Genomic DNA, 262,340 nt, shown 5'->3' on the forward strand with positions numbered 1-262,340 from the left:
CAAAGAGGCGGTACCAAAACTTTACAGCAAGTACAACCTTCCTGCTGTTTTCCAAGTCACATTTTTGTAGCAATGATATATATATTTATATATATCTGTTGAAATAATTCTGTAATAAGGTTCTAAGGACAAACCAACTTTGGTGCTTTTTAACCTTTGTTATGTTAACAGTTTAAAGTTACAATTTTCTATTTTATCAACCAAATCGGAGTTGAAATTTTGCACATTAATAATAACCAGCACCTTAACTTTAATGATTGAGCCTTCAGATGCTCCTACTAGTGGCCAATAGCATGATAAGTGTACAGTCCAAAATATAATAGGGAACCTGGATTAGATTGGGCAGTGTAGTTAGTTAGCATAGTGTTCTTTTGCTTTTTAGGCTTGAATTTTAAGCAAGCCCAAATTTATACAATAACGGCTCTTCTCGTGAATTTAAGGATCTGCCATGAAATAATCCTGGTAGTTTCCATCCATTTCCTAGTGGGCTAACGTTGCTAATGATGCCCATACTTTTGACAATTGGGAATGTTTTTGAAAGTTGACAAAGCTGGTTGCTGTATGAAGTAAAAGTCTAGACAAATGTGGTTTTCAGAATGTACCTATTTTATAAGAAAATATGACTTTATTCTGCGACTTTGTTGTACTTTATTTTTAACCATGGTTTGTTTTGGTCACTTTCCTCTGCCCCCACTGCTCAGGTTTCCAGTCAGCTACTTGAAGCACTTAGAGATGTCCTTCCGATATGAAAGGTGCTATATAATTATAAAATTGTTGTTGTTGTACTTGACTGTAACATGACTGAGATTAATTTATGCTGGAAAATGTAGAAGTTTGGGAAAGCTTAGTCATAGATGACTGCCTGGCTCAGCTGGCAGCCTCACCTCCGAATCAGAAGTTTGTGGGTTCAAGCTCACATCGGGACTTTGAGCTGATTGTGCCATCAATCAGATGATGGGTCAAACTGAGGTCCTGTCTGTCAGTTCAGAGGGATGTTAAAGATTCCATGATATTATTCCAAAAAAAAAGGGAGTATCACCTGGTGTCCCGGCTTATAGTCCTCCAGATAATTTTGATCATTCACTCCACGATTCTTCATAGAACCCTGCTGTGTGTAAATGTTCAGCAACTAATACTCAGTCTTCTATACTTTACAAAAAACTCTGAAGCTCTTTGAGATGTTTTGACTTTACAGAAATAATATCAAATCCAAGTATTATTTATTCAGAGGAGCTGGAGTTTCAACAAGCGGCAGTACAAACTGGTAAAAGTAAGGTTCAAGCCCATAGTGCTCCCAGAGACCTGAGCTGACATTCCCCACCATGCCAATGTGAGAAAAAGCTAAGTAGAATTAATGGCAAATTGTCTTGCACATCTCAGAGTGTTCAGCTCAAGACAGCATAGATGGAAGCATGGTGGAGGCATAGATGGAGGCAGCACAAGATTGGTTTGGATGAAGAAGATCCTTCAGTCCATCCAATTTCATCCTTCCGAACACCTACACTACCATCCGGTTTTCCCATCACAGCATCACGCTGCTTTTTAAACAAGACCGGATTGTCCACTCCCTATCCTCTCTCTCACAGTTGGTGCAAGGCCATGGGAAAATTGTGCAAAAAGGAGAAAGATGAAAAACACAATAAGTACCCTTATCAAAATGTGAAAAAAGTGCTCAATTTCCTAATATTTGCATCCTTTACTTGAAACAACACCAAATTATAAAGATTTATGACGGTAGTAAGTCTTAGCCCTGGATTTCCCTCAGGAGTAGTTTAAAAAAATTGTCAGCAGTAAAGCAACAATGTGAATTTCCCACTTTTTCAAATTAATGAATTTAATGTGTTGAAAACTCCCTGCTTGTTGGCCTCCCCAACTCCTCCCTCCAAAGGCTGCAGATCATCCAGAACTCTGCAGCCCATGTCCTCTCCCGCACCAGGCTCTGCGACCCTAGCAACCCTATCCTTTCCCAGCTCCACTAGCTCCCCATCACTCAGAGTATACAGTTCAAGATCCTGGTCCTCACCTTCAAACCTTTCCATGGCAGGCTCCTCCCTACCTCTGTGACCTCCTAACCCCCTACCAACCTGTCCGTTCCTCCACTCAGTGGGCTCCAGCCTGCCTCACGTCTCCCGCCTTACCTGCCTCACAATTGGGGGGTGGGCCTTCAGCCACTCTGCTACCACCCTCTGGAACTCCATCACAGAGTCCCTCCACCTCGTCACCTCCCTTGCCTCATTCAAGACCCATCTCAAGACCCTACTCTTCGACAGTGTCTTCAGTCACTCTCCTACCCCTACCCTCCCCACCCTCCAATCCTACTGATCCCATCCACCAGCTCGGGTGCGGAACCCTGACTATCCTAGGGATGTCCTCCTGACGTGAAAGGTGCTATACAAATGTTGTTGTTGAAAATGAGCCATTTTCAAAGCAAAACTATTGTCCAAAATAATCCTCAATAAAATAATAAGTTCCTTCTTCAGTCTTTTCAGAATTTAATCGGCATCATGTTGAATTTTAACTTCGCAACAACTTTTGCTTTTTCTGATTATTGATAGATGAATGATTTTTCTTTCAATTGCAAGAGCTGAAAAGTGCATTGATAATAACAATTAAAATAAGGCTTATATTTAGTTTATTAGGCAACAATAGATTACAGGTATACAGTTTAGTGGTTAGAGCGCTTGCCGCTCAAGTGAGAGGACCTGGGTTTGATTCCCGACTGGGCGAAACCTGAGGCAAGTTTCCTTACTCCGCACACCTCTGTTCATCTAGCAATAAGTAGGAACCCGGTTTTCAGTTGATTGGTGGGTCACTTTTCCAGGGGTCATAATCCCTTCAAAAAAAAAAATTTGGTCACTCAATCCATGACTGTATGTGGGACACTGCTGTGCGAATTGGCTGCCGCATTTTGCCTATAAAATATAGTCAATTCACTTCACAGTATATTCTGTGAAGCGCTTTGAGATATTTCAAAGACGTGATAAGGCGCTATATCAAATGCAAGGATTATTATTATTATTTCCATGTTTCAGAATTGAAGATAAATTTGGGGCTAAGGGAAGTAAATACAATAGGGCATACTGCTGGCCAAGAGTTATTTTTCACATCCTTATTTTATATTAATATATTTTTATACATAACCTTGTATAACTGTAAACATTTGAAATTAACAATATAATAACCAGAACTATTTATGTGATATAAAACTGTACCTGAGAGGTTCTACACTGATAATTCTTTCTGTGATCCCCAAAACTAAGCAAATGCACATTTTCAGAATAATATTTTCCTAGCTTGCCTTTTTTAACCTATAATCACCCTTATCCTTCCAGTAATGCCAGGAAGTGTCATTATTTTCAATAGGAAGTCGTAGAGCTTTTGAGTTAAGCTGGGTGGGAAAGAATCACAACACAATCGTTTCTTGGTTACTAAACATTTTTGTCAACATTAGATTCACAAGATCACAAATTTAGTGTGGATAAAGACGGCCTTTTGGCTCATCTGATATCATCCTTCCGGAATACCCACCCTATCATCACTGCATCAAGCTGTTTTTTAAATAAGTCTAGTGTCCTGGCGTCTACCATCTTTCCTGGCAACCTATTCCTATCGTTGATTAGCCTCTGCATAAATAAAAACTTCCTGTTATCTGTTCTAAAACTGCTCTTTACAACTCTAAACATTTTGCCCACAAAATATACAATCAATTCACTTTACAGTATATCCTGTCAAGCGCTTTGAGACGTCTTGAAGAAGTGATAAGGTGCTATATCAAATGCAAGGATTATTGTTATTATTATTATTAAACCTATGTTCTTTTGTTGTACTGTATTGATACATTCTAAAGTATTAAATCTGAGTTTACTTTTCCAATCCCATTTTTAAAAAATTTACGCCTCTACGAGATCCACTTTGAATCATTTTCTCTCAATTTGAAGAGCACCCAGCTTGTCTAATCGTTGCATAGATCATTCCTCCATCACTGGGGATCATCCTCATTCCTCTCCTCTGCACCCCTTATATCGTGGTGACCATACCCGTATGCAGTATTCAAAGTTGGGCTGACCAGAGCACAGTATAGCCTGAGTATGACATGTGGGGAACTAAACTCAACTGATTCAGCAATATTACTCAATATCCTGTTTGCAAGAAAATCTATTGCGATCTTGGTTAAGCAATGATGCATCATTTGATTTCCAAAACTAATAAATGTAGAATGTTGCAATTACTTCATGTTGCTTTGCTGCAATACAAAGATTATTATTATTATTATTATTACCACAAATCCATTTCAATTAAAACAACAATGCAAACATATCACACATAATTATTCTGCAGTATATCTTAGGTCTGACAAAACTTCTCAGATGACTATTAAATGCTATAACATATTTATACAATGTAACTAACAAAAATTCAGTTTCAAAATGATGAGTTTTTTTCTGTTAATTATTCACGTTTTTAAAGTTCTTGATTTATGTGAAGTTTGGGACTTTTTGCTGCATGCAGAATGTGGTTAGCCAACCTGTGGCTTGTGGACCAGAGTTATTTTTATGAGTTACTATCTAAAAAAGCAAACACAAGCATGCTTATTCTCAATGGAAAAAATGGGCAGCAACAACAATCAAATGGGTAGAGATGATAATAATAATCCTTGCATTTGATATAGTGCCTTATCACATCTTCGAGACGTCTCAAAGCGCTTCACAGATGTACGTTCGAGCATGGCTTTGGCTTGCAGAGTTAACAGGAGCTGACTGGGAAGAATATCTGTCCCCAGTCACTGGTCTGCCCTCCAATTCCTACTGATCAGCCAAGCTGGCTTATCTGACATCAGCAATTCTCTGGAGTACTGAAGACCGACCTGACTCAGAACCGGACTCCCAAGAACGTCACAGATGGCTGCCTCGATTTTGGCAATTCATCTTGAATTATGTTATCCCATTCTCATTCGCTGTTGTTGAAACTGCAGTGGAGGAACGCACCAGGATAGGTTGTAACAGGAAAGAACACCTGGGCTATCTTGGACCAAATTTGAAGATGAGCTCTAACTTTCTTTAGTTAGAGAAAGATTTCCTCCTGCTTGGCTCCTGTCAGCACCTTCTAACCACAAGTGTTGACAGCATTAAACTACTTGGATGCACACTCCACCTCGCAGAGCCTATGCAGAATCTTGATGTCTTGTTTGACTCTCAACTGTTCTTTAAGCCTGACATTTAGACTCTGATTCATTTACCTTTCCCCCCAGCTCCAAACATCGCCCACCTCCACCACTACCTTGCCCTTCAGGCCACCAAAACCCTAATCCCCATATTTATCACCCCATCCTCGCCCAGCTCCAGTGAGAGCCCAGCAGAATGAATTCAAGATCCTCGTCCTAATCTTTAAATCCCATCATGGTTCTGTCCCACCCTACCTCTGCAACCTCCTCAAACCCTAACAATGCTACCACTGACCAGGATTCAATGTCACAACTCACACACAGAGTAGTCACGAGGATGCAATAGTGTAGGGCCTCACTCAATGGAACAGTTCCCCAAGCATGAGTCAGACAAAGCTTCAAGAGAAAAAAAGAATTGGACGGCACATGTTCTGTTTTTAAAAAGGTCAACATCTTATATATCAAGAAAGTAAAACTAATGTAGATAACAGCCACAGACATTCATATTAGGTCAAACAAAATACCCCTTGCAGATATACAGCATTCAAGTAGGTTAATAGGTTAAGTAGGCAGTAGGTTAAAGTACAGTTAACAGTCTTCAGTTTACATTTTTTTAAACTTGTAATCCAGCTGCTTGATAAGCATTCTGTCACCTGGGAAAACTCCAGTGTATTTTAAGGGAAGTTAATCGAACCAAAGGTGACAAATTGTTTTGCAATTCAGCAAGTAATTCCTACACTAAGTCAACCAAAGCTGTGAAAAATTAAAAATTACATTGATTATATAAATAAACTTGCTCAATGATGGGGGAGTGCTGCATTGTCGGAGCTGTCATTCTTCGGATGAAGGAATAAACTAAGATCCCATCTGGCTGTTCAGGTGGATGTTAAAGATTCCAAAGCACTATTGAATAGAGAAGAGAGCTTTGACCCACTTTCCTGGCCCAAAATCCCACAAATAAAATTGGTTATACGCATCAAGACTGTTTGAAGGACATTGCTATATGCAAACCGGCTGCTGCATTTGCCTACAAAATAGATGCTACTGTGAATTCTGTGAAGCACATTGAGATGACCCAACTGTCCAGCGCCTTGGGACTTCCTCCCGACGTGAAAGGCGCTCTATAAATGGAATCTTGTTGTTGTATGAGATGTCAAGTCACCTGAGAAGTGAAAATAATTAGTTGGAATAAATTCATGAACAGATTAATAAAAGGCAGCTTGCAAATTTGCAAAAACAAAATGTCACTTGAGAAAAACTTGCTGTGTAGGTAGGAAATGATGTTGTAACTGGTTGTCAGCCAACCAAACCGTGACCTAAGTTACAGTATAATGTCCTTCATGTGCACCCTATCTTAACTCATGTCTAAACGCAATATATATCACTTAGCCACCAGCTTATAGCTGCTGGCTAAGTTAATGAATTTAACCTAACCATCCTATGTGCATCAGAAAAAGTGGACTGGACTTACAACTGAAACCTCTTGGAACAACAACTCACAAACTGAAGCCCTCACTCCTCATAACCAAAGGTATTATTTGGGCTCATGTAAATACGGAGAGTTGAGTAGAGCGATGTGTATCACAACTTGCACTCAATACAACACCTTACATTTTTGTGGGGGTCAGACGACACATGCGGAAACCCACCACTGTGCTTAAGAATATCCAAACCAAACTGAGAGTTGCATGCATCCCACTTATACATACAAATTCCAAAGATTTTATGGATGTCAAATGAACACCTTTCATGTAGGAAAACATATCAAAGTGTTTCACAGGGAAAAAATAGAAACCTGAGCAAAGTGGGAGAAGTGGCCGGGGAAGGAGAAAGTCCACCAAAGGCTAGGTTGAAAAGGTAGGTTTTTACAAAAGTTTTGAAAGCAAACAGCGAAGATTATAAGACAGTGGGATTGGGGGAGAGAGTTCCAGAAACCAGGGCACGGTGGCTTAAAGCTCAGCCACTGATAATTATAGGGTTTGAAAGAGAGTTGAGAGTCGACCAAAAATGCCAAGATTGCACAATGATTCCATGAGCAGCAGTAAGCAACCAGGAGGTTCATACAGATGGTTGAATGAGAGAGAGGGCGATAGAAGTCTATAGGAGGAAGTAAGGAATGAATGAAGACTCAATGGAATATAAACACCAGTACAGACTGGTGTAGCCGAGTAGCCTGTTTCTGTGCTGTACATTTTTTGTAATCTTTGTAATTGTTGAAGCTAGATGTGATGAAGTGCTGACAGTAGCCAAGCAGGACGACTTTGGTTTTGCTGATGTTCAGTTGACAGAAGGTAAGACTCGTTTAGGATTTGATGTCCAACTGGCAGTCATTCAAAACAGCAATGATCCTGGATTCGACGATGGAGACAGAAAGTATCATTCCTACACACGTGGAGATTCACCCTAATCCTGTGGACAATGTCACCAAGGGGGATCATATAGGTAAGAGGAGTGGACCGAGGATAGATCTCTGAGGAAAATTTGTAAGAGTGGAATCAAGAGAGAACAGTGCCACCAGGGAACAGCAAGGAGGAAAGGCGATGTTGAAGGCAACAGACTTTGAGAACGATGAGGAGATACATGGAATCCCATTCACAGACTGAAAGGATATGAATTTGTGATTTATGATTTGTGAATTTACTCAGGGCTATATCTCGGTGCTGGGGGGAATGGGTGGCAGCAACTGGACAGGCAGAATCTGGATGGGGAGGTATCAAACACACCCTACTTTAACAAATAGACATTTGAATGAACACACATGTATGAAGTATTCATGTGTACAGAAGTGCATGGAAAAAAGTTTATTTTATGATTGTGGAGGTGATCATATTCAACAGAGGCAGCATCAGAGGGAACAATACCAGTGGACAAAGCAGCAGGAAGAAAGTGCAGGGATTGGGATGCCTTCCCACTACAACATTTGTTGATGGCAGTTTGCAAAGCAAACCCACCCTCCATGGCAGTCTCAATAGTCCTGTTCCTGAGCCAGGCTCCATAATACTCTAGGACACTGCTAGTGACAGCACAGCTCGGCTGGCTTGTCAACAACAACAACAACAAGATTCCATTTATAGAGCGCCTTTCACGTCGGGAGGACGTCCCAAGGCACTGGACAGTTGGGTCAGGACCCGAGCCTTGGGGGGAAAATGGTGAGGGGAGGGAAGGAGCGAGGAGGGGGTAGAGGGTCAAGAGGGGAGCTGAAGGCACGGTCAAAGAGAAAGGTCTTGAGACCAGCCTTGAAGGAGGAAAGGGAGGAAGCGGCGAAGGCACTGGGGGATGGAGGTTCAGAGCCTGAAGGCTGAGAGGCTGAAGGCCCGGCCACCGATGGTAGGGCGGTTGGGGCGGGGGATGTGGAGCAGACCGGAGCCAGAGGAACGGAGGGTACGGGCAGGTAGGTAGGGAGATAGTAGGTCGGAGAGGTAGGAGGGAGCGAGGCCGTGAATGGCCTTGTAGGTGAGGATGAGGTTCTTGAATTATCAACTGGACCTCGAAGGACAGACCAGTCAATTGGGGCAGGGACTCTTCCCACTTAGCTCCCATTAACCTTACAAGCCAAAGTCCTATCAGGTAGGGTGGTCCTAGCTGGACAAGCAACGGGAAATCTCTCTATGGGTGCACCTGAAATAAGATGAGACCTACCACTTTAATAACAGAGACGACTTGTTTGCGTCACACCAGGTCCAGAGAGCCTATTTGTAAAGATGCAATTTACCTTTGGTATGACTTGCTTGTGATGGATTCAGTAGATGTCACCAAGTTGAAACAGAATAAACAACTTAAGTTTATGTAGTGCCCTCCATTTAGGATAATGTCTTAGAGCGATTCACAGTGATGGTGTTGGAAGCTGATAAAGGGAGGAGATATTCATAGGTACCATTGAAGAGGTAGAGTTTAGGCATAGTTAAAGAGAGATAGAGCACAAGACAGAGGGTAAGAGGGCGTTCCAAAGGGTGGGGGGATAGATGCTGAAAGGTTCGGCCATAAATGGTGGGTTAGAGAGCGTCAGCTGACCTGAGTTTACGAAATGGAGAATGAGCTGAGAGGAAGAGTGGGGTACGATAGTTTTTGGTCAGCTGTGTGTCTGACACATAGGGAAATCCATCATTAAAAGTATTCAAATTAGACAAGTTTCAAATATGTATGCCACTTATATATAGGAATATAATGGATTCTAGATTCTCCCTAGAGGGGAACTCCTCGTTTCTAATTCTGAGTGTTAGGCGCCAGATTGTGCACTTGGATACTTGCTGCTAGAGTTTAACTGGGTAAAACCACACAGCTTGCCATTGAGAGCAATGTCTGCCAAGCTACCTCCTGCTTTAAACACTTTGAGGCATCCTCCAGAAGTGAGAGGCACTATATAATTGTTAAATGTAAATTATGATGTATAACTTATTCTGGAGTGTAGACTCTTAGTTCACCCCTACAGACCAGCAATACAATTGCAATGACTAGAAAGCGCGGATCTTCTTCAGCAGTAATCAATACATAAAATAACCTGTGTTAAAATCTTAGTTCTGTGCAATTTGCTCCTTAGTATGAACAGTCAATTCCACACAAGTAGCACCTTTTATTTGAATATATGCAGATAACAAAGCATTAAACTCAAGGGAAAACAAAAATAACACATTCAGATCCAAAAAAACAGAAAATAATGCATGTGCCAAGGGAGGCAGGTTATCATTTCAGATTTGATCCTTTATCAATGAGAAAACTTTTTTTTTAAAATAAAGGTACATCATAGAAATTTTCATTACAGAAGCAGGCCATTCGAACTATCATGTCAGTGCCACCGCTATTTCTGTTTTAATAATCCTTGCATTTGATATAGTGACTTATCACGTCGTTGAGACGTCTCAAAAGCGCTTCATAGAATATATTGTAAAGTGAATTGACTGTATATTTGCAGGCAAAATGTGGCAGCCAATTGCGCACAGAAGTGTTGTGGATTAAGGACCAGATTTGGGGGGAGGGATTATTACCTTTTATTTCAAGTTTATTTTATTGTTCAGTTCTTCCCTTAGAGTATCACCATTTTTTTTACTGCTCAGAATGATGACAATAATAACCCTCGCCTTTGGAGTGGGGGTGGTGTAGTGACTTTGTATTTGTAGAGCAACTATCTGTTAAATATTGAATATATTATAAATATAAGTATTGAATATCTATCTTGCCACCTCCTTCCTCTCTGTTATATCAAGACTGTATAATAATATTTATTTTATATTTTATATATCCTTCCCCTCTTTTAGATCTATAAATGCAAGTCGATGTTGAACCAGCCTCGTGGTAGATTACACAGTAATAATAATAATCCTTGCAAAACACAAAATACGGCAGATGCCGGAAATCTGAAAACAAAAACAGAAGTCGCTGGGAACACATGGAGAAAGGAAAGTGAGTCAGCGTTTCATGTCCATGACTCTTTGTCAGAACTGAGTTGACTCGCTTGCCTCTCTCCATAGATGCTGCCTGACCTGCTGAGCGTTCCCAGCGAATCCTGTTTTTGTTTTCATGGTAATCCTTGCATTTGATATAGCGCCTTATCACGGCTTTCGGACGTCTCAAAGCGCGTCACGGAAAGTGTAGTGACTGCCTGTTGTGTGGGCAGGCAGTTAATTGCGCACAACGCACACTTGTGGGATTGCGTGACCGAGTTTTTTTGAAGGAATTATTACCCTCGGAAAAGTGATCCGCCAGTGGACTAACGACTGGGTTCCTACTCACTGCGAAGCAAACAGAGGCGTGTCCGTGGAGTAAGGAAACTTGCTCAGAGTTTCACTCTGCCCGGACTGAAACCCAGGACCTTCCGCTTGCGAGCCAAGTGCTCTAACCATATATATATATATATATGTGTATATATACTTATATATAAAGTCTTCAGAATACCTGCGTCTGTATCCATAACAGGGCGGAGTTGTGAGTTTATAATAATAATAATCCTTCATTTATTTGCCTGTGATCACATCGTTGGGATGTCTCAAAGTCCTGACAGCTCCAGACTCCCAGGACCTGACAAGATGGGGGGTGGGGGGGGATCAGTGCCTGTGTAGGGAGAGCTGGGCAGGGCCGACAGGTTCGGGCTGCAGTTTGTTCACAGTATCAACCGTTTCCCCTCTCCAACCCCCGTCGGACTACAACAACAACAACAACAACAACAACAACAGCAGCAGCAGCAGCAGCAGCAGTCCGCGGGCCCCACACACAACCGCACACACTGTCCGGGCGACGGCCCGACACGGGACCGCGCAGGCGCAGACTGGACTCCTCGGCGTCCCCGGAAGTGAGCGCCGAGCGGAGCGGAGCGGCCGCCTGTGTGTGTGTGTGTGTGTGCGTGCGCGCGCGCGCGGGGGGGAGGGGGGGTGGGGGCAGCGGCGCGAGAGCGGCTCCCCGGACCGTCTGACTGTTTTCAAAAGCGGCGGCGTTCGGAAGCGGAGAGGAGCGGCCGTTGCGGAGAGCAATGGTGGCCGGAGGGCGGGTGAGTGAGTGAGTGAGTGAGTGAGGGAGTGAGCTGTGTGGGCTCGTTCCGCGTCGACCCAGACTCATCTGAAAAGTTTCATCAGTTTACTTAACAACATGTACTTTTTTTTTAAAAAAAGGACGAGAACGGCAGTGTCCGTCTGTCTGTCCTGATAGTGTATTGTTTGATAAGAGGAAGAAAGCGGCGGCGGCGGCGGCGTCGGTGTCGGTGGTGGTAGAGCCGAAGCTGATGGCGCTTCTCGCAATCCGCGTTCTGGTTCCGTTCAGTTGCAAAAAAAGAAAGACGAGAAAAAGCGGTTCCCGCGGCGGCGGCGGCGGCGGGTGGGGGTTTGAGTGTGAGAGCGCGGGGTCCCGGGGGTGGTCCGCGCCTCGTAGCAGTTCGTCGAGTGATGAGGTGTTGCCTGACCCCCCCCACACCCCCCGTCATCCACGTGGTGACAACTGCTCGAGGAGGAGTTCAGGATAACCGGGAGGGAATTCCCGCTGAGCTGCGTCGCCCACCGGGAAGCTCCCGGGGTGGGGGGGGGACTCTTGGCACCGAGTCAGCGCTCACGCCCGCACTTGTCGGATGTCCCGACGACCCAACTGGTGACCGTCCTGTCCTCCTGGTGGAGGCTGAACGCTAACTCTCTGGTAACTCCTCCCACCTCCCTCCTCCCCCCCCGGACCAACAGCCCACAACTGAACACCAAGTCACTATGAACGAGGACGTCAATGAGCTCATCTGCTCTGGGGATCTTACCCCCCCCCCCCTCACACAGCCTCCAGTCTCCCAGCCCTGCACAGCCCCGCCTCTACTCCTCCCCAAGATCCACAAGCAGATCCCTGGCCCTGACCATCTCCTAATTTACAATGGACCTTCAATCCCTCTACACCTCCATTCCCCCACCAGGACGGCCCGCAGGCCCTCCGCTCCCACCTGGAGCAGCGGCCCCGACCGGTCTCCATCCACCACCGCCCTCCTCCGCCCGCATGAACGTGTTCTGACGTTGAACAGCTTCACCTTCAACTCCACCCACTTCCTCCAAGTAACAGGTGTCGCTGTGGGAATCCACGTGGCTCCCAGCCATGGCTGCCTGTTTGTAGCACACCTGGAACACTCAGTTCCCCTCCCCAACCTGTTCCTCGGATACATCAATGACTGTATTGGAACTGCTTCCTGCTCTCGCACTCAACTGGAAACATTCGCGTACTTTGCTTCTACCTTCCAGCCCTTCATTACATTCCCATAGTTTATCTCCGACCCTTCCCTTCCTCAACTTCACCATTTCCATCTCGGGGCATAGATTATCCACAGATATCTTTCACAAGCCCACCGACTCTCACAGTTACCTGAAATACACTTCCTCCCACCCCGCCTCCTGTAAGGACTCCATTGCCTTTTCCACGTGCCTCCCCCGCATCTGCTCTGACGATGCCACCTTTCATAGCATTATACAGCACAAAAGGAGGCCATTCGGCCCATCGTGTCTGTGCCATCTCTTTGAAAAGAGCTTCCCAAATCAATCCCACTCCCCCGCTCTCTCCCCATAGCCCTGCAAACTTGTCCTTCCAAAATAATTATCTTCTCTCTTAAAAGTTGTTATCGAATTGGCTTTCACCACCCTTTCAAGCAATGTATTCCAGATCTGAACAACTCACTGTGTGAAAAATTTCCCTTCAGAATGCTGAGAGGCGAGGGAAAGATATGCTTAGTGGTTGGATCACGCTGGAGGTGTTGGAAATGGCGGAGAATTATTTGCTGGTTATAAATATATATTTCCCCCCCCCCCTCAGCATTCTGAATTGACTGTTCCCTCTGCGATTCCCTGGTTCATCACTACCAACACCTGTTCTCCTCTCCCGGCACCTTCCCATGACAGCGCAGGAGATGCAATACCTGTTCTTTCACCTCCTTCAATACCACTGTTCAGGGCCCCAAACACAGTTTCCAAGTGAGACAGTGATTTATGTGTACTACCACCAATATAGTATACTGTATTCGCTGCTCACGATGTGGTCCACTCTACATTGGGGAGACCAAACCTAGATTGGGTGATCGATTTGCCGAGCATGTCTGTTCGCAAGCACAAACCTGAGCTTCCGATTGCTTGCTACTTCAACGCTCCCTTGCACTCTGACCTCTCCACCACTTCAGACCATAAGAGCAGCTCCCATCTTCCCAGCTCCCTTTCAGCTTACCCTCCCCTTTCCCTCTTCTGTCACTGTTAACACATCATCTCGGGCCCAGACTCACCCTTTCTCTCTCTGGTCTGCCTCTGCTGCCCTCCTTTGTTTTGCATCATTAACACTTGTTTAATCCATCATCGCCTGTCCTGCACCCCATTTTCTACTTTGTCTTTCTTGCCCCGCTTCCCCTCTCTGTTAGTCCTTAAAACCTCTCCTTCCCAACATCCCCCAGTTCTGATAATGGGTCATGGACCTGAAACGTTGACCCACTTTCCTTCTCCTGATCTGCTGAGTGTTCCCAGCGATCTCTGTTTTTGTTTGCATGAGAGAGTGTACACTTCATTCCAACAATCTATCTCTGCAATTTCCATGTGTTGGTGGGATGCACGGAATTCTCAGTTTGGTTTGGTTACTCTTAGGCATAGTGATGGGTTTCCTCATGTTTCAGGCACCTGGCTGACCGCCCCCCCAAAAATTGCTATTCTTAGAGGGTAGTGGTGAATGGTTGTTTTTCAGACTGGAGGGAAGTATACAGTGGTGTCCTCCAGGGGTCGGTATTAGGTCCACTGCTCTTTTTGATATACATAAATGACTTGGACTTGTGTACAGAAAGCAAAATTTTAAAGATTGCAGATGACACAAAACTTGGGAATGTCATAAACAGTGAGGAGAATGGTAGCAGACTCCAGGGGGACATAGACAGACTGGTGAAATGGGCAGACATATGGCAGAGGAAATTTAATGCAGAGTGCGAGGTGATGCATTTTGGGAGGAAGAATGATGAGAAGCAATATACAATAAATGGTACAGTTTTAAAGGGAGTACAGGAGCAGAGATACCTGGAGGTTCACATACACAGGTCTTTGTAGGTGGCAGGATAGGTTGATAGAACTGTTTAAAAAAGCATATGGGATCCTTGGCTTCATAAATAAAGGCATAGGGTACAAAAGCAAGGAAATTCTGCTAAACCTTTATAAGTCACTAGTTAGGCTTCAGCTGGAGTGTTGTGTCCAACTCTGGGCACCACACTTTAGGAAGGATATCAAGGCTCAAGGCGTGACAACACTGAGGATACCTTGGAGAAGGTGCAGAGGAGATTTGCCAGACTGGTATCGGGGATGAGGGACTTTAGTTATGTGGAGAGTCTAGAGAAGCTCGGATTGTTCTTAGAGCAGAGAAGGTTAAGGGTAGATTTTGATAGAGGTGTTCAAAATTATGAGGGGTTTTGATAGAGTAGATAGGGAGAAAATGTTTCCACTGGCAGGTAGTTTGGCAACAAGGGGACATAGATTTAAGATAATTGGCAAAAGAACCAAAGGGGAGATGATGAGACATTTTTTTTACACAGAGTTGTTACGTTCTGGAATACACTGCCTGAAAGGGTGATGGAAACAGATTCAATAAGAATTTTCAAAACAGAATTAGATAGGTACTTGAAGAGAAAAAATTTGCAAGGATGTGGGGAAAGATCGAGGAGTGGGACTGATTGGGTAGCTCTTCCAAAGAGCCGGCACGGGCATGATGGGCCAAAGGGCCTCCTTCTATGAGTAATATTCTATGATTCTCCTGGTTTGGATACTCTTAAGCGAGATGATGGTACTCTGCATTATATCTGCATGTATTCCCCCCAAAATACTAATTCCTTGTTTGTCAAAATGCTCAAAGGGAGGTGCTTTCATGAGCTGGCTGGCAGGAGTGCAAAAAATCGGTGCCTCTGCCTTTAATGTATTAATCTACTTGTAGTTCTGCACAACTTTCTGCAGTGTAGGTGCTAGTTATATAATAATAATCCTTGCATTTCATATAGCACCTTATTGAGTGTCAAGAAGTATCAAAGTGCTTCACAGAATATACTGTAAAGTGATTTGACTGTAAATTTTTGTGGGCAAAATTTTTAAGAAATTTTGAACAAATAGCAGAATTTAGATGAAAAAATTGTGCCAGTGTGTGTGTGTGCGCACATGTGCATTTCAATTTGAATTGTGATTAGAAGAAAAGGCTTTTTGTACCAAGTACTGTAGATTCTCATTTATTATTCAAAAGAAAATTACAAAGGAATTTGCTTTTTAAGTAATGTAAACCAGCTCCCAGAGACAGGTAATTTTGCTTCCATTTCTGTCCCAACAGCAATCCCTCTGCTGATAATTTACAGGTGTGGCATAAGTGTGCCCAGGGGCAGCTCCATTTATTGTAATTTGAGTTGGAGCTTTAAAAGAGCCAGAAGGCCAATCCAGCAATGCCCAACCCTGGAATAATCACTGCCAGCTGAACTTGTAGCAGTATCAAGAGCCATTAGTGATTTCCTGGCTTGATTTCAGTTGTTAAATTCAAAATGTGATGGTGTCTGGCAGCTGGTAGCAGCCTCATGAATATTGTATATTGAATCCAGTGCTAATAATATTACAGCAGTTCTTTGAGACACTTACACCTGCATTGAGAATGCCTTTACATGACTTATATGACTGAATTTCATGACTTTCTTACCAGCACTCTGCTCCAAAAATGACTATTGCAGCTCATTGGTTCAAGGCCACGATTATTTAACTTTCTAGATCTTTCAAAAAAAGCTAAAGCCTTTTGTTACAGTTTTTGATTATCAGTATTAATAATAATCCTTGCAATTGATGATAATCCTTGCACTTGATATACATTATTACAATACATTTGACCAAAATTATTTCTGTTAGTTACCATGGAAAGCCATTCAAATTTGCTCTTGTGAATGAATTTTTTTTTGGGGGGGGCACTGTCTAAGAGTTAGGAATTAAAGCCTATAGCTGCCACAATAGAGAACCTGCTTTCCAAGTCAATATAGTCATTTGCATTCATATTATTAACACAATAAAACATTTCATAAAAGTTTTCTTTCAAATTAATTTCCACATGTATGTGGAGGACATCCAACTCTATCTCTGCCTTCTCCCTCGATTTCAGGCCACTGTTGTTCTGACTGATTGCCTGTCGGCCATCAAGTCCTGGATGAGAGCTAACATTCTCCAGTTGAATATCAACATGACAGAGGCTCTCCTGCTTGGCTCCTGTCAGTGCCTTCCCACCTCAGGCACTGACAGCATCAATCTACATGAATGCACACTCCAACCTCACGGAGCCAGCGCAGAACCTCGGTGTCTACTTCGACTCAACTGTCCTTTAAACTCTACATCGGTGCTCTGACCCATTCAGCTTTTCCCCACTTCCGCAATTTTGCCGCTTCAATACCTCTCTCCTCAGACCGCTGAGACCCTTATCCATGCTTTTATTATTTCCAGGCTTCATTATACCAACGCACTGCTCAATATTCTCTCCACAAACTGCAGACCATTGATTTCTCTGCAGCTCGTGTCCTCTCCTGCTCTGTGAGTCTGTCACCCATCCTCGAGCAGAGAGTTCAAGATCCGTGTGCTCACTTTCAAATCACTCCACAGTCTTGCCCCACCGTACCTCTATGACTGTCTAAATCATACCAACCCACCAGCTCCCTCGCTCAGCAGGTACATACACGCCCAGCCCAGTCCATTAGTGTTGTCATGCCTTGAGCATCTCAGGCCACACTTTGGAGCTCCATCTTGGAGTACCTTTGTCTTGTCCCTTCCCTCGCCTCCTACAAGGTTCATCTCAAGACCTGCAGTCATCTTTTTCCCCCTCCCCCTTGGGCAACACCCTTCCAACCAACCCCCAAGTTCAGGTGCAAACTCTTAACTACCTTGGAATGTCTTCCTGGTGTGAAAGGCGTTATATAAATGCAATTTATTGTTCTTGTTGTAAGTGACAGATTGCAGTCAAACACTTGTGGAAAGGGCAAATATCTTACTATCATTTGACCCCGATAGCTCCAGGTAACGCAGAATGATTTTGAAATTTGTGCTGCGGTATAGCTCATGACTAGCAATTTCTAGATTTCCCATTGCCTTAAGGATGCTCCAACAAACTCTTAACATCATTAATCATAACTCTGTGAACTTTATGGATCGCTATAGATTACTGAGGTGAAGCTATAATTTTTGACATAAATATGGAGATTTAGCTACATATTTATGCTGCTTCATTCATGATAGCTGGCTGCATCTTTTTTGAATTGTGGTGAATGGACTAGTGTGGCCTGGCAGTTTGCAGATACACTGAGATGCCTGGCTTTGGATATGTATCGAGCCCCAGAATCAAGATCCAAGGCTTTCTCTTGAGCAAACCAAACATGTTTGCAATATTCAATTCCATGGTAAGATATATGCTTCATACACCACTGAAATTGCTAATTGTGACAAACACAACAAGTAACTTCATTACTTGCTGTTTCCAGCTTACATCAAATAACAGCAGCTAAAATCTTGCCAGTTGCATGGAGGGAGAAGAAATTGCTGTTTACATGAACATAAACTACCGTTGACTTTATTGAAACTTATATTTTTTTAAAAAACTCTTGAAATTGACACTGATACACCCAGACAAGTAACAATGAACAGCTAATCTGTCTGTTACAGTGTCTTTTCTTACACTGTATTCCAATACTGGAAACATATTGAGTGTGCAGGTTGTTTTATGCAGTAACCATTAATATGCATAGGATTCATTAATTGTGTTGGTGGACCAGGGATACTGATACTGACTCAATGTTGTATTGAAAGGTTCTGCAGCAGTAATTTCAAGCCTCTTATACATTCTCATCATTTTACTATTATTCTTGTTTGCCTACAAAATGCATAGTCACTCTACTGTACACTGTACCCTGTGAAACACTTTGAAGTATCCTCTCAGCATAAAAGGAGCTATTTCAAATGTAAGGATTTTGAGGATTATTATATGTGTTTAATTTTGGGTCGCAAGCCATACTTGTGCTGGGGAATAAACATTTCTCATTTTTCTATGCAATGTTGATATCTTTTGGTGGCCAAAGCTGCCTGATTTCTGCTTAGGGAGAGATCTTCTGTGGTATGATCCCAAAAGTGAATTATAACTGCATTGAACATTGATAAATGAAAACCTTTGTTTCTGAAAGGAGCGTATTTTCCTGAATCGAGTGCTTTACAAATATGCAGTATTACAAAAGACCCACATGCAGATTTTAAAACTTTTAAAACATTTTAGTAATGTCATTGTAACCTGCTCATACTTGGAAATACATTTTGTGGATTTAGAGAGAGGAAGGAGTATGCTGTGACCCAGAGCAGTAAGTATAAGAATGGAATGAGATGCAAGATGAAACTCTCACTGCTGCTCTAGTAGCGCAGCTCAACTGCTAATCTTGAGAAAGCTCTTTTACGTGGGTGTGAATTCCATTTCCTACTGACTGAGTGCCAATTGCTGCTGAATTATGTGGGCTTATGCCCTGTACACTCCACACACTAAAATTGGGACTGACCTAAAACCTTACAGTTGATTGAAAAGAAACTCACATCTGTTATTTGAAGTAGAAAAGGACTTTGTGCTGACCCACCACGTTCTCCATCGCTAGGTCAAATTATGGTATTTCATGATTGTTTTTCTTTCAAACCATATCAGAACTTTACTCACTGTTTCTGTTCTGATAGTGCAAAAGTACATGGAAATAAAGGGTCGGTTGTTTCTCACAATATGTAGGGATATTGTATGTAACAGTATTGTGGCTTTGCAAGACTATTTCATTGAAGTGGCACGTTTTTCATCAGTTGCCCTGGGAATAGTTGATTTATTGAGAACTAGAAGCATTAATCTGCTGAGTATTTCTGGAATTGCATTATTTGTCTGGGTCCGTTTTGATAATGAGCTGGGCCAATAGACAAGTGGGGCGCACTTTCCCCGCATTTTCCGCTACAACGGTCCTCGTCCGCAACAAATCTGCTCCAGCCCCTCAGGTACTATACACACAGTGCGCTAGGCCCCAGGCCTCTCATGTTGTTTGCTCAATGCCACTACTATAGCCGGAGCGACTCCAATCGCGCAAGGCGGCGAGGTGAATTTTGGGATCGCAGAAGCAGCGTGAGTGGGAAATCAACTTTGCTGGCGAGTGAACCTCGATAGGAAAAGCAGCTGCGTCACACTTCTATACTGCCACGAATACTTGGTAAGTGCTGTACTATTCAAATTAAAATATTTAGTATTTTAAACATAACTACATTTTCAGGAAATATATACCTATAGTTTTAACCAGGGTTGTTTCACTTTTTAGGTTGTCCAATACAAAAATGTACAAACGTTTTTGTAAATCCTGTGAGGAAGCACAGGGACAGCACTTCTCATTTTCATTCTGTCGCTCAGATAGAATTGTACTCTATCCAGATGACTTTCATGAAGAAGGTGTGCTGTTGTTTTGCTGCATTTGCTGATACACAGTTAACCATGTTTGCGAGTACACCATTGATGAGCACATGAAATCTCGGAAACATTGTGAATGCAAGGCAGCGGCAATAAGGAAAAAAGGTCAAATAATTTTCGTATATACATTTAATTTTGAAAGAAAATCTTAATTTGTATGATTACAAAAGCTAATCTTCCTTTTTCTCTGATCTTCACTCCCGAATCCACCATCCGGCACCTCTGCTCGACTGGTACCGTCCTCGTGCTCGTCCCTCGCACCCACCGCCACACCATCAGAGGTCGCGCTTTCAGCTACTATGTCCCGAAACTCTGGAACACTCCCTCAATCCCTCCGCCTTGCCCCATCTCTCCCCTTTTTCAAGTTCCTCCTGAAAACCTTCCTCTTTGACCGTGCTTACGGTCACCTCCTCCTCCTCCCCCCCCCCCCCCGACTCATAGTCAGGCTCTGCCATTGTTGAGCGCTCTTGAGACGCTACCCTGCGTGGAGGGCGCTATGTAAGTGCAAGTTGTTATTTTTGAATGAATTTGAAAAGCACAGAAAACAACCACAGCAAACGAAAACAAATAGAACATTTCTAATGACAAATGCATCATGAAGACCAATTTTTATTTTTTCCTTTCTAGGTGGATGTGGACCTCAAAGACAACTTGCTCTGACAACTTGCTTCTTTAGAGCCACTGCATTATCTATGGAGAGAAAATAATTCATATTGGGCTTTGTGCAGTGTTTGACTAGAGCAGACATGCTGCTTGAAAAAGCTCCTGTCTTCCAAGAGTTTCTATGCAAGAACATGAAACAGGAAGGGACTATTTCAACATCATCACAGCTTCGTCATACATACTTGAAGGAGCTTATTCCTGAGCATGAAGAAACATGTTGAAGATACGGATGTAGGTTAGCAGCAAAATGTGTCTCTCAGTAGCACCAATTAGCCCTCCGCAATTTTCCACAAAATGCTAAAATCATCCCTGCAATGCCCCGCAAAATTTGCAAAGAGCTCCACAACTTTGTGCAAATATTTACACACTTTTCTATTGCTTCAGATAATGAGCCATTGCCACTGGCTTGCATTCAAGGGGCTACTAAATCCAAAAATAATTCCCTATCATTTTAATGCATTCAATCTTATTTTTAAATTGTGGTTTCTCTGCGCCATGGATCTATTATGTTTCATATATAAACTTGAGTTCAGAATGAATTACATGTACCTTTAATTGTGAGATTGACCATCAATGAAAATGATTGGTTGTTAAATAATAAATAATATTCACTGGTTGTTAATTACGTAATTAAGGACATCTGCAATTCCCTTTATTGATATGTTTACAAATGGTTCATAATACAATACAAATTTATATTGTTCCTTTCAGGTGATTGGATATGTTAAAGCCTCAACAATGATGGATGGGCACCTGAGCTGGAGGTGGGAGCCAAGGGGGTTGAGGTGGGGAAAGATGACTAATTTTTGCTTGGTCAGTCAGGTGCCTGACATGTGTGAAAACCCATCACCATGTGGGATTAATTATGAAGGTTGATAACACAAGTAATGTTGGTACAGACAAGATGAGTGAAGTAGCCTCATTTTATGCTGCAAATTTTTTGTTTCCATGTTTCTGTTTAATTCATACATGAGGAAACAAATTAACTGGAACTCCTCCAATGATTCATCAACAGAGGAGGGAAGGAAAATAAATTACAGACAGATGTGTATCTTGGCTCTCCACATCAAGAGTGCCAGTTGTAATTGTAGCAACTGATAACTGGCATTGTGCTTTCTGTGGCGTTATTTCTGTAAATCAAGCATGTTCCTAGTACACAATAAGGTACAACGCAACAATCATATATCTTCGTATTGCTTCTTTGTACTGATTCTTTTTCTTTACTCTCACCATAGCAACTATGACGTTATTTCATAGTGCTTCATTTTCCATAAGAAAGAGACTACTTACTGTATTGCACTCAATCAAGGTAACTTAAAAAACAAGTTTATTTTAAATGTCCCGAGGCGCTGGATAGAGTACAGCATTTCGGACCTGAGCTGAGGTCAGAAGGGGGGGGAGGGGGATGGCCGATGGCATGGTTGAAGAGGAGGGTCTTGAGGCAGGACTTGAAGGAGGCTAAGGAGAGGGTGAGGCGGAGTGACCGGGGGATGGAATTCCAGAGGTTGGGGGCACAGTGGCTGAAAGCTGTCCCACCAATGGTGGGGCGGGTGGGTTGGGGGACATGGAGCAGACTGAAGACTGCTGAGCGGAGGGAACGGGCGGGTTGGTAGGGGGTTAGGCGGTTGCAGAGGTAGGGTGGGATGAGGCCATGGAGGGCTTTGTATGTGAGGACCAGGATCTTGAACTGGATCCTCTGAAGGATAGGCAGCCAATGGAGTCGGGTGAGAATGGGGGAGATGGGGGTCACGGAGTTTGGTGCGGGAGAGACACGGGCTGCAGAGTTCTGGATTATCTGCAGCCTGCACTGGCTTGGCATCTGAGCTGGGAATGAGAGTCAAGAGGGATGGAAAGGGAAAGATAACCAAAAGCACAGTCAAAGAGGTAGGTCTATCCATCTGCGACCTGGACTCCCTCTGCCTCCTTGTCTTCCTTGACCGCTCTAATGCTTTCGACTCTGCTCACTACTCTATCCTGCAGAACTCTGCAGCCCATGTCATCTCCCGCACCAGGCTCCGTGACCCTATCACCCCAATCCTCATCCAACTCCACTGGCTTCCCATCACACACAGGATGCAGTTCAAGATTCTGGTCCTCACCTTCAAAGCCCTCCATGGCCTTGCTCCCCTCTACCTCTGCAACCTCCTAACCCCCTACCATCCTGCCTGCTCCCTCCGCTCAGCGGGCTCCGGCTTGCTTCATGTCCCCTGCCTTGCCCGGCTCACCATTGGCAGGCAGGCCTTTTGCCACTTTGCCCATACTGTATGGAACGCCATCCTGCAGTCTCTCCACCTAGCCCCCTTCCTTGTCTCCTTCAAGACCCATCTCATGACCCTCCTTTTTGCCTGCTTTCGATCACCCTGCTTCCCCCCCTGCCCTCCACCTTCCCCAATCCTGATCCCCAGCTTGGCCTGGTATTTTGACTGTCCGGTGCCTTGGGACATCCTCTCGACGTGAAAGTCGCTGTACCAATATAATTTTGTTGTTGTCTTGAGATGGACCTTGAATGAGGTGAGGGAGGGAGTCAGAAGGATTCTAGGATGAAATCCAAATACATATTTGTACAAATGTAGGAAGTTGTTGAATACAATGGCTGTGGAATTTGTGAAGGAGTTCTGTGTAATTTGATAATCACTTTCACTGGCAAGTTGCATGGTCCACTCCATTTGTGGAACAAACGTATTTAGCGTTTTCTTATTGAATATTCCGATTGCTATGAACGTTTTTCCTGTTGAGTATTCCTAGTGATGATAAATGGAAAAGTTATTGGCTGGAGAGTGACCTGATCTAGTTCTTCTTCTGTTTATACTATTAATAAACGACAGGGCAAAGAGTAATACTTGTTATACACAATTGGATAGCTAAGGTTGTGTGGTGAGGTGAAGAGGATGACATGGTAATCTGGTATGACATGGTAGTCTCTTTGAATGTTAGTGAATACTAAGAAATAGAAAATAGATTGTGTATAAATGTAAGGTAATGCTTATTGGAATACAAAATGTCTATAAAATTGTTGTTAGCGTTATTTAAACAATATATATTTGATAAATAGAATATATACAGTTACATCGAAAAATTCCTGTGATAGAAAAGAAAAAGCAGCACACTAATATTCTGTTACAATATGCAACAGACCCTGCCCCTCGTGGGAGAGGGGCTGCCTCTGCATACTCCACTCAAATGGAGCGACCAAGGTGCGGGAAGCTCTTTAGTGACAGCGTGTACATCCCTTTGCACTACCTACATGTGCACGTGCATCACATACACCCTGCACACTGGGTGCCAGCTCCAGCCGACCGAGACTGACACCCCGGTGTACAATGCATCCACACATGTTTACAACGATTCTATCTTAAAACATTGGAACACAAAATCCACAGAGATCCTCCGGCCCGGAGTACTGCCTTAATTTGCTCAGGGATTGCCTTGGCCAGGATGTTGTAATCTACATTCAGCAGTGAAATCAGCCAACCATTCTTTTTTTCCTTTGATGCCTTTTCTCATGGAATCTGCAATGGTCCCTGCCAGCAACATACTATTGTACACTTCCAGCAGGTTTGGGCCTACCTCATCACACAGAGCTGAGTAGTGCTCCACCGGGAGGCCATTGCCCCTGGAGGTCTTACCCGTCTGGAAAGACTTGATGGCACCTTGTCCAGAGAGCCGGGTATTCCAGATGCTCCCAGTTCCCCTTGTCCAGCCCCTCGGTGATGGCAGACAAGAAGTCACAGGAGGCCGTGCTCTCTGGACTTTTTATGGTACAGGTCAGCATAAAAGGATCTGCCGATCCTCTGTATGTCACCATGTTCCATGGGTGTGGAGCCCATCTCACCTTTCAGTCCCAACGATCAAAGCTGCTTTTTGAAGATCTCCCCCAATCCCTCTCCGCTGCCTTGGAGTCCTTTGAACTCCTCCCTCTCTGGGCCACCTACCGCACCAACCCATCCTCTGCGTTTACTCTTTCCACCACACTTTACGCCCTTACACCCCTTACCTCCCAAACTGCCTCCTATTCCCGATCCTCACCCTGGTTCACCAGCCATCTCCGCTCGCTCAGTGCGGGCTGCCGAATGCACTTAGCTCAAATCTGGCCTAACAGTCCACCAGCACATCTGGCTGGACCACATCAAAACCCTCTGCTCATGCCTTGGCCAAATGGTCCTTCTATTCCAGGTTAATCCTGGAGGCGAAGGGCAACCCCAGGCTCCTGTTCTCCACCACCAACCAGCTCCTCCGCCCCCCCTGTCACGCCTCACAGATTCTTTCCTCCGACTCCCACTGCAAGGAAATGCTGGACTTCCTCGGGTGTAAAATCGAGGGAATCCGCTCAGCTGCCACTGCCCTTCCAACTTCCACCCCCTCCCTACCCCCCACCCCTACTCCAACCACTAGGCATCCTTCCTTCCACACCGTTGAACCTGTCACCCCCTCTTCTATCATCACTACCATATTCTCCATGAAGCCCACCACCTGCTCCCTGGACCCCGTTCCCACCCCTCTCCTTACATCCCAACTACACCTCCTTGCCCCACTACTCGCCGACATCATCAACCTCCCTGTCATCTGGCACTTTTCCTACCCCCCTCAAAACAGCCACCTTGAAGAAACCTTCCCTTGACCCAACACAGCTATCCAGCTACCGGTCCATCTCCAACCTCCCTTTCCAAGGTCCTTGAGAGAGCCGATGTCTCCCAGCTTCTCTCTCTCCTCTCCTCCCACTCCCTTCATGAGCCCCTCTAATCAAGTTTCCGTGCTGCCCACAGCACGGAAACTGCTCTGGTCAAGGTCACAAATGACATCCTGACCAGGACTCCCTCGTCCTCCTCGACCTCTCCGCCACTTTTGATACTATGGACCTCCTCCACTGCCTCTCTTCCCACCTCAACCTCTAAGGTGTGTCCTTGACTGGTTCAGGTCCTACCTTTCACACCGCCTCCACTTCGTCTCAGCTAAAGGCTTCTCCTCCAGCCCCCGCCCTGTCACTGACCGACTGCCTGTCCAACATCAAGAGCTGGACGAGGGACAACTTTCTCCAGCTGAACGTCAGCAAGACCGAGGCCCTCCTGATTGGCTCGCGCCAGCGCCTCCGCACCTCGGATGCTGGCAGCATCAGCCTCCACGGCTGCACACTCAACCTCACTAATCCAGTCAGGAACCTGGGTTTCTTGTTTGACCCTGAACTGTCCTTTCTCCCCCACATCCACGCTATGATCGGCACTGCCTACCACCACCTCCGTAACATTGCCAGTCTCCGCCACTGCCTCACCCCTCAGGCTGCCAAAGCTCTTACCCACGCATTACCCATTACCTTCGTCACATTAAATCTCGATTATGGAAATTCCCTCCTCATCGACCTTCCCAACTCTTCCCTTCAAAAGCTGCAGATCATCCAAAACTCTGCAGCTCTTTCCACTCTCACGCACCAGGCTCCGCAACCCCATCACTCACACCGTCGTCCGACTCCACTGGCTCCCCATCCCTCAGAGGATCGAGTTCAAGATCCTCGTCCTCACTTTCAAGGCCATTCATGGCCTTGCCCCCTCCTACCTCTCTGACCTGCTGACTCCCTACCAACTTGCCCGCTCCCTCCGTGGGTTCAGTGGGCTCCGGCCTGCTCCATGTCTCCCGCCCGACCCACCCTACCAACGGTAGCTGGGATTTCAGCCTCTCTGCCCCCACATTTTGGAACTCCATCCCACAGTCCCTTCGCCTCGCATCCTTCAAGGCCGGTTTCAAGACCCTCCTCTTTTCAAGCAGAAAATAAAAAGATGAACAGACTCCATGAGCTGAAGTGGAAATTTTAGATGCCATTTCTGCAAATGTTTTCAGTTATCAGCAAAGTTAATCTTGTACTGGATATCTTTGATTATAACAATGTTGAAGTTGCTTCTTCTAACCTGTATAGCTAATTTGTGAGGCCACGTTTGGAACGCTGCATGGTTTGAGGAGCCTATCTTCAAAAGGGCAATGCGGCATTTAGAGACGATCAACGATTCTCAGTGACAATCAATGTCAATGATTTTGTGACTTTGTGATCTTAATTTCGAAGGTAGACCCCTGAGAAAAGAAATGAATTGATCTAAGTATTTCAACTACTGAGAAACATAGATAATGAATATTTAAGGACATAATTAACTTGAACTATGAGTGTAAACCTGAAGGAAATTTAATGCAATGAATACAAACTCAAATGAGACTAGAAATTAGATTTTGGATGTATACACATGTGCCTTAAGTGATAAGCACTTTAAGATGTTCATTCTGCATAAAACACAATATAGGCGTGAGTTTTTGGCTGAGCAAGATTACATAATTACCTGCTGTTTGAGTAAATGAAATTTACTACCAGTAGAATTTTTATAGCCACATGCTTGTGATAAAGTAGAACAATGATTTATTCAGGAAAGACTAATTTTACAGTTCAATGTTCTCAACTCCTGTCTGACTAAGATGAATGTAGGACTGCACTAAAAATGATTGAGGCCTCTAGAAATGGTAGGCCACTAAAATCTATAATGCAATGTCTAAAACCTAATTAGCTAGTAATACTGCTTTTGATAATGAATTAGATTAATTCATGAATTATCCTAAGGCTATTACTATGTGGAGCACTGTTGTAAACTAAGGCACCCACTCCTTGGAAATATATTGGATTCATATATTTGCTGTCTTTTAAGATGACTAAGACAACTTGTATTGGTTGTTTTGTACTGCTTTCTAATGTACAAACCAATGCTCTTAACTGACGAATGAAGTTCACAACAATAAAGTAATACCTTTCCAAGAAAGCCTTATTAGATGAACTGAAATTCTAATTAATCTTGTTTAAAATCTTAAAATTAGCTTGTTCCACATCAATTTGATATAAGCAGCTGTAGTTTACCAAATTGAGATGCATGGGAATATCACATTGCTTGAGGAAACCACATTTTCTCTGGTATGTTATGCCTGAAGTCTTTGTTTACTTAAATATATTCCATTCTTTAAAATATTATTTTTTTATTGTAGTCTCCCTAAAGAATCCAGACTATAAATCCCACAATATTTGTTGGCATCACAGCTAATTTTGTGATCTTCAAATAATAGGTTCTTCATTTTCAGTTTCACTTTGTAAGCTCAATTGTACACCACATATGATGCATATATAACAGTAATTGATAAGTAACTTCATCGACAGGAAGCCATCTCAAAATACTTCACAGGATATACTGGAAAGTTTAATAACTGTATTTTATAAGTGAGGGTGGCAGACAGCGCACAACAGGTTCCCACAAACAGCTATGAATGAATGACTAAGTTTATTTGGGGGGATTGTTGGCCAGGGCACCAGAAGAAATACTCCTCTCTTTTCAAATAGTTCCATGAGATCTTTAACATCCACATGAACAGGCACAAAATCTTGGTTTAACATCTCATCTGAAGAACAGCACTTCCACCAATGCAGCGTATCCTGAGTACTGCACAGCAGTGGCAACCTAGACTGAGTTCAGAGTCCCAACTTGGGTCTTGAATCTACGACCCTCTGACTCAGACGAGAATACTACCAACCGAGCCAGCCTGATACACAAAGACATAGATCCTTGCTTTAGTTCAATCTCTCCGCTCAAACATTTGCAATATTTTATTGCAAGAGGAGGAGAGCTTTCTGGTTAAAGGTCTATCAATCAACACTAGAAGCCTCCAAGGACTTGCTGCAAAGGCAGTTTATGACCAAGTATTGCACGAGGCTAAGGAGAAGGAAATGAAGCAGGTACAGTGTGTTTCATTACTCTGTAAGGAATCACAACTACTCAAGAATGCTCCCAAATCTTTTTTTTTCCTGATGCCTAAAGTCTGTTGTTGATGTTACCTGGAGGGGTTCTTCTTGGCTTGTGCCAATTGTTGGATAAGTCCGGAAAACTACATCACATATGCGGCATCCTTGAGTCTGGAGGAAGCATTCTGCTGAGTTGGCACCTGACCCAACAGGCTGTATGAGAGCTCCATCTGCATGGACATTGCAAGAGCTGCCAGGAGGTATAGGCAGATTGAAGACTTTAATTATCTATTTCGCTGAGTAGTAGACTCCATGCTGTCACCTTACCGCAGTTGGCAAGAGAGCAGGTGTAGATGGTATTAATGCTGAGTTCCTAAAATCTGTTCTGGAGGTGGGGAGACGTGGATAATAGCAAAGTTCTTTCAGAACAACGCCAGAAACTGTAAACACAACTAGGAGCTGCCCTTCTAAAGCTGGTGAATAGGATTCAGTATGAGGCGCACAATATGTCAATGTTTTAGAGTGAAATGTGCAGCCATTCTCAAATGTGCCCCCTGTGATTTTGCACAACCACAGCAGCCCCTGACAGGGGAGAGAGGGAGAATGTGAGCGCGTGTGTGGAGTGCAGCATGTGCTATCCTTGTAGTTTGAGCATGTGATGGGCCCAGTGCTGCAGAGGGAGCAGCCAGACTAGAGCTCCCAGAGAGCACCACTGGGCAGGCTGACGACCGGTCGGGCATGAGCGTGATCTCTCCTCCCACTCTGTGTCTCCTTCCCTCTCTGTCTGTCTTTCCCCACTCTGGCTCGAAAAGGGGGAAGTAACGCAGATTAAGAAAACTTGCACTGGGGCCACCAGAGGTCTTGGTGGATGCACACTGAGGCCACCAAACAAATTTATTTGAGAACCACTGTTATAGTGAGACTGAGAATTACGGAGCAATCTCAGTGATTTTTGTATTTTTCAAGTAGTTACCACACTTGTATTAGTTGCATTGGAGAGTCAATTTCATGGTGGGCATGTCTCTCTGCCATGGCCCCTGACACAAGGAACTGGATCAAGCAGTTAATGTTAAGTAAACCTTTTATTGGATTTGGACCTCTAGAATATCAAGATGGCTGATATGTCAGTCCGGTGTAGATCCTTCTACCTCACTGAAGGCAGATGTTCATCAAATAGCTGATTAGGAAACTGAGGCTTGTAACGACAGTTGTTGGGAGATGTTAACTGGAACCTGGGTTTGTGAACACATGCTCACATATCCAGGGCTTGGTATTTACGTTGATTGGTTTGCAGACAAATAAGCAGCTGGTGCTAACCACCACACAATGTAGTAGTGGTGTTTCTGAGCTGTGGTGAATAATAATAATAATCCTTGCATTTGATATAGCGCCTTATCACGTCTTCAAAACATCTCAAAGCACTTCACAGAATACACTGTAAAGTGAATTGACTATATTTTTGGGCAAAAGGCAGAAGCCAACCAGTTGAAATGACCAGTTTATTATTATTTTTTTTTAGGAATTATTACCCCCAGAAAAGCGATCCGCTAATCGACTAATGACCGGTTTCTTACTTATTGCTAGGTAAACAGAAGCGTGTGAAGTAAGGAAACTTGCCCAACATTTCACCCTGCCGGGAATCGACCCCAGGTCTCTCGCTTGCGAAGCGAGTGCTCTAACCACTGAGCCTATGATGGTAATGCTGTCACACATTTCATCCTGAGTTGTGATGCTCACCAAGTAGCTCGCCAGGAGCTCCTGATACCTTCTATCCAGCTGGTGAGCTAGGCTGACACCTATATGATGAAGCATTAGTACAGGGAACATTCGAATACACCTTTCAACACAATTTTGTGGAATGAAAACGCATAGCAAACATTCTCAGATGCTCATAGATTTGTGTTATTTCATCAATTATTTGTAATCCATGACTCAGGGCTAGAAAACTGTCTTGAACAAAGAATGATTACTTTTGGTGAACTTCATTCTTCATGTTACTACACAACAGCAAGGAACCATTATGGCTCAGTCAAGGGTCATTCTCCGTAATCTATTGTCTGCTTTGGGGCAAATTTCAAACAGGTGTGTGATGTGAAATACACTGCACCAAAAGCTGTGAATGCAGAATCGTTTGGGATGTTTAAAAGGAAGATAGATGGATACGTGAGAAAAAAAGCTAAAGAGGAATCCTGCTGTAATACAATTGTTGGAATCCAGAAAATTTTAACCGTATTCATAAATTTAAGAGCTTCAAACGCTATCCCTCGTGAAAAGTGCCATATAAATGCAAGTTGTTGGTGTTGTAAATGATTGTACAAAGAAGCCACCACCAGTGACCACCTCCAGGTTTGTAACTGGCAAGGTCACTGTATATGTGAGCGAAAAAACGAAAGGCTGCTCTCCCATCACAACCTAAGCTACTAGCACAAGTAGCTAATTGTAATGAATATTTCTTTACACAAGAGGTTGTGGAACGTGGAATGCACTACCCCCAGAAGGTTGTATTTGCAAAATTGACTGAAGTGTTTGTAAAAATTAGATATTAGATACCTAGAAAGTAAAAGTATTTGGGATATGGCAAAATAGCTGGGGAAATGGGATTAAAGAGCTGCCATCATTCTATAATATCATAGAGCAGTCGTCAGTCCAAATGTTTCTAAATGTTTTGAAATGTGATATTGCTCTTAAGGAGGACAATATTTCCCCCTATATCCAATTATCTGCCGATCGACTAACAACCGCGTTCCTATTTGCTGCTAGGTAAACAGGAATAATACCTGAAACACATACTGATGATATAAAGTGGTTATATCAATGAAGGGATTACTATTATTAATTGTAGATGAATGTTAATTGAGACTGTGCAGTACATCACTTGGTCAAAAGACAGGAAAGGTGCGTGTTTTAATTCAGTTGGCTAATCACAGCTAGTTTGAGTGTTACAATTAGCCTTCATGATCCAGGTTATGGGAGGGGGTGGAAGAAATCGGTCAGAATTTCTGTTCATCATTCCTATCCCGGGAGCTTTGCTGAACGGTGGACTTCGGGTAAGGACTGGAAGGATTGGGTTTGCTGTGACGTTCCCTGCAGTCAAATAGCTTGACAAACTTGCTATGAATCCTCCCTACAACAATAATATTAATTTGATATAGCAGCTCATCATTGAGATGTGCCAAAGCACTTCACATAATATATTGTAAATTAGATTGACTATTTTGTGGTCGAAATAATAGCTACATGAGCGAAACACCTGCGTGACATCAAACTCCAAGGTGGGGGGGTGATGCAGGTTGCACGCTGTTAGAAGGTTGGGTGGCATTTTTAAGAATCTGGATAATACATTCTTGAATGTAAAAAAATCTTTTCATTTTATATTTTCTACTTGACCTACTCAGCAAGGATTGCATTTATTTGATTTATTTTATGTGTGTTATGCATTTGCCTCAATGGAATAAAGCTATGAGTTGAGATACATTTAATACACTAACTGCAGTACGAAACTGCAGAATACCCTAAACTTTCTTCATTTGAATGTTCCAGTAAATACACAGCCTTTTATTTTCTTCTTAATCATGTTCTAAAGCATTTTCATATTAAACTGGAATACTCCATCAGAGAACCACTGGAAATGATGATTGAATATTGGCAATCTGGGCTGTTGAATTATTTAAAACACCTGGAAATTTGTAGTGTTCAATAACCAGGGAATTCCTACAAATTTGTTATTACAATATTTATAAGTTCCTCTTTTATGCCATAGCATATTATTCAGTGGAATATTGATTGGATGCAGACAGATCTCTTTTGAAGATTAGCCATTAATTGTCTTGCAATATTTTGACCTTCATATCAATCATTTAAAAAAAGTTAATTTGTCCTTTCAGTCAATCTTTCTTTCAGCATACTCCATGCTGCCTTCATTTTCCTTATCGCTCTTTAAGTATTTAAGAGGAAACTCGATCCTTTAATTGAGTAAGGAAGGAATAGAGGGGTAAGGAAGTGGCTATTGGGAGGGGTCAAAGCTCATGTGGAGTAATGAACACTGGCATTGACTGGTTGGGATAAATGGCGTATTTCTTTGCTGCAGCATTCTATGTAATTCCTCATCTTGTAAGGCAATACTGTGCCGGCAGAGGACATGCGATAAATAGATATGTTTGAATTGATTGACCTCCCCCCCAAAAAAATACAAATTTCCTAATCATGGTCTGGCTGAGAACTTTTGAGGGAAAAAATCCTCCTTTTGATTCCTCCCCTTTATTTCTGTATTGAAAATGCTGCCATAAACTGAGATACACTTCAGTGGAAACTGGCTACCCTCCAATATGTCATAGAAATAACTTTTCATATGTAAGCTTAGCTTGTTAGTCTTGTCAGGCTACAACATCTGGCCCAGAAACGGCAGTGCCAAACTGATGCATCTTTCATCCAGATGTTATTTGGATAGTAATCAGCAGTGGGAACCCCAGCACGAATTCACCTTCTTAGGCCAGAGCCCCTCCCTGAGTTTAGTTGAGGTACCCCAACTTTGTGGCATTTTAACTCCATTAAGCTAAGTTAGAAATACAAGATAATCTTAGAAGAACTGCGTTAGCCTCCTTCCCAAACTAAATCAATCTGATATATGTGCATAGATTTGTTCGGGATCGATTTAAATGTTAATAGAATAGTGCAGTACAAATCTGATAGCTATAGGTATTGAAAATGCTGTAACTGTACAGTGGTTGTACGTGTTCTAAATTTGTATTCCTTTTTACCTTTCACACGATTGTTTAAGTTGTAATTTCAGTCACTCAATTTACTGTATTGGTTTTTCACACTGAATTTTGGCACATTTACTTTCAAACATTGTGGAGTCCTGCAGTGTATTGGTTAGAGCACTCGCCTTGCAGAGGACCTGGGTTCCCGGGCAGAGGGAAACATTAGTTTCCTTACTCCACATGTCTCTGTAAGTAGCAACCTGGTTGTTAGTCAATTGGGGGATTACTTTCTGGAGATAATAATCCCTTCAATTAAATTTTAAAATTTTTTGAAAATAGTTATGCAGCATAATAGGAATCCTACAAGCACATCTGCCTAATATTCGGTGGTAATGGTAGAAAACAATCAAAAACATAGAAAACTTTGCTCAGCTTTGTTATTACTGTGGCTCAGTGGTTAGAGGACTCGCCTCACAAGCAAGAAGACCTGAGTTCGGTTCCCGGTCAGGACAAAATTTTAGGCAAGTTTCCTTACTCCACATGCCTAATTACCGAACCGTAAGTAGAAACCCGGTTAGTCGATTGGCAGATCGTTTTTCCCGGGATAATAATGACTTTTAAAAAAATTGGTCACTCAATCCATGCCTGTTTGTGGGACACTGCTGTGCGCAATTGCCTGCTGTGTTTTGCCCACAAAGTATTACAGTCAATTCACTTTGCAGTATATTATGTGAAATGCATTGAGATGTCTTAAAGACATGATAAGACGCTATATCAAATGTAAGGATTATTATTACTCTAATTGAACAAAAATAACCATTACATTTGTAAAGCGCCTTTCATGTCGGGAGGACATCCCAAGGAGCTGTACAGTCAGAGTTTTGGACCCGAGCTGGGGGTTGGGATCGGGGAGGGTGGAGGGCAGGGGTGGGGAAAGAGTGTGATTGAAAGCACAGTTGAAGAGGAGGGTCTTGAGATGGGTCTGAAGGAGGCAAGGGAGGAGGCGAGGCGGAGGGACTGCAGGGTGGCGTTCCAGAGGGTGGGAGTAGCACGGCAAAAGGCCTGCCCGCCAGTAGTGTGGCGAGCGAGAAAGGGGACGTGAAGCAGGCCGGAGTCCGCTGAGCAGAGGCAACGAGCAGGACAGTAGGGGGTTAGGAGGTCGGAGAGGTAGGGGGCAGTAAGACCGTGGAAGGCTTTGAAGGTGAGGACCAGGATCTTGAACTGTATCCTCTGTGTGATGGGAAGCCAGTGGAGTTGGGCGAGGATGGGGGTGATAGGGTCACGGAGGCTGGTGCAGGAGAGGACATGGGCTGCAGAGTTCTGGATGATCTGCAGTCTATGGAGGGAGGAGTTGGGGAGGCCGACAAGCAGGGAGTTTGCACAGTCGAGCCTCGATGTAATGAAAACGTATATGAGGGTTTCGGTGGCCTGTGGTGTGAGACAGTGGCGGAACCGGGCGATGTTGCAGAAGTGAAGGAAGGCAGAGTGGGTCATGGCACAGTTGTGGGGTAGAAAAGATAGTTGATGGTCAAACAAGACACTAAGGTTCCGGACTGGTGGACTGTGCATCCATGAATGGTGATGTTGTCAGTGCCTGAGATGAGGAGGCGCTGACGGGAGCCAATCAGGAGAGCCTCGGACGTTCAACTGAAGAAAGTTAGCTCTTATCCAAGACTTGTTGTCTGACAGACATTCTGTCAGGACAGCAGTAGTCCTGGAGTCAAGGGTGGAGGCAATGAGTACAGTTGGGTGTCATTGCATACATGTAAAAGTTGACTGACCCCATGTCTGCAGTTGATGCCACCAAGAAGGAGCGTATAGATATTGAAGAAGAGGGGACCAAGGACAGAGCCCTGAGGAATGCCGCACTAGTCGAGGAGAAACTGTTTGTGGAGGTGAAGTGCAGGCGGTGTGAGAGGTACGATCTGAACCACTCAAGGACAGCGCCGTGAAGGTTGAGGTGAGAGGACAGGTGGTGGATGAGGATAGAATGGTCGATGGTGTCGAAGGCAGCAGAGAGGTCAAGGAGGACGAGGAGGCAGAGGGATCCCTGGTCACAGATGGACAGAATGTCATTTGTCACTTTGATCAGGGCTGTTTCTGTGCTGTGGGTGGCACAGAAACCCAATTGGAGAGATTTTTGAAGGGAGTGACAGGAGAGGAAGGAATGAACCTGGAAGCAACGACTCATTCCAGGACCTTGGAGAAGAAAGGGAGGTTCTAGATGGGGCGGTAGTTTGAGAGTAGAGATGGGTCGAGGCAGGGTTTTTTTAAGGATAGGAGTGATGACGGACGTTTTTAATAGGGTGGACAGGGAGATGTTTATGATGTCTGAGAAGAGGCAATGAGGTGGAGCTCGGAGGTAAGAAGAGGGGTAGGGATGGGGTCGAGGGAGCAGGTAGTTGTTTTCATGCGGGTTATAGTGGTGGTGAGAGAGAAGTGGAAACAGGTTCGAAGGTGTAGAGGGAGGGATGGGTAGGGGCCTGGGTGGGAGGGGTAGATGGGGAGGGTGTAGTAGACGGAAGGGCAGAGGCAGCTGAGCGATCCCCTCGACTTTGGATACAAGGAAGTCCAGCATCACCTTGCAGTTAGCATTGGAGGTGAGGATGGGGAGGCATGAGAGGGTGGGAGGAGGAGCTGGTTGGTGATGGGAAAGAGGAGCCTGGGATTGTCTTTGGCCTCCAAGATTGTCTTGGAGTAGAACGACGATTTAGCCGAGGCGAGGGCGAGCGGTAAGGTGTGATACCACTCCGCCTCACCTCCGCTTTGATAATTGAAAGTAAGTAGATAATGCTTCATAGTAAATTGAAGCATTGTAAATTCTGTTGCTAAAATATTTTTGTTGTTGGATTTATTTTTAACTATGTCAGCTGATATGAAGGTCATTTACCATGCCATCTTTCATGCTCCTTTTGTGATGTTGTTACAAATACTCATCAGTAAATTATGCAATTCAATGTTTATGATTACAGTGCACTAAGCTTTCAGACTGTTAAATGTATATTAACTGTCACCGTTGAGAGCTCTGGGACACTATCCCACGTGAAAGGTGCTATATGAATACCATTTGTTTTATCAAATTAATTTAAATGAATTTCATTTATATATTTTTTTCATCTTATTTTATAATTTTCTTTTGCATAATTCAAAATTTTAAGAATAAATAATATTGTCTGTAGTTGGTATTCTTTGTTTTGTGAATAAAATTGCTTTTGCACCTAATCTTAGATGTTCACTTAGGGTTTTATCTGAAAAATTAATATTCACAATGCATCAGTTTTAACCTCAGGTGGCAAAGAAGTAATTTTCGAGATGGTACTACTCGTCTTGGTTCAAATGTAAGCAGAGCATGTTATTTCAGGAAGCAAAATTGCTTCTATATTAGTATATTGCAAAGTAATCTCTAAAATAGCTTTTGAGAAAATTGTTTCCTTGTAATCCCAATTTTTAGCAGTCGTCAGAATTATAAAATAATAGGTGTTCATCATTTACACTTTAATTTTATTTTCCTTTTATTTCATGATGCCTAATTGGTTAGCGATTGAAAATTTAATATCTTACAAACATAAACACTTGTTGGTAAGACCAAAACAAGACAGGATAAATATAATCATAGATAATATAAATAATGAATAGTAGATCTTGCACGGAGTTTCAGGGGAACTTCTTCATGGAGAGGATGGTGAAAATGTGAAAATTACTGCCGGAAACTGTGGTTGAAGTAAAAAATATTAATATGTATTTAAGAGAAAATGATGTGCAAATGGGAGAGGAGGAAATAGGTGAGGTGAGGGGAATGCGAGGAGTAGGGGATGAATATCAACACCAGCACAGACTAGTTGTATCAAATGGCCTACTTCCATGCAACATTTCTATGGAAACATTTCCTAACCTACTTCTCAAGCTCTACCATCCTCAAGTTCCAGTCAATCCCAAAATTTCCCATTTCCAACCTTATGCCCAGTATCTCCACATGCCTATCACCCCTGTTCTCACCAGGCTCCCCTGGTTGTTTCTCCCAGTGGATGGAAAAGGTCCTCACTCTCCCCTACACTCCCTCCCTCTTTGACCTTTTCTTTTACCCAATCATCGACAACCTTCAGCCAATATGCCGCTGAAATGCCCTCTGGAACTACCTCCCGAGATTCCTCTGCCTTGCTCCCCTCTCTAATTGTCTTTAAAAGCCTGAAAAGCTACCTGTTTGGCTGTGTCTACGGCAACATCAACCTCCTCCCCTCTCCCCCACTCTGCCTGTTTGGCGTCAGACTCCACCACTGTCAAGCCCTCCGGGACGCTAACCCGCATGAGTGCGCTATACAAATGCAAGTTGTTGTTGTTTGCTCGGTGTCTGGCGCTATCTTTGTAAAGTGCTCTGAGACATTGCCCTTTGTGAAAGGTGATAAATGAATGTGAATTGTTTTTGTTTTATTTCTTCTAAACTAGGATCAAATGACAGATGTGTGAAAATGCATACAGTTAGAATTTTTTAGAATTCAGTATAAGCTACTGATGAAAATATTAATGATTTTCTTCCAATCGCAAATATATAAACACAAAGTGTACTAATCAGATGACTTACAAACACATTAGGAATATCTTAAGCAGCACAGTCAGTAATCTATTCCTTTTGATAAAATGCCTGTTGCTCAGAGGATATATTATGTATCACAGTACACGGCACAACACTGATACTTTTAAGAGAATGGAAAAATAAAGCCTAAATCCTGGAGAAAAATTTCAGGTTTGGATGGGTTGCAGGAGTTATTCGCTCAACCTTAGTGAGCAATTACTTCTTCATGGAAATGGGGTGTGCACAGAGAGGAATCCGAGATGCTGCATGGTAGATAAACAGACTGGTTAATGCGCACTGAACCAAGTACACAACAGTACTGTGAAGGATCATAAAGCTTAGAGTCAGAACCCTGCAGATTATTTAGCTCATCAAGTCTGCTTCTTCCACAGATCATTCGTAGCTTATCCTATTTTTGTTCATCTGTGTCTGACACAGGGGGAAACCCATCACCATCCTTATTGAATAGAAATGTTCATGTGTAAGGTGGGATGCATGGAACTCTGGATTCCTCTTCTTTGCCTCAAACTGTGCAGACTTAACACTGGTATAGGTTATAACTAATAACATGCACACACATAAACTGTGTACATTCACATATATTACATATGTTTAGGTTTTTCAGCCTACAAAGCCTGCATTTTGTTAATTCATGGCTGTTCTTCACCTTTTAATCCTATATCTCTGATGTTTCTTTGTGTCAGTTATTATTCATCCATTCATTTCATTCATTCGCATAAAATAACTTTTTCCTGAGTGGAATCACAAGTAACCTACACTTGTAGAATTTTTCTAATGCTGTTGTACAGCAGAACACTTCGAATAATGTTTGGCATAATTTCTTGTTGCATTTCTAAACTTTAGCCCAAATCTGTGGATACTTCTTCATAGTATTTGTAGTTTTATTTTTTCCTTGATGTACAAAATCTTTTGTTTCAGTTGCTTTCTACTGCTAGAAGCTTTTAGCTCCTTTTCCGATCTATTGGATTTGCTTTTCATGAAGACAGACAATTGGAAACATGAGATGGCCTAGATTTCAATCAATAGTAATGTCAAATGATCCTGAAAACACAGCAAGCCAAAGTAATGTTTCAGACTTACCTTGTCTTATTTCAAGAACGGTTTGGAGTTTCCCAGTTCATCTTCTGTGAAAGTCTTCAGATCTCCAGGAACATAGTAAATAGGTTGACAAGTAGCCAGAAATCGCAAGACTTAGATGATGGGTGCAAACTCAAAAGGATTAATGAGTTATTTAAGTGATACTGTTGACTGAATTCATCTTGACACAGCACCATTTCCTTGTATTCTGTTTAGCTACTACTGCATATAAAAAAAATCACAGATCTGATTCCATTGATAAATTTTGTTAGTATTTTAAATTCTAAAATACAGTATTAAACATAGAATTTAAGTCAGTAAAGTATAGTGGGATGGGAGAGGGAGAGAAACTCCTACTGCATTTACAATCCTTTATTTTCCCAGCAGCAAAATTATTCTAGTATCAGCAGTAACACACAAAATCCATATTTTATCAGCTCAGGTTTTCACAAGACTGAAAGAAAACTGTGTTTGCTAAATTGAAGCAAAATAACAAGTATAAGACACAGTCAAAGTAATTGATGAATCTAATTTTCTTCTGCTTGTTGTAAACTGTCCAAATGTAGTCTTGCAATTTGTGGTTCTCTAAAATCAATTGAATTACATTCATTCAAACTCGCTCTGAAAGTATAATCCTCTCCAACAATCTTCCAGATAAATACATTGGCCATTCACTTTATAGATGTTTGTTGGGCATTGATGTGCACAAATTGGCTGCCACATTTATAATATAATAATAATAATCTTTGCATTTGATATAGCGCTTTTCACGTCTTCTAGACGTCCCAAAGCGCTTCACAGAATATACTGTAAAGTGAATTGACTGTATATTTGTGGGCGAACGCGGCAGCCAATTGCGCACAGCAGTGTCCCACAAATAGTCATGGATTGAAAATGACCAATTTATTATTTTATCTACAAAAACATAGTTACTACACTACAGCAAAGATAAGGGTACAGATATCGATCACATTGTCAAGATATCTTAAAACATTTCACAGGTTTTACAGTAAAGTGCAGTGACTCTGTGTTTGTAGGTGAATGCAGCAGCCAGTATGCACACAGCTTGGAGATGAATGACCATTTTTGAATCCAGGGGCATTGGTAACTAGAAAAGCGGGAGAACTCCCTTCTGTCAAGTAGTTCATGGGATCTTTAATGTCCACCTGAAAAGACAGACGTCGGGACCTCAGTTTAAATTCACTTCAGAAGGGCAGCACCTCTGACAATGCATCGCTTCCCAGCACTGTGTTGGAGTGTTAACCTGGATTATGAACTCAAAAGTCCAAATGTGGGATGTGAACCCACAACTTTTTGACTCAGGCAAGAGTGGTACTAACTGAGCCATTCGTATATTTTTAACTATTACTGTTGTATTTTTAAAAGAATTTCTAACCATGTCTCCTTTTTATGTGGTCTCCCTAGATAGTTTGGATTTGTGTATTTGGGTATATGCATAGTGTATTTGTGCATAAACTAGGAGTAATAACAATACTTGTCACGCCAGGAGGACATTCCAAAGCACTTCCCAGGATATACTGTAAAGTACAGTGACTGTGTGTTTTGTGGGTGAACATGGTAGCCAATGTGTGTACAGCAATGTCCCGTGAAGTGAGTGACCATTTTTATTTCGGGGATTGTTGATGGGAGAAATTCTCTTTTTGAATAGAATCATTGAATTATACAGCACAGAAGGAGGCCACCAAAGCGATCCAAATCAATCCCATTCCCCTGCTCTCTCTCCATAGTCCTGCAAACTTGTCCTCCTCAAATAATTATCTGCTTCTCTTTTGAAAGTTGTTATCGAATCTGCTTCCACCACTCTTTCAGGCAATGCATTCCAGATCCGAACAACTCGCTGTGTGAAACCATTTCTCCTCACCCCCCCTCTGTTTCTTTTAACAACTATTTTAAATTTGTGTCATGCAATCTTTAATGTCCACCTGAACAGGCAGACAGGACCTTGGTTTAACTTCTCATCCAAAGGACAGCACCTTTGACATGTCATGCACGTCCCCCAAGTCCCAACCTAAAATGTGTTTAAAGGGAAATTACTTGTCGGTTTTAAAATTGTTTGAGCTGGAAGGTTTGTGGGGTTCTGTTTACAATGTTTGTGTAATTCCCTTATGTTACCCCCCTCCCCCCACCCCCACCCATCACCAAGTCTAAAAATGTACATTGTTGGTGTTATTGAAAGGTGACCTTGTTTGATCAGGTCATTGCCCTGAGCTGGATCCTTCTTTGATTTTCATTCATCTCTCATGTTGATTGAGATCCCTTACTCATAATTATTCATAAGCTGATTGTGCATCAGCCTTAGGAGCACAAAGTTTGTTATTTAATACTATTATTATTGGTCTTTATCCACCTGGAAGAGGCATGTAGTGTTGGGGGAGTATTTGGTTTCCTGATGTCTCTTCAATTTTTAGTTATGATCGTCTTTTGCCTGGAATATGCCAAATATTTGTGGCACAGATACTGTATATCTTGTTGTGACAATGTTGGGCTAGACTGCACATTGTGGAAGGGATCCTCTTTCCAATTACTATTCCATGCAAATTAGATAGAAAATGGAGATTACTGAAAGAGACCATTACCAGAAATGAGAGAAGCCTGTAGCGTGGACAATGTAACTACTATAATACTAAGTTATCATTTTATATGTGCAAGAAAACTAGAAATAGTGTATAGACTCGAAGATATCTATCTGTTGGAAAACAAATTGTGATGGTAAAATTCTTGAATCTTATATTCTTATAATTGTATGTCAAACCCTCTTTTTTCAGAATGAATGGATTGACTGATATCTTCAAATGGTCCTGAATATATTTTTCACATTCAGCCTTAAGGAAGTATTCTGTAATACTTGTATGCAGGTAAGTGATTTTAATTTTCTCGCTAATGTTTTTGAACATTTACAAACATTATGACATATTTTGAATGAAGGCCTGTATGAAAGCATTTTTTTAAATTTGTTTGGGAAAAAAATGTGTATTATGAAAATGCTGTCTAATAGTTGCATTAATATTTACACTGGTTTCAGTGACAGCTAAAATTGTTGTATGAGATTTCAGATGAGAGAACTTAGCATTATATTAAAATGTGCAAACTTTATTTCTCCTTGCCCATTCCTGTTTTCTTGTTTTACTACAACTTTTTGTAATAGTATGCAACTGCAAGTGAAATATAGACATGAACATTTAAAAAAAATAATTTTAATATTATAATAATCCTTAATTTGGTAAAGTACGTATCACGTTGGGAGGACATCCTAAAGCGCTTCACAGGATAAGCTGTAAAATGTAGTTAGTGATTGTGCTTTGTGTTCTCAGTGTAAGACAGAATAATTGATGCAACAAATATTGGCCATTAAGTTACTGTTGAATAAAACAGTTGAATTACCAACTATCCCCATTACCAAACAGCCTAAAAGTGCCCAATTTAATTTCACCCAGGAATATTAAATCTGTAGAGAAAGAATTTTCACTAACTCATGGTAGATTGGATCTGAATTAAAGTTTTAGAGATGGTGTGGAAACCCACTGCATCACTTAGCTCCTGTCTCTCCCACCACCCCATAATGCTTGTCTAAGTAATACCTCACCTCTCGGTACAGTGCAGTATTAATTGTAACATGGTTGTTTGAATCTTTAAACTCAGACCCACCATTCTGAGGAGACAAGCTCAAAAATGTCTGCCAGTCAATTCTTCTGGAGTCATCAGGTCACCACTGACGCTTGTTTTGTGAATAGACCATAGGATTTGACGTCGGCAGCACTTCCTGCTAGCTCCATTTCTCATTGATATCAAGTTGATGCTTGACTCAGTTGCTTTCTGAGTCACAAGATTGTGAGTTCAATCTCCATGTTGGGACATTAAACGTGTTTAATCTAGGCTGACACTCCAATGCAGTGCTGGAGTGCACTGCAATGTAGGAGGTGCTATCCTTCAGCTGAGACATAAAACAAATGTCCCATAGAGACATGTTCAGGTGGGGACACTAAGGATCCCATGGCAAGGGACAATTCAATAAAAGGAGTTTCTCCTGGTGTCGAGGCAAACAATCCCACCATTCATTTCATGGCTTTTGAGGAACTTTGGGGGATGGCTCCATTAATGTTGGTTGCCCTCCAGTACTTTATCCAAATGCCATTCTTCATTTGGAAGCCTTGACAATTGGGTCAGAATTGTCACTTATGTAACTGTTGGCAAAGCAGCGCTGACAGCTGATTTGTGGTGAAATATTGGTCTTGTGTTTTTTCTTTTGTTGTTTGGTCACATTTACCATCTCTATTAGCCTTTATCAGCCTTGAAAAAAGGCTGCCATATTTACCTGTTTTGATTGGTAAAGTTGATCAGTCTTTGATTTATCGTTGCTATAGTTCACAAAAAAAATATTTTAAAAAAAGCTGCCTGCAGTATTGCAGCTTTTGCTTTTAAAATCTTCTAACCTTTCTAATTTTAAACCAAATCATAATTATACAGTACTGAAGCTAGATTGCCAGTCATCTTTAATGTTTGTGTTTATGCAAATTTAATATCTGATTGTGTAGTTTAGATTAGAAAATATTTTACTCCTATCATATCCAACAGTTTACTTTAGTAATTATCTCCATTAGTGGGTAGAGAGATTTTTGTTAATTAAATTCCAGTGTGGAAGCAGATGTTCTGCAGCAGTGGATTATAACCATAAAAAACTGCAAAATGAAAGTGCTAAGTCCGCTCCCCAGCATTAAAACCATCACCTGCCATTTCTCCGTGTCCTTATGTCAGAGATAATCCATAACATGCTAATTAAAGAATAGTGAGTGGGGGTCATTACAAGGTAATAATCACATTATTAATTCAGTTGACAGTGACACAAAAATTCAAGTTTGCACACAATACCAAAGTAAGAACTGAAGCAAATAATGAATTGGAATGCAATCAGATTCGGAAGGTTTTAGCTCTTTTGGCAGCTGAACTGATCAGTGGCAGATTCAGTTCAATGGAGATAAATGCAAATAATGTATTAAATTGAAAAGTCATATGGCACAGTGATCAGGAAAGAGATCAATGGGTTATGTTGGATAAATCACTGAATCCAACCAGTGCTTTGCATCAGTAAAATGGCAAATAAGTACTAGGTTGCATTGTCAGAATGATGAGAATACAAAGCAAAAGTGGTTGCCAGTATACAGTATTATTTTTTTGTGAGGAAATGGCAAGATCCATTCTGAAATACTTCAAGCTGTTTTACCCACTTAATCTTAAGAATGATATTATTGCCTTTGAGAGAGTACTGTGCAGGCGTAAGCAAGCTGATACCAGGTTTTAAGAATTTGATTTACAAGGGAAGGTTAAGAAAACGTGGTAGTGTCAAGACTACGTGATAGAAGGTTTCAAGAGAATGAAGGGATGGACATGTTTTGATGCAAGCAAGTTGTTCAATGTGGTGCAAGTTTCAAATATGGAGGATCAAATTTAAATTTTTTTATGTGGGGGGGAAAGAAGGGAAGTTGGAAGGGGAGACATTTTTACAAACATGATAATAGACTTATGGAATAAAGTAGTAGGGAAAGGCATTGAACCAGGCAATATAAATAGGCCCAAAGAGGCAAACAGATTGCATTTCTAAAATGAGAAGGTATAAAGCAATACAGATCACAAGATAGACTTAGATAAAGAAGCCTCTCCAGCACATTTAATGTTGTTCTGGAGAACGTTACCTCCTTCCCATTACCACATCAAGCGGCTCTCAGCCATTCTTCTTGGTAATTTATTCCAGCTTTTAATTATCCTCTAAAGCCATACTTGCTGGTGTCTGCCCTAAAATTGCCCTTTAGATCTGCATTCTTGGTGTGGTGTCTTGATGATTATGAAGGTACTGTTCTAGATTTTCTTGCTTTATCCCAAGAAGTAACTTATAGATCTATATTAATAATAATATCCTCCCATTTCAAAGAGTTCCTGTTAAATCAAAATGCCTGAAAGCTCTTTTGGTAATTGCTGTGACTGTTTGTTGCAAATAGATGTTCTGATGTCCTTTTCAAAGCTGAAGATTCCAATCGTGTTTTACTGTTCCTCATATCTCATCTGTTTGACACTGGAGATCACTGCCCTCACACTCCCCTCGTTCCCACACACCCTATTATCTTATTATTAATATTTAATACAAGAAATGGTCAGTTCTTTTGGGATTAATTACCTCTTGTTATCCTAAAGTTGTTGTGATCTAATTCTCCAGGGGAAATGCATTTCTTTAAAGACTATTTTAAGTAAGAATAGTAAATATATTTCTATGAGGAAATGAAGAAACTTAGCGAGATCAAGACTAAAACACTAGATTTGCATCACCCTGCCTTCCGAGAGGACATTGATGTGTTTGAGACGATTCTTTGAAGAGGAACCAGGGATGGTGAGGGGCTTAATGTTCCAAAGATATAAGATGCTCACAGAGTTTCACTTGTCCTTATTAGGGAAACAAGGGGCTCGATGGGGAACAGATGCAGATACTTAAAAGAATGATAGGCATAGAAAATGTAGATAACCGTATGCTGTTGCTCGGCTAGGTTCATATAGTAATAATCTTATCAGTCGGGGCCATAACATTTACTATGACTTACCCGTAGTCCGATTTGCAGGCAAACTTGTAAAAGTTATCTAAATCGATTTAATCAATAATCTACACGGCAGGTAAGTGCACATGCTTTGATGGTCAGGCCATCATTTCCCATGATTCAAGGCAGGCAGTACGTGCGGCAGAAATGGAGGATAGGGGAGCGGTGTTTTGAGTTAGGATATGATTAGCACGACTAGCGCGAAGAATCTAAGTGGTTTTGATAGGAAATTGAATTGGGTGCATGTACAACTTAGGCAATAATATGATTTATAATGATGAGACTTGTGTGAGTTTTATTGTATAAAACCATATGCAATAAATCGCCAAAATGGGCTTAATTTTCTGCAAATGGGTGGATACAAGTGTTAATCGGATACAAGTGTTAATCTGGGTTGAGCCGGTGAAAGTTCATTTCATGACCTGGTCCTAACAAGACCTTCAGGAAATTATTTGAAAAGAAGTTTGGTTTCCCCAACTGCAAATGCTGTAAATAAAATTAGCCTCTGCTTCCCCTTGGCAACCTAACAGTTATTGAGCAACATGGTTGATAATGGGTATATTTTTATGAAAAAGAAAATACAGACCTCTAAACATTTAAATTTGCATGCATCAAAATACAACCGGTTTGTGTTTGAAAATTCAGAATGTTTAAGTGTTTCTTTTTAATCCATTAATAGAACATCCATAAAGTAGATCTAGAGGAAGCTTAGCGAGATCAAGACTAAAACACTAGATTTGCAGCACCCAGCCTTCCGAGAAGACATTGATGTGTTTGAGACGATTCGGTCAGAATAGAAACGCACAGGGTGACAACCGCATTTGTGTGGTTTTGTCAGCTCAGCGACATTTGTTTTTCTCTCTCTCCTTCCTCTTGGTGAAATGAGCCTGCAACAGAAGCAAACAATTTCACCACCAAGATGGAGGTAGACATTTTAAATGCATAGCTGCCTTGCTGCTCTGCTCTTTTTCATGTCTTCTCCTGCTGCAAAATGTGGCATAAAGCTAAACAATTTAATTCCTTGTTTATGATGGCAAACAGAAGCTGAATCAACAAAGTAAACTTGCAATTTAATTCCTTTTGCCAATATAAATATTTTAATAGACTTTGTTCCAAATTTCCTGCTAGAGTAAACGCTAGCAGCTTCCATATAATACATAATAATCCAAATTTACAGTAACAGATTAACACTTTTTGAACCCAGTAATTTCACCTCCAACCTCTTGACTTCCGCCCACAATTTCAATGAGTCAAGCCTTACGTATTGCTCTTATATGCCCGGTTTTTCGATGCTGTACACAAATGTTGTCGAGACATCCTGCATGCTCTTCGAGATATATTGGTTTTGCAGCAACTTTAAATGCAAGACTATCTCAAGCAATCAAAATACCCATCAATTAAACTGCTGTAGTCCTATTGAAGTCATTGATCTTATGCACTTTTCATTTTCAGTTTTNAAAAAAAGCGTTCTCAGACTTCTCTTTTTACTCTCTTCTGTAGTTAGGTGTAATGAATCATTGCAAATTTGTTCCCATGGTACTATTTATACCATATTCAGCCCCGTATTTGGCACCCTTTTCCCAGCAAGTTACACTCGAATGTTGGTATCACGCTATCTTTTACATATATGTATCAGCACCTATCTATTGGGATAAGTTGTTCCAACATCACGTGGGCAACCATGCTATGTTGACTATACTTTAGTAACACTGATATAACTTCCACATAGACAAAAGCTCAAGCTCAGAAAGACAGAAGGTGAACAGATGGTTAAGATTTAATTACTTTACAGAGTGGTAAATATATGGAATATGTCATATTTGGAGCCATCAAAGGTGCATTATGTCCATAAATTCAAGAGGGAAATAGTTAATAATTTAAAAACAAAATGCAAAATACTGCAGATGCTGGAAATCCGATACGAAAACAGAAGTTGCTGGGAACACTCAGCAGGTCAGGCAGCGTCAATGGAGAAAGGAAAGTGAGTCAACATTTCGGGTCCACAGCCCTGACTCTGCACTGACCTTGAGACACGCTCCTTTTTTGTCCCCCCATGATCCAATTTAGAACATAAGAAAGCATGGTAAATTTGGGAGAAAAAAGGCAAAATACTGCAAATGCTGGAAATCTGAAATAGATACAAAAGTCGCTGCAAACTCTCAGCAGATCACAGCATCTATTGAGAGAAGAAAGTGAATAAACATTTCAGGTCGTTGACCTTGTCGTTCTGATGAGAAAGGTCATTAACCTGAAATGTTAACTTACTTTCCTCTCTCCGTAGATGCTGCTTGACCTGGTGAGTATTCCAGTCGACTTTTGTTTCTCTGGTAAATTTGGATGCAGGTAAAGGTTTGGCATAGACCCATAGAAATATACAGCACAGAAACATGTACAGCAAATGTCCATTCGGACCATCATGAACAAGGATAAATGCTCTGGTTCCTAATTAAGCAAAAATTCCATCCTCACACCTTCAGTATTCAAACCTTGCTTCCTTCCCTCTGCAGGTAAGATTTTCCCCTCCTCCCATAGAACCCACAGCAGGATAGAAGTCATTGTGCCCCATATTTCACATTATAAATCTTAATGTGCATTAATTCCTTTATCTTTCAATAGTGTTACCCAATTCTATTTTTTAAAGGAATTAATGAAAGCCTCTTCAACTAATTTTCACAGTCTTATATCTACCACTCTACAGGGAAAATAAATATTTTCTAATTAGCTTGGACTGGAATTTCAAGCCACAAAATGCTTTTATTGCCTGATTGTTATCTTGGAATTTAATAAAGATCTCACCACACTTATTCCCTGAAAAGGCAATCACTCAGTTAGTAGGTTGGAGTGGATGGGGTATACAAAAGGTTAAAATATCCACCTCCCAGAGATGAGTAAGGAATACATCAATGAAATTAGTGCAAATAATCAATGCAGCTGAGTTCTGAAGGGCTCCGGTTTCCGTCCCTCGAGGACAAGTTCTTAAAGTGCTTCAGAACTTATTGACAGCAAAGGAAATCAGCAATATTTGTGGTTCTTTAATCATAGTTCATGTACCAAAAAACAATTTGGTCACTCATTCCATGACTGTTTGTGGGATACTGTTGTACACGATTGACTGACGTGTTTCGCCCACAAAATATACAGTCAATTCATTTTACAGTTTATTCTGTGAAGCGCTTTGGAGCCATCTTAATAATGTGAGAAGGCGCTATATCAAATGCAAGGATTATTATTATTAAATGTTGGGAGGCAAAATGATGCAAATATAAGCAGGCTTTCTGACTTCAAACTCAAACATAAAACTAGAGGGCATATGATCACCATTAAAAATCTCAATTGGGATGCAACTTCAGAGCTGCCTAGAATCTCAGAATAAAAATATTTTCTCACTAATTTTAAATGTCGTTTAGGTGAAGCTAACTTCATTAGCAATATTCCTGAAAGTAATGTACAAAGACTAAATATTCAATCTTAGATAAACACACATTTCCATGTTTATTACAAATGTATATCGCCTTGTTAGAAGATCCTAAACCATAACAGTCCTGATGCACTATTTATGATAGAAAGAATTTAATTTGTTTCAAAATCTGTCTGCTTGTCACTGTCCAAAACGTAAGTTTCAAAATGATGTACGGATTATTGGAGTCCTGCTGGATTGGTGCCACAACCTAATCAATGGTTCTGGTTCTGTTTGTCAATAAATGATTCCTATGCTACTGTTTAATGAAAGCACGAAGGTTGTTTATTGACTAAGAGCCTGAGCAGTTGACAGTTATCTCACTATGGTTTAGGAATTAGATTTAACTCTGAAAAGATTTGACCATGCTGCTGTTGCTGGAAATGGTTGTACTAGAACAATATTGTTAGAATTTAAAGGTATGTAGCATATAACGGACCATTGTAACTTTTTTGTAATTTTACATTTTCTTTACTTGAATTGAAAAGTTTGAAGTAATGGAAGGTGGAAAGAATCAATAGTACATACTAAAAGCTGGCATCATTTTCTTATTCCTTCATGGTACTGAGGAATCTCATTGTAACTCGGTCCTGTGTCCAATAGATTAGAGGTTGAGTTATAATTCGAGTTTAAAAATGTCCAGAGGTGGTCAAAGACACTGGGAGAAATAGACTTTTTTTTAAAACTTATGTTGCTCTGTTTAACTATGTTTATGATTTTATTGTAAGTAAATCCAAGGTACACTACTTTTTATCTCCCTTTATTTTTAGAACATTATATTCCTGAAAATGGTACATTGTTATGAACGTGTTAATTATTTTTCTTTACAACTTGTCTGGATTCCAGTGGTACAGAAAATAAATACTCTTGTTTGTTTTATTACTGACCGCCTCCTCATCTGGGCAGTCAACTCGGCCTTTTGTGTTGCCATACATTTTTCTTAAATGAAAATTGAACGAAAAACCTATGAATTACTACTTGATTAGGAGATGTTTAAAAAGCACTATTTCTGTTCTGACCATCTGCTATTTTGTATAATCCATATACTTTGGACCAGAGATGCACAGATGGTGAACCTGAGTACAAATTCAAACCTTTAATACTTTTCTTCCCTCCAGAGAATTGCTTGGTATACAGAGAGATTTCGGCTTAATTTCACACTTCCACTCTCATTTTCTGTTTACTTCACACCCTCTTCAACACTGGGGAATTGTTTTTCAAATCTCACCTATAATGTGTTTCCTGAGTAATAGGTTTTAGTTTAACAAGCTAACTAATTGCTTCCCCAGTGCCTCAGTTGATATAGATGCTAGTGTGAAAATGGGTCGTCCAGGCTTGGAAGTGCCCACGTTAGATTCCTGATCTCAGCTGAGTTATCAGTTGAACAGTAAAAAGCAGTAGTCACTGCAAGTAGCTTCAGGGTTCCTGTTCGTGTGACTCATGTTGTGAAAATGTGGGTGCTGGTGAGGGTAGCATCAGGCAATTGTCTCCTCTTCCATGGTTGAATAGCTTGGCAATACTTGCTGTCAAAGTTCACATCTGAAGAATGGCCACACGGTGAAATTATTAGGTGGTCAATGCCCTGGAACCTTAATCCAATATAAATCACCTTTGGCAAGTGAAAACAAAGGGAACAGGAAATAACTTCTCCTTTCATTAATGTTAGAAAGTGTTGAATTCATTCAAAAAAACTATTTATTTGTCGCTATAATTATTGTTTTAACTAAACAATTGAGCCACGTTTGTTATGATGTGACTTTATTGTGAGTTTGTTGCTGTTATCCATTTCAACAAAGTTTGTCGTAGACACCCTCAATTTTCAATTAAGGGGGATAATTCAAATCTCAAGGAATGCAATAAGAGACTGAGACCATTAATGCTTTCTTCTAAGAAAAATGTTTTTGTAATGGTTTTAACCTTAATTTTAGTATTCTGCAAATTGTATGTTAAATTTGTTAAACAATTCTATTTCAGCTTTTTCTCTATCTTTTTCTCTGTTGACATTTCTGAGTGAAAAACAGGACTTGTTCATTGGATAAGATCATGACCCAGTGCAGCACACAGCCATATAAAGCAGAAGGGCACAGGTTCAATTCCCAGGCAGTGATGAGATATCTAAATTCAGTTGGGATGTTCCAATTAGCCTTTTGCCCTTGGATTAGGGAGGAGCAAAGCCAAATGTGTTTCCTGAACTTGATTGTTATCCAGTGACTCCTTCTAGACCAACACATCTGTGGCCATTATGTGAGGACAGAACCGGGCACAGGTGCAGTGCCTTTCGCAGTTAAGCAGTCTAAGTTAGCACACAATGAATGGCCACTTGAGCATGAAACCAGAACTTAATCCCAACGTGCATCAGTAACTCATGGAAGAAGTGAGCAAATTGGATGGGGAAAAGGGGTTGAGAAATTAAAGGGTTGAAAAAGAGGGCTGAGAAATTAAAATGAAATAAAGAGGAACAACAACAACAAATTATATACTTTCACGTCAGGAGGACTTACTCTGTTAGAATGCAGCAGTAGGGGCCCATAAATTTTCAATTAGCAGTGTAACAAGAGGAGATTGGTAGTCGTTGCTTCCGCACTCACTACACATGCACATGGAATGAAGCCCAACTGCATCAGTGTTTCAAATCACAGTCTAACGCACACAAGCCAAAGTGATGAATGTCTAGTCATCATCGCAAATACAATGCGTGAAGTAACATTGCTTTTTTTTTGCGTGGTTTCCATGTTATAATGAAGTACCTTATAACGAAGTTCTACTGTACTGTGAAACACTGGGGCAACTCATAATTATAATGACAGGAAACGTGAAAATTAGCATTTTGCTCAAGATTAGCATTATGTTAGATCACTAAATAAATATCTGACCAGATTTAGTGTTTGTAAATTTACAATATAAAAGTTATAAAAGCCACCAGTGAACAGAAATGTATATATCCTTTCATCACATTGAATTTTCACTATCCTTTTTGTATATGATTCGACAGTGAGTATTGACAGGATACTGCCAGGTGGGAGGGGGAGATGGTACTGCAGCTACGCCTAGTTCTGTTTTCTATTGAAGTTCACAAATGAATTTTCCTGACAGACTCATTTGAAAGTCATCAGTAGCAGAAACTCCCATCTGATTTATTTCCTCTTCTAGATGCGCCACCACCATATTGGCTAAAATCAGTAAGAACTTCTGTGTGCCTCTGTCTTAAAAAAAATCCTCTATCAAAAAATTCCACAATGCTCAAAAAAATCCTCTCTCTTACATGTGCTCCAATCCTCCTGCTGTTCCTCCTCCTCTTCATCATCATTCTCCTCTTCCCCATCCCCAGGCACCGATATCAGGAGAGCTAATGAGAAACCTATGACATCAAGCAGTCAAGGATGTTGACCTCAGCAGCATCGTCTGCTCATTTCTAAATGTTCTCTTCAGCCGAGCCTTCTGCTCCCCTCTCGACTCTCTACCCCCTCCTCGCTCCCTCCCCTCACCCTGACCATTTCCCTCCTGCTCGGGTCCCGACCCAACTGTCCAGCGCCTTGGGACGTCTCCCGACTTGAAAGGTGCTCTATAAATACAATCTTGTTGTTGTTAGTCATATCAAGGGAAAGATGTTCACCATGTGTGAGCAGTTACAGTCTTGTTACAATATGATGCCAATGTAAGGAACAGGGAAATAGAAATGTGTTAGAATAGAAGAAGGGAAGGGAGGTAGGAGAGGAACAAGTGTGAGTGAGTTTGAAAGTGAGTGTTAAGAGTGAACTAAAGAGAAGAAAGAGTGGTGCCTTAAAGGATGATACAGGGAAAAGACAAAGGTATAAAGGGCATGAGCAACTAAGTGGTGAAGCGGGAAGAATGAGTGTGAGGGAAGAGTCAGATGGGAAAGAGAAAGCGAGTATGAGAGAGTGTGAAAAAGACAGAGAGGGAACAAGTCACATAGAAAGAATGGGAAGAGATAATGTACGGTGATGGGTATAAAAACAGAGTGAGATGCACAGACACAACAAGCTTGCAGAGAAACAGGATAGATATAGAGTGAGTGGCAAAGATGAGAATTAAGGGATAGAAAAGTAGAAACACATGTTGGCAAATTGAAGAGTCCAATTCGCAAACTATAGTTACATGCTACTAACAGCTCCCTCCTACTAACCTTTGTTCATCGATAAACCTTATTCTCTAACTGGGATCGCCCACTTTACTAGTTAATTAGTGAATAAAAATTCATAACATTTCTGCCACATGGATCCGGTATTATTGATTTACTAACTCGTTTTTGAAAGTAATTAGCTAACCAACGTAAAAGCCAATCGAAGACTACAGAATAGCATTTCAGACAACTGAAAAGTTGAAACTAACCACATATCTCTAAGAGCTTTATTTTTAATCTACATTAACAAACACAGCAAGGGAAGTTTTTCAGTCTCCTTGAGAAATGCAAAGCACTCTGTATACTGCAATGTTCCTTACTTTGCATACTATTAATTTTTGTATTGCTGAACAATCCGTTGCAATTTTCTGTAAAATATTTTGAGTATTTAATAAAGTATTTCATGTTGCAAGCAAAGACCTATTGTGTTAATTTTGCTATGAGCATGAGAAGGGACTGCTATTGCAGTAGGCTGTGAAAGAAGTTGAGCATTTCTAGGGTTAATGTGATAAACCGAAGAGAATGCAAAAGGAAGAGGTTGTGATAGGTTCCTGCACTCAAGTTGCTCTTTCTGTCATTTGTGGTTCAGAAGGAGAGGGCTGGTGGTGTTCAGCTTTGAAAAAGGGTTTAATGAATGCTGGCAGTGATTTTGAAAGCAGCTGTGGTCGGAGTGTAGAGGGCAATGCAAAGTGCGTTGAGGCATTGACTGTTGTAGTTTAAGCTGATTAAGAGTTGTGCTTGATTGAGGACACAGCCTCTTCCCTGTCTCTTCATCACATTATTCTCATCATCCTTGTCATTAGTTGATGTTCTGATAGCGAAGATTTAAGAGGATTTTATTTCCATGTGAAAGCAGTCTTGTTTCAGTCAGCCAGAAGCAGCAGTCTAAGAGGACATCTATATAGACTTGGGTGTACTACATAGAGCGCTGCCTTGTAGTGCAGCACAGCTTGCTTGCTCTGTTGCCTTGACAATTGCTTAGGTGAACAGAGAATGTCTGTTTCTCGTAAGGAGTTTGATGTGAAGCAAATTTTACGCATTCGGTGGCGCTGGTTCGGTCACCCTCCATCTCCACCTGCCACGTCCAGCGAAAGTCGACGGGGGGATTTTTGGGACCAAGGGCAGAGTGCCTCAAATACTGAGAGGAAGTTCTTAGATCCTGGGAACCTCCCTCTACCACTAGCATCTCTCAGCTACCGGAGATCCAGCCGACAGGAAGTCCCAAATTCACCACTTGGCAAACTTCCCATGACCCAGATCTTCCCTCATTTGAGTTTACGGATGAAAACTGTGAGGGTGCACATTGCCATGACAAACATGAAGCCGAGGATGAAGGGAGTGAAGAAGAGAATGACACAGACAGCAGTTTCTGCAGGTTAGGTTATAGAATTTCAAATGGGACAACATCAATAATGCTATTGATGTCCATTATTTTCCTTGGTATTCTGATAATGATTTTACTGTAGCATATTTTCAACAAACGTTTTCAACATTAAGATTATTTTATTCTGTTAACTTCTATCGTATTAAATGATTTAAATAATTTAAGGTAAGTACATGAACTTTTTATATCCTGTAAATAAAATGAGATAGTCAGACGATCAATAAAATTTGACTTATAAATGTACAATGATTGATTGTGAAATCTATAGTATATAGAATAGTGATTGTTTATTACCTGAAACACTAAAAGGTCAAAAGCATAAGGTAGTTCGTTAGTAATACCTTTGCTGCATTAATATCTTAATATGCAATGTGCTGTCATACTACATTTCTGCTATATTGTCCCCCTTCATGCAGCACAGAATACATTTACACATTGGTGAATTGAAAGACATGATTGTCTAAATGTTGTCCAGAAATATTGTATATTTTACCAAAAACATTTTTAAAAATTGCAACTACCGGTGCCAACAGTTGTCAGGAAACAGTGTCTTGTTAGTGTACTATTCTTGCAGTTGTCTGAGATCTTACTGCTACATTGAGATCAAAAGAGGTTGAGATGGGTATATAGTACAGTCATTTCTGTCATTATGCTACATATTGCCTCTTGTATTCCAGTTGTCATATATAATCTCATATTTTGCAATGATTTTAAAAATGTAGCATATACATATAAAAATAATACTGGGATTTCAAATGGTATTTAAAAGGAGCCGTAATACCAGCAGACATACTGATTACTTTTATTTTAACATCATTCTTAAGATAATAGCAAAAATATTGTTAAAAAACATTTTCTATTTGAAATTTTGTTATCTGCTGTAATTTTGATTTTTCTGCCGTTAAATGTTTATCAGGTTGTAGCATATAGTAGCCAGTTGGGAGTGAAACCAGGAAGCATTTTTTCACACAAAGGGTTGTGGAAATTTAGAATTCTCTCCCCCAAAAGCTGTGGATGCTCAAATCAATTGAAATGTTCAAGTTGAGTAAGGGTATCAAAGGATGTGATAGGTAAGGGTATCAAATGAAATGGAGAAGGGCAGGTAAATTGAGTTAATGTACAGGTCAGCCAAGATCTAATAGATTGGTGGAACAGTCTTGAGGGGCTGAATGGTCTACTCCTGTTCCTATGTTCCTAATACAAATATATTGTGTATCTTTTGAATGAAAACAATTTTGAGGAAATTATTATGGTTGATTTAAAAAAAAATCTTTGGTTGTAATCAGCTCGGTGCATGTAAAACTGTGTTGGAATTTTCATTTGGGTTGTATTGTCACTTGGTAGAATGATAGTTTTCATAGTGATAAGGGTACTTGTCTTCCCTAAAAGGGAGGATGATGATGAGTAATTTTGCTGTTTTAAAGAGGAAAAGATCTTATAAATGGACCATATAATTATCATGAGCCAGTCTCATTCATGTGGAAACAACACATTAATTTTTTTATGACAGACATTTTTACCACACACATGAATATGTTAATAAACCATTTTATAAAAACTGTAATGTTATTTTAATAGTTACTGGAATATAATTTCAATAACCTTAGAATAGTTTCACTATGCATGGAAGCATTCCTTACTTGAAATTAAATGTTTCATATTTCATGCCTAAAACCATTTTAAACCATTAATAAATCCTGTAATATTGATATTGAAGCAGTATGAAAGAGAATATTTGGTAAAATATTTTGAAACTGGCATAGAAAATATCACAGCAAAATTATTGTAGCACAGCATTGTGTGACAAATCTATTTATGTTAATCTTTTTAAAAAAACGTAGTCTTGTGCTTTGTTTACTGTAACCTGTAAATATTTAGCAATTCCATCCAGATATATTATCATCCCAGAAAGTTGATGGCAGAATATTATTCAATTTATTTAATGTCAGAATTGATTTAGTTGGTGAGTAAGTCACACAGTAAAAAAAATTAAAATAAATCAGTTACAATTTAAAGCTACAAATAAAAAGCTGTTACGACAGAGTGAATCATTGTTATATCCTCAGTTTCAGGCACTACTAATCGGTGCCCATTTAATCATTTAGTAAAACAGTTTGACTCGCACTTTTATAGAACCAATATAATATAATATATTCAGCAACTTAATTGTAATTTAGGTTCCATCTGCTTGTTTTAGTGTTTTTTTAATAAGTTTTTCCTCTCTTGGTCTAATCCATTTTTGATATCCTCTTGAATGAAGTGATATCTCTGTGACGTGTGGTGGCATGTATTTTGTATTTATCAATACAGCATATTTATAAATACAAAATACATGCCACACACGTAACACAGATATCACTTCATTCAACAGAGCGTAGAGTCAAATTATGTAGGAACAAATTGTGGAGTATAAATGAGCATGCACAATATTTGTGTGTGTGCACTTTAGTTATGATAAATTTATTGAGTCAGTTATACAAAATGCCAAAGGGCAAATCAGACATGAGTGGGTGAGGAAGCTGCAGGAGGAAGGGGGTAATTGAAGCATGTGTGCCTTTTAGCTTGCTTCCTAGTTTTAATAAATCCACTCCATAATGTAAGGGTGACTCCTCCTTGAAACAGGAGATAGAAAATGTCAACACTGAGCCCAGATTAGAAACAGAGTATAAACATAAAAATGGTAATAGACAGGATCATCTTCATGCTGTTGTTCCCTTTCTGAAATAACTTTTTTAATCAGATAGCTAAACCAGATCTTCATGGATTGAAATCAACTCTTTAGCTAACAAAATGTTTCCTGTTTTGCAGTTCTTAGGTAGTGCTTAAACTGTTATGTATCAGTGTTTTGGTTCACCTGATGATTTGAAGGTAAAATATTTGAGGGAAACCGTTGCATATTCAAATAAATTTGCTATATTGTACACTTGCTATTATTACTTAACATACTGAAACTGTGAATTTTGATTGATTACAGCTAAAACTGTTACTGTATCATTGCTTAAGCTATATTATGCATTGTCTATCACTTCTCTAATTCTCTAAGATATTCAAAGTCTCTTACGATTATTATCTTAACAATTTAGATAGATTTTGCTGAATTTTGGAAATTCCATTCATCTTAAGTTGAAAGCCAATTTTCTTTGCTTATTTTGGGTATTGTGGTAAATTGGCTTGTAAATTAAATTTGAATTTAAGCATTTTCCTAAAATTCCACATTGGGGATGCAGGAAAGAGCAAGACCAAGTTGTCTTGAGTTTATAAGCTCATGTGGTTCCTCTTGTTATTTCATTCCTAATTAGCAAATGGATTATTTAATGGATACTGGATGCCACTCTAGGACAGTTACGGGTTAGTATAAGTGCACAGCCCAATTTATAGTTGAGGTTCAGACTATTGACTGAATTCTCCTAATAAAGCAGTACTGTTACTGGAGCTCTATATTTTACATGCCATAATTTGTTTGAAGTACCGGTTTGTTGAGAAAACAATGGACTTCCTTTGATGGACTTCTTAATGTTATTAAAACTTACTCTATGTGGCAATAGGGGAATGTACATGTAGGGTAGAAGAGACAGAAAAAAATGAAACAATGTCATCATTACAATACAAATTTATATTTATATAGCGCCATTCATGTTGGGAGCACATCCCAAGGCACTTGACAGTCCTGGCTTGGCACCCGAGCTAGAAGAAGAAATCATATTTTATTGCTATTATGAGCTGCTGGGAATCTACCAAATCATTTTTCAACTTGTCTCAAAGCCATTCATCTGTCGTAAGCTGTCACAGAGTTGGTCCATTATCAATCCTGGGTATAAATCAGCAGACACCAAGACCTGAAAATATGGCATTTGTACTGATCATCAATATGATTACAACTCGAACAATAAAAAATGCTGATTACAATTTGAACAATAAATTTAGTTTTTTAACGAATGCTTATCCAAGTCTATATATGCAGTGCCAATGGATAATGTACAATCTTTTTAGTGCACAGTATACGACTGCTCAGCGGATCAATTGTATGTGTAAACCATATGTAAACTTGCACCTGAATTAATGCAGCACATCCCCAGCACTGTGTGTATCCACCTCTCATAGCATTCTCATCTCAAAATATTGTAGATTCAAGCCCCATCTCAGAACTTGGAACATGTAATAGTGTATGCTGATACTTCAGTGCATTACTAGAAATAAGCTGCATTGTTAGGAGTCCTATCCTTCGGATGAGACGTTAAACTGAGGTCCTTTCAGATGGATGTTAAAAACCCCATGGCACTATTCAAGAAGGGAGGGGCGGGTACTCTCGGTATCCTGGCAAATAATCCCTCGATAAAACTGATCAATCACTTATAGCTGTTTGTAGGTCCTTCCTGTGCACAAATTGGCTCCCATGTTTGCCCATACACTCCACTTTGCAGTATGTCCAGCTTTGAGACATCTTCCCGATATGAAAGGTGCTATTATAATGTTGAAAAAAATGTTATGATCTATGTACCTGTAATTTAGTAACAGTGGTCTGTATTGGCCACCAACTACAATCATTCACTTCAAAATTTGGAATGAAAACTAGTTTTGTTATGATCTTACATTTATGCAATTTACAAAAGGTGCTCTGCTGTTATACCACCCACGACACCTATGCCTCAAGTGAGGGGAGGGGAGTGACTGAAGCTTCATGTGCATTTATACTGCTCTTACACTAAGTGTAAATGGGATGACATTCTTGGTTCTCGATCTGTTCAAACACATTTAGTTGCATATCCTATTTCCTCTGAGTACAGGAGATCCGACTTTATAATCAACAATCAGCAAGTCAGAATGTAGATCTGATGGCTTTCTGCACCTGCCTATAGACTCAGGGAGGGTTGCTCTTCCTGTGAGCAATCAAATGATTGCCGTCCAGGTAGTTGGTTGGAGTGGAAATATTTCATTTGTGGGTAATAGAAAGTGGCATTCTGGTTGCACTGGAATTGGTTTGAAGGGCTCTGAAGGATTTAATTACTCCATTGTCAACAAGCTGGAAGAGAACTCTCTGAATTTATTTTCTGTTGCAAATGTTTGTGGTTTGATTGGATGTGTCATAAATCTTTCCTATTTGTTTTATTGAATATTGCCAAGTATGGCTCATTTTCATTCATTTTTTAAGGTATGAAATACTTCTGTGAGACTTTGCAAATTAAAGTATGATGTTGGATCTAGCCATGTTAGTGTGTAAGATGCCAATCGCCAACTTGGCAATGTTTGATGTGTTTATAATGGGGAAATTCCACTCTAAAAGATGCAACAACAAATGTAATGCTAGTGATTGGCACGTTTAATTTCTGCTTGTGGATTATGATATTGTGCTTGTTCCAATTTGTTCATTTTTTGAGTTTTAAGTTTCTGTTTTGAAAAGTGAAGATCTGTGTGTGATGCATGTTGGTAGCATATGGAGTCAGATATATCTGTCAAATCTGAGGCTGCTGTTTCTAATCCCACCTTCTGAAATGAACAAATTGACTTATCTGGGATTACTGTGTGCGGCTGTTGATGAGGTCTATTAGCTGACTGTCCCTCGGTGATTGAACTCAAGATTCTCAATTTCAAAGAAAGTACTCACCATTCTTAAACTATCCTTTTTTCAATCTACGACTGTTTGTGGGACACTGCTGTGCGCAATTGGCTGCCGCGTTCGCCCACAAATATACAGTCAATTCACTTTACAGTGTGTTCTGTGAAGCGCTTTGGGACGTCCTCCCGACGTGAAAAGCGCTATATCAAATGCAAGGATTATTATTATTATATTATCCTGTCTATCCAGTCTTCTCTAGTCTTGTGACCTCTCAGCTCCTGTTTCCGTCTCGCTGTTGCACCACTGGAGACCAAGCCTTCAGACTCCCATCTCTTCTGAAAATCTCTCCCCAAATCCTTGCCTCTGCATTCAAAAAAAATCTAAGACCCATCCCATTGATTGTGACTTGAGGCAGCTCTACATTCAACCCATTTCTTACTTTGTGTTCATCAGCTGTCATTTTTTAAGAACCTTGAGAAGTTCTTTTAAACATATGGCACGATATAAAAGCAAATTGTTGGATGGTTGGAGCTGCTAAAGATAAATCAATTTTGAAGTTAAAAATAGATTTGATAGAAGGTACACACACACTCTGAGACACAGAGAGAGACACACATACGCACAGAGAGACACACTCACATAGAAACACTCACAAACACATAGAGGAGAGGGAGACAGACATATTCACACAGACACTCACAAACATAGAGAGACGCACACACAGAAACTCATAAACGCATATAATCCTTGCATTTGATTTTGTACTTTTCACGTCTTCTATACATCTCAAAGCCCTTCACAGAATATACTGTAAAGTGAATTGACTCTGTATTTGTGGGTGAAACGCGGCAGCCACACAGCACACAGCGGTGTTCCACAAGCAGTCGTGGATTGAGTGACCAAATTATTATTATTTTTTTTGAAGGATTACTATCCCCGGAAAAGCGATCCGCCAATCGACTAACGATCGGGTTCCTATTTACTGCTAGGTAAACAGAGGCACGTGGAGTAACGTTTCTCCCTGCCGGGAATCAACCCTTGCAAGGCGACTGCTCTAACCACTGAGCTACAGGAACCATACACTCATACACAGACATAGACACAGACAATCCTACACACACACAAACACTCAGTCAATCACAACAGCGGGGCCTCCGAGTGAAGCCCATTTGCTGCTTGCGCCGCACCACACATCGTGACGTCAGGTAAACAGCCGGGAGGCCCGCGGGCCAGAAACTACACTTATATTGGGTTTGTAGCGGATTCCGCGGAAAATGGGCGGCTGCACTTTTCGATTGGACCAGTTTATTAATCCTTTATTAATCACAGTTAATCCTGTCAGATATTGGTGGACAAGGCAATGGGGAGTGTGTTTGTTTATATGTGAATGGAGTACCTTATAGAATTGAGGGCTGTTCTGAAAATCCCCAGTGCTATGCGTCAGGGCACAGCTGTAGACTTTTCTTGGCCAATGACTGAATAGAATGTAGAAATCTGAGCAGAATGTATTTCAAGTTCCTATTGTTTTCTTAACATTTGCCAAATGTAGATTAGTTTGAATGGAAATCACTTTACTGCGGCCCGTTTTCTTGCCCACTGATTTGATCTCCAATTGTTATGTTTCCATATCCATTCCAGTTTTTAATGTTCTCTCCCCAAGCAAACATTATGTCCTGGTTCCAGGCATATTTTGGAATTAATCCAGGTGATAAGACTTTTATTTTGTCACACTCCAGTCTGCAGTCTCCACCAAGGACATCTCTATAATAACTTGCCAGGGATCAGGAGTCTTCTGTGCAATCCTGTATCTACCACAGTAACACCAATATGCTGCATACTTTATCTCTATGGAATTCTAGTTCATTTCTAAGGTTGGAAAAGGTTTTCCACATATTCATGTTAAATAAGTCCTCTTTTATCAGACGTTTGCCACTTTGTCAATTTTACAGCTATGAATATTATCTCAAAATATTTACGTTGATGAGCCCTATGCAAGCTGTACTGCACATGCTGCATGGACATTGAATAGTACACTAAAACGTCAGTTAAGAAGAAAAGATTTGAAAGTATTGTATTTTACCTTTTTGTTTCAATGTAGGGATAACCCCTGACAGCTGTATGCATCACACATAATTGCTAAATAGATTGTGGATTGTCATGCTGATATGAAAGGTATTACAGGAGGTGAAAGGTGCTGCAGTATTATGGTATTTCTCAGTAGTTTCGGGGGTATTTGCTTCAGGGAGCGATATTCTTCGGGCTGGTAGTATTCTGGCCAACAATCCCCCAAATAAAATTGGTCACCCACTCCATGGCTGTTTGTGGGACATTGCTGTGTGCAACTGGCTGCTACATTTCACCCACAAAATACATCGTCAATCCACTTTACAGGATATCCTTTGAAACATTTGAGACGTCTCAACGTCGTGATAAGGCGCTATATCAAATGCAAGGATTATTATTATTAATACAATAAGTATAGTTGTTCTACTGTGTAACAAAAACACAATTAAAATTTTAATCCAAGCTTTCTGATTCTATATCTGTAATCAAATTTTGAATGGTAGTGATATTAATTGTATAGTTTCTTTATAGCAGGGCTTCAAACAGCAGTCAGACTCTGTCCTCATGCCACACCATGGATACCTCTGCCCCCGAGGAATGTTTTCAGGCACTCAACCATGCTGAACAAACCTTCAAGAAGATGGAGAACTATCTTCGGCATAAGCAGCTTTGTGATGTTGTGTTGCTGGCAGGTGACCGGAGGATCCCAGCTCACAGGTGAAGAGAAAGTGTGCCCACACATTTGTTCTGTAATTTAAACCCTAATCCTGTCAGTCTGTCAGTCAGCTATTATTGGACTGTGATCAATAGAATATACCTAATATCTTAATGCTCTTTTCGGTGTTATTGTAATCAATGGTTCATTACAGAACATTAAACATTTGTTTAGGACATATAGGAATATTGTAAATATTTTACAATAAAGATTCTTATTGTAGATATTCAAAATGTCTCGCTGTTTTCTAGACTTTCCGATGTTTTGGCACTGCAAAGCCATTTAAACAATGCTGTATTTCATGACAGATACAATCTCTTGTATATATGCCAATCTAAAAAATATTCTATATTTATGTAGATTTCCAGTTTTCTTGCCATTGTTGAAAAACATATTTTACTTTTAAAGAAATCCCTCTTAATATAAATGAGGTGTGCATGCGCTTATTTGATTTTTTCACAAAAGAAGTTTAAACATCAGGTTCCTTTTTCCATGTTTTGCATGCTCCTCAGCCCATAAAGGTTTAATATTGTAAACTGTAGTACTCTCAGCACAATTCCCAAGATGAAAGATGGTGCAGTAGCGTAGGTGGACCTGAGTATAGAGTATAAAAGCCTAACAGAAGTTGTTTCTTCTATTTCCAGGTTGGTTCTCTCTTCGGTTTCAGACTATTTTGCTGCAATGTTCACAAATGATGTAAGGGAGGCTAAACAAGAAGAAATAAAGATGGAAGGTGTTGATCCAAATGCATTATGGGCATTAGTGCAATATTCTTACACAGGTAAATATGAAATAATTGACGCTAAGTAGTACAAATGTCTATCCCTGAAATCGTCTCGAAATCTTTGTGGAAGAATTTACAAATTAGAGGATATTTTTAGTAAATTGTTTGTTACGTTACTGATTTAGCTTGCTTCAAGTATCACATTTGTGCAGTGGAGGTAATCATTTTTATATTGTGTTCTAGCAAAGGAGATGTTGAACGAGTTACACTTTTCTCTGGTGAGTTCTGGTAAACCTTTAGACTTTACAGTGCACCCCAGAGAAAGCACTATGGAGGAACACCGTAGCATATAGTAGATGAAGTGCCTTCCTGATGGTTATTGGCATACAGTGTGGAATATGATTTCTGAGTGGTGCATTTTCAGTGATGATCTTGTTATTCGTTGGCACTTCCCTCCAACATGATACTCGCCTCAGGGTTAGATTCAGTCGACTTTGATAAAGATGACTCCTAAGTGGAATCAAGGACATCATTCAGTTAATACCCTTGGACTATACAATGCAGTGAAAGACCTCAGAGAAGCACAGAATAATTATGCAGTACAAGTGCAGCAGAGAAATAGGATGTTCATTTTTCTATGTACTTTCCAAAATGTTAGTAAGACAGACTTTATGAACACTATTTTCACACCAATATTGAATCACTGTTAAATAAAGTTATTACTAATCTGAAGTGGTGACATCGCCTTCTCCAAGAGAATTAAAGGTTTGCAACCGGGTCTTACCAACTAAGTCTTGTTTTGGCTTTCTTATTTAACTACTGTTCTGTTGACTGTTTATTGCATATTTTTACTTTTCATATCATTAGTGCATTTGCAATATTAATGTCAAAAAGGCAAAAATATCTAAAATTGTTCTTTTTGCAGTTTTACAAACTCGCACATTATGAGCCAAAGCTTTTCTGTTTTGTGAACTGATTTTATACCTAAAGATTTTGTATTAAAAATATTTTTTTCAATGAATTAGATATTAAACAGAATATACAGTTGATCTTGTGACAAATCTGTTTTTTCTTTACATTTTGGCTCTGCACCCACGTATGTCCTTTGTTATTGCAATTGTACGATATAACCATCATTAATATCATTTTTAAGTATCTAGTTTTTGACAGAAACATTCCCACCACCCTAAATAACTATGCTTAAAAAAGGGCTTCTTTTAATGTCTAAGTATAAATTATATAAACTTAACCGTGGAATGAAGGGCATTTGGCTCTTCATGCCTGTGGGGTGTTAGAACCCCACTAGAGCTCTCTGCCTGTGTGTACATATGTGTATAAAAAAAAGGTAGAATCTGAATATAAGATTTTGTTAGGTGAAAGAAAACCAGCAGTTGCTTGACATGTCATGTCCCAAACTATATACTGTAACTAAGATATTATTTTCTAACAGAAATCCATCAAATTTGTTCTTGAAAGAAACAACACTATCTGCTTCCACCGTCTCCCTAGGGAGCTTGTTCCATTCCATATTCTGAATATTAATGGCTTCAAAAAATGACATTGTTTTTAAGGCATATCACTCTATTGTGTTTTTTAAAATTAATTAGAAGAAATTATACTAAAAAACTTGTTCTTAGTATTATTGATGAAGCTGGCTCGGAATCTACTGGGCATTTTTTGGAAATGAAATCTGACTTAAGATGGAATATCAATTTTATTAAACTTAAATTTCAAATTGACAAAAGGATAGTACCTTTGACCTTGAATAGTTCTTCAAATTTACCATCCATTCCATATACATTTCGTATAGCAAGAAAGGTGGCGGTAATTGCCTAATCGGCAAAGGCTGGTTATCTCTGGCTGAAGCAGTGTTGCTATTTATGCTCTGGAACTGCAATTCTTCTCATTAATACCTTAACTCTTAAGACTCCACTAAAGGCTTTTTCTGTTGAATGAGCTGGGAAGCTAGAAAATCCTATGCTGGGGCAATAGAAATATACCAGCTTGTTTTAGATATCAGCAATCAAATGCAACAAAGAAATAGATCTTTTTGGATTTTCATACCTAAACTGTAGGATCTTCACTATCAAGTTAAATAGTTTCTATTCTATTAGCTAAAACAAATGAAATCTATATTGGTTGAAAGATTTGGCTCCAAAACCGGGATGAAACAATTCTATGTTCTGTTTTGCTCCAATGTAGAATCTGAAGTATAATCTGCACTGTAAAGTATGTATTTTCTACAGACATAGTTCCCGGCACGGCGAAACCTTGGGCAAGTTTCCTTACTCCACACGCCTGATAATAATCCCTTAAGAAAAACAACAATAATAAATTGGTCACTTCAATCCACAACTGTTTGTGGGACACTGCTGTGCGCAATTGGCTGCTGCGTTTCACCCACAAATATACGGTCAATTCACTTTACAGTCTATTCTGTGAAGCATTTTGAGATGTCTAGAAGACGTGAAAAGCGCTATATCAAATGCAAGGATTATTATTATAGTTTTTCTATAAAATATACAAATTATGTTTTTAATGCCTTCTCCTGAATGAATCAATAATACGTATGCAGCATTCATGAATTCTGAAGCCATGCAGCATAATCTGAAGTGGTGGCTGGAACGATTTCCCATTCTCCAATTTTATATGATTTTCTTCTCTGTGGAATTTATTATCCACTCTGTGTAAACCATGTGTAAACTCAGATGTATTATATGCTATGTGTAAACGTGTCTGCTCAAAGGGATTTACATAATTTAATTATGTACATAATAAATGAAAATGATTGGTTGTTAATATAATTAAAAACTGGCATGATAGCTTTGACATAATTAGACACTTGTTATGTTTGTGCAGAAGTGTTTACATATGATACATAATGTAATTTACTTTATTTACACATGGTTTACACAAGGTGAATAATTGACCCCAGTTATGCACATATTGGTCACTGTTGAGAAATAACAATATATTATTACATCACTAAAATGCATTGCTCAAAGACATTTGGTTTTGGTGACCAATTTGTTTGCAGATTTACATGTTCCATTGTTGCCTTAAATAACCTAAACCTAAAAATAATACATTTCTTTCTTTATGTACTGAAGAGATTTTCATTAACTAAGCAAATTGCACGTTTCTGTTTTGTTTTTATTTTAGGCCGCCTGGAATTAAAAGAAGACAATATTGAGTGTCTCTTATCCACAGCTTGCCTCCTACAACTCTCACAGGTCGTGGAGGCATGCTGTGGGTTCCTGATGAAGCAGCTTCATTCTTCCAACTGCCTTGGAATTCGCTCATTTGCTGATGCGCAGGGCTGCACTGACCTGCATAAAGTGGCTCACAACTACACCATGGTATGTATATGATGACAGGGAAGTGATTGCTGCTTCACCATACATTAGTATGTATTCGGTGAATCATGAAGAAAAATGAAGAAGCCATCTGTAAAAACACGTTAACCCTCAGATTGTATACAAATGAGAATAAATAAATCTGTCAGAATTCTCAATGACAGTGCTTTGATACAGTATAATCATTTGCAACACTATGTTGATTTTTTTCATACAGGGAACATGCTGCATAACATTCATAAATTAAAATGTATTTCTAGAAAGCTGTTTTCACAATTAGCTTTACCTGATAGGCACCTTTAGCAGCACATCTCGACCATGGTATTATTTGGATCCCAAGAGTGACCTGAAATGATGTTCACTAGAAATCTTTAATAGGTAGTCAGAACTATTCCTTTTGAATGTGGTTGCTAGAGCAACTGTTTGGATTTGGCAATTCATGTTAATTTCAGGTACAATTAATCTCACAGTAATTAAACATTTTATACAATAGTGTGTATGTGTGTATGTGTGTGTATGTGTGTGTGTATGTGTGTATGGATGTATTTTATTTTACTGTTAAATCTTTTTGTACTTTCGCAGGCAGGAAAGATTCTGAAACGTAATCCAGTTTATTTTCTAATGGTGTTTTCCTATAATGTTTTATAAAATTTAAACCAAAGAAAGGTTTAAAATGCCTTTTATTTTAGTAGCACTTGTTGAGCTCATTGCCATTCTTTATCATTGAGGAACTGAAAAAAAATTGGAGCAATAATTTAAAGATTGTTAGAATGTGTATGAAACCAAAGTAATTTTGTTTATGACATTTTAGATAAATAATGATGTATTAGTAACAGGTTATACATTTTCAAAAAAGGTTATATCACAGGTCACATATTGAGCAAATATATATTTATGTTTGGTTCAAACATATGAGTGTATTGGCTATGTTCAGAGGATATAAACAAAGGTGCTTAAACTTTATGTGGGTTTTGCTGACTAGGTGAGGTATTACAAGTTACTGACATTGTATGTTTACTGAAAATGTCACTGAATGAAATATTGTAATTTATTGTAGTTCACACTTTTGTCAGCTGGGGTCACTAAGAAAGGTATTTTAAGATTGTAAAGATACTTTTAAAAGAACAGAAAGGTTACAAAGACTTTTTAGTGGTAGAGTGAATTTATTTGTAGATATTTGGAAGAGTTTTGCCATTATTTTGTTTCACTTTTATGCATTTCTAAAACAAAATGTGAATTAGAATTGGTGGCAAAACCACTATCAACAGTATGGAGATTAATTCTTCATTAAACATCTAAGCACAAATAAACTTGGTCTCCTAAATCCCAATGCTCTGTGACTGATATTTTTATTGTAAAATATTGTATATAGAGAATTCTAAGGATTCAGTACATTATTCACACTAATCAGAAACAAATGATATATGTTCCTCACTTCCAAAAGAGCTAGTGCTGAAAATAATACCTTCCCTGAAATGCAGAGATTGAATTCAGTTTATAGGAGAGGCAGGATAGAATACGGTGCTTCATTTGCGTCAGATTCAATTTACCGGCTAATTCCTCCCATTGCCCAGTATAATACTTCTCACCGCTGATTAATCTTAGTGATTACAAATCTGATATAAGCCTTTATGCATCTGAGCACAGTCCATTACAGTCTCATTTAAACATATACGCTTTGATTCAGTTTTGTTTGTGCTTTGTTGACCACACTCACAAACAGCAAAAGATTGATGGATACACAGAAGCTGTTCAAATGGAAAATAAGTAGTCAACAAATGCAACAGAGCAGTATGCCATTTCTGTTTTCTTTTGACAGTTCTTTGCTAGCCTACTGTTTCCTCTAAATAAACAAAAACAAAGTCTAAAGTTTGTAGACGAGGTAATTTCTGTGTGAGAGATATAGTAAAGGAATAAAAACAATTCTGTAGAGAAAATTGGGTTTTCTGTACCACTATTAAAAGGTAGCATGAAATACAGTAAATGTGATTAATTTATTTTCATAGCTGTGGTATTAAAAATAAAATGTTTGCCTTTAGATAGTAATACATAGAATATTACTGGAGAATTGAAGTATTCAGGAACCTGCAGACTTCAAAGCTTTAGCAAGCTGGATTGTTGACGTTCTCTTGTAGCTAACGTTGAAGTTTTGGATTCTAGGCTGAGGTTTTTCAATGATAATAATAATCCTTGCATTTGATATGGAGCCTTATAATAATAATAATCCTTGCATTTGAAATGAGGCAGCCAATTGCGCACAGCAGTGTCCCACAAACAGTCGCGGATTGAGTGACCACATTTTTTTAGATAGATTATTATAGGATGAGTTAACTAAATGGATATCCCGTAAAGCAACATCTGAAAGACTGCTCCAATTTGCAACAGTTGACCTCTCTGTGGTACTGCAAGATAGTCACTCCCAAATATTTTCTGGCAGCCATAGGCACGGTTTTTCTGAATTTGGGGAGGATTGTTTCAAAACATGTTTTATTAAGTTTCTTTAAATAAGGAATGGAAGATGTTTGAGAATGTTACAATTTTTGACTCCTTAAGTCTTAGAATTTCAAGTTACAAGGGTTTGGAAAAGAGCTAAAAGAACTTTCAAGTTTATGAGGATTGACTGGGCTGATCCAGGCAAATCCTTTAATTCCTTGTTTCTCTGAAATATAGTCCTTTGTTTCTCCAGAAATATATAGAGTTGTCACTTCAGACAGTCTACTCAATGACCTTTCCTAGTTGCTTATTCCAAACATCTATTACCGTTTAAGTAGAAAGGTTCTTACAGATTGAAAGTAAACAATGGCCACATTTGAAGCTGTAGCCCTCCTGAAAACTGAATCGAGATTTCAAGGAAATTTTTTTTTCAAAAAGCCAGTTTTTCACATTACACATTTTCTGTGAATATAATCTTTGTTTTTCTCTTTATATTCTTGAACAAGAATTGTCTAATATTCCCAAATATTATGAAGTGTACACTTGTCGCTGTTGCTGCTTCATCTCGTTACCATGTTTTACTCTTTAAAACTGCTAGTTAAGGATATCCTAGGAGCAAACATTCAAAGTTCATCTTAGTGTAACATTATCCATTTAATCAATTGCAATGGTAGGCATTAGGCGATGCATCCCACATGCAATGTCATGCCTGTAATAAAGCATATTAATTATAATAATATAATAATATTCTTTGCATTTCATATAGCACACTATCACATTATTGAGGTGTCTCAAAGTGCTTTACAGGATTTTATTGTGAAGTGTAGTGATCATGTATTTCTCGGCAAACACAGCAGCGAAAAAGGGCACAGAAGTGTCCCACAAAACAGCCATGGAATGAGTGACCAATTTTTGGGGAGAGAATGTTGGCCAGGACACCAGGAGAAACTCCCTTCTCTTTTTGAATAGCTCCATCTTTAATGGTGGCAGATGGGCCATCCTTTGGATGAGACCTTGGGTTAACGTCTCACCCATAGGATGCCACTTCTAACAATGCAGCACCCTCAGCACTGCATTACAATAATAGTAACACTGGAATTTGATATAATGCCTTATTGCAGCGTCGAGATATGTTAAGGTGCTTCACCATGAAGTGCAGTAACTGTATTTGTAGACAAATGCAGGAGCCAATTTGTGCCAACAATGTAATGGTTCCATTTACAAATTTGCTTTCTGCTGTTAAAATCGTTCATTAGCACAGCCCTATTTACAATTTTTAAAATCCTATTGGAAGATGTGACTGGAGCACGAGATTTTTCTTTACTAAAATTGTAATGTTGTTCAGCATAGCAAGCTTTGTTGGGAATGATTTTACACTTCACAAGTACAATATTTTACTTTTATGAGAAACACTATGTTGTTAACCTGAGGGGAAAATAAAGAGTGAGACTTATTTTATTCTTTTGTTTCAGGAGCACTTCATGGAGGTGATAAGAAACCAGGAGTTTCTGCTACTGCCGGCCAATGAGGTAGTTAAGCTGTTGGCCAGTGATGATATGAATATACCAAATGAAGAGACCATACTGAATGCGTTGCTTAGCTGGGTTCGGCATGATACAGAAAGCAGACAGAAAGAACTTAGCAAATTGCTAGCTTACATCAGACTTCCGTTACTTTGTCCTCAGGTACATTACATTATAGCTTTAAAATAATGTCTTGGTGATTCCCATGAAGTCATTGTATTCATCAAACATACAGGGCAACCCCATTATAACATGGATCTCAATATCCACATTATACACAAAATGTGAAAAATGGCTGACTTTCAGGTCATTGTAAAAATGGTCATTCGATTTCTGCAGGCATCACTTCCTGAACGCTATGAGCCTTAGTTTCTTGTTCCAACACACAGAACCTTATGGAATCTTGGTGTTTTAGTCAATCGTTAGCTATCCTGTAAACCTTTCATCCAGGCTCTGACTAAGTCCACTTTTTTCCCCGTCTCTTCCATTTCATCAACTACTAGTACTACTTGATCCACAAGCCTATCCTTGCCCAGCTCTACTGGTGGTTCAACTTTAAGATCTCCATCCTTACCATCAAATACCATGATCATATCGCATCTTACATCTGTAATGTACCGCAAATGTATTCCTCCGGCTGCTCTACAAACTCTGGCCTGCTCCATGTCCTCTTTCCCACAATTGGGTGACATTTCAGCCACTTTGCCCTTGCTCTCTGAAATTCTATTTTGACATCGCTCTTTTTGCTTCCAAAACCTGTCTAAAGACCCATCTCTATGACTGCGTCTTCAGCCACCTAACCTCTCCTACACCTGCTCTGTCTTTCTAATTTGATTTCGGACATTCCCTACATGAAAGGAACTATTTGAGTACAATTTGTTGGTGTTTGCAGGAAGCACCACTGTCATCACTTACTTTGCAGAATGACATCAGGGATACATCTTGTACATAAACACACAGGAAGTTATATCTGTGGCATCCTGGTGACCTGGAATTTCATGATTTTTATTGCCAGAATCCAGCTAGTTGGCCCTGGAAGTCGGCTTCTGGTCAGCACAGGTCCACTGTAGACCCATGCTTTAAGTGAACCTGTACTCAACCTTGGGATATTATAACAGGATTACCCTATACTTGACAGACTCTCCAATACAGTGCTATATTGTCAGAGGTGCTGTCCTTCAGATGAGACATTAAACCTGCCCATTCAGGATTATATTACATAGAATTACATAGAATACACAGCACAGAAACAGGCCATTCAGCCCAACTGGTCTATGCTAGTGTTTATTCTCCACATGAGCTGCCTCCTGCCCTTCCTCAACTTATCAGCATAACCTTCTATTCCTTTCTCCCTCATGTACTTATCTAGCTTCCCCTTAAATGCATCTATGCTATTCGCCTCAACTACTCCTTAAGGTAGTTGTTCCACATTCCCACCACTCTCTGTGTAAGGAAGTTTCTTCTGACTTCTCTATTTGATTTATTGGTGACTATTTTATATTGATGGGCCCTGGTTTTAGTCTCTCCCATAGGTGGAAACATCTTCTCTACATCTACTCTATCAAAACCTTTCATAATTTTAAAGACCTCTATTAGGTCACCCCTCACCCTTCTCTTTTCAAGAGAAAAGAATCCAAGCTTGTTCAGCCTTTCCTGATAGGTATAACCTTGCAGTTCCAGTATCATCCTTGTAAATCTCCTTTGCACCTTCTCCAGTGCCTCTATATCCTTTCTATAATATGGGGACCAGAACTGTACACAGTACTCCCAAATGTGGTCTAACCAAGATATACAAGTTTAGCATAACTTCCCTGCTTTTCATTTCTATCCCTCTAGAAATGAACCCCAATGCTTGGTTTGCTTTATTTTATGGCCTTATTAACCTTTTTATGGCCTTAAAGATCCCTTGGTACTATTCGAAAAGAGAAGGGAGTTTCTTCCAATGTCCTAACCAACAATCTCCCCCCAAAAAATTGGTCATTCACTTCTTGGTTATTTGTGTGCCATTGTTGTGTGTAAATTGGCTGCTGCATTTGCCTACACAATATACAGTCATAGTAAATACACTTCAATAATTGTGGGAAGCGCTTTGAGATATTAGTTGTTAGTTTTGAAAAAAAAACTGGTTGATAAAAATCTCAGAAATATTTTGTGCACCGCAATTGATGTACTTCAACACAGCTTATGACTTTTGAAAAACAAATATTCTTTAAGTACATTTTGTAACTGTGACGTCCCTTTAAGTAGTTTCACTGCATCGTGAAAAGATTCGTCTTAAGCTCAGACAATTCTTAAGCAATTCTCCATTCTTTTTCCAAAGGTAACACGGGTACGTAGCAACATTTTTCAGATGGAAATGCCATACAATTTGCCTAATGATTCTGTATCTCTCCGCGTTTGTCTGTGTAACTTATGCCTTCCTGGGTGCAGTCCCAGTGCAATAATAATAATCCCTCCAAAACCAAAAACAATAATAAATTGGTCGTTTTCAATCTACGACTGTTTGTGGGACATTGCTGTGCGCAATTGGTTGCCGCGTTCGCCCACAAATATACAGTCAATTCACTTTACAGTGTGTTCTGTGAAGCGCTTTGGGACGTCCTCCCGACGTGAAAAGCGCTATATCAAATGCAAGGATTATTAGTATTATTAACAGTAGATCATGCAATAAATTCTTCTTGTTTAGATAGTGAACATTGGCAAGTTATTTGCTTAATTGGGTCCTCAGCCAGTGTTCACACGCGTCTATCACTGGATAGCAAGAGTGGAATTTCTGTCTGATCTATTTTTCCTCTTACTTAACCTGAGGGCACTGAAATTAATTGTTATACTACCCTGTATTGTCACCTTATGAAGATCAAAAAGATGCATTGTTTTATCAGGGTGTACAGTGTTATAGTCAGGCTGCAGCTTGAATACTCCATACCATTCTGGTCACCAGGAGCTATGAGCAACGATTCGACAAACTAGGGTTCATCTAGGTCTTGAGAGAATTCGACTCAGACCTCATAGAAGTGTACAACATTTTAAATGTAATCAAAAAAAAAACAATACTTTAGGACGTACCACGACAATAGAACAAGAGGACACAGGTTTAGAGCTGGAAAGGGCAATTTCAGGACAGATAATAGGAATTTTTTCTTAATGTAGAGCATAATCAATGATTGGAACAGATTACCTGGAAAGCTGGTAGAGGCCAGGACACTAAACTCATTTAAAAAGTAGCTTGATGCAGTGATGGGGGTACGGTAGGGTGGGTGTTCTAGAGGGATGGGGGAAGATAGGGCTTCTTCATCCAGTCCAATCTTGTAACCAGACCTTGTAAAAACTGGCTAATGTTAAATTGCTTCCTTAAAGCTGCTTAGTTCAATACAGGAATGAAACCCGAATAATTTGCTTACTCATTTCTGCGATCTAATGAGAATTTTTTTTAAAACAAAATGTTGAGAGAGGTAGCATTTGAAGTTTGAATTGTCATATCGCAAACATGTTGCCATGGTTTCACATGTATAGCTATTGGAATTGAAAGTATCCTAAGGCACTCGGTTAAGCTATATCCAGCATAATTCTGCTCTGCAATTATTATGATCAACAAGTAAGGTTGTTTCAATTAATCATTTTTGTTATTAAATATCTTACCAATTATTGTAGTAAAAGTCTGTATTAATTAACTGTAAAGCACAAGATACCGATTACTGCATGGTCTTGCAAATCATAGTTCATATTACACATTTTAAATTACACAATAAATTAGTTTTTTTGGTTAACGTAAATAACGTACCTTAACTTGTTCCATTAGTTAATTTGTGAACAATTTGTCTCCAACAGAATAATGGTTAGGTTCATTCCCCAGCTATCCTTTGTACCCCACATCCAGTCTCTGGCCAGGTTCACTTTCCTCCACCACTGCCACATTGCCCGCTTCTGTCCGCACCTCACTCAAAAGCTGCCAAAACCCTCATCCATGCCTTGACTACTCAAATGCCCTCTTCGCTGGATTCCCCTGCTCCACTGTTCACAAAATTCAACTAATTCAAAACTCCGCCACCCACATTCTCACCCACACTAAACTCTGTACCTCCATTACTCCAGTCCTTGTTAAACTCCATTGGCTCCCTGTCATAAAGCAGATCGATTTCAAAATCCTCATTCTCGTATTTAAATCCCTTCAGGCGCTGGAAGACCCCCTTTCTCTCCAACCTACTCTCTCCCTACACTACTACCTAGCAAAAATGATTCAGGTGTCAGAATTTGCAAAGGAATAGGAGCTGGAGTTTACCCACGAGGTGGGGCTAGTCTCTCTTGATTACTGTTGGAAAATTTATACCAAGTTCCCCAGTGCTACCCGATATTTCAACAACTGCAGATTAAAGACGTTCATTGGTAATAATAATAATCCTTGCATTTGATATAGCACCTTATTAAGTCTTTGAGACATCTCAAAGCGCTTCACAGAATATACGATAAAGTGAATTGACTGTATATTTTGTGGGCGAAATGCGGCAGCCAGTTGCGCACAGCAGTGACCCACACACAGTAATGGATTGAGTAACCAAATTTTTTATTAAGAGATTATTACCCTCAGAAAAGCGGTCTGCCAATCAACTAATAACCGGGTTCCTACTTACTGCTAGGTAAACAGAGGCATGTGGAGTAAGGAAACTTGTCAAATATTTTGCCCTGCTCAGGAATCGAGCCCAGGTCCTTTTGCTTGTGAGACGAGTGCTCAAATCACTAAGCTACAGGGCTTCACTCAGTAACAACAAAGCTAAACAAAGTTTTCTACATTTTTCATTGCTTTCTACCTTTATCACCGAATATTAGGCAGATATGGAAAATAGAAACATAGGAACGGGAGTAGGCCATTCAGCGCTTCAAGCCTGTTCCGCTATTTAATTAGATTATGGCTGATCTGTACCTCAACTAATCCTTTCAATCCCAATTTCCCGTTTTCTCCCTTAATACCCTGACCTACCAAAAATCTATCAACCTCACTCTTGAAGCTGTGGATGGATCCAGCATCCACTGTCTTTTGGGGGAGAGAATTCCAGATTTCTACCACCCTTTGAGTGAAAAAATGCTTCCTGGTTTCATTTTTAAATGGCTTGGTTCTAATTTGAAGACTGTGCCCCCTTGTTTTGTATTCCCCCACCAGATGAAATAGCTTCTCTGTATCTACCCTATCAAATCACTTTATCATCTTAAATACCTCAATCAAATTACCCTTCAACCTTCTAAACTCAAGGGAATACAATCCAAGTTTATGCCGCCTTTCCTTGTAACTTCACCCTTTTAGGCCTTGTACCGTTCTGGTGAACTTGCGCTGCACCTCCTCCAGGGCCAATATATCTTTCCTGAAGTGTGGTGCCCAAAACTGAACACAGTACTCCAGATGGGGTCTGACTGACACTCTATACAGCTGAAGCATCATTTCTTCCCCTTTGTATTCCAGGCGCCTTGAGATAAAAACCAACCTTCCATTTGCTTTTTTGATTACTTATGAAATATGCCTGTAATCCTTACACGCCTACATAAACAGTGGCAGGTGGCAGATTATAGTTATTATTTATCTTCATAACCTGTTGGGTTTTGACTGTAACATTGGTGTCAATGGATTAGCCCCATACAAGAACATCTTTCACCTCTAGGATCTTAGTGCAATACACCACACAGTTAATACTCACATTGGCCTTTGAAGGCCCTATAAGGAATGGATTTAAGGAATTATCTTTTCAGCAGGAGGCATTTAATGTTTTGGTTAAGGAAATTGGCCATAGATGACTTCTTGTTTTGGAGGAAAACACTTTTTAAAGAGAATTCAAATGAATTGTTCTTTCAAATGTTTTAAAACGATTACCTATAGAGATGTATTCATAAAGATAAAATAGCTATTATTTTTCCATGCAATTGTGCAGGTGCCTTCATAGAGAACATTTTAGTTCTGTACATTGTCATTCCAAAGAAAATACTGTGTTAAAAAGTGCAGCGTAGGCAGAATGATAAAGAGTTGTTGCTAAACTTCAGAGTGACAACTTGGCAAGTAATTAAAGCTTTGAATGCAACCTTTGTGTCAACTGGTTTCATTTATTCCAAAATGAAATCCTGAGGTGTTCTTAAATGTGACAGTAATCAACTGTTTAAAGAGCAGAAGCAGCAACTTTTGGCACAGTATGCTGCATATATCAGCAACTTGGGAATGAAATAAATTATTTTGTTAGAAGCTCTAAAAGAAATGCCACATTGGCTACGCATTTGAAATAGATTAGCAAAGTCTCTTATCTTCATTTTCGGGAGTGGTCGTACGGGTTGTTTGTGTATTTATTATTGGGTAAAACAGTATGTTACAATTTTCATCCATTTGACAGCATTTAGCTTCATATTATTGTATTACTGGTATATGCTATGACATTGTGCAATAATTTAGATTCTGTATTCTCACTCTTGTGTTGCTTCTGATTTTAGTGGAGCTATCGCATTTTATATTGTTGGGCAAATCCATTGGAGAACAAATACTGTTTCCAATTAGCCCCATCAACTATCTCCCAGTTCTCTATACCTGTAACACTCCCATCTGACTTAAAATATCTGTTTTTTTTATATATGTATTTTATGTTTTAACAAGATGGAATAGAACCACAGTAGTTAGGGAACAGAGGAACCAGCAGATAAGGGAGGAGCTGGTGGCAGAGATGCAAGTGATGAGTTCATCTACCATTGTGGAGTCCTGTAGCTCAGTGGTTAGAGCATTCGCCTTGCAAGCAAGAGATCTGGGTTCTATTCCCGGCATGGCGAAATGTTGGGCAAGTTTCCTTACTCCACACGCCTCTGTTTACCTAGCAGTAAGTAGGAACCTAGTTGTTAGTCGATTAGTGGATCGCTTTTCTGGGGATAATAATCCCTCGAAAAAATTAATAATTTGGTCACTCAATCCATGACTGTTTGTGGGACACTGCTGTGCGCAGTTGGCTGCTGCGTTTCGCACCCAAATATACAGTCAATTGACTTTACAGTATATACTATGAAGCACTTTGAGATGTCTAGAAGATGTGAAAGGTGCAATATCAAATGGAAGGATTATTAGTACTGACTGATGTCTACGAAGATTACAGTCAACCAAATGATTTGAGGATTGTAATATCTCAGTTGATGGCAGGCCCAGACTTCATATTTTGCAAAAAGTTTGCGATTATTGTTCTGGCATTAATGGTCATGCTTTAGTGACTTTCCCTTAACCACACCTAATATTTTGTGAATTCTGTGAAACTTTTAAGGTAAGGGTGCAAAAATATCAACTGTAATAGCTCACCAAAATCATCTAAATTAGCATGGCAGCCACCAGTTTGTATTAGAACTTTACTTACCTCCAAAGCTAGTTTTGGTATCGTTGGATAAACTGGGTTGGCGATTTTCCTTAGGGAACAAAGTGTCTAAATAATCTTGCATTAGCAGACTCAGTAAAGGTCCAAACTTGGAAAAATAAAGGACAACACAGCCACAGTCTATCCTGATTTATAATAATAAATAATAATCCTTGCATTTGGTATAGCCTTAATAATCCGTGTATTTGCTATATCTTAATAATCTCAAATGTCTCAAAGTGCTACACAGGACACGTTGTAAAATAATGTCACTGTGTATTTTGTGGGTGAAAGTGGCAGCCAATTTTTGCACACAACAATGTCCGACAAATAACCATGGAGTGAATAACCAATTTTATTTGGTGGATTGTTGGCCAGGACTTGGACTGTTTGATCGTCACTGGGTCAAACTCCTGGCACACTCTACCTAATGCCACCATGGAATTACCACTGCTACAAAGACTGAGGCAGTTTAAAGAGAAAACCCACCATCACATTCTCAGGGCAACTAGGGATAGGCAATCCATGCTGGTCCTGCCAGCATTTCCCACATGTTGAGAATGATTCTTTTTTTAACGTTATCCATAGCCAACATTGCAAAGCATCACAGTGTGTCCAAAAGACAGACTGGTTACTGTGAACTTTTACATTAGCATTTGAGTGCTCCACAGTAAGATTTCTCATATAGGTGGTAATCCACCACCAACATGCTGTTCCAATGCCATTTTTTTCCACAACAACGTGTGAACAGGACTGACACTCTTGCTATTCCGTTTAGAATCCATAAAATCCCAAGCAAATTCCTGGGAGCTGGATTTGCTGCTCTTGCTTGCAACTACCCTCCTCACTTTCTGCACTCCACCCTGTTCCGGGGCTGAAAGAAAGCCAGCCAGCTGGCCGGTTGACTACCAGTTTTGCACATGCGCAAACCAGAAACCTGATATTGGCAGTGTCCCACTGAACCAGAAACTAGTTATTTTATTGCACAGGAAGCTAAAAAAAAAAGGCTGTCAGGGTCATTAGATTTCTTCCAACATCATTTTCCACTTTGTGCATACAATATGATGAGGTCCACATCCCAACTTGAATTGAGGTCCCATTTCAAAGAGAACGATGCATATTGAGTCCTGTAGCTCGGTGGTTAGAGCACTCGCTTTGCAAGCGAGAGACCTGAGTTCAATTCCAGGCAGGTCAGGGCGAAACTTTGGGCAAGTTTCCTTACTCCACACGCCTAATAATAATCCCTCCAAAAAACAAAAACAACAATAAAATAGGTCATTTTCAATCTACGACTGTTTGTGGGACATTGCTGTGCGCAATTGGCTGCCGCGTTCGCCCACAAATATACAGTCAATTCACTTTACAGTGTGTTCTGTGAAGCGCTTTGGGACGTCCTCCCGACGTGAAAAGCGCTATATCAAATGCAAGGATTACCATTATAGTGCTTTTCACGTCTTCTAGACATCTCAAAGCGCTTCACAGAATATACTGTAAAGTGAATTGATTGTATATTTGTGGGCGAAATGCGGCAGCCAATTGTGCACAGCAGTGTTCCACAAACAGCTGTGGATTGAAGTGACCAATTTTTTCTTAAAGGATTATTATCAGGAGTGTGGAATAAGGAAACTTACCCAAGTTTTCACCCTGCTGGGAATTGAACCAGTGACACTGACCTGTTTGGGTGGATTGCCATTTCTCCCGATACCAAAAAATAGTAGTCACTGCCAACACAGGTGTTTATTGTCTCTGCTGCATTGTTGCTTTTAGAATTAAAAATCCAATACAAAAATGACACCTCTTTACGCAGCTGGGCCCTGAAATTTCACCTAGTCTGAGCCTGTACAAGCATTTTATCTTAAAAATTCTTAAAAATTCAGTCTTAATTTGAAGGCCATTTCTATTTAAGAACTGCAGAAAACCAGCTTCCAAATTAAGATTGAGTTCAACAATTTTCCACAAATTATGCAATCTTAAATTTTAAGACAAAATAGTCTTACAGATTAAGGGTTTCGGAACTGAGGCAAAATCAAAACAAAAATATCAAAGTTGAGTGCTAGACCAGAATTAATTCTCATGTATGATCATGCTTACTTTGCATTGATAGACACAAGTGCTTTTTTCTGTGGTTTTAGAAGCTAAACATTTTGTAATGCTGCCTGCATGGTGTTCTTGACAATTTAACCAATGGATCAGTTGACAGAAAAATTCATGCACCAATATTCCACAAATGCTGCTGTGATCTGGGATAAAGATTCTTTTAAAATCCTCGTAGCCTTAGGTTACATTTTTGTCCCCTTTCAACTCATGAATTTTAGAGCAATTAACACAAGCACGCACAAAGCTATGTAGAGCACAATCTCAGTTTATATTTGATTTATTACATTCATGATGAGAAGTGACAAGGATCATCCATCACACTTCAGAATGTACTTTGGTTCCATTAAGTGAGATTCAGCATTGTAGTTAAAGATTTTGCTTAATTTATATTCCGTTTTTGAATTCCATTCCTGAGTCCATGCCCATTGTATTGCTTTCTACAGTGGATCAAAGACACTTACACTCTGTGAAATCATCTGATTAATCAGCTTCTTGTATTAGTGGTAACAGTGCACTGTTCAGAATTATTTTTAGCAATGTTTGGAAAAGAAGTGAACAACCAAATGTCCTTAAAAGGGAAGATGGGTCTCTGGTGATTCGTTCCTTAAATGACACACACGCAAAAAAAACAGGCCTTGGAACTGGTTTATCAAGTAGCATTGTTTAAAGGAGTATAATTTAGTTGTTTAGTACATGTTAAAAATATAGATTTATTCTAATCAGATGTTTGCTGTTACGTCAGGGGGAAAAATCTGAATAGAAATGATATAGGCAAATCCAAAAGTTTAACATTAATATAAATAGAGATATGGAAAAACTCTGACTATGAAGATTTTATTAACACTATTAACAGTCCTCCGTGCATCGTACAGTTTAACTGATGCATCATCTCTAATTGTAAAAGCTTAAAGGAATGATTATTTTAGTCAGCAGATTTCATAATTAAGTTGCGTTAGGTTCGTCATTACAAGATATTATCATAGTTCTTTCATCTTATTTAATTGTATGACAATTATCATGGGTAATAAGAATGAATTATGATTATTTTGAGGTTTTGTAACTATTTTAATCTGTTGTTAAGAAGATTAAATGTTTCATCAATGTCAGAACAAAATGCATAAATTGGTGTTGAGTGAATTCTACAAGTCCAAAGGTAGATTTCATGTTCCAAAAGCCACCAGAAATTTATTGTACGATCCTAGTAAACATAGCATCTGTCATCACGTTTCGCCCACAAAATTTACAGTCAAGTAAATTTACAGTGTATTCTGTGAGATGCTTTGAGACGTCTCAATGACGTGATAAGGTGCTATATCAAATGCAAGGATTAGCATCACTATTCTCACTAATATTGTATTAGTCTCCTGGCAAGATAATTTCTTTTCACCTTTTCTCTGTCTCTTGTAAATTGATTCACAAGCTTCTGTAGGATGTGAATAAAACGTTCTTCATTCAATCCCTTAGTAAAGACCATTAAAGTCCATTTTTATTCAAGAGCATATTTATACTGACACAAAATGGGAGAAAATCGGAGCAGGGGAATTTAATGCAGAAAAGTATAAATTTGGTGAAAATCAGAATTTTCTTTTTGAAAATTTGTTTAACGGCATTTAACAGTGTGTTGCAAACATATTCCCAGAACCGATCTACCTGTGTACGCATGTATTTCGGGAACCAGAAGTACAGGAATGTGAGTTTGGGTTTGTGTGAGTACCATCGGGGACTCTGGGGGAAAAAATCAGCAAATTAAATTCTTAAAAATGAAATTCAAATGAAAATTGTTTTTTTACAGATTGACTTTCACCCCCAGAATTAAGTATTTATTAGTGAAAATCAGTAAATGGTCCTTAATTAATGGCTAATAGAGCCTTCGTTCGCCTGCATTTGAAAGTTATTTGGCAGAGTTGTCAAATAATTCATCACTGTTCAGTGCCAAACTGACAGATCACTGACTGTGTTTATCTGCACAGATGCTTTACTCTATTCTCATTAAAGCCCCCAACTCACTCTGCTCCATTGCTCCCCGTCCCCCAGCAGATCAAATTTCTCAAGTTCAAATACCTTTCTAATTTTCAAATGCTTTGCCACCCCCTACATATTTGACCCCCTGTAAAGTATTCTGGAGCCAGTCACTCCCCTGAGGCTCAGGGAATGTATAGATAATAGTATCAGTCAAGGACAGCATAGGGTGTCTGACAGGCAGGAGGTTAAGAGAACACCAGAGAGAGTGTAGTGAAGCCTCAGGCTTTAACCTTGGCCAACAGGTACGAGATCCTGGCAACCTGTGTGAACAAGGAAGCCTGTGAGGAGGAAGGAAAATGTGATTCCAATATTTGGGGAAACAAACAGAAAGTTGTAGTAATTGGGGACGAGACTATCAGGCGGACAGATACACTTATCTGCAGCTGCAACCAGGAGACTCGAAGGCTCTGAGATCGGTGGTAGGGAAAATTCTAGAATTCTTAATTAAGGATGTCGTAGTGGGATACTTACGATGAGACAAAGTCAACATGGCTTTACAAAAGGGAAGTCATGCTTAACAAATCTTTTAGATTTTTTTGAGGACATATCAAGTAGATTAGATAGGGGGGAATCAGTGGATGTAGTGTATTTAGATTTCCAAAAGGTATTTGATTCCAAAAGGTTGATCCACAAGATTAGGGCCCATGGAATTAAGGGGAATATATTAGCATGGATTGAAGAATGGATAACGGGAAGAAAACAAAGAGTAGGGATAAACGGGTCCTTCTCAGATTGGTGGGATGTGACTAGTGGAGTGCCACAAGGATCAGTGCTTGGGCCTCAACTATTTACAATCTACAACAACGATCTAGATAAGGATATTGAACTTAATATATCCTAATTTGGGGATGACACTAAACTAGGAGGGAGAGTAAACACCGAAGATGAGATTAAAAAAATGCAACGAGATATAGATAGGGTAGGTGAGTGGGCAAATAGGTGGCAGATGAAGTATAATGTAGGGAAGTGTGAAGTCATCCACCTAGGTGGCAAAAACAGTAGAGCAGATTATTTTTTAGAAGGGGAGAGACTAGATAGTGATAGCTTTCAGAAGGACTTGGGTGTTCTTGTACACCAGTCACAAAAAGTTAGTTTGCAGGTGCAGCAAGCAATTAGGAAGGCTAATGGTATGTTGGCATTTGCTACAAAAGGGTTAGAATATAAGAGTAGGGAAGTCTTGCTGCAACTGTGTAGGGCCCTGGTGAGACCGCATCTAGAGTATTGTGTGCAGTTTTGGTCTACTTATCTAAGAAAGGATGTATTCGCCTTGGAGGGGGAACAACGTAGATTCACTAGTTTGGTACCTGGGATGAGGGGGATGAGTTATGAGGATAGGTTGAGCAATTTAGGCCTATATTCTCTAAAATATAGAATGAGAGGTGATCTTATAGAAACCTATAAGATTATTAAGGGGCACGACAGAATAGACAGTGGGAGACTTTTTCCTCTGGTTGGAGAAACTATAACCAGGGGTCACGGTCTTAAAATTAGGGGTAAGCCCTTTCGCACTGAGTTGAGGAAAAACTTCTTCACTCAGAGGGTAGTGAATTTATGGAATTCTCTACCCCAAAGGGCTGTAGATGCCCAGTCCTTGAACATATTCAAGACTGAGATTGATAGATTTCTTGTGGATAAAGGGATTAAGGGATATGGGGATAAGGCGGGTACGTGGAGTTAAAATAGATCAGCCATGATCTTATTGAATGGCGGGGCAGGCTCGAGGGACGAATGGCCTACTCCTGCTCCTAATTTTTATGTTTTTATGTAACTCTATGGCTGCTCTGTTTGCTCAGTGAACAGCCAGCCTGCTCATGTCCCTCCTGATCGTCCCCACCACTGGTGGCCAAGTGTTTCGCTATTCTACTCCCATTCTCCAGAACTCCATCCCAAAGTCTCTCAACTTTACTTTCTGCCTTTAAAGCCCACCTTAAGATCTATAGTTTCAACCAATCAGCTGTATCAAGTGCTTTTAAACATCCTCCCAATGTGAGAAAGGCTGTACATAAATTAAAATTATTGTGTTACTCTTAAGAAGCTAGTCTAGAAGAAGCAGGTTCTCATGACAGGCATCAAGGAAACTCTTCCCTTTGAAAATATGTAATGCCAAATGGAAATGTTTTATCTGGTGATGATAAGCCAACAGTTTTAACCAATGTGTCTTTTTTTAACTATAAATGCTTCTGTGTAAGCTTGCTGAGAGAGCATTTTTTTTGCTATTTGCATCTACTAATCAGCACTGGCAAGGAGAGTATATGCCAAATAATGTCCATTTGTAAAATTGATTGTAAACTGTGATATTTTATTCCTCAAGTTACCCCTTGTTTTAAGTTCTCAGGAATTAACCTATCTAAGTTGAAATTGTCTCAGGAAATCCTAGTTTTGATGTTTTATCTCCCATCTGACATTTTTGTGATTGAAAGAAAACATCAGTTAGTAGATGTTGACGGAGCATCACCCTTTTGTGTACATAAGATAACCTATTTATTAGCTGACATCCCAGGGCAGTGCTGGTGGTTGCTGATTTGTCAGAGGTGGACCTGTCCTTCTCATGTTAAACTGAGGCTCTGTGGAGTTGTTCAAGTGTACATTAGTGGCACTATTCAAAAGGAGAAGGGAATTTCTCCTGGTGTGCTCGCCAATGGTATCTAACAATCCAGTGCAGTGCTGAGTGGGTGTTGCATTGTTAGAGGTGACATTAAACTGGGGTCCTGTCTGCCTATTCAGCTGGATGTAAAGATCCCAAGGCACTATTCAAAAATAGATGGGCATATCTCCCTTTGTCCTGGCCAACAATCCCCCAATAAAATTGGTCATTCGCTTCATTTCTGTTTGTGCGACATTCCTCCTGACAAATGGCTACCACGTTTGCCTGAAAAACACAGACACTGCACTATACAGTATAGCCTGTGAAGTGCTTCTTCCTAGTGTGAAAGGTGCTGCACCAAATGCAAGGATTATTATTAATAACTTAATATTAATAAATAATAATAACTTGTGCTTCTTTTAGAAACAAAATTTTAGGTAAATTTATGACTTAAAAAAGGTTTTTAAATATATTGGGTAAATCCATGACCAAAAATGACTGAAGCTATTTGAGACGTCTCAACAACATGATAAGACGCTATATCAATTGCAAGGATTATTATTCATTATTTAAAAAGGTTAATAAATTGGGTAATGGATATTTTTCCCTTATTTTCATCGATAGCTGGACAGAACACACTATGGGAGGTCAGTTTGGAACCTAGGAACACGAGTAGGCCTGTCAAGTCTGGTTTTATTAGATCTTGGCAGATATTTTAATCCCTTTTTTCCAAACTTGCCTGAAATGTAGATTCTGAGAATCCCAGCACATAACAACAGCAAACTACATTTATATCGCACCTTTCATATCAGGGGGATGTCCCAAGGCTCTGGACAGTAAAGGGTTTCAAATTTGGTATATATATGTGTGTGAGGTTGAAAAAATAAAATCTTAGATTGCCTGTTATATTTATAATCATACTAATTTGAAAAATGATTAATCTCCACATAAAATTCTGTCTCTGGGCCCATCATTCATTTTTCTTTCTAACCTGGCATTTGCTTGGAATGATTTTGTTTGCTGTGAATATTCCAAGCACATGTATTTCTAAATAAGATTTATCCCATAAGATCACTGCAGTTATATTGGGAGACATTTCAAATTGCTTCACAGGATTTACTGTAAAGTGTAGTGCCTGTGTATGTTGTAGGTAAATGCCTACATATTATAGGTTATTAGTTTCAAAACCTACTTTGTTGGAAAGTAAATCTTAGCAGTCTGAAAATATGCCAAAAGTATATTTTATGGTAGAAAGAATAATTGTCTAGTACTTCAAAATGTGCACATTTCTTTGTATTTAATTAAGTAAATATTTGTTTTTTGTTTTGAACTGAAAGCCTATTTGAAAGTGTATTTGGCAATAGTTTCTTGCAGACATGGAGAACAACCTGCTGTTCAGGGATGATATTGAATGTCAAAAGCTCATCATGGAAGCAATGAAATACCACCTGCTACCAGAGCGGCGGAACATGATGCAGAGTCCTCGCACTAAACCTAGGAAGTCCACTGTTGGTGTGCTGTTTGCTGTTGGGGGAATGGATGCAACCAAAGGTGCCAATATTATTTATAATTGCTTTTTGTATTGTGGGCGCAGGCCATAGAGCATGTCCGAAGACTTCTACTAGTTATTTGATAACCTTTCACTTTTTCCCTTAATCCCCAAAACTGTTTCAGCTGTGTTTCTCCTTAACTGGTGATATTTGCAGCACTTCCTAGCAGGGTTTAAGTTGCCAGTGCTCAATTACTTGTGTTAATCCTTTTAACAAGCCTCTTTCCAATGTTTAAACTTCTTGTCTGGGGAAAATAAAAATCGATAGTTTAAAGAAAACACAGTTGGATGAATAAACACTGTTGGAATGCTGGGAAATCAAATCAATGGTCGTGTTTAGCAGTCATTCCCATCCTCAAAACCTGATGGTAAAATCTTTAGAAAACAAGTCAATCTAATTAGATTTTTTTAAAAATTGGAAAATGTATATTTAAATACGTAAAGCCAATGAGATTAACAGATGATTTTTAAATATCACTGTAGCATTGATGGCAGTAGAGAGCAGTTATCTGCCAAGGCCAAGGGTGTAGCACCCATTTGTGGGGATATTACAGGTTTTAAAAATTGATCAGTCAGCATCTGACACATGGGGAAACCGAGCATAAAAGTATCCATTCCAGATGGCGAATGCCACATATGGAACCTAAACATGGAAATTTCCCTGTGTATGGAATGGAATAGAGGATAGCATTTTATTTAATATGCAAATATCTGTTTTTACCACTAATGTGTTCATACATTGCCACATTTCCCCACATCTCCATGAACATTTTCATGCCAGAAGGGCTCTTTAATGTTTTTTGTGCACTAATTTGGTTTCTATTGGTTTGTATTATGTACAGGTGCCACAAGTATTGAAAAATACGATCTTCGTGCTAATACATGGACACATGTGGCAAATATGAATGGGAGACGGCTACAGTTCGGTGTGTCAGTTTTGGATGATAAACTTTACGTTGTGGGTGGTAGAGATGGACTGAAGACATTAAACACTGTTGAGTGCTACAACCCAAAGACTAAAACCTGGAGTGTGATGCCTCCTATGTCTACACATAGACATGGCCTTGGTTGGTAGCAATAAGTTTGGGCTAAGATTGTAAAACCAAAACATAGGGGGAGGGTCTCTTCCCGCTCAGTTACAAAAACAGCAACTTGCATTTATATAGCATACTTCACCAAGCCAGTCAGGAACCTAGGTGTCTTGTTCGACCCTCAACTGTCTTTTCTCCCCCACATCCAAGCCATGACCCGCTCTGCCTTCCCTCACCTCTGTAACATCGCCCGACTCTGCCACTACCTCAGCCCTCAGGCCGCTGAAACTCTTGTTCATGTCTTCATCGCCTCCAGGCTCGACTATGCAAACGCTCTGCTTTTCGGCCTTCCCAACTCCTCCCTCCACAGGCTGCAGATAATCCAGAACTCTGCAGCCCATGTCCTCTACCGCACCAAACTCCGTGACCCCATCTCCCCCATTCTTGCCCAACTCCATTGGCTCCCTATCCTTCAGAGGATCCAGTTCAAGATCCTGGTCCTCACATACAAAGCCCTCCATGACCTCGCCCTACCCTACCTCTGCGACCTCCTAACCCCCTACCATCCCGCCCATTCCCTCCGCTCAGCCGACTCTGGCCTGTTCCACGTCCCCCGACCCACCCGCCCCACCATTGGCGGGGGAGCCTTCAGCCACTCTGCCCCCAACCTCTGGAATTCCATCCCCCAATCACTCCGCCTCTCCCCTTCCTCAGTCTTCTTCAAGTCCTGCCTCAAAACCCTCCTCTTCGACCATGCCATCGGCCACCCCCCTTCCCCTCCCCCCTCTGACCCCAGTTCGTGTCTGAAATACTGTACTCTGTCCAGCGCCTTGGGACGTCCTCCCAACCTGAAAGGCTCTATACACATGTAATCTTGTTGTTGTTGTTCACGCCAGCCGGCGTCTCACAACACTTAAATCCCGTTAACAGCTCCTGTTAACCCTCAAAGCCAAAGCCCTAACGGGCAGGATGGTCCTAACTGGACAAGCAGTGGGAAAGCTTGCCAGACACATTTGTTTTGTAACAGAAGATAAAGAACAGATGTTGCATTTCTGTCCCTGTGTGATTTGTTTCCATGTTAATATGGCAGCTCTTGTTGGAAGAAAAATAATGTCAGTCCCCAACATAAATGCAAGTGATTTAAGATAGTACACGATGGGGACAGGAGAGAATTTACTCTAGTTTGCTCTCTAGCAGAGAGGGGATGGAACCTGACATAAAGGGGAAATGGATGTTGAGAGAATTTGCTCATTGCTAAAATGTTTTCTAGGTTTCCCAAATAGTTGCTATTTAGTGTTTTTAAGATATTCTGTTTATTTCTAGGTGTGGCAGTGCTGGAAGGTCCTATGTATGCTGTGGGTGGACACGATGGCTGGAGCTATTTAAACACAGTGGAGCGATGGGACCCTCAGGCTCGGCAGTGGAACTTTGTAGCTAGTATGTCCATGCCACGAAGTACCGTTGGTGTAGCAATACTTAATGGAAAGTAAGAAGAAGTTGTGGATATATTTTATGCACTTTATTCATTTGCTGCATAAGTGTAGGAGAATGCAGAAATGTTTTGCCGAGGATCTTTTTGTCGGCACTATAATAATTTGCAGAGTTTTTTGGAAAGAAAAGAGCTTACTTCAAAATAGTTCACAATTATCACTACATTAGTGTAAATCTATCCAAATAAATTATTTTAACATGTTTACACACAATATACAGTATATGTTTGTGTAGTCCAAAAAGAATACATTAAAATATTTACTACTACATTTTTAAATGCATTTTAAAACTGAAACTCCCGCTACCATTTTTTTCTTTATCTTTGGATTAAGTTTAAGTCCACACATTTGAAGAAATTGGCCGGGAGAAGAAATTAGATAAGAAAGTATTCCTTTTAGAATTTCTTTCCTTGGGAGTGCAGTTGCTATAGAGACACTAGCTAGTGGAGCTATTTTTGATTAAAGCTGTAAGGAGAGAAATGGGTTGTGTGGGCACTGTATTTGCCTCTTAAGAACAAGCAATTTGAATGAATTGGCTATTAGCATTATTAGGTATGTACCACAGCAACATCAAATTGCATTTATATAGCACCTTTCGCATCGGGAGGATGTTCCAAGGAATATGTGTTATTCAAAATCCAGTGTATTTTATCGCTGAATAGACTAAAAGATGCATGCATGAGTAATGAAAACAATTATACTTGCTTTCTCAGCCAACACTGGCTCCAAGCAATGATTTTCAACATAAAAACTGAAAATGTTGAAGGGAAAAGGCAGTTTTATGTTTCAAGCAAGAACCATCACCACTTCTGTATATTTTCTGTTTAATTTTAGATTTTATTTAATTTCGAGTTGTTCCAATTATCTGTCCTGAATTCAAAGAAATTATCCATCATTGTCTAGAAAGTTGAAAGACTTCATTAGTATTGGCAAAACACAAAATACTGCAGATGCTGGAAATCTGAAACAAAAACAGGAGTTGCTGAGACCTGCAGCAGGTCAGGCAGCATTTATGGAAGGAGGAAAGTGAGTCAAGGTTTTGGGTCCATTCTGACGTTCTGAAGGGTCGTGGACCCAAAACGTTGACTCACTTTCCTTTCTCCATAGATGCTGCCTGACCTGCTGAGTGTTCCCAGTGACTTCTGTTTTGGTTTCATTAGGTTTGGATATTTTCTAGGATCTTCAAATAACAGAGATGTATCTCATTTAATTTTAAATGCAGGGATTAACACATTAATCGTCTTGTGCCTTGATCATCTATTGTGCCAATTTAAAATGTATTCTTGAAGTACACCTTCTCAAATTGACTCTACCCAGGATGGTAGGATCCCAAGAGGGGAAGAGAAGCAAAGAGATCTGATGATCCAGATTCATAAGACTCTTAAAAGTAGCAGCGCATATGGACAAACCTTTAAAAAATATAAATTGAGTCCTCCGCTTTATGTCTAGAGGAATAGAGTATAAAAGTAGGAAGCTAATGCTAAATTTATGTAAAACCTGTTAGACCCCATTTGTGGAGTCCTGTAGCTCAGTGGTTAGGGCACTCGCCTCGCGAGCGAAAAACTGAGTTTGATTTCCAGGCAGGGCAAAACCTTGGGCAAGTTTCCTTACTACACATGCCTCTGTTTATCTACTTTTGTTTTTACCTAAGTTGGAACCTGGTTGTTAGTCAATTGGGGGATCGCTTTCCGGGGGTGATAATTTGTGGATTGAGTGAGCAATTTTTTTTTGAAGAAATTATTAGCTTCTGGAAATGAATGAGCAAATAGCATTCGTTGTTTTCCAGCGTTCTGCAGGACTTCTGGGTTTACATATTTAGTACTGATTGTAGTTGCAATTAAAGTATAGGATGTAAGCGATCATAACCAATAAGGTATCTAAAGAATTACAAGGAAAAAATCTCGCCTCTGTTATCTGAACTTCTTGTGTGGCTAGAACTAGAAATTCACCATGTTCAGAATCATACAGGTAAATTGTCTTGTTATTGTATATAGGCATTGCATCAAGTATTGATTGCAGATTCTGAACAATCAATATGTTTTAATGCTCAAACACTCAGACTTGTATTGGAGATTTGGTGTTTTTTTTTACAGACTATATGCTGTTGGAGGTCGAGATGGAAGTTCTTGTCTGAAGTCTGTAGAATGTTTTGATCCCCACACGAACAAATGGACCCTTTGTGCACAGATGTCTAAGAGACGGGGAGGCGTGGGAGTTGCTACCTGGAATGGCTTCTTGTATGCTATTGGAGGACATGATGCACCAGCATCTAATCTCACATCAAGGCTGTCTGACTGTGTTGAGAGGTAAAAGCAACTGCTATTTCTCTTGGGAGGAAGTATGTTTCCACTTCATCTCCACAAACAGCCTATCCTCTAGCCCCCACACCATCTCGTGCAGACTTCCTCAGGGCTCTGTCCTTGGTCCCCTCCTCTTCAATATCTGTATGTTCCCTCTTGGTGACATCATCCACAGACATAGGGTCAACTTTCACATGTATGCGGATGACACCCACCCTCGACTCCAGGACCACTGCTGTCCTGACAGAGTGTCTGTCAGACATCAAGTCCTGGATGAGAGTTAACTTTCTTCAGTTGAACGTCAACAAGACCGAGGCTCTCCTGATTGGCTCTCGTCAGCGCCTCCTCACCTCACTGAGCCGGTCCAGAACCTTGGCGTCTTGCTTGACCCTCAACAATCCTTTCTACCCCACATCTGCGCTATGACTCGCTCTGCCTTCCCCCACCTCCACGACATTGCCCAGCGCCACTGTCTCATTCCGCAGGCCAACGAGACCCTTATACACGCATTCATGACATCCAGGCTTGTCTAACCAAACTCCCTGCTTGTCGACCTCCCCAAGTCCCTCCATAGGCTGCAGATCATGCAGAACTCTGTAGCCCGTGTCCTCCCTGGCATCAGGCTCAGTGACCCTATCACCCCCATCCTCGCCCGACTCCACCGGCTTCCCATCACACAGAGGATACAGTTCAAGATCCCAGTCCTCACTTTCAAGACCCTCCATGGCCTTTCTCCCCCCTACGTCTGCGATCTCCTAACCCCCCTACCAACCTGCCCACTGCCTCTGCTCAGCGGGCTCTGGCCTGCTCCACGTCTCTCGCCTCAATTACCCCACCATTGGCAGGCAAACCTTCAGCCACTCTGCCTCCACCCTCTGTAACTACATCCCAAGTCCCTCCGCCTCGCCCCCTCCCTTGCTTCCTTCAAGACCCGTCTCAAGACCCTCCTTTTCGATTTTAAGTTAAAATCCATCTGTGCATATGGGCAAAGAAGACTAAACTTCAGGGAAAAGCAATCTGGTAACTTGGAAGTAGATTGACATTGAATTTCTAATTTAGATAAAATATTTAAACTAGTCTTAGTGGAGAAAAAAGATTAGACTGAACAGATTTGTCTTAAAAAATTATTACTATGACTCTCTTTATCTCTGTACATTTTTTGACAGCCAAGTGTCTGACACATACAGAAACCCATCGAAATGCTTAACATTATCAAACCAAACTGAGTGTTCCATGCATCTCACCTACACATGGAAAATCCCTTGTATTGGAGTGGAATGTGCACTCCCTGGAGGGGCACATCCAACTTAACTCATTCCAGAGAGTATTAGGCGCAGACTGGCAAGAGCCAAGGTTTGATGACTCCAGAGTGTGTATGGAGTGCTGCTGGAGCTTAACAAGCTAAAACCCCCGAGCTTGCCATCGAAAGCACCGTCTGACTAGGGCCATCCTACCTGATAGGATTTTGTCTTGCAGGATAAACAGGAGCTGAGTGACTGCTTGGCTCTTTTTCCCCCTCTCCCAACTAATCATTGTTAACTGTTTTACCGTCAAAAACAGTTACATGAATGCGCATGAATTGCAAATTATTGAGCATATTCACAGAATGTTATTCGGCTGTACTAAGGAAATCATGTCCTTGGTAACCTTGCACCAATTTCTCGGTTCTCATCTGCCAACTAGATTATTTTTACTGGATTACCCCCCACAACACACACACACACACATTGCAACATGAGTAGCGATTTTGAAGCTGTAGATGCATGGAACACAAAAAGCTGCAATTATATTCTGAATAATATGGTGCATGTTAGCAGGCTGTTTCATTTGGGACCATGAAAGCCCTTAGAAAGGTCTCGAAGACATGATAAGGTACTATAATAATAATAATCCTTGCACTTGATATAGCACTTTTCATGTCTTCTAAACGTCTCAAAGCACGTCACAGAATATACTGTAAAGTCAATTCACTGTATATTTATGGGCAAAACACAGCAGCCAATTGCGCACAGCAGTGTCCCACAAACAGTTGTGGATTGAGTGACCAAATTATTATAGTTTTTTTATTCAGGATTATTACCCCAGGAAAAGCGATCCACCAATCAACTCACAACTGGATTCCTACTTACTGCTAGGTAAACTTAGGCGTGTGGAGTAAGGAAACTTGTCCAAATTTCGCCCTGCCAGGAATGGAACCCAGGTCTCTCACTTGTGAAGCGAATGCTCTAACCACTGAGCTACAGGACTCCACGTTTGCTATATCAAATGCAAGGATTATATTATTATTTATCCTATCAGCATTTACTACAGTATCTACCCCATAGAAATTCCATCTGTATTCTAAAACTTATTAAAAGTCAGTAAAGAAAGGAGAATATTACTTGTGGGATCTTCAGCATCATTAAGCAAGTAATTTTTTAGTATAGTTGTACCCTTGCTTCAAATAGAGTACAGTTGTATTGGTGACTACAACAACAACAATAACAACAAAATTGCATTTATAGAGCGCCTTTTACATCGGGAGGATGTCCCAAAGCGCTGAACAGTCAGGTGTCGAGGCCCGAGCATGGGGGAGAGGTGGTGTAGGGGTGAGGGAAGGCAGAGAGGTGGGAGGGAGACCAAAGGCATGGTCAAAGAAAAGGGTCTTGAGACCAGCCTTGAAGGAGGCAAGGGAGGAAGCGAGGCAAAGGGACCGTGGGATGGAGTTCCAGAGTGTGGGAGCAGAGAGGCTGAAAGCCCGGCCACCGATGGTAGGCGGGTCAGGCGGGAAACATGGAGCAGGCCAGAGCCCGATGACTACGTAGCTTTTTCATCTAAAGACTTGTTAAAAGAGTAAAAGTCAATATCCAAAGGTTTGTGCCATAATGGAAGTGGGCTGCTCTCATTTACTACAGAGCCTGGCAGCAACTCACCTAATCAAAAAGTCATACTGTGTTTTAGTGAATATTCAGTATAGACAATCTAAAGAACCAGTTGCATTTATAAGTCAATAATTGAACTGCATTCAATACTGACTGAAAAAATGCTGTTCTCTGTAATTGACTGAAAATCTGACTCTTAAGAATAGAAACTGTTCAAAATGGAAGAAGAAAGGTAGGCTCATGTCCAACCTTTTGTCATTTGATCAGAAACTTTATAACCAAAACACATGCCTTGCTCCTTCCTTCCTCTGTGATCTCTTGCTATCCAACAACTCTGTCCACTCCTTCCGTTCTGTCAACTCTGACCTCCATGTAATCCACCAGCAACTGTAGGTGGACGAGTTTTGAGTCATTTGCCTCCATTTTCCAACTCTCCCTCAAAATTCCTCCTCCTTGTGCCAATCTGCTTTTCTCTGCTTTCAAAGCCCACCTCAAAGCCCATCTCCTTACTGTGCCTTTGGCCACCCTCCTACCTCCCTCCCAGTTCAAACTCCCACTGAGACTTTTTTAAGGACATTGAGGTGTTCTATTTCTAAGGTACTATATGCAGTATATGCAAATTATACCCTGCTGACTCCCCAAACTAAAAGCCTTGTTATGGTTTGCTTACAGATATGATCCTAAAACTGATACCTGGACAGCAGTGGCCCCAATGAGCATAAGCAGAGATGCAGTTGGTGTTTGCTTACTTGGTGATCGACTCTATGCAGTTGGAGGATATGATGGACAGTCTTATCTGAACACCGTAGAAGCCTATGATCCTCAGAGTAATGAGTGGATGCAGGTAGAAAATATCATTATCATAACTCCTGAGCCATTTGCAACAAATTAACTAATAATTGAGATTTTAATCTCTTTAGAAAGATCTAAAACCTGAAAGAGAATGCACCATTATTCAGAATTTATTAAAGCTATGTTCTCCTTGTTTCTTTGGAGAGAAATAACAGATCCCAATTAACTCCTGTTGAGCTAAGTAATTTATACAGCTCATAGATCTGATCATAAAACACCTAGCGTCAGAATTCTGCAGAAGCAGACAATTTAGCCTGTTATGCCTGAGCCAGCTAGTGGAATAACTATCCATTTAGTTCCAGTTCTCTGCCCTTTCCCCATACCTTTTATATTTTTCTTTTTCAAATATTTTCCAAGTCCCTTTTAAAAGCCCCTATGGATTTTGTTTTAATATCCAGGGCTGTATTAGACAAGGGAACAAATGTGCAACAAAAAGCAGAATCCTAAATAAGATACCGAGATACACAAATGAATCCTTCTAGTAATCAGAAGTATATCACGTTGGTCCATGGGAATTGCGCTCCAATGCAGTGTCAGTAAATCATTGGGAAATATAATGGGATTTGTTTAAAATCTTCTTAAGAAATACTGCAATTAGTCCCCATTAACAACTCAATTGCTTGTAGCTTTTGCTCAGAAATTGTCAAAGTGGGTATCAGCAGGTTCATTGTATTGTATTAATACAATGAATTCACTGAGAAGAGTCATTACCTTCATTGTACAGGTTATTTTTAGATTTCCATTGTGAATACTTGAAATAGAGCAACATACCATAGAATTTATACAGTTGCTAATATAGTATATTAACTTACATTATTTTATACTAATAATTTTAACCAAAATATTTCTTATGTATTTATATTCAAATCCATTTGTGATAAAGTAATACAGTTGTACTACAAAATATAAAAATAACTTTTGTTGACGTTTGTACTGAAATATGTTAGATTGGTAACTCACTTATTTTCAAAGAGTGTTTAAAGTTTGAAATGTTTTCTTTATCAGGCACAATTACTTTATTGTTCTTTTTCAGGTTGCACCATTGTGCCTTGGAAGGGCTGGAGCTTGTGTGGTCACTGTTAAACTGTGAATTATTTTCATTTTGTACTACAAGTATTCCAAATCTTCATTGGGGCAAGAAGTCCAAGGACGTTTCTTCAGCTTTACTCCAACATAAAGTTATCAAAATAAAATATAGAAAAATGCATTAAATATTAAATTAACCTAAACATATATTTGGAATTCTAAAACTCTATATTATTGGTGATAATATGTTTGAATTCTTGAAGTAGAAACTGTCAAACCAAATCTGTTTAAAGTCACTTTTAAAGTCACTGAAACTCAGGAGGACATAAACTATGGACCAAGTTGTATCTCCTAAAATTTAAGACAATACTTCCCTTTCCCATCTTATTCCTAAAAGCAAAACTAGATAAATGTGGGCCCAAACTATTGAATTGTCATTTAAAATTCTGTTATGTTTTTGTAAATGTTCAACATCCATTATCAGAAACTTGTGTTAGAGACTAAATCAATTTTGTGGAGGTAGACAGAGCCAATTCAATTCAAGGGGGTTACAAAACATTTTTCTGTACATTTTAACAATAGTTTTAGCTTAACTGATTTTCATCTATACTGTTTTAGCTTATTTAACTCTGCCCTTTTCATCAATTCCCTCTGCCCCCATGCTGAAAGGTAGTTCTGTTCTCCCTTGGGGTTATTCTCTATTAGTAAATGTACAGGTCTTGGCACTGTGTGCTTCTAATTTGATTTTTCTCTTGTAAGTGCTCACCACTATTCATGCTATATTTGCACCAGGAAACGAGAGAATAATATATCCACAGCACTAAGATTTCCGCCTCCTCCAGTAGTTTCTGATGCACATCAGGGCTAATTTTCATTTGTCGATAAATTTACCAACCCGGTTGCAGGTGCTTATGTGGTTGATACATTTATTGACTAGCAGAAAATAACCCCCATGAGATGCTATAATTTGAAGGACTTTTAGTTTAGCTTTTGTCTTAAAGAAAATGTTAGATTTAGTTACAATAATGCTCTGGGCTGATAATATTACCATAGACTGGAACATCAAGTTTATCAGCTTATTGATATATAGACCAAGTGCACAATATATGCTGTGTTTAACTATGCTTTTGTCTTAAGTGTTTGAAATGGAAGCTGGAATATAATTGTTTTGGTTGCTTCTTTTTATATTAACCATGTTCCAAAAACACTTTCAGAATTTGTTTTATGTTTGTTATACCAAAATTGCCTTTGTGTTAAAAATAATTAAATGCAAGTATATTTTTAACATGCATGAGAGTTTAATATATGGAAGTCATTGCTAAACATTGTTTATTTGCTTGTAGAACATTTATTTCTGTAACTTCTAGCATTCCACAATGATATTTTCTAAGGAAAATTTAAGCACCTGCTAAAATATTGTCCATTTATGTCCATTATTATTATTATTAAAACCACAAATTATAAACATTGAATGATAGAAATTCTAGTATTGAAGAGGGTCATTCTGCCTATTGAGCTTATGATGTATAATAATCCTACTGTTAAATGGTTTGACTATATTTTGTGGGCGAATTGTGGCAGCCAGTTACACACTGCAATGTCCCACAAACAGCCATGGATTGAGTGACCAATTTCATTTGCTAGAACCTCCACTGAAGCTATGTGCTCTGTTACAATTCCTGTATCATTATTGTTTCCCTTCAAATAGTTCTCCAATTGTATTTTAATTTTCAATGTTTATTTTGTGTGCATTTCACCACAGAATATACAGTCAATTCACTTTACAGTATATTCTGTGCAGTGCTTTGTGACGTCTCAAAGACGTGATAAGTGGGCTATATCAAATGCAAGGATTATTGTTATTATATAGCCACTTATAGCAAAACAGTACTACACTGCCTAATACAAATCATTGGTTAGGCTCCAACAGAAAATCTTCTTTTAATTTGGGGCACCTCCCTTTAAGAAGGATGTAAAGGTCTTGGAGGGAGTATAGAGGAAGCTTCCGAGAATTATACCAGGGATGAGGTATTATAGTTGTGAGAAGAGATTGGAGAAATCGGGTCTGTTTTCGTTGAAGCAAAGAAGGTTCAGCGGAGAACTGATAGAGGTGTACAAAATTATACAAGTTTTGTGAGAAGGTGAATAAGGAAAAGCAATTGCCACTAGCGGGGGAGTCAACGAATAGGGGACATAGATATAAAATAGCCACAGGAAGAGCTAAACTAGCTTATGAGAATATTTTTTCACACACAGCGTTGGGATGTGGAATGCCCTGCCAAGTAAGACGGCAGAGGCAGAGTGTATTGTGCGTTTAAAAGGGAAATAGACAGGTATATAAAAATTAGGGATTTGAAGGAGTGTGGTGATGGGGCTGGGCAATTCGAATTAAAGTACAGCTTTTTCTGATTGCGGTAAAGATTCAATGGGCTGAATGGCCTCCTCCTGCTGGAAATTTCTACGATTCCAAATTTACTGAGTTTGATGAGAGAATATTCTCCGCTGGTCAATCTCACAAATTTATATCACCAAAGATCCATAAATTTATGGAACAGCTGCAATTATTCCCCAGTCTTTGTTTTACTTCTTTTGTTTCCTCTGTGTTATTTGCAGGATCATAGTTTGTTGCAAATCAAAAAGGCCGGTTACCTTGACGTTTTATCATATCTTATTATCACAAGCTTATGGAAACCAATACGTTAGTTCTTATCAGGTTCTTAATGGCGATGCGGTTGGATCAGTAAAAGTTAGTTGCAATGGCTTAACTGTATTAATTGTTGCATATACACACAGCCCTTGTGCTGTGTGTCATTTAAGGGTTGAGTTTGAATTATTTGTTTAAACTTTGTTCATTAAAACTGTTGAACAGTACAGTATTTGCTGGGATACAGATACCAGATGAAACGTTTAAGAAACTAATTTGTTTTTTGTGCCTTTATCAAAACTGGTCACTTTGTTCATGTTGAGTTTCTCTTAAAGAAAACAATGTTTTTTTTATCCCCCATCTGACATTTATTCATGGTCAATTATATCTTATGTAGCATTCTAAACTATAGATTTTGCTGTATATTACTGAGCAGTCATTAAAAATAGCAATCTTTTCACTACTTGTTTACAGTAGAATTTCACGTTATGAAAAGATCACTGCTTTGAGCAATGGAAGTGTAATGGACTTTCTCACCTGCATATTGTTTTAGGCTGTTAAGTCAATTATGTATTCATGCAAGAATAAGTATTGGTGAGGAGTGCACTTCAGGGTTATTTTAGATGTGCGTGACATGCACTGATGACAAGATTATTTGTTTCTCGATATATTGTTGTTGACAATAATTGATTCATTGTTATGCATAACCTATGTAATATTGGAACCCAATTAAACCCATGATCAGTTTTTTGTGGAGTCGGGATTGATCAGCGCATATATATAAAACAGATGATTACCCTTAGGAGGTGTGATGGGCCAAATTTCTTGTACTCGTTCCATGCTTCTCCTGCCCATTTTGCAGGATTAGTTTACATAGGTGATTGCCTCTTGCTACCTTTCCATCTTATCATCAGATGATTTAGGAACCTGATTACTAGTACTCAAGACTAGTATTATTAGCACTTATCAGCAATGGATAAACCTGAATTATTTCTGGAAATTATTCTAGCTCCCTGACTGTGTACACATAGAGGGAAGATGGCTACTCCCAAATGCCAGAGTAGCTCTATTAAAAATATAAAACCATTTATTTTATCCTGGGGCAACTCTATAATTACTGGATTCATCAGTCATAAACCAAGCGGTCTAAAAATAAGATAAATTAAACAGACAAAATATGTTCAATAGATCGGCAGAGCAAAGAGTCTACTCCTGCCTGGGTCAATACAAAAGTCAAATTATAATAAATTAAGTGAGAAATCTGTTAAGATTTTATGAATCATTCAGTATTCATTGCTATATTTTACTGATTCTGATCAAAAAGGAGTAAGACACTTATTAGTAATGGATAAACCAGAATTGTTTCTGGAAAATATATTCTAGCTCCCTGACCGTGTACCCGGAGATAGTGGGAACCTTTCGGAGATAGAGGGAAAAGCGATACGTTTCAGAGGAGGGGTTGCCACCTGGCTACCCCTCCTCTGAGACCTATCTCTTTTCCCAAAACTTTTTTAAAGGGGCACTAAAAAAACACTTTGGGTAGTTACCATCTCCTAACACTACCCAGCAGCTCAAAATGAGAAAGAAAATCTATTAGCTCCACTGACTTACATAAAATTTATCACAGCAACAAATAATTAATAAAACGCAAAATACTGCAGATGCTGAAAATCTGAAATAAAAACAGAGATTGCTGGGAACACACAGCAGATCAGGCAGCATCTATGGAGGAAGGAAAGTGGGTCAATGTTTCAGGTCCATGGCCTTCTGTCAGAACTGGGGGATGTTGGGACCCTTTGTCAGAACTGGGGGATGTCCCAGCAATCTGAACAATTAATTAAAGTATTTGTATCAATGCATACTTGCATTTATGCAGTACCTTTCATGAAGGATGGTTACCTAGCAGTAAGTGGGAACCCGGTTGTTGGTCGATTGGGGGATCATTTTTCCAGGGGTAACAATCCCTTAAAAAAAGTAATAATAATTTGGCCACTCAATCCATGACTGTGGGACACTGCTGTGCGCAATTGGCTGCCGTGATTCGCCCACAAAATACACAGTCACTGCCCTTTACAGTATATTCTGTGAAGCGTTTTGAGATGTCTCAATGACATGATAAGGTGCTATATCAAATGCAAGGATTATTATTATGAAAATTGATTTGCTGGAGTATCTGGAGCCTGGTGAGGGGCGGGGAATAGGTTTGTGCAACCTGCTGCGGGAGAGATTATAAACTGAGTTTTATATAAGTTGGATCTTGTGGAAGCTGTACCTTTTGAGTTTGGAAAGGGAAATATTACAGATGTCTGAGCTGTTAAGATGACAAAGGTGTGGATAAATATTTTAACTGAAGGGAGTGCAGTAGAGGTGCAAGTAGACTTATGTCAGCAATAGAAATAAGCGTTTTGGTCAAGGACCAGAGCTGGGGACGAGCAAAATGTCAAGGTTATGCAGTGGCTCAGCTGGTCCACACGGAACAGTCAGGGAGATTGATGGAATTAGAGCCATAGGCATGATGGCACTGACTGTATGGCTTCTGTTTGGTTCACGTTCAACTAAAGTTGAGGCTCATCTGAAGTTAATAAAATCTCTGGATGTTTAATCTGATACAGATTTTTATTTCACTTCCTGTTGTGCATTGATGGGAATGTCACACTTCCCAGACTAACTCCAGTTTGGTCAAAGTTGGCTTAATCTTTGTCCCAGATCCAATATCAATCTCCAGCAATGATGATCCCAGTAGAATTGACCACTTATTTTTCTTAAATGCAAGAACATTTCATAAATTATTTCAAATACAGTCTCCTTATCTATCCCAATAGAAGTTCTCAGGGTACAGGAACTTATCAGACTAATTTGCAATTTGTCATTCTTAACTCTGTTTAATGAGAGCAAGTGTAATCTATAATATAATATAACAAAATATAATAGTATGTAATCCTGTTCACTAATATGTTATGATTTAAAAACTATACAATATACTGCCAAAACCGGTTGAATTATATTAATCGTTTTCTAAACTGATATTTATTCTACTTTCCCCACTCCCTGTAACTCCATCCTGGAGTCCCTTCGACTTGCTCCCTCTCTCACCTCTTTGAAGCCCTACCTCTGTGACTGCGCCTTCGATTATCTTTCCTTTCCCCACTCCTTCGGTTCTCACCCCCACCTCGAGTCCCAGGCCAGTATTGTTGAGCACTTTGGGACGTCCTCTTGACGTGAAAAGTCCTACATAAATGTAAATTTGTATTGTAAAAGGTGTACATTTTCTAAAAGTGCAGGGAGTGCTGCAAGTTTCCATCCAGTTATAATTTGCAATCAATTTTGTGATTACTTTTGAGAGATTAACAATACTTTCAAAAATGTAAATTTTGGTACTTTAATCAACTGAGGTTTGAAAGTGACCATAAATTAAGATTAACTACAATATCTGGTACGTAAAATATACATGGGACAAGATAATTTTACTTGTATAGTAACTCATCAGAGATGAAGGGAATATTTGCAAACCAGAAGTGTATGTAAATGAAATTCTAGTTTGGTTTAAGGATGCTTTAAATGAAAAATTCCATGTTTATTCTTTGTTTCCCTGACAGTTTGAAGATCTTGTGTAAGAGATTAGTAAAAGGTGTTTGAAGATAAATAATTGCACATTTTAAAAATAAATGCTGTGTCCTGAGTATGTTTTCAATCTCATTGCTGGTTTGGGTAGCAAGACTGCTTGACACAATTTAGACAGTTTTAACCCAAAACAATGTTCAATCATAAAAATGTCTAGCAATTTGGGTATCTTGAGATTTAAATGGTACTGAGTTGCAATTCCTAGTATAAAATAGATCTTGATTATATTGGTTTTAATCTGTTGCTGGATAATGGGTGGAATTTAAGATAACATTTCTGTTTAATGATGTGCTTGCTTGTGGAAAACTCTAAAGGGTTGCCTTCTTTTCATTTTCTGTTCTTTGTTTTATTTATTTTATCAGTGTAAGTAAATCGCAAGTTTGTATGCATAAGAAAAGATGCATTTATGACGAGACAATACCTGATCTGTACTCTATGATGTTGAATGTACTGTGAGCTCTGGGGATGCAATTTCCAAGAGTGCATAAAATATTGTGTTGAATGTCTTCTTGTGATGAATTGCTTAATTAAAATGTTTTTACATAATTACTGGTCCTTCACTGTTGCTTGTATAGGACACGAATGTTCTGAATTAGAAATCTAATCTCTTTAGGGGGTGACTATGTGATCTGCCTAAAAACCCAGGATCTGTTTCTAACAAGATGATGTTAAAGGTTTATGAGATGATAACTGCAAGGAAATCTTTATTTGAAGATTAGACTGGAAAAAAATTTAACTGAGCAACATTCTTTCCTTCTGTAAATGAGCAATATTTTATACCTAATAATTTGATCATTTGACAATTATTAATAATAATCCTTACATTTAATATAGAACCTTATCGTGTCGTTGAGACGTCTCAAAGCGCTTCACAGAATGTACTGCAAAGTGAATTCACTGTATATTTTGTGAGTGAAAATTAATTGGGTCAGGATTGCATCCCTAAAGTTGTTGATATTTCCATAATTCTTTAAACAAGCAATTTATTATCCAATATGAAGTGCAGGACTCATTGTGTGGAGGCAAAAAATAAAAGTGTATGACACATGACAATGTTTGCAGTTTGTGATTTTTTTTAAGTTGCTATTCTTAAACACAAACACTGTGTTGCAATTGTTTACGAATGCTTAAAGTTACACTTTCACTTATATTGCTTCCACATCCATTTATGACTCTGCCAGCTTTTATTTAACAGTTTCTATTCAACTATTGTACCTAAATTACATTCCTATGCTGTTTTAGGGAACATTGTACAAATACTTATTATTCCGATTATTTTTACCATTCCGCAGATTTTTGTGTACAATATGTTTCAAGAATCTGAATAAATTGTGATTGTTGTTAAACGCTTGTTTGAGGGTTAATTTTAAGCTTATTACATTACAATTCTTTAAGATTGCCTTTAAAATTGCTGAGCACGCTGGGACGCCACTCCGCATGAAGGGGGCTAGATAAATGCAAGTTGTTGTTGTTATTAGTTGGGCATTCTTCATCATAACTGAGGAATCAAAATAATCTAAATTTTTGAAAAACTTGAAGTAACAAAAGCAACAAATGACATTTGTATAGCGCCCTTCACGTGGGAAGGATGTCCCAAGGGGCTGAAAGCAGTTTGAATAGAGCTCTGAAGCTATTTCGCCATATTATAAGCTAGAAGACACGACACTCAAATGCAGCATATTTATAATTCATAATTTTGAAGCCGATGCCAAATTCACTGAACTTTCACAATTCCCAGCAGCATTTCCCTTTTTGCCACGAGCCTCGGTGGGAACTCGATCATAAAAAATAATTTGTGAAATTTTAATAAAATAAAGAAAATATTAATTTGCTCCATCTCTCTATTCCTGTAGCATGATTTATTCATCACAAGGAAGAAAGTGGAAAGAACATGAAGAGCAACTCAATGTTTAGTAGTCCCTTGTGGTGCTAGGAAGGAGAGCTATGCACATATATCACTGATGGCATTTCTTGATTTAACAGATTCAGTACACATTTGTGCACTTAAAGAAATGACCACAATGTTGCTGAGAATACAAATTCTTCCTCATCCATTCCACTGTGCAACATGTAACAAGAACTTTACTGACTTCCCACATGGGATGCCTGGGATACTATTTCCACAAAACTTGCTTTCGTGACCATACTCTTGGTTAACATTCCCTTTCCTCCCCACCCCAGCTCGGGTGTCAAGCCAACTGTGTTAAGTGCTTTGGGATGTTCTCCTGACATGAAAAGTACTATGTAATTGTATTGTATCATCACACCAGTCGTTGCCAGGTTCCACTGGCCCACTATCATACAATGGATCAATTTCAAGATCCTCTCACTCGTCTACAAATCCCTTCACGTCATGGCACCTTCCTGCCTTTCTGACGTGCTTTGGCCCCACAGCACTAGCCACTGCCTCCTCTCAGCTGGCTCTGGCTCCTGCTTGATCCTCCTCGTGTTCCCCCACCCTGCTCCACCATCGGCGGCCGCGCTTTCAGCCACTATGTCCCGAGGTTTTGGAACCCACTCCCCCAATCCCTCCACCTTGTTCCGTCTTTTCCCTCTGTTAGATCATGACTGAAGACCTCTCGCCCCCCCCCCCCCCCCCCGACTCAGTGTCCTGGGTTCGATTCCTGAGGATGAAACCTTGGTTTCCTTACTCCACATGCCTGATAATAATCCCTCAAGAAAAAAACAATAATGAAATTTGGCCACTTCAATCCACAACTTTTGTGGGAGACTGCTGTGCGCAATTGGCTGCTATGTTTTGTCCACGAATATGCATTCAATTCACTTTACAGTATATTCTGTGAAGTGCTTTGAGATGTTTAGAAGATGTGAAAAGTGCTATATCAAATGCAAGAATTAATATTATTAGCAATAAAATCCCTTGGAATACAAAAGTGGTGAAGCGTAACACAGAAGAACAGCTTCAAGTCATACCAAATCTGAAGAGAAATGAAGGGTTGGCTGAGTGGGAGCTTTAGAAATGCAATTTGAATGAGGAAAACCATATCTAGGGTGAGTTATATAAGTGTCTCATTTATTCAACTTCCACATGCAAATTATACAGTATACCAAATTTAGGGGAGGGAAATGATGCTATCTTACTGAGAACCTGTACCTTCAGGCCAGTATTGTAGCATCAAAGATTTTATTGTATTGAGCTATCAAGATAGTGATGCTTTGTAAAAATATGAAATCTGCTGTAGGTCACTGCCTTGCAGATGCCTCAAGAGGAGCTTCACATATGTGTAATTAATATGAGCCAATTTTCACAGGAAGTAAAACTCCACTGTCCAATTTGCTAAAAAAAATTGTTTAGTAAGAGGTTACTTGAAGTCTGTTTCCCCTAAGAAATTCTTAATTGCTTAGACTGATGAAAGATTTGTTTTGCTACATAAACGACTTTGCACTTTAATTAAGTACTTCCTTGCAGTGGCACAAATGTGAAGTGGTTGTGAAACTTCGGAACCGTTTCCTGAGGAAAACAAAATGAGAAGCCGTGGGCTCAAAAAAGAATAGGCTTGGGAATTGCCAATCTGTAATGCTCAACAAGGAAATATGTAATTCAATTGCCATAAGATAAAGCAGGGTTTTCCCATTAGTCCAGGTGTATAGACAAAAAATATGCACCATAATTTTACCTGAAAGAACTTATGACTGATGTTTTATTTTAAAATTATTGATTCTGTCTAAAACACTGTCTGGTATAGCCTTCCTCCAAGTCAGCTGGGGTGAATCTGTGTCATGTTTCTCACTGCACCATGTCTTCAGTGGGGAAATTGGGTCAAACGGCATGTGAGCAGCAACATGCATCTGTGGTCTGCCCCACTTACTGTATTAATGCTTTCTACAACTGCAATGACAAACTAAATAATTCAGTCACTTTAAAGGAGCGATTGGTATGCTTTTGTTTGGAACGTAGTTATGGTTTTCAATGCAATAGGTTTGAAAAAGCAGTGGTTCACAACAGGAATCACTGAGAGCAACTCAGAGACTCTAGTGCAGAATGAATTAACAGTGCATCACAGTCAACTTGTTTATGGTGGTTCAGAGTGAGTATCCATTAATCTGTGTCCTACAAGTTATCATCAGGATTCCCAATTAATGAGTCTTAATCACTATTAGTGCATCCCATGGCAAACTGCTGTTTCTTGACCTGATATTGTATCATTCATTCACAGTCTTATTTTCTCTGGTAATTCACAATTTTTTTCAACAGACATTACAGACATTGCACAACAACAACTGGACCACAGCTGTGTTCTTATCACTGGTACAATTGGAAGGGTTCCCCCTCCCCCCAATAAAAGCTACAAAGAAAGCGAGTCTCCACATGGATGAAGGTTTGATGCTTTTGTTCTGTGGGCTGGAATACTCTGAATATTAAAAATAGAACATTGATCGTATTGATTACTGTACCGTAATTCAAACGGTCGCAGATTTCTCGCTAAATCATCTGAGCTTCAGACAGATTATAAACTTTATGGAGGTAATAGATAGCTGGAAACTTGAATGATTTTCAGGCATGATGAATCAGAGCTCCCAGAAATACCATTACGGCACAGAGAATGAAAACAGCAGGAAAAAAATAGAATTTTAATTACATTTTTCATCAATGTCTTTCTTTCTTAATCTGTATAGATTAAGGGATTTGAAGAAATGTTTGTAATACATGAGATTTAGGAGCTTAAAACGTTATCTGTCACATCTTTGTAGCAGATTGATGTACTTTCAACAGCCTTATTATGTTTCAAGCTTTGCTGAACAACTGTGAATGGACCTTTTTTCTTTATTCCTCTTCTGAAGATGGCAACTGATACTTGGTACCAGCTTCCATTTATCTCAAACACTTGTTCACATGTAACAACCTGGAAAGTGAATGTTCAACTGTGGGGATAATTATGGCTGAGCCCAGTCCTACCGATACCAAATGTCTAAACATTCACTTCCAGAAGGAAGTGTAGAAGATCAGAGTGAGTATCATGCCTGATATCTTCCCAGCACCCTCACTGCATAGAGTTACTATTCCTGCTGACTGGTGAATCAGTAACAAAGAAACATCAACTCAAGATTTTCCCTGGAACAGTTAAAGAAAAGGTTCGAAGAGTTCTTTCATTCAGAAGCTTATTATAATATGGAATATTTTACCACAAATGACTATTAATGTGGAGACCATAATAATATTAATAAGCCTTGCCTTTTTTTATAGCTCCTTTTACATCAGGAGAATGTCTCAAAGTGCTTCACAGGATATATTGTAACGTGTAGATACTGTGTGCTTCGTGAGAGAAAACAGAAGCCAATTTTTGTGCACAGCAATGTCCCACAAATGAATGATCATTTTATTTATTTATTTATTTATTTGGGGGATTGTTGGCCAGGACACTAGGACAAACTCCCTTCTCTTTTCGAATAGTGCCATGGGATCTTTAACATCCAGTCAAACAGGGAGATGGGACCTCAGTTTAATGTGTCGTCCAAATGCCAGCACCTTCAACAATGCAGCATTGCATTGGGGTGTCAATTCGGATTACATGAGTTCCAACTCTTGATGTCAGGCTTGAAGCCCACAACCTTCTGACTCGGAAGCAAGAGTCCTACCTACTGAGCCAGTTTGACCACATAACAACATGTAAAAGGGAACTGGATAAACATTTGAAGAAGAATATGTAAAGCATAACATAACATGCAGGAGTAGGCCATTCGGCCCTTCGAGCCTGCCCCGCCATTCAATCATGGCTGATCTTCTAATCTAACTCCAGCTAATAACCTGACCCTGCCTTATCCCCATATCCCTTAATCCCTTTTGCAATAAGAGATCTATCTCAGTCTTGAATATGTTCAAGGACTGAGCGTCAACAGCCCTTTGGGGTAGTGAGTTCCATACATTCACCACCCTTTGAGTGAAGAAGTTCTTCCTCAACTCAGTGCGAAAGGGCTGGCCTCTGATTTTAAGGTTGTGACCCTTGGTTTTAGTTTCTCCAACCAGGGGAAACAACCTCCCACTATCTACTCTATCATGCCCTTTGATGATCTTATAGGTTTCTATAAAATCCCCTCTAATTTTTGTACATTCCAGAGAATATAGGCCCAAATTGGTCAGCCTATCCTTGTAACTCATCCCCTTCATCCCTGGCACTAACCTAGTAAATCTACGCTGCACCCCCTCCAAGGCAAGTACATCCTTCCTTAAATAAGGAGACCAAAACTGCACATAGTATTCCAGGTGTGGCCTCACCAGGGCCCTATACAGTTGCAGCAAGACTTCCCTACTCTTATACTCTAATCCTTTCATACTGAATGCTAACATACCGTTCGCCTTCCCAATTGCTGCTGCACCTGCAGACTAACTTTCTGTGATTGGTGTACAAGGACATCCAAGTCCCTCTGGACGCCAACACATTCCAGACTCTCCCCTTCTAAAAAATAACCCGCTCTACTGTTTTTGCTACCGAGGTGGATGACTTCGCACTTCCCTACATTATACTTCATCTGCCACCTACCTGCCCAATCACCTAACCTATCTATGTCACACTGCATTTTTTTAATGTTGTCCTCTGTGTTGACACTTCCTCCTAGTTTTGTATCATCCGCAAATTTAGATATATTAACTTCGATGTCCTCATCTAGATTGTTGATGTAGATGGTAAATAGCTGAGGCCCAAGGACTGATCCTTGTGGCACTCCACTAGTCACATCCCGCCAATCTGAAAAGGACCCGTTTATCCCTATTCTTTGTTTCCTACCCGTTAACCATTCCCCAATCCACGTTAATATGCTCCCCCCAATTCCATGGGCCCTTATCTTTTGGACTAACCTTTTATGCGGCACCTTATCGAATGCCTTCTGGAAGTCCAAATAGACCACATCCACTGATTCACCCTTATCTAGTTTATTGGAAATATCCTCAAAAAACTCTGAGATTTGTCAAACATGACTTCCCTTTTGTAAAGCCATGTTGACTTGGCCTAATTATATTGTGCTCCCCTAAATAACGCACTACCACATCCTTAATCAATGATTCTAAAATGTTTCCCATCACTGATGTGAGACTAACTGGCCTATAGTTCCCCATCTTTTCCTTTCCACCTTTTTTAAATAGTGGTGTGACATTTGCGATCTTCCAATCCATGGGGACTGTTCCAGAATCCAAGGAATTTTGGAAGATCAGACACAAGGCCTCCACTATCTCATAAGCTACCTCTTTTAAAAATCTGGGATGCAAGCCATCCGGACCAGGGGATTTGTCACTTTTTAGTGCCAACAGTTTCCCTAACACCAATTCTCTACTAATGAAAATTTCCCTAAGTTGCTCCCTGTCCTTATCCCCTTGGTGCATCTCTATTGTTGGCAGACTTGTTATGTCTTCTAGGGTGAAGACAGATGCAAAGTACCCATTTAGGCACTCTGCCATGTCCTTATCCCCCATTACAACTTCTCCCGTCTCTGACTGAAGTGGACCTACATTTACCCTAGGGAAAGATGAAAAATGGAATTAAAGTAGCTCCAGTGAAGGATCAAGCACCAGTGTAGGCTCAGTGGGCTCCTAGGCTCCTTCTGGGATATAATAACAACTTTCATTTATATAGGACCCTCCACACAAGGTAGTGTTTTAGAATTCTTAACAGTGGCGGAGCCTGACTCTGAGCCAGGGGGCGGAGGTGGCCATAAGCATGGTCGAAGAGGAAGGTTTTCAGGTGGGACTTGAAAAAGTAGAGAGAGGGGGCAAGGCGGAGGGATTGGGGGAGAGTGTTCCAGAGTTTCAGAGCATAGTGGCTGAAATCTCGACTTCCGATGGTGGGGCGGAAGATGCGAGGGACGAGCAGGAGGCCAGTGCCAGTCGAGCGGAGGTGCTGGGTGGTGGAATGGGGAGTGAGGAGGTCGGAGAGGTAGGGAGGTGCCAGAGAGTGAAGGGATTTAAACACGAGTGTGAGCATCTTGAAGCCGATCTGTTCGGTGATGGGGAGCCAGTGGAGCCTGGCCAGAACTGGTGAGATGAGGGTACGAAGTTTGGTCCGGGTCTGTATGTGGGCAGCTCTGAATGAGCTGGATCTTTTGAATAGTGGAGCTGGGGGACTGGCGAGGAGTGGGTTTGAGTAATCCAGGCGGGAGGTGACAAAGACATGCACAACGGTTTCGGCTGCATTTGGGGTAAGGTACGGTCGGAGGCGGGAAATGTGGCGGAGGTGGAAGAGGCCGGTCCTGGTCAGGGATTGGATGTGGGGGAGGAAGGACAGCTGGGGGTCGAACCAGACGCCTAGATTGCACACTGATTCGGTGAGTTTGAGGGAGGTTCTAGGTTTCAAACCCAGTGGACCCAGTCAAACCATTACTGTTTAGAGTTGCTAAGATAAATTATCTGAAATTATCTTTCTTGGTTTGGGAGTATTCATTTGGGTGGGAGTATTTCTGCCAATTATTCTCCATTTTTCTCTTTCAAATTCAGTGTTTGGTTTCAATCTTTGGTGTGCAGAGAAGAACCAGTCCATACAGAGTAAATAATTTGACTTTCTTTAACTCGATTCCAGTTATTTCCTAATGAGTCTTTTCAGATCTTAAATAATAGAATGTTAAACATTTAAATATTTTCCACATTCACGACTCTGACATATCTAGAAGAACAGTATATGGTTATAAATGGAATAGAGAAAGTTAACCAGGAAAATACTTTCAGATACTCCAAAGCAGCATGACAAGATGGCACAGGCTCGGCTCAGGGATCGTGATGAGCAATTTTAGGACAAACATCAGACATATTTCTTCACACAGTGAATAGACAGCTGGAACTATTACCAGAAAGAGGCAAGGGTGGTGTATTCATTTTAGAAAAAGTTTGACAGTGAAACGGAAAGAAAATAGGATGGGTTTTCTGGAGGATAAGATCAAATGAGCTGAAGGAGCTTCTTCATTAATCTCTCTCTTTTGTAATCTTGTGAAATATGTTTGGCTATGCCAGAGAAGTGCCTCTACATTGCAAAGGTGAAGTGAAGACTCGTAAGATAACTTAACGATTGTTATGCTCAGGGATTGTTGCCCAGGTCATCAGAAGAAACTTTCTTCTCTTTTTGAAGATCCATCAACAGGCAGATGGGACCTCCGTTTAATGTCTCATCCAAAGAGCGGCACCTCAAACAGTGAACGCCCCCCAGCACTGCTGTGTTATTCTCAACTATGTGAATTAAAAATCACAGCGTTGGGCTTGTACCCATAACTTTGTGACTTAGAGGCGAGAGTGCTCCCAGCTAAACCAGATTTACACATATACAGTTAATGTGGGACAGAATGGGCAAAAACTGGTAAAATGCCTCTAAAATAATACATGCACAGTATTTTTTATGAGAAAGACAAGACAGAATTCAAGTTTATCAGCACTTTAAGAATTTAGTTGAATTTTACATTTGATTGAGAGATTAATGGTATTCACTGTCTACTCTCTTCATTATTTTAAAAGCCAGAATCCTATCTCCTCAATCATTTCTCAGAGAATAATCCTACTTCCTTTGTCTGATGTAAATAAACAGCCATCCAAGTCATATTTATTACTCTCAATTGCACCCCCTGTAATGACACAAGCCATGATGTTTTCATGAGAAAGGATCGAGTGAGTTCTTTCACTTAATCACAAGCTCTGGTAAACCAGAATTTTTTCAGAAATTAAAACATTATGAATTTTTGAATCCAGAGATTTGTTATTCCTCATGAAAATGTTTGAATCACTATAAACAGATTCACTGAATGGAATTTTTTTGTTTTCTTTTTTGGTTAAATCAATGATTTAGGGTTATAAGGCTAAGTAAAGACAATCAAGTACCCTATGGAAAACTGTATATGCTGGTGGAACTATGGAAACATTACTCGTGCAAAGTTATTAGTTAATGCTAAATCATTTGGGTTCTAATGTCAACCAGCCTATCCCATCCCAACAATTCCAGCATTTAGTCTCAGGCTAAAGATATTGAGCGACATGCTCTTTGTATAATTTTTAGATTTGTCTCATATTTGCACTAGAGGTTTGACTTTACAATCACAAGCTCCTCCATTCTGCATCGCTATAAATTACCCACTTGTTCCCATTGCTCAGATTCTTCATCATGCCACCGAAGTACTCTGCATGACATAATGTATTGACTGAGGCACTCTGCTACTTATTGCCTTCCCAAATCTATATACTTACAGCATTGTCTAATTCCCATCTCTGCTTTTATCATTGGTCCCTATGGAGCAAGCATTGTAAGGAAAAACATTTCCCTCAATTTCATATTCCGTTTGTGGGATTCCTCCTAGTGAACACTGGTTCAAAGAGGCACATTTTAGAGAGATTATTCTCAATATGACAGGTAAACCTTTGCCTGTGTGTGCTTTAAATAAAAGCTTTAATACTGCTTACACTTTAGACAAGTTAACTACTGCAGAATAAATATACAATCTAAACAGGAATTTGCCAGAATATATGGATAAATATATGATGTAGATGAAAAAAGGTGATTGAAGTGGACCAAAAGAGCACAACTAGTGGTCATTCATAAGTTTAAAATTAAAAAGCATGAAGTGGGACTAGAGAATAGAGGATTTTCTTTAGCACCAAGAAGTGGATATTTATAAAAGATTTCCTACATCAATAAACTTCAATTTGAAAGCATGAGTTTCTATTTGAGGATATGGATGAAAACTGTGATAAAAGGACACAATGCTTTCTCTGTGTCTTGGGCCATAGATGGGATGGGGAGGCGAGTTATCACACATGACCATTATAAACACTCACTATAAAGAGACCGGTAGAATACTGAAGCTCAGGGTCCGCCTGTAGTTGTAGCATGACTGTGCTGATAATTTATTTTTGTAAATAATATTTTGCTATTGAAATGCAGCATCAGAAGGGAGGTATCATGTCAAAGCATTTACTGTATATTATAATAATAATAATAATAATCCTTGCATTTGATATAGCGCTTTTCACGTCGGGAGGACGTCCCAAAGCGCTTCACAGAACACACTGTAAAGTGAATTGACTGTATATTTGTGGGCAAACGCGGCAGCCAATTGCGCACAGCAATGTCCCACAAACAGTCGTGGATTGAAAATGACCAATTTATTATTATTGTATTTTTTTTGGAGGGATTATTATTAGGCGTGTGGAGTAAGGAAACTTGCCCAAGGTTTCGCCCTCTGCCTGGAATTGAACTCAGGTCTCTCACTTGCAAAGCGAGTGCTCTAACCACTGAGCTACAGAACTTCCACATGAAGTATGCTCTTAAAGCTTGGTTCAGCAGTGTTTATCTTTATAAAACCAGTTGAGTACCATGTAAACAATTGCTTGTTCTCTGGATTGAATACTTTGTTGAACGACACAATAGCAATTTTGCCTAGGGCTAAACTTTGTCCCTTCAAAGTTTGTCTGAGTGATCTTGGTTTCATAACCAATTTCTAAAACTGCAATGTCTGTTCTTTTCATTTGTCTCCCTGTCAGGTGTATAAATTCAAAATCAACCAGTGTGCTACTTTTGTGTCCTCAGGGTTCAGTTGAAGCAAAGTCAGCAGTAATTTGACTGATGTGCTTTAAGTGACATTCTTTATGACGTCCTTTTTTGTTTTCATCAGACTGGTGTCTGACATGTGGAGAAACCCACCATCATGCTGAAGAGTATCCAAACCAAACTGAGATTTCCACGCATCCCATCTATACAGGAACATCCCAGGGATAGATTAACGGAATGGTATGCACACTCTCTCCATTGAGGGACACATCCTGCTTACCTAATTCCAGAAAGGATTAGGCGTAGGTTGATAGGCTTAGGGACCCTGCAGTGTAACCAGCTAAAACTGCATAACTTGCCATTGATGGAGGATAACATAATTACAGGAATTTTACAATAGGAGGATATTTGTATGGATACCAAAACAATCATGAAAACAAATGTAACTTTAAATGAGAATATTGTGCATGGTTCTGAGTCTTATTTTTACTGGGCTGATAGCAGCTGATCGTGAGGAACTGCTTATGTGGAAGCAGCACATTGATTACAGCAGGTACCGTATATGGGAAAGATTTTCTACCAGCATGATACAAGGAAAAGAAAATGCAGTATTCGTTAATGCATTTCTTGTGCTCGTTCTGACAAGAAATAAGATTAAGAAACATGGTAAATTTTTTCCCAATAGTTTCACCCTCATTTGGAGGTTCTAAATTCAAAATGTGTGACTCACGTATTCCAGTTAATAAGTTGGATAGAAACAAGCGGCAGTTAAGTTGTTAAATGAGATGTGAACTGGGAGACTATTGATTTCTGGTAATGGATAGAATTTCAGGTGTATATTCCTATATCAACAACAACAACAACAACAAGATTCCATTTATAAAGCGCCTTTCACGTCAGGAGGACGTCCCAAGGCGCTGTCAAGTAATCCATGAGCGACAACCAGCTCTGGACAGATTTAATGGAATGAGAAGATTGCCACAATAAAGCGCTTCAAAAAGATAGAGGAAGGATTGATATCACAATGGGAAATTTTATTAAACCTCCAGCAAAAAAACAGAGATTAACTTCTTTCTTGTCAAAAGCCATCATTATTGAGTGGTTTAATTCTTTTATTTTGAGAAAAAAATCAGAGCTGGATGAAAACCTAGATATGGAAAGGTTTGCATGTCAAAGGGATACGTGCTGGTCAAATTGATAACCTACACAATTCAGTGGCTCTTGTCCAGTGGAATGTAACCTGTCAGTGTGGAATAATGATTGTCTTCCAGGGAAAGGAGACAATTTCATAATGTTTCCTCTTGGCAATTGTGCTTGTGATTATTGCTTCCCTCATGAGTTTAAATAAACTGGGGATAGACAAGTAGACCAGATGGGAATCATATTTTCTTCATGTTCTTTCTGATTTTTTTTTGTTTTTGCTATTACTGACAGAGTGGAACTTAATGAGCGGGTGCACATTCTACTCTTATATCACAGTTGGATGGAGAGTTTGGGAAAGTGTTAAATCCTCTCTCTTGGAATTTACAGAAATATCCTGCCCACCACCCTCCACCCCCCCCCACCCCCCACCAAGAGCATAGCAGCAGCATTTAGCCATCAGGTACTGATCTATAAAGAAAATAACAATTCCCATACAGCATGAAGAAATGAAAACTGTATTGGACTCCAATATTCCATGCAGACTTGCTCCCTAATGATGCCAGCAGCTTTCATTAAATGTCAACAGTACAAGATCATTTTTCTCAGTTAGGATCTTAAAAATGTTCATAGTGAAACCGCTGCAAGCTAAAATTGGATCCCTTTTGCTCACGTAGAATGGTGCTTTCAGCAAGATTTAGCACTTATAGGATTATTCTGTTGAAATACCAACATAAAGGTTATCCTGTAACCCAAATGCATGAAAATGACAAACTCCTTAGTTAATCATCTTTGGTTGTTAATGTAATTGAACAACCAGTGAGTGTCTACAGCCCAAGGAAGTCAATTAGGTCATATCTGTCTTCAGTTGGAGTTGGGCTGTGATTTTAAAAGCTAAAAAAAAATCTCAAGACAACTGTATTTTACAATTTACATTTATATGTTATATGACGGCTTTCACGTCAGGAGGACGTCACAAGGCACTTGACAGTCCTGGTTTAGTACCTAAACTGGGGGTGGGAGCCAAGGGTGGTGGGAAACGGAAAGATGACCAAAGATTCAAAGAGGAATTCTTGAGACAGATCTTGAAAGAGATGAGGGAAGGAGGGACTAATGAATCTGGATGGAGTTCCAGAAAGTGGGGGATTTTAGTAACACATCCCATTCATAAATTACTTAAAAATGTTAAGCATCCACAATCTTACTCCCTCTCTGATTTGTCTTCTAACTTACAAGAAAACATTAATTTTTGCCCACAAAACAAACTATTTTGCAGCCACAAATTTTCTGAGAAACCTTTTGAAATAATTCTATTTATCATATAAATATCCTTGTGGTTAACAACTTTTGAACATCCAGCCATATCACAAATATTACACAAATGTCACAATATTGTTTTCTCTTTTGATCAGTCAGCTGTATATTCAAACAGAAATTGGTATTGATAGTTGTTTTTTGTTCTGTTTTAATTACTATTTTGAAGTTCTTTGCTACTGTTATTTTGAATGTAGGAAAGCACAACCTTTTAATAAGATGCTAGCCAATGCAGCTGAATATTCTCATTAAAGAGTTTCTGGCTCAGTAGCTAGTAGTCTTTCTTTTGAGTCAGAAGGTTTTGGTTTGTGTGGACAGCCGCTTCCCTAAAGCATAAGTAGGAGGAAAATACAGGAGGATGTTGTTCCAGCCTGGTCTCACATTCCTGCTAACAATGTAAATTCCACTGGCAAAATCTTGCCTGGATGTTGCTTCCGACTCCCAGATGGAGTTCCAGTAGGGGATTTTAGTAACATATACTATTCATAAATTACTTAAAAATATGAAGGATGGCATATAAATGCAAATTGTTGTTGCTTATCTGAGTTCAAAGCCAGAGTATGATGTACAGAATAAGGAGGGAATCGTGAATGAAAATTACGGAACAAAATAATAATAATAATAGTAATCTTTGAATTTGGTGTAGCATCTTATCATAGGGACATCTCAAAGCGTTTCACAGAATATACAATAAAGTGAATTAAAAATTATGTATATTTTTTGTACAATAATAATCCTTACATTTGATATAGTGCCTTATCACGTCGTTGAGACGTCTCAAAGCGCTTCACAGAATATACTGTAAAGTGAATTGACTGTATATTTTGTGGGCGAAACGCAGCAGCCAATCGCGCACAGCACTGTCCCACAAACAGTGGTGGATTGAATGACCAATTTATTATTATTACTATTTTTGAAGGGATTATTACCCCCGGAAAACGATCCGTCAATCAACTAACAACTGCTGCTATATATAATTTTTTTATATTAAAAAAAACTCAAAACAGTTTTTTTTCTGTTTTTTCATGAGACAGCACCAGCTGGTTCCAGCCTGAGAGTCCACACGTGGTACCAGAGACTACAAATCCCGGGATGCTTTGCAAACATTTTATGGGTGTGGCAGAGAGCACCACCACCACCCACTCCCCAATGTGATTGGCCAGCGCGGTCGCCAAGGTGACGGGACGCGACCTCGGCCTCGACCGCGGTGCAGTGTGGGAGGGAATCACGTGGGGTGGGAAGCGCGCGTGCGCACAGCGGGCCTCACCGCCGCCGGTTGCCAGGAGACCGAGGATGAAGGTGAGCGGCGCTGAGCTGCGTTCAGGGATGTAATGCCGTGTCTCCGCTTCCCTTCTCCCTCCCAACAGCAGCAGCAGCAGCTTCCTCCCGTCCGGTGTGTGTGTGTGAGTGGGGTCTGTGCTGGGCCCCGGGCCTGCAGACCCCTGACCACCGTCACCCTAGAGGCCGGGGTGGGGGGCTGCAGCGCCGCGGCCACGACCTGCCTCCGCCGCCCCCTCCCCTCCCCCTCCCCTCCCCTCCGCCGCCCCCTCCCCTCGGGCCCCTCCGCCATTACACTGCACTGTACAGAGAAACCTACACACAAAGAAACCCACACGTTGATTAGGGGTCTCGGGGTTAAAAAAAAAGACTCCCCCTCTCCCCCCCCCCCTCTCCCCCTCAGATCGCATCTGAAGACCCTCCTCCCCTACCCCGTGCCAACCATCCTCTCCCCCTCTCCCCCCCCCCACACACCGCCCCGTGTCCAGGCTTCGCACTCAGATGCTCTCCCCCCTCCCCCCCCCCGTGTGAAGAGCATTATAGAAATTAAAGTTGGGTTCGGTTTGGATGAATAATAACCGCAACAAATTACATTTCGTTGTGGATTTAAGTTACATTTTGATGCGATTTTGGATGTCAAATTGCATTTTTTTGACTCTTCCGACGCCCGCCTCCACTTCAAGAATTTCCAGTAACCCCGACCCAGACAGTCTCCTGTTTATAATGGACGATCAGTCCCCTCTACACCTCCATTCCCCCACCAGGACGGCCCGCAGGCCCTCCGCTTCCACCTGGAACAGCGGCCCAACCAGTCTCCATCCACCACCGCCCTCCTCCGCCCGCATGAACGTGTTCTGACGTTGAACAGCTTCACCTTCAACTCCACCCACTTCCTCCAAGTAACAGGTGTCGCCACGCAAGCGGGAGACCTGGGTTCGAATCCCGGCAGGGTGAAACCTTGGGCAAGTTTCCTTACTCCACACGGCAGATAATAATCCCTCAAAGAAAACCAATAATAAATTGGTCATTTCAATCCACGACTGTTTGTGGGATACTGCTGTGCGCAATTGGCTGCCGCGTTTCGCCCACAAAATATACAGTCAATTCACTTTACAGTCTATTCTGTGATGCGCTTTAAGACGTCTAGAAGATGTGACAAGCGCTATATCAAATGCAAGGATTATTATTATTATTATTATTTTTATAGCGCCTTCCACGTCGGTAACCCAAGTCGCTAGGCAGTCCAGGGTTGCACCCAAGCTGGGGCTTGGAATCAAGAGGGGTGGAGGGTGGAATTGGCAGTGGGAGGTGACCGAAGGCACGGTCAAAGAGGGAAGTAGTGATACTGGCCTTCAAGGAGGTAAGGGAGGGGTCGAGGTGAAGGGTCTCCAGGATGGAGTTCCAGAGAGTGGGGGCAGACTGGCTGAAGACCCCACCACCGATGGTGGGGCAGGCAAGGGCACTGGACATGTAGCAGGCCAGTGACTGCCAAAAAGAGAGAGCGGGAAGGTTGGTAAGGTATCCTTGGAGCCAAACAGGCTCCAAGGTGACATGTTTATCGGAATCGAACCAGCCCTCTGTGGTGGTATTGGTAGTCCAGTTCCTGAGCCAGTCAGGTCCGCAGTATTCCAGGGCACTGCTGATGACAGCACAGCCGGCCTGGCTCATCAGCAGGACTTAGAAGGGCAGACGAGTCACTGGGAGCAGGGAATTATCCCATTCAGCTCCTTTTAAGCCTGCAAACCAAAGCCCTCACGTGTAGTGTGGTCCTAGCTGGACAAGCAACAGGAAAGCTTGCCAAACAGCGATATCAATTGCAAGCTCTGTGCAGTTTTAGTTGGTTAGACTCCAGCAGTACTTCAACGCACACTCTGAGGTCCCCAAGCCTTGTTTCTTGCCAACCTGAGCCTAATACTTTCCAGAATTAGGTGACTAGGATGCATCCCCCCAGGGAGAGAGTGTGCATTTCATTTCAACAATCTATCTCTGGGATTTCCATGTGTAGGTGGGGTGCATGGAATTCTCAGTTTAGTTTGGATACTCTTAAGCACGGTGAAGGGTTTCCGCATGTGTCAGACACCTGGCTGACCCAATTTTTTTACATTAGGTAGGTCACATAGGTAGGGAGGAGCAAGATCATGGAGGGCTTTGAAAGTGAGGATGTTGAAGAAGGTCTTTTAGCCCATTTGATCTCATTCTTCCAGAATAGCCACCCTACTGTCCCTCCAACACAGCATCAAGCTGTTTCTATAATTGTGTTCTGTGTCCTAGCATCCATCACCCTTCCTGGAACCTATTCCAGTCATTATTTACACTTTAGGGGAAAATAGTCCCTGGTGTCTGTCCTGAAATTGTCCTTCTATTGTCTTACTGCATCTGAACATATTGTTCTGGGTTTACTTTTTCAATCCCATTTCAATTTTCATACATCTCTATAAGATCCCATTTGAGATTCTTTTGCTGAAAATCAGCACCAGGGCAATCAGTGCCTATGTGAGAGAAAGAGGGAGAAATAGGGTAATGTTTGTAGTGAGCGTGTGAGAGTGATAGGGTAATGTTACAGGTGAGGGTGTCCTCCCACGCTACCGTATTTCTCTTTTCATGCCTACTTCATACTGGTGCCAATGATACAGCATCACTTTCAGCAGTACTGCAGTAAGGCGTTATATCAAATGCAAGGATTATTATTACAGTAGTAGTACTATCTCAAATGGATAGAAAGATTTATATTTCTTGTTCCCAATGAACCAAAGCGAGAGACCTGAGTTCAATTCCAGGCAGGGCGAAACCTTGGGCAAGTTTCCTTACTCCACACGCCTAATAATAATCCCTCCAAAACCAAGACCAATAATAAATTGGTCTTTTTCAATCTACGACTGTTTGTGGGACACTGCTGTGCGCAATTGGCTGCCGCGTTCGCCCACAAATATACAGTCAATTCACTTTACAGTGTGTTCTGTGAATCGCTTTGGGACGTCCTCCCGACGTAAAAGTGCAAGGATTATTATTATTACCTGGGTTCAGAAGTTTGACGCATTTGCAAATCTCTGCTAAGCATTTTTTTTAATGTTAATAAAAACCTGTTTTTAAATGGTCCCATTGAAGGTTGGAAACGGGGAGGCATTTCCATCGGTTACCCCCATCCCCACCTCTCTCACCACCAAGAATTTTACGGTTGCATTTTTGAGCAGAGGCGGTATGGATTTGCTCCCCCTTGATTTGCCTACAAGATACAGTCGTGTGCATTTACTTTACAGCAAATCCTGTGAAGTGCTTTGAACATTGATATTGAGAGGTTGTAGTATGTGGACCATGAAATAATCTGTGGCAGAGTGAGTTTGATGGGCTGAAGGGTCATCAATCTCACTCTGCCACAGATCATTCAATGGCCTCCTTCCTGCCATAAACCTCAATATTTTTACTCCAAAGTATCTATCCATCTTTCTCTTACATCCTTAAACTGATTTCTCATCTATGATTCTCTGTAGCAATGCTTCCAGATTCCTACTCTCCACGAGTTTCTAACTTTCTGTGTTCCTATGGGAGTATTTTCATTAGATTCAAACTGAAAACCTCGATCAAAGCATTTTGCTCTGATGCATGAAATGGCCCATTGCACATTGGGGAGTATGGAGAATTGCTGAATATCGATTTAAAATTCAAAAAGATTACATTTCAAACATACTCATTTCAGCTACTCTAATTAGACATCTAATATAAATTACAGATTGCAGCAAGAACATTTTATAACCAGTCATGATTTTTTTAAAAATTCCAATTATAAGCATGCATTTGAAAGATTTAATACACTAAGTGAATAGAGAGCAGATTCCCAACGTAGTGGATTAAAACCCACAATTTGGTGATCTGACAAAGCATGAAGCTGGTTGGTGTGGCAAGTTGAAAAGTCACACTGGTTAATGGGCTGTTGGTTAGAGATTAAGATTCAATAAATATTGTGATAACAGTGCATAGAGAGCATTTTTCATTGTGTCTTAACTGGGAATGTTTGATGCACCCACTAAGTTTAAAAGTATATATTCCGTTCTCCAGCAACATTATTTCTTGCCTTTTTTCATACAATATCCCTTTTACCCCTCCCAAACTCCCAGGGCCCCAATAGTTGTTGCTTTTGTTTAGAGGCAGGAGAATACATTAGAATGCATTAGAATATACAGCACAGAAACAGGCCATTCGGCCCAACTGGTCTATGCCGGTGTTTATGCTCCACATGAGTCTCCTCCTCAACTAAGCCTTCAAAGCCTTCAAACATAACCTTCTATTCCTTTCTCCTTGTTGTTTCTCCCTCATGTACCTATCGAGCTTCCCCTTAAATACATCTATGCAACAACTCCTTGTGGTAGTATGTTCCACATTCCCACTACTCTCTGTGTGAAGACATTTCTTCTAACTTTCCTACTTGATCTATTTGTGACTATTTTATATTGATGGCTCCTGGTTTTGGTCTCCCCCACAAGTGGAAACGTCTTCGCTATGTCTACCCTATCAAAACGTTTCATCATTTTAAAGACCTGTATCAGGTCTTTTCATGAGAAGAGTCCAAGCATGTTCAGCCTTTCCTGATAGGTATAACCTCTTAGTTCTGGGATCATCCTTGTGAATCTCATTTGCACCCTCTCCAGTGGCTCTACACCCCTTCTATAATGTGGGGACCAGAACTGCACACAATATGAGAATGTTTCTTCCTGCAATATTTGTTATGTTTCAGTTTGGGATAGTTTGTACATATAGAGATAACAGTAAGTTGTTGACCACATTTATGTTTGAATATAATTTTGCCTTTAAACAACATATACTTGTCACCATTTAAAATGAGATTACCACTATACAGATGTATCACTGAGTTATAATACAATAATTGTGATTCATTGTGAAATTAAATCATATATTTGTACTGGAAAAACAATATGGTTTATTATTAACTATCATTTCCATGCAGCGAGTGTTTACCATCTCAGAAAAAATTGTCCCAGGCAACCTTATACAGTACCAATGGCAGAAAACACTGGGCAATTACATAGCTATCACTGGGTAAGTCATCTCTGTTTTACTGCAAACACTGAAATAAAAGAGATATATTTGTGTTATAAATTGATAGTTAAAATATTATCTATATATAGTCAGCAATGTTGTCTAAATGGTGTAATAGACAAATCCATCATAATGTATAGTCTGTTAGTAGCACGTTCTCACCAGACCCTTGTTATACCAGAAGGGCAGTACACTTCTGACACCGAGACATATACAGTATATTTTAAGAGATCAAATTTTAAAACCTCATTTGTTTTAAAGAAAACAAATGCTTTTGAAGGAAGACTATTTTTAAGTGACAAATTCATGTACAAATGTAAGCATACATTTAACTAACTGGCTGAATGACGGTTGCTCAGGCATATGGGAAATCTATGATTTGCCTGTTGTTACCTTGATACAGAGACTCTATGCCTTTATCAGTTCACGGATATGTTCGTGAGACATCATTCTTGTTGGAGTTGGCTTCAGATTCATCCTGTCATGTCACTAATGTGCAAAAATTCCAGTGGGGATTCCAGATTAAACAGTTTAATAGAACTTTGTTCAATTTGTATTGCAGCCTCCAGCTTCTCTAAAGCAAGTCAGAGGGAAGGTGACCAGGCAATTTAGATTTAACTATGTTACACAGAGGGTGGTGAATAGATGGAAGACTGCACAGAAAGGCAGTGAAGGCAGATGTTCTACGGGGATCTGGATATATTTTTGTTGAGCAGAGATTGAAGGGTTTATTAGAAACAATATTTTATGCTTTTGAAAGCCTTTTAAAACCCAAACCCTTCTAAAAACCTACATGTTTGCTTTTGGTTATCTTCCTCTTACCCCAAATCGCTCAAACCCCCATGAACCACAATGCTTGGACTCCCACTCCAACTGTGGTAAGTCACTTTACAGTGGTGGCACTGCATTCTTAAGAAAGTTAAGTCCTAATACATAGTTTAATATTGCCGTATATTTTTCTAATTTTTTTAAAAATTCAGCCCTTTCACTTGCAAGATTCTGACTATAAAACAATACATTTATAAATATTCCAGATATGTTGCGGGTGAGAACATATTATCCTTTGGCAAATGGATTTTAATGTAGATAAATATAAGGTATTGTATATTGGGACAGGAAATTGTGAATGCACTCAAATGTCCATCAACTAAATAGGAAAAGGTTTGAAGTGTGTTTGTTGATCATTTCCTGAGTCAAGATGAAGTTAGTTAAAACTAAATTCCTAAGTTATCTGACAATAAATCAAAATAAATTATCTTTCAGCTTGCAAAACTGTGCAAAATTCCACACCCAGCAATCAGGACCCATTTATAGTGAACATTATAGGATCCTTTTCTAATTCCGTGCAATACGCTAAAATTGAAAGTGAATAATGATGCCTTTTTATTCCCATATTGGATCTTCGTTAGAAGAAAGACTGTTGAGATTATCAGAGGAATGGTAATAATTCCTTCCAAAAAAATAAAAATAATTTGGTCTCTCTATCCATGACTGTTTGTGGGGCACTACTGTGCCCAATTGGCTGCCGCGATTTGTCCACAAAATATGCAGTCAATTCACTTCACAGTATATTCTGTAAAGAGCTTTGAGATGTTTCAAAGCTGCGATAAGGCGCTGTATCAAATGCAAGGAATATTAATATCATTAACTTAACTTTCCATGAGTCATTTGATATTGTGCCATTCAAATCAAGAGAATGTCTCAGTACGCTTCACAGGATGTACTGTAATGAAATAATTCTGGAATGACTGCATAATTTGTAGGCTAACATGGCAAACAGAAATAACGCATAAACAACTATGAAATGTTAGAATACTTTTGCCTGGGGGATTTTGGTTAGATCAATGGGAGAAACACCTTTTATTTTTTGAATAGTAACATGGGATCTTTATCACCCATGGTAATTCAGGGATTTAGACTTTTAAATTATGATGAGAGCCTTGCAGACATCATCTTATTTTCATCTTGAGACCTTACATAATTCAGGTTTTTAAAATGCTGAGGAATAGTTTATGTAGCTATAAACATAATACAGTATTTAACTTAAGCTTGTGAGCACAGAATCAGAAGACACAGATTTAAAATGAACAAACCTCAAGTGAGACTAAAGATCAGAAGGAATGTTTTCCTCAGAGATTAGGGGTTATGTCAAACAGATTCCCAGAAAAAGATGAGGCTGCTTTGATTAACTCTGGAAAAAATTAGAACAAGATGGTTAATCTTTATTTGAAAGACAATAGTAGGTTAATGTTTTCAGTGTGAATCTTCAGCAGGATTCAGTTAGCCTTTTCTTCCAAATGTTAGTTGCATTTTAAGGTGTATTTAAAAAAAAATCGAATATTTGCAAGTTTTAATTTATAAAGGAGCTAGGTTTTATGTTTGGTCTCTGTGGAACATAATGGTCCTATGTTGAAAGGATTGTAGAACAGGGTTGAATAGTGGAAGAGTGAGGAAAGATAAATATTTTCAAGGTTTACAAGGTAACTTTTGAGAATGGGGTGTTTATGCAGAACTTCCCCTCAGGAGATTAATGGATGAGGTAGGATCCACGATAGTGAAGGAGAGGGATTTTCCAATCTAATGCTTATGTGTCAGATTTATATCAGAGTTGTATCAGCCTCATGAGTCCTTAATTATTCCTATTTCTCTATTTATAATCTTTATTTATATATATATATTTCTTGAATTTAATGTCTACATAAATATATCTAAGCCTGTTTTAATTTTTTTTCTCAATTTTTTGCTTTCCAATATTGTAAAAAAAAGATTTTTATTGATGAAAATATACTTGTATTAAATTGCAGAACATTGCAAAAAAAACCTACTAATATTGATGTTTCCCAATTTCAGTTGAACTAAACATGATATGATGTTTTCCCAACATAATTCAGTTAGATTTAATATCATTGCTTTCCAAAATCATATCATTCCAGCATAACACGATCATCTGGCACATCACATTAAACTGGCACACACACAATGGGTCAAAAAGCCTTCTCTGCTGTAAATTTCTAGAGGAACTCCAATTTCTCTGGGACTCCAATCCCAGCTTGCCCTGACTCCCTCCCTCCCTCCCTCTCCTCTTCCAGGGTACGTCTCAAGAAGTACCTCTAAAAGCTGTGATGTTGAAATGTAATTTACTCGTTATATTTGCAAGCATTTTAGCATTTATCATAAAATTTAATTAATGTTGATCTGTCTTAGGTTTGACCATACCGTGAAGATCTTTGATCGGCATGGACAGAAGAAGAATGAAATTAACCTTCCAGGGTATGAAGGAGAATTGCACTGCAGCATATACTAGTAACAAAGAATACGTTAAAATGTCTGTTTTCAAAGCAACTCAATGAAGACTACAGGAGCAGCCCTGCACCTCCTAGAAAACTAGCTGATCTCTAGTTTATTTAGAATATTGCAAATTATTAAGTGATTTCCAATTCCTGTTTAAAATATCTACGATATACAGAATCATTTTACAAATATATTTTCAGAGCTATAAAAGCTACCCAATCTTCAAAGGGTTAGTATTCTAGCCATAAAGTAGATTCAGTAGATTACTGTCTCTTTTGATCAGCTGGGTGTCTGACACGTATAAATCCATCACCAAGAGTATCCAAATCAAACTGAGAATTCCATAAATCCCCCTACGTATGGAAATTCCAGAGATAGATTGTTGGCTTCTGACTTGTGGGTTTTCAATAAAACCTCTGGACAACAATCTCCCCAATAAAAATGGTTATCCACCCCATGGCTGTTTGTGGAACATTGTTGTGTGCAAATTGTCGGTCATGTCTGGCCACAAAACACACAGTCATTGCACTTTGCAGTATGTCTCATGCCATGCTTTGAGACATTCTCCCAATGTGAAAGGCACTATTCCAAATGTAAAAATCATTGTGATTTATCCAATCAAATTAACCCTTGTTTATATTTTCAAAAATACTGCATCAATAGTAAGATGTACCCTCTTCAATTTAGCCAATTGGCTAATAATAGTTATTACTGAAAAAGGCTCTCTGTTTTATATTGAATACAACTTCATTTTTAGAACATACAATATGGCATAAATCAAGAAATATTGAATCAAGAAAATTTGTTTTGTTGGCTGATCAGAAAGTTTAGCCACCAATGATCTAGGCTGAGTATTTTACAACACTGAGGATGCATTTCACTGCTGGAGGTGCTGCCTGGTGTTTTAGGTGGATGTTAAAGATTCCATAATATTATTTTGAATAAGAACAGTTATCTTAGTATCCTGATTGATTACCCTGCTTCATCCAAATAAACCTAGGATTATTATTATTATTAAATAAAAATGAATGGGCCGTACATTCCATAATATACATCCCAGGGATGTTGCTTGCACATATTTGCTCCCAAATGTGCCTATATTAGAGCCACAATTTCAATATAACTTATTTGAAGTGCTTTGAGACTTTTTGGTACGTTAAGGCATTTTGTCAAACGTAAGTTTAGACTTCTCTTATGAGACATTTTACGTTAACGTTGCATGAGTATACTAGCCTAGGCAATAAATTATAAACAGCAAGAAAAAAAAATTAAATCAATTTCCAAAAAATAAACCAACTCATTATGAAGTCCTACTCCCAGAACGAGTTTAAATTTTACTTTTAATGAAACTATTTTCTATGTTGTCCAGAATGTGTGTTAATATAGACTGGGATAAAGATGGCGATGTTTTAGCAGTGATTGCAGACAAATCAAACTCCATCTACTTGTGGGATGCCAACACACACAAACCTAGCCAATTGGATAGTGGTATGAGGTGAGCTGATAATTTCTTGACTCCGTTTTTTTAAGTTTATTATATCACTTTCATTGAATCTGCTCAATGGCTCAAGCTTAGTACTGTGGTTACGTAACTCTAGATAAATCTAGACAAAAATGTATGTTGAAAAATAATTATTCCTACTTGGACAATATTTTGAAATAAAATGCATTAAACCCCTTTTAATGTATTTCATTTCCCAGTATAGAACCTTGCTTGTGGTGTTTATTATCCCGCGTGAAGGTGCTATATAAATGGGTTGCATGAGTTTTGTAAATCTTTTCTTTTAAAAAGAATTTTCATAGTTAGAAGAATAATAGCAATAAATAAAATGTGTAAAATTAATTTGAGATGAATTGTAAAATAGCTATTGTTTACTTTAGTTCTAATTAAGAAATAGAATCAGACTCCAGTGTGTTCTGTGAAGCGCTTTGGGACGTCCTCCCGACGTGAAAAGCGCTATATCAAATGCAATGATTATTATTATTATTATTATTATCATCACTTTTACAGGAAGGGGTCAGGGAGAAAATAGGGAGAAAAGAGCTTTTAGAAGATCCTCTGGTGTTAACAGTTAATCCTCATGTGCATTTATTCAGGGATCAGATGTCGTTTCTTATGTGGTCAAAAGCCGGAACACTGTTGGCTGTGGGAACAACTAAAGGAAACTTGCTCATCTACAATCCTCAGACTTCACGTAAAATTCCAGTCCTTGGTGAGTAAAGTTTGGCCCAAAATTCTCTAAATCTCAAATATCTGAAAAGTGATCAGTTGATAGATATCTTATACCTTTATAGGATTATACGGAGAGCTGAGATTTTTTTTAGCTTTTAGTGTATGAATTTTTAAACTTTAATTGTTACAACCTGTTATTTTCCTTTGAAATATTATTTTAGCTTTCTTGTCTTCCATGGCCCTTCATTTTGCCCTAAAACATTTCCTAAAATGTTCTTATGTGCATTTCATTTGTGTTAATCAGGGCAGGACTAGAAGCCAGATTCTGCAGGTGGAAGGGTAGTGGACTAACAAGCCTCCATTTTATTGTGTTCCAGCAAAAATCTATTTTTTGTTCCTCATTCAGGCAAGCACACAAAGCGAATCACATGTGGTTGCTGGAGTTCCCAGAACCTGCTTGCACTTGGTAGTGAAGACAAGATGTTAACAGTCAGCAATCAGGAAGGAGATACCATTAGACAGGTGAGAGGGAGCACAGCAACTCAAGTGATAGTATTTAGTATCTATAATGTGATTAAGTCCAAGTTCGAGTTTAATGTGTCTTTTCAATCAATGTGAATTTAGCAATTGTTGTGAGACTAATTTATCTGTCTTTCTAAACAGACTACAGTTAGAGCTGAGCCAAGTGACGTTCAGTTTTCAGTGATGAAAACTGATGAGCGGGCGTCAATGGGAGAGAGCACGGTGCGTTACAAGAAACATCTGTTGCTGTACATTTATTAGTCCATCAGTACATGTTATACATTGATAACTCACTCTTAAATTGTAAGCACATCATAATAAGAATCTTTGATATGATATAGCAGCTTATCACATCATCCAATGTTTCAAAGTGTTTCACAGTATTTATCGTAAAGTGAGTGACTATGTGTGCTACTGTGCTGTGTATGCGTACTGTATAGGTAAATGCTATAGCCAATTTGCGCACAGCAATGTGTCACAAACAGCAGTGAAGCGAATGACTAATTTTATCTGGGGGATTCTTGGTCAAGATCCTGGAAGAACTGCCTTCTTTTTGAATTGTTCAAGGGAATCTTTAACATCCACCTGATCAGGCAGAAGGGACCCTGGCTTAACGTCTCATCTGAAGGACGGCACCTCCAGCAATGCAGCCTAGACTATCAGCACAAAGTCCTTAAGTGGGGTTAAACCCACAATTTTCTGACTCTGAGCCAGGAGTGTCTCTGAGGCAGTTTTCATCTGTGGATTTGTGTACATCAGAGGAATGCGAATCCGGATTAATTTTATTTAGTGTACCTAAGTACATCAACAGGACTAGTTTGGCCAAATGGACTATTTCCATGCTGTACATACTTTATAATCTTTGTAACATGTTAAGCAGAGAGCAGAAATTGGAGAGGACAGTTATTTCCTTGTGACTTGCTGAAATCCACTGACATAAAACATTCTTCCCCATTGGCAAACAAGGCTGCTGGCATAACATGCATGTCAGTAATGGCCTCCGGAACACAACGGCACACAGATGTGTAAACTCAGCAATAAAATTCTGAAGTTTTTTTAAAAAGAGATTGGAATAATTCTGAAAAATATTTATAAAATCAACTCTCTAAATATATGTATTAAGTTTTCATAAATTAATTTCATAAATTTGCAAGAAATGTACTTCAAAGCTGCTTCATGGAATATACCTTGATATGTTTCTGGCTTTTATCATTAGGTGAGCGTTGTTGTGGGGAAGAAAACACTGTTTTTATTCAATTTGAGTGATCCTGATAACCCCATTGAGTTGGCATTCCAGCAACGATATGGCAACATCATATCTTACAGATGGTGAGTTTACATTAATCTAAATATTGTATGGAAATGTCAGGATACAACTTTCAGTTACCATGTTGATATGATGTAAAATGTTGGCCCTAAGATTTTACCATCCTAATTGTTTTTTTGTTACTATTATTGATGCAATGAAACTCCGCTCCCCGATCACCCCAGTCCTGGCCAGACTGCACTGGCTGCCTATCGCAGAGAGGATCGACTTCAAGATCTTCACCCTCATATTCAAGTCCCTGCACTCCTCTGCACCCCCGACCTCTCTGACCTTCTCTCTCCTCCGGGTCTGGCCTCCTCCTCGTCCCCTGAATCCTCCGCTCCACCCTCGGCGTCTGTGCCTTCAGCCACTATGCCGGGAGGCTCTGGAACTGCCTTCCTCACTCCCTTCGTCTCGCCCCCTCCCTTCCCATTTTCAGGTCTCTGCTGAAGACCTTTCTTTTCAACCGCGCCTTTGGTCACCTTCCCCCCCTCCCCCTGGCTCAGCCCCGGGATCCGTTACTGCAAAGTGCTCTAAGACGCCATTTGGCGTGGAGGGTGCTATATAAATCCAAGTTGTTGTTGATGCCATTAAGGCTCTCGAAATAGTTTATTCATACAGTGGTGCTATAATGCATATTTGTAGGCGAATTGTAAAATTGTCAGTTTCAGTTTTATTTGTTCCTCTGGAATGTCCTTTGTTGGGCAAGTTTCAGAATAGAGAAGGGACACAACTGAAAGCAAATTCATATGTTGCTTAATTTTATATTCTAGGGCTGAGCTTTTGGCAATCTCGCATTTCAATTACCCTTAAATCTGTACCTCACAAAAGGAAAAATTACAGATGCGCCAGATTGGTAATTTCAATCATTTGCATTAAGATGTGGCATACATAACCATCACCTAAAGAATGTCAATTATTGGTGCAATGTATGCAAATATAATGTTAATAGCTTTTCAAATATCATTTGGCCTTTGCATTTTTGTATGAATTTATAGAAAGACTAAAAATAGTTTTCTTTTGTAATCGAGCTGGTTGTTTGCTGTGCTTCAGGTACGGGGATGGATACATCATGATTGGCTTCTCCCAAGGTTACTTTGTAGTAATTTCCACACATATCCGTGAAATAGGTCAGGAGCTGTTTCAAGCTCACAACCATAAAGACAGTCTGACCAGTATTGCCATCTCACAGTCGTTGAACAAAGCTGCTTCCTGTGGAGACAACTGGTATGTTGCATTTAGCTGGCTGTTTACTAATCAAACTTGTAACATGTAGTGTTCTCCAAATCTATGTTGAATTTTAAAAATAAAATCAATAATGCATTATTATAAGCAACTTAATAATACTAGAAAACCAGGACAGAAAGATAACAGACTTTTCAAATTTATCAATACTACATTCATATTTTGTTCCTCCTAACCTCCAAATATGGCATCCATATTCTTACTATATTCTCTGGAACTCAAGTCCTGTAGCTCAGTGGTTAGAGCACTCACCTCGCAAGCGAGCGACCTGGGTTTGATTCCCGGCAGACAAATGTTGGATAAGTTTCCTTACTCCGCACGCCTCTGTTTACTAGCAGTAAATAGGAACCCGTTTGTTAATCATTTGGCGGATCGCTTTTCTGGGGGTAAATAATTCCTTCAAAAAAATATAATAATAAATTGGTCACTTCAATCCACGACTGTTTGTGGGACACTGCTGTGCGCAATTGGCTGCCGCTTTTCGCCCACAAAATATAGTCAATTCATTTTACAGTATATTCTGTGAAGCGCTTTGAGACGTTTCGAAGATGTGATAAGGCGCTTTATCAAATGCAAGGATTATATTGTAAGACTAATCACATGTCTTCGAATGCATTTCTTTGGACAGTATTTATTTTTGAGTCTTCAGGAATTTCTTTGAATCTTATCAATGCTTATCAAATTAATGCTTTTTCCTTTTATTAAATTGTGTTTCTTCTGCTGCAGCCATGCTAATATGTTTTCTATTCTAGCATAAAAATTCATGATTTGTCAGAGCTGAAAGAAATGTATGCCATCATAAACCTGGATGATGAAACAAAAGGTAATTGCTTCTAAAAATAGACAAAAAAAATCCTGGAAATCTGAAATAAAATTGTAAAAATGCAGAAGGAGCAGGTTGAGAAAGACATCTTGATGCCTCAAGTGTGACATTTCATTAGACTCATTTTGCTTCAAAAAAAATTTTCTGGTCAGCTGGGTGTCTGATAAATACAGAAACTCATCACTTTGCATAAGAGTATCCAAACCAGACCTAGAGTTCCATGCATGCCACCTACACACGGAAATGCTCATACCTGGAACGGAATATGCACTCGCTTCCTGGGGGGGAGCACCCTGCCTACCTAATCCAGAAACCATTAGATGCAGGTTGGCGAGAGCCCAGGCTTGAAGACCCCAGAGTGTACGTTGGAGTACTGCTAGAGTTTAAGCTTTGCCATTGAAAGCACTGTCTGTCAAGCTTCCTGCTGCTTATGCAGCTTGGACCCCACTACCTGTTAGGGGTTTGGCTTGCAGGGTTACCAGGAGCTGTGTGGGAAAAATCCCTGCCCCAGTCCTGCTGATGAGCCAGATGGCAAGTTTATCATCAGCATTCCTGGATCAGGAACCAGACCACTGTCAAGGATTGACTCGATTCTGCCATTCTGTTGCCAAGCATGTCACCTTAGAGCAATTTCAGCTCCAAGGAAATTCACTTATCTCTCCCTCTGGGAGGATCGAATCGTGTTGCTTCAAAAAGAATATAACCTATATGTGAGAAACCTAACAGCTGCATGAAAGATAAATGAGTTGTGGCACAGTTGTCTGTGTTACTTAATCTAATATTGTGATGATAATACAATCAGCAGTAATAGTTATTTAATTAAAGCCACAGAAGTGATGAAATGCCATTTAGTCTCTAGATTTGTTGAATCCTATATAAAAAAAACACAATACTGAGCAACAGCAAAACCTATTTTGCAGCTGGTAATTTTCTTTGTGACCTTCTATCATACTTTTCAGGTCTTTTCAGACAAAAAGGAAGGCCCAAAGCCAAAATGACAACTGCAATTGTGAATTTAATTTCGCAATTGGATCCAATGTTTTGCTTTTAGTCATTTTTTCGGCAATGAAATGTTTGTCAAAAGGTCAGAAAGCAAATCGCTAGCCACAAAATGAGTTTACGCAAGCATTCACATCATGGTTTTTAAGCAAAATTATCAGCAAACACAGAGTTGCATTTAGCACCGCGCTTCTGTTTTGTAAATGTCACATATTAAATTCCAATGTCCAATTTAGGTTAAGTGTGCTATTTATTGGCAAGTTTAATTTGCTGGGTTGCTTTTCAGGATATCTAAAACTTTTCATATTGGACTTTCAGGACTGGATCGATTGTCTTGGACAGATGATGGGCAATTGCTTGCTGTATCCACACAGCGTGGAACACTTCAGGTTTTCCTTACAAAACTTCCAGTCCTTGGAGACACATGTGGAACACGCATAGCATTCTTAACTTCTCTTCTGGAGGTCACAGTGTGCAATCACATCGAAGGAGTGCGTACTCTTGTAAAATTATTTTGGAAAGTAATGTTTAATCTGTAAAACAAGTTATGCGAAAAGTCTGGTTATTCACTCTTTGCCACCTAATTCTTCTGACAAGATCCAGATAATGATAAATAGCACTGAATGTTTTAGATTGCCCTTTTCTCATCCCTAGTCTTAAAACCAGGCTTTCTGCACATCTTAAAAAGAATTCAAGACCATAGGCTTTATACTGAACACTGAATTTAAGAATTTTTCAAAATTCTGTATGGACTTAAATTTAAGGAAAACAGTGGCCTTAAGGCTAAGATTGTGATAATTTTGTATCTTTGATTTATTCTGGTACCAGAATGCTTTGTTCATTCAAATTATTAGTAGTAGTTCTTCCATTTTAGGATTAAGACTAATTTGAAGAATTATGGAACTGAGTAAATTGCTTACAAATTGCTTGTAAATGAAATTGGAAACTAGATGCTCAGTGACCTTGCACGGAATTACAAAGCTTTTGCTTGTTAATCGGTGATAATGGGACATAAATGATGACATTTATAGAATCAGTATGAACACTGTCAGCAGAGTAACTAGTATCTGATAAACAGCCTAATATTCTTGTGTTGGAAGCAAACTTGATCTGATGCTGATAAGTAACGTCATAATGGGTTATTCATCGTACGATTGCCAGAGCATGTATTGCTGCAAATGATGGACAACCTAATTCGCTATACATACACAGAATATAGCATAAGCTTATATTCTATATATAAGTAAGATCAAGTGATTGTATGAAACTGATTATCATTCACAAATTGGAATCTAATATGGTGATTTCTAATTGGATTGTTTAAATAAGGAATTTGAGGTAGATCTCCTCGTGATAACTACAAATATGTCATGTACTTTACACTGACCTGCCGAAACTTCACTCTGCATTCAATTGCCATCCTTCCAGCTTCTTTAATTAAAGTTTTCCATTAACAAAGAACTATCACCATCAGTCTTAGCGAGAGACCTAGCTAGTTTTAAAATTATTGAAAAAGGTGTAGTGTAGACCAACTTGTTAAAATTATTGTGGCTTTCAGCGCTCCTAGAGGCTACCCGAGATGTTATTGTTTATCTTTCATTCACAGGAACCGCCAATCACAGTTTCCGTTGAACTGGAACCAAACTTTATTGCTGTGGGTCCGTATCATGTAGCGGTTGGAATGAATAATCGAGCCTGGTTCTACTCTCTTGGAGAAAATGGTATAATTCAACTTAAATCTTTGTAAAACTATAAATCATAAAGATTATGGAAAATGGATCATTTTAAATGACCTTTAGAATTCAACTTGTGTTACGTTATAATGGGAAACATGATTTGCATTCTAAAATCAATTTTTAATCTTTTTTATCCATGCTGTATAAAGATTTTTATTTTTTCCTTAATTATACTTTAATATGGTGGAACGATACTTTCAAACAGTTGTGAATATGATTACAATGCTGAAATGGATAAGACTCAGCATCTCAGAGTAGGCTTGCAAATCTCTCAAATCAATTAGGTTTGCAACTTGTTGGTAAAATATGGTGACTGTGTTTTCTTTCCAATGATGACTAAAGGCCACATTCTCCAAGCAAAACCCTTTCTTTCTTTCTTTCTTTCTTTCTTTCTTTCTTTCTTTCTTTCTTTCTTTCTTTCTTTCTTTCTTTCTTTCTTTCTTGCTTGCTTGCTTGCTTGCTTGCTTGCTTGCTTGCTTGCTTGCTTGCTTGCTTGCTTGCTTGCTTGCTTGCTTGCTTGCTTGCTTGCTTGCTTGCTTGCTTGCTTGCTTTCTATCTATTGATCTATCGGTCTATCTATATACTAATAAAACTACAATGTCTGTCTGTGCTTCAAGAAGGATCTCAATAACCGATTGATAGAGCCATGATTTATACCTCATCTGAAAGGTCTTGCATCTGGGAGTGACATGGACATATTTGTTTTCGGGCATCTCCTATCAATCACAAGTTATTTTTATTTTTTCACTGCAGTCACACCCGGTGGCCGCCAAGTCAACGTGGTGCGGTGGCATCATTGGTCACAGAGCACTTACGTATATACGCACGCACTGCAGTCACATCTAGTGGTCACGCCGGCTGACCATGGCGCTGTGGCATCCTGCCACATGTAGCCGAAAAACAACAAAATTATATGTTTAAAGCGCCAAGTCTTCCCACTGAGTCCTCCCAAAAGGAGTCCTCCCACAGGAGTCCTCCCAGATGGTTATAGATAAAAATGAAATGTGTGTCTGTCTCTGTGTCCATCTACATTCCATATTGAATCCTTTGGTTGCAAGCGATGGGTAGAGCTAATATTCTATATGTTCTATCTATGGAGGGATAGAACCTACTTCACTGGTTAAAGAAAGTAAATCCAGGATAAATACTTTCAGATATGTCACGACAGCAAAACAAGAAGGTACAAGGTTAACAAAATATAAAGAAAAAAGTTATAATTGCTAGTTCACCACAATGGCTAGGAGTATTACTGTGATCGTAACTTTTAATTAGATATACTATATTACTTGTTGAACCAATAATCTGTGGGTTCACTGCATCTAATATTCTGGAACCAGAAGTATGTGAGGCTTTTAGGGTGGGGATATAAACAGATAATGTTCACATAAATAAGCTATATTTTACCCTGGAATATCTAATTGAGAGAGGTATTGTATTAATGTTGTTTCACTCTTCAACCTTTTCTTTGCATGATGGCACTTCTCAGAAATTACAATGATTCCATGCCATCTCTTGGAAATGAAGCCTTCTATGGCCCCTGTGATTGCACCATATAATAGAGATTTTTGCAGGGATTCTATGCCCCTAACTTCTGGAACTCCTTACCTCAACCCCTCCATCTCATTCCTCTCTCTATCTGTCTGCAATTCCCACCTTAAAACCTACCTTTTCGACTGTACGTTTGGTTACCTCCTTCCCTCTTGTCTCCCCCTTGACCGGCATCTGCCCCGTCATTGAAAAGCACTCCGAGACATTAGTCTGTGAACGCTATAGGATGCTTTACAAATCCAAATTTTGAATCTCTGCTACCTTGTTTGAACCTTCAGGAGTGGAAAAGCTAAAAGATACCGAATACTTGGGGACAGTGACAAACATGTGTCTGAATTCTGACTATGCAGCAGCACTCTTTGAGAACAGAGTTCAGCTTCATATGGTAAGTATGAAATAAAGTTAGATTTTTTTCCCCCCCTAAAAAATGTTTTTTCAATTACTGAACTAAATTGTTCTTTGTTTTGCTTTGAAGGTTTTGCAGATAATAATAATTTTACTTTCATTAACTGGAAAATTAGGATTAAAAGCTAATCACAATTGGGGGTCTAGGACCCAATATCTCATGGCAGCTAAGCTTTTTGAGTCTGTGTTGTCTGTTTAGATAGAAGGTACTTTTGCCAGCACCATGTAACACTGAAACACATAAAGCAGTTTTTAGTGTCTGTTGTGTTATGCTCAGTACAGGCTCTGAAAATGTTAAGAAATCTCAAAAATATAACTTATTTTATAAAAAATATAGCTGTATGTTACACAGTACTAAAATTAAAAATAAATTTAAAGACTATGGTATTTCAATCTCATGGTTACTCTGCCATTTATAAACTTGCTTAGAGATTGCTCATTTGCTTCCTTGTAACTCAGCTGCCCATCTTTTATTTTATTTTCTACATTTTCTGCTTAAATTAAGTTCCATTCTAGGGTTCCATGAATGCCAACACCTCTCTGGTACCCACCTAAAGATTCTTTATTGATGCATGTGAATGTATTGAGTGTCAGCAGGATATCTGAGGGTGGGTGGGGAGCAAGGAGAAATGAACACCACCCTTTACCCACTCCAACATCTAATATTTTCTCATATTTGGTAAAGATCATTGGATAGCGTAGCATTGCTATGTTCTAACCTCCCTTCTAATTCCTTTGGTGATCATCTTAAATTTGTATCCTCTTATTATTGACTTGCAGAACAGTAGCAATAATCTATTTATTCTGCAATACCTTCATCTTAAAGATCTCGCTTTGCTCCTGTATCATTAGTTTTCCTAAATTGAGTTTAAGAATGGCGAAGCACTCAATAATGGCACTTATGTGCCAAATATATACCAAATCTTTACTTTCCTCCAAATCTAACCACGAACGTGTCATTTTAAGTATTACACATGTTGCCTCTCTCATCTGGCAATCTACCATGCCATCAAATGTGGAACTTGACATTCTGCTAGGAGAGCAGCATGTTGTTTCAGTTAGGTTTATTTTAATTAGTTAGCTGAAGTTTTCTGAACTGCTGCATTATTTCCCATATCATTTTCAAGCACCACAAATAAATGTGAAGATGCAACAACAACAACTTGCTTATATAGCACCCTCCACACAGGGCAGTGTCTCAGAGCGCTTAACAATGTCAGAGCCGGGAGTGGGGTGTGGGGGAGGTGACCTTAAGCATGGTCGAAAAGGAAGGTTTTAAGGCGGGTCTTGAAAAGGGGTAGAGAGGGGTCAATGTGGAGGGGTCGAGGGAGAGTGTTCCAAAGTTTCGGGGCGTAGTGGCTGAAAGCGTGACCTCTACTGGTGGAGTGGAGGGTGCGAGGGACGAGCAGGAGGCCGGTTTGCCAGTTGAGCAGAGGCGTCGGGTGGTGTATTGGGGAGTGAGGAGGTCGGAGAGGTAGGGAGGAGCCAGAGGTGTCAGGGAGTAAAGCGATTTGAACAAAAGATAAACTGACGGCAGGTCCAGCATGAAATATCTTTTAGTGAAAGGAGTAACACTGAAACTGTTGTAAGTTTCAACATTTGCTGTAAATAGAGAAATGCTGTAAATGTAAATAGAGAAATAGAGTCTTCCCTGAAATATTCTTTCACAGCAATATTTTCTGAGTATCTCTGAAATCTAATCATTTTGTTCTCATTTGTAGATCAGGTCTCGCTATGATTTTATGCTCCCACTTATTCAGCAGGTATAGTACAGGTTGTTTAGAAAATGAAAATTAGTGTAATTTAGCTGGTCAGTTAGATTGTTTTTTCCTGTATATGTGACATTTATCTGGCCCATGTATATTGCATATATGAAGTGACGTCATTCGGATTAAGTAAACCTTTAAGTCTGTCTACAACATTGTGTGTGATTAGCACTCAGTGGTTAAATAAAATATATTTTTTAAAAGTGTGAGATTCTATAATGCCCTGATGTTGTGCCACACGATAGTGAAGTGCTGGATTTTATCTACATTTCCCAAACAATCACTTTCCAATCTTATCTATAACTTTGGAGGTGGTGATTGGCACTTATTCAGAGGAAGACTTAAAAACAAATTGGAAGCCAAACTGCTCTGGGACATCTTGAAGATCCTTTAGTGACTTGACAGAGAGTAGAATTGATGACCAGATTACTTGCCTGCCTCTCCTCTAGGAAAATAAATTGTATTCAGCATGGAGAGACTAAAGAGGGGAAGAAGAGAAGAGCAAAATCAACATGGCAAATCATATGTGATTGAGATTTCCCTTTTTACAGGAAGCAAAATAAGGCAACAGGACAGCAAGGGTAGTAAAGGAATTTGCTTCAAGTCTATTCAAAAGTATATCATAATTAAAAGTTCATAAGTTTCAGAATTGAATTCAAAATGATATATTTTGTTTATGTGTCCCTTACAGAGATTGTCTGTTATTTTCACTGTTTAAAACTAAAGTTCTCTATGTTAAATAAAAACAAAACAAAATTGAATGGTATTGCACTATTCCATGCAATAATGCATTGCACATCTGGAACTTGTACTTTGAGCTTATTTACCAAGAGTTTTTTGAATTGGATTGCCTTGAACGGAATGGAAGGAAGTGCCTTTTGCTGTAATATATTACTTATGTTAGAAAACCATATGGGAATTTTTATTTGATGAAGCATGTGTTGGCTCAGTAAGAGTAGAATAAAACTAGGAAATAAAACTAAGAAAAACTCGACTGCACTCTGAAGTGATTTTGCTTCCATTCATAGGATTGTTAATAATATGATCCAGCAATGTTGCTTAGCCATATGTTGTTGAAATCTACGCTGATGAATTTTTGTCTTATTGCAAAAATAATTTGGTCCCTGGTCCTAAACCAAATAAAGAGTGACCATGGAACTCTCTTCTCCCTCTTTCCACAACCCCCATCCATCCACTGCAACAAGTGTGCAGGGCTAGAATTTCAGTTATGAAGGGAAGAATTGGGCACGTTGCCCTGGGGCCTCTTTCAATTGAGAATCTACATGACAATCTGATTAACCTAGATGAGAAATGTTATCTTATGCTGGGAAGCAAAAATACAAGATCTTCGCCATAGCACAACCTGGGACTTTTAGATAGATTTTTGGATAGACTGCGATTCTGGCCAAACATCTGGAACCTGTAATTTGAAAATACTATATGAAAATAGTGGTCAACAAAACAAAGTAAGCAAACATGTTTTACCTTAATTGATGTGGTCCATATATTAAAATATAATCCTCACATTTGGTCTAGTATCTTGCACATCAGGAAGACATCCCAAGGCACTTCATAGGATTACTATGAAGTGCAGTGACTGTGTATTTGTAAACAAACGCAGCAGCCTAATTACACACAGCTATACTCCGCAAACAGCTATGAAACAGATGACCAATTTTATTTGGAGGATTGTTGACCAAGATTGATTATGTTGCATGGATTGTTTACTCCAGTTTTGACTTGTGAGTCTTGATTTTAGTGGTGTGTTGAGCAATGTAAAATTGTAGTGAGTGAACAATTCATAGCTCGAAAGATTGGTTTAGTCGTGGCTATCCCTAGGAACCATTTGATGCAGGGTTGGAATTTCAGTGGATTCAGTTCTTTAATTTAAAAATATATATATATGTTAAAGCTTCTGCGTAAGCTATCACTTTAGTGCAGTTCTTAGGAAGTTGCATTTTTGGAAGAGTTGCCTTTCAGGGAGATGCCAGGGATATGTGTCTGTTCAGGTGGACATTAAAGATCCCATGACATTATATTCAAGAGATAAATTTAGAAACATATTAAAGTATCCTGACTAACAATCCCCCAAATAAAATAATTCATTTGTTTCATGGCTGTTTGTAGAACATTGCTGTGTGCAATTGGGCTTCCTCGTTCACCTATAAAATACATTATTCACTTCACAGAAATATAAAATAACATTGTAGTATTGTAATCTGTTGCCAGAGACAACTCGTCTATGACCTCTATTGGCAAATATTAACCATTGCAGATTTATTACATTTTATCAGGAACCTGAGCATTATGAACTGTTAGACCACTATATTAAGAAAGCCTGGAAGTTTCCAAAGTTTCTGCATGATTTAGGCTGATACTTCAGTACAGTTCTTGGAAAGTTGATGAGCAGTCCCTGTATGAAAAGTTGCATCAAAGTTACTTTACCTGTTCAGACAGACATTAAAGGTACCATGGCGGTATTTTTTAAAAAGCAGAGAGGTCTCCCAGTGTACTGGCCAATATTTTCTCTGATCATAATACACCATAAAACAGATCAGTTAGTCATTCATCTCTGCTGTTTACACAAATTAACTGTTGCGTTTGCCTGCTTAACACATAAAGATAACTCATTGAGTTAAACCCTTGGGGGCAGTTTGATATAACAAGATGCTAAATCGAGTACAAGCATTATTTATTATTTACAACTTCATTCTGCACTGAAAGAAACATCTTGTTCAAAACTCAGCAACTTTACTCATGCAAATGTAATCAATTAATTAATAAATATAAATTTTAGCACCACAATACTTTTAACGGGAAACAGTTGAGCAAAGAGGCGGTCATATTTGTTTTCTCACTTTCCTATAAATTTTGATAAAATTAATTTCTAGAACTTTGCATTTCTGCAAATCTTGAATCAGCAGTGGTGTGAGAGTTGCTGCTGTTGATTTGTGGGACTCCTGATACAGTGAGTATTTATATGAAAGGATAGTGTCAGGTAGCTGTAGTATTGAGACAGAATTCTGAATGATCTATAGCTTATGGAGGGAAAAGTTGGGAAGGCCGATAAGCAGGGAGTTGGCACAAACACATGAATAAGGGTTTTGGCAGCCTGAGGGGTGAGGCAGTGGCAGAGCCGGGCTACGTTGTGGAGTTGGGGGAAGGCAGAGCGGGTCATGAGGGGTAGAAAGGACAGTTGACAGTCCAACAAGACACTATAAAAAGAATTAGTTAAAACATGTGTTGATATTAAATTCTGTTTCAGTAAAGATGTTATTTTGTCACAGTATTGCTGCAAGGTGTGAGGAGAATGTGTGGAGACCTGTAGCTCAGTGGTTAGAGCACTCGTTTTGCAAGCGAGAGACCTGAGTTCAATTCCCGGCAGAGGGCGAAACCTTGGGCAAGTTTCCTTACTCCACACAGAGCCTAATAATAATCCCTCCAAAACCAAAAACAATAATAAATTGGTCATTTTCAATCTACGACTGTTTGTGGGACATTGCTGTGCGCAATTGGCTGTGCGTTCGCCCACAAATATACAGTCAATTCACTTTACAGTATATTCTGTGAAGCGCTTTGAGCCATCTAGAAGACGTGAAAAGCGCTATATCAAATGCAAGGATTATTATTATTATTAATTAAAAGTTTTTAAGAAGTTGCAACATTTTTATGCAGCAGAGAGCTTGACTGCACTATTTAATTCTGGATCTCATGTTCTTCTTTGGTCTGGTTATAGATCGAACTTGAAGGTATGGAAGCCCAGGAGGAAAGAGAGACTCGTCTCTTTCCAGGACGTGATGACCAGTGCAAAGTCACATGCCATGCATTGACTGCTGACTTCTTGATCTATGGAACCGATGTATGTGCCATACCTGGAAGCTGTACATTGTAGAGAATTAACAGGACTGGTTGCAAAGTCGTTAATATTATTTAGTTATTTCCTTTAATAATCCACCTTTAATAATATGTTAATATTGATGGGATTATTATGGTTTCCAGGTGATTAGGTTATGGTTCCCTTGAAGATCCCTTCTAAGATGTTACTAAAAATGTATTGGCAAATAACACAGTAAGATAAAGGAAAAGTTTATTACCAAATTAGTTTGTAGTAAGAACAGAGCCTTGTAGCACAAATAATGCCAGTTGCAAACTGCTTCTGAAATGCAATGTATATACTGTATTACTGGGTAACATTGATGCTATTCATTTTCAGTTATGACACAACTTGAAAATAAACTGGTATTTAAAGATAAATTCTTTTTCATGTTAAAAGGAAACCAAGTCACAGAAATTCTGAAACGCGTTGTAATTTAAAGCACATTAATTTGGTTCCCAGTCTAAGATAGTCCATGGCTGGGAAGCAAATCTGCTACCACATATCTGCTAATATTACTCTTGATCTTGAGAGGTTTATAAGAGCACGTGGGTGTCTTTCTGTGTCTCTCTCTCACCCTCCCCCCCTCCCCCTGAAGGAATGTTATGCTCTTCATTTGGCATATGCTCCTGTCTGAAACATAGTTGTGATTGAGAACTTGCCATGAAATAAATGACTGATATGCCCTGTGAGTCGCAGAATATATAATCATTTATAAATAAAATAAATAAATTTTAAAAAAAACAGACAACAGGGAAATGATTAAAAACCATGTAATTTCTAGTTTAGTCAAAATTAAGAAATTACAAACCCATTTTAAAGAGCTAGTGTAAAACAACAGGCCCAGAATATTTAGAAGTCTATAAACAATGGAAAGTGAAAATCTGGAAATTGTAAATTTATTGCAAGGTTACAACCTATTTCTCAAAGATGTTTATCTTGTATGTTACGCTGTTGTTGTAATTTTTGTATTTCTTTTGTGGGTCCAAATGTTTGTTTGGTTTCATTGTTTCCATTTTTTACTCATCTTAGAAACTAAATAAAAAGTGCCAAGTATTCAAGTCGTGTACTGACAGTAACCAATTTCTCCATAATTTCTTTCTGGTAGACTGGCATCATTCAGTACTTCTACATTGAGGACTGGCAATACGTGAATGAATATCGGCACACAGTCAGTATCCGTAAAGTTTTTCCAGATCCCAATGGGACCAAATTAGTGTTTGTTGATGATAAGAGTGATGGGTTTGTCTACTGCCCTGTAAGTACACCTCTTTGTATTGCAAAGCTACTGAGACAATCAGTTTTTGTATACTAAAAGATGTTATAGTTCTAGAATATTCCCGTTTTGTGTATTTTACATTTGAACAGCAGACTGTTTCACATTAACCTTTGTCCTGTGTTTTAAAGGTAAATGATAGCATATATGAAATCCCCAACTTTTCTACAACTATCAGAGACATTCTCTGGGAGCACATTGCAGTGGATAAGGGTGTCTTTATTGCTTATGATGATGATAAAGTGTACACTTACATGTTTCACAAGGACACAATTCAAGGTAATGTACAGTCGTGGTTTAATGAATTAATCATCATAAAATTGTTGAACTGTAGCTGGGATAACCCTATTTAAGCGCTCAGGGATGCTACCCTGAGTGAAGGGTGCTATATAAGTGCAAGTTGTTGTTGTTTTCAGGATTACAGAGTATGTACCTTCCAATGTGAAAGCTGCTATGTAAATTTATTGTGTATAGCAATTATATGAATAAACTTACACAGTGAAACTAAAAGGAATTCACAAAATATAATATTGATATCCATTGATTCATTTCTTCATTCTTCACATACTCCACATTAAATTGCTAGCGTCCAAATAACAGAAATTAAGAATTTTATTCTCATGAACCATGTATATATGTGGTCCACATGTGTAGAGGGCATGTTTACATCCCCTCATCAGTTCTTTTTTATTCATTATCAAAAGTAATTCTGGTACTCTGAAGTATGGAATTTAATCTGTCAGCCCATCTTGATTCATAGCACTTTTGCTTCTTAGTCAGAAGGTTATTGGTTCCCACATCAGGACTCAGCTCCTAATCCCATATGACACTCCATTGCAGCGCTGATTTTTTTTTTAGAAACTGCTGCATTGTTAGAGGTGCAGTCCTTCGAAGGATATGTTAATGTAGGAGTAGATTAACAGTTATTTTCAGGCTTTTCTTTTTACTGTAGTCGTATATCCTATGTGTCAAATATCCCTGATGCCACAATAAACTTTTTATGTTCAACGTTTCTTTATCCACAGGCTCCAAAGTGATAATGGCAGGTGGTACCAAACTTCCTTTTTCTCACAAGCCTTTGCTTTTGTATAATGGAGAATTGACATGTCAGACACAGAGCGGGAAAACCAACAATATCTTGTTAAATACACACTCATTCTTGAATGGTGTTAAGGACATTGGGCAAATTGAATTGCAAAAAATGCTTACCCAGAGTTTAATGCTGAAAAGGTAAGTTAGTAGCATTTTCCTTTGAATTAAATCTTGTGTATTTTGATGATTAGATTCTGGTTATCTGTTTGTGATTTCTGCAGGTTCACTGAATCATGGGAAATATGCAAACTACTTAAGGATCCCTCCACATGGAATGAACTGGCTCGTGCCTGTCTGCACCACATGGAGGTGGAGTTTGCAATCCGTGTGTACCGTATGATTGGAAATGTAGGAATGGTGATATCACTGGAGCAGATCAAGGTTAGTACTGATCATAATCTGCTAAAGTATCTTAGTCATTTCAAAATAACTTGCATTTATATAGCGTCCTTCATGCAGGATAGTTTCTTGGAGCACTGATTATTTCTTATTGGAACAGTCCAGTGCAGTTTGAATTGGACAAAGCTCATTTATGTCACAATGATGCTGCCTATTCAGTAGGTTAAATAAATGCTTCTATTATTATATCAGTCATAAACTGCTGTGAAATTAAATAAGTGGGTGCCATGAATATATTGCTTTGACAGATTTTTCACATGTCCATATTGCCATTTGATCAACTGAGTAACATCTGGATTTAGAAATATACTAGTGATTCACAAACTACTTGTTCAGAGGTAGATGTTTAAGAATTGGAGCTGTTTAGGAATGTAATGGTATTTTAAAAGACTAAAAAACATTAAGTACTCAATCTGCTTCTGTTATACACGTTTACAGTCTAAAATGATCTAAACTTGAATGTTGTATTGGTGTGCCTGGACAATAATATAATAATGCAGAATTTTTTAAAAAAATATTCACTTCCATAGAACATATTACTTTAACAAGGTTTTATTATTTATTTCAGAATTAATGGCTATTGCTCAAACAATTGGCATTTAGAAAAACTGTCTTCTTGCAGGACAACACGTTGCTTTTTAATGTTGCAGTTTTATTCCTTCATCTTGTAGCACATCAATAGAAATCAGTACAAAAATGAAATTTTTGAGAGATTGTCAAAGATGACACCTGCTATGGAAATGATGACATAGCAGTAGATATAGCTGTTCCAGGTTAGCGGGCTCTGTCTGCTGCAACCTTTCCACAACGCAGATCATTATAATTTACTTTAAAACCAATTGCACTTATTTTATAAATAAAATTAGGAGTTGATAGTAAAATATGGAATTGCAGTACTTTTTTTAAAACTGAGGAATTACTGTATATATTTTTTAAAAAATCAAATTTTACCAATGCTTTTGATATTTTTCTGTTTTAATTAAAAATGGACACATTTTGTATTTAAGGTCTAAAGTAAAAATACTGGATATGAGACGCACCACAATAAAATGATCAGAAAAAACAGAAACCGTCAAAATGATGAACATGTAATGGAAGCACTTAGGAGATTGCTTTTAAACCATTTTGGGTGGCATTGAATACTTACATTGTGAGTCAGGAACAAAATGTCAGTCACCCTGGAGGCATAGAAACTCACCAAATTATGTACTCAGGAGTGTGCAAATGGTGCTGTTTATGAATTCACCACTAGGTGGCACATATCTTACATTGGCTGCAGGAATGAGTTTTTGGCAAAGATCTTGTGTAATTTAGTTCTGCAGGTGTTAACGCTGACCAGGACTAAACCTACTCTGGGTGGAAATAATATAGAGGGACTCCTCTAGGGATTATTGCTGTTCACAATAGCCATCAATAATCTTACTTGGACCTCAACACCAGATGACCTAGGTTTAAAATGATGATGTGTGTGTTGCGAAATGCTGGAAAACTGACTGAGCAGCCGTGTTGGAAAAACCTCTAGTGAATAGGGAGTAAAATGATAAAGTGATCAAGTTTGGTAAACAACTACATTGTCAGATTAAATATCGTTCAATGTGTTCATCACAGAGTAAAAGCAATATAGTTTCAAAAACAAGCTCTTTTGGATCAGGATAATGTCTGTGGCTTGAATTAAATTATTTTCACTTTCATTCCCTGCTTATCCAAATTTACCACAAGAATTCTAATTGTGTACTTATCTCGTCCTGCTTGTCGACCACGTGAAGCAGTGGTAAACATGGAAGAATCACTCATTTGCACAGTCTCCCAACATTATAACCCTACATACCCACCATTGTGATTGTAAATCTAGGTGTATTTTGTGCCATGTATAACCACATTATAAGTACTCTTAATTGCAATAATGATCCTTACATTTGGTGAGCACCTTTCATGTCAAGAGGACATCCCAAAGTGCTTCATGGGGTATATTGTAAAGTGCAGTGTATTTTGTATTTTGTGGTTGAACGTGGCCACAATTAATTATGTAATTAACCAATGAAAATAAGTGAATTAAAAAATCTTTTTCATTTGTTATTAACTACATAAATTGAGCACCTGTAATTCCCTCTGTACATCGAACATCATGCACCTGTATTTACACATGTTGCATAATAGACCATCACTAAAATTAATAACCAGTAGAATTTTACAAATGATGCATTCAAATAAGCTTAGTTTTTACTTTTTCAGGGAATAGAAGATCACAACCTTCTAGCTGGGCATCTTGCAATGTTTACAAATGATTTCAACTTGGCACAGGATCTTTATCTGGCATCCAGTTGCCCAATTGCGGCCCTGGAGGTAAGGAGTGTGTGTGTTTTCCTGTGAAACATTGCTACTAAGGTCATTGACACTTTTATCTTTTAAGGGGACAGTTACAAGAAAGTAATATGAAGACCTTTGATAATCGTACTCAGAATGCTTTCCTTTCATACATGGTGGAAATTCGATTTGCTTTTATAGAAAAGTGCACAATTTATCAGTTATTATCTGCATGTATGGCCAAACAATTTGCTAAGATGTCAGTGTTCTGTGATAATAAAGCAGCAGATTGGAGCACCTGAATGATAGAGTGGTAACCCACGGGTCCACATGAGAGGGCAGCCGAGTTTGAGGGGAGATAAAACACCAGAGTATTTTATCACTACGTGTATTTTTAGAGGGAGCAGCTAAATGTTGATTACAAACGTTTTTTAGATCAGTGATCTGTTGCTGCTCATACAAGAGAATCAAACAATGATTCCTAAGTGGGCCGTGCATACGTCAAAGTGCACGATGATTAGACAACTATTTGCGAATTTCTTAAAGGGACACTTTACCTCTGAAGGTCATTTACCTCTAAAGAAAGATGGAGATATGTTGTATGTAGAATAAATGAAGAATTAGTGTGGCATGAGGAAATTAAAAACAAGTATGTACGCTTGTCTCATTTTATTTACTTTGATAGAAATTAAATATTAGTTGAGTTAACTTGTTGTTTTAGTCTGTCAACCTATAGAGATCTTACAGGGTTTATGGTCTGTCTGTTCCTGTTTTCTAGGTTGGTGTCACAAAGATTTTTTTCAAATATTATTGGAAAAATCAATAACTAAGGAACAATTTGCAGCCTTCAACACTGTTTTCCTAGCTATTATGTTACTATCGTGAGCTTAACTGTTGTTTGTGCCAATTAACACCATATTTAAAGCAGAGAAATTGATTTTTTTTCTGACAGGAGTTTGGCAGTTGTACAAATAGAAATAAAGGCTGTGCTGTATAAAAATAATAGCTAGGAAATGCTATTAGGCCCCTGTTGTTGATTTTTGAATGAGCGGCATTTATGTTGGGGTTGAGAATAAAAATCAATAGTGCATGATAAATGGACTCCAAGTTACTGTATTATATTTTGCAAGCAGATAGTGCAGTGAGCAACAAAAGTATCTCCACATGTTAATCGTAAACTGGCCTCATTTCAGTATGTAAGACGTCCCTGAATCTAAAGCTCAGATAAATTTCATAAGCTTTGGAAGGTAAAGGGAAACTTTACCACAATTCTAATGCACATTGACTATAATCACCCTGACTTAGAAGGTAATTTAATGCAATAAATATTACTTTGAATTTGATTACGCACAATGCATAATCCCTTTACAAAGTACGTTCCCTTTTTTAAAAAAATCTATGATTTTTTATTAAGCAATTGAGGTATTAATTTCTGTATTTCGTTCGAGTTATGCAATTTTTGTCATTTGACAGATGCGGAGAGATCTCCAGCACTGGGACAGTGCTCTGCAACTAGCTAAGCGTCTGGCTCCTGACCAAATCCCTTTCATCTCCAAAGAGTATGCAATTCAGCTGGAGTTCACGTACGTTAAAAGGAAACTTTATTTTGTGCTGGAAAAATCTCTGAAATGCTAATTATTTTTCTCCCCAAGATCAAACTGATACAGAAAGCATAAAACGTTGGAATTTTACTTTGAGATTTCTAGCTTTTATGATGACCATTTAATTAATTGCCTTCACTGATCAGAAACATCTTATACTTTTCCTGTACTAAACTTTGCCAGGTTATATTTTAGTATTGGGTTTGTTAGTTCTCAAAATGTCATTATACAGTGTATGTGTGTATATATATATATGCGTATATGCATATCCTTATATATATTTAGCATAAGGCAGCTAAATTGGTTTGGCCTTCCCAGGGTTAGGGAGGTGACAGGGTTTACTAGTCCTGGTCCTGTGTGTGAGAACCGGGTAGAAGTGAAGTGAAACAGTGATGCCTCCTACATTCAAATGGCCTGCCAACACTCACATAGGGATGAGTGGGGTTCCCTAGGACAACCAGAGCCAGTGGAGCAGCACACCAGCTTGAGGAGGCTGGGACAAGAAATAGAGGCAAATGCCAGTGGGGAGAAAATTAGACATCCTTAATTTTTTCAAAATAATATCAAAAATAATCATTGCATTGAAGGGCTCTCATTGAAAGGGTAAAATGCAGGGCAGTGCAGTATTATTTCATGCTTGTCACAGTGACTCTGTTTTCCAGGGGTGACTACATGAATGCATTGGCACATTATGAGAAGGGAATGACTGGAGATAATAAGGTAACACATAATAGAAAAATTGTAGCTCTTAATGAAATAATAAAGCCATTATGTGATTACATTGATGTGTTTTGAACACTAACGTTTTGTTTTATATTGAAATGAACTCCTCAGCCAATTTTAAACCAGAAATATCATTGAATCATTGAAGTACTGAACAATCAGCTTAATCTAATCAATATGTCATATTCTGAGTTGATTTTGAAGGTCAGGAGAATTTTTTAAAATATTGATTTGGAACTGATTAGATACGTTCAAAGTTTACGTAAGAATTTGGGGCTGTCTGCTTTTTGGATTCTATATTCTGTTGCTTTTCTGGTGTATTGACGTCCTGTATATTTAATTTGAAAAGAGAAGGGAGTTTCTCTCAGTGCCCTGGTCGACATTCCCAATCTGCCTAATAACATTGGTCATTCATGCCAGGGCTGTTTGTACAATATATGTTAATGGCACATTGCTGTGTGCAAATTGGCTTCCACGTTTGACTACAAAAATACAGTCAATTCACTTTACATCCTGAATCCTGACTTTGAGACGTCTCCCTGTCATGAAAGGCACTAAAGGATTATTGTTTATTTTATTGTTTGTTGGGTTCTATTTTTCAATGGCATTTAGTGGATATGTTAATGATTTACATCTTTGTATTTTTAACTCATTGTATGTGTGTGCTTCAGACTATTCCTTATTTGGTTCTTGTGGAAAGTGAAACATTATAGTGAAATAGATTGTTACTGAACAAGAGTAGTCCATTGGGAAAGATTTTTACTTAATCGCCAACCGCACCACCATGTAAAGCAGAGATAAGTAAATGGTGTGCTTTTATCTATATCTGGACGTTTTATACTGGGCCTCCAAAGAGTTTAACTGAGATTTGTGTAAACTGACCTTAGTTACACTTTTCATTTATTTGCATTTTGTTTGTATGGTGAAAATGATTAATGTGTTCAGAAATGTTGTGAATTGTTCATGTCAGAGTACATTATATATCAAGATTCCTGGACAAACAATTGCATTGTATTTAAAGGATAAGCTAAATATTAAAGTATGTTCAATGTAAAAAGCTCCCAAATCAGTTTGGTTAAAAATAAATGGAAATAATCCCTCCTATTTTAGGATAAATATGTTATCCTATTCCTTCAGAATCACTCTTCTGGAACTCAGATTAGACACAATATTGCTTTGTCAGTTGCTATTAATAATACGTTTAGACATTAAGTGACTCCATATGATGTAGCCTACAACATATTTTTTTTCAGTTCTACATGGCAGCAGGCAGTTTTCCATTCTGGAATTTAAACATTTCCTAACAAGATGGGGTAGGGTTTTGTCCTACACTGAAAGTACTTCTCGACCACATACCAACCCTTACAGTTATTTCTAAATGCCTTTGGCAAATTGTTGCAATGTGGACCTTAGACACTCCAAAGCCCCACCAAATTTAATGACATAGCCTGTTGCTTGCAAAACTGTTTCCTTTTCATTGTTTCTTGCCACCTGAATATTAACACTTTACAATAATAAGTAGAGTCCCATAACTCAGCGGTTAGAGCACTCGCCTCACAAGCGAGAGACCTGGGTTCGATTCCTGACCGGGCAAAACGTTGGGCAAGTTTCCTTACTCTACACACCTCTGTTTACCTAGCAGTAAGTAGGAACCCAGTTGTTAGTTGATTGACGCATTGCTTTTCCAGAGGTAATAATTCTTTCAAAAATAAATTGATTACTTCAATCCAGGACTGTTTGTGGGACACTGATGTGCGCAATTGGCTGCCGCGTTTCGCCCAAAAAATATACAGTTAATTCACTTTAAGTTATATTATAATAGTAATAATCCTTGCATTTGACATAGCGCCTTATAACGTCTTCTAGACGTCTCAAAGCGCTTCACAGAATATACTGTGTCATGTCATTCAACACTAAAGTTCCCCTCTGCTCCTGAAGCTATCAGTGCTGTCACTACCATCTTGATATTTGGATCCCCAGAGCCCTCTCAAAGTGCCACCTATTGAGACAGATTTTTATTAAAACTGAACAAAACCGACTTCTTTTTGAGTAATGAATTTTTGAAGCCAAAATCCCTTTCACTCCACCATTTTCCCAAGTCCTCAGGGAGGGAAGGGTAAAACTTCTTTATACTAACTATGGTTGAGTTAGAAGAAATCGCAATTCTAAACCTCTATTCCTGTCAACCTTTGCCACTATATTCCTAATTCTTAAATTTACAACTCTTGTGCATTATGAAGTTTGAGTGATCATTGCTGATTTAAACATTAGTACAGGTTCTGTGACTAATATGTATATCTGCAAAATTACATCCAGTAATTTAATTAGATTCTCTTCTATATGTTTTTCTAAATGTGTTTTCTTTCTACTCAGTACCTTGATCATGATGAAGCTTGTTTCGCTGGAGTTGCACGAATGTCAATACGAATAGGTGATATCCGACGTGGCGTCAACCAGGCAATTAAACACCCCAGCAGAGTACTAAAGAAAGACTGTGGTGCCATTCTAGAGACCATGAAGGTATATGTGTCTCAATCTCAGTCAAAACTAATAGAGACAGAGGAATGAAATGTCTTGTAATCAATCTCTAAACCAGTTAATCTAGTTAACCCCAATGTTATGAAGCAGATTCCATCATCTCGTGTCACTTCTCAAAAATGTTTCTAATGCAGAACTTTACAGAGAGCGTCTGTTTTTGTTTTGGTCCAATAGATATCTGACACATGATAAAGAATTTTCAAATCAAACTACTGAGAATTTCACATATGAATGGAGTCTGTTTGTTCGGTGTGGCACTCTCCCCAGTAGGATGCACTGTGTTTATGTAATTCTGGATTATTAGCTGCAATTTGGCAATATTGTAAATTTAAGGACCTCAGAGTGTATATTGGTGTGCTGCTGGAGTTTTACCAGCAAAAATGCAATGGCTGTTTGTGCACAAGTTGTCTGTTGCTTTCAAAAATATATAGGCACTTCATTTTGCAGCAGTTGAGTACCTTTGGCATTACAGACACTATATCAAATTCAAGGATTATTTTATTATTAAACCATGCAGTCTACCATTGCAGAGAACCAGTAATATTCCCATTGCTTGTCCAAATAGGACCATCCTACCCATTAAGACTTTGGCTTCCAGAGGTATCAGGAACAGAGTGGGAAGAATCCAAGCTGATTGTGATGTGGAGTCCTGTAGCTCAGTGGTTAGAGCGCTCACCTCGCAAGCGAGAGACCTGGGTTTCCCAGCAGGGCTAAACCATGGGCAAGTTTCCTTACTCCACACATCTGATAATAATCCCTCAAGAAAAAAAAACAATAATAAATTGGTCACTTCAATCCACAACTGTTTGTGGGACACTGCTGTGCACAATTGGCTGCCGCATTTCGCCCACAAAATAGTCAATTCACTTTACAGTATATTCTGTGAAGCACTTTGAGACGTCTAGAAGACATGAAAAGCGCTCTATCAAATGCAAGGATTATTATTATTATTATTGCTCCTCTGCCAATGCGCCAGGCTGGCTAGATGTTTTCTAACAGTACCTTGGAGTACTGGGAACCTGCTTGTCTTAGGAACTGGAGTCCCTTGATTATGATCTTACATTGGCAGGCATTTCATCTTGAAGTCAACTCAGAATATATCAACAAGATGATTGGTCTCATAAGGACAAGAAATTGCACTTCCTTATAATTACTCCACATTCCCTTTACAATTATGAGACAGAGTTAAAATAGAGTTCAGCAGGATTTACACAACACTAATTTTCAATAAACATTGAAATCTTAATGTGACTGTATTCTATGTTTGTACCTCACAGCAATTCTCTGAGGCTGCCCAGCTATACGAGAAGGGACAGTACTGTGACAAAGCAGCATCTGTTTACATTCGTTGTAAAAACTGGTAAGTCGGTTTTTGGTTTTTTTTCATGAAAAATCTAATCAACATGTGTGACATTTAGGTTTAACAGAACCTTAGAAATAAATTGACCTGTTTCCACTTTTGTCATACTGAAGGAGTGACATTAAATATCCTTCTCATTCATTTACATAGTAACATAGGGATTAAAACGTTAGTTTTTCCAAATGTATTCCCTCCTTTATTTCATGAACATTATTAGATGTGTTTTTAAAAAATGTTGCTCCCCAACCCATACCTGGTAACACCTAAACCTGACTGAAAAGTCCAGTGGGCTATCACCTTATTCTTGCTTATTGAAGATAATACAGTAATCCTTGCATTTGACATGCAGTAAACTCCTGATAACTCGTCAGTCCAAGCGGAAGGACTCAGTGATGAATTGTCCAGAGTGCAAATTAGACATATGTATAAATACATAAATACGACCGGAATATTGACAGCAAAATGTCTTAAGTGTAGTGACAGTTCAGTTAGGGTCAACTTATCAGCAGTTTATTGTAGCACCTTCCATGTTGGGAAGATGTCTCAAAGTGCATTACAGGATTTACTAAAAAGATAATCTTTGAGTGGTAAAAAATACTTTGAGTTTATTTGGATAACTTTGGAAAGGCACCCAAAAGTAATCCCTACAATGCAGAAATATAATGACAGCACAATATTTATATTCTTTCTCCCTTTCCTTCCTTTCTAAAATCCGTTTAATACAGAACATTCAGAATATTGCAACGTATTCATTTTATTTGACGGTTGACAGTTGATTGTTTGGGCTTAAAGAAACACTCAATGTAGTTAGTGCTGTGGAATATGTGAGGGAAATGCACTACAGTTCCAACAAATATCAATTTATTTTTTCAATCCAGGGCAAAGGTTGGAGAACTTCTCCCTCATGTAACATCACCCAAGATTCACTTGCAATATGCAAAGGCCAAGGAAGCTGATAACAGGTACAGTGCATGTACAGCAAGAATGTAGTTACTGAAGCTAATAATGTGTAAAGATCTGGCAGGTTTGGAATTCTTTTTCATCTCATCCTCATTCCAGATTTGAATTAATAATAATAATCTTTGCATTTGATATAGCGCCTTATCACGTCCTCAAGAGATGTCTCAAAGCACTTCACGGAATATACTGTAAAGTGTAGTGACTGTATATTTTGTGGGTGAAATTAATACTTCACCTTTTGGTCTGATATGTCTAATATTCTCCATTTTGTAAAATGATTTGGTTCAGTGATAAAAAGAACATTTTCAAAAATGATTATTGAAGCTTGATATTATGATATTATAGATATCACATACCTCTCATAATATTTTAAATTATCTTTCTAAAACGGCTCTAGAAATAAATATTAATACAGTGGTTGAAAAGAAAATGTCTGCTGGAGCTTTTTTCCACCGAACATTCTTCCATTTTACAGGGGGTAGTATCCCAGAGCGCTAGATTTACTTTCTAAAGCAAATCTGTACAATGTCCTTAAATTATTTGCACTCATTCGGCCATTTTGATTCACTATACAACAATACTGTGTTAAGTAAATGTAAAATGGTGCCATTTTAGTTAAAGATTGCTTAATTTTATCGATAGATGAAAGTTTGACCTTCGCCCCTCAGTATAGTATTTGGTTTTGCACAGAAAAAGATAAGATGGCATGACTGTGGTCAACAGTTAATCAATAGTGCCATTGAATGCTGTTTACTAAACATTTATGATCGTAGTGGTCTAAGGTAGTATGCTCATAAAGAAATAATTTGAAGATCACATTTCTCATAACCGTTTGTAGGAGAAAATTTGCAGGAAACCACTAAATGTTTTCAATATTTTCTATTCCATGTTCATTTTGTAGTTATCACCTTTATCCTTTAATTCTACTTAACTTGCTTTGCTTCCATTAGTTTGCATTTGTCTCTATTCACTTTATTACATGCAATCTAAAGAAAAGATAAGGACTTTATCTTTAATTAGCAGGATTGGTTTCGTTGGCATCCAGATGCCCTCCAAAATTTAGTATTCATTGATTTTAAACTGCTAAAAGTAGTTCTGAATACGTCAATGCTTTCTGTGCAAACTAACATGGCGACAATAAAAAAAGTCGTACACGAGTATTCTTGCCAAAATAATGTAAGTATAATATAATAAAATAATAATCCTTTTATTTGATATAGCACCTCATCATATCACCTAACTGTCTCAAAATTTTTCTTTTTAAAAAATTTACTGTGGAGTATAGTGACTGTATTTGTGTAGTTTCTACCCAGAAAATGTCACTTGTATCCTACTTCTACTGAGTTGACTCAATTTGTGTGAGAAACCTTTTAGTCCAAAACGTTCCAGGTTCGATCCTCACTTTCTGACTTGGTGGCAGATCAATGTGTCATTGTTTGATAATCCAGCACCTTTGTATTGTGAATGTTTTCTAGATATAAGGAAGCTGCGATTGCTTATGAAAATGCAAAGGACTGGGACAATGTGATTCGAATTCAGTTGGATCATCTGAATAATCCAGAGGAGGCTGTTCGTATCATCCGGGAAACACAGTCAATTGATGGAGCCAAAATGGTGGCTAGGTAGACGGCTTAATTTATTTCTGTGTAAATTACCTGTATATCTGCAAACGTAATAGCATATAGACATTTAGGACAGTTGAATATAAAAAACATTGAAGGTCACACAAATCAAACCAGCTGCTGCATCGAATCAACAGCTAGTGTTGGAACATCTAATTCCAAATGTGTGTGACTAGTTATATAACAGCATCCTACCTCAAACACAAGCTCAGAGAACGCCATAAAGATATGTATATGAGTATTGTGATATAAATCTGCTGTTTCTCTGTAAAGAGGTTTTTTTTCTTTTTCTTTAGATTTTTCTTGCGTCTTGGTGACTATGGCTCTGCCATTCAGTTTTTGGTCATGTCAAAGTGTAACGATGAGGCCTTTCAGCTGGCACAGCAACATAATCAAATGGAGGTTTACGCTGACATCATTGGTAAATTCAATTTGAGGAGAGGTGGTGTTTGGGTTGAAAGTTACCAGGGCTGACATTGATAGAACATGGATAACACTGACAGTAGTAATATCACCTGGATAAGGCTGAAGGTGATAGAACCTGGACAAGATTTGGGTTTGTATTCCCAGCATTGCTTAGTGAAAATCTCACTGCAGTTTTTCAGTCAGTTTAGAAGATACATTTTTAGACATCTCTCAAATTAACAGTGGACTCTGGATGCCAAACAAATTACAGAAAGAAGGAGTTTAACAATTAGAAATAAAGAAAAAACAATGTAAGAAACTAGAATTACTTACATTAGATGGAGAAAACAAAAATAGAAAAGAATGGCATAAAAAAAAGGCATAAAAGACCAAGCTAGCTGCAGTAAAATTTATGTTTTAGCTGATTATTTTTGGACTATAAGGCTAATAATAAACCAATTCCTAATATTTTATATTTGTTTAGAGTTCTAGACTGAGAAGTGAAATTTCCTAGAACTGATTGTCAGTCTGAGATGAACAAAAAATTTCTCCAATACCATTTGAACTTGGAAACCTTTCAGAAGATGTTTCAGATGGACCAATAAACGTTTGTAGACTGCAGTCTATATCTTGTGAGTCTAATCAACTCAGGGATAGAGTGCAAATCAGTAGGCACTTTGAATCAGTTGTTAGGACTCTGTCTTTGCCAGAAAAGTTCGAAGACCATAATGGGACTTGAGCTCGTAGAGTAAATTGACTCTAGTGCAATACTGGAGAGAGTGAGTGCTTGGTTGGAGGTGCTGACTTTACATGAGACGCTAAACTGAAGTCCCAACTGTCTATTTTCAAGTGAAGTCAGATGGGGTCAAAGATCCCATGACAATGTTCTGGTCCACAATTCTCCGTGTCAGTCGGTGGTCATTCACCTTGTGTGTGAGACCTTGCTGATTCAATGTATCCCATTTGCCTCCAAAAAAGTAACTACATCTGACAGCAATTACTTGTGAAAGATGTTGAGACATTTCAATATGATGAGATATTGTAAAAACACAATTTTTTTCTTTATTGTTATACACTATATTGATCAGACTCTCATTATTGAGTGAATTTCTATTCTTAGGAGTAATATGGAGAACAATTAATTGAGAGAGAATTTTTGAGGTTATTCACAACTTTCTGACTTGAGGGTAAGCAGAGTGCTACCAACCGCTAAACATTTTTATATTGCATGTGCTTTTTTGCAGGTTCTGGTGCCACCAATGAAGACTATCAAAGCATTGCATTATACTTTGAAGGAGAGAGAAAGCATTTCATGGCTGGAAAATTCTTCATGCTTTGTGGCCAGTATCCGCGAGTAAGTGTCCCAAAGGTGTATACAGCTGCTCCTTAATAAGTACAAAACTCTTATGTGCAACCAGGTTCGTGCGGCATAAATACCTATAATAAATGGTTTTGGAACATGCTGCAATTTGGGGANTTTTTTTCAAATATTACTTCTTTGTTGATATTACTTGATTTAACAGTTGAAGAGTTCCAGGTTGTACCAGATTCTTGAATTCAAAATCAAAGATTTGAAGCGAATAATTGTTTCATTTTAAACTATATTCAGAGCAGCTCTGTTACAACGCGTTTCGTTATAGCATTTATAACACAAACGGATGTTGACCCAATTCACTGCGTGTGTGTCTCTTTAGGTGGCAGGCTCACTTCCTGCGCACCAGCCATCTCCTCTCTGTGCGGCATGCAGCAAGTGACATCAGCAGTGACCTAATGACGCAGTTGTCAGGCTTTTTTGAGATGTGCAGGAAGTGAGCTGACCAGAAGCGATTATGGCTTCATTAAAGAGTAGGTTGGGACTTTATGGAGCCCCAACTACAACCTTATCACAAAGCTCCACAGTAGAATTATATGTAGGGATCCGACAAAAAATGTGCAGATAAAAGTGGACTTTGAGCTTCAGTATGAATACAGTATAATGCATGTATTTCAGTTCAGTTTTTTTTCAATAAGAATTAATCAGCTATACACGCATTTATTATCTGGAGAGTTGCGTCAGTTTACAGTAGTTCTTATTTTTTTAAATTGAAATCTACATTCAACAATAGACCAATAACCGTTAATCTGGACAGTACTCTAAATGTCACTTTTTGGTTCAACAGGCTTTGAAGCACTTCTTGAAATGTCCAGTCACAGAAGATGGTCAAGCCATTGAGATGGCAATTGAAGGGGTAAGAGCCAAATTTCTGTTGCCTTTGAAGCTTTATCCATGCAACAAAACTCTGGGGCTGCAGCTCCTAGTTTGAATCAAGCTGGCAAACCATTTAGTTGTTCAGGGAGGAAGGGTCCACATACACAAACATATTTTCTTCTTTAAAAAGTTTATTGGATTTCCTACCTTTTATTCTTACATTTATAATTTCTTGTATTTTGATTAATTTTTAAAGGATCTTTTCATTGTTTTCTTAATGTATTTTAATACTGCATGTAAACATATTGTTGGTCAAGTGCACGAGAGATAGAAACATTTCATTGTCTTTTTTAAAATGTTAAACTTTTTTTTATTTAATCTCGCTGCTGTGAGAAGATGAAAAATATAAATACAAGAATCTGGCAAACATACATGTGAAAATTTCACATGTTTTCTCAATAATTTTACTCAGCTAAGTAAAAGTGCCCATCAAAGTGGAAAATTGTAGCATAAACCTAGGCCACTTGTAATAACTGATGTCGTAACATGCACACGTATTTAAAATGCTCATGCAGGTTATTACGTTTAGGACTTTCTCACAATCTAGTAACGCAAATGTGACCATCTACCTTTAAGAAGCCACAATATTGGGTGTTGGTGGATGATAACTGTGACTACTGAGCTCAGATACTATATGATAAGTTCTTCTTTCCTATGAAAACAATCCCCTGAGAAAGAATAGATTGCATGTTCTCTCAGCCTTTAGCAAGGGAAGTAAACAGAGAATTTATATTAAGGGGTCATTGCAATGTGCTTCATTTGATGAATTAATCCAATTATGAAGATTGATATTGTAACTTTTTATAACTTAATCTTTCTTAGGTTGGGCAGGCCAAAGATGAAACTCTAACCAATCAGCTGATAGATTATCTCATGGGTGAAAGTGATGGAATGCCCAAGGTAATTATGACTTTTCAAAAAATATTTTAATATGTTTAGAGTAATTGAAATGTTTTTGTTAGAGTAAATGGGAAGAGATTATTTCCATTGATAGGGGAGTCGATAACTGGGGTACACAGCCACAAGAATAGCGAAAGAAGAACTTAAGAGGAATTTTGTCACCCAGAGAGGAGTTGGGTGTTGAAGGCAAAGTCCATTGTAGCTTTAAGAAGTAAGTAAATAGGCATATAAAAGAGAGGACCTTAAAGTGGTGGGTGGATAAGGCAAGGTGATGGGACTGAAGTGATCTCCTTGCTCTGTGAACTGGTAGAGACTCGATGAGCCAAATGGCCTCCTTCTGCATTGTAGATTTCTGTGTTTTTATGCAATTCTTCCTCCAGAGCCCTTGGATTGTTAGTTTCAAGTTTTCAAGACTCCATTAGATATCTACCATATGGCAGTCAGTTTAATTGTTATACGTTTGCAGTATTAATGCTAATCATTTATTTTCCCCGAGTTACATAATTCTATGTAATAAAGGTTAACAAATATTACTTTGCGTAAGTCTTTAACACTTTTTCTACCATCTCTAGTTAATTTTTTGTTTCGGAGCCTGATAAAAAATAACTGTCTCTAGCCTGACACAAAATTAGTACCTCTAGCCTCTGGTTCTTAAACTACTAAGAACAGTAGCACAACAAAACAACAGAAATTGAATGAAAACTCCCCTCTGGCCGCTCCTCTCACGACTCAGTTGATTAAAGCATTGTCTTAGAGTGTAACTGAGCCATCAAATCTGGAAGATGAATTAGCTGACTTCATCTGGAATGGTGGGGACGTGGCTCCAATCAATCTAAGTAACTCAGCCCGGGCGACTACCTTCTAATTACTGAGCGAGGACCCCTCCTAAACCTTTGTGTTGTGGGTATTTAAGGTCTAGCACAGATAAGTTGTTTCTGACACCTCCAATTGTATAACCTGCCTGTGCTTACTGTCTAAACACCCACATAATAGGTGGCCATCTGGTAAAGGAACCAGAGGGTGATAGATGTCTGTGAAATCACATCCAAGCATGAGCTACAGAAGAGATGTAAACATTCCTATTATAGGAGTTAGTGTTCCATTTTAAAAGACACATTTTCAATCAGAGAAATTAATTTATACCTTTTTTAAATTATATGCCTTATACTAATATGACTCCAGTTGTCTTTTCATAGTCACAAAGTGGTTGAATACTATTCTGACTTCAGTCCAAATAGGAAACTTCAACTTTAATAATTTATATAAAACTTGTAACCCTTTACATTACTGTAGATGTGGTTCCTTGTGTTATAGAAATCCATTTACAGTTTGTGAATCAAACTCACACTAACAGCATTATTCTGATTTTCAATGTATTTTATTTGTTCTTCTGAATGCGCCTCTTCTTCATATCATGCTGATCTCTCATGGGTCTCTTTCTGTTAGTAAACAAGGGTTTGACTTATGCTCCAAACATCATTCTTCCCAAATAATAGAAGTGTTCACACCTGTACTATGATGCCTTTAGGTGAATGAAATGTTCAAGAGGCTTTTTGGTTACTTTGCGTAATCGGCGACTTCAATTAGGAATTTAGAATATGAAACCTATGAAAAAGTCTTGTTTTATTACCAATATAGAGGAATTGGGGCAAATATATGGTCTGCAGTTTTAACATAGTTTGTCACAACTGTTTAATAAACATTTCTTGGATTGCTACATTGGTAATGCTAAAAAGTCTTTTATGAATTTTGGAAACTGAGCATTCTGTTACACTTTTCAGTGCGCAGAATTGAAAGAAAAAATTGACATAATTTATGAAGTTTTAGTCATAAATACATTAATGTTAGCACCAGTTTTTATTTGTAATTATGTTATATAAGCAGTATTATTGACATAATTCAAAATCTTTGGCTTTGGTAGAAGAGATGGCAGGACATGTTTTAGCTCAAATATATGTTCTTGAACATTCTGGTTCAGCTTCTTGTAAGGAGAGAAATACATATTGGACCAAAGAATGTGATTTGCTTGATCAAAAAAAACTATTATGTGAATTTACTAATAATAATAATCCCTGCATTTGATATAAATGCAAGTTGTTATATAGCACCTTATCATGTCTTCGAGACGTGTCAAAGCACATCACAACATATACAGTAAAGTGAATTTACCCACAACTATGGTTGGAATACAAATTGAAAAGTAAACTAAATTTGTTACCCTCTTCCCTCTCATGTAGGATGCAAAGTATCTTTTCCGGCTATACATGGCATTGAAGCAGTATAGAGAGGCTGCCAGGACAGCCATTATTATCGCCAGAGAAGAGCAGTCTGCAGGTAATGATCAAAGGAGCAATCAATTTGTTTTCTCGTAGAGCAAACCCTTTATAGGATACATTTTACTAGTGAACTTTTCAAAATTAAATCATTACATACTCCAGTTTTTATTTCTGCAACTATTATATTTATTATTATTATTATCAGCCCAACATTCTTACTTTTCTCAACATTATAAATGTTTACTCCTTTGTCTTCACTTCTCAAAATAGAAGTGGAGATTACTTTTTTTCTGGGGTACAGTTGACAAGGTTGTATCCATCTGTAAAGCTGGATAGGGAATGATAAGGGATCCATAATTTGACTGCAAGAGGGAAATCAAACCAGACTGGTCATGTTCTCATCCAATCCAATATCTGAACAGGTGCACTTTCCACACGAGTCACTCAATAACGATCAGTGACACTCTTATTTTTACGCTTAAGAATATTGTCTTAAATCGACGATTGTCTTAAGCCTAACAACGAGAGCTTTGGAAAGTAGTATTAAACTTAATCAGAAACCCGATTTTCTGTACTTTTTTTTTGTACTTCCCCTAGGATGGGGCTGAATGGCTAGTACCATGTATAGGTGTATATTGGGGGGGTGGGGGTAATCAGGAGTAAATGTGATGGGCCTCTGAACTTTGTTTTTGCTACTTGCTCCTTCCCATCTACTTATGTGAAAAATTATCCAAACAAAATGATCCATCAAGTAGGTCAAAGTCCCTCCTACATTCAACTCATCCAATCATTTTACTAGGAAACAAGCATCACACACTGCAATAATCTTTTATTGTGGACATTAACAATTTTAAATATATATAACAGATATTTAAAGAACCATTGTTTAACCATATATATAGAGCCATATATGTGGCTGTAAAATATTTCTTTAAATACCTGGTTTTATATGTTTAAAATACATTGTGTATTTTGGCATACAATGACATTTGGACTAAGGTGCGATAATAATCTGTATATATTATCTCGCCACTGGTCACAGAATAGTTTGGTTCTTTCAAAGTAAGAGGAGCCACCACAGCTAAAGTTGGATTCATTTTAGAACAAAACTAAATATTCCGGATACGGCTGCACCGTAGCTGGCCTAGAGCTGGAATCCTATTGGAAATGTAATGGTCAAAGAGTAAACCGAGTGAGGTATCCGTGCAGATAGTCCAGTTCAGGGACTGCAATGATTGTTTTCTTTGTATCCAGGAAACTACCGGAATGCTCACGACGTGTTGTTCAGTATGTATACAGAGCTCAGAGCACAGAAAATCAAAATCCCCTCAGAAATGGCGACAAATCTTATGATTCTGCATAGCTACATACTGGTGAAGGTAAGAAGCTTGGGTTTTCTGTTAGCACAAAGAGTTTTATTCTATAATGAAGATATACTGGTGGGATAAAGCATAAGCATTAGTATATGACTGTGGGTCACTACACATGCATAGTAGCGTGTTCCTTTTTGATCATGCCTTCACAATTCACCACATTTTGCACCAACAAGACTGACCTGAACTGGACTAATTTACTCAGCTTTTTACATTATGCTGCCCCAAGAAGAGCACAGAATTAGCTCAGAATGATTGGCCAAGATTTGCTTTTAGAAATTATAGGGTAAAGTTTAGGATGTTTTAAAGCATTATGGGATAAAATGTGTTCTATTCTTTAAATTAGCGTGAAAGTTTTTTAGTTATTTTTTGCTAGATCATTACAGAAGTAGCCAAGCAGAGGTCCAGGTATTGATTATGAAATAAATGCATGTTGTCCCATGTTAAAAAGTAACTTTTTACCAATCAATGGCTTGGTCCAAGACTTTCGGGGGCACTCTCTTAAAAAGTTCATTTATGGCAAGGAACCATGTTGTGTAACTTTTGCCCCTCCTTGTCAGATAAACAGCAGAAGAAAAATATTAAATCAACAAAATGACTTTAAAAAAAGCTCTAGGGCCCAAAATTTACATTTACACTTACATCTGCTTCAGCGCTAACAAAGTTGGTGACAATCCAGGTCTGAAAAGAAACATATCATTTCTTGTGAGCTGTGAACAACGATTTGACAAGCTAGGACTCTTCAGTCGTGAGAGAAGATGATGCAGAATGGACCTCATAGATGCGTATAACATTTTAAATAGGATTGAAAAAGTAAACCCAGAACAATACTTTAGAATGCACCAAGACAGTAGAACAAGAGGACAGGTTTAAAGTTGTAAGGGGCAATTTCAGAATAGATACCAAGACATTTTTCTTTACTTACAGGGTAATCAACAACTGAAACATGTTGCCAGGAAGGGTGGCTGAGGCCAGAACATTTAAAATACAACTTAATGTTTTAATATTTTTCCAAGTATCAACTCCAGTTGGAAACATGAGAATAAAGAAACCATACAGAGCAAGCATTTTCTTCCTCCTTAGATATGCACGTAGAGGATATTCAATAATTAACACCTTTTTTACTGAAAAAGAATTCAAGAGCTGATTCCTTATATTTTAGTACACTTGCTATCCCTTCCAGCACATATTTTGGAATAGTCATTTGAACAGTCAATAGATAGCACAACAATAAGTACAGAACGGTAGTGTTAAGAATGTTTTTCATTCCTTAAAATATTGCAATATTTGTTTCTTTTTCTTTGTTCCTTCCAGACTCATGTGAAACGTGGAGATCACATGAAAGGGGCAAGAATGCTCATCCGAGTTGCAAACAACATCAGCAAATTCCCATCACGTAAGCATCTAAAGTGAATCTTGGGATTATAGCAACAGTCCAGTAGAATATTACAGCACAGAAACCGTCCATTTGGTCCATCAAATTTACACATTTTTACAACACCTAACCCCAATCTCCCAATCTTTAGAAATACTCTTTTTCAAGCATCTATATAATTCCCTTTGAAAATAATTTATGGACTTTACTTCAACAACATGTCAAAAGATTTTAATTATTTTTCACAAAAAGTTATCTTTTACGATAAACTGTCATGAATCAAAATCTCATTCTTTGCACAGGTATTCCTCAATTCAGCATTCCCCTCTTCATCTAATGGCTGTTTCTAAAACGTGTTGTAATGTTTCACATTAGTGATTCCACCACTTAATTGTGGAATTAAGCTCCAGGTCCATACTTGAACTCCTAGTCTAGACTCACAGTGTAGTATAGTACTGGTGAACCACTGTATTATCAAAAATACCATCTTTCAGATAAGATTTTAGACCAAGGTCCCATCTGCCTCGAGGTGGATGTTTAAAATACAAATTTGAAATGGGAGGCAATTTCCATAGGTGTTCTGGTCAACAGTCATCCAAATCCTTACTGTCTGCAAAATGGCTGCTGCATTGGCTTAAAATAATAGTTATAGGCTTGGCAGTAATTAAACAAGTGAAGCACTTTGAGATGTTTCAGCATAAGGTGCTATAAATACGCAAGTTCTTTCTTTTCCTTCTTCATTGAAACACTTACAGCAGGTTTAAAAATTTTCTCTCCCGGTTGTTCATTGCTGCTATTTACATCTTTTTGTCAGACATTGTGCCTATTCTGACGTCAACAGTGATTGAATGTCATCGAGCCGGACTAAAGAACTCCGCCTTCAGTTTTGCTGCTATGCTGATGAGACCAGAGTATAGAAACAAAATTGATCTCAAGTATAAGAAGAAAATAGAAGCAATGGTTAGGTAAGTGGCAGTTTTTAACGGAACACCTGTATTGTATTCAATTTTTATTCAATTATTATTTTGTAATTAACTTTATTATTTAATGGAGCTCCTCTGTTATCTTTTTGTGTTAAACCTTCATCTGTCGTGCAATTCATGCTGCTAAGAGAATTAGTTCTCGAATATTTTCAGACCATACTTAGCAAAAATCTCTCCATAGTAGGAAATAACTTTATATCATTATGTTTAAGGAAATCATCACATGTAATCTGTTTTACTCTAACCTTGTGTTATAAATAAAACAAAATGTATAATAATAATACTTGCATTTGAAATAGCACCTGATCATGTTGTTGAGACTCTCTGCCCCACTATCGGCGGCCGTGCTTTCAGCCATTGCGCTCTGAAGCTGTGGAACTCTCTCCCTCAATCCCTTCGCCTTGTCCCCTCTACCTCCCCATTTTCAGATCACGCTTGAAGACCTTCCTCTTTGACCATGCCTACAGTCACCTTCCCCCTCCCCCTGGCTCGGCATTGGGTATGGCACTGTGAAGCCCTCCGAGACCCTGTCCGGCATGAAGGGCGCTATATAAATGCAAGTTGTTGTTGCGACGTCTCAAAGCGCTTCACAGAATATACTGTAAAGTGAATCGACTGTATATTTTGTAAGCAAAATATAAAAATCTGACTAATCTTTGCCAGGCGTCCTGACACATCAGAGGTAGAAGAGTCGACCTCGCCATGTCCATATTGTGCTTTTCACCTGCCAGAGTGTGAACTACTTTGTCCAGGCTGTAAGAACAACCTACCTTACTGTATTGTAACGGTGAGTGTCAGAAACTGCATCAATTTCACCAGTGCTTACCGTCCGGCTTACATAGCAGTGGCAAAATTGCTTCTAAATAAAATCTAAAACATCAGAATGTTCTGCAGGAATGTGCTGCGGTTTCAGTGTAAACGATGAAGATAATGAGGAGCACATTTCTTATCGCTGGTCTTCAGAATATTACAGAGAATATTAGTGGTAAATAGTATGCACTGAGTTAAATAACAATGTTTTACAAATCCTTGTGTTCTTTGAGGGTTCATATCATTCTTTGGTTTAACAAAACTCTGCTTATTTATGTATTAGCCAGTCTCCCTTCTCCCAGACTCCCAACATTGATCCAAATGTGCTGAGCAGAGGTCTGGGTCATTCAGTGTCCTGCGGGAAAGCTCCTGACCACTGCTTGATACTTCCCTGGGATGATTGGCTGAGATCACAAACTCATCATGTGGAGAAATGAATACAAGACCCACACACGACAGTGTGTCACAGTACTCTTCATTGTCCTTTGCCAGAGCTCCTGGGATGATACAAGCATAAGATTTCCTTGAAATACTGTGTGTCTTCTTTACAATGCTGCCAGCAAAACAGATTAGTTTTCAGAACAATTGTGGGCTGGGGTTTTTCTACTCTATCAAAACACTAAAGATCAAAATTGGTTTGAGACACTAATGATCCAGACCAATAGTAAAAGCCTACCAGCTCCACGGCAATCACTTGACAACCATCACTCAAGTATATCTGCTTCTCATTTCTCTAATGGAATGATAACAGCATACAAAGGTCCTATAAAGAAATTTGTACATATGAATCATTTAAAATAACAGGGACACAGCTCAAATAAGTGGAGTCGAATATGCCAGTAATTTGTAACAGGATTACTTAATAGTAACATTTTCAAGCTTAGAAATTAGTGAATCCATCTGTCTTATGACCAAACATTTATTAAAGTAAACCTAGAATGGGAAACTTTTTAAAATAATAAAATGTGGAAGGAAGATCAATTATGTCAAAATTCAATCTTTTTTTAAAGAATTTGAAGTGTTTTGTTTTTAGTTAGAAACTGATGTTTTGGGGCAGGGCCTTTTTAAACACAAGAGACGGGTAGACAGGTTGTATCCTGTCCAGCCTCCCCCCTCCCGCATCTGTCTTCATGCCGCTCCTCCTCTCAGCAAGCAACTGGCCTACTTCACATTTCCCCGTCCTGCCCGCCCCACCATTGATGGTTGAGCTTTCAGCCTATCTGCTCCCCACTCTCTGGAACTCCAGGAGTCCCCTCGCCTTTCAAGGTTTGTTTCAAGATCTTCCTCTTTGACCGTGCCTTTGATTATCTTCTCCCCCCACCTCCAATTCTTGGCTCCACCCATCTCGAATCCAGCCCCCAGCTTGGCTGCAAACTGTCCAGCCCATTTGGGACGTCCTCCCCATGTGAAAGGTGCTATATAAATCCAATTTGTTGTTTGAACAGAGAATTTTGAAACAAGTATATTTTTAAATGAAGGGCTTTAAAATGTACTTTTTGGATTTTTTTAAAAGACATGCCCCATGAAATATTTCCGTCTCTGGTCTACTATGATTTTTTTTCCGCTTCTGCATCAAGTAAAACTATTTCTAGGAGGATTTGTCACTGACAGTCGCATGAAATTAGCATTATTTTAAAGTACTGTTTGACCATAAAATAAAATAAATCCAGGTAGATTGCAGGTGTCATTTTGAGCTGGAAGAATGAAGTGTTTGGATCTGTTTTTCACCAGGGGCGTCACATGGTGAAAGAGGACTGGACCATTTGCCCACACTGTGATTTTCCAGGCTTGTATTCCGAGTTCAAAATGTGAGTAGAGGTGTAGGATTAATATGTTTTTTCGATTTATGATCAAATTACCAGTATAATACTCAAACCTGTTAAAGCAACCATCTCTCTCCAGCAACCACCTGCTGTCAACAACCCCCTTAGAGTAGTCCTGACTGATTTTCCATAATACACTGGTGGGCTGCTCAACACAGGCATTGTCATTGGCATCTAGTGGAGGTCTACATGTGGACTCACAGAAATTTTTGGCCCGTAGAAACACAGTAATGATTTGTATTTTGTAATTGATATTACTTTCTTAAAACTAGTTTGATTTATGGGCTTGTATGTGCACTGTATTTTTCTGTGCAATTAAAAATTCTACACACCAACGAACCCTTACGCAGAGGCCACCTTTACATAAAGGCCACTTTGGTTCAGTCCCTAGTGGTTGTTAAAAACAGGTTTGATTAAGTTATAACTTAAGTGTGGTTAAGAACAGTGGGGGTGATGTTGAGTTATTGCCTATCTGCACCAGGTTGATAGGGTAGTGGTTAGTGGGTGGACAGTTCTTGGGGAGAAATAGCAGTTCTTCCTCCATCCTGCAGTTACAGTATAGTCAGCAACAGCTTTAATATTTCACAACATTACAAAAGGTTTGGGTCATTTGATCTCATCCTTCCAGAATACTCACCCGTCTATCCCATTACAGTATCAAGCAATTTATTTTAATTGAGAAGCCGATTTTTCATTGAGAAGCTTAGAAAGTCAAATGATGTTAAAATTTCAGCCACCACTCATTCAATGCATTGTTTGTTGTATCACTAACAGTCTGCTCGAGACTGAGAAATCCTGTCCCATGTGCTCAGAAAAACTCAGTGCTGAGCAGCTGAAGAAAAACGCTGAGTTGGCTCCATTGTTGCTGCCAGATGAGATTGAATAGCGAGAGCAGGAAGAAGCCAAGGCAAAACATGAAAGGTACTGATCACCAGCATTTGCCATTTAGCTGCAATGTGTATATTTGAAGGTGAGGGAGGGAAAGAAATGTACAGTAAATCTCACATAAGGTGTATCAGCCGGGGCCATAACATTTAATAAGACTTATTAAATTTCACAATCCAAGTCGCAGGCAAACTGGTACAAATCCGGCATATTTTATCAGGGGACTTCGCTTGTTTGCCTCAGTTCTGATGCTGTTAATTGCACCAGTGGCAGTCCTGCCCTACTATTGGCATCAGACTTCCCTATTTGTTGTCTCCCCTGATCATTGCTTTCCCCAGCTTCACTCTCAACGGTAAAAAGCATCCACTGCCCATTCATGATTTTACACATTTCCCCTAAACCTGTGACTTTTACTAAATTTACCGTGACTGCTCTGTGATTTTTGAGAAATGCTATGACAAATCTGTAGCCCTACAGATGAGTCATTGTAAAAGTCATAGTTCATTTATCTGCCATCTTTGCTGTTACTAAACCAACTACTGTCCAGGGCAATGTTGTTGCGTAATGAAAGCTTAATAGCAGATTCTTCTTGTTCTGGAGCTCTTGACAATACAAAATTTTTAAAGCTATGTTGCATGAAATCTGAATCGTCCACAACTAAGAGCTGTCTGGGGGGGAAGAGTGAGAACTGTATACCACTTCACACCAGCTTGTAGTAAGCAACACAACAACATTCCCACTGGAGACTCCAAGTCATTCAAAATACACTCTTGCATATTACCAATCTTCACTTTCCAAAAGTTTGTTGCATTGAATGGTGCTAGCAAGTATAAGGCAATGTCAAACACCCAAACTTGTTGACACTTCTATTTAATGATATATACGTTTGGTTTGAAAAATAGTCTGGTGTAACAATGGGACTGCCACATCAGTGGCACACTTTGAGAAAGTGGAAGGTTTCCTGGCAGTTCCTGGCTATCTTATTGAATCATAATTTTAAAAACCTGTATGTAATATGAAGTCAAAATGTATTCAAGAATGAAGACAATAGAATGTTTTTTATAAACAAGCTTGAGCTATTTTATTGCAGAAAAGAGAAACCCAGGTCATCAAACATTATCAAAACACTGGATTTTGACCCAAAATATATTCATTCCAACCAACACATTGAAATTGAAGAGGGTTGTGTTTTTCCCTCTCCATGGGTAGTTTCCTATTAAGGTTGCTAGTAAGGTTGCTGGTGCAAACATAAATGAGCAAGAAGCTAATTAATTTTCCAGAATGCAGAATGTCTGTCAACTATTTGTAAACCTGGCATAAACATGTCCAGATCAGAAGCGCTGAGAACATAGCACTGAACACAAGAACAAGGTCATGTTACAATTGGGTGGTAGAGCTGGAGCAAAGTAGAGGCTTGTCCAGTGCTGTCCTGGATGCTGACTTAAGAACTTCAGTGGTTATTGGTTGTTTTGTGTGGTTTAGACTATTATGTTAGAAACCACAATACAATACTTATATATGATTTAGTGCCTTATCACATTGTTGAGCCCTCTCAAAGCATTTCCATAGAATATACTGTAAAGTGAATAGACTGTATTTTGTGTGTGAAATGCAGCAGCCAATACGCACAGCAGGGTCCCACAAAATCGAGTGACCAAATTATTTTTGAAGGGATTATTAATCAATGTCATTTTATCATTTTATTTACAGATCCAGAATTGGGAGGCTGCTGAGAGTTTTTATAAAGTGTTTCAGCAACAATGGAAATGATATTTACAACTTTAGTTTCACTTTTTTAAAAAACGTATGTTCTAAAAATGTAAATAATGTGTTCTTTTTCAACTGTTAAGTTTAAATGCTTTATATTATAAACTATAACTGGTTCAGGTTTGGAGAGCATCAGTGTTTTTTTTAAAAAACAATATATCTTCAGGTTATTTACAAATTAAAGGTGGAGCCAGAAGTTCAGAGCTTATTCTCCCTACAAATTCTCAACCACATCCAATCATTTCAAACATAATTATTCCAGTTCCACTTGGCAAAAATCAGATGTGACTTCACTGTACTTAATGGTAGCTTATTCCAAAGCTCAACTTTGGGAAATATTGCTTCCAACTCCTCTGTTTGAGGTGTACTAGCATTTTGAATGTATAGACAGTATGACCTTTTCAATACAGAGAACAGAAATACATATTCCATTGCAGTAATAGTGATTGTTTTTGCAGTTGAGGTGTTCCTTTGTGTTAAAGGCACAATCTAAATTACTTTAAAACAGACAAGAAACAGTGTTCTCTACATTGGTCACTCATAGTTCAAGCTATTTTTTCATGGTGATTACTGTCTCCAAAGATGAAGCAAACGATGAAGTAGGAGGAATCAGGGAGGAATAACGAAATTGCACAATATTTAGATGGCAACTTACCTCTGGTTACTCCCAACAGAATACCAGTATATCAGTTAAAGGCAAAAGCCTGGACCAGTGTAAAAGATCCTGAGAGATATTATGTGGGAGCTAGAGTATGGTTTCTTCTTCCACATACAATGTCCTGATACACAACATGAGTCAATCAAATTCATCTTCATGACGATGCTCTTGTGAATGCTGCTTCTCCAGGTCTGAGTCTGTCTGACCTGGGCACGAAAGAATGAACGACTTGGTATTGAACTGTACCCAGTGTCTCTACACTTAAATGAATTGAGCGTCACTTGTTTATAGTCAGGTTCACTTCCAAAGGAATTTCAACTCAAGCTGCTTTTCCCAGGATTGACTGCAATAGCATGTGAAGATTCAACAAACAAGGAAGAACAAAATTGACCAGTTGTTGAGCCGATCAGAGGAGGCATATTAACCTGACCTGCTGTTTTGATGCTGCTCTCAAAAAACATGCTGACGTTGTTAGTGAATGTATCAAAATTAACAAAAAAAAACTAACCAGAAGATGCAATAACTCCAAGCTCAGAATATTCAGTTAAGCGTTTCAACATGACAAAAATACTCCAATTCAGTCTCTCCTGCTCAGCAGAGTATTAAACCTATTTCAAAATGTCCCCATCCCCACTCCCAAAAAAGCACTCCAGCAAAACCTTAGGCATCTGCAAAACTTTCCCCAAAACATTAGCAGTTAAATAGAGCTAAGTTTTCCAGAAATTTTGAATGAGCAAAAATTAAATGCACCATAATTTTAAAACATTCTGAAATTCTACTATCCATCAAACCAAGAGGTCTTCCTTAGGTGACAGTTTAATATATTTAGGATCACAAACAAGATGGACCATTAAGTTGTGTGAGAAGGAAAGGGGAAGCAATACCTTTGTCGCTGACCACTGATTGAGAGAGCACATCGTCTGAAACAGATGAGGCAAGTAGATCTCGGTGGCGCAACCACCCTGATCAGGCAAGAGGACAGGGGTCTGCAGCTCTTGAATCTCGAGAGATGCTGGTGGTAAGTTTCAATAAAAATAATTCATTCATTTGATTTTAGGTCTGTTCAGGGGAGAAACTCGGGATCACCTTTGTTGTGCAGATTCAACTGCAGAAATTACTTTATTCAAATTTTGTGCCACATTTCTGTTAAATGTACAATTTTCAAAAAAAAAACCTAAAATGTAGGTCTTTACATTATTATATACAGTGGCAAATACTTCACACAACAGTATTCTGCTGAGTAAAGATAGAAAATAAAAATGTAAGAATCCCAAAAGTAACCCTTCTCTCCATCAGTCGCTGGTGAACACCAGAGCCTGAACTGCAGTCCAGTTTGGTTCAAGAAGCACAACTAGCCATTCAACAGCCAAGTCTGTACAATGTCACTTCGTCACCTTCCCCTTCCCTTTACTTTTCCCTCCTTTTCGCTGTGGTTGTATTTTTTCTTCCTTTACGATCTTCGATGTTTTCTTTGGCTAATAAAACATGAACATGCATAAGTTAATCAAGACAACATTGATCATTCGTAAGTCAGATTTCCAGCTAGAAATATATTACCCAGTGTTGTAATGCTCGCTCACACTCTCCTCATGACATGGAGCCTGGTCAGGATATCACAACGTGAAGAAGAACGAGCATAAACTCACTTGCTAATATCCAGGGATACACTGTATTGCTGTTTGACNTTTTTTTCTAAACTGTTCAGAGAAGACAGTACTGTTTCAATACAGTACAATACTGTTAGTACAGTACTAACCTCATACTGATTTATTCTCAATAACTGCTTACTTGAGAGGCGTTCTCAACCATTGAACTACTTTATTGGTACAGACACAGCAGTTCATATTCTAGTTGAGCTTTAGTTGTGGGCAGCCTGTATCTTGCCAGCGGGACTCAGACCCCTGCCCTCCCTCAGCCATATCCAGGGCCACTGGGGGAGCACACTGAGTGCTTTGGGAGGTCGGGGGTCCGAGATACCAGAGTTTGAAATCGGCAGGGGAGTCCGGAAAGTGTCCAAGTTTGTGGTATTTTAGTTGACCTGTCGTCCAGATTTTCCCAGGGCCACCATTCTGCCTTGTGTCAGAGCCCAGCTGGTGGGCTCTGACACAAGGGTGCACTGACCTCTACATGCCCCTAAGGTCGGTTCAGGCCCTCTGTGGTTTACCTTAATCATGGGATCTGTTTCCATACTGTTTGCAGCCTCCTCCTCCTCCACCACCACTTCCTCTGGCTGGACGCCCTCAGTCTCAAGCTCTGTGTCTTGGGAAGGTCCAGCTCCACGTTTTGATTTCTTTATCCCCTGCAGTGCATAGGGCGTCAAGTGGGCCTCCCTGTTATAGGCCCGAGTGAAGGCAGCTTTGACCTAGCAAAAAGAGAAAAGGCACACTGTCAGACACTGAAGTAATAGAGATTAAGAACATTTACACAGGCTTAGAGGCGCACTTGCTACATTACACAAGTTAAAAATGAAGTCTATTCAGATTTAGGACTGGGTCCAGCTGCACTGAGCACTTTGAGCAGTATTTTTGGTGATTATAGAAATTGCTTGGTTACCTTTGGGTCTAATTTTGCAAAGGGATCAGATCTGCCCCCCCAGCTGCAAATCTCCATGATACTGTCCACATCCTCTTTCATAAGATAATATGCATCCATCGTTCCAACAGCGTGACGAACCCCATTGGTTCCTTCCTCCACCAGCGGCCGAACCAGTGTGTCCCGCAGGTAAGGGAGGTAGTCCAGATTCACTGCTCGCTTACTGGTTTGAGTCCTGTCAGTTTTTTTGTAAAAAAGTATTAAAAAATATTTAATTAGTTCAGATGAAGACTGAGAAATTATGGAAGAATGTTAAATTTTTATTTTCAGGCTTTGAAGGCCCTTGTGAAAGGCACTATATAAATTCAAGTTGTTGTTATTCTTGAAATTAAATATAATAATATATAATAATCCTTGCATTTGATATAGCGCTTTTCACGTTTTCTAGACGTCCCAAAGCACTTCACAGAATAGACTGTAAAGTGAATTGACTGTATATTTGTGAGCGAACGTGGCAGCCAATTGCGCACAGCATTTTCCCACAAAGTCGTGGATTGAAAATGACCAATTTATTATTGTTTTGGGTTTTGAAGGGATTATTATTAGGCTCTGTGTGGAGTAAGGAAACTTGCCCAAGGTTTCGCCCTGACCTGCCGGGAATTGAACTCAGGTGTCTCACTTGCAGAGCGAGTGCTCTAACCACTGAGCTACAGGACTCCACTAAATTGCTAAATTGAACAGCAGCAACACCTGATACTCAACTCAAGGTTTTAGCTGCAAGAGGAGTCTGGTTTATCAATGAAGATCAACTAAGTTTTAACCAGAAAGCAACAACTAATACTTCCCCAACTGTTAAATTGCTAAGTCACAATATGGAACCCTGTTGCGAATGGACCACTCAACTTAAAAGGGAGATTATTTTCTCTCCCGATGGTGCTGGAGTACATTTCCATGAACAAAAGCCACCAGATCCACAAGAAAAAGGCAATTCTTCATGCATCAACCTGATCAGCACGTGTCACAAGCACTCAACCATCAAGAGCATCATTACTAAATCTAATCCCATCTTCACCAGACCTTCACACACTTTCAGCAGTAGTCTCTGATTAATGGTCAGGAATGGGAGACTCCCTTTATAGACCAAGGGCACCAAAGCCAAATGTAGAACCCCAGATGAAAGCAGCTGTCACCACAGGCAAGGGATTAAAACATTCCTGACGTTCAGTCACACACTAGATATTATCGCAGAATGGATCGATCCTCACTTATCTACAAATTATTTCCACCTCCTCTACCTATCCCCTTCAGTTAGCCTGAAGGCCTTCTGGTGCTTCTTGACCTCTCTGCTGTACCATTGGCAGCCGTGCTTTCAACCACTGCCTGAACCTGTAGAAACCACCCCCCCAATCTCAATTGCTCCACCTTGCTATCTACTCCCCATTTTCAGATTCCACCTGAAGAATTTCCACTCCAACCATCCCTGCAGTAACCCCCCCAGCCCACCCTCCCCCACTTTCTTCCCAGCTCCACATCAAACTACGATTATTAAGCGCCCTCGAGATACTATCCTGCTCATCGACCATTTTGCTATTGTAGAATCCCAAAGGGAAGAAAAAAAACTTCTGTACCATCAGTTCACCCAGTATAACAAGTCCTAAGGTGGCTGCTGCAATCATTGCTCGTACCTTAGACACATGTGCCTGGTAAGTTCTTGTGTGATGCGATCATGCTTGCCAGTAGAGGAATATTTTCCCAACCAACTTGGGAAAGATGGAAACTGTGACATGTAGCCTCTCATCAACTCACCAGGAATAACACTGGCATAAATAGCCTGTAAAAATCAGAGAGTGCAAGACTTAAGGTGTCTGAAGCAGACGTTTGTTATTTATACATTCATGTTTTTACGGCATCCATAATCCCTATCCAACCATATTTACGATGAATTGGGTTGCCTGGTTTATAGATTTATCAATACCATTCCTCTAACAGGAAGCATTTCTTTTACTTTAGATATGACCAGTTGGACAAGAATAGTCTGTTCTGGTGGCTCCTAATGGCTTAAGTCAGTACTGACTAACTCAGGGAGCCATTCGGACATCAAATTTGAATGGTTTCTGTAGCACTGACCTGAGTAGGGAGGAGAGTCCAGATCTGCTTTGAACGGATCATTTTATCGACCAGATCACCATCACAGATGCTTTCGGCCGTTTTACTCAGCAGCATCAGGTGTTTTTTCATGTTTGAGCTAGAAAGTAAACACATTGCAATTAACAGCTTATTCACAAGCTACAGCCATGAACAAACAACTACATAATGTGACAGGTGGAAACAAAGTGAATGTATGTTTATCTGGGACCAGACACATTCAGTAAATTGAAAGTCCATACCTCAAACATATCTGTAAAATTAAATGGCTTGCTATAGATTTAATAACATGAAAATCTAAGGTCTCCAGGAGTCCTTAATACCCAGGGCAGGAACAGGTTATCTCCATGTCCTTCAGCTCCCATCCCCAGTTCTGGTGTCCAGCCAGCAGTGTTAAACACTTTAAGACAACCAATGTGAAAGGAAATATAAACTATTGTATTGGGCATGTTGCCCCTAACGTGTCATATATTATTAATCCTGGCAGCTCTTTAAATTTTAATTTTTTAAAAAAACAAACTAGTCAATTTTTCTCTTGCCTTTGTGGTTATTTTGACTATCCTAAAGAAGATTCCAGTTTTGCAAAACTCCCCCAGAACCTCATCCATGTGGCCATTATTCATGTGTGAGCCTCAATAGTGAGCATTGGAAAACTATTCCAACAACAGAGGGCATCATGGTCAGTTCTGCCCTCACAATGTCAATGCACATGTACGGTCCAGCAGTTACTTCTGCTTGGTCTAAAATTGCAGAAAAAACTGCTGATGAACTAATCCAAGAAAAATAAAACATTAGGATTGATCAATGCCCAAAACAACACAGAAGATGATAATCGGACATCTCTCTGGGACCAGGAGTGAGAAATCTCTTACGTGAAACAGACTATCCAGGTAAGCTATGAAGGCAGAGTGCCAGCAGATTCAAAAGGGAATTAGACATCTATTTAGTGAGTTGAGGGGTAAAAGTGATAAAGAAATGTTCAGGATTTTTATGAAAAGCTACTTTTGAGACCAGCAAGGTGGGCCACAATGGTCATCGGGTCCTGTGAATTCTTCTGTTCCTGCAGAATGCTCTTCATTCTTTTGTGAAAAGAGGTGATTTTATATGTCTGGATGTTCCAGTGTTACTGCTATAACCTGTGGGCTTCAAATGTAATTAGATATAATTTAATCTATTAATAACTAACCTGACATTATCAAATATTCTATTAAATTATTGGACTTGGTGTTTCAGGAGAACATGGGTCATTTGGTCTCATTAATTAATAACAGTTGTTGATACCATTTCAGGCAACACTTGAATCACCTGAATGGATTTTGTACAGAAATAGCAAGAACCAAAGATAGAGACACACCCAAGAACACAAATACAACAAGTTGCAATTATATGGCACCCTTCACGCAGTGTAGCGTCCCAGAGCAGTGACAGTAGCGGTCTGAAGCCAAGCCAGGGGGAGGAGGGGTGACTGTACGCACGATCAACAAGGTCTTTAGGCAGGATTTGAGGGGCAGGAGGACGGAGGGATTGAGCGAGAGTTCCAGAGTTTCGGGGCATAGTGGCTGAAGGTACGGTCTCTGATGGTGGAGCGGAGTGCACGTGGGACAAACAGAAGGCGAGAGTGGAGAGTGGAGTTAGCGGGTGGAGGAGTAGGTCGAATAGGTAGGGAGGTGTGAGGGCATGAAGGGATTTGAAAACAAGTGAGACTACCTTGGAATCAATCCGTTTGGTAATTGGGAGCCAGTGGAACCTGCCAAGGACTGATATGATGAGGGTACTGAGTTTTGTCCGGGTGAGTATCCGGGGTGCAGAGTTTTGAATTAATTTAATTTTGTGGAGACCAGTGAGGAGGGCATTGGAATAGTCCAGCTGTGAAGTGCCAAAGGCGTGGATGAGGGTTTGTGTGGAAAGCAGTCAACTAGAAAACATTTGGCAATAAAAACCCGCATCTGTACGATTTTGATGAACACCTCTCTCCTCCTTACCCTGCGGCTACTGGCTTCACATGGATGTAGTTCTCCTGAACAAACAGTGGTGCTATTGAATAGTCATAGAAGAAGAGGTCAGACTTGTCGATTAGGCTCATACGAGCAGTCTCCTCACCGGTAGCAAACACCTTCCTCACAACATCAAATGGACCCTAAAGCCAAAAAGTTAACTCCATGTGAAAAAATGCAAGGGTTTTATTTTAAAAAAACTTTAATGGTCTTCACCACAAGCTAGTTTTTAAAACTCAAAAGTGGTTCAAATCCCATTCACATTTTTACCCTAATGGAGCTACAACCAATAGCTACAGTCAAATTCAGTACACAAGACCTGGAAATTTCGCTGCCGATCCTCCTACACTGAAGTCGCCCATCACTGAGCCGAGATCAAACACCAGGCCTGCAACTTCCTGCAACTTCCTTAAAAGCTAATTCTTTTATTTATATTTTGCTTCTCATCTTCCTCCAGTCTTCTCCTTGCAGTGGCTCCTCTATTATGTAACCATTCAGTTTTAGCCAACACAGGATTCCCTGATTGGGATTTCTCATTCCCATGACCATCTAACACGGGGATGTTCTTGCCAAGGATGGCTCGAAACTTGTGGTCTGCCCAGTCGCAACAAGGATCACTTCTTGATCAATTTTATATCAAGGTCAGTTTTACATTCTTTAATAATTCCATCCCTGCAATCTACCGAGAACAAATCATTGTAAGCTGAATTATTATAGCACTTTATGCAAATTGCATCACACTAATTATTCTCAAATATTAGTGACTATTTCAGTAGGCAAATATGCCAGCTATTTTTTTTTGTCATTTTGACTCGATAAACAGCCACGAGTTGAACAACCAATTTATCTAGAGGATCATTTGTATACCAGCAAAAACTCTCTTTTCCAGTATATCATGGGATCTTTATCGCCCACCTGAATAAGTTGGCAAGACCTGTTTAACCATCTCTGAAGGACGGCACCTCCAACACTGCAGCACCTCAAACCAGCCCTGGACTGGATATCAGCCTCAACTTCTTTTCAGTGGTCTTGATCATCAGTTACTCACCAGCTTAATATCTTTCTTGGCACTTTTGCCATCTTTCTTGGCCTGATCATAAGTCATTGATTTCTTATCTGCACACCACATGGTAATATTATGCAAAACCTAGAAAACACAACAAGACCACAGCTTCAAATACAAGGCAGACCATTCCAGCATGTGAATGTGCATGATGTGTGCTGGAATGGGGACAGAGGGCACTGGAAAATAGCTTAAAACTAAACTCTTCAGACCCAGTACACTTCAATGCTTATTGAAAGAATTTTGAAAATGAGACATGAGCTTAATTCTGCAATCAACAAACACCCCTTTCCATTGGTTAATTACATAATTAAGCACTGTATTTAAGATTATGAATATTTTGATAAGGTGGATGTTAATAGGCCGTTTCCATAAGTTGGCGAGTACAAAAGAAGGGAACATGAATATGTAAGCTCGTTGTACACATGATTTACATATGGTGAGCAGATCTAGTATTGTGCAAAACCTAGAAAATTAAATTTTTCTCTTCTACGCATCTACCTGCTGATTACTAATAACCTGCACATCGAGGCTTCCTTTTAAGAAGGAATTAGTTGCCTCTAAATATCTGAAGTCTTACAATTTCTGCTTGTAAAAGATAATTCTATTTTCTACAACAACATCTTCCTACAACGCTTGGCTATGGACAGAAGTGCCATAGGTCAGGCACTACAGTGCTGAATATACAAATATCTTTTTTTAAAGTGTTATTTTGATCCTAATAGCATTTGTGTGTGAGGTACCAATAACCAGGCATATTAGGATGAGTAATAAAGATCTAAAAGGGGGTTTAGGAGGAACTTCTTTGTGCAGAGGATGGTGCAAATATAGAACTTGTTGACAGAAGTTCTGGTTAAAGCAAAAAAGCGTTAAATCATTTACAACAACAAAATTACATTTGTAAAATGCCTTTCATTTCAAGAGGACGTCCCAAGGCGCTGGACAGACAGAGTTTTGGACCCGAGCTGGGAGTTGGGGAGGATGGAGGGCAGGGGCGGAAGCAGGGAGATCGAAGGCACGGTTGAAGAGGAGGGTCTTGAGATGCGTCTTGAAGGTGGCGAGGGAGGGGGCGAGACGGAAACTTAAGAGGAAACTTGATGCATACAAGGGAATACAAGGAAATGGGAGTGCTGGAGGCTCATGCAGAGTATAAAGTACTGGAAGCTCATGAAGAGTATAAACACCAGCATGGATTAGTGGGGTTGAATGGCCTTTCTCCATGGTGTATAATTCGGTTACTATGCATTTCCAGTTGTACACGATTTACATATGGTGCACAGCAGACCTCACTATACAAGCTACCTGGAAATAATCGCTTCAAACACAAAGGACAAATGACTGGCCCTCAAAATAACACATTGTACAAAATTCAAATTGAATTTGCTTTTAACATCCTATGATGGGTATATAAACTATGCTTTCAGCAGGACGTTGATTATAGAACATATTCCCACACTCGTAGTATGTAAGAGTTGTGATGTGGGGTCCAGCCCATTCAAGGGATCATCTCAACACTGAACACTAATGCTAATTATTTGGGATGCCAGGATCTGGCCACGAACCTGTCTGATATCCTGATTGGCTGCAAGGATAATTTCATTCATGGCTGGAGGAGGAATCTTCAAACCTTCTTTATAAGCAACAGTCATCATGGCACCCTATAGGTGAGGGCAGAGAAAGGTGATGAGTTACGAAGAAGCGAGCACCCAATCACAGCAGCTCACGACTCCAAAGTGCTTCCCCTTCCCCCAAATACCATTATTTCTGGATACAAGAAGAAGAGTTTATCAGAACAATCACCAATTTTGCACAATATGAATTTCTGTTTCACTGTCACGTGACGGAGTAATCAAATTTATTCAACTTCATTTGAAAACCTTTTTAGTAAGGCCTGTCGAAAGCTTTACACTACTCCATCACACCAATCACCCCACCGCCCTGGCTCACTCAGCCTTTCCCACCACTCGTCACATAAATTTATCCCCTACCCACCACGAGGAAACACCACACTGGATTTCACCAGAGCAAGAATTAGAAAAACTAGTCACAGCGGTTGTTGGTAAAGTAACTTCTGTAACTGCACCTTGATCTGTTCCAGTCGGGGACGTGGGAAGCGGAGGTCAAAGCAGTAATTGGCCAAGGAGCGGATCTTGGGATGGTTCCTGTCATTGCACATGCAGATGATTGGAATCTTGGTCTGTTTAATTAGAGCGATCAGTTCCTGAAACACAAACACAGCCACCATCACATTGCAAATTCTTCTCAGATGAGAGAAGAGATGAGAGAAACACACAGCGCAGTACAGAGTGCATTACCTGAACTCCTCCCCGGTCCTCATTGCCAGCCATTCCATCCACCTCATCCATGATCAGCACATGTTTACTGCTTACTGAGGATGAAGCTCCTTAAGGAGATGAAAAAACCACGTTAGGAAACGATGTCCACACCATTTTTTAATGTGGTATCTCGACCCCTGACTGTCCAGCGCTTTGGGACGTCCTCCCGACGGGAAAGGCGCTCTGTAAATGTAATTTTGTTGTTGTTGTAGCTCCGTGGTTAGAGCACTCGCTTTGCAAGAGAGAGAACTGGGTTCGATTCCCGGCAGGGTGAAACCTTGGGCAAGTTTCCTGCTCCACACGCCTGATAATAATCCCTCAAAATTGATCATTTCAATCCACGACTGTTTGTGGGACACTGCTGTGCGCTATTGGCTGCCGCGTTTCGCCCACAAATATACAGTCAATTCACTTTTACAGTGTATTCTAGAAGGCGTGAAAAGCGCTATATCAAATGCAAGGATTATTATTATTAAATGTGCAGCAACTACCAGGCACCACATCAAAGCGTGGCAGCAATGCACTAGCACAGCCCAACATAGGCATTGTGGTGTCTGCAGATACCGTAGTAGAAGCCAGTGATGGTGGTGTTGTTCAGTGACTCTGCTACCACTTCCTTCAAGCTGTTTTTGCTCCGGGTGTCACTGGCGTTGAGTTCAACGTAGCTGAATCCCAAATTCTTTTCAGGAAGAAAACAAAAGGGAAGGAAAAACGAATGCCACATGTATTACAATGTTACAAAATGCCAAGTAGCATGAGAAAAACAAGACTTAAGAAAAAGTTATAAGCTTCCAATAATTTTGTTTCCCTCGAGTTTGCATTCATTGATTGACTTCAGGTTTGATACTCATGTATCTCTGACGTTTAAATTAACCTAATCCAGTAAGCAGACACAGGCCAGTGCAAAGAGAGGGCACGGCAACAGGTTGTCCTAAAGCAACATGTTATATTATGAAATGAGTTGGCATTGAATTTGTGTCTTCTACTCATCTATCTGTTGATTATTAATAACCTGCATATCAAGACTTCCTTTAAAGAAAGAATTAGTTGCCCATAAATATCTGAAGTCTTACAATTTTTGCTTATAAAAGCTATTTCTATTTTCTATGACAGCATCTTCTTACAACGCTTGGCTATGGACAGAAGTGTCAGAGTCCAGGCACTACAGTGCTGGATATACAAATATTTTTTTTTAAAAATGTTATTTTGATCCTAATAGCAGGTACCAACAACCAGCCCTATTAGGATTAGTGAAATAGTGCTGGGATCAGTAAGGCTGCGATGGGAGAGTGAGTTTATTTAACACATCCATCTCTAAAAGTAAATTAATCTGTTATTTTACAAGTAAGCAAATGCAAGTTCATCTCGTATCTTATCCCATTTCCAAACATTTGCAGAGATAAGAGATGTGAAGTTTCATTCGCTAGATTGTAACCAGCTCATGTGTCCAGATATCAGATTGGATTCGAGATATTCAAACCATTAAATATTTGCTTGACCAATATTTACAGTCTTCTGTTAATTGTGTACTGTGCGTTAAGGAGGAACATTAATAAATACAATGTGTTTTATAAAAGCTCTTAATGTAACAAAGCACTGCAGTGACATACAACCGTGACAGAAGGCCATCAAGAGTTCACTGCATTAAAGGTGGTGCTAATATTAGGCTTGTATCTCTGGAATTTATATTCTCTTACCATACAGACGAGAGTGGCTGTGGTGGTTTTCCCCACACCAGGAGGACCAGAGAGTAGAGCAGCTTTGGAACTTGAACCATCATCCCTTCCGCCAAACCTGTGAAACTTTGCTGTACAAATACAAAACAAATTTTATAGCGCGTTATCTCAAAACGTCACACAATTATACTGAGACGTATGGCTGTTATTGGCAACCACAACATGTGCCAGCTCCATCACATAAACAGCAAATATAAGAACAATCAATGAATTTGGTTGCATTTTGGCCATAGGGGGGAGAGGCCAGCCAGGACCCGGGGGGGGGGGGGAGAGGAAGGGAAGATCAGTCCCTTTCCTTTACTTCCCTATTCCCCTCTGCCTCATGTATGCATTGTTTCCTCTTCAATATTCTGATTAAATAACAAAGGTAATAAGGGAATATGAAAAAAATGCAGGGAAATTAGATTGAAAATAGAAAGAACTGCGTTATCTAATAAAATAGCAAAAAGGCTCAAACAGACGAACAGCTTACTACCATTTGTTATGGAGCTGCCCCAATAGGTCAAGCTCAGAGAAAGGTTTTCTATCCTCACCTATAGGCTTGTTGCCCCCAGAGTTGTTCCTATGCCAGTCCTTCAACCAGCGGAGCAGCTTGTTGGCACAGCTCTGTTCCCCTTGTTGTCCTATGATATTTTTCAGGGCTGTTGGCTTGTACTTATCCACCCACAGCAAGCTCGCTTCTTCCTCCTTCGCTGACAGCTGAGAGGCACTTGCTGTCTTCAGCCTTGATGTAGAGGCAAAGGGTTCTGCACTGAACGAGATGCTCTTCACACCTCTCAAAGAGTTGCCATTCTCTCGTGTTGGAGGACTGCTGGTTGAAGGGCCGTCTTTTTGATGCTCACTCCATTTCTTTGAGGGTGTTGAAACCTTCACATTGCGTGTGGAACTTTTCCCCGATACCTTGTTTCTTTCCTCTGAAACTACTTTCAATTTTTTAACCTGTAATTTGTTTGGGTTTAGGAGGGGAAAAAAATTGTGATCCATCAAGTTGTCACTGGAGATATCAGATAAACAGATCGCGGGTGCTGAAAACACTCTTGTTGGTGATCTTGATATAGGTGTTGATTAACTTACACACAAAGTCAAGAAGCAACAGGTAAGACCCCAAATGTCCCCACATTCAGCACCAAACTAACCTCAGCTTCAGCTGCAATCTCATACTTGGATTTCTTTCCTGGCAATTTGTGGATCAGATCCAACAGGCCATCCTCATCAATCTGTTTGGTGCCAAGGGTCTCTGCCTAAAGAAAATAACATTAAAATAAAGTCACTGCTTAATTTCCACAAAAGGATACCCGCTAATGGATGGGAAAACATACTTCAGACCAGAACACCGTGCAATTTCAGTACTCAGAAGCATAGAAACTTGCTGCACAGAAGGAGGCCGTTCAACCCATCCTGTCTGTACCACTGCTACCAGTCTTTCTAAATTACTTTGTTAAAATTCAGACTCGCTGAAACAATCTCAATGCCAATAGCTTCCTTCCGTCTGCCAGATGCGAGAAGCACATGAAGTCAGCGGTTATTAGCAATTTTACTGATGTGATGTGTGCATTTGGTCATTATCAGGTCATTGAGACGTCTCAAAGCGCTTCACAGAATATACTGTAAAGTGAAAGGGCTGTATATCTTGTGGCCGAAATGTGGTAGCCATTGCACACAGCAGTGTCCCACAAACAGTTGTGGATTGAGTAATCATTTTTTTGGAGGGTTTATTACCCCTGGAAAGCAGTCCGCCAATCGACTAACAACCAGGTTCCTACATAGAATTGCGTAAAAACAAACTGAAACGCACAAACACAGACGAGTTGGGGACAGTAGCTTTGCAGCGATAGAAACATCAACCAGTCATCTCATCAACTTGATTGTTCATTATTAGACTGACTGTGTCAGTGACTCAGGTATCACATGGAGCAACAATCGGGTATTACTAGGGAGAAGATGGCAGGACTAAGCCAAGTTGCCCATTAAATAGAGCCACCCGAGGTGAAGAGGTCCATGTCCCCGACTAACTGCCAACACGTACCTGAAAATAAGCTGCGACACTGCAAAGCAACAACAACAACAAATAACATTTATATAGCAGCTTTCACGTCAGGAGGACGGGAGGATCCTGTGGGAGCAGCAATGGAGATGTGCGTGTGTACATGGTGAGGCAAAGGAGAAATTTAGCACCCCTCCCCACCCACCAGTAACATCTGATCTCCAAATGATCCAGTGTTGAAATGCAACAGGATAGAGGATACTTGCCATAAGCTCACCAGGTGCCGTAAAGCGATATAGCTCTGCTGCAAATAACCTATGCGCCAGATACTTAGGCATATGACCTATGCGCCATATTTCAGTGGTGCTGATATCCAATATCACGCATTACTGATAGTACTCACTTTATCCAGCTTGGATCGACCACTATCCCGGCCCATCACCAGGTAATTGGTTTTTTTACTGACATTTCCAGTCACTTTCCCTCCATATCGCTCTATTAGAGACTTGGCTTCATCGCGCTCCATTGACTCCAGGACCCCAGTAATTACGAATGAAAGATTCTCCAAACAGTTCTCAGCTCCCTTGATAGGAAGAGTTTGAACAATCAATAGGGCACATTCTAAACCAACTCACTTCTACTGAGGAACTGAAAATTATAATTGGGGAGGAGGGGAGGTAGGAAAGAGCGTAAATTTGTTTGCAACCAGAGATACAGGGTGTCTGAGCATCTGAGTATTTGACAGAACACAAGCAGCACGGAGATAAATCCAACCATTGTACAAATGTTGCCTGCGAAAAACAAATATTTAACAACCCTTCCCGTTTGACTATTATGTTCCTTGGTCCCAAATAACCAGCCTGTTGAGGAGTTCACTGATTGGAGCAGCTCCAACTAACAAAGGTACTGCCTCCCCCTGGGATGAAGGTGGAAAGATCTATAGACAGTATGTGACATGCCAATGACATTGATGTTCTAAAGGTCAGAGTCCAATCTGAGTACCAAGTTTATTTGTCATCAACTGCTTAATCCAGGTTATCTCTCAAGAAATTTTAGCAACGTAGCATGAAGCCATCTCCACCACCAGGGTGCTGAGCACCAGATCAGTATAGACCAATGCCCTGCAGGCACTTCATTTCACCAAAAATCCATCACACTGCTTGGTCCTGGATCTTACAAATTGAATGAGGAAAACCCTTCTGTTGCATGTCCAGGTGAAGGAGAACTATTTAGACATGTTCTATAATTCACACGCTTAACCTACATTGGGACTTTGCTGTCATTGAGAGACCTCACCCCTTCTCATGGTCCCAAATGATGGTTGGTGTCCACCACAACCTCCAGATACCAATAGAAATCAATAATTGTCAGTTACAATACTGTACCAATTACAATAATTGTATCTTCTAATTAATATAGTCGAGGTCCCCTCTTGAGCTGTGCAAAATCATAATACCACATTTGGGGCAACCAGGACCATGTTCATTCAATGGTCCAGTGTTCAAGATGGTGAGGACAGGGCATGAAATTCCCAGTCGAGTCCGCCAATAAAACAACATTATCTGCAACAAAGGCCCCACAAGTCTACCAGAAAGGCCTGGATCCGGCAATCTAAGCGGGTCTTTTTTGATGCCATCCATCATTGATACATTGAATAGGGTGGATAGCACCCAAGACGGACAGGCTCAGTGAGTCTGCCATCAAACCACACATGGATCTTGACCTGAAGGACACAAGAATAGGCCATGTTCTCATGGTGCATTAGGTCAAAAGCCTTAAGAAAATTGGTGAATGCAACATAAAGGGGTTTCCCCAGAGCCTTCTGGCATTCTGAGACTTCATATAAAGTCACAACCTGCCCCACACATACCTCACGAGAATGGAATCCATCTTTCCCGATTATACGCAATGCATCCGAAAATTGTGCTTAACTACCTGAATCACACAAAAGTGAAAGCATTTGGCAGGAATGTTTTCGTTAGTCAAGAATGAAAGGCAGAGGTTCACAGACTTATCTAATACTGTTGTTTCTCTAACAGTAAAGCGTGCCAACTAGCAAGCTATCCAGCTGACTATACGTACCCACATGGGTTTGTTGTAAGCCATGTACTTGTCTAACAACTGGCACCTCAGAGAGCCCTCCAGCTATGTCCTGGATTAAGCAGTTAGTGTTAAGTAAGGCTTGTATGTGGTATTGGACTTGGACATCTAGAGCATCAAGGTGGCAAGCACGCCACAAATAAATGTCCTCTCACCATGAGGAAGGCAGATGTCCATGCTGATGTCCAAGGCTTAGGAGGACAGCTGCCGGAAGGCATTTCCTAGAGACCAGGTTCGTGAACATACGCTTACATTCAGGACTTGGTATAACTCGATTTGTAAGCACCGCAATTCCAAATAGCGGGACCATCACTCATGAGGAGGAATGTGTGGTTAAGAGGATCAGGGCAATGCACTCATGCATTTTCTGCCAAGTTGTGTTGCTCACCATATGGCGTGTGAGGAATTCCTGGTTCCTTCTGTCTAGTGAAGGCTGAATCCTGCAAGCCAAAGTTCTAACAGGTAGGGTGTCCTAGTTAGCCATGCAGCAGAAAGCTTACTGGTTTTCACAATGGCAAACTGTGATTTTAGTTGATTAAACTCCAGTAGTACTCTGATACATACACTGGGGTCCCCAAACATTGGCTGTTGCCAGCCTGCAGCTATACTCTCTGAGATTAGGTGGGCTGGGTGCATTTCTCCGGGGAAAGAGTCTGCATTGACAAATAAATTGAAGCCACACACTTGTGACAATCTCAGTAAATTGGTTTGGAGACTCTTAATCACGATGATGTGTTCCACGCGTGTCAGATACCTGGCCGACCAATAAAAAAATCATCAGCAATGCTATGAGCATATACTACAAAAATATGCAAGGGTTTTGGAGAGAGAAATAAAAAAAATCTATAAACATATTAGCTTCTATAGGGCAGGAAAAATAAGACTTACATCTGTATATAAAATCGATTCCACAAAGTGAATCTTTCGCATGCAATTAGCACCATCTTACCTGAGGGATTTCTTTTGACCCCAGCGCTCGAGGTCCATCACGGTTCAAGTAGCTGCGATAAGCCAAGTAATTCTGACGTTTCTTCTCGCTGTCCTCTGGACTCTGGGTTTGCAAAGAACAAAGATGTGATGAACTGTCTTCCAACTGCTGCCCACACAAAGGTAAGCCACTTCACGGTCACACCTTCCTCTTATGAATTCCCCCCTACTTAATGGCAGAAGTCACTGTTTAGTATAGCATAAAAAATAAGATAAATCTTAAAGCATATGCTCATAGAGGTACCCAAGTTCCCTTTCCTTGTGAATCAAGCAGCGAGCCCTTCAGTCATCAATCAGATATATCCAGATTCAACTAATCGAAAGTAGCAAACGTATCTTAATAGAAAAAACTGATTTAGGTGACTGAAGCTTTCTCCCATGAATTTTCATATTTTGCAGTCTGATCCACAAAGGAAGTGTTAAAATAATTCAGTAGTTAGCTCCAGGGCGAAACCTTGGGCAAGTTTCCTTACTCCACACGCCTAATAATAATCCCTCCAAAAAAAACAATAATAAATTGGTCATTTTCAATCTACGACTGTTTGTGGGACATTGCTGTGCGCAATTGGCTGCCGCGTTCGCCCACAAATATACAGTCAATTCACTTTACAGTGTGTTCTGTGAAGCGCTTTGGGACGTCCTCCCGACGTGAAAAGCGCTATATCAAATGCAAGGATTATTATTATTATTATATTACTTGGTTTGACTAATGAAAATAAAGTACATTTATTTCCAACATCAAAGAAGATTGTTACTAGATTGTAACTAGGTAGTCGCACTTATCTATCTAGATCAGCCCTTTTCATCGATTCTTAACGTCTTTCAAAATAGCTGTAATTAATATAGTCTTTAACATTGTGAAACTCCTTAAAATAAATCAAGCTATTACAAAGTTAGGAAATGATTGCGGTGTGAGGAAATGCGGCTAATTTGCACCACCACATTCAGCATAAACGTGAATAACAATTATTTTTTTTAAGTGAATTTGGTTGAAGGATAGACATCGACCAGAAGAACCCCCTATTCTTGTGAAAAACAGTGCAATGGGATCTTTAACCTCAACACAAATCATGTGCAAACAAGGCCTCAATGTAATTTTTACCTGAAGAATCTTAAGAGGAGTTGCATAGCCAGGTATTCTCAAGTAAAGCACAACTCTATCTCTGCTCTAACACACACCACACAGTGGGAAACAAATGCTCCTTACCACAGATTTTGCTGGTGAGATTTTCTCCTCTTTCTTTGGAGAAATAATTTTCTCTTCTACTGGCGTCGATGCCTTCTTCATCCCAGACGATTCTTCCCTACGTTTCATAAACGCAAGTTTAGAGCTGGTTTTCAGAGGAGACGATTTACTGGAGAGCTTTTCTTCTCTGTGAATGGAGCTCCCAGGTGGAGGTTGGGAAGCAGTCCTGGATTTCTCCAACGTAATGCGGTCGCTGCGGCGCCTTCCATGGTCATCAGACTGGCCCAGCGACTTGCCTGAATAATTAAAGATATTTGTTTTACAAAACTTCTTGAACATTTTTGATTCCAAATATTCCTTTTTTTAAAATAATAAAATAACTCCCATTTCCGACAACAATTTACATAGCTGCTTTGACATTGTCTTAACATTTCAAAGCCCTTCAAGCACCTGATTTATCATCTGCTGTGCCCTGAGTACTGAAGGCACACCTGGACTATCGAGACCAACAGAGGATTGACTTGGTTCCAAGTTTCCTTTGCCAAGCAGCTCACCTTGGAGTTAGTTCAGCAACAAGGAGACCCCGCTTAACTTTCCTCTCCCCACAGTGAGTTCCAGAGGTTAAGAGCATAGTGGCTGAAGGTCGGCCATCGATGGTGGCATAGATGGGTTAGGGGAAGTGCAGAGCCCTGTTAGCTGACCAAAGGGTTGGGCAGAGGAGTGCGGTACAAGCAGGTCAGGGAGGTGGGAGCTGTTAATTTATTAATAGTTAATCCAATGGAAACAGATTTACACCCATTTTGTAAAATAAATTAAAAGATTTTGAAGCTTTGCCAACTTTTTTTTTAAAAAAAAACATTTACCTGAGTTTTCTTCTGTCTGTTCATCAGCAGTTTTTCTGGGTTTGGCTTTAACCACCAAGGATAACGATAATTCCTGGCCTTCGGAACCCGTCCGCGCCTGAGGTTTAAAAAGTCAGATAAACCGATTGTCAGATCGCCAAATCAATTGTCAAAGAAATACTCTGGGATAAGAGCAAAAAATAACCTCATCCTTAAATAAACCCAGCAAAATAACTTGGATTTATATAGTGCCCTCCACGCAGGGTAGTGTCTCAGAGCTCTTAACAGTGGGGAAGCCGGACTCCGAGCCAGGGGGAGGGAGCCATAAGCACAGTCGAAGAGGAAAGTTTTCAGGCGGGACTTGAAAGAGGGGAGAGAGGGGGCAAGACGGAGGGATTGAGGGAGTTTTTCCAGAGTTTTGGGGCGTAGTGGCTGAAAGCGCGGCCTCCAATGGTGGGGCTGAGGGTGTGAAGGATGAGCAGAAGGCTGGTGCCAGTCGAGCGGAGGCACCGGGTGGTGGATTCGGGAGTGAGGAGGTCGGAGAGGTAGGGAGATGCCAGGGAGTGGATTTGAACATAAAAGTGTGGATCTTGATTTGGTCCGTTCGGTGATGGGGTCAGTGGAGCCTGGCCAGAACTGGTGAGATGTGGGTACGGAGTTTTGTCCGAGTCAGTATGCAGGCGGCAGAGTTTTGAATGAGCTGGATCTTGTGAATGGTGGAGCTGGGGAGACTGGCGAGGAGTGCGTTGGAGTAATCCAGGCAGGAGGTGACAAACACATGCAGCAATTAAATGTTTTCTTGGACTATCACTCTTTTGGGACATTTAATATGGGCGAGTGTATGAATGCCCAGCTCTTTGTAGATTATTTTTGCTTAGTATACAAGCTAGGTTGTAATCCTCATCTGAGCAGATTAGTGGCTCAGAGTTTAGTATGGTTCTATTAGAGTGAACTCAGATTCAATGGGTGTGCCTGGATTGGTAACATAGTCTGCACCAATGAACAGTCAAACACAGATCCAATATTAGGTCATAGAGAACACTACAAAAATCGGCCATTCTACCATGAGAAGCAGACTGCTTGGCTCAATCTTTTTCCTTCATTATTGCAAAGTGGAAGAAGCATGTTGATTGCTTACCATCCCGAGACATTAACAGTCTAGACCGAAATGCATTTGGTACCATCCTCCCTAGAATCTCTGAAACTGAATCAATACTGGTGCTTCAGGCTGCAAATGATGCATCAAAAATCATCAGTTGGTAATTACCTAGTCAGGGTCCTTGTGACTCTCTCTCTACTCTTGTTTGCACATGATTATCACATCTCACAAATTACATGGAATTTACAGCAGCAAAACAAGGTATTCGACCCAACTAGTCTCAGTGCCCTCTGTGTAACCTACATGTATGCCCCTTTGTAATGGAAATGAGACCCAATCTTGTAACTTCATACATCTGAAATGTAAAGTACCTGTGATCAGCAATAGATTATTGATTTTATCAATTTTTTTAAAATTAGTGGCAGCCTTGGTTCACTTTTGAAGGTAGATCTTAGTGCAGTAACATTTCAGACTTTACCTTTTTACTTTTAGGCAGCTCATCCAACATCGCCAAGGTTCTGGCAAACTCTTCATCTTCATGCAATTGTCTCTCAAGCTGACAGAAATCAGAGAACAGATTATTGTTTATTAATTCTCTCTCCTGAAGACCCAACTATTGCTGAGGTGCAATCCCTTGAACGTTGGCACCCAACACGTTGAGTCAATAGTACTCTGTCCAACACAGTTTCAGGTCCCAAGCCTTAGCTCTTGTCAGTTTGGTGCCTAATAGTCTCTGGAATTAAGTGAGCAGGGAGCATCCTACGGGGAGAGAGCATGCATTCTATTCCAGAGAAAGGGGAATTTCCACGTGTACGCTGCATATACATATATAACAGTCTGGTTTGGATACTCTTAATCATGGTGATGAGTTTCCATACGTGTCAGACACCCACTTGACCAAAAGGAAAATGGTCACTGGCAATTCTTTGCCACCTCCTCCAAAGAGCAAATCATATGTACGCTTAATGAGTGAGTAACTGAACTACGACTGTGAAGGATATTGCTGTGTTTAGTGTTTTGAGAGAAGAACCTGGCAGGTCTAGTGCCAGGTCTGTGCTGAGTTAACTATTCTCAGTCACAATTGGGTTAGGAGGAAGGTAAACAAAATCAGGCACTGCCATTCCTGATAGCAATCTAGGAACTCCCTGCTAGGAGGCGAGGCTTGGGTAGGCAGCTTCGGGAGAGACTGATATGCTTCAGTCAAATAGTCTGCTGACAACTCACTAACTAGGGCGACACATACAGAATCATTACTTGAGCCAAGAGCGTTTATAAAACCATACCCAAGCAAGAACCCTTCTGAGGAGGTGAAGGCAGGAAAGAGGAAAACTGATAAAAAAGAAGAAAAAGAACTGCACTGGTCTATGACAAGATGTTTGCAACCTTCATAAAACAGCCATAATCATAAAACCAATAACAACTTGCATTTTTATAGAACCCATTGTACAGCGCACAGATGCTATTCGGTATGAAGATATAAATGCAAGTTGTTGTTCAAATAGGATAACATCTTTACAGTGCTTTACAGTGACAGTGGGTCAGTCACATACATATAAAGGAATGTAACATCCTTGTAAAATCATCAAAATAGCAGGAATTACAAGCTGTTTAGAGGAGAGGAGAACCAGTTGAAGAATAACACACCGACTTTGACACAATGCGTTGCTGCAGAAACACACAAAGTGAACTTTGTCCAGTTCACTGCACACTGAAGTCAATAAATTTCAACAAAAGATTTTACCCTCACAGAATCTATTCAGAAAAAGAAACCCACTGAATCTATAGAATCAATAAACTGAACAGGATTTGTAGTAATAAACTCTGGTGTCCAACAAGCTACTGATTTTGTTTTAATCTGTGCTGAGCACTCGCAGTCTGTCTACTGAAAGTGAGTTTGATAGAAAATGGTTTTCAATGTGATTATCAAAAGAATGTCATATAGGTGTCTCCATGAGATTGAAGGGGTCACCTACATTTGGTTCCCATTGGATTTTCAGGCTACGGCAGCCATCACTTTGCTCTGGCCTCAGCAGCAGTGACACACCATTGCAAGTGTGGGCTAATGAACATTCGTAAACAGCCAGGGGGAAGATTCACTAGGAATCTTGGTACCCCGCAGACCTATAGGTTGCAAACTGATGTCACTGGGTATCAAAGGCAAGACATGACATCAATTAGCTAAAGGGAAGAAACAAAGGGAGCAAGGTAACATGGCAGTTGGCAATAAGTAGAGTGCCTCAGCGGTCTTTACTATTCCTTGTATATCTTTAATATTCTTTGTATATATCAATGAGCTGGAGTTGCAGACCCAGTGTAAGGCAGTTTGCAGGTGACACTCTTGTAAGTGGTGGGGCTGGGAGCAAAACTGTAGAGTTAGAAGAGGCTACGTGTATTTAAGTGTATTAAGCACACTGCCTGAGGTGTTCACCTCCACCAACTCGACTGCTGGAGGCAAATACATATTAAACACACAGAGAGGTCATCAATCTCCTTCAGCTGTACTATTCTACTTCATGTCCCTACCATATGCACCCCACTCTTGGAGTATGGGATTTCAGCCGATCTGCCCCAACTCTGGAACTCTATTACCGCTTTCGGTCACCTTCCCTTCCCCACCCCCTCGGCTCCCATCCCCAGTTCAGGTGCCCAGCCAGCAGCATCAAGCACTTTGGGATGTCCTCCCAATGTGAAAGGTGCTATACAAATGTAAATTTATATTGTGCTGCATTAGCATTAAACTGAACTTGCTCAAATCCTGACATGTCCCTTTAAAAGTATATTACAACATTCCACTACTGTTACCTCCACATCATCTTCAAGCTGGTGAGCAAACTCCTCATCTTCCATTGTTGAATCCAGGCTGCCCGAAGGCTAAGATAAAAGAGAATAATAAACATTACATAACCGGTTATAAAAAGATATTGATGCAGTGCAGTGGTAAATACTCCAGCATCCTCTCTCCAGGCTCATGCATGTAGATACTTCATGTGAGTGAGGAACACGCATGGTTTTTAACCATCTTCTGTGTCGTCTCGTCAAATACTTCTGTATGCTTCTACACAAAGGTCAGTTAGCATTACACTCCCAAATATCTCCAAAAACAGTGTTTTAGAATTATAAGTGAGATGAAAGAAAATTTCTCCATGCAGCTAGTTAAATTGTGGAATTTGCTGCCTCAAAAGTGCTGTGAATGCAGAATTGATTAAGGATATAAAAACACAAATTAAATAGTTAGCTGGGAAGCAACAGTATTAAGGGGTATAGAGAAAAGGCAGGAAAAGGTGATTACAAGATCTGCGCTGTTATTATGAAATGGCAGAAAATGCACAAATGGTTTAATCTTCTTCCTATGCAGGATCACTTAGGCAAAGAGACACAAGCTCATCTCCTCCATCTTGCTGATCCCAAAGCAAAAAACCTCTCTTTCTCATACCACTCATCTAATTTCCTATGCTTATAGGATTGTTGTTCAGGACACCAGACAAAATTCCAATGAGATCTTTAACAAGAACTTGCATTTATATATTGCCCTTCATGCAGGATAGTCTGGGAATGCTATACAATGGCGGGGTTGGACCGCGAGCAAGGACAAAGGGGGAAGGAAGACGTAACCATAGAAGTTGTCAGAGGCAAGTCTTGAGGTGGAATTTAAATAAAGGAAACAAGGTGGAGGGACACAGGCAAAGGGTTCCAGAGGTTAGAGGGGTAGTGGCTGAAGATACCATCACCGATGGTAACGTGGAAATAGCCAGACAGGACCTCAGTTTACTGGCTCACCCAATCGACAGCAACTCCAGTCATGCAGCACCTACTTGCTACTTCACTGGAGTGTCAACCGTGTTCTAAGTCCTGACCCAAGGCTTCAACCTATACCTTCTGACCCAGAAGCAAGAGTGCTACCAGCTGATACACACAATGTAAGTGAAGTAAAACCATTCTCACCGCTTTCCGTTTGCTGGCCACCAGTTTCTTGTTTGATCTCTGGACACTGCTCGTGCCAAAGTAATCCATTACTGAGGTGGTGACCTTCATTGGGCTGGCGAGTTTGGCATGTGCAGGTTTGGTCTTCGATTTACTGACTGTGGACTTGCCAAACCCAGATGTTCCGGGACGGATGCTTGATCTCGGAGAGGACAACCCATTCTCACGGGACTTCTGAGTTCTTTTGCTGCCTTGCTGATAATCATCCTCTTCATCTTTTATTGGAGAGAAGGCAGGAAAACTCATTAGTGCACCAAAGTCACTTTAAAAAGGACGCATGCAACTAAAAATACATACACACTACCACCATCAGTAAGTGTGGAGGCAAGCGGTTTACACACTGCCTAAAATAGTCTCAGTCTTTGATTGAAACCATTGACCACCTTTCTCCCACCTCCTCAATCTCACCCAACTGCTCTGCATTTTGAGAAGTGTGAGGCACAAATAGTTGTTATAAATGAGATAAGATGCCACCATTGATTCATCGTTTACAGAATATCTGCTCATTTACATTTATGGAATTTCAGCCATTTTGTTTTGTGTTAAGTCTCTTGACTGGTCTTACAGAAAATGGTGAGCACCTTCTGAACCATTTGCATGTATCAAGTAGCTGGGAAAGCTACCTTGCTACTGAGGCTCTGTTCAACCCATGGGAGCTTGAGGCAGATTTATACCACAGGACTAGTTCAGGTAGCTCTGCTTCTAGAATATTATGAAGCACTCAGTATGTGCAATGCGCCTCAGTTACACTGTCTCTCTTGATCAGAAGATCACAAGATCAGTCTGGATGAAGATGTCGTTCAGCCCTTCCGATTTCATCCCTATTTAACACCCATCCACCAGGAATGCATCAAGCTGCTCTTTAAATTGAGTCAGGTGTACTGGCCTCTGCCATCTTTCCTGACAACCTTTCTCCAGTTATTGATAACCCTCTGTATAAAGAAAAAATCCCAATATCTATCTTGAAATTACCCTTTACAGCTCTAAACCTATGTCCTTGTGCTCTACTGTCTTGATGTAAAGTATGGATCTAGGTTTACTTTTTCAATTTTATATTGTACAACTCTGAGCTCCCTTCAGTCGTCTTTTCGCAAGAATGAAAAGACAAGCACGCTCACTCCAGCACAGAAAGAGAGAGACACACACTCACATAGAGACACTCACAAACACACACACCCCATACACACAACAGTGGGGCCTTCGACTGAAGCCCATTTGTCGCTTGCCCCACACCGTGCATGCGCTTCCAGAACCGCCCCATCCACAGTGACGTCAGGTAAACAGCCAGGAGGCCCGCGGGTCACAAACTACATTTATAGCAGGGTTGTAGCAGACGTGGGTGTTTTAGCGGATTCCGCAGAGAAAGTGTGACCGCACTTTTCTATTGGCCCAGCTCATAGCTCATTCCTCAAACACCGGGGATCATCCTTTTTCCTTGCTCATAAAATTCTGCCTTAAATCCATCAGCTCTCAATTAGCCTGAAACTTCCTGAGATAACTTTAACCTCTCTCATAACCTTAGAGCTGCCAACTTGAATACAAAGCTGACAGTTGTACTGCTGTTCTTTGTCAGAAAGCCTTTGCTGGTTCTCAAAACCTACCTTCCATAACTTCTGTCAACAACAACTTGCACTTATATAGCGCCCTCCGTGCAAGGTAGCGTCTCAGAGCGCTTAGCCTCGTGTTTCAATTGTCACATCTGGTAAAGAGAAGGCTGACTATTTTGGCTCACTTTTCTTGAGCTTCAATCAAATTCCTGCTCGATTAGAAAAAAAACTGGTTTAAGCAAATCCCAATCAATTTCTGGCTTGCATTTCCACTTCACATGCACGTCTGAGCACGAGTGTCTCAATGCCAGTCACCAAAGGGCCCCCACCAGCATTTGGGAACAGAGAGTCCATTCAACACAAAAACAAGCAGATTATCTCACCACGTGAATCATCTGCCACATCCTAGCGCAGCCTCGTCCCATCTCTCCACCCGCAACTCTTACAATGCATTGCGGTCTTCTTAATACTAAATCACAGCTTCAAACAATGAGCCAAGTTGCACACAACTCTGTATTAGGCTTCGCTAGTGCTTTCCTTTGCTAAGACGAAGGTTATCCTTTACGATCTGGAATACGCTGCCAGAAGGGTGGTGGAAGCAAATTCAACAATAACTTTCAAAAGGAAATTGGATATATACTTGAAAAGGAAAAATTTGGAGGCTATGGGGAAAGAGTGGGGGAATGGGACTAATTGGATAGCTCTTTCAAAGAGCTCAAGTAGCCTCCTTTTGTGCTGTAAGATTCTGTGATTCAACACACTTATGTCCCCCCTTCTCTTTTTCCTAGTTTGCACACACATACACCACACACACAAAAGTCCATTAAAGACCATTGACTCAAGATACTCCAGAACATCCATATCGAGTATCATTTGAGCATGACATGTGACTTCCAGTTCCTCACAACTCAACCGCAGAAGGTCCAATAACCCAAATGACATTTTCCAAAGCTTTCTGGATAACATTCTGCAAATTGAAATGTCATCTCAATTACAGCAGAGGCAGAAAGTTTTACAACCGGACTTCTGATAAAACCATAGTTTACAGCCCACAAATGACAGTGGTACTTTTGAGTTAGTGAGTTACAGCAGAAGCTTTTTGTTATCTAGAAGCAGCAACATTTTAATGTCCACAGGCCATACAGCTACCCACATTGGCACTGATGTTATTCAGTTTACTTTAAGGACTGGTAAGCATTAAAGGTAAAAGCTCCAGAGTGCTTGGATGAACATGCTTCCAACAGAAACCTAGCACCAAGGTCAAGGCTTTGCACTTGTAAATGCACAAGGTATCGGAGCTCCATGAGATTACTTTTACTGCACTTATCTCTGAACCGGCCAGAGCTGCCCATCTGTCCTCAGACCAACATACAGGGAAAATACAAATCTTTTGATAATATTAACTTTGACTCAACATAATTCCCATGTCATGCTAATGAATGTCATGCATCATGAAAACAATAATTTTCTTGGACAGAATCATAGAATGTTACAGCGTGGGAGGGAATTTGGTCCTTTGAGGATGCACAAACTCTCATAGCAAGTTGCAGTATCAATCCTAAGACCCTGTCCTTTCCAGTTCCTGGGCCAGGTGGGTCCGCAGTATTCCAGGGCACTGCTAATGACAGCACAGCCGGCCTGGCTCATTGGCAGGACCTGGAAGGGCAGACCAGTAACTGGGGGCAAGGAGTCATCCCACTCGTCTCCTGTTAACCATGCATGCCAAAGCCCTAATGAGTTGGGTGGTCCTAGCTCGACAAACAGCGGGAAAGCTTGCCGATCAGCAATATCAACGGCAAGCTATGCAGTTTTAACTGGTTAGACTCCAACAGCATCCCAACGCATACTCTGGGGAGCCCAGGCCTTGGCTCTTGCCAACCTGCGCCTAATACTTTCCAGAATTAGGTAAGCAGGAAGTGTCCCTCCAGGGAGAGAGTGCGCATTCCATTCCAACAACCTATCTCTGGGATTTCCATGTGTAGGTGGGATGCATGGAAAACTCAGCTTGGCTAATCTTAAGCATGGTGATGGGCTTCCGCATGTGCCAGACACCTGGCTGACCCCCCAAAAAGTATGTTTATCCAATTCCCTTTTGGTTGCTATGGTCTGCAATGGTTTTAACCTCAATACTCGTTTGAGGCAAAGCCTTAGATGTGCTGTTCTCAGCCCAGATGGCATAAGGTGCTACAATTGGCCATGGTGACCCTCTCAGCCATGATGCATTTTCAAAAAAAAGTATAGTCTGTTTTTATTCCTGTGATTGTAAATAAAGAGTGTAAAGATCGTAAATAGAGTGTGTAAATCTCTTCTGATCTGCATTAATCAGCTGTCTAAAACAACAAGATTACATTTGTATAGCGCCTTTCACGTCGGAAGGATGTCCCAAGGCGCTGGACAGAGTACAGAGTCTAATCCACTACACGGACCATATTTCAGCAAAGACCAGCTGGTCCAGCTTGACAAGAAGCCGCTTCAGAAACCGTCCCAACATCTCAATTCTAAGGTGCGCCAAGGTGATATCAGTGGCACAGGGAGTGACTGGTGGCACTAAACTGACATAAAGTAGTCAAACGTTCCAGTGGTATTCTCAAGACGTTAGAGAGCCAGGTCTACCTCTGATACAATTATCTCCTCCACAATGCACATTTTGTTCTAAACTATACTGCAATAGGAACTATCCTGAGCAAGAATCATTCAAGGCCTGAATGTTTCACACTGGAGAGCGGGTAGCTATTAAATCAAACAACATTATTACATTAAACTGGTGTAATTTTCCTTCATTGAAAAAGGGGGCATCGGGTGTTTATTGAAGAGTGTTCTTTATAACCGCACAACTGACTCAGATAAACAAAACATCTCAAAGTCCAATTGACTGAACAAGCTGTCAGCTACAGCTAGTCCCTGGCCTTACTCTGCTTGATGTTGACCCGCAAGCCAAGGCCACTGGTGCATTCCTTGGCAGACCCAGGCAAACAGTCAACGAGATATCCCAGTAATATTTTTTTACACATCCAATTGATGTTCCGACTGCAGAGCACGGATCAATGTGTACATTGCAAAATAAGAAAGACCTCACCAGCCCTCTCATTATAAGCACTCTCCACAACCTCAGATAAAGCAGATGCTGGTTATAGCTCCAACATGGAAAAACATTAAACCCCATCTCTCTGAAGCACATCCCGTTTCAGTAAAAGTGTTTCTGCACAGACTCCAAACACAGCTTTGTACTGGAGGCCCTAATGTACCAATGCCAACACAGTGCAAACATTCACAATACCGACCTTGCCCTGAAAAGGTCAATGTTACATTTCAATTTGATCCATTTATGTATTGGTAAACTATTACCTCTAGATAAGCTCAAACATATCATGACCCAGTTTCATCATACATGTTCACTTAGCAAACTATACTGGGGTGGGGGAGGGGCAGGAATGTAAATGAGGCAGCGCACATACTAACATTTGATATAGAGCCTTTCACATCAGAGAATACCTCAAAGCACTTCACAGGATATACCATAATGTATAACAACTGTCTTATTTTGTGGGCAATAATGGCAGCTAAATTGCACACATCAATATCCCACAAACAGCTGCAAAAAGGATGACCAATTTTATCAGGGGATTGTTGGCCAAGACACCGGGAAAAACTCTCTTATCGAATAGTTCCATGGGATATGCAACATCCACCTGAACCAGCAGATAGGACCTTGGTTTAATATCTCAACTGAAGGATGGCACCTCCAACGATGTAGCGCCCCCAAGCATTGCTCCTGACCGAATAAACAAGAATCCCTCCCATCTATGAGCACACTTTCCTCATGCTTAGATATCCAGAGCTGTGTAGACCTTAAAAAATACAAAGAATACAAAGCATCCCAGTCATAGTGCATCAACACCATCTCCTCCATCATCTCTTGGGGAAAACGGGCTTACAAAAAAGATTTAATAATAATAATAATAATCCTTGCATTTGATATAGCGCTTTTCACATCTGGAGGACGTCCCAAAGCGCTTCACAGAATACACTGTAAAGTGAATTGACTGTATATTTGTGGGCAAACGCGGCAGCCAATTGCGCACAGCAATGTCCCACAAACAGTCGTAGATTGAAAATGACCAATTTATTATTGTTTTTAGTTTTGGAGGGATTATTATTAGGTGTGTGGAGTAAGGAAACTTGCCCAAGGTTTCGCCCTCTGCCTGGAATTGAACTCAGGTCTCTCGTTTGCAAAGCGAGTGCTCTAACCACTGAGCCACAGGACTCCACAGTCCTGTGGCTAAATGTTAAAACTAAATGTTAAAGCTAAATGTTAAAAAAGTTTTTCTATTACAGATTGTCAAACAGCTTTTGCTTTAAAAATGGCTGTTTTCTGAGATAGTTTATACATTTAGACCCCATCAATCAGTTTGCTACAAAGGAGCAGCGACTGGGTCCAGTTGTCACCGGAAGGCAAATTTCCATCAAATTGTAAGAACTATCAGAAATGGTCAGATCAGAAAACATCCGGTACAAACCACAGTTTGTGCTCAGCTTATGCATCTTATCCAGGGAAGCAGCAGGGAAATGAAATAGGCCTTTGGGCTCCTGGGATAGGGAGGAAAAAATCATCTAGGTTTCCTCTAATCGTTCCGAGACGCAACCCTGTGTGAAGGGCACTATATAAGTGCAAGTTGTTGTTGTGGCTGCTACAACAACAACAACTTGGATTTATACAGCGTCCTCCACGCCAGACAGCGTCTCAGAGTGCTTCACAGTAACGGATCCCGGAGCCGAGCCGGGGGGAGGGGGAGGAAGGTGACCAAAGGCGCGGTCGAAAAGAAAGGTCTCAGCCAAGACCTGAAAATAGGAAGAGAGGGGGCGAGGCGAGCGGAGTGAGGAAGGGAAGGCTAGGGTATGGACATTGGATGACAGGAACAAGCTCAATCCCCCACAGTCAAATGGCTTGCCAACACTCTAGGCCAAAGCTCACATATGAAAAATGTTCTCTTGGAACCAGAGGGTGACCTGTCACGGGGAACCATAGCCGAAGGAGGAAATAGAAGGAACACTGTCAGGAGAGGAGGCGGGGGGGAAAAAAGTTACTCTTCATGAGCCAATACCACTGCACTGTATAAACATTTCTAGTGCAACAACATTGGAACACAGCAACCTTGATATCTGTGTGTGTGTGTGTGTGTGTATGTATATATATATATATATATATATATATATAAAAAAGTAGGGCAAGACAAACTCATGGATAGGTCACAGTATTGAGTGTTGTTATGACGGAATCCTTTTACAGAAAGGATATCAGAGCTATGGAGAGAGTAAAGGGTGGATGAACTTGAGATGACACCAGAGATTTAGCATAATTACAATTAAAAAACTAAAAACACTGGGGCAGTAGTCAATGGAGGAGAGAAGTTTAAGATGTCAACTAATTGACTCCATGAAATTATGAAAGAATTTGACATGGTAAATAGTGAAAAATTATTTCTAATGATATGTGAAATGGGAGCAAGGGGGCAGCAATCGTTCCTAGTACAAATTTGTTTCACACAAAAGGTTTATCAGGATGTAGGGCAAGTTATTTTGCAAGGCCACTGAAGCAATATCAATTGACGTAAAAAGGAATGGGAAAAAACATACGAAGAATGAAGACATAAAAAGCATAGCGGAAAGAGCAGAGACATGAGATTAGAGCAGATTGCTCCAGAGGGGAACTGGGTACCCCAGCAGAGCTAGCAATCCTTTCAAAATAATAATTTGGTAACTCAATCCACGACTATTTGTGGGACACTGCTGTGCGCAATTGGCTGCCATGTTTCAGCCATAAAATATACAGTCAATTCAGTTTACGGTATATTCTGTGAAGCGCTTTAAGATGCCTCAAAGACGTGATAAGGCACTTTATCAAATGTAAGGATTATTATTATTATGAGCTAAACAAAAAATAAGTGCATTTATACAGCATTAAAATGTCTCAAACCATTTTACAGTAATCACTGTCAACTGGAATTATTACTTATAAGGCAAGGGCAATTTACAGCCAGACACTTTTTTTAAAAAAAAACAGGATAGCTAACAACTGGAACACATCACCAAGAAGTGTAGTAGAGGCTCGGGCACTGGACTGATTTTAAAAAAAAACAGCTCAATGCTGTGATGGGAAGTTTGGTATTCTGGAAGAATGATATTGAACAGGCTTCATCATCCAAACCTCTCTTGTGAAATGTGGAGATCATTTTGTGCATAGCAAACAGCCTTGAAATAAATAACCAAGTAATCTAAAGAATTGTTGACCCTGGGCAGTGGGAGAAACTCTTTTTAAACAACCTTCATTTCTGATTGCAGAAAATCAGAATTTGATCAAAATAAAGTACCAGAAAGAAACCACTAGCAGAACAGACCAGTGTTAAACAGGGTCTGGCAATCTAGTGAAACCCAGGGAAGAAAATAGAGCCAGATAGTTTATATAGAGTCAATACAGAAAGTCACACAACCAAGTAGATCTTACGTTACAGTACGTCCATATTCACTGGCTACCTGACCTTTACATAGCGGTATGGGTGTACCAAGGATGCTAAATGAGCAATTACGAAATTATGGAGGTTGGTTGCACACTACAAGTATTTTCCACCAGGGAATAAGAGATTATCAGATCTCTCAAGGCCACGTTTCAGTTCTTTAACAACTTGCATCTCATAAAAAGCTCTTAGTAAATAAGGCTTCAAGGGAACAGCATGTTCTAAAGTACTGTTCATCACAACAAGAAATACAGGTAACTTCTGAGCTTGTACCTTTACTTCTAACAAACAGTCTTAATGTTAAGCCTATTCTGAAGTACCCTTTCACCTAATAAAACTACAGTAATAGTAGAAATCCCTGACAGCCAGGTGGGTAAATGTACTGCCCAGTATAGCATTAAGCCATACAGCCCAGATTCAATCCCCAGTCCATTCTGTATTAGCTGATCTCATCCGAGGAAGCAGACAAGCACTAAGGTTGGCATAATGTCCCTTGAGATTTTTGGGGTGACAGCGTGGGGGGACAGCCATTCAGACAGATATCTTAGTAGGTGAGCTTGTGTGGATAACGATAAAAATTTTAAGGCACTCTGTCAAATGCAAGGATTATTATTATTAGATACAACACCTTATCACATTGTCAAGACGTCTCGAAACACTTAACAGTAAATCTTGTGAAATGTAGTGATTGTGTATTGATAGAAAATAAGGACAGGGTTAGACCGAGCTTTGAATACCGCCCCTGGCAAGATGGTCTTTCCCTAAACCCTCTTACTCCACAAATTGCAATTATATTTACAGTCACTACACTTCAGTATATTCTGTGAAACACTTTGAGACATCTGAAAAACGTGATAAGGTACTATATCAAACGCAAGGATTATTATTATTATGTAGCACCCTTCTTCTCACAGGATAGTCTCAGAGGGCTACATAGTGGGGATGTACGCCAATAAGGCAGAAGGTAAAGAACTATCTTCCTCTTTTTTTAAAAGAAACTTTATTCTAGTGGCTATCAAATTAATTTTAAATGCAGTTTTTCATATAAAGGTTCTTTTTTTAAAAAAAGGAAAAATCATCTAACATCGTATTTGTCATTGAATTCTTTGACTTATCTGACAAATGAGGGGCATGCCCTGGAGCTCAGTGGAGGTCATCATCATCAAACAAGAGACAAGGCCCACGATTTAATCAAACAGGAAAAAGTAAACACCTTTCAACAGGTAGGTACAACAAAGCAAAGAGCACCTCCACAGCTGCAAGCTTATCTGGCTCAGGCAGAGAAACAGTAGCTTCAGACATCACAGGGAGTATAACGCTACCTTGGCAATTGGGACATTTACAACATTAATCTATTTATGAGCACATCTCAGTCTCTAATCGAGTAACTCATCTTAATTATACACAGCCTTATCAGGACTCCTTCAAATTTGCAGCAAAATGCATTTAAAAAATTTTGCGGAATTGTGGAACTAAATCAAAAAAAGTTCTGAACAGAGTTTAAATAATCTTCGTTCAAGCAACTGATTACAATGCAAATTGCTCGTATACAAAGAAAGGGAAAGCACTGGACAGAACTGATGCCATCATTAAGGCAGCTCAGGGTGCAAGGCATACTCACAAGTGAAGCGATTCCAGTGACTTTTCACTGTATATGTATACAGTGTACAAGGTATAGCACTGACAATTTTGCCGGGGATATTACAATTGTATTTTGTCCACGATATTGGAGGTGTGCATGGGGGAAGCGAAACGTGAAATTAAACTGAAGTGCATTTTTTAAAAATGGTACAAGAATCACCTACAAAAACAGTCACTACATTTTGAGGAACCCGCTTTGACACAGTTTAGCATGATAAACTACATCAAACGCAACGTTTAATATTTAAAGTCAAGCCTTGCAAATCCCTCCAGGCAGTTTGAAACGCAACAGGCTGCCTCTTCTCCTGGGCCAACCGAGCCTGGACTCAGCAGTCTCAAGCTCATAAAACAGCCCCTTTTAATTACCAGCAAATTTCCATAGAACTGAGCCACTACCCCCAACGTAAGGAAAGACAAGTTAAATGTCTTTAGGAGCAGAGCAGCCAGATTAGAGTGCAATTCGGCTGAGAGACATTTTTTACAGTGCTCACATACACCAAAATCCGGGGAAGGGCAAGATCAACAACTCTTGGCACAATCCGAAGCAAGTTACTTTCAGTGCTCAGCTCTCAAGAGCCAGAGGACTGTAGTCTTGACCAGTGAATGAACAGCACTCGGCTATCACTATTTGCACATCAATCTGAATGGGCTCACGAGAGCAGCCAATGAGCCATCACTTGAATAAAGTTGCCCTTGAATTACAATAGAACAGATCGTTCAATTTGGCAAAGATCAGGTAGGTCACTCTGTCCAAGAAAATTAGATGCCATAAAATGCAGTGTGGTGTGTGACAATGCTGTGGACTAAAGAGTGAGAACAAGAGGCACTAGCTGGAAGAGAATTTCATAGAACTATAGAAATTTACAGCACGGAAGGCCATTGAGCTCATCGTGTCTGTGCTGGCTCTTTCAGGAGCTATCCTTTCAGTCCCATTTACCTGCCTTTTCCCACAGCCTTATAGTTTACTCCTTTTTAGTTATTTAGCGAGTTCTTTTTTGTAAAGCTAATATGGATTCTGCCAACCATTCCATATCCTTCAAATAAATAGTGTTAACAGAAACTTGACTTTGGATAGCACAGGACTGGAAATTAAATATACAGAATACAGAGATAGAGAAGGGTTACAAAGGGGTGTCAAAGAATTACACGGAATGATGCATCACGGAAACAGGCCATGCCAATGTTTATATTCCACGCAAGCCTCCACCTGTCCCATTCTTCCCTGGCTCAGGTGCCCGGCCAGCTGTGTGAGGCTGCTTTGAGACATCCTCCCGACATGAAAGGAGCTGTATAAATATAATATGTATGATTGTAATTATATTTTTATTACTGTATTCACTTAAATATATGAATGGGTAACAAAAATGTAATTTCACTGCATCCTCTCCTCCTTTGTGTTTTATACCCACCTGTGCAAAGCAGCACAAGAATAGCCAATCCTGAAACAAACGGGGATCCTCTGTTGACAAAGATGACAAATCCTCTCTCCCGTCCCTGAGCTACAACCCAGAGGCTCTCTCACAGCCATAAAGCAAAATGGAGAACAAGAGGACCAACCAATTTAATCAGTCATGCTAACACAAGAGTGAGGGCTGACCTAGATTTGAGAATCTATTATAGGCAGAAGCACAACAGTGCATCAGTAACTATGGCTGAATGGAAGCTCGATGCCAAAGGCACAATCTGTGTTCCCAAGTGCAAATCTGGTGAGATAAAAAGGAGGATTATATTCGTAGGCAGTGCCTTACCAGTTTCAGAAACCACTGTGATAATCGCTGGTTTGGATACTTTTGCAGGCTTGGATGATGAGGGGGATTTCTTAGGTTTCTTATCTGGAGGCAGCAACTCTGGTTCAGAATCTACATCACGACAACACAGGAGTGGAATTCATTAGGCTTTTGCTCAGTCAGCACAAGTGCAAAAACATAAGCCTGCTGAAGCAAGGTTTTGTTCCCATTCCAATTTCTCAGTTACCACGCCCTTCTTTTAGAGCAGTTTACTAAAAATGCTCCGTCTGGCCACCAGTCTCCCAGTCTTCAAAAACCTTCCAAGAAATAGATGTATTTAACCATGCCTTTGATTCATCCAAAAACTCTACTGCCCACATCCTTATCCACAGGAAACTCCCACTCTCCCCCATACTTGCCAGGTTCCACCAGCATCGACTCAAAGATCCTCACCTTTACCCCTCGTACCTCCCTACCTCTGTGATCTTCTCCACCCTCACTCTTCTGCTCATGCCCTCTGTTTGGAAAATCCAGGCCTGGTGATCTTACCTCTGTCCCCCACCGCTCCACCCCACCATTGGCAGCTATGCTTTCAGCCACTGTCTTCACCATCTGTAATTATCTCCGGCTCACTCTTTGGCTCCCCTCTAAATCTATATTCAAATGTTCCTTAAAAACCTACATCTTCAATTGTGCCTACAGTTTTCTCTCTTTCCCAACTCCCCTTGGTACTGGTGTCTAGTATCTATGAAGCACTGAGACATTACTCTACTGAAAGGATACTATATAAGCATAAGTTGTTGGTTACCATCATTAAATCTCTTGATTCCCTCCTCGGAATCGACCACTAAATTTATCGAGCATTTTGACCCCTTTTATGTGAAATACTCTATGTAGAATTATAGAATTGTACAGTACAGTATTTGCAACTTGTAGATGTTCATACACACACCAACTACAATTTAAAAAGCATTGTATCATTTCAAAACTCTTAAAGGCTAGTTCCACAGTGGCTCATTTGGTAAATGTTCCCATATTATGGTACCATAATACCGCATGGAGTCCTGTAACTCAGTAGTTAAGAGCATTTGCCTTGCAAGCAAGAGCCCTGGGTTCGCTTCCCGGCAGGGCGAAACCTTGGGCAAGTTTCCTTACTCCACACGCCTGATAATAATCACTCACGAAAAAAAAAATTGGTCACTTTAATCCACGACTGTTTGTGGGATACTGCTGTGCGCAATTGGCTGCCGCGATTCACCCACAAAATATACAGTCAATTCACTTCACAGTATATTCTGTGAAGCGCTTTGAGACGTCTAGAAGACGTGAAAAGCACTATATCAAATGCAAGGATTATTATTATTACCACTCAATAAAGTCTCGAAAGGTCCTAAACTCTGTCGCTGGTCTGTGTAGAGTCACCTTATCTCCACCCTCAACCACAGAACAATGTTCTGCCAGCATGGGTGGCGAAACCAGACTGTAAAAGGACTAGAAACAGGAACTGGACAAGCTCCAATCAACTAAAAATATTCAGATCATTAGAATGAGTGACAGACATCAAATGAGCCCTTGTGGGAAATTGAATGGCTAAATGGACCGATATCCTAGCCTGAAACTAACACTATAATAACAGGAATAAGTCAGTTCCCCAGGACCACTCAATCCTCCTCCACCGCCTCTCCTCCCACCTCAACCTTCAAAATTCTGTCCTTGACTGGTTCAGGTCCTACCTTTCACACCGCCACTTCATCTCTGCAAATTACTTCTCCTCCAGCCCCCGCACTGTCTCATGCAGTGTTCCTCAGGGCTCTGTCCTCGGTCCCCCCCTCTTCACCCTCTACAGGCTCCCCGTTGGTGACATTGTTTGCAGACATGGGGTCAATTTCCACATGTATGCGGATGACACCCAACTCTATCTCTCTGTCTCCACCCTCAACTCCAGGACTGCTGGCGTCCTGACCAACTGTCTGTCTGACGTTAAGCCCTGGACGAGGGACAATTTTCTCCAACTCAACGTCAGCAAGACTGAGACCCTCCCGATTGGCTCACACCAGCGCCTTCTCACGGCAGGCGATGGCAGCATCAGCCTTCACGGCTGCTCACTCAACCTCACTAAGCCAGTCAGGAACCTGGGTGTATTGTTTGACCCTGAACTGTCCTTTCTCCACCACATCCGCATCATGACCAGCACTGCCTACCACCACCTCTGCAACATTGCCAGACTCCGCCACTGCCTCACCCCTCAGGCTACCGAAACCCTCATCCAATGCATTCGTCACATCAAGGCTCAATTATGGAAACTCCCTCCTCATCGGCCTTCCCAACTCTTCCCTTCAAGAGCTTCAGATCATCCAAAACTCTGCAGCTCACGTACTCTTGCGCACCAGGCTCCGCAACCCCATCACTCCCACTCTCGCCCGACTCCACATCCCCCAGAGGATCGAGTTCAATATCCTCATTCTCACTTTCAAGGCCATCCATGGCCTTGCCCCCTCCTATCTCTCTGACCTGCTGACTCCCTACCAACCTGCCCGCTCCCTCGTTCATCGGGCTCCGGCTCACTCCATGTCTCCCACCCGACCCACCATCGGTGGCCGGGCTTTCAGCCTCTCTGCCCCCACACCCTGGAACTCCATCCCACAGTCCCTTCGCCTCGCTTCCTCCCTTGCCTCCTTCAAGGCCGGTCTCAAGACCCTCCTCTTTGATCGTGCCTTCAGTCGCCCTCCCACCTCTCTGCCTTCCCTCACCCCTACCCCACTCCCATGCTCTGGTCCTGACCCCTGACTGTCCTGTCAGCACCTTGGGACATCCTCCCGACGTGAAAGGCGCTCTATAAATGTAATTTTGTTGTTATTGTTGACCTTGCCACACCCAGAAAACGAACCTGGGCCCTCTCACTTGCAAGGCAAGCGCTGCACTGCAGGACTGCACAATGAATGTACAAACACACCCCTGGCTAACTCCCTGCTCTCTGTGGTTATGTGCCACTTAGTGTAGGTTTAATTCTATGCATCGGTTCAGCTGTGGTAATAAAAGCACAGGATTCCTGGGTGTGAAAAGCAACATCAATTGCTGCCTCGGCACATCACCCCAGAGTCTCAATTTTGCATTACCGAGGTTGATTACAAACACATTGAGTGCTCAATTGTCCCACAGAAGGTCCCACTGTGTCTGCCTCTCACCATTTTACACAACAGGAAAGCAGTCAATTTGGAATTCTCCTTCCGGAGCTGAACCAGCCACAGGATTAGAATCTGACCTGCAACCCCTCACGATTGTGCCTACAAAATACATAGTCACCACACTTCACAATGAAGCACTTTGAGACATCCTCCCAACACGAAAGATGCTATCATATGTAAGGAGTGTTATTATTACAATCCTGTATATAAACTGGTTATCTAGGGCCAAGCACTTTCTACATCAAAAGACTGAGTAACAGAGCTGTTCCTAGCTTTCTGTTCTTACTCTCCCCAATTTTCTCCATCCTCCTGAATGACGTTAAGAAGATACCTCTAGTTAAGTGTCAGTCAGTCTCTCAGAGAGGGAACCAGACAGGCACTAACAAATTATTAAAAAGCAAAAAACTTCACAGCCTCAAGAGAGATATCTGTAGGGCCTGAGTGCACAGGACATTAGTAAATGCACAACCAAATAAATTATTCACAAGTTATTTTCAGCACAAAGATACATCTCGTAATCATGCAACAATACATACTTTCCCGCCTAATAATCACAAGCATATACTTTAAAATTAAAGATACCTACATAGGAGAGAATTAAATGTCAATATCAGAAGGCTGCTAATACCAAAGTTTAAAACCAACAACAAATGAGTACTTGATATGAAGCATCCCTCCCACAGCACTTGTAATTAATTCTGTCTTTTTTGTTATTCTGTATCACTTGCCATCCAGTGTCTACAATGACGTGCTGCTAATCTTACCTGAATCATAAATAATGTGCTTCTTCCGGTGCGTTGCCTTCGGTTTTATGGCTATCGAGTCATCAGATGAACTCTTCCCCTGAAAAATACAATGCATGTGAATCTGCCGCATTCTCACCATTAGGTCACACTCGGGAGATCCAAACAGATTTCTTGCCGTCTAGAAGAATGTTTGAAGTAAATGTGCCCTTTTTCCTTTCTCCAGGCCTTTGAAAAACAAGCTTGGTTCCAATGAAGCACTGGAGCGGATCAATCACCATCCAGTGCAACATTAAGCCAAACAGCCTGTGCTGGGTTAGCTGCCCACAACCAAGGCAACTGCTGGGGCATTGCAAATGGCTTCAGCAAAACCAGATTAAAGGAAGTGAAATCACAAATCAGACCAAGTTCCTGCTTCAGATCACTATTTGGACATCCCTGCTGGAAAGTGGGAATGGCTGGTGAGGACAGGACTGAGCTGGATACATTCCTTCAACAACCTGCGGCTTTCACACCACAACATGCATTTATATAGTGTCCTTCACACGGGGTAGCGTCCAGGACGATGGTGTAGTTTGACACTGAGCTGGGGAGAAACGGATAGTAACCCTTTCTGAGGAAGGTCTTGAGTTGCAATTTGAAAACAAGAACTTGCATTTATATAGCACCCCTCATATGGGGCAACATCTCGGAGCGCTTAAGAGGAAGTAAGGTGGAGGGATTGAGGCAGGAATTTCCAGGCGTAGTGGCTTGAAGCCACCACCACCAATGATGGCGCAGAGGGGTCACAGCATGAATGTCTCAAAGTTCCTCAGAAAGAAAGAAGCAGAAAGAAGAGGAAGTTAGAGCTTGCTGAACAACAGCTCATTAAATGAGAGATTTTTTTATAGAGAGTTGAGAAGGTGAAAGAAAAGATTATGGAGAGTTCCAGCTCGCGAAGACATTGTGACTGAAGGCTTGGTCACCAATGAAAGGACTGAGAAAATTTCCCCAAGATTCTGATTAAATAAAACGCTGAACCACAGTATTAGTGCAGAGTCTCTCCCATCACTGACTGACCTTGGGCTCCCTGGGTTTCTTCTTCACATCGGATGTCACTTTGATTCCGCTTTTCGCTCTGCTCTTCCTTTCAGAGGTCTCATTCCCACTTCTCTTTCCGGCAGGAATGGTATCGAAGAATTTCCGAATATCCTGCACACAAAACATTACCGTCAGCAAACACCAATAGATCAAATGCAATTTTGCACTTCACAGATACAGGTAACAACATTAAACAAACAGCAAGAGGTATTACAATCCTGGCCAGAGATGGGTCGAAATTAGCTTTATGCTGAATATACATGAATCACCACAGCCAAGATAGACTCGGCTGCAAGTTCCTAAAAAGAAGAAATAGAACAGAAGTCCAAGATGTAGGGTGGGCATAGGTGATCAAACATCTATGGACTATTTATATACACTGGTATTATTTATGTAAAGGAATGTCTCATTGTGCTTGATCACTGGGATGCTGGAGAAAATGAAGAGTCATCTGTGGAAAGCAATGGATCCAGACACAGCAGCACTGGGAACAATCTGACTGATGAGAATGCAACCCTAGAGGTTTGAGGTTTTTATCTCCGTACAGGGTGAGGAATCGATCTCGCTCTCTCTTCCTCTCATTTCACTCACAAAATAAATCAATTCACTTTACAGTATATTCTGTGAAACTTTTCGATACGTCTCAATGACGTGATAAGGTACTATATCAAATGCAAGGATTATCATCATCCTCCTCCTCCAAGACGGAACTTCACAAAGCCGATCCTCAGTAATCCTGCCTTGTGATTATTGATTTAGCTCCAAACACTGGGCGGACACATGGGGTCTGATTAAAGGATTGGACTTGTGGTGTTGGATGCATTTCTTCATTGCCTGACATCCAGGGATACATTCTTCTCACAATGGCTCCTGGCAACTTGGTGCCAACTCCAGTAGAGTATAGCTCCATCAACTCTTTGGAAACCAATCTACCACAGGCAGAGACAGATCTATACAAAGAACCAGCCAACTGGACAGCCAAGCATATAAGTAACCCCAACAACAAATCCCGATCAACGCTCGTGGAGAAAATGGGAACCCGGTTCAATGGTTACCACCCGAGGTAGCAACAAGTCACACAGGCCACAAAGCTGCAGGTTCAGGTTAAAGCTGAATTAACTGAACTCCACTGTGGTAACTGTCTTTGGCATGCATAGTTTTGGCGGGGGGAAGGGGGGTGGGAGGGATGGAGTGGAGTTGAAAAACAAAGCCAGCATTCGACACAGTCAAATTGTCCTCAATGCCATACAAAGGTGAACAGTCCATTACGAATTGCCACTTGAACAAGGTAGCAGAGTGGAACTGCACTCAGCAAACAGTTCAGCCGATCAGAGAATGTGCAAGAGGAGAAAAAAAATAACTGCCATCCAGTGTACCAGCAAAAGCTTCAGTCCTGCACTGCAGGAGCACTATAACAGACACTGGTTTGAGATTGAACTGGGAACATTTTTATTCAAAAGGTTGGTCAGCAGCAGATCAGAACGGCAGATGTGATGATAGGACGCAGACTGAACTGGGATCAGGTTTGAAGGCCCGCAGGATAAATTGAGCTGCAAGGCTTTGTTGTACGAATCTCCATCACTCTCAGTAAGTGTCGAAAGTTTCTGCTCTGGAATTCACGTGCCTGGACCCAGAAGCATTACAATATACCATCTCACTGATAACAGGCAAACTGACAAACCCTTCTAAAAAAAAAACCGCAGCTCCCTTTCGTGGCTTTGTAACAAAGCAATAGTACAAGTAATCGGATTTTCATTTCCTAAGCGCACCACTGAATTCCCTACACACTGACACAAAATGGGACCATTAGTTTGTCAGCATTAAAAGAGCTGGAGGATTAAAGCTTTAAATGACGCTATGCACTAAACTATCACCGAATGCACAAGCAGAACGCCAAGACCTCTCCCAAAATACCCACACTTTCTGCAGAAGGGAAAATCCCATACATCTGTATGGAACGAGGAACACAGCCTTACTGGTGGGCATTAGCTGCTGCCTGCAGACCCAATGCTTCTCAACTCCATCTTGAAATGGGACACAAATGACAATTAGGTCCAATCTCCACTCAACAGCCAGTCTGAAAGTTCTCCAGGTTACACACTAGCATTTCCTCTCTCTCTCTCACAGAGTGCCCTCTCACACCTGCATGCACCACGACACCATTCCACCAGCGCAGGAGGAGTCATCATTCCTAACTCTCAGATAATATATACTGGGTGTTTGGCTTCTTCACCTTTCTTTCAGGCTTTTCCAGCTTTCGGAAATTGCAATCAGCCAGGTTGAGTATATCGCAAGTGGGACTTTCAATATTTGCAAATGCAAGTCGCTCACAGGCACATCTACTTTGGTTAGCAAATATCGCAAGTTAGATCCCAAAATCCTAGAATGGAGACATCAAACAGAATTCCATCATCCACGTGCAGGTTCTCCTCAAGACTGAACTCTCTGGACACGGGGATCCGGGGGCTGAATCATCACTGTTTTTTTGACGAGACTTTAAACCGAGGTGCCATCGTGTTGTTCTACTGATGTTAAGGTTTCCATGACACCATCCGAAAAAAATCAGTTTCTCTCAATGGTCTCGCCAACAATCCTCCAGATAAATTGGTCACTGACATCATTGTTGTTTGTAGAGCCGTCTCAGCACCACTTAGTTGCTGCGTTCGCCTGCAAGTACCCATCAGAAACCACCTGCAAAATGCTTGGATTAATTTCACTATTACAGTCATTATATCAAACGCAAGGATCGTCAATATTATGAGTTCTCACTCACACTGCCGTGCTCACTTCCTTCCACAGGAAACCACAAGAAAATCTAAAAGCTCCTCGGCAGAGCACGTTCCACACCACTCAAAGAAACTCTTAATTAATACAAAATACACCCACTATTCTCAACACCCACCACACACCTGTCCCCCTGCCTGGATGCAGTAACACCATCCACACAAAGTTGGGGGAGAAACAAATATGAAATATTCAAAAATACTCCACCTTCAAATGAATAATTCTGCACGTCAGTAATTGTGTACAGTCAAATTCCATCACAAGGACCTGCAACCTTAGGATTTGTCTCCTGACTGCACCACAGACAGCAGGAAAAACCTATGGTTGAAGGCATGGTGATAGAATATGAGGGTCCTTTTACCTCAAGTCAGACTCCGGAATACTAAGAAATGTAAAATTGTATTCTGATGGACTGTGTTATTAATGGGGAGGGGAGCTGTGTGACGAATGGAGGGTGGGGTAGAGGAAGAAAGAGTTTTGCTCCACCCACAACCCGCCTGCTCCACTCATCACACAGCTCCCCTCCCCATTAATAACACAGTCCGTCAGAATTCCAACAATAGTCAGGAAGCAGGATTTTACCCCTGGGGAAAAAGCTAGTTTCAAATTTACTGACTAATCTGAAACTGCTCATACCTCCTGCCTGCCATCTCAAAATACAACACTAGATCTTGGCACATTCCCTGCAGATCAGACAGAACGGAGCTCCCACCAGCTAATATTCCACTTGTCGCTAAGTGCAGTGAGGTGATCATTGCTTTATAATGGGATTTTTCCAGATTATAAGCGTACATTTACAATTTAGCAGCAAGCAAAATATCTTGTTTTGGGCATATGAAACCTCCCAGCCCAAACCCTGGCTTGGGCTAAGGGAATGAAAGAAAGAAGTCTAAATGTTTAAGAAAACCAAATCGAGTTTTATTTTATAATAATGAATTAACAGCAACATGCGTTACAATTCAGTGCACAAACAGCAGCTGTACAGGATGCTAAACAGGTGTAGACACTGAGCAATGGGGTCACAAGGTTGTTTTGAAAAAAAAATATCAAAAATATTCCATCTTTGACAATATCATTTTGAATAAAAGCACCTGCAGGTGTGTGCTCAGGTCATGTTTTCCTCAAGACCGTGTGCAAAGGTCAGCAGCTGCACCTGGAGACTCCAGCCAGTCAATTTATGTAGCTGGGTGGAGCAGGCCTGCGTTTCCTGGGCTGTTATGTTCATTCACATAACACAATCGTTGGCCCGATTGGCTGTTTGAAACTACTGGCAGCTTCAGGATCCTTAGCTCATCCACACAAACGGTAGCAGTCATCGATTCTCTCCAAGTGGTGAAATGCATGTCACACCGGGAAACAAACTGACATGATGTCTGCAAGATACCCAGTCCTAAAAAAAGAGGCAATTCTGTTTATTTTCTTCGAATGTACAATGCAGGAGAAACAAATCCAAACCCACCAATTTTCAAAATGTACACTGTTGTTGCCAGGGAAACTCCCAGGATTTCCCACAGGGACATGGAGAATCACTTAGAACCAAATATAGCCCCATTATCAATGCAAGTCATGGGACAGCAAAGCATTATAATAGAATAGATTCTGGCACGTACCTAGTTAAATGGGCACAACCACTTGCTGAGTTCCCGTTGAGTCTTGCCTTGGAGCTCATTTTCTCTTGCCAGCAACAGGGAGAAGCTACATATCTAGCCGTTGTATTTTTAGTTCCTCAGCAATGTAGGCAGAACAAAATTAAACATTCTTTTTACTTCTACAATTTTAAAATAAAATACACCAGCATTGGGCTAAAATATTCTTCAGATGCATTAAAACACACATTCAACAACAGCAACAAATTACATTTGTATAATGCCTTTCACATCAGGAGGCGCTGGGGAGTCAGGTATTTGGACCTGAGCTGGGGTTGGGATCAGGAGAAATGGAGGGTAGGGAGAGTAGGAGTGGGAGGGTGACCGAAGGCGTGGTCGAAGAGGAGGGTCTTGAGACAGGTCTTGAAGAAGGCAGGAAAGGAAGCCAGGCGAGGATGGGGTGAAAGGGTCACAGAGCCTGCGGAAGAGAACACAAGCTAGAGTGCTGCATTCTGCAGCTTGTTGAGGGAAGAGTTGGGAAAGCCGACAAGCAAGGAGTTGGCATAGTTGAGCCTAGATGTAATGAATGCGTGTTTGTGGGTTTCGGCAGCCTGAGGGGTGAGGCAGTGGCGGAACCAGGCAATGTTGCAGAGGTGGGGGAAGACAGAACTGGTCATGGCACAGATATGGGGTAGAAGGGACACTTGAGACATTCAATAATCAACAGCAGTCCATATATTTCAGAACACAGCTCTGAGTTCTTCCTNCCCCCTTTACCTCAAACCCACCTCGCCAAAAAAAGGGATTGTGGAGACACTGAACCTTCCTCCATAAGCAGCACAATAGATTAAGAACAACAATAACAATAATCCTTGTATTTAATGTAAGCGGCTTTCACATCAAGTGGACATCTCAAAGCGCATCTCAGGATTTTAGTTTAGTGACTGTAACTTGTTGGTGAACCTACCAGCAACCGAGGAAGAGACGCAAGTTAAAGGTGGATGTATCAAGGAATTTCATGGTATCGAGAAATCCCGAATCTCAATTAGTGCAAGTCCCAGTTTTGGAATAAAATCAAGAAGAACTGATTCGAGGATTCTACTGATTTACTGGATAACCAACTTCCTGGAATCTGTACAGCCCAACCCTATGCAGACCAGCTGATGTCAGGATAACGGAGCAAGAATCCATCCCACTGAATATCGAGATAATGAACGTAAGTGCAATTCAATTGATAAGATACACACACTCATTTCTAATCACTTGGTATTGACTTTTGGCCAATTTTCTTTTCTTCTTCTATCATTCGAACCATATTGCTCGACAGCGTGTGCATGTTAATGGGCTCACTTTTTTGTGGTTGGGACTGTTCAAATGTCAATTGCGGAGCTACCAGCTCCAGCAGTCACAGACCACAGTAACTGCAGATTTCTTCAGACGGCCTGTCCGATATTGAAGTAATTCAAAATTCACACAAATCCATACCCAAAATGAAATCAGTGGCTCCAAAGATTGCAAAAAAAAGGTACAGATTGGACACAAAAAAAGACAACGACAGTAGAAGCACATCTTCGGCAGAAGAAAACCACCGACATGTATTAGAGAGAGAGAGAGGGACTGTCACACAGGGGAGTCCACCTGCCTTGGGATCAAAAGGGAGCGCTGAGCACAAGCTGCATGCAGACCGTAAACCTAGATTCAAGACGCGCACAGTAAGAATCTGCAGCTCGTGTACTGTCCCGCACCAGGCTTCGCGACCACATCACTCCCACCCTCGCTCGCCTCCACTGGCTCCCCATCCCCCAGAGGATTGATTTCAAGATCCTCATCCTCACCTACAAGGCCATTCACGGCCTCGCTCCCTCCTACCTCTCCAACCTACTATCCCCCTACCTACCTGCCCGTACCCTCCGTTCCTCTGGCTCCGGTCTGCTCCACGTCCCCCGCCCCAACCGCCCTACTATCGGTGGTCGGGCCTTCAGCCTCTCAGCCCCGAGGCTCTGGAACTCTATCCCCCAGTGCCTTCGCCGCTTCCTACCTTTCCTCCTTCAAGGCCGGTCTCAAGACCTTTCTCTTTGACTGTGCCTTCAGCTCCCCTCTCGGCTCTCTACCCCCTCCTCGCTCCCTCCCTTCCCTCCCCTCACCCTGACCATGTCCCCCCCAAGGCTCGGGTCCTGACCCAACTGTCCAGCGCCTTGGGACATCCTCCCGACGTGAAAGGCGCTCTATAAATGCAATCTTGTTGTTGTTGTTGTTGTAAGAGGCGAAACAGGATACCTACCCACCGCGTGCTGAACAAACCCCCGGGTGTGCGCTGGAGGGAAATCGGTACCATTTATTAAGCGCCTCAGCCTGCTGTCAGCGGGCAAGAGAAGCCACAACAGGACTGCAAACAAATACAACTGGGAGGGGCTGGATTTCTTCCACACCCACAGCCACACCCAAATATACATATAGATATATATCTATCTATGTGTGTGTGTGTGTGGGGGGGGGGGGGGCAATGTAAAACCCTGATGGGATTTGAATCTGGATTGCCAGACAGAGAGAGATTTTTATATATTTTTTTCCCCCAAAAAAAAGCCTAACGGTACATACGGTTTTTTTTTAAAAAAAATGTATGTACACAGAAAAAGAGAAAAAAAGATAAGACGACGACGACGAAAAAAAAAAGAAACGAGAGAGAGAGAGAGAGAGAAAAAATCGCCCCCTCTCTCTCAACGCCACAAGGCGCGCGTTCAATAAACCAACGGCTGAATCCCGGGGAGTTACGGGGATCGGTCGCTGTCGGTTTTATTTATTTTATTTTATTTTTTTAAAAAAATTTTCGCGCCGCACCGGAACCGCCGGTGACACGGGGGGTTTTTTTTCGCGGCCGAGGCCTCAGCGCCGGTAACGCCCTCCGTCCCTCCCGCCTTCCCAGTCCGTCCTCCCTCCCTCCCTCCTGCCCTCCCTCCTGCCCTCCCGGCCCGCGCAGGGGGGCCCGCCCTTGGGCCTTGCTTGACTATTCTCTCGGGACCGTTGAAACCCGGGCAGGGCAGGGCAGGGCCGGGCAGGGAGGGCCGGGCAGGGAGGGCCGGGAGGGCGGGCAGGGAGGGCAGGGAGGGCAGGGTAGGCCGGGCAGGGAGGGCCGGGCAGGGAAGGCCGGGCAGGGCAGGCCGGGCAGGGCGAGCAGGGCGGGCAGGGCCGGGCCGGGAGGGCGGGCAGGGAGGGCAGGGCCGGGCAGGGAGGGCAGGGCCGGGCCGCTCGCAGTGTGCGGGGCCTGGGCACGGCAAGCACTCCCTCCCTGCCCTCCCTCCCTCCCTCCCTCTCCCCAAACATACCCCCCCACCACCACCGTGAAGGTATATGTATAACACACCATCTCTCCCCCACCCCTTACCATCTGGCTGCTGGGCGGCCCCGCGCGCTACCGCTGCTACTGCTGCTGCCGCTCCTCCTCTGACCCGACCAACCGCCACATTTGGCGCCAACAATTTCAACGCGCACGCGTGCCCGGCGCGCGAGAAAGACGTCACCGTCACCACACCCCTTCACCCCCCCCACACCCTCCCCCCACACACACGCCCCGCCCCCACCTCTCCCTCTCTCTCCCCGTCGTCGGCGGACGTTACGTCACCGATCGCGCGCGGGCGGAAGGAACTTACGTCGCCAGATTAGACGGATTCACGCCCAATTGGGCGTTTTTTTTTGCTGCGCTGGACGCGAGTAAAGAAGCCCAATTGGGCGGGTTTACGCGAGAAAAGAAGCCCAATTGGGCGGGTTTTTTTGCACTGCACGCACGAAAAGAAGCCCAATTGGGCGGGTTTTTGTTGCCATGGAGTGAGTGACCAATTTTTATTTTGGGGGGGAATTGTCCCTCCAAAGGTCATCCCCTCCGACATTGCGGCACCGACCCGGAGTGTTAGCACAGACTGGATGGGTTCCTTGTCCCAGTGTGAGGCCTGAACCCACAACCTTCTGACTCAGAGGCAAGATTGAGGCAGGTTTGGTTGGCCTTTGCCCAGGAGTTGCCCAGGCGTTGCCCAGGAGTTGCCCAGGCGTTGCCCAGGAGTTGCCCAGGAGTTGCCCAGGCGTTGCCCAGGCGTTGCCCAGGAGTTGCCCAGGAGTTGCCCAGGCGTTGCCCAGGAGTTGCCCAGGAGTTGCCCAGGCGTTGCCCAGGCGTTGCCCAGGCGTTGCCCAGGCGTTGCCCAGGCGTTGCCCAGGAGTTGCGTGGTCAGGTCCCGCAAAATAACAAGCAAGGCTATTGCTAAGGGGAAAAGGTCGGCCAGTCCGTGTACCTCTGGATAATGCGGATTACTGGAGGCATTCTGTTTTCATAGATGTTACGTAGATTGTACAGCACAGAAATAGGCCGTTCCTCACCATTAGTCATTGCCAGTGTTTACACACAAGTCTCCACCCACTGCTGACACCCTCCAATATCCCTCGATTCCCTTCTCCCTCACGTGTACATCCAGCTTCCTCTTAAATGCATCTATGCTGTCTGATTCAACCACCGCTTCGGGCAGCGAGCTCCACGTTTTCACTACCCTTCACTTGAAATAGTTCCTTCTATACTCTCTTTTAGGTTCCCCCCCCCCGGCGCAGGGTCATGTAAGTGCTCACAACTTACATAGTATCAAATAAGTAGTCGTACTCAACCACTAGAAGATATATATCTTTGCTTAACTCAAAACCGTTTCTGGCTCAACCTTGGACTCGGGGTGTTTAGTTATTTAATTGGTCTTAAGTGTTTCTTTTGCATTTTGGTGTCTAATCTGTTCACTCACAGAAACATTGCTTCTATTTCTGCTTGCGTGCCTCAGCAATAGGTAACATTTTGGCTCTAGGTATACACTTTTAAATCCTCTCGTGTGACCTGCACTGTATTGTATACTGCTTGTAAAATCTCATTATTCCTGTTAATTGGTATTATGACCTTGTCACCTTTGTACCACATTCAATACAAGCAATTATTTAACATTCTTGTTGTTTGTAAATACAGGTTTCCTTTCACAATGTATTTCAAAGGCACGTTCAGTCACTTTGCCCTGAATCTCTGAACTCTTCGCCTCCATCCCCCCTTCTTGCCCCCTTTCTCAGTGGAGTCCTGTAGCTCAGTGGTTAGAGCACTCGCTTTGCAAGTGAGAGACCTGAGTTCAATTCCAGGCCGAGGGCGAAACCTTGGGCAAGTTTCCTTACTCCACACAGAGCCTAATAATAATCCCTCCAAAACCAAAAACAATAATAAATTGGTCATTTTCAATCTACCACTGTTTGTGGGACATTGCTGTGCGCAATTGGCTGCCGCGTTCGCCCACAAATATACAGTCAATTCACTTTACAGTGTGTTCTGTGAAGCGCTTTGGGACGTCCTCCCGACATGAAAAGCGCTATATCAAATGCAAGGATTATTATTATTATTATTATTATTATTATTATTATTATTATTATTATTATTCTGTGTGTCTTCTAATCGTGCATAGAGTTTCCTCCTCTAACATGCCTTCGGTCACTTCCCCCACCTTTCCAGCTCGGAGTCAAGGCATGGCGCTGTTAAGCGCTCTGTGACTGTACCTAAACTTATCACTGATTCACAGTGATTTGATATGTAAGTCATGTATTCTTTGGCTAATGATACATTGGAATTGCTTAAAAGTCTGGCTCTGAGTTGGCTGTTTAGAATTCCACAGATAATGTGTCCTCAAATCAGACAGTCTGTAGGCGACTGAATTCATAAGATTGCTTTGTCCTTGAAGTCTGTCACAAAATGGGTTTTTTGGGCACGACCTATCTGGTGATTGCTACTTCTGAAATTTCTCTATCCCAGGTTGTATTTTTACAGAAGTTGAAGTAAACTTTCTTTTTCAAAAATGTTCTCTATTGTCACATTCATCTTCATCCTGTTTGAAAGAGTTATAAATGCCAAATGTGTATTCCTCTGCCTTTGAGAGTAGAGCAGAATTGTTAAGTCTCTGTATTTGCAGTAATTTCAGTTACTTGAATATGAAATTAAACATGATTTAGTCACTTCCTAGAGTCATTCACGTCATCTGTTTGTGGGACATAGCTTTTCGCAAAAAGGCTGCAACTTTCGCCCACTAAACACACAGTCACTGCACTTTACAGTATATCTTGTAAAGTGCTTTGGGACATCCTCCCAACTTAAAGCTGCACTTGATCTTCTAAGCTAACAGGCTGAGAATATATATTTTTTATTTTTAGACTAACCAGGTGGACCACAATAGTTTTTCCCATTGCTGTATATTCCTATGTTCCTATACTCTCTATCTAAGTTCATACACTAATTGATCCTTATATTTACAGTGAGTTACCATGTTGCACAGAAATGTGAACATTGGAGCTTACGTAAGAAAAGCTTCAGGTAATACATTCATTCAAAGCAAACATCTGTAACATTGACCATTTGTCCCATTTGTGGGAGACTGCTGTGCCCAATTGACTGCTGCGTTTCGCCCACAAATATACGGTCAATTTACTTTACAGTCTATTCTGTGAAGCGCTTTGAGACGTCGAGAAGACGTGAAAAGCGCTATATCAAATGCAAGGATTATTATTATTATTATTATTTAGCATTAGAATGTAATGCTTACTTCCCAACCCACTACCAGCTGCCTCCGCTCGAGGCTCCGGCCTCCTGTATGTCCCTTTTGCCCTCCGTTCCACCATCGGTGGCTGCGCTTTCAGCCACTATGCTCCGAAATTCTGGAACACCCTTCCTCTATCCCTTTGCCTTGCCCCTTCCTTCCCCATTTTTAGGTCACCCTGAAGACCTTACTCTTCGAGCGTGCCTATGGCCACCTCGCACTCCCTCCCCCCAGCACAGCGTTGTGCTCTGCCACTGTAGAGCGCTCTGGGACGCTACCCTGTGTGAGGGGTGCTACATAAGTGCAGGTTGTTGTTATTATTGTAATCTCCCCTGCTGTGTAACTGAACTAAAACACTTTAAACTGCCAATATCCAATGTGCAACATGAACACTGATCATGTTTCAGAATATATAATCATAGCTCCATAGACCTAAAATTCACAAGATCTCAAGATTAGTTTAGATGAGGAGGGCCCTTTGGCCCATTTAAAAATTTTGCAGAATAGAATAAGGCCATTCAGCACATTTGATCTCATACTTTCAGAATACCCGAATGTTGAAAATATTAACTGTACTTAAAAGTTTCAGGATTCACATTAGCACAGTAAGTTGTATACTAACATCAACAACAACATTTCATTTGTAAAGTGCCTTTTATGTTGGGAAGACATTCCAATGCACTGGACAGACAGAGTTATGGAACCAAGCTGGGGGTTGGGGTCAGGGAGGTTGAGTAATAATAATAATCCTTGCATTTGATATAGCGCTTTTCACGTCGGGAGGACGTCCCAAAGCGCTTCACAGAACACACTGTAAAATGAATTGACTGTATATTTGTGGGCGAACGCGGCAGCCAATTGCGCACAGCAATGTCCCACAAACAGTCGTAGATTGAAAATGACCAATTTATTATCGTTTTTTTTCTTTTGGTTTTGGAGGGATTATTATTAGGCTCTGTGTGGAGTAAGGAAACTTGCCCAAGATTTCGCCCTCTGCCTGGAATTGAACTCAGGTCTCTCGCTTGCAAAGCGAGTGCTCTAACCACTGAGCTACAGGACTCAAGGTCAGTGGGGGAAGCAGGGAGATCGAAAACAAGGTCGAAGAGGAGGGTCTTGAGATGGGTCTTGAAGGTGGCGAGGGAGGCGGCAAGGGGGAGGGACTGCGGGATGGAGTTCCAGAGGGTGGAGCAGAGTGGGGACGTGAAGCAGGCCGGAGCCCGCTGAGCGGAGGAAGAGAGCAAGATGGTAGGGGGTTAGAAGGTCGCAGAGGTAGGAGAGAGCAAGGCTATGAAGGGCATTGAAGATGAGGGCCAGGATCTTGAACTGTATCCTCCATGTGATGGGAAGCCAGTGGAGTTGGGCAAGGATGGGGGTGATAGGGTCACGGAGCCTAGTGTGGGAGAGGACATGGACTGCAGAGTTCTGGATGATCTGCAACCTGTGAAGGGAGGAGTTAGGGAGGCCGACAAGCCATGAGTTTGCATAGTTGAGCCTCGATGTAATGAAAGCGTGTATGAGGGTTTTGGTGGCCTGCGATGTGAGACAGTACGGAGCCGTGCGACTTTGTGGAGGTGGGGGAAGGCAGAGCGGGTCATAGCATAGATTTGGGGTAGAAAGAATGGTGCACTTATATTAATATAATAATAATTCTTGCTTTATTCGTCATTGAGAATTCTCCAATACTGGGAGAAACTTCATTCTCTTTTTGACTAGTGCCATGGAATCTTTAATATAGACCTAAAAATGTAGGAGAGCTTGGTTTAATGTCTCACCCACAGGTTGGCACCTCCAATATTGCAGTGGTCTCCCACAACTGCACTAAAGTGCCAGCCTAGTAAGCTCAATGTCCCCATGTGGGGCATCCTCGTGGGATGCTGGAGCAAGATTTGGCAGGTTACCAATTAGCCAGTTACCAATGTTAACTGAACAAAACACGTCAACCAACGAGAGCAAGGGGAAAAGCAAAAATAATGGTTTTATTAAAAATAAATTAAATATTAAACATTGTTTTTATTTTGAAGAGAACTTTGAAAGAATAATATGTTTGTGGTTGCAACATAATCCAGGAGTATAAAATCCACCAGCAGCTATGCATATTATAATAATCAATAAGCCTTGCATTGAGATACTCCCCCCCTGTGAACACAGTGTACACTGTACTTTGCTGAGATGTACATAATTAGTAAGTGGAGGTTTCGTGTTTGTATTGGAGGTGCTGCACTCTCTTTCATTGCGTCATTCTTGTAATAACTGAAAAATTAGCACGATCAATTTCTTTTGTTAAATATTTGTATAGCCTGCGTCACATCTTTGATCAATAATTACAGTTCATGGAACAGGTACTGCTCCCATCAGTGCATTCAGCAACAAGTAGGCTAAATGAAAATAAGTGGCTGTATTGCGACAGTCTCTTTTTACTGTATTAAGAGACTTTTTGTGTGAATTTTTGTGCACTTCATAAAGGTGTATTGTATGAGTGTAGGGAATGGAACATTTTTGCCATTTCCAGCACCCAGTGTCAGCATTAAAAACTCCCAGGGTCAGATATTGTTCAGACAGATGCAGAGTAAAGTTCCAGTCACTCTACTCTGCACCCAACTGTATGCCTCAGCCCGAAATTCCCCCCAACTCTCCCGCGTGCTTGCCTATATGTGTCAGTTTTTGTTCTATGGCAAATAATGAATGGGTATAGAAAATGAGTTGTGGCAGGCTAAACTAAGTCCACACCAACAGAACGGACACCTCGTGCCATCAGTCTGCAACAGATTCAAACACGGTCCTGAAAGTAACCAATTTTGGAGTCCTCCAGCATATTGGTTAAAGCAATCGCCTCGCAAGCGAGAGGACCCAGGTTCGATTCCCGGGCAAGTTTCCTTCCTCCACATGCCTCTGTTTACCTAGCAGTAAGAGAAATCCGTTTGTTGGTCGATTGGTGCATCGCTTTCCAGGGGTTATAATTCCTTCAAAAAATAATAATAATAATTTGGTCACTCAATCCACGACTGTTTGTGGGACACTTCTGTGCGCAATTAGCTGCCGCGTTTCTCCCACAAAATATGCAGTCAATTCACTTTACAGTATATTTTGTGAAGTGCTTTGAGACGTCTTGACAACGTGATAAGGCACCATATTTTTGTTATTATCATATGTTTTGTACAGTACTTACCAGCTCCTAACCAGTAGTATCTTATCCGTCCTTCCTGCCCTGCCCTCTGAGGGGCTTAAAAGGAAAAATGAATTTAGGTATGAATGTGGGGGGTGGGGGGGGGGGGGTGTTGGACGGGAATGAAAAAACTTTCATTTTATTTAAATAAAATATTATTGTCTTTATTAAAAAAAAAGGCCATTTAACAAATATTTTTGTTTAAGGATGGAGAAGGGATATATTTCATTTTCATCACATTTCATTTGATTTTCAATGTGTTCACTCCATTGAGTGGTTTTAACTTGGACATTGATCAGAAACGATCATGCCAGGTCCCAACTGCAATTTTTTTTTAAAAAAATCATACAACAGCAGAGAAAAACCCTAATTTACAAATTATCTTTGGCCCTTTGGCCCATTTGACCCATCACTTATTTTTGTTTCAAATTATCAATTTGAAACAAAACAAATAATCCCCTTCCCCTCTTTTAGATCACGCCTGAAGACCTTCCCCTTCGACCGTGCTTACAGTCACCTCCTCCCTACACCGGGCTCGGTATCAGGCTCCGCCACTGTTAAGTGCTCTAAGACACTGCCCCGCGTGAAGGGCGCTGTATAGATGCAAGTTGTTGTTGTTACGAATAGATTATGTATTAATCTCAGTCACTCGCAGCGTGTGTGTGGCTGAGATTCGTCGTTAATGATCTACAACGTGTGATATAGATGTGTTCTCCAGTTATATCATCCTGGAGACTTTGCAGGTGATGAATTGTGACACACTTCTCTATCCCCAGTGCTATTGGAGTAGCAATGTTTGAGCAGCCCATGGTTTGATCTCCAGTTTGTGTTAATGATTGACAGAGAATATTTCAACCACAAAGTGAGTGATAAATCCAGTCCAGCAGTTAGTTCACTTGGGAATGGAGGTGGACTGGGCTGCAGTGATGTCTCTGTACTGATGAGCTGAGCTGCCTTGAATCGGTTTTGTGGTTTAGGTTCACACAATGACTGAGAGACTTGTAATCCTCCTGGCGCCACTCTGGATCAGTGGATGTGTCACTGTTGTCAATGGAGAACCGGGGGCAGGAAGGATCCTGTGGAAGAACAGATCAACACTGAATTATATGAATGAAAGCGAACTTTTTCTCTATGACACTTTCCCCCAGAGCTTCATGTGGGGCGTGGGGAGTTCTGCCTTTGCTATTGAAGGGGGTTGGGAAAAGGATGGGAAAGGAGCTTCTGTCTGGGATGATTTGACGCACAGAGAATCCTCCAGGTTTGACAACACAACTGCAGACACTGCCAGTGACAGCTACACTTTCCTACATAAAGATCTGGCTGCTCTGGAACACCTGGGAGTCAACTCCTACCTCTTCTCCATCTCGTGGCCCAGGCTGTTCCCAAAGGGAAAGGTAGAAGATGTCAATTTGAAAGGTCTCCAGTACTACAACAGGCTCATTAACTCCTTGATCCAGAGGCAAATCGAGCCCATAGTCACTCTCTACCATTGGGACCTGCCTTCAATACTGCAGCAGGAGTATGGAGGCTGGTTGAGTGAGGCTGTGGTTGATATATTTAATGAATACGCTAGATTTTGTTTCCAGAGTTTCGGGGATCGTGTTAGATTCTGGATTACAATCTACAATCCTCATCTGATCGCCTGGAATGGTTATGAAACAGGCCGGCACCCCCCTGGGGAGAGTGGGAATCGTGCTGCAATGTACACAGTGGGACACAACCTGATTCAGGTAAAGTAAACTGCTAAAATGATAGAAATCAAGTTGCAGAGTTTTAAGAATTAAGAAACAAAAAGAATTTTCAGTTTCCCTATTAATGAAGGAGAAAATGAGGAATGGATGATTTTATTCAGGTGTCCTCATTATAATAATATTAATAATAATATAATAATAATAAAACCAATCCTTGCATTTGATATAGAGCCTCATCACGTCTTCGAGATGTCTCAAAGCACTTCATAAAGTATAACGTAAAGTTAATTGAATTGGGGAGGACAAGTTTGCAGGGCTATGGGGACGGAGCGAGGGAGTGAGATTGATTTGGATAGTTCTTTTAAGAGAGCCAGCACAGACACGATGGGTCGAATGGCCTCCTTCAGTGCTGTATAATTCTATGATTCTATGACTGTATATTTGGTGGGCAAAACACGGCAGCCAATTGCGCGCAATGGTGTCCCACAAACAGTCGTAGATTGAGTGACCAAATTATTTTTTTTATTTTTATTTGGTCCTATTCTGTCTCTGAACCAGAAGGTTGTGGGTTCAAGCTTCCAATTTATATAGTCAAGGGGTGTACTGCATTAATGTATACCCCTAGACTACATTTTCAAATGAGACATTAAAACTATTTGTTCAGGTGGACATTAAAGTTCCCATGGTGCTATTTGAAAAGAGAACAGAGTTTCTCCCAGTGTCCTGACCAGCAACCATTCTAGTAAACAGAATACTGCAGATGCTGGAAATCTGAAATACAAAACCAAAGTCGCTGAGAACACACAGCAAGTCAGGCAGCATCTATGGAAAGAGGAAAATGAGTTAACGTTTCAGGTCGATGATCTTATGTCAGAATTAGGGGATGTTGGAAGGGAGCAGATTATAAGGACCTTTCCCCCAGATGCTGCCCGACCTGCTGCGTGTTCCCAGCAACCTCTGCTTTTATTTCAATCCTTCTAGTAAAATTGGTCACTCACCTCATAGCAGTTTGTGGGCATTGATATGCACAAATTGGCTGCGTCATTCACTCATCCTACAAAACTTACTGTTTACTGCACTTTACAGTAAATCCTGTGAAGTGCTTTGATATGTGAACGGTTTTATATTAATTGCTAGGATTATTATTATTACATTATTAAAATCAAAATTGATAGAAATGTTTTGAGATGCTTCGACCTGTTTTATGAAGTAAATGGTAGGAAACAAAGTCAACTTGTACAAATCATCCTTTAGTTCAATTAATTGAGCCTTGTACACAGAATATATCATGTTATACTGAAGTCCACTTCAGGACTTGAGGTTATCGACTTGGTTGACACTCCAGTCTAGTACTAGGGGAGCACTGCTTTGTCGGAGGCAACACTTTTCGAATGAAACATTAAAATGAAGTCCTGACAGTGGATATTGAACATTCCATGATACAATCTGAAATGAAAAGGAAGATCCTGCTAGGTAATCTGGCTGGGTTTTCTCTTCCTCAACTCTTGGAAGGTCAGGAACAATTTTGCCTCCCCTCGCAGCCCCAGCTGGAAGCAGCAAACTCAGCACTGACCAACAATAACAATAATAATAATAATAATCCTTGCATTTGATATAGCGCTTTTCACATCTGGAGGACGTCCCAAAGCGCTTCACGGAACACACTGTAAAGTGAATTGACTGTATATTTGTGGGCGAACGCGGCAGCCAATTGCGCACAGTAATGTCCCACAAACAGTCGTAGATTGAAAATGACCAATTTATTATTGTTTTTGGTTTTGGAGGTTATTATTATTAGGCATGTGGAGTAAGGAAACTTGCCCAAGGTTTCGCCCTGCCTGGAATTGAACTCAGGTCACTCTTGCAAAGCGAGTGCTTTTACCACTGAGCTACAGGACTCCACAATAACAACAACTTACACTTATATAGCTCCCTCCACACAGCCTAGCGTCTCAGAGTGTTCAACAGTGACCAGGATTTGAACCATTTCCAGTTCTTGAGCTGGTCATTAAATCTCAAAGCACTTCACATGAATTACTGTAAAATGGAGCGTCTTTATTTGTAGGCAAATGGAGCAGCCAGTTTGTACACAGCAATACCCCACAAACAACAACAACATGTTGCATTTATGTAGGGCCCATCATGTGGGGTAGCTTCTCAGAGCGCTAAAATAGCTATGAAGTGAATGACCACTTTTATTTGGGAGAATTTGTTGGCCTGAACACGGGGAGAAACCTCATTCTCTTTTTGAATAGCATCTTGGGATGGTTAAGGTTCAGTTGATCAGGCAGACTGAGCCTTGATTTAACACCTCGTTTAAAGAATTTCATCTCTGACAATGCAGTGCTCCCCCAGTACTGCACTGGAGTGTCAGCCTAGACTGTGAGCTCAAAGTCCCAACTTGGGGCTAAACCTGACGCAGCTCAGAGATCGGTGTCATTTCTGAGCTTTGAGCTTCACGTATGCATGTTACTCTCCAGTTGCTTGCCCAAATGGTCAGACATTGCATCTTCAGGACTAGCCTCTTCCATGCCCAGAAGATTGATTGCGCATACATTCCTTTCTCAAATCCAGCACTGCTGGAACCCTTACGCCTTTATCATCTCTAGGATCAAATTTCTAATTTCTCTTTGCTGTTTTCCCAGCTCAATGTCATTTTAAACGTCAAGGTCAGGCACGCCCAAGAATTACAATTCTTGCCAAGTTATTACGTTTCACTGGCTCCCTGTTCCTCAGCAAATAGATTTTAATATCCTTATTCTTAGTTTCAATCTTTACAAAGCTGCATTCCCCCTATCTGTCGAAGCTTCTCCTACATCAGAGACCACACTTTGGCTGTGATGGCTCTGGCTCTGCACTGCTCATTCTGCTCCACCGTCGTGAGTTTCATAATGTAGTGGTTAGAGCACACACCTCACAAACGAGAGGACCTGGGTTCGATTCCTGGGCAGAGCAAAATCTTAGGCAAGTTTCCTTACTCCATACACCTCTGTTTATCTAGCAGTAAGTAGGAACCCAGTTGTTAGTCAATCGGCGCATGATTTTGCACGGGTGATAATCCTTGCCCCCAAAACAAATTGGTCACTCAATCCACGACTGTTTGTGGGACACTGCTGTGCACAATTGGCTGCTATGTTTCACCCACAAAATATATAGTCAATTCACTTTATAATCTGTGAAGTGTTTTGAGACGTCTCAATGACATGATCAGGTGCTATATCAAATGCAAGGACTATTATTATTATCAAAGGCCAAACCTTCTGCCACCACTTTGCTTTACTACTGTTCTATTTTCAAAAATTAAAGGTCTTTTTTTTTTTGCCGTGATCTCATGCCTCCAATTTCCTCAAGCACTCTGGGACGCTACCCCGCGTGAAGGGCACTATATAAATGCAAGTTGTTGTTGTTACGTCTTGCCTGACAACTCCTCAGCCTGCGTCCTCTTCCAAACCAGGAACTGTGCACACATCACCCCTCGTTCAGCTCCATTGGCTTCCTATCTCCCAGCATATCGAATTCAAATCCTCAATCTCACTTTCAAATCCCTCCACAGCCTTGCCCCTTTTGGAAGATCCTCTGACCCGACTGTCCCAGCCATTCCTTCTACTCAACAAACACCAGCCTCCTTTAACCATTCTACAACTGCTCTCTGAAACTCTTTCAAGGAAGTTTCTGCTCCCCTCTCCCCTCCCTTCCCTCCTCCCCACCATTAAAACTCACCTTAAGATCTGTATTTTCTATTGTACTTTCGGACAACTTCCTGGTTTTCACAGGTGTTGGTTCACTTTTACTGCCCTTTCCATTTCATGTAATGTTATTCCTCCTTTTTGTAACGTGCAATTAGTGTGAAATTCAAAAGGGGAGTTTTAAAAGTCTGAAGAATAGTTACGGTAGAATAGTTGCATTTTATTTAAATGTAACAACAAAGAATCAGTAATAATGACTGTATTTTAATGAATACAAATTTCCTAGCTGTCTGCTCAATTTAAATTGCAGTCATGTGCCACCTAGTGACAGATCAGTCAAGACAAACTTCTCATTATATGATCTTCATAGGGATATGAAATGAATGGCATTTCTGAGTACACCCCAGTGCAGGGACTATTGAACATGAGCAACCTACTTTGTGATTACTATGTGTCATAGACACAAGAGGTCTGGATATAATTCCACATATAGGAACTGCTACAATGTTAAAAGGAAAAAATTATATTGTGAATTGAGAAAGAGAAATTATAGAGACGTATAAAACAATTAATTGTTGGGGGAAATTTGTTTCTTATATCTTGGAGTCTAAATTAAGGTGTTTTGAACAACAACAAGTTGCCTTTATATAGTCCCTTTCACGTCAGGAGGACGTCCCAAGGAGGACGTCCCAAAGGAACTAAGGAATCTGGAAGTATGTCAAACTAGCTCATGGGAACTCTGCTCTGATGAAGTATTTCTAGTTACCAGTGTTAATTATCATATTGTATATCACATTGTTCACTGCTTTTTAAAAAATATATATTTGATAAAAGCAACTATCTGTGATGTTGCACTAAACAATAAAGACCAGGATCATTGCAGGATCGATACCTGGTCCGATCTGAATCAGCTGACTTTAGCTGAGATAGTCAAAGGGGGGAGGGCATTGCAATTGGTCTCGGTGTGTCTGAGCTGGGTGAAGAGTAAACATCAGTCAGTTCCTGCTCATGATCACATGCCGTAATCTCTGCTGGAATGTATTTATATGCATATTGATGACAAGATCAGACTCAGCTTGGCACTTGGCCTAAGAATGAGAGGACTGTCAGCCACTGTTGAATGGCATCCCAGAATTTGACAGATTCTTAAATAAAGCCTTCATTTCTGAATCTGGTTTTCTGTAGGTTAAGAGTTTCAAAAAACTAATTTCAAAATTAGGACTGAGAATCCAAACCAAGCTGAGATTTCAATGCATCCCACCGACACATGGAAATTACAGAGATAGGTTGTTGGAATGGAATGCGCACTCTCTCCCTGGAAGGACACATCCTGCTTACCTAACTCCGGAGACTATTAGGCGCAGGTTGGCAAGAGCCAAGGCTTGGGGACCCTAGACTGTGCGTTGGGAAACTGCTGGAGTCTAACCAACTAAAACCGTATAGCCAGGCGAGCAGGTCAAACCTACAGAGCCAGTTTTACAAAGCATTCGTGAGTGAGATAAATTCCACCAAAGTATTTGTTCAGGTGTGGCTCAGCTTCATAGTGATCCAAGAGGGGATGTTAATTTTCTCATGTGATTTGCAATGTTGTTTTGAAGGCTGACAGCTCTGTCTCGTTTATTTCAGGCACATGCTAAGGCATGGCACACCTATGACACTCATTTTCGCAAATCACAAAAAGGGTTTGTATCCTTGGTGCTGGGATCCCATTGGATCGAGCCAAAGACAGCAAGTGTCAGCTATGAACATTTCCAGACTTTGATGGACCAGGTGCTGGGATGGTTTGCCAAACCAATCTTTGTGGATGGTGATTACCCTGACAGTTTCAAGAATGAAATCAACTCTCCTACTTTCACTGAAAAAGAAAGGAACTACATCAAAGGAACAGCGGACTTCTTTGCATTCTCTTTTGGGCCAGATAATTTCCGATCTCTGAACCACCTGGTCAGCCTAAGACATCATGCATCTCTCCACCTTGGTCGGGTCCTGAATTGGATAAAGTTAGAATACAATGACCCCAGGATTCTCATTGCTGAGAATGGCTGGTTTTCCAACAGCCATGTTAAAACAGAAGACACCACTGCTCTATACCTTATGAAAAAATTTGTAAATGAAGTGTTACGAGGTGAATATAATTTATGTTTAATCTCTCTGGGTATCCATCACAATTTCTCTGTTTGTCCATTGCACCTTCTCTGTCTATTACATTGTCTGTTTCTGTCTTTCTGATTGTCCATTACAACCTCCGTCTATCAATTATAAACTGTCTGTCTGTTTGTCTGTCTGTCTCTCTGTCAGTCAGTCTCCCTGTCAGTCAGTCTCTTTGTCTGCCTGTTGTTTTACTTAAATGAAACAATTAAAATGACTATTGATGTCAACCAGTCAACCTGGCTCATCAGCAGGATTTGGAGGTTCCCACTGGGAACAGGGGTTCTTCCCACTTAGCACTTGTTACCCATATAAGACAAAGCCCTAATGGTTAGGGCAGTCCGAGTTGGCCATGCAAAGGGCAGCTTTCTCGATGTACTCAATGATAATCAGTACTGTTTTAGCTGGTTAATGGTAAACCAAGCTGGAAAACCAAGTGTAACAATCGTACATAACACCCCAAAAGTCCACGAAACTTGCTTGTAAAATATTATGTTAAGAAATCTTTATGGGATGTTTTCTTGGGACTTGTCCTGAAGGAGGGAGGGGTGCAAAATTGGAGGAAGGCCTTCCGCACTTGTTAAAATTCATGGTNAAAAAAAATCATGTTGTAATGTTCCTGTACTGCCATGTAAAAAAACTCGCCCAGAATCACAGTTGATCAGTGTTAATGGTAAATAATTAAGCATGTGACTAGGAAGCTGGTATATACAACAATGTTATATTTTCCGGTGCCTGATTCATCATTTATTCTGTTTTATTTATTTTCTTTCTGTTTAGCTATCCGCTTCAATGAAGTGAATGTATTTGGTTACACTGCCTGGTCGCTGCTGGATGGTTTTGAATGGCAGTACGGCTACAAGATTGCGAGGGGGTTGTTTTATGTGGACTTTAGCAGTAAAGAGAAGTCCAGGATCCCCAAATCCTCCGCTTTATTCTACAAACAGATTATAGAACAAAATGGTTTTCCGCTAACTGAGATCACCCAGCATGTGCATGGAACATTTCCCTGTAACTTCTCATGGGGAATTGCAGACACAGTGCTGCAGGTGAGGAGATTGCCTCATTTTGGAATTATATACTGTATCTTCTTAAATTGTTCCTAAATGTTTGATCACTCTCATGGACCTAGAGTTAGCAATTAATGTTTGTCTGGCGAGAGAAACTATAAGGACCTTTTGCAGAAGTAGAGATAATTTCAGTGCCATCAGTGGTGACAAGATAAACCCTCAGCCCTCCATTATCCTGTAGGAGAAAGTGAGAATGTGTGACATTTGTTTTACTAAGGTGATATAGCAGATGTCTCAAAGCGCCTCACAGGATATATTGTAAAGTAGATTGGCTATGTATATAGTGGATTAAGCGCTGTGGGACGCTATTCTGTGTGAAGAGTGCTATATAAATGCAAGTTGTTGTTGGCATTGTGAAACACAGCAGTCAATTTGCAACCAGTAACATCCCACAAATATGGAGTGATGATCAATTTTATTTTGGGGATTGTTGGCCAGGACAGCGGGAGAAACTCCCATCTCTTTTTGAATAGTGCCGTTTAACATTAACAGACAGAAGTCTTAGTTCAACGTCTCATCCGAAGGATGGGGTGAATTAGCCTGAATTCCTGCTCCTGATCACTATACAGTGCTCTTTGCTGAAAACTGCATCTAGTTTGCACCAAAAAATGGGTCACTCACTCCATGGCTGTTTCTGAGACTCTGCTCTGCACAATTGGCTGCCGTGTTTCGCCCACAAAATACTCAGTCAATCCACTTTACAGTATATCCTTTTTGATTGAATGGATTGCTGACACTCATAGTCAAGACTCACAAATAAATAATGACTACTTGGCCACGGGGAATGGGGGTGGGGTGAGGGGGCAACTGGTGCCTGTGAAACTCCAGGATAATAAAACTGTAATCACAACATCATGCAGAGAGGAAGGGCAGGCAAGAAAATTTGGAAGCAAATCAAAAGCAAAAATTGAAATATCTGAAAGGAGAAGCAAATTCAGGCTTAAAAAAACAAATGTGATAAGTGGATCCAAAACTCCAACTGATATGCTGTTTGTTTTTTGATTGTGGCAGGTAGAAATGTTGCCCAGCTCCCCTCAATTCATTGATCACAACCTTTACATGTGGAACGTGACAGGAAATGGGGCTTTACACAAAATCAAAGGAACGATGATCAAGCCTCGTCCATCTCAGTGCACTGACTTCAGCAGTCTGAAGCAACATGTGGCATTGGTGAGGAAACTGAAAGTGAGTCACTACAGCTTTGCCCTTAAGTGGTCCCAGATATTACCACATGGAGATCTGTCTACTGTCAACAGAGACGTTTTGAGGTATTACAGATGTGTTGTTAGTGAACTATTAAAACTGAACATCGTCTCTACCATTATTTTGTATCATCCAACGTATCAAGACATTGATTTGCCTGGGCCATTGCTGAGAAATGGAGGGTGGCTCAACAGATCTACCGCCCTCGCTTTCAATGATTACGGAAACTTGTGTTTCCAGGAATTTGGTAACTTGGTCAAATTCTGGATCACTATGAATGAACCCAACATAAATATTCAGAGGAGCCTCGATGCCTATAGGGCAGCACACAACATGATCATTGCACATGCACTGACTTGGCATAAATATAACAAAGAGTATAGGCACCAGTATCATGGTCTTGTGTCCCTGGCATTACGTGCTGACTGGGCAGAAGCAGCAAATCCCTACTTTGGGACTCACATAACTGCTGCTGAGAGGTTCCTCCAATTCCAAATAGCTTGGTTTGCGGACCCCATTTTCAAGACAGGCAACTATCCAGTTGTAATGAGAGAATATATCCTCCACAAATATAAGGAACATCTCTCGAGCTCTTCCTTGCCACACTTCACGGACGAAGAAAAGCAGATGATTAAAGGAACTGCTGACTTTTTTGCCATCAATCATTTTACCACAAGGCTCATCTTACACAAACCTAAAAATGGAAGCAAGTATCAAACAGACCATGACGGAAGTTTGCTAAGAGACGCGACACTACTGAGATTCCACTCCCCCTCCCATTCCTCCTTCCCCTTCCTCTCCCACCCTGAGATGACAATTGCACCCTGGGGAATACGTAAAGTGCTGAACTGGATCAAATCGAACTACGGGAATGTGGACATTTACATCACGGCAAATGGGGTGTCCGACAAATCTACCCTGAAGGATGAACTCCGAATCTATTACCACAAAAATTATATCAATGAAGTTTTGAAAGGTGAGGCTTACTGCATATAAATTAAGTAATTAAGTGGAAATCCAGTTGTTAGTCGATTAGCAGATCGTTTTCTGGGGGTAATAATTCCTCAAAAAAAAATTTGGTCACTCAGTCCACGACTGTTTGTGGGAGACTGCTGTGCACAATTGGCTGCTGGGCTTCACCCACAAAATACACAGTCAATCCTCTTTACGATATATTCTGTGAAGCACTTTGAGACATCTCAATGACGTGATAAGGCACTATATAATAATAATAATCCTTGCATTTGATATAGCACCTTATCACGTCTTCAAAGCCCTTCACAGAATATACTGTAAAGTGAATTGATAGTATATTTTGTGGGCGAAATGCATATATCAAATGCAAGGATTATTATTGTTACTATTAATAAGACGTATGATATATGATTTATTGCCCAAAAGTGAGCCAGATGTTTAAAATCAGATAGAATTAATTGGTGAAAATATGATTTTTCATTTGTTACATTACTCTCTGGTTCAAATGCAGTCTAAATTTTGCACTATATTACATTTTTAAGATGACTCTTACTGATGCTCTTGGGTGTGGCTGGAAGAGGGCAGGGAGTCACAGAGTGAGGATAATGCTCTTACTCATAAGGAAAGAGCAAGCAAAAATCAGAATGTGAGGGAAACCTGTGCTCTCTCGTACAATTTATAGAACCTATTTATAGACTACTATTGGCAAAGGACTGGAACAGACACGCGACTACCGTAGGAGCCTGGGAATGCTTTATGTCAGGTGGTCCAACCTTTTGGCTGCTGAGGGCCGGACGCCCTATTTGAGAAACGTCCGCGGGCCATTTGCAATACTTTTGTGTTTCCCTTCCAGAAACATAACACAACATTTATGGATTATAGAGGGAGAGGGTGGGCCAGATTAAATGGATGGAGGGGCCAGATGGATCACCCTGCTTTATGTGATCGGGAAAATGATAACAAAAATGAGTCAATTTATTATAAATATCTGTACAGTATTTATTGTGAAGCCAATGTTACTTTGTGTTCACAGCACAACTATTCGACCAAGTCAATGTCAAGGGCTACTACGCTTGGAAATTAAAGGATACAGAGATACATGTGCCCTTGGTTGGATTCTTCATTGTTGCTAACTCTGGATTGAAACCCAAGACCTCAGTGGAGTTTTACAACAAACTTATCAGAAACAATGGCTTTCCTTCGGGAGATGCAGACAACCAATGTTCCACAGACAGACAGATACATTGTGAATGGTGCATTCTTATCTTAAAGAAAAAACCTTTGATGTTCTTTGGAGTCTGTATCCTTTTCACCGCAGTAATGTTCGCTGCAATCATCATCATTCACAAAAGAAAGCGAAGAAAAGCCTTTTGCTAAATTAGTCACCGTAACAGCAAAGTCCAACTGCAGAAAGGGACTTCTTCCCCCGGGGACTAGTTGCTGCAGCACCATCATGCAGAACGTTGTGCTTTCAGCTGTAAAACTACCTCTTTTCACAATTAGATTTCCAGCATGAAGTGTTAGAAAAAAGAGGGGAAATGTGGTTTTGCTGCAGCTTGATGCGTATATTAAAGATAAAATGAAGGGCTGACAGATTCAACAAATGCACTCCAGTTGTGGGATGTTGCTGGATTCTGAACTGTTTACTGGGATAAATGCATTTAAGAAGTTCCCAACAGAGCATCTTACCTGTGTACTGGTGGATTACGTTTAATATTTTATTGCTTTTTTTCCTCTGTTCTGTACATTCCTGTCACCACAAGCACCCATATCCAAGAACGGGGGTTGGGTGTGGGGGGTGGGGGGGTGGGGGGCAGATAGTTTGAGCTACAGATTTGTCCACAACCACTGTTCCATGCAGAAAATACAGACAGCAGAGGGACCCTAGAGATGACAGAATTTCAGTTTGTAGGCAGTTTCTCAGCAATCAAAAGAAACGTGGTCTGAAATGCTATAATCACAAATCATAGTGGCTGATTGTAACTGCCTGTTTGCAAATATCATATTGCAAGATTTTCAAAATGACTAATCCCAAGACACGAAAGTCTAAAAACAAACCTGACAAGTAAAATGGGATAAGGAAATTAAAGAATGAACCTGACAAACCATTCCCAATGTTTGGCTGGCATACAACAACAACAACAGAGCATTTTATCTATGTACTAGTGGAATACTTTTAAGCTGGTTTGCAAGTATTGCATTTTTGAACCCAATGTGAACACTGGAAAGTAAATATACTAACATTTAGAAAATATAAATAAGGACGTGAAGACAAAGACAGCACGTGAGACATAGAATTACAATTTATAATCTACCAATGGCTCAAGTGAAGTAATGTTTCCTATCCCCTCTCTACCCATTTTCTGTACTTATCACACTGACTGATAGAGCAGGTCTATTATACTATGTTGATAGAATATAACATGATAAAAAGAGTGATACGCAATATGATTTTTGTAATTATAAGATTCATTCTCTCTGATATGATAATCTTAAACTTTGATTGACATGGCAATCTTAAATTTTCATTGCCATGTGTGTCCGCCTAATTGATAGCTAGCACTCTCGCCTCTGAGAATACGTACAAATGAATCAGTATTTGGATACTTCAGGTTTGCTAATTACATGTAAACCCAAGACTTCAATTGAATTTTATAACAAATTTGTCAGTAACAACAGCTTTCCTGGGAGAGCATCAGATAAACAGTGTTCAACAGATGGAACATTGAACTGTCCTGGATGTGGTAGAAACCTTTGATGTTATTCAGATTGTGAGGTTGTGGTCGCATGGGTTGGAAGAGGTGCCCAAACCTGGACACAAGCCTCTAACTGAAGTCCAATGACTAATATAAGTTAGGTATTATCCTTTTGTTTTTATATGCTAGATATTGTATAATATAATATATCCATATTTATATTATAAAATATAAGATCCCATTAGCTTTCTTCAGTTAGTCCACTTACCTTCCCACCTTTAAAGATTGATGTGTTAATCCCTGGATCTTTCTGCTTTTAACATTTTACCATTTGGTAAATACTTATTCTCCTTATTCTTCTTTACGAAATTAATAACCTCAAACTTTTCTAAATTCACTTTAATCTCTCATCTCTCTGCCCAATGTATTAGTTTATCAATATCCTCCTGAAGTTGCTTATTCAGTTTTTTTTACTGCTAGTAACACTCCCTATTTTTGTGTCAATTGCAAATAGAAATTGTGCCCCTTATATCAGATCCCAAATCATGTATATAAATGGAGAAAAATAGTGATGCTAACACAGACCCTTGGGGAACGCCACCATTTATATCTTTCCATTCCAAATAACAATCTTCTATCCCCACTTTCTGTTTCCTATTCTTTAACCCACTTTCTAACCATGCTATCACATTTCCATTTATACTGTGCACCTCTTACCAAATGGTTTCTGAAAATCCATGTGTAGTTCATCAGCTCGCAATTATTTCAATGAACTGTCAAATCTGTCAAAGCAAGCCTCTTACAATCCGTGTTGATTGTCGTTCATCAACCCATGTCTTTCTAAGTGATTATCAATATTATCCTGTGTAATGATGGCTAAAACTTTGCTATTTTCATCATGTATTTTTTCGTACTACTTCCGTTTTTTATAGATATCCCTCCAAATTTCTACACATCCTCTTGTATATGCTCAATTTATCACTGTCACATTCTTCTGTAAAACCTGAAACAAATATTCATTGTCTACTCCACACCTTCATTTCCATTAGATTTCACTTTGTGCCTCTAACTGACCCTATCTTTTCTTTCAACTATTGCTTTTCATAAAATCCTTTAGATATTTTCCTTGATATCTCTTCAAATCTCCTTTGCTTCACCTTATTTTCTATACTCTGCCTAATTTTCTTATGTATTATAATCTTTAGTTTCTTTGGGTATCTCTTTCAAGTCTTATTTCGTTTTCATTTTACTAGTCATCCATAGGACACATCTCAGTCTATAAATATAACTTAATGAATCCGGCTTTAATGATATAGTAGCAGAGACTCTTGGAAAGAAATGTTTATGTACTGTACATACTTAGCTATTTACGTATATACAATAGTACACTGTATTTTGAAAACGCAATTTTTTAAAAAAGTTATTGTAAACTGTGGATGATAAATTTCTTGAACATACGAAATCACATAATTTATTAATATAATCATTAAACATTCTGCATATTATATATTTTCATGTCAACTTATTTAAAGGGAATTTCCTAACTTTGACATTTTAAAGTTTTAAGAACCATTTTAATATTTATAATTTTTTTTCAGTGATCATCAGGCATCTAAACAACTAACATTCCAACTGTTCGAGTTATAGAATGCTCTAATAACAAAATAGAATAAAATATCTCTTTCCTACTCACTCATGAAGAACTTGTATTCATATTACCGCCCTTCATGTAGGAAAGGCCTCCGAGTATTATAAGAAAACCTCAAAATCACCAGAAGACAGTCATAAATGGGTTATGATAAATGTTCTTTGTAAGTGAATACATTTTTACAGACAAGAGCAAAGCCGATTTGGTCTTAGCAGTATAGAAATGTGGAACGGATATCTTGATTTATACCACTCGCTTGTGGCTTTGAATTGGGTCGGAAAAAAATAGCCATAATTTTGAATTCAATGCATGTCCTTAGACCAGCTAAGAACAGTGCGATTGCCAATCACACAGGTAAGAATTACCCTCTTCCAAAACGGTGTCCTCCTAATGAAACCATTTGTACAGAATCTGTGACTTGCCATTAACATGCAGTACGCATGCCAATTCATAGAATCTATTGACGTTGACATTACGTACCTGGATATAAGCTGCTGCATCTTCCAAATTAAACAGAAGTGACTGGTTTTAAAATAAAAAGCAAAACAAATAAAATAGTGATGCTGCATATGAGTGGAGCATGGGAGAGGACAAAGCCCACTCACCCACTGCAGAATAAATCGCTGTCCAACTGCAAATCCAGATGGTGAGGATCTGTATAGAGGTGACGAGTAGATGTTTGATTGGCATCAGCTTCTGGGCTATCCTAAGAATCTCCATGAAAACATAAAACATTTGTAAGCATTTTTCCACTTAGAAATACGGCTTTATGTCAAGTTGTATGTGGCAATATCATTACTAAAACCACTCCCCAAACATATGAACAAAGTGATTTGGGTGTTAAGCTCCTCATAAAATATTGTGCTGTTCAATTCAGGATAACTTCAAGATGATTCACTGAACATTATCCCATTACTAAGTTTGGATGAGCATCAAACTTGGAACTAAAAGTTTCTAATTGTGTCATCCTGTCAGTCTACTCAGCACCTTTCAAAGTTAATAAAGTAAACTGTCTAAAAATATCCTCCATGGCCTTGCTCCTCCCTACCTCTGCTACCTTCTAACCCCCTATCAACCTGCCCACTCCCTGCACTCAGAGGGCTCCAGTCTGCTTCACGTCAGCATCTACTTCCTTGGGTTTTCTTGAAAAGCCGTAAAGGTTACAATAAAGTAAAGAATTGTTAATCCCCACTGGCTCTTCAAATCCTTTAATGCCCTCACACCTCCTACTTCTCCAACCGATTTACTCCTCAATCCACTACCTCCACTCAATTGGCCTCCGTTCCACCATCAGAGACCTCACTTTCAGTCACTACACCTCGAAACTCTGTAACTCTTCCCTCAATCCCTCCACCTTGGCCCCTCCTACCGTACCTTCAAATCATGCCTGATCATGCTTCGTCATATCCCCCATCCCTACAGGTCAGCATCGAGCTCTCTGGGAGACTACCCTATGTGAGAGGTGCTAATATAAATGTAAGTTACTGCTTTGGATAGCTGACCAACATCTCTGGACTTGAGATTTGGAGGTAATTATTTTCAGTCTTGATAGGGCAGTCCAAGTAGGAATTATAGAATAAGATACATTTAAAATTGACAAATAAAATTCAACTCAGACACTGCATCTTTAAAGTATATCCTGTGAAGTTCATTGAGATGGACTTGACTGTCATGAAAGGAGCCAAGGATTTCTTATTATACTTTGCATAAAATTTGATGTTAGACCTGCTGCCTGTGCAGCACACATCAAGTCACCTCTGTGCAAAACAAAATTACACTTGTATAGTCTTTCACATCAGGAAGACATCCTCAGGCGCTTGGACAATCAGTGTTTTCGAACCCGAGCTATACACAGTGTGGTGACACAGCTCTATACACAGTGTGGTGACACAGCTCTATACACAGTGTGGTGACACAGCTCTATACACAGTGTGGTGATACAGCTCTATATACAGTGTGGTGACACAGCTCTATGTACACAGTGTGGTGACACAGCTCTATACACAGTGTGGTGATACAGCTCTATATACAGTGTGGTGACACAGCTCTATACACAGTGTGGTGATACAGCTCTATACACAGTGTGGTGATACAGCTCTATATACAGTGTGGTGATACAGCTCTATATACAGTGTGGTGACACAGCTCTATGTACAGTGTGGTGACACAGCTCTATACACAGTGTGGTGACACAGCTCTATACATAGTGTGGTGATACAGCTCTATATACAGTGTGGTGACACAGCTCTATTACAATGTGGTGATACAGCTCTATATACAGTGTGGTGACACAGCTCTATACACAGTGCGGTGACGTAGCTCTATTACAATGTGGTGATACAGCTCTATACACAGTGTGGTGACACAGCTCTATATACAGTGTGGTGATACAGCTCTATACACAGTGTGGTGACACAGCTGTATACACAGTGTGGTGATACAGCTCTATACACAGTGTGTTGATACAGCTCTATATACACAGTGTGGTGACACAGCTGTATACACAGTGTGGTGATACAGCTCTATGTACACAGTGTGGTGATACAGCTCTATACACAGTGTGGTGATACAGCTCTATATACAGTGTGGTGACACAGCTCTATACACAGTGCGGTGACACAGCTCTATACACAGTGCGGTGACGTAGCTCTATTACAATGTGGTGACACAGCTCTATACACAGTGTGTTGATACAGCTCTATATACACAGTGTGGTGACACAGCTGTATACACAGTGTGGTGATACAGCTCTATGTACACAGTGTGGTGATACAGCTCCGTATACCCAGTGTGGTGATACAGCTCTATATACCCAGTGTAGTGACACAGCTCTATACACAGTGTGATGTACACACTTTGAGACATTCTCCTGATGTGAAAAATGCTGTATGAAATTACCATAATTTCAATATTTATTTATATTGCTCTTTGTATTGGTACAATGGTCAAACTTGTCATTGAGCACTGTCTCAGTCCTATCTGAATTTATTCTACTTATATTAATTTCTTACAACATCTAACATAATTTCTGGTTTTCCTTCATTAATAATAGTTTATCAAAGCATTAGCTCCTATCTCTTAGATATCCAATTTAAATTAATCCTAGTATTTCTATTTTTGTATAACAGTTTAGTGAGTCGTTCATTATGGGCAGATGAGGGTGAGTTTCTTTAGTTTCCTATGTTTCCCCAGTTACCCAATGTAGCAACAAACCATTTAAAACACACTCATTAAAGTCAGTTACCCTTTTGATTATTTCAATCTTTTTCACATTGGAGTAAGATTACATTCAACCTCAATCACAATCAATTGCTTATTCCTCTGCAATCTGATTTTAGCACCTACTCCTCTCCAAGTGAATGGAGATTGGAGATTAATGTAGGGATGGAATTTTTATTGTTTAAAATATTGTGTGAATTATGTCTCATTCTTAGGATGGTCATGATAAAATACATGTGTTATAAACTTTGAATATTTATTTATGTTCACCTCTTGCAAAAGCCCAGCAACAGTTCCTGTAAATAAAATCCATATAATCTCTGTATTCTTGGAATCTGTATTTATATTCATCAGTCTTACTGAGTATGTTCCTGAGAAATTAGCACTTACCTGTAATAGTTGTTAGGCATACTGGATTTTACATGGTACCATGCTACCAACCCTCTCCAAAAAGCAAATCTTACAACATCAGACATTGACAAGTTGAAATAATATACCCAATATATTTACATAAAGATAACAAATTAACTGTGCTATCGGCTCAATATGTTGCAATATCAAATAGAAAATACGTAATGTGTAATTTACCATTTCAACCGCCTGGTTCATTTGTCCTTTGAACACACCTGCTGCCTTCCTTTTATAAACACATTGAAAGTACTTTAAGTTTTTCACCTCCTCACTCCTTTACATTCTTATAATTTAAGCCACTCCTCTTGTACTTATTAGATAGCAGTAGTCGATCAAGCTTGAATGATACATTACTGCTTTTCTAACATTAGAGCAATGGAACTCTAAAATTACCCTTTTCTTTCATTTAAAATAGATTACTGCCAAAATAAGGGGCTCCCTTTGAAGATAGAAATTTACTTTGATCTTTACAAGATTTCTGAACTTTGGAAGTTTTGTCCTGACATATTCGCGTGAACAATAATACTTGTGTAGATTAGTTTGCTTCTTTGAAAAATTGGCATATCAGTGTTCACTCTACAGATTATATTCAACGCTAATGGCTAATCAATTAAACTATCAAAATCCATAAGACAGAAAATACTCTTTGATCTCACACAATAGAAACCACCACTCCATAAAAATCACAATAATCATACCTGCCGCAAAGAAAAATCGCCACAGACCCCAATGTTATGGACATTCTCAAAATATTTTTTTCATGCAGATTTTCCAGATATTGACCCTACTTGAAAACTGCCGAGGTGTCTTGAAATACATGTTTAGTCAGCCTGGCTCTGTTCTGACGAAAGGTCATTGACCTAAAAAGTTAACTCATCTCCCTCTCTCCGTTGGTGCTGTCTGACCTGTTGCGCGTTCCCAGCGACTTCTGTGTTTATACCAGATTTCCAGCATCTACAGTACTTTGCCTTTGGCGCTGCATATTAACCTGTCTCAGTTGGTAGCACTCTCACCACTGACTGAGAAGGTTGTGGGTTCAAGCACCATGTCGAGACTTTGAACTCACGTAGTCCAGGTTGACATTCCAATGCAGTTCTGGGGATGTGCTGCATTGTTGGAGGTACTGTCCTTCGGGTGAGACGTTAAATCCAGGATTCATCTGCCCATTCGGGTGAGTGTTAAATATCCCATGCCACTATTCGAGAAGAGAATGGAGTAAGGCAAACATACCCTCAGATAAAACTGGTCGATCACTTCGTGGTTGTTTGTAGGTCATAGTTTGCAAATTGGTTGTGGCATTCGCCTACAAATCACACAATCACGACACTTTGCAATATATTCCATGAAGCGTTTTGAGACAGCCTCCTGATATGAAAGGTGCTTAAATGTAAAACTTCATTAACATTTAACAGGTGAGATTACAGAAACTGAGAATTTTAATACTAAAAAGAGAAAACTCAGAGGTGATCTTATTTAGGTATTCAAAACCCTCTTATATTTAGGATGACACAGAGTTTAAATATGGGATGGAGTAAACATTACTAGATTTACTGAATTTGGATTTATACTTCAGGGCAAAATGGATTGCTCTTCTATCTGCGGCAATAGAATTGAGTGTTGGAATTATTGGATTAAAGTACCTTTAGATGTCATCAATTTTTTTAATGTGTTATTTTGTAGATATTGCTATGCTGCAAATAAATTACAGTCATAATATATTTCACGCTTCCACACTGCCAGCTGTGCACCATCATTTGATTTAATAAAGAGTTATAATAAATATCCTTTCTGCATATTAGATGAAGTCTATTTTCTTAGGATGGTAATAAAAAATAGACTTCAATGTAACAGGTAAATACAAATACATCATTTCAAAGGCATTCTATCTAGAACATAAATCTACAGAACTAGTTAGTTCAGACCAACATTGAATCATAGAATTATAGAATCGTACAGCACAGCAGGAGGCCATTCAGCCCATCATGTTTGTGCTGGCTCTTTGTAAGAGCTACCAACTAGCTCCACTCCCCCACTCTTACCCCATAGTCCTTTCCAAGTACATATCCAATTCCCCGTTGAAAGCTTTCGTTGAATCTGTTTCCACACCTTTTCAGGCTGTGTATTCCAGATCATAATGACTCGCTGGATAAAAAAAACTCTCCTTGTCTCCCTTTTGGTTCATTTGACAATTATCTTAAATCTGTGTCCTTTGGTTACCAACCCATCTGCCTAAGAAAACATTTTCTCCTTATTTACTAAGTACTTTTGTTTTGACCAATTCTTCTGCCTTTTCAACATGGTGAGTTTCTTCCTGCTGGCCAGACTGATGATAAGCAAATGTAAGATTGACACAGTGATTTAATTTATCATCACCCCTGAATTTTGATAACTACGTATTGCAAGAAAATTTTAATTATCAACGCTAAATTGCTTCTATATCCACAATGAATTATTTGTGTCCTTGAATTTTTCATGCTGTGTCCAGTAGATTTTCCCCAGGAACGTCAGAAAAGTTATAATACATTTGAATAGTATTTTTACACTGAAAGCAAGCCAATAAAACGATATATTGAATTTTATTGGTTTAAAAATAGCAAATGTTTTGAATTTTCAGATATTTCCTCAAAGTATTTCGAAACCCAGTTTAAAACCATGAATATTCAGTGAAATATTCAAAGAGAGAATAACAAGCAGAATGGTGAATCTGAGCATGGCATCCTGTCTTTGATTATTTTATTTGGTTGCATTGCTATCTACTAGACTATTAAAGCTGAACAAAATGTTCAGTAAGTGAAATAAAACTGGGAGAAATGTATCATGAATAGTTCTTTCATTTACTGTTGTACATGTAGGATAACAATAGATGACAACAATCAACCCAGGTTTTATTACATATTTATTACATAACAAGTTGTAAATACATAAAGGCAGTGCAAATAGCTTTTCACTTGCATTTCAACATACTTTCGGAGCAGTACCAACATTCATTAACAATCCGTACAAACATTCCTCATTCCTTATATAATCATTTGGGATTCCTTATACCGTCCCACATCGGGACTATCGACTCACAGTCCAGGCTGGCACCCAATACAGTGCTTGGGGGTGTGCTGCATTGTCAGAGGTGTCATCCTTTGGCTGAGACATTAAACCAAGCATAAAGATCCCATAGCACTATTCAGAAAGAGAAGAAAGTTTCTTCTGGTGTCCTCTTTTACAAATCATTAAATGAAATTGGTTATTAATTTTTTTCATGGCTGCTTGTGGGATATTGTTGTGTGAAATTAGCCTCTGCAATAATCTGCAAAATACACAGTCATTACACTTTACAGTAAATACTGTGAAGTGCTTTAAGGCGTCCTCCTGACATGAAAGACATTATATCAAATATAAGGATTATTGTTATTATTTCTCACTCTCTATTGCTCTACATTACTCCTGCAATTTTTGTTGTTAAAAATCTATCAAGCTTTCAAAGAAAAAAATGGCTCCTCATGAACTGAATCTGTACTACTTTAGCTTCTTTTGTACATGGGAGCTCAGATTGCTTTGTGCAAGATTCCTATGTGCAAAGGAATACCCTTAAGCCTTGCTAAACACAGGGACTTATCCAGTTCCTTTCGAACAATTCTATTGATCCAGTTTCTTGTGTAATTAATTCCAAACCCCAACAACTCTTTAAAAGAAGAATTACCTAAATTGCCTACAAAATACAGTCAGTACACTTTACAACAACAACTTGTATTTATATAGCAGAGTAGCGTCTCAGAGCGCTTAACAGTGGCGGAGCCTGACTCCGAGCTGGGGGAGGGGAGAGGTGGCCATAAGCACGGTCGAACAGGAACGTTTTCAGGTGGGATTGGAAAAAGGGGAGAGAGGGGACAAGGTGGAGGGATTGAGGGAGAGTGTTCCAGAGCTTCGGGGCGTAGTGGCTGAAAGCGCGATCTCCAATGGTAGAGCGGTGCGAATGACAAGCAGGAGGCCGATGACAGTTGAGCGGAGGTGCCAGGTGGTAGATTAGGGCATGAGAAAGTTGGAGAGGTAGTCCATATAAAATAGTTTTTGCCCATCTACCCAATCAAGACTTTTCTACCGCATTGCCCCTCAATCACCTCTGATCCAGTGGAGAAAGCTTCAACTTGGCCAGACACTTTACATTGTCTCACATCTGATATCTTAGCAATGAATCTGTGATATTTTCAGATGAAACGTTAACCCGAGGTCCTGCCTATCTATTCAGGTGGACGCCAAAGAATCCAAGGCACTATTTGAAAAGAGAAGGGATCTCTCCTGGTGTCCTGGCCAACAACCCCCCCAAATAAAAATTGGTCACTTACTCTATGGCTGTTTGTGGGGCATTGCTGTGCGCAATTGGGCTGCCCTGTTCACCTACGAACATACAGTCACATCATTTTACAGTAAATCCTGAGAAGTGCTTTGAGACTTCTTTCCTACGAGCGGTGAAAGCGCTATCTATACCAAATACAAGGATCGGTACTATTAAGAGTTAAAAACAAGAGACCCAACGAGTGCACAAATATAAATTAAGTTGGTTCTCTGAAGCCCTGGATGGTATGTATGGATTCACACTAGTTGTGTGCTTGAGGGCAGGTCTGAATGACTGCATCAAAACTTTCACTGAGACCTTCAGCTTTTGTGTTGCACATCACAGATCCTCTAACTCGCTTTCCCATCAGAAACCTGCGACTTCAACCCAGCAGCACATCCAACGTCAGTGTCTTGCTGCAGAGCTGAACACTTCAAACCTTACAACTAAACCTAGCCTTTACTCTGGAGTTTGCAAAATGATGGTTCTGTGAAAAAAAACGTAAAATTGATTTATATTTTTCGTTCCTGGACGCCAATATTCTTCTTTTTTTTGGTGTTTTAGTGATTTTGTTTTCCNAAAAAAAAGCAAAGCAGGACATTTCTGTCAATTTTACATGTCATGGATAAGACAGACAAGACTGAAGGAAGTTGGCTGGGTGCAAAGGCGATGGATGGATAAGTCATTATAACAGGGCTGTGGCTGCCAAACTGCCAAACAGTAAAATATTCGCTGGATTGAGTTTGTTTTTGTTTCAGATTTGTATCAGACTGTGAGGATCTTTCTTTACTGCCTCCTGTTTATGCTGAGTGTGTTGGGCAATGTGCTGATCATCACGGTGCTGCTGAGGAACAAGCGGCTGCGGACAGTGACCAACACTTTCCTGCTCTCCCTGGCGGTCAGCGACCTGATGCTGTGTTTCTTCTGTATCCCCTTCACCCTCATCTCCAACCTGCTCGAGGATTTCATCTTCGGGAGCGCCGTCTGCAAAGCTGTGCCTTACTTCATGGGTAAAAAAAATACACACACGCACACAAATAGCACGATCTGTAAAAAAAATTAAGCACATAATCTGTCAAAGCTGTTCCTCCTTTTAAATCCCAATTGTGATTATTCACTCGAGTGTAATTAGTTAAAGCAGGGAACCTTTTATATATAAAATATCTATTTTGCTGAATTTGGAGTTGGGAACAAATGGGACAGCCAGTGAAGCTTATTAAATCTAGATATCTGTTACAATAATAATAATCCTTCACATTTGATATAGCGCCATTGAGACATCTCAAAGCATTTCGCAGAATATACTGTAGAGTCAATTGACTATATTTTGTGGGCAAAATACGGCGGCCAATTGCACACAGCAGTGTCCCACAAACAGTCATGGATTGATTGATCAAATTATTATTAATTTTGTCAGTGCTTGATGTGATTTGGATATAATTCAGCACTCTGGGACCTTACCCTGCGTGAAGGGCACTATATAAATGCGCGTTGTTGTTGATGTAATTTTGTTGTTGTTATAAAAACTCACTAATTGTCAAAATCGACACAACTTTACCCTTCATTTACATGCTTCTCTCAGCCTGTTTCTCTGTTAGCACAAACCAATTTTATTCTCCAAAAGGCAGGAGGAGAGAAGCTGAGAAGCATGGCATCTCTGGAATCTTTATTACAACTGGATATTTATTAGCAGTCAGGCTGAACCGAGAGGCAGTACACAGCAATACAAAATAGCTGTTAGTATTAATGAATTAGGTTTGCTCCTTGGCTCTTTGTTTACACGCGGAGCAAAATAGTTCTCATTCTGATTAATGTAATGCAGCCACTGAGATTGTTATGTTGTTGTTGCCACATTTCTATTATGTTATTATGATATTATCACTATCCTGATAATAATAATAATGCTTGCATTTGATGTAGTGCCTTATCATGTCATCGAGATTTCTGATTGGGGAAGTGCAGGATTTAAATCTTGTTAGATTTTTTGGGGGCTGCAATTTTAATAATTATCTTCGGCTTGCTGATTTGGATTCATACTCAAAACGGTTGGCGAGCTTTTGATAAAGTTTCTGCGGGCAGAATTCTGTCTGGGACCGCAATTTCATTCATTCATCTGCTCTCCTACACCTCTGCCTGTGTAAATCCCATCATCTGCTGTTTCATGAACAAGCGATTCCGTATGGCTTTCCTGGCAACTTTTACTTGTGGCACCAAAAAGCAAGCACATATTCGGGAAATAGAGGAGGAAGCGGGTACAACTGGTAGCTCTATCTCCAGGTGTACCAATGTCAGTGTGTCAGCTCCCTGTTGACTGCTAAATACTACATCTGCACATAGTCTTTAAGTAAGGAATTTACACAAGTAGGATGTGTTTGTTATTTAGTGCCCCTGCATCAGTTGTTTATATTTACATGGAATGTAACTTTTGAAGGTATAAAAGGTATTTTGGTCTATTGCCTAAGTGTTGCTTCAAATATTCTACAAATGGAGTAATGAGGGTGAGCAGATGGTCTACATGGGAGAAACATTTAGTGTTCAACAACATTTTAAGGAAGGTATCCTGGCACCATTTGACTATTCATGCAACATTCATCATTGTTATTTTCCATTTCCCATGAAGTAGACAGGATTGGACCATTTATCAAGTGGTTTTGGTGCTGCATTGAAGAACATTAATAATAATCATTCAAAACTCCGCCACCCGTGTTCTCACCTGAACCAAACTTCGTACCCCAATTACTCCAGTTCTTACCAAACTTCACTGGCTCCCCGTCACAGAGCAGATCGACTTCAAGATCCTCACTCTAGTGTTTACATCCCTTGGCACCCCCTATCTCTCAAATCTCCTCTCTCCCCACAGCAGTACCCTTGGCCTCCGCTCTACTGGCTCCGGCCTCCTCCGTGTCCCCCAAATACTTTGCTCCACAATCAGCGGCTGTGCCTTCAGCCACTATGCCCCGAAACTTTGGAACTCCCTCCCTCAACCCCTTCACCTCGCCCCCTCCTTCCCCATCTCAGGTCGCGGCTGCAGACCTTTCTCTTCGAGTGAGCCTATGGTCACCTTCCCCTCCCCCGGCTCGGCCTCGGGTTCCGCTACTGTTAAGTGCTCTGAGACGGCGCCCGGCATGGAGGGCACTACATAAATGCAAGTCGTGTTGTTGTCTGTGCTTCGTCCTGCTTCATCTTGCTGTAATGTTTCAACACTGTGTTAATGTGCTAAATTGGGAGGGAATTCATGTTATCATTGTCTGAGATAAATTTTGCCATCGCAAGGAAGAGGATAAAATTACTGTTATGTTTGGAGTCCTGTAGCTCAGTGGTTAGAGCATTCACCTTGCAAGCGAGAGACCTGAGTTCAATTCCAGGCAGGGCGAAACCTTGGGCAAGTTTTCTTACTCCACACGCCTAATAATAATCCCTCCAAAACAAAATAATAAATTGGTCATTTTCAATCCACGACTGTCTGTGGGACACTGCTGTGCGCAATTGGCTGCCACGTTTCACCCACAAATATACAGTCAATTCACTTTACACATAAATTCTGTGAAACACTTTGAGACTCGAAATGTGAAAAGCGTTATATCAAATGCAAGGATTATTATTATTGTTGTAATCGTTGCATTTGATATACCTTATCACATCCTCGAGACCCACAAATAGTTGTGGATTGTGTGACCAAATTATTATTACTCTTAGAATTTTTTTAAGGGATTATTATCCCCAGAAAAGTGATCCGCCAATAGACTAACAAAGGGGTTCATATTTACTGTTAGGTAAACAGAGGCTTGAGGAGAAAGGAAACTTGCCTACGGTCGAGTTAAAAACTTGCAGAAGCATTTGAATTGTGTGTAATGCCTTTTTGGGGGTACTCTGGTGCTGCCATGGCAACCTTGGAGCTCACAAAACCATTTGCAACAGACACAAACAGGAAACATCTTCTCAGATGTCTTCTGAAGTTCTTTTGAGAAACATAAATTTGTAATTCAATCCTCCATCAGTCCAGTAGTGATTTGATTTATGTTGTACTTCTTAGCCAGTCTATGAACACAGAGAGCTTTACTTAATTGCTGGCAGATACAATTTTACATCTGCAAAAAAAATTGTCCTCTCCTGCACTAGGCTGCCCAACCCTATCACCCCATCCTGGCCCAACTCCACTGGCTTCCCATCACACAGAGGATACAGTTCAAGATCCTGGTCCTCACCTTCAAAGCTCCACGGTGTTGCTCCCCCCTCCCATCCTGTTCGCTCCCTCCGCTCAGCAGAATCTGGCCTGCTTCACACCCCCCATCTCACTCACCCCACTATTGGCAGGCGGGCCTTCCACCACTCTGCCCCCACTGTGTAATTCCATCCTGCAGTCCCTATGCCTCAACCCCTCCCTTGCCTCTTTCAAGACCCATCTCAAAACCCTCCTCTTCAACCATACCTTTGATCACTGCCCTTCCCCCCCCCCCCCCATCCAAACCTCAGCTCGGGTCAAAAACACTGTCTATCCAGCACCTTGGGATGTCCTCCCAACGTGAAAGGCGCTTTACAAAGGTAAATTTGTTTTATTCTGTGATGGGAATTCAGTGGAGTTGGGCGAGGATGGGCGATAGGTGTCGCGGAGGAGAGGACACGGGCTGCAGAGTTCTGGATGATCTGCAGACTATGGAGAGAGGAGTTGGGGAGGCCAACAAACAGCGAGTTTGCGTAGTCCATTCTGGATGTCATGAATCGTGTACAAGGGTTTCGACGGCCTGCCGTGTGAGACAGTGGCAGAGCCGGGCAATGTAGCAGAGGTAGGGGAAGGCAGAGCAGGTCATGGTATGGATGTGGGGTAGAAAGGATAGTTAAAAATAAATGTTTAATGGGAATTCATTTTATAATTTGGAAAAAATTGGAAATTATAACGAATGCCAATATTTGCTAAAAAAATTAGAAGCCAGCAAATCTAGTTATACCTTAATTAGGTGGAATGTCCTAAACATCTTAGCAATTTAACATTTGCAAGAATTAAATTTATACCACATTCACAGGGAAATGCATGGCAGCCAAGACCTGGAGACAAGAATTTTAGGCCAAGCCTACATGCTGCAACTCTGTCAAGGCATCAAGGTGCAGCTATCAGAATAACAGGAATCCGTAATTTATCTCCATTCAATTTTTTGAAAGAACTCTTCAATCATGTTGGATGTAATACAAACCCCAGGAATTGCGATGCTTTTGAAGATTTAGTCATTACAATCAGTTCCAGCCACACCACTAAAACACACTGAACACAACATTGAGTGCACAGAATATTTATTTCAGCCAGTGACTCGGTTCCAAGAGTTCACGGCTTTAATCAGTTTGTAGTGCAACCACGGTGCCCTTTTCGCTCACATATATACCATCCAGGAACTTCCTAATATCTTTCTTCCGCACTGTTGTTGCTTGTTGAATGAGAGCAGCTGAAGGTAAAACAGACAAATATTAGTACCGTAGTCTAGAGGTCCAGAAACAGTAAAGCACCAAGGAGGTAGTTTATCTGAAGGTTCAAAAAGCAATGTTAGTATAGAAAGCAAACAAAGCAATATTAGTACAACTTTGCAGATTCCAGGAAAGATGTTTGGTGATAGTTTCCCTTTAATAGTTGGTTCTACCACTAAAAATGATGCTTAGAAGACCAACTCCAGGGTCTAGACCAATCGCAGCCAATAGGCTAGGGTAGGGTAGGGTAGGCCAATCGCAGCACTTTAGCTGCAGCTCTGTCTGAGAACTATCGTAGCACAAAATTAGGATTCAAACTAATGATCGACTCGTCTGTATAGATTGGAGGTGATGTGTTCTAATACACTGGCCCATCAAGGGAGCCCAGCTCTTCTAAGTACCTATATAGGTCTTTTTGCTTTGGGAGAAATGTACATAAAAACCTGAGATTTCTGGATTAAATAATGCCTAATATGACCAGTTTCTACATTTTTTCTCCTGTATATCTGTTTAGCCAAGTCACATCAATATTAAATAGATATTAACCATCAAGAGGAATTTCCCATGTTCTCTCATCAGAATGGTCCAAAATGTAGATACTCCACAATGGAAACCAAGCAGGTAGAATGAACGCATGATTAAAATCGGTTTATCTTCTCGATACGTTATTCCCTAAGCACCTAACTACTCACAGCCTCTAACAAGGGACACTGAAGCAAAAGGCAACCATAATGCTGCCTTTATATTACAGCTTTACCAATAGCAGCATTACTGCCACTGTGGGCAAATCTTCAATGAAGGTGCAGCAAACTACCTGGAGGAGTCTGGAGCTTCAAACAGCAGTCAGTTGACTAAAAGATAGATTTTTATTTTATGCATATGCTAAGAATGGCATACATAAAACACCATTACAATTACTGCTAACTGGGCAAAAACTGGAACTTCCGGCAGGAAGCTGTAGTTCAAGCAGAAAGCTATCCTAATTAAGAGACTGGCTTCATATATGAGAGAGAAGGAATTATAGAAGGGGTGTATGTACCCTCATGTGGCCCATTTCTGTGCTGTAACAACCTATAAATTAGTCAATTCACTTTACAGTTTATTCTGTGAAGCACTTTGAGATGGTCTCAAAGCGATAAGGAGGTATATCAAATTATTATTTTATTATAATTGTATAAAAAAGGCCAGGAGGAACTGTATTTAGACAAATCACCTGCCACCATCGGCAAACTCTTTTAGAAGTTTATTTCCATGATTGCAGTTATGAAATAAAAAGGGAGAGGTTCAACAAAAAGATTTTTTTAAAAAGCGAAAGAAGCAAGGTAACAACTGAGATGTATTTTGGTTTAGATCAGAAGTTAGTCTGCTATTGTAAATGCTATTTTAAATTAGCTTGGGGAGGAAACTAAGTTTTTTTATTATTTTTTGCTAAGTGTTAATAAAGGTACATATTTTAATGTACAATTTGCTGTTTCATGCAGTTAGTAGTCACCTTACAAGAAGTTGATCACACACTTTAGAAAAACAAAGGATTACTGTTTGGTCGTTCTGGTGGTCAGAACAGACACACAACAGCAGTCCAGGTTGTTAAGGGATAAAATCCTTTTATGGGATCGGCTGATAGGACAAACCGAACAAACAGTAACTTAATATAATAAGGCACGTGTGTTAAACCTGGAAAAGAAAAATGAGCGGCACTGGACAGCTGGATCTGTCTATCCAAATGAAGACGTTCCCTCTTCATACAACTCCATGCATGCCCGTTCCAATGGAGAAGGGCATTTTCTAACCTGGAATCCATTGCATCTTTATGATGTGGGTTCAACAACTGTACCCTTCTCAGAGACGTAAATACCATCCAAGAATTTTCGGATATCCTTGTTTTTGACTGTTGTTGCCTGTTGGATCAGGGCAGCTAGAAGATAAATAACCCGTGCAGGAAAGTTAACAAAAAGAGGGGATCATGCAAATAAGATAGGGAAATAGGAGCAAAACACAAATCAAATAGCAACTATTATTTACCCTTAAGCTGATCAGTTACTTTGGTATACATTCCATCAGTACCAGCTTAAGGTTAAATATATAAAGCATTATTAAAAATCAATCCAGCTAAAAAAAAGTTAAGTTTCTCACATTGTTGAAAAAAAATTGATATCCAGAAGAGTTTTAAAAGCAATAATCACAGTGGTTAAGATGGTGATAAGAGTTAGCTGGTAATCCAGTGGTCTTATCACCACTTGGCCACACATTTTATCAAATGTAAACTTCATAACCATTCCTATTGACCAAATTTACAGGCGGGCTAGACATTTCCCTCAAATATACATTCACAATCTTAGTTTGTGACAGGTTGGCATTCATGAGCTTGGGGCGTACCTCACAGTCAGGAAAAGCATGAGTAAAATCAGGCTGTTCAGTTAGTTCCTTGAACCAGCTCAAGAGCACACCAGGAGAACAATAATCCAATGAAGACAAAAAAAACTATCCTTTTTTCTTTCAAATACGTATATACAGGAATAGGAGACACTCCCAGTCACTGGGCAGTGAGTAAATTTGGGCAGTAGGAATGAAAGCTGGGCAGTAGGAATGAATACAGGATAACCAGCAGAAGGAAACACACAGATAGCAAAATGTTTCTCTGGGGTAAAAAAAAACTTATGTATATTTTAATAATTTGCCCCTTCCCCCCTCCAATTCAGTTTGACCTAAAAAATCATTGAATTACTCAAACCAATCCTGAACTGGCAGTGTTTAAGAGTAACACACGTGTACAACTGCCTTGCTTTACACTAGGGCTGGTTTCTGTATACAAATTGTTAAATCTGTCAAAATTTTCAGTAAATGCAGAGCTGCCCCAGAAAACCATACAATCTAAATAATCACTTAATTTGGTACATTAAATTGAAATCTTGCGAAAGAAAAATCAATTTAGATTATATTCAAAGGCACTGGGAAGTATTTGAGTGGAATCTTTTTGAGTAGCTGCTGCAGTATTTTACAGTTAATTGGTACTGGAGGCAACCACCCGGAGAAACTAAAACACTGCAATAACCGCTCAGATCCAAGCTTCAAATACATGGCACTATTTGCTACGATTAAACCATTAAGCAGATCGAACAACCAGTCAAAATCCAGGACATTTCAACAGCCAAACACCTTGTTGATCTCCAGAAACATCACCTATGGGGCACAAACTGGTTTGGTTAAGTTCATATTTAAATTACCTTCAATTGGAAAGCTTGCAAAACCATTTGGAGCATATGTACAAACCTAAGTTATATATATATTTTATGAACAGACAGATAACTTATTCTGCAAACATCACGATTAAACCACCATTCTGCATAGCGTGCAAGTAACAGATTGCATATATTTCACATCACTATAAAAACCTTGCTAGAAACTAATGACATCCATGAAAATCATTGAGTAGACTGTACACACTTCAGCTTGGAACCAACTTCACAAGCAACTTATTCAATGGTTCTTTATATAAAACAGCGAGTTATTTTTAACAAACTGCTTTAATAGATGCAATCTCTTCAATCTTTCACAAAGCCAAGTCGGCTGAGGTGCAGTCACATACTAACCAGAGTTAGACACCAGTTCAACATCATTTCCCTCGAGGATCAGCTCGTCTTTCAACGCTTGAGAAACTGCGCAAGAAACACCTGAGGTGAAAAGGAGAAAGAAATATAAGTTATACTGGAAGTGGCTACATTACTTTAAAGCCTTAAACTGTACATTTTCCACTCACCGGGCTTCATGCGCACTCTACGAATGTACTTCTCGCCCAAGAAGTTTCGGATTTCTACAAGAGATCCCGCCTCCTGAACAATCACGTTGATGGGGAAGTGAGCATACACAGATCTCATCTTGTACTTGAAGCCCTGAATTGAAGAGTAAGTTGTAGATATTACATACGTTTCATTAGATCTCCATCCAAAAGTGCAATTAAACATTCTCTCATTAGGCACGACAAACAAAATAGAACCTAAATATTACATTTTAAGCAAGTAACAGTTCATTTACAACTTACACTGATTGGCCACGCCACTGATGGTTGAACTTCAGCCACACCTCGTATTCAACATGATATCATTAAGGAAGACGTATATTGGGTAGTTTTTCCTGACAGAGAATTACTAACCCTCGGTTTTATTTGCATATACATATGCACACATTATATACTGTACACATATGTCTGCAGATCATAAGGTATTTTAGAGCAAACAGACACTTCTACAATGGTTAAACTTTCCAATTTATGTACAAAGTTCATAAATCCACAACAAGTTCATCTATACATTAGTTAGCCACTTACTAGTGTGACACCTTTGATCATGTTCTGTACATGGCTGCAGATTGTGCGCACGGTGGCCAGTTCCTTCCTGTTACCCCACCATTTATCAACTCGAAGCTGGGAAAAAGAAGGCACCTAAGTTTAACAAACTGACAGCCATAAATACAGTTTAAGCACATTTGCTAACATGCTGCACTAGGACTATTTTACTAGTCCAAAATATTCACAATACAGATCATTAGGCCTTATCTGGACAATTTAATTTGGACTCCAGAAAAATATATTATTATTAGGATATACAAATAGAATCTAAAAATATTTTATAGGTCAGCATATTCTTTAAAAGCTGCAAGCAGCACTATGAATAACATATTATATAGAACATGAAAGCACAGGACCATTTGACCCAAATAGGTGTTTATACTCCTCATGAGTCTTCTTGCCTCCTAATCGTTTCTATTTTCTTCTCCCTTATGTATCCATCGAGTGTTTCAGCAGCAAGTGTAACTTGCCAGTTAAAGATTACTATACACACCTGGACCAGTATCAGTCTACAAAAAAACTTGGCAGTTCCTTCCCCCCTCATAACCAAGGGCGCGGGATAATCTCAGAGATTGCTAAACTATTTTACATTAGCAAATTAGCAGAAAGTCAATACAGATGCTACTATGCTTATGTTTGAGCACTTAAACATGAATAAATTACTGTGATTTCCATCTGTCTTTGTGTACGTATTAGGATTAGGTGCACATTTTGTGCACATTGTGAACAATTGCAAGTACAAAATGATCTGACAAAAATGCTCTTGAAATTCTTCGGTTTGGATCCATGTAAACCTAATAATTAAGCACCAGAGAAAGCTGCACAGAGTATTCACAGCAATTAATGTATAAGATCCCCACATCTTCCAATATCACTAGTTGTGTAGATTTAAGATGAAACGTTTTATAAACATTTCAGAGAGACTCTTTGTGAAATCTTGCACTATACTGGAAAGGAATCATTGCTTAATTCACATTACAACAGTAAATACATAGATGTTTTGACGTTGGCTTAAAGAATGTATACAGGACAATTCAAGAACTGCAAGAAAAAACAACTAGATGTTGCCAGAAACTTGAAAGACAACTCAAGGTTAAATTATGGTTCTTCATATATTTGAACTTCTTGATTATATTCAGACAATATCATTAGACTACTAAGTATAATCCCTCCAAAACAAAAACAATAATAAATTGATCATTTTCAATCCACAACTGTTTGTGGGACACTGCTGTGCGCAATTGGCTGCCGCGTTTCGCCCACAAATATACGGTCAATTCACTTTACAGTCTATTCTGTGAAGCGCTTTGAGACATCGAGAAGACATGAAAACGCTATATCAAATGCAAGGATTATTATTATAGTATATCAATTTGGGCAAACCTCAATCCAGTTCTAATTGAACATGGGACGACAGGCCAGCTGCATTGGAGCAAACTCACTTCTTGGGGCAATGAAGGCTGATAGGTTTGGAAATTAAAATTTAGTGCATTGGGAGAGATAAAGAGCAGGACAAGAGAGATGAGAAAGAGGGGGAAGTAAGGAAAGGATATTTCACTCTACACCATGCTACACAAGTCCTTAAAGTACTGATGTGAGGTGTCAAGCAAAATTAGGATTTTCATTTTGCAGCATTTTTGAGCATCCAATGCAAAAACTCATGAGGATAGAAATTGTTATTTAATAAAGGAGCACATCCAACACTTCCTACCTTCTTTTTCTTAATGCCAAGCAGGCTGAGCTCTAGATTGATATGGTTAAACTCTCTGCGCAATGTTCCGCGTGGACCCTTTACAACGACTCTACGGCCTTTCAGGGCCACTTCAACTGCAAACAAGAAAACCCATTTTAGTAATAAGCACAAGCAGACAACAATCATAATAAAAGCAGAATACGATGAAAAAGGAGTAAGAGGAACATACCATTGTCTGGGATGTCAACAATCTGATTGCTGAGAATGGTCTTCATTCTGAAATACAATGACAAACATGATTTAGGATAATTGATAAAACAATTCATTCAGCAACATTTTATATGCCTCAGACAATCACTAAAGATCTTAGCACTATTTGAAAAGGGAGTTTCTCTCTCCCTGTGTCTTGGTCAACAATCCTGAAATAAAATTGACCATTCACTTCATGGCTGTACGCAAACTCTGCCCACAAATGCAGGCACAATAAGCACCTGTGAAGTGCTTTGGGATGTCCTTCCCGACAATTATAGCCGCTATATACCAAATGCCAGGATTATTGTACACAAACTCTAGAAAAGGATTACATTCTCAAAGCAGCAACAGCGAGAAGTTGAAGATTTCTGAATAATAAACCTTACTTTTGTTATAGCACCTTAGAACATTATCAAATCAGCTCAAACTGTTTGACCGCAAAGTGTAACACCTACAGGTAGTAAAACACAAACCAATTATGGACAGTAAATGCTCCGCAAATAGCCACAAAGTAAATAACCAATTTATCTGATGGATTGTTGGGGCCAGACCCTTTTTTATCCAAAGGACAGCATCACCAACAAGAAGAGTAGTCTTCAATCGTTGCAGTGGAGAGTGAGCCAAGACTACGAAGCTCGAATTCCCCCCGTAGGGGTCTGACCCCCAAATCTTCCAACTCAAGAGGCAAGAGCCCTATCAAGCGAGCCAGGCCGAATGTCAGGAAAGCAGGTGAAGTGATAATAACTGAAGAGACCACATCAATGCAGGTTTTTTTCCCCGAAAGTGCTAATAGAATATAAAGTCGATGGGTTTCCACAGGAACATTTTATTAATGGTCGCCGTTGAGCCCAGTGTTTTACACACTCAGTCACACACACACACACTTGCAGTCACACACATACACGCACACACTGACACACACTTGCACACAAGTCACACACACAGTCTCACACACACAGCCACACACTGACACACACTGACACACACACACACTCACTGACACACACACACACACCACTCACTGACACACACACACACACTCACTGACACACACACACACACTCACTGACACTCAGTCCCTGACACACTCAGTCACTGACACACTCTCAGTCACACACACACACACCCACACACTCTCAGTCACACACACACAGCCCCACACACTCTCAGTCACACACAGCCCCACACACACACATACCCTCACACAGCCCCACACGCTCACACTCACACGCGCTCAGTCACAGTCACACACAGTCTCACACGCGCGGTGCGGTTCCTCCCGCTCCTCAGGCCGCCGCCGGGGCCCCACAGTGCGGCAGTGCCGGTGGGCGCGGGGCCGAGGCCCGGGGCCCGGGGGGGGGGCGGAGGGGGGGCAACAAAACCGGTGA

The 262,340-nt window shown here is 40.1% G+C and overlaps 5 protein-coding genes and 1 long non-coding RNA gene across 10 annotated transcripts in view; 4 read left to right on the forward strand and 2 right to left on the reverse strand.

Moving 5' to 3' along the window:
* The first annotated feature begins 11,516 nt into the window (after window positions 1-11,516).
* LOC103175853 lies at window positions 11,517-21,371 on the forward strand. The gene is made up of 4 exons (XR_006085550.1): window positions 11,517-11,639; window positions 19,705-19,847; window positions 19,953-20,203; window positions 20,726-21,371. It is a non-coding gene; the product is annotated as an uncharacterized LOC103175853 (long non-coding RNA).
* A 32,704-nt stretch (window positions 21,372-54,075) lies between these two features.
* On the forward strand, window positions 54,076-97,498 carry LOC103175854 (kelch-like family member 5). The gene is given in 12 exon segments (XM_007889111.2): window positions 54,076-54,334; window positions 54,337-54,457; window positions 62,616-62,801; window positions 63,444-63,580; window positions 66,686-66,882; window positions 70,785-70,997; window positions 86,261-86,447; window positions 87,288-87,512; window positions 88,800-88,962; window positions 91,060-91,272; window positions 94,800-94,971; window positions 96,013-97,498. Coding segments are annotated over 12 exon segments (2,130 nt in total). The 3' UTR covers window positions 96,070-97,498.
* A 19,930-nt stretch (window positions 97,499-117,428) lies between these two features.
* wdr19 (WD repeat domain 19) lies at window positions 117,429-171,055 on the forward strand. The gene is made up of 37 exons (XM_042341427.1): window positions 117,429-117,494; window positions 122,434-122,525; window positions 125,730-125,795; window positions 127,186-127,311; window positions 127,914-128,029; window positions 128,396-128,511; window positions 128,653-128,733; window positions 129,728-129,840; window positions 130,871-131,044; window positions 131,815-131,885; window positions 133,203-133,375; window positions 134,491-134,605; window positions 136,447-136,553; window positions 142,076-142,198; window positions 143,322-143,471; window positions 143,621-143,768; window positions 144,515-144,719; window positions 144,803-144,962; window positions 147,213-147,323; window positions 148,758-148,867; window positions 149,548-149,605; window positions 151,982-152,128; window positions 153,424-153,506; window positions 154,385-154,468; window positions 155,942-156,088; window positions 156,385-156,509; window positions 157,738-157,847; window positions 158,653-158,721; window positions 159,564-159,641; window positions 161,879-161,975; window positions 163,172-163,296; window positions 164,605-164,686; window positions 165,480-165,630; window positions 166,312-166,435; window positions 168,190-168,266; window positions 169,056-169,202; window positions 170,877-171,055. Exons 1-36 carry the CDS (start codon window positions 117,489-117,491, stop codon window positions 169,165-169,167), a joined length of 4,032 nt encoding a protein of 1,343 aa, XP_042197361.1. The 5' UTR covers window positions 117,429-117,488; the 3' UTR covers window positions 169,168-169,202; window positions 170,877-171,055.
* A 1,618-nt stretch (window positions 171,056-172,673) lies between these two features.
* rfc1 (replication factor C (activator 1) 1) lies at window positions 172,674-220,797 on the reverse strand. 4 transcript variants are annotated; one of them, XM_042341440.1, is made up of 25 exons: window positions 220,747-220,797; window positions 211,991-212,122; window positions 210,953-211,031; window positions 207,025-207,135; window positions 195,538-195,791; window positions 194,398-194,466; window positions 192,074-192,151; window positions 190,518-190,614; window positions 189,676-189,950; window positions 188,431-188,532; window positions 185,785-185,964; window positions 184,534-184,638; window positions 183,931-184,336; window positions 183,359-183,468; window positions 182,226-182,340; window positions 181,641-181,729; window positions 181,409-181,546; window positions 180,888-180,983; window positions 179,311-179,409; window positions 178,251-178,405; window positions 176,251-176,368; window positions 175,809-175,954; window positions 174,145-174,358; window positions 173,756-173,953; window positions 172,674-173,066 (listed from the first exon to the last, which is right to left on the reverse strand). In XM_042341440.1, the coding sequence occupies exons 1-25, from the start codon at window positions 220,747-220,749 to the stop codon at window positions 172,974-172,976; spliced, it is 3,462 nt and encodes a 1,153-aa protein (XP_042197374.1). In that variant the 5' UTR covers window positions 220,750-220,797; the 3' UTR covers window positions 172,674-172,973. The 4 variants fall into 4 exon arrangements, with proteins under 4 accessions (XP_042197374.1, XP_042197369.1, XP_042197385.1 ...); XM_042341435.1 differs by lacking the exon at window positions 220,747-220,797 and adding an exon at window positions 219,764-219,930; XM_042341451.1 differs by lacking the exons at window positions 207,025-207,135; window positions 220,747-220,797 and adding an exon at window positions 219,764-219,930.
* Window positions 220,798-227,020: 6,223 nt separating this feature from the next.
* LOC103175856 (beta-klotho) lies at window positions 227,021-238,675 on the forward strand. The gene is made up of 5 exons (XM_007889115.2): window positions 227,021-227,864; window positions 233,138-233,636; window positions 234,440-234,708; window positions 235,741-236,908; window positions 237,941-238,675. Exons 1-5 carry the CDS (start codon window positions 227,121-227,123, stop codon window positions 238,282-238,284), a joined length of 3,024 nt encoding a protein of 1,007 aa, XP_007887306.2. The 5' UTR covers window positions 227,021-227,120; the 3' UTR covers window positions 238,285-238,675.
* A 15,802-nt stretch (window positions 238,676-254,477) lies between these two features.
* The window catches only part of rpl9 (ribosomal protein L9), an 8,087-nt gene continuing 224 nt past the window's right edge, over window positions 254,478-262,340 (reverse strand). Inside the window, 7 exon segments of one of the 2 annotated variants that reach the window (NM_001292746.1) lie at window positions 254,480-254,643; window positions 256,453-256,577; window positions 258,253-258,333; window positions 258,420-258,552; window positions 258,987-259,082; window positions 260,719-260,834; window positions 260,930-260,976. In NM_001292746.1, the coding sequence (NP_001279675.1) occupies window positions 256,471-256,577; window positions 258,253-258,333; window positions 258,420-258,552; window positions 258,987-259,082; window positions 260,719-260,834; window positions 260,930-260,975 (579 nt within the window). In that variant the 5' untranslated portion in view covers window position 260,976 and the 3' untranslated portion in view covers window positions 254,480-254,643; window positions 256,453-256,470. 2 annotated transcript variants of the gene reach the window in all.

This window comes from Callorhinchus milii, unplaced genomic scaffold (assembly GCF_018977255.1).
Source record: "Callorhinchus milii isolate IMCB2004 unplaced genomic scaffold, IMCB_Cmil_1.0 Scaffold1, whole genome shotgun sequence".
Classification (NCBI taxonomy): Eukaryota; Metazoa; Chordata; class Chondrichthyes; order Chimaeriformes; family Callorhinchidae; genus Callorhinchus; species Callorhinchus milii.

Bases quoted from the DNA above. Each gene is read 5' to 3' on its own strand.
- LOC103175856 (XM_007889115.2), top strand. From the start codon at position 227,121: ATGACTGAGAGACTTGTAATCCTCCTGGCGCCACTCTGGATCAGTGGA. The intron at 227,865-233,137 runs GTAAAGTAAACT...CGTTTATTTCAG, and splicing joins TGGGACACAACCTGATTCAG to GCACATGCTAAGGCATGGCA. The intron at 236,909-237,940 runs GTGAGGCTTACT...TTGTGTTCACAG, and splicing joins TATCAATGAAGTTTTGAAAG to CACAACTATTCGACCAAGTC.
- rfc1 (XM_042341440.1), bottom strand. The intron at 189,951-190,517 runs GTAAATGTTTTT...TTAATTATTCAG, and splicing joins ACAGACAGAAGAAAACTCAG to GCAAGTCGCTGGGCCAGTCT. The intron at 181,730-182,225 runs GTATCTGCAGAC...CATCTCCTTAAG, and splicing joins CATCACTGGCTTCTACTACG to GAGCTTCATCCTCAGTAAGC.
- wdr19 (XM_042341427.1), top strand. The intron at 136,554-142,075 runs GTAAGTATGAAA...GTCTGGTTATAG, and splicing joins ACAGAGTTCAGCTTCATATG to ATCGAACTTGAAGGTATGGA. The intron at 154,469-155,941 runs GTACAGTGCATG...AATGTTTTCTAG, and splicing joins GCCAAGGAAGCTGATAACAG to ATATAAGGAAGCTGCGATTG.